Source organism: Panthera onca, chromosome X (assembly GCF_046562875.1).
Source record: "Panthera onca isolate mPanOnc1 chromosome X, mPanOnc1 haplotype 2, whole genome shotgun sequence".
Classification (NCBI taxonomy): Eukaryota; Metazoa; Chordata; class Mammalia; order Carnivora; family Felidae; genus Panthera; species Panthera onca.
The window spans coordinates 94,381,867-94,663,868 of NC_138357.1; the positions used below are offsets into that span (position 1 = coordinate 94,381,867).

The 282,002-nt window shown below is 53.5% G+C and overlaps 2 protein-coding genes, 2 long non-coding RNA genes and 1 other non-coding gene across 14 annotated transcripts; 4 read left to right on the forward strand and 1 right to left on the reverse strand.

Annotated features, from left to right (window-relative positions):
- Positions 1-38,824: 38,824 nt before the first annotated feature.
- On the forward strand, positions 38,825-65,190 carry LOC145713809 (uncharacterized). The gene is made up of 5 exons (XM_081792623.1): positions 38,825-38,916; positions 41,475-41,646; positions 47,406-47,473; positions 64,123-64,210; positions 64,463-65,190. Exons 1-5 carry the CDS (start codon positions 38,825-38,827, stop codon positions 64,886-64,888), a joined length of 846 nt encoding a protein of 281 aa, XP_081648749.1. The 3' UTR covers positions 64,889-65,190.
- A 43,787-nt stretch (positions 65,191-108,977) lies between these two features.
- On the forward strand, positions 108,978-224,230 carry BCOR (BCL6 corepressor). Of its 10 annotated transcripts, XM_081793226.1 has the most exons (16): positions 179,941-179,984; positions 180,658-180,762; positions 199,692-199,817; positions 201,183-201,261; positions 202,271-205,120; positions 205,792-205,845; positions 206,322-206,508; positions 212,359-212,619; positions 212,998-213,342; positions 213,943-214,268; positions 214,573-214,827; positions 219,037-219,203; positions 220,786-220,931; positions 221,396-221,473; positions 221,676-221,832; positions 223,036-224,230. In XM_081793226.1, the coding sequence occupies exons 3-16, from the start codon at positions 199,732-199,734 to the stop codon at positions 223,325-223,327; spliced, it is 5,283 nt and encodes a 1,760-aa protein (XP_081649352.1). In that variant the 5' UTR covers positions 179,941-179,984; positions 180,658-180,762; positions 199,692-199,731; the 3' UTR covers positions 223,328-224,230. The 10 variants fall into 10 exon arrangements, with proteins under 10 accessions (XP_081649354.1, XP_081649356.1, XP_081649355.1 ...); XM_081793228.1 differs by lacking the exons at positions 179,941-179,984; positions 180,658-180,762 and adding an exon at positions 108,978-109,182; XM_081793230.1 differs by lacking the exons at positions 179,941-179,984; positions 180,658-180,762 and adding an exon at positions 140,387-140,486.
- Positions 224,231-241,017: 16,787 nt separating this feature from the next.
- Positions 241,018-241,119, forward strand: LOC145714758 (U6 spliceosomal RNA). Its single transcript, XR_014136969.1, has one exon. It is a non-coding gene; the product is annotated as a U6 spliceosomal RNA (small nuclear RNA).
- Positions 241,120-257,913: 16,794 nt separating this feature from the next.
- Positions 257,914-258,972, reverse strand: LOC145714048 (uncharacterized). Its single transcript, XR_014136779.1, has 3 exons — positions 258,698-258,972; positions 258,435-258,605; positions 257,914-258,243 (listed from the first exon to the last, which is right to left on the reverse strand). It is a non-coding gene; the product is annotated as an uncharacterized LOC145714048 (long non-coding RNA).
- Positions 258,973-268,355: 9,383 nt separating this feature from the next.
- Positions 268,356-271,904, forward strand: LOC145714680 (uncharacterized). The gene is made up of 4 exons (XR_014136927.1): positions 268,356-269,000; positions 269,796-270,177; positions 270,476-270,625; positions 271,114-271,904. It is a non-coding gene; the product is annotated as an uncharacterized LOC145714680 (long non-coding RNA).
- Positions 271,905-282,002: the final 10,098 nt, after the last annotated feature.

The following is a 282,002-nucleotide window of genomic DNA, read 5'->3' on the forward strand; positions in this document are numbered from 1 at the left end:
CTCGGACAGGCCTGACCCTGCCTGGGGCTCTGGCATGTAAATTACATGTTGGTGTTGGCCCCACTTCCAGGCGAGGGGGCTAGGCTGGCGGAGTCCCGGCACAGCAGGTCATTGGCTACGTGCCATCCAAATGGCAGGTGTGGGCAGAGCGGCTCCAGTGGTCCAAGGGCTGGCCTCTGAAGGGTATTATGTCACGTGCCGGCTGTTAGCAGCAAAAGCACAGAAGTCAGAGAAGAGGCACCCAGCAACGGTAAAAAGGATCCAAAAAGGGGTGTGGGGGAAAACACACGATGTCGGCCCCACCCTTTCATGAAATGCGGACGAGTCAACACAGCGGGGTGATTAAGCCCCAAGACTCGGGAGCCATTCCTCCTTGGGGGTTTTCCATTGTTTAAAGTTTATTTACTTATTTTGAGAGAGAGGATAGAGAGAATCCCAAGCAGATTCAGCACTGACAGTGCAGAGCCCCAAGCGGGGCTCAAGCCCACAGACCTTGAGATCGTGACCTGAGCTGAAGTCAAGAGTGGGACGCTTGCAACCGACTGAGCCACCCAGGCGCCCCCTGACTCGGGTTTAAATCCTAGCTGTGGCAGATGCTGAGTTAACCCCTAATATCCACTCTTTTTTTTTTTTTTATTTTTTTTAACGTTTATTTATTTTTGAGACAGAGCATGAACAGGGGAGGGGCAGAGAGAGAGGGAGACACGGAATCTGAAACAGGCTCCAGGCTCTGAGCCGTCAGCACAGAGCCCGACGCGGGGCTTGAACTCACGGACCGTGAGATCATGACCTGAGCCGAAGTCGGATGCTTAACCGACTGAGCCACCCAGGCGCCCCCTTAATATCCACTCTTAATGCAGAAGTTCTGACTGTCAGCTGGGCCCTTGGCTGCCCAGAATAAAAGCCTTGTGTGGCCACTGTGAGGTGAACAGTAATTTGGTGTATGACTTCCATGAAGTGTCTTTAAAGGGAGGGAAGTCCTTCTTTGATCCTCTTTCCTTCTTTTTTTTTTTTTTTTTTTTTTTTGTAAGTAGGCTCTATGCCCAGTGTGGGGCTCAAACTCATGGAGTCGCATAGTTCTATCGACTGAGCCAGCCAAGGCGCCCCAACCCTCCTTCCTTCTGCTGCCTGAAGCGTGGTCCTGAAAGCTGGCACACAAGCAGCCATCTTGAACCATGAGGTGGAGATAGAGTTTTCAGATTGAGCAAATGAAAATATTTTATTTTGGGGGCACCTGGGTGGCTCAGTCGCTTAAGCGTCCGACTTCAGTTCAGGTCATGATCTTGCGATTCGTAGGTTCAAGCCCCACACCGGGCTCCACGCTGACAGTGCAGAGCCTGGGAGCCTGCTTGGGATTCTGTCTCTCCCTCTCTCCCTGCCACTTCCCCACTCTCTCTCTCTCTCTCAAAAATAAGTAAACATCAAAAAATAAAATATTTTCATTTTAATTAATTTTTATTCAATTAAAGTGTTTTACTACCTTCACTTTACTGTTTTATTTAGTGCTTTAATATGGCACAGGACATCCTTGTACTATGAAATTATTCACTGTTTATCTGAAATTACAATTTAGCCTGTATTTTAATTTATCCTGTACTTTAATGTATCCTGTATTTTATCTGGCAACCCAACGCAGAGACCATATGTTGCAGAAGGCAGAATGACAAGAGAGAAAGAACTTGGGTGGCTGTTGCTAATGAAGCTGCCATACCAGAGTTAGACTGCTTACCTCCAAACTTTGTGTAAGAAAGAACATCTATCTTGAGGGCGTCTGGCTGGCTCAGTTGGTGGAGCCTGTCACTCTTGATCTCGGGTTTGTGAGTTCAAGCCCTAAGTTGGGCCTAGAGCTTATGAAAGAAAGAAAGAAAGAAAGAAAGAAAGAAAGAAAGAAAGAAAAAGAAAAGAAGGAAAGAAGGAAAGAAGGAAGGAAGGAAATACATCATTGGGTAAAGCTTGGTTCTGGATAGTTTAAAAGAAAGAAAGAAAGAAAGAAAGAAAGAAAGAAAGAAAGAGGCGTGCCCTGGGTGGCTCAGTTGATTAAGCATCTGACTCTTGATCTCAGCTCATGTCTTGATCTCAGGGATCTCAGGGTTGTGAGTTCAAGCCCCACATTGCGCTCCGAGCTGGGTGTGAAGCGAAGGAAGGAAGGAAGGAAGGAAGGAAGAAAGAGAAAATCTATCTTACCGAAGCCAATATTCCCCCCCTTCCTCTGGCAACTGAACCCAATCTAATAACACTGGCCCTGTGGCTCACTTGTTGGGTGACCATGGGAAAGTTACATAACTTAAAGATTACTATCCATTAAATGCGGGTGGCGATAACAATCCATAGCACAGAAGACTGGGGTGAACAGGAAATGTTGCAAGCATTTCGAGTGGCCAGCAGCTTTCAGTAAGCTTTAGCTATTACTGATTCAGTGGGCTTCTGCTGTCGCTTGTAAATCATCCCCAGTGCTCCTCCCCTCCCCGTCTGAGATCACTGCACAGCGTCCGGGCTTACATCTTCGCCCTTGAAGACCACATTCTGTCTTCTCTGAAGGCCTAACGCCTCTTGATTTACTGAACCACACTATTTGACATCACTAGTGGCACCCATAGGAAGTGGCTTCTGAATCTATTTCCTCTCAGCCACGTTTGTAGGGATTCAAAAAAAAAATACGAAGAAACTGACGGAATGGGCGACCCAAAGTCTTCAACAGGTAAGTCTTTCTGTCTTTGTGCGGAACTAGACACAAGGGGAAAACTGCTAGTGTGTTCTCACCTTCTGTCTAAATTTAGAAATCTGAGAACATTGTTCATTACGCCAGATATCTGGTGCCTTCCTTGTGGGCCTGGAGGCGGAGAATTGGATCGCGACACTTCTTCGCCTGGGAAGAGTGGACGGAACGTTAGACAGCAATCCCTAGGGACCCTGTGTGCTTCCAGGATGAGATTTTTTCCTGCGGAGGGAACCAGCTGAACGAGAGTAGGATTGCAGGCCCTACTCAGTCCCTCCAGCAGACTGCAGGTGTCCGTTTCCAAGATTGGAATGGGTCCTCTGTACAGGTCCATTCGAAGTCAAGTGAATTCTGCCCCAGAGGCAAGGGGAGAGCCCACCCAGGTCTGACAACTTGTAGATTTCCTCCTGTCAGCGTATTCTAATGGCCTGATTAGCAATTCTATTGTATTTAATTTGCACCCAGGGTAATTCACTGTCAGCCAGAAGAGCCATCAGCATGAAAAATGGCACCAAAATTAAAAACCAATAGTCAAATTTCAGTTGGAATGAGCTCTCTTGGCATAATGATGAAGCAGGATTAACTAGAGTCGTGGGTCCAGCCCACGAGGTGCAATCCTTTTAGTTACCAACATGCTGCCGGGAATTTGAGCCAGGGTCCTTCTGCATCATGGGAAACAAGCAGCCAAGTTAGAAAATCGAGAAAGAAAAATGTGCTGGTCCAATCAAACGATCAAGCCAAGCGCCTGCTTGCCATCTCCTAGCCCACTGTGGTGGCTTTAAAGTATGTCCCCAAATTCTTTGACTGTCCTCCTATCAAAATGTGGAGGGATCTAACCCCTTTCTCTGGAATATGGGCTGGCCTTCCAGACTCCCATGGAATGAATAGAATATGGCGAAAGTGATACTACACGATTTCCGAGACTGGGCCATAAAAGGCAATACAGTTTCTGTCTGGTTCTCTTTCTTGGAAGCCCTGAGTTGATGCCGAAGAACTAGAGAAGGAGGTCCAAAGAACCCCAGTGGGCTCATCCCAAGCTGTGGGGGTCTTTCCAGCCCAAGAATCAGACCTGTGAGTGAAGAAGTCTTTGATCACTCCAGCCCTGGCCACCATGTCACTGCAACCTAAGAGACCCCTAATCGAGAACTGCCTGGCCGAACCCAGTCAAGCCCCTGATTTGTGAGCAGTGTAATTGATCGTTATGGTTTTTACACCACTGTTCTGGGGTGGTTTATTATGTGGTAACAGGTAAGCAGAACACCCAGCGTCCTTCAGTCTTCCTGCTTCTGTCCCCCTGGTTCCTCTTGGTGCCCTCAGGGATCCCTGGTCAAGGGCACCTACCCCACATCCAGCCTGACATCCAGTCTACCCAGTGTCTCCATTAGCCTGGCCCAATGCTTAGCAAACACGTCAGGACTCATAAGAATAAATCCCATCTCCCTCTCCACCCCCCTGCTGGAATTTTTACCTAACCACGTACCAAGGACAAGCATCTCTCCCATTTGGGAGGCGTCCCCCGGTTTGGGTAATACTGGGGAAACACATGGCTTGCCTCCCATTTACAGAAGCTCATAGCTGAGCTCCTCTCCCTGAAAGCTCCCCCAACCGCAGCAGCCAAGGGGCCCCAAGACTTTGAATCTCAAGGGAACATAATAAAGAGGCAGGGACAATGACACCATGGTGGCAACATCAAGGGTCAGCAGTGAAAGTGTCCTACAGAGGCTGGGGGAAGGGACGCGCTAACAAGTCAGATCCCCTCCCCCGACCACCACCCAGAGTGTTCTTAGATAGGAGTCCTGCTACCTTCTCACAAGTCTAAACGATCTCGTACCTTCCAGAAATACTTTCCTATTGAAGTTGGCTATCACTGGTTTCAGTGATACAGTGAAACCAAGAAGCCTGACTCAAAACACCCTCATCCTAGCCGTGCCCAGAATATGAGTCTAAAATTAGCAAGAGGCACTGAAGTCCTCCAGGCCCCGTTAGGGAGGCCACCAAAGCTACAGGGGTCCAGGATCACGGTGAACTATGTTATACATCCAGTTCACCCCACTGGCTTGGCATAGAAACTAACCAGAGGTAACCTTTGCAAATTACGTTCATTATAGGGTCATACATCATTACCCAGGGTTATCCAACATAAAAGTATGTATTCTATCTAGATTAAACCTTCCTGTTGGTGCACACACAACACACACGCACATTCCTTGGGGGTAGAGGTCAGAGGCCATGATTCCTTGGCCTCTAGGCAGGTATCCAAGATAGTCCGGTATCGGTCTCATAAGCGTGTGCAGCAGAAACAACCGTACTTACCACGCCAGATCCCGCGCTCTTTATATTTATTTATGTATTTAAAGTTTATTTTGAGAAAGACAGAGACAGCGTGAGTAGGGGAGGGGCAGAGAGAGAGAGAGTGGGGGGGGGGGCGGGGAGAGAGAGACTCCCAAGCAGCCTCCATGCCATCAGCACAGAGTCCGATGCAGGACTCAAACTCACGAAACCGTGAGATCGTGACCTGAGCTGACACCAAGAGTCCGAAGCTCAACCAACTGAACCACCCAGGAGCCCCTAGGCCCAACTTTCAAATGGCAATCCATGAATTTCTTCACCCCGGGGGCTTCTACCAGTCGCCAAAGCTGCTTTGCTGGCCCCTGTGGCAGACTGGGGGGTGTGGGAATTAATGCCCTTCCCTGGGAGTAGCCCCTAGTTAAGGACTGACACAAGTAGATGGGACCCAGCACGGGATTCTTGTCGGGGCAAGTCTAGGGCCCCCAAACACGGAGGGAGTGCCACCAGGTTCCCGATGCTCAGGGGTTACACTCCACGGTGGAGAATTCCCTTCCTGTGGCAGGTTCCCCCCAGCAGCTTTGCTGTTCCCACCTTGGCTGGGATTGGCTGCATGTAAATTAGCTAAGCCTAATCCACTGACCCGAGTTCCGATTAGTGGGCACACTGCCACCACCCACCCACCCCGGGGCTGGCTGTAGGTTTGATACGGATATGCAAATTACACCCAGGAGCCTGGACGCACTGGTTGAGAAACGGAGTCAAGACATCTAGGAGCCTGGTGGCATTTCCTGCCCCTATATCAGTTGCTCTGGTGTCACATCGCCCCAGGCTGCCAGTGCGGCCCTACTGATATGACCAAGAGACTGTTTCACAACACTACCCACCTCTCAACTGTGGCATATGATACAGCTTGGAAAATACCTCCCCACCACACACACACATCAGCTCCTCTGTGACAAGCTTGCAAAGTGGACGGAACGGACGCTGTCCTTGTCATCCTCAGTGTATTTCTAGTTGACTCCAGAGGGCTCAGAAACTTTGCCCATGGCCCCACCGCTCCGGGGCTGCGGGGCTGCGGGGCTGGAACCGGATCCCCAGCCTCTGGCCTCTGTGTCTGGGCCTCTCCTAGGTACTCCTGCACCCCACCCAGACAAATGTTCAGCCGGCAGTGCTGGGGGTGGCCCCACCTGGGGCCCCGGGGAGCAGCCTGAGTGAGGTGGGTGGAGAGTGGAAGCATCCTCGAAGGTTCTGGAGCCTCGCTCAAGCACCGGGCCCGATTCCATCTCTCCCCACCCCCAGTTGTGGTTTTCAGTTGTGGTTTTTTCTCGAATCCTGACCTTGGCTCCTAGAGGCCCAGCTGTTTTCAATTGCAGGAGCTGGGAGGGGGGGTGGTGCGTGGGCAAGAGCGGTCCTATTCACACCGAATCTCAAGGGTAGCAGAATGGCAGGCCCTAGCAGAGTTGAGCTAAGAGCACTTCGGTGCCTCAGATGGATTTATTCAAAGTTCATAATTACCCTAAAATCTCTTAAAATGAAAACATGATTGAAGAATTAAACCTGGTAAGCAAATTAGTCAGAAAGAAAACCTCCGCATAGCAAATGACAAAATCCAAAGATCCAATCCAGCAAATGAAGGGGCTGGCGCTGTAAGCAGCAGCCAGGACTGCAGACAAACCCCGGGGCCCTGGTGGAGCCGGGACTGGAGTGGGAGCCAGTCCCCCAGCGTAGGGTAGGCTGGGCCCCCCGGGGGCTGGTCAGTCAGGTGGCCAGGACCCGGGGACGGAAGTGGCCTGGAAAGTTGTAACGGCAGCTGGGCCCCAAGTCCAGAAGCCCTGTCCGGGCTGGGGCTGGAGAGACCGGTGGCTGGGATGGCTTCTCATGCCCAGAGAAGCCGGTTCCACCGGCCCCCCGCCGACCCCACCTCTCCTCACCTCTCATCACAGAACCACTGGGAATTGGGGTAGGGGGTGCTTGTTCAGACAGAATATGTTTTCTTTGTCTCTCTCTCAATCAGACCTATTTCTCAGGAACGGCTAACCCTCCCCCCGCCCCGACTTGGGGCTTTTCTCTAGACAAGGAGGGGTGTCCTGATTGCTATTGCTGTGTGACAAAACTCCCCAAAATGTAGAGGCATAAACCAGCCATTTTATTATCTTCAGATTCCTCTATCTATCTATCTATCTATCTATCATCTTGAAAGAGAGAACTCATGCATGCACAAACTAGCAGCAGGGGGGAGGGGCAGGGGGAGGGAGAGAATGAATCCCAAGCAGGCTCTGTGCCGTCAGCACAGAGCCTGATGCTGGCTCGATCCCACAAACCACGAGATCATGATCGGGGCCAAAACCAAGAGTTGGACACTTAACTGACTGAGCCACCCAGGTGCCCCTTATTATCCTCAGATTCTATGAGTCAGGAATTCACAGGGGATAGCAGGGACAGTTTGTCTCTGCTCCATTAGTTCTGGTGCCTCAGCTGGGAAGACTCCATGGCTGGGGGTGACTGGACGGCTGGGGGCTAGAGTTATCTGGAGCTACAGCTGTTGATCAGAACGGCTCCATGGGACTTCTCCACCGGCCTGGGCTTCCTTCCAGTATGGCGGCCTCAGGCCAGTCGGATGGCTCACAGGCCAGCTCGGAGCTCCCCACGTTGCATCCCCTTTCTCTGATCGCCACTGGAAATCACACAGCACCACTTTGCCACATTCTTTTGGTGACAAACGAGTCATAAGCCTACCCAGATTTGAGAGGAGAGGCGGTGACGCCACCTTTCAAAGGGAGGAGGGCCAACGAACTTGTGGCACATTGTAAAACGAGCACAAAGAGGTTCCTACCAGTCCAGCTCTTCCTGGAGAGATTGCATCACATTCCACGGACAACAGAGCCTTTTACTTAGGTTCAGACCCCTGGTCCCCGTCTTCCCATCTGTAGCAGGTTGAATGGTGGCCTCCAAAAAGCTATGTCTACATCCCAACCCCTGGAACCTGGGAATCTGAGCTTATTTGGAAATAGTGTGTTTGCAGATGTAATGAAGGTAAGAATCTCGAGAGAAGATCATCCCGGATGAGCCCGCCCAGTGGCCCCTGGATCCAATGACAGGGGATCTCTCTTTGTAAGAGACGCAGGGAGAGAAAAGACCACATGAAGGCAGAGGCAGAGATTGGAGAGAGGCAGCCACAAGCCAAGGCACCTGGGGCCACCAGAACCTGGAAGACACACGGAACGACCCTCCCCTAGAAGCTTCCGAGGGAGCGCAGCTCTGGCCAGCACCTCGATTTCAGGCTGCTGCCCCCCGGAACTGAGAGACGGTCTATTTCCTTTGTCGGAAGCCACCCGGTGTATGGCCCTCTGTTACAGCGGGCCCAGGAAACTAATGCACCATCCAGGGACCTTGGCCAAGTGGCCTCACTTCACAGAGTCTCAGTGCAGTGGTGATAAAAATAGTATGTGCCTCCCAGGGTAGTTGAGCGGATAGGTGAGACCACCTGCAGGAAGTGCTTAGCTCAGCAGCTGGCACCACAGCTAATTATTATTAGTCATGTAGAAGCAGGTAGGGGCCTATTTAAACAAGCAAACAAACAATAGAAAGACAATGGAATAGGGGCGCCTGGGTGGTTCAGTCGGTTGAGCATCTGACTCTTGACTTTGGCTCAGGTCATGATCTGGTGGTTCATGAGATTGAGCCCCACGTTGGGCTCTGTGACAGCCCAGAGCCTGCTTGGGATTCTCTCTCTCTCCCTCTCTCTCTCTCTGTCCCTCCCCTGCTAATGCGCTCTTCCCCCCCCCCTTCTCCAAATAAATAAATAAACTTTAAAAAAAAAAAACAACAAAGAAAGACAGTGGAATAAAACAAAGGCGGGTGGGGCCTCTGCCTGGCTCAGTCCATAGAGCAAGCCACTCTTTGATCTCTGGGTCTTGAGTTCAAACCTCATGTCAGGTATACGAGCCTATTAAAAAAAAAAAAAAGAAAGAAAGAAAGAAAAGAAAAAGAAACAGAGGCAAGTGGTAGTCTATTCGAGTGCTACCTGACAATGTCCTTTTTCACATCACCTGCCTCCTGCCTTAGACCCCGAAGCCTTTAGACAAGTTTGCCCGTGACCCTAGGACCCACCCTCTTGTGACATGGTCTGTTCCATTGGTTCCTTGTCTTCTGGTTGGCTCCCCCCCCCCCCTTTCCTGCCTTTCTCCAAGTCTGCTTCTCTGCATCCTTGGTCCCACGCTTGCTGACGTGGGGTCGGCTGCCTGGTGTCCTCTTGGCCTCAGAGATGTGTGCACCTGAACTCCCCATCTAGACTGGGAAAGTCTGCAGGGCACGAGCTCTGCTTCTCCCTTTCCACTACCTTTCCCAGACAGATCAAATAAGACTGGCCACGAGTTGGCAACTGTCCAAGCTGGGCGATGGGACTGTGGGAGATCATTATATTATTCTTACTACTTTTGTGTCTGTTTGAAATTGTTCATAATAAAGCCTTATAATGAATATATGCCAGCTGTGTGGGAGGGAAGAGGGGAGCAGGACAGGGCAGAGGGAGGCCTGGCCGCAGGCTCCGTGGCCTGCCTCCACACCCCAGGGAGCTCTGGAGCTGGATCCACCTTCAGAAGTGCGTCCGTTCCCGGGGCGCCTGGGTGGCTCCGTCGGTTGAGCGTGCGACTTCGGCTCAGGTCACGATCTCACGGTCCATGGGTTCGAGCCCCGCATCGGGCTCTGTGCGGACAGCTCGGAGCCTGGAGCCTGCTTTGGATTCTGTGTCTCCCTCTCTCCCTGCCCCTCCTTTGTCACGCTCTGTCTCTCTCTGTCTCTGTCTCTTTCTCTAAAAAATAAATAAACATAAAAAAAAGAATCGTATTAGTTTTCTATTGCTGCTGGAGGAAATCCCTGCACACTCACTGCCTTACGACCACACAGGTTTATTCTCTTACAGTCCCGGAGGTCAGATATCTAAAATCAAAGTGTCAGCAGAACTACATTCCTTCAGGAGATTTCAGGGGAGAATCTGCTTGGTTTTTTTCTAGCTTCCAGAAGCTACCTGCATTCTTTGGCTCTTGGCTCCTATCTCCATCTTCAGAGCCAGCAGGCACATCCCCGTGACCTCTGTTTCCATTGTCACATCTCTTTATGTGACTGCCCCTCCTGCGCCCTCTATAAGGTCCCCTGTGATTACACTGGGCCCACCCAGATCATCTAGGGTAATCTCGCCAACTGAAAATCCTTAATTTAATTACACCTGCAAAGTCCCTTTCACCACGGACGGTGGCCAAACATATTCACAGGTTCGAAGAACAAGGATATGTTCATGTCGGGAGGTTGGGGGCATTATTCGGCCTACCACAGAGTTGTCTAGAGGTGAGCCCAGGGGACAAGATTTTTTTTTTTTAAGTTTATTTATTTTGATAGAGAGAGTGGGACAGGGGCAGAGGGAGACGGAGAGAGAGAATCCCAAGCAGGCTCTGCACTGTCAGTGCAGAGCCTGAGGTGGGGCTCGAACTCAAGAACCAGGAGATCATGATCTGAGCCAAAGTTGGATGCTTAACCCACTGAGCCACGCAGGTGCCCAGAAGACTAGATCTTTACAGCCTCATATTTAAAGGTCACTGAAGGGGCGTGACTCTGACCGAGGCACTCTCTCTGTAGCTAAGGCAGCTAAGGGTGCCTGGGTGGCTCAGTCAGTTAAGCAGCTGACTCTTGATTTCGGCTCAGGTCATGATCTCAGGGTTCGTGGGATCGGGCCCTGTGTCGGGATCCGCACTGACAGCGCGGAGCCTACTTGGGATTCTGTTTCTCCCTCTGTCTCTGCCCCTCCTCTGCTCACTCATGCGTGTGCATGAGCGGTTTTGTTCTCTCTCTCTCAAAATAAGTAATCTTTTTTTTTTTTTAAATGCACCACAGGGGCGCCTGGGTGGCTCAGTCAGTTAAGCGTCTGACTTCAGCCCAGGTCATGATCTCACAGTTGGTGAGTCTGAGCCCCGCATGGGGCTCTCTGCTGTCAGCACAGAGCCTGCTTTGGATCCCCTGTCCCCTCTCTCTCTGCCCCTCCCCCATCCGTGCTCTCTCTCTGTCTCTCTCAGAAATAAATAAATAAACATTTTTCCAAAAAGATAATTCTTACACCCCCGCCCCCATCTCATACGCCCAATCTACCCTCACTTCTCCTGGTACGTTTTCCCACAGTGCTCCTCACCTTCTTAAGAGATGAGATAATTTAGTCATCTGTTACATTTATTGTTTGTTTTCCCCACGCTCGGAACACACACTCCCCGAGATGTGGGACCTTCGGTGCATTTGGCTCGCTGTTACGTCCCCAGTGCCTAGACCAGCTCCCAGGAAGCGCGCGCCTGAATATTCGTTGAATAAATAAACATAGGTTGTCAATCCCACTTGGATTAGAAAAAACAGGCTTCCCCACCCCGTTCGGCTCAGCCCCCCCTCCGCCCCCCATCTCATACGCCCAATCTACCTTCACTTCTCCTGGTACAGCCCCATTGGTCTGTGTTGGTGGCCAGTCCCGGAATGTGCCCGAAGGCCGGGTGAGGCCTGGCCTCCTCACCACACACCTCCCTTCTAGGGTGGGGTCCCGGCAGCCTGAATACCCTGAGGAGGTGCCCCCAGAATGGCAGAGGGTACCTCCTGAGCCATCGTTACGCCACAGTCAGTGGAAGCCATCCCTCAGATTTTAAGGAAAATTCCACAGGTTGACCACGATGAAAAGTTCCAGGAATTTTCTATCCTTTTCAAAGGAAAAAGAAAGAATACTCATAACGATCCCTCCCTTCACTGGGCCAAGTTCTGGGAGACCAGGCAGGACCTGCATCTAATTAGATACCCGGAGAGGCAGGCGTGATTCACCAGCCCATCATTTACAAGCATATCAAGATTTCAGGTTTTGCAACTGAGGCTCAAAATGAAACCATCGGGGTTTTGCAGGCCCCGCTGCAGCGGGCGGCGCTGGCTTCGGCTTCGAACTGGTGATTTAGTAAACAACCTGGAGGGAAAACCCAGCTCCTCATCAACAGGCAAGACTCCCCCGGTGCGGGGAGCTGAGAGGCAGCGGCTTGATAAGACAGGAATGAAAGCGGGGAGATTTCAGAGTTGCCAGGACTCCAGGGCTGGTGGGAGTGATGGGGGGCGGCTGGGCTGGGCTGGGCAGATCAAAGGGCCCCCTCCGGCCAAACCTGTGGTAAAGTGCTTTGATCTTCTAATCACACCTATTTATCCCTGGTCCAGGCTGAGACAAAAGAACCGCCCAGAAGGACCAGCCTTTGAGGGCAAGCCGGGCTCCTGGGATCCCCAAGCCGAAGCCAGGCCCAGACCGCTGCCAACAGGGAGGGGGCGTAGAAACCACTGGGCCGTGACCTCAGACGTTGGCGTGGAAAACGAGAAGTGGCAGCCAGATGCAGAGGCCAGAGCGGTAACATCCACTGGGCTTACTTGTCCTCAGAGATCTCAGAGGCTGAGTTGTGGAGACAGGGCTGGGGCGGCGGGGGGGGGGGGGGGGGGGGGGGGGGGGAGGGGGGAGGGAGAAGGCAAGTCTCAGTGACCTTTCGTTTGGCTCCCCCTGCATCTCTTACCAACAACAGAGATACTAGCATTTTCTCCGTGCCTGGCACGGTTCTTGACACTTTTTCTTTATTAGCCCACGGCTCTACTATCCTAATCCCCATTTTACAGATGAGGAAACCGAGGCACAGAGAGGTTATGGGACTCAGGCAAGACTCTCCCATGTGCAGATGGTGGAGTGGGACGCTTGGAGCCGGCCGTCTGGCTACTCCCCACGCCCTCAGTCCCCCGCCACACGCCTCACCACTAACCTGCGGCCTGGTCGCCCCCAGTTTCCTCCCCTCCTTCTTTCTGATCCCTGAAATCGGACTTGGGCAGAACCACAACCTAAGTGGTCCTGATCTGGCTCTAACATCTTCATCTGTTTGGTCAAATGCCAAGAACAACCCCCTGCTCTGTGCCCCCACGGGGGTGTTTTGAAGCTTGAGAGATGCCAACAATGTGAAAGTGTTAAAACACACACACACACACACACACACACACCCCACAACAAACTGACAAGCACTATGCAAACGTGAGGGTGTGTTATTCTTTCCTTTCCTCTTCTCAGCTCCTCTGGGCTTCCTAATGAGATCAAAGCGAGGAGAGGTGTGTGATAGAAAGAGTTCAGGCAGCATAGCTGACTGGCAAGAGGAGGTTGGGGTCTTTTCCTGGCTTAGAAAGGGCTCTGAAACAGCTCTCCCCTTAAGGATCTACCAACAGAGGGCTTTGTCTGATAACTCCAGGAGGCGCCACTCACATAGGATACAGGGCGAGTGATGACCCCTGGAGTCATTCAACGTGCCTATCAGGCTGAGTGGGAGAAGCTTCTAGAAAGGGCCCTTCTGCCTGGGGAGCAGCCCAGCCCTGACCACTGACCGTGGGCGTGGGGAACAGAAACTGAAAGGCCTGAGGCGTTGGGGGCCAAGGGTTAGGGAAAGGGCAGAGGCCAAGAGAGGGGTCTGGTGAGGCCAGGCCAGACAAAGGCGAGGTGGGGGGGGGGGGGGGCAGCCATTAGAGAAAAGCTCAGGGAAGCCCCCACCCCCACCCTGCCCCGCCCGGGCAGTGGGAGGGAGACCCTGACCACATCAGGGGTGTGTGGCGAGGAAATGAGGCCTCCTCAGGAACGAGCTGCAAATGAGAACCGTCTGGAGTTTCGGGATCCCCGAAGGAACACAGGGAAAGGATACAGTTGCGTCCATGGGAAAGTTATTATCATCTCTGCTGAAGTTAAACATTCAGGAGGGTCTGCTTTCCATCTCTTCCGCCTGGGAGCCTGTGAAGGGGGAGGCGTGGGGGGGCTCCTCAGGAGGGCCTGGTGGGTCACGTTTTCCGAGGGGAGTCAGGGACGCAGAAGGGCTTTCAGAGGCGGCCTGAGCCTGTAGCCCGTGCTCCAGCCCTGCGTCTGCTCGCTCTTTGTCCAGTGCTCAGGAAGCCATTTTGCCAAGGGCAGGCTCTCTCTGGGGCTGTCAGAGGCTGCACCTCACCTCTTCAAGGCCCCAGGGCAGATGGAGGGGAGAAGGGAGGGGGGGAGGCCCTGGCCCCTGAAGGGAAAAACAGGTCGCGGGTAGAACTCAGGGAGATCCGCAGGAAGGCGAGGGCTTCAGGCTTCTGGACAGTTCTCCCTCCCCTCCGAATATACTAGGAATGGAAGGAAGTGAGTCTGGCAGAGAGGGCCAAGAAAGGACGACGAGCAGCCTCGACGTGCCACACCTTCGCCAGCGTCCACTAGAGACCTTTGGGACAATAAAACTGCCTCAGAAAAACCGCTGCCGGTGCCCTCAGAGGCGCCCGACGCTGCCCTGATGCTGGGTTTTCAGGCTTCGGGGGAACAAGTGTGCGGGGCCTTGGCCCCAGCTCTGCCACGAGCGAAGGGGAAGAGCCTCTGAGACCAGTTTTCTCAACTGTCAAAGTGAGGAAACACCAGTGGCCAGAAGGGTCTTAAGGATTAGCTGACGAAACCCGCCCCGCTTGTGGAAGCCACGTGCCGAATGCAGATCCCACTCCTGCCCAGAGTCCCTGACCCTGGACCAGCCCTGAGGAGACTCGGGCAGTGAGCACTGGAGCTGAAATGAGGTGGCAATCAAATTCAAGTGCTAATAACAGAAACCTGACTATACTGGCTTACACAAATGTGGAGTTTATTCTCTTTTCTAGAAAGAGTCCAGCAGTGGGCAATCTGGGGGGGTTCAGGCAGCTCTACAGTCATCAGGAGCCCAGGCTCCTTCTATTTTTTTTTTATTTTATTTTATTTTATTTTATTTCATTTCATTTCATTTCATTTCATTTCATTTCATTTTATTTTTGAGAGAGAGAGTGAACGGGGGAGAGGGGCAGAGGGAGAGAGGAAGAGAGAATCTCAAGCAGGCTCCACACTCACCACAGAGCCCGAAGCGGGGCTCCATCCCACAACCCCGGGATCATGACCTCAGCCAAAATCAAGAGTCGGACGGCCTGCTGACTGAACCAAACAGGCGCCCCATCCTTCTATATTTCTGCTTAGCTTTGCTTTCTTTATCATGGGGCATCTATCCTCAAAGTCACAAGATGGCTGCTAGAGCTCCACCCATCACCATTCCAGGCAGGACAGGTTTAGGAAGGAGAAGGACAGGGGCCAAGAGGACAACCAGCTGAATAAGCCCTTCTGTAAGACTTGTCCTTATATATTACCAGCCATCTGTAAGCATCAAGCAAAGCTGGGATGTAGTCTTTCAGCTGGGCACAGTACTGCCCCTAATCAAATCCAAGGAAGAAGGGAAGAGCATAGAGTTGATATTCACGGGGACAGCAGTACTGGAGGGTTAAAATATTAAAATATCTCCGTAAAAGACCCTTCCCCAAGCCTCACACCCAATGTCCTTCCTTGGGGCCCAGAACCCGACTCAGTCTCCCCCTGACCCAGCAATGGAAGGATCAAAGCCTGGCCCGGTAGATGGCCTCCAGAACCTCAGCTCAGCATTGGTCTAACCCCCATTAGTATTGGTCCTTACCTATACTTACCTTAACCCTAACACGATGTTGAAATATTTCAAACATCATCCTTGGCAGAATGGGTGCCGGGTAGGCAAGTAGCCTAAGTGAATGAGCGACAGTTCATAGCACACAGAGCACTTCTACTGAACAAGACTTGGTCTGGTTTTTTGGACAACAAGCACCCTTAGAGCTGGCTAGTTAAAGGGGCGCCTGCGCGACTCAGTCGGTTAAGCATTTGACTCTTGATTTCAGCTCAGGTCATGATCTCCCGGCTCATGAGTTCCAGCCCCACATCGGACTCTGTGCTGACAGCGTGGAGCCTGCTTGGGATTCCGTCTCCCCCTCTCTCGCTGCCCGTCCTCCGCTCTCTCTCGCTCTCAAAAATAAGTAAACCTAAAAAAAAAAAAAAAAAAAGAACTGGGCAGTTAGGGCCGCTGGCCTGGGTCTCATGTTCTCGAAGCCCCGCTCTGGCCACACCTCTGCCCTTAGATCAAGGACTACACAGGACCGAGGGGACACCCACCTGGAGCCTGTTCTCTTCTGGACACGATCTGGAATCCTGGGACCCCAGAATTCCCTTCGATAGCCATCACCAGGGGCTGCCCCGGTCTCCTCCCCTTGTCTCTCCTTCCAAGAGCACACATCGCCTTCTGTTCACCCCCTTAGGCTGGACCACGGGGGCTGAAGGGTGAGCAGCTACGCACAGCAGGCCCGTCCCAGCTCGGGACCAAACCGCACAGGTGGGTAGAGAAGGGGCAGGGGTGGGGCGGGAGCCAGGAGGGCTCCCACGTGGAACTCCGAGGAACCCAGAATTCTAAATTCAGACCTAGACTCTCACATCACCGTGAAATTGCACTCGGCAACAGACTCTAGGTAACGGCTTGTAAGCTTGATTTGAATTTCGAAACATCTAAAAAAAATCTTTATTTTTGAGAGAGAGAGAGAGAGAGCAGGGGAGGTGCAGAGAGACAGAGGGAGACACAGAATCTGAAGCAGGTTGTCAGCACAGGGCCCGACGCGGGGCTCGAACTCACGAACTCCGAGATCATGACCTGAGCTGAAGTCGGCCCCGTGGTTCTCCATGAGTGGCCACTCCCAGAGGAGGCTGTGTGGTAAGGCTGATGCCCACAGATCGGACGGGTCCCATCACAGGCGGGGCGGTTCTGTGGAGACAGCAGATGGAAAAATCCCAGCCCCGCCTCCGGAGGAAGCTCCCTGCGCTGGTAGAAGGGAAATCGAGAACCTTGGGAATGGTCTCAGCCTTGCCCCTTTCCTTACAGGCCTTGCCAGAAGTAGCAACCTGGGGCCATCTTTCCACGTGACCGGCAGCCTCGGGGCATAGCCCGGTGGCTGTGACCGGGATGTCACTGCTCCATGCTCTTGCCCCCAGCCTGCGGCCCAGTGCCCGCCGTCTGGGCTTCCCAGACGCAGTTCCTCTGTCTCCCTGCAGCCCCCCTGTCCTTCTCTGTCCCCGGAGCCAAGCCCGCTGTGCTGGGCTCCTAGAGACCAGGGGCACAGCTGAGACCAGTCACACATACCCGCCAGCCCGGGGTCCCTGGCTCCTGAGGACCGACTCACTCCCCTGAAACTCTATGACAACTTCGATGTGTCAGCACCCCTGGGCACTCTTTGGGGGAAGGAGGCCCCGATTTTCATGTGTCTCCCAGCAAAACACTCAGTGGCTCCCGGTTTCTTGTGAGTAAATGCTTTTGAGCGTATGTGTGTCCAATGATCATTTGCAGCGAAAAGATCTCGTCTTGCTAACTTTTGCAAAGTGTACCGCGAAACATTTCATGGCTTTGAAGAAATGGGTTTCGGAAAGCAAAAGAAAGAGAAATGTCACTTCCTGAGATACGTTTTGCCAAATGCTACGGAGCATTTATCTCGCGTTGTAATTACATCCTTGCTTATAAAGTCATTTGTTTTCTGTCTGACATTAGGAACCATGCCTGCTTTATTGTCTTCAAGGGAATGGGTCTGGAAAACAAGGTTTTAAGACTTTGCCAAAGAGTAAGACCACCTTCCACATGCTCGCAAACCAATTCCAGTTATCGGTTGACATTCTACCCCCGGGGGAGAAGAACACCCCAAGAGCCAGAGCCAGCCGGGGAGAGACTTCCTAAGTCTCGGAAGTCACTTGGCATCGTTTCTGTCTCATTCTACTCCTGGAGGCGATTACAAAGTCCCACCCAGGACGAAGGAGGGAGACTCAGACTCCACCTGACGGGAGAGCGTCATCGTTCTAGAAAAACAAGTAAGACCAGAAGTATTAGTGTGGCCATTTTTGGAAAATAAAGGCTGCCCCACACCCAACTCCCGTGAGCCAGTCCCGGGCCTGGTGCCCTCAGATCCATCCTACTTCCCCTTCCTCTGCCCTGCTTTGTTCCCTGGTATCCATGGAAAGCACCGGGAGAAGACTGGAGGACGGGAGGAAGGGAGAAGTCGGGGTATTTCTCCTCCTTGCTCTCTGCCTCAGTAGCTGGAGCTCTTCTGTGGCTGCAGACCCCAGAGAGACGGGACCACTGCAGCTCTAGCTTTGACCCGCCAACCCCATTTCCAGGCTCCAGTGACCCGGCTCTGCCCTTCCTCCCTCCAGCTTTAGGGACAGTCGAGGCTTCTTGCGTTGGCTTCCCTCTGGGTTGCCCCACCTTCTCCTGTTTGGCCTTTTGGCTTTTCCGTCACACATGTAAACGATTTTGTGCGTTGAATTCCACCCGCTCAAAGCACCTGGGCTAGTACTCAGTTCCTCCACTGGACTTTGACCAATATAACTAGCAAGGACCAACCAGTGCTCACAGGAGAGCAGAGAAGGTCGCGGAGTTTGTGCCAGGAACCCCGGATCGACCCTTGTCTTCCTCACCAATGGGATTCACTTTGAAAAGTCTGTCTTCCTCCTGGATTCTAAAAGAGCAAAGTTAAGTGAGTCTTGGGGGCCCATATGTCCACGGCCAGAATCTCCAGTTTTCTTTTCAGACATGTAGAGTAGTTGTCTGGCTTTGAGAGCTCTTCATTTTCTTGACCGTACTTGGGACCCACAGGGCCCTCGTCCACAGGGCCAGAACCACAGGGCCAAGAACGTTGGCCCGACAATGCGTGTGGTAGCAAACCTCCAAGATGGCCTCCAACCTATCCCTGCCTCCTGTTATACATGCCTTTGTATATCCCTTCCCCTGAGCAATGGGACATTGTGGAAATGACAAAGTACGACTCCTGAGGCTAGATTTTCAGAGACATTCTGGTTCCTGTCCCAGTCTCTCTCAGCCTAGCTGAGGGAAGCCAGCTGCTATGCTGTGAGAACGCTCAGTGCAGAGCCCTGTGGAGAGATCCATGTGGTGAAGGACTGAGGCCTCCTGACAACAGCCATGCCACTGAGCCATCTTGGAAGTGGGTCCTTCGGCCCCAGACAAGTCTTCAGACAACTGTGGCCCCAGACAACATCTTGACTGCAGTCTTAGGAAAAACTGAGCCAGAACCACCCAGCTAAGCTATTCCTGAATTCCTGACTCACAGGAAATGTGAGGTAGTAAATGTTTGTTGTTGTTTTAAACCACTCAGTTTGGGCCTAATTTATTATGCATCAATAGATAACTGATACAGGGCAATAACATTATGCTCTGAGAGCAGCCGCAAAGATAAAAACAGTTAAAAAAAAAATACTGTGGGCAAATGAGGTGTCGTTATACTCACCGGGGATGTCAGTTTCCTATAAAGTTATATATACACCTATCATATAACCCTGTAAAATTACCCTTAAAGGAGCCTGGGTGGCTCAGTCGGTTGAGCATCCGACTCTTGATTTTGGCTCAGGTCACGATGCCAGGGTTGTGGGATCGAGCCCCACGTTGGGCTCCATGCTGAGTATGGAGCCTGCTTGAGGATTCTCTCTCTCTCCCTTGGCCCCTCTCCCCTGCTTGCTCTCGAAAGAAAGAAAGAAAGAAAGAGCAAAGCACTTTTAGATATTTACCCCAGAGAAATGAAAACATATGGCCATAAAATCTTGTACATGAACATTCATAGCAGTGTGATTCATAATAGCCCCGAACTGTAAACAACCCCAATGTCTATCGACAGGAGAAAGAATAGACATATTGCGGACCATCCACTCAAGGGTATACTAGCTGGTAAAAGAAGGTAGTAATTGTGCATACACACAGCAACACAGATAAACCTCAAAATATTATGTTCAATAAAATACTATACAGTCACATAATAGTGCATCTTATAGGATTCCATTTTTATGAAATACCAGAAAAGATGAAAATTGATCTATAGTGGCCAAGCCAATCAGTGCTTGCCCGGGGTGAGGGGTGGGGGCAGGGGATTGACCGCAAAGGGGGCACAGGGAAACTCCGGGGTCCATACTTGGCTTGCGGTGGTCATTCCATGGGTTATCGTTGCCAAAGGCATCTATTTGTACACTTAAAACGGGTCTATTTTAGTATATGTAAATTATACATCAATAAAGTTAACTAAAAGAAGATGTATGGGTGGATTCTTGCTATATACGGCATAATCCAACCCATGGAACATTCTGGAGACGACGGTATGTGCTCTTCCCTCGCGGCTTGCAACTAGGGCACCAAGTGCCGTGCTAGCATGCGTGAGAGACACTGAACTCCGCAGTCACATAGATGAGGACACAAGGGGACACCTGTCAGGAAGTGCCCTCTCTCAGCAAGTGCAAGACAGTGTTAGCGACTCGTTGCTCTAAAGCTGAATCCAAGTTTTTAAAAATATACCTAATTATATGTCACCCTATCGTTCATGTGTCTGACCGAATCTGCTATTGCCACGTGGTGCCTCCAAACTCGGCGGCCAGAGTACAACAATTTATTATTATTATTATTATTTATTATTATTATTATTTTACAGTTCTGTGAGTGGACTGACTCAGCTGGGGGAGTTTTCACTCCGGATCTCTCATGCTGGGGTGTCGGCTGGGGCTTGATTCCTCTAAAGGCTTAATTAACCAAGCCAGACATCCAAGATGGCACACGCACACAACTGGCAATGCGTGTTGGCTGCTGGCTGGGATCTTCGCTGGGGCTTAGACTGGAGTGCCTTATATGTGGCCCTTCCATGTAGTTTGGGCTTTTCACAGCATGGTGGCTGGGTTCCAAGAGGGAGTATCCCCAAAGTGAGTGTTCTAGGAGGCCCAAGTGGGAGTTGCAAGATTTTCCGTGATCTCATCCTGAAAAAGCACACAGCATCATTTCCAACTTATTCTATCCGTCAAAGCAGTCGTAGGACCCACCTGGGTTCCAGGGGGTGGAGAAACAGACCCCGCCACTTGACGGGGGGGGGGGGGGGGGTGGCGTGGCAGGCCACACTGAAGACAACTATGGGGGATGTTGTTGTAGCCATCTTTTGAAAATGCAACCCATCCCAACTATCTAGACTTTAGGAAAAAAATGTTTATTTATTAATTCTGAGAGAGCGAGAGAGTGCGCGCGAACGTGTGATTGAGCCAGAGAGGGGCAGAGAGGGCAGGAGGGAGAGAATCCCAAGCAGGCTCCATGCTATCAGTGCAGAGCCCGACACGGGGCTGAAACTCATGAACAGTGAGATCATGACACGAGATGAAATCAAGAGTCAGACCTTAACGGACTGAGACACCCAGGCGTCCCTCCAATACAGGCTTTTAAATTGGGCTCCAACAGGCTAAGGACAAAGGTTTGAGAGAGGCAAGATGACATTGGTGGTCAGCCCAGTGGGACACGGGGCCTTGTTATATACGCTCAGCAGTATTAGGCATCCCAGATGTTTGTGTCCCCAAATAGCTGTTTACTTTTCTTCTGCAGCCCTTAGAACACTTAGTAGTATCTCTCTCACTCCAGGGCTCCCCTTTGATATTAGCCCTCACCCTTCCCTCAGGATCAACTTGATCCAAAAGATATTGGGCCACACCTGACTCTACATTCTCAACTCCAGCGTTTCAATCTCCACTAACTTCCCTCCAGGCATTTACCATGTTTTGTAGAGCTAGGCTGCAATGCCTCATTTCACCAATAGGGAGCAACCTAACATTTGACTCAGGCCTGTATTTCGGGAGAGGGGGTGCAGGAGGAGGGTGGGAAGAACAAAAGGCAGCAGAGGAAGTATCTAACATATCCCCGTGTCTCAGCCTGAAATTTTCAAGTTTGAAATGTTAATTGTTCTTAAAATACCCTTTTTAATCAGGCTTTGAAGTCGGATAATCCTGCCTTCTCTCTCTTTTTTTTAATGTTTTATTTATTTTTGAGGGAGACAGACAGAGAGAGCACGCTTGAGTGGGGGAGTGACAGAGAGAGACGGAGACACAGAATCTGAAACAGGCTCCGGGCTCTGGGCTGTCAGCACAGAGACCGATGCAGGACTCGAAATCACAAACCATGAGATCGTGACCTGAGCTGATATCAAGAGCCAGATGCTTAACCAACTGAGCCACCCAGCTACTCCAGTCACTCTGTCAAGGGCACTCTATTAGGCCTTCAAAGAGGGTCATGACAAGGAAGAAATCAAGTGACTACTTTCAAGGCATTACCTGATAACTTGAAAGACATCCACAAGACTGTCAAGCGTCTAATCAACTTAAACATGGCAACCGCAGGGGTGGGGCAGTTGAAGACCATGATTGCCCTATGGGGCGGGGGGAGAGGAGGGAGCAGTGGGGGGAAGGGGCAGAGTAGGAGAGCCAAAAAAAAAAAAACTGGTTGTTGATGTCCACAGGATGTAGTCGGGCAAAATGTCGGAGGAAAATGGGGAAGACGAAAATATTTCTCAGGGGACAGCGTCTCAGAAAAAGACACCCTTGGCTTGAATGGAAGGTGCAGACCCTGATTTTGAGTTATGAAGATGTTAGTACCAACAGGAACCCCAGAGAGCATCCAGCCCCAAACTAATGACGGTCAGGGCCACCGTCAGTTAGACACATGCCTGGCCTAGAATGTGCCGCCCTGACTTCCGTGTCAGGGCTCTCTCCAAGTGTTGAGCGAGGATGATGTAACACGAGGAAAGAAAACAGTTATTACTCAGAATTTCCAACTCAGTTTTGGCAACTCCCTGAGTGACCTTACGGAGGTTGCTTCTCTTCTCCGAGCCTCGTTTGCTTATCTTATCAAGCACTCACTGTATGCTTTGCTGTTCCTGATATTATATATGTTCATTCATTTCGTTCCCATTACAATCCTACAAGGTAGGTATGATTATAACTCTCCCCATTTTACAGAGGAGCAAACGGAGGTAGAGGATAGTAACTTGGTTAAGGTCACACGGCTAGCAAGTGGCCGAGTCAGGTTCAAACTGGGGCCGTCTGGCTCCAAACCTGTGCTCGCGACCAGTAGGTAATCCCTCCTCTTCGCTGGCAGGGCTGGACTAAATGACCTCCGAGGTCGATTCCAGGGCTGATACGTTAAGGTTCTGCCCACCTGCTTCCTCTAGGACTGGTCGAGGAGAACCCAGAGTTAAAAAATCGTAGATGGCGACCGACAAGAGAGACAGAATATGCAACCAGTGCCTAAGAAAATCCTCCCCAAATGGCCACGTAGCCTTCTGCTTTTCGGCACGTTCTCTCAGTGGCTGCTTCCGTGCACAGAGGGTCTACTCTTCCAAATGTGATTTTTGAGCTGCAGCAGAAAGCGAGCAAAATAAAGACAGACTGGTCGGCCGAAGGCCCTCACGTTCTATTCCCCGGGTACAAAGTAAAATTAGCTAGCTGGTGGCCAGGGCTGGGAGATTTATTTTGGTCTGAAGTCAACCCACAGATTAACAATATTGGCAAGAACTAAACAGGAGGGGAAAATATTTTGGACAAGGCTGCATATGTTTGCAGATACATCATCCCCCTCTGCGCGGTGGCCACGGTTAAAGAGGATGGGAGTCGGGAGCAGGCCTCGTGGTCCCCTGTCTTGTGAATCGTCACTTTCTCCGGCATGACGCCAGCCCGCGCCCCCTGGGGGCAATTGCACCGTGTTCTGCAGGACAGAGGGAAGGTGCACAGGAGAATACACTCCCCATCTGGTAGAAGACGGCCTTGCTCATCTTTTTGTCCCCCTTTCCTTCCAAGACCCACATTCCATTCTGAGGCTAATTCTCAGGCAACGGCTATTTCCGGATTCTCAAGGACTCGCCGAGGGTAGTGTCAGAAAAAATGATCCCAAATTAGAAATGGGCAAAAGACATTATTGGGTGTTCTTGCAAAGCTGGGCTGGGACCTCTGATTAATTTCCTTACTGACTAGGCTGTTTTCCAATCCCGTGGGGGCAGAGGCTGGTTAACTTTCAGATTTTGGGGGCGCCTGGGTGGCTCAGTCAGTTGAGCGTCCGGCTTCGGCTCAGGTCATGATCTCACAGCTTGTGGGTTCGAGCCCCGCGTCGGGCTCCGTGCTGACAGCTCAGAACCTGGAGCCTGCTTCTGCTTCTGTGTCTCCCTCTTTCTCTGCCCCTGACCCACTCGCATTCTGTCTCTGTCTCTCTCAAAAATAAATAAACATTAAAAAAAATTTTTTTTAAGAACTTTTAGATTCTGGTCTGATAGAGATGCAAATAATTTTTTTTAAGTTTATTTATTTATTTTGAGAAAGAGAGAGAGTGAGAGAGAGAGAGAGAGAGAGAGAGAGAATCCCAAGCAGGCTCTGAGCTGTCAGCACAGAGCCCGACACAGGCCTCAACCCCGGGAACCATGAGATCATGACCTGAGCTGAAATCAACAGCCGGACGCTTAACCGACTGAGCCACCCAGGCTCCTCAGCAAATAATTTCTAACCTAGCTACCTCACCCTAACTTTTTTCTATTAAATTGCCTATAAATACGTAGCTCCTTACATTCTTGTTAGAACCGGTTTTAACATCGTAGAGGTTCCCTCATTAGTGAAGGAGTTAAATCAAATCTTCGACCTGTGGTCATTTTCTACGTGCAGGAGGGTCAAGTGTTTTAACCTTCTGAAAGTCCATTTTAACAAAGGAGTGTCTGCATCTGTGGACATGACATTTTTCTCTAGCCACCTCGTCCTCCCAACTCAAGCCTGTGGGCCAACGCTGCGTGCTCCTCAGTGGGTTCCACAAAGCCCCTTGACAGGAGGCGACCACCCGGGCCCCATCCACAGAGATGGGGCTGCAGAGGAGACCCTGGCGCCTAGCCCCGCTCACTCCACCCTCCACTGGAGCATGCTGATCCTTCAAGGAACAGCTGCGGGCAGGGAAAAGGATTCAGGTCAAACAAGAGTCACGAGCCTTCTAGATGGCTCGTGAGCTTGGGCCAAAGAAGTCATCAGTTTTTTTTTAGGAAGTTTGCTCGTCCATGAAACGGGAACAGTCATTTCTGCCCTGCGTATTTCACAGGGGGGGGTTCTTAAATTATTAATGTGCATATGAGTCACCTGGGAACCTTCTTCCAAATACAGAATGGCGGGGTGCGGGGGGGGTGCCTGGGTGGCTCAGCCCACTAAGCGTCAGACTCTTGGTTTCAGCTCAGGTCATGATCTCGAGGTTCGTGAGTTCAAGCCCCGCATCGGGTTCCGCACTGACAGCATGGAGCCTGCTTGGGATTCCCTGTCCCTCCCTCTCTCTTTCTCTGCCCCTCCCCTGCTCATGCGTGCGCACATGCTCTCTCTCGTCTCCCTCCCTCAAAATAAATAAAGAAACTTAAAAAATTAAAATTAAAAAAAATGCAGAACGGGCAGGTCTGGGGGACGGCCGAGGCTCTCTCCTTCTTTTTTTTTTTTTTTTTAATTTTTTTTTTTAATGTTTATTTATTTTTGAGACAGAGAGAGACAGAGCATGAATGGGGGAGGGGCAGAGAGAGAGGGAGACACAGGATCGGAAGCAGGCTCCAGGCTCTGAGCCATCAGCCCAGAGCCCGACGCGGGGCTCGAACTCACGGACCGCGAGATCGTGACCTGAGCTGAAGTCGGCCGCTCAACCGACTGAGCCACCCAGGCACCCAGGCTCTCTCCTTCTTAACAGCCTCACAGGTAGGCCTTACTTTGAGCAGCGAGGCTCCGAGGCTGGTGTGAGAGCTGGCTCTTTGAAAACCACAGGGCACGGCATAGGTATGCCAAGGCCTCTGGGGACTTATGATTTACACTTAGGGCTCCACTGTCACAAGGCACGGGGCCACGGGCCCAAATAAATCCCAGGACCTGCCAGCTCCTGAACCCACAGCCCGGTGTGCACTTCAGGGTACCCTAAACCCGTTACACGCCCGATCTCCCTTAATCCCCCCAACTGGCCTGTGAGGAAAGAAACCGCTGTAATCCCGATTTTACCAAAGAGGAAACTGAGACCCACACCAGTCAGCACTGACTTTTGGAGCTGGGTCTGTGGCTCTCTAAGCACACTCCTCCCCCCTCCCCCAAGCAACCTTGCAGGGCGAGGGTCCTTGGCCAGAGCCGCGGGGGGTGTTTGAAAGGGAGAAGGGAGAACTTTCCTCCTTGCCCTCCTTACCACGTGGCCCCATCCTTTGCCCTGGCGTTCTCTGGATACTCCCTCCACCCCCTCCCTCCGCGTTGGTCAGAGAAAGTGAGTGAGAGATTTTCTACCAATTCCAGAGTAGACACATGTTCCCTGAGAACCTAAGGTTTGTGTAGCTTGGTTCTTGGCTCCGGAGGGGAATATGGAGAAATTCAAGGAACTAAAACAGATGCCTGCCCTCAGGGAGGTTACAATCCACTGACGAGTGATCTCGTGTATACATTACTGCAATACAAATTCAAATTGTCCCTGCCTTTTGTTGTGGGAGCCTCTGGTTCCTCTGGGCAGGACCCCTGTTTATCAGCAGACCTTGTGGTCTGTGAAGATAACCCTTCTGAACTTTTTTTTTTTTAATGGCCTGGGAGCTGGGAAGGACAAGGCAGGTGGCAGGTGGGGGGAGGAGGGCGACTTGTGAGCGGCAATTATAGTCTGTTTCACTTGACAGTGTGTGCTCCCAGGGACCCAGAGACTGGGTGCTCCTTTGCCAAATGTAAATATCAAACCAATAAATGCTAATGTAGCATGAAAAAGTGCTGATTTGGGAGAAAGTTCCAATTATTTAGAGAGCTTGTCTCAGAAAGGGGAGCTGGGGAAGGAATTAAGGGGGTGGAATTCGTAGCTCCCTTCTGGGTCCTGGTACTACCCTGGCCACCAGGTTCCAGGAAGAGGGAACCAGCAAAGAGAGACTTGGCGGGGTGGGGGCAAGGAGGGGACAACAGACGAGGCAGAACCAGGAAAGGAGGTCAAGTTTCTGAACATCTGGCACCAGAACAGGGAGAGAGCAAAAGGCCCTATTATCAAGATCTCTGTGAACTTGACACGGGCCTCGATGCATGTGCCTTTGCCCAAGATCATTGTCACCCTGATGCGTTTCCTGAATGTGGCCCCAGCCTCCATCAACCTGCCTCAGGGAGCCCTTTCTGACTGATGGCTCTGATCTCTCTGTCCCCCGCCCCCCTGTTCCCCCCACCCGCAAAACTTAGAACCGCGTGCAGCCTCACCCAAACCTGCCACGCACACACCTCCCAGAGACCCCGGAGGAGGTCTGCAAATCCTTGTGAACTTGACTCAAGGAAAGTGGCCGTTCAGGAGGCTGGGAGATACAGGAAGCCGGGAAGGGAGCCGGGAGAAAAGGTTTGACTGAAGTTAGGAGGACTGGGTCCCAGGCCTGGCTCTGCCTCCTCCTTGACCTCACAAAGACACCACGCCTCTCTGAGCCTGGAGGCCTCGGTCGCTCCCTCGGTAGAATGGGAATAATCGTTCCCACGGGGACAATTAAATGAGACAAAGATATTCGTGCAAGTGCTCGGTAACCTGCAAATCCAGACGGTCACTGGGGCGTGTTTCTCAGCAGAGGAGTTTGCCTGGGAGACGAAGAACAGCGCGGCCCTCGCCCCAGACGGGCTGTAGCCAGACCCCCTGTGAGAATGACATCATGGCCCAAGCTCTGCCAGGCCCCAGGCTTTCCAGGTTCTCTTCCGGGCCCCGGAGACCCTGAGCAAACACCTTCAGCCTCCTTACGGCATTGCTGCCTCCCAACATTCGGAGAGAAAGAACTTTCCGAGAGAAAACTACTCATCCATCATCCTCCCTCCTCCCCCCTAATCCAATCGGGTCTCTCTAATCCAGTCACATTTATCCGTGAATCTTTCTCAGACCTGCCTGTCTCCTTCCCGTACACCCCCTTCCCAGGGCTGCGGCCTTGCTTGAGATCCTTGTGACGTGTGCTCAGACCTTTACGAGTCTTCCTGCTTTGTTCTCTCTGCCGAGTTCCCTCTTCGTCCTCACAGCTGCTTCAATTACGCCCCTGCCCTGAGATTTGGCTTGAACCCTGTGTTCTGGCCTCATCTGGTCTTGGGCTCACAGCCCAGCCCCCCTGCTCAGAGGCCCCAGAACCTGCGCCACACCTTTCCACCTCAGGGCCTTTGCACTTGGCTATTTAGCCAGAACGGCAACATTGACTTGTCCTCCTTGGCCCGCCGGGAACGCAGGACGTGATCTCCTTCCCGTCTCAGGGCCTGCCCAGCTCTTCGCCCTGTGGGACAGTTATTTGGGTTTCCATGAATGTGAACTCCCTTAGCATGAACTCAGAAGCCCAAGGTCAAGGTCTGAAAGGAGAATTTCTAGCAAGGAGGAACAGCTGGGGCCTGAGCCTTAGCAGCTGTCTCTCCCCGAGACTTTTCTTTCCACAGCCTTTGGGATCCTCCTTAAAACCTTGAGCCCACTGTCAACAGAGGTGCAGAAGGCAAAAAACCTTGCGGAAGAATGTAAAGGGACTGGGGCCGAAGACTGTTCTGTGCCGGGCACAAGGCCGGGCTCCGGAGATATAGCAGGGACCAAGACAGACTCAGATTCTGCCCTCCCAGAGAAACCTGTTCTAGGGAAGCCAGCCATGCCATGAGGACACTCAGGGAGCCCTGGGGAAGAAAGAAGTAAGACCCTTGCCAGCCGCGTGTATGACCCAGCTTGGAAGTGAGCCTTCTGACGACTGCAAACTCTCCGGAGATCCCCAGCCACAGGGCCCAGCCAAGGGCCCCATTCCTGAGCCAGAGAAACCAGGAGAGGGAAAGAAATTCCTTCTTCTTCTTTTTTTTTAATGTTTATTTATTTTTGAGAGAGGGAGGGGGAGAACGTGTGCACAATTGGAGGAGGGGCAGGGAGGGGGGCAGAGGATCCAAAGCGGGCTCTGTGCTGACCGCAGCGAGCCTGATGTGGGGCTCGAACTTGTGAACCGCGAGATCGTGACTTGAACAGAAGTTGGATGCTCAACCCACGGAGGCACCCGGGCGCCCCGAAAGAAATTGCTTGTTTTAAGCCACTAAGTTCGGGGATGATTTGTGACCTAGCAATATACAACGTGCTGTGCCACAGATGACTGACCTCAGGTTGGATAAGGGGGGAGGAAATCAATACGAGATCATTCTAGCAGCTCTCATCTGTTGGATAAATACCCACTGTGTGCCAGGCATCCCGCTACAAGTCTGCACACCTTACGTGACCTGCTCCCCACAGTGAGCCCGACGCGGGGCCTGTGTAGAGATGAGGGGCAGAAATGTTAAGCCTCTGTCCAACACCCCACAGGACGCGGTAGAGCTCTCTCTGGCCCCACACTCTGGGACCCTTTCCTGGGTTCATCTCTTCCCCCTCGGGTGCCACGCAGCTTGGACTTGGGCCAGTGACCTATGCTTAGGAAGGGCGCAGACGGCGTCTAAGAGAGATGCCTCTGTGCGGCGCCCTGGGCCCCAATTCCCACCCGTCGCAGACAAAAGCCTTAGGAAACTGGTGCGCGTAGCCCATTGTATTTTCCCAGAACGGTTGTAACAATAGCACCCGTCCCACGTGCTCCTCTGCAATGTGACATTGACACTCCCCATGGAGAGACTGGGTCTGTGTCCCCTCCCCTTGAATCTGGGCAGCCTTGCGACTGCTTCCATCAATAAGGCACGGAGGCGTGATGACAGGTGTCTCCCAAGGCTGAGTCATAAAAGCCCGTGCAGCTCCTACCTCGTTTGCTAGAACAATCCCACCTGAAGCCCTGAGCCACCATGCCAGAGGTCTCATTAATGCTGAGGCCACTGGGCTGTGAGTAAGCCCAAGCTACCTGGAGAGGCCACCCGAAGGTCCAAGACTCTGCGTTCTCCCGGCCCAGCACCAAACATGACAGTGACTGACCCCACCGATGGCCCCGCCCCCAACTATCATCGCCGGGCTTCGAGTCTTTCCGGCTGAGGCCCCAGACACTGCGGAGCACAGACAAGCCATCCCCTACCGTGCCCTGTCTAAATTCCCGACCCATCAAGTCTATGGGCATAATAATAAGAGGGTTGTTTGAAGTCACCGAAAAAAGGTGGGTGAAAGGCAGGGTAGGCTGGCGGGTTCCCCCTTCCCCGACGTATGCAGACTTGCCCCAGTTGTGTTTCAGATGCGAAACCGAGGAACCTCTGCACCCTCCCCCGCTTATACCACTGCCCCCCACTTACCACGGAGAACTGAAAGCACATCATTCCCTCTTCCCGTGATCCTCGCCCCCCGGATATCGCCTCCCTTGCGTGGCCACCGCCCACCCGGAATAAGGCTGGCCTGTGCGACCAGTAGGGTATTGTGAAAATGACGAAGCGAGACTCCCAAGGGTAGGTCATAAGAGACGTCGTGCGTTCTGCTGGGTTCTCTTCTGAATTCTTCTCTTGGTGGGGTGGGGGGAGCTACACGGAGGGGCCCACGCGGCAAGGAACCGAGGACATTGGCAACAGCCAGCAGCATTTCACCAATCACTTGGAAGTAGGTCTTCTAGCACCAGTCGGGCTTTGGGATGACAGCTGGTAACCCTGGCCGACACCCTGGCTGCAACCTCAGTGAGGGACCCCGAGACGGGACCACCCAGGTTAGCTGTTCCCCCATTCCGGACCCTCAGCAACTGTGAAATAATGTGTTTCTTGTTTCAAGCCCCTGCGTTTTGGGGTAATCCGTTGTTCCCTGGCCCTACGTTGTTGGTGGGTTTTTTAATGTTTATTTTCTATCTGAGAGAGAGAGAGAGACAGAGTACGAGTGGGGGAGGGGCAGAGAAAGAGAAGGAGACGCAGCATCCGAAGCAGGCTCCAGGCTCCCAGCTGTTAGCCCAGAGCCCGATGCGGGGCTCGAACTCACGGACTGGGAGATCTTGACCTGAGCCGAAGTTGGCACTTAACCGACTGAGCCCCCCGGGCACCGCCCCTCCCTCCAACCTCCCTATGTGAAATAATACTGGGACCGGGCATACTTTCCTGTCCCCATGTTCGAATAATACTGAGAACACACAAAAAATGACTTAGCTATTTGCCCTAAGAAATCCTTGCTCCTGGAAGATAAGACTGAACCAAGTAAAATTACTTGTTATCAAGCACAATAGCTACCCATCAAGACTCAACTACAAGATCTTTGCCTGCCTTGCGATCCCAAACTATTTTGTCATCAAGTCTCCCTAACCCCGGTTTCTTGCTTTGAAGACCCAAGTTCAACATCACCCAGTCCAGTCTCTGTAATGGTGTAAATACCCTTCCCCACGTCCCCGCTTGGAGTCATTACTAACATTCTGCCACGGGGTACCATCCCTTACTGAGGTAGGTCTAAAAAACTTAGCTTTGCTTGTCTGAGGACTTTTTCTGACCGTCTTTTTAGGGAGTTGCCAAACTGGGGCATCCGCTCTTGGGTCTTGGTTGATACCTGTCCCTGTGCTTCCAATATGGTAGCCGCTAACCACACGTGACTATTTCAATTACATAAAATTGAGGGGCGCCTGGGTGGCTCAGTCGGTTGAGCGTCCAACTTCAGCTCAGGTCACAATCTCACGGTTCGTGAGTTCGAGCCCCCGAGTCGGGCTTTTCGCTGATAGCAGGGAGCCTGCTTCGATTCTCTGTCCCTCTCTCTCTCTGCCCCTCCCCCGCCCCCAAATAAATACTCAGGCTCTCAAAAATAAATAAACATTAAAAAGCTAAAACTACAGAAACAGTAATAAATAGATAGATAAAGTAATTATATAAATTTGAGTAATATTTAAACTTTACTTCCTCAGTCACACTGGTGACATTTCAAGCACTCAACAGCCACCCGGACAGCACAGATAGAGAACATTTCCATCCTCACAGGACGTTCTACTGGACAGAACAGCTCCAAGGAAAAGTGGATCATTTGCTTCGGAGGATGGCTACCCCTGAGAAAACTCACAGAAGCAGATGAGTTGCGGGAGGGGGGCGGCAGCAGCAGCAAAGTCGGGGAGGGCTGCTTCCCAGGGCAAAGCAGATCGCCAGGCGGGCTCCTTATGGGCTCGACAACTGCCCACGTCGGGCCGCAGGCATAGCTCCGCCAGGCAGGCCCCTCTGTGGGCCGCGGGAAACCAGCAAGCTTTAGACCCACAGTGCACACAGGCACGCTGAGTTGTGGGACGTGCGTGAGTTCTGCAAAGCATTCCGGGCTCAGCTGGGAGGAAAAACAATCTCCAATGCACACACGGCCTCCCTCATCGACCCGCCGGCCTGCGGCAGGCCTTGTTTTCTTGCTTCAGGTCCGACGGCGGCCTGCGGGGCCCTCAGAGCCTCCTAGCCAAGTCCCCTGCATCCTTCTTATTCCCCGGGTCAGGGACCCGAGAAGAAGTTTCAGAAGAAACAACGGCCTCGGCCGTGGCCGTCGCGGAAGGACAACTGGGCGAAAGGGCAATTTAGAGATTAATCAGACCCGCAGACTTATTTTACCTTTTCTTTTTTTGGCTTTGAGAATCTCGATTCCTTCCATGGTAACTCCTCCTGGCTGGGGAATGTCACTTAAAATAATTCTGTCTTTGAAACTGTGGGAAAAAGTCACCTCCAACCAGGTCCTCGCCATGCAAATCAAGGACATTTCAAACTGCTGGCAATCTGCTCGGGGACTTCAAAGGTGTCCAGGTCCAATTACACTTCATTCGGGGTGTGAACTGAGGAGTCTGGGGGAGGTGGCCCGGGTGGAACGTGTCAGGGTTGATGCTGTGGTAATGAACCCAGGCCTTTCTTCCTGGGAGCCCGGCTGCCGACAAGTGGGCTATTTCCTGAAGGGCAGAGATGTGCCGTGTCCCCCACCAGGTGCAGGAAGCGGGGTAGGGACAGAGTTGCCATTAAAAAAAAAAAAATCATTTTATTTCTCTCCCACTTTTCAAAATCAAACGGTGATGGCAATTTTAAAAGGCAGGGGTGCTCCAGCCTGGGTCAATATTTCAATCTTGCCCTGTTCTAGAAATAGCCATGCTGTGGGTGTCTCGTGATTTGATTGAATTGGGGTCTGGGAAGGGACTCTCATGTCACGTATGGCTTGGGTGCCACCTCGATTTCTGTGGCTGCGTCTAGATGGGTGCTGGCAGAGGGCTGACAGGGAAGGACACCCTTGGCATTCATTCCTGAACGCTTCAAAAAAAAATTTTTTTTTTCTTAATTTTGGTTTTGCTCGGTAGGTACCATGGAACTGACTGGCTGTTACTAGTTTTAGAAACTCAGCCCTCTGTGGGCAAAGCTGATGGCTTAAGGGCATTGAAATATGATTTGCTCAAGCTCTTCTAGCCCAAAAAATCCCCTCGAAAAGACACGGTATATTCAGAAATCTCAGCCAAGACTGCCGGGTACATTCCTAGCGGGATGTGTGACGGCAATAAATCTGGGGTAAGTGGGAGAGATGAGATCAAAAGCTGGTCTCTCCCACTCACTAGGACGCTTATGCAATTCATTATTTTATGCCCTTGGTTCTTTTTTTCACACGCAGATACCCTGAGAAAGGTAACACATCCAATTACTAACACCTTAGTGCCAATGCATTCATCAGAAACAGTACAGACGCTGAAGTCACACCCCCAGAGATAGGGTTTCCTAGGGTGGAACCCCTAACAGCAATATTGGTTTTTAAAGCCCCCCCAGGCGATGGCCATATACAGCCAAACTGAGCACCTCTGGGATTGAAGATCCAGACTGAAGGAAGAGAGACGGGCGACGACAGCGAGGGAGGGAGTGGGAGAAATGAGAGAAGAAAACATAGTCCCTCTAACAGAAGACCTGGGTTCGAGTCCCAGCACCTCACTTGCTGGACGCATGACCTTGGTAGTTACTTAGACCCTCTGAACGTCATTTTCTTCATCTGATACATGGGGATAATAAGCTGAATGAAACAGTGGCTCTAGGTCAAGCATCCGACTCTTGATTTCGGGTCAGGTCACGATCTCGCGGTTCGTGAGTTCGAGCTCCACGTCGGGCTCTGTGCTGACAGCTCAGAGCTTGGAACCTGCTTCGGGTTCTGTGTCTCCCTCTCTCTCTCTGCCCCTCCCCTGCTCATGCTCTGTCTCTCTCTGTCTCAAAAATAAATAAACATTAAAAAAAATTTTTTTTTAAGATTCTCTCTCTTTCTCTGTAGGGGGTGGAGGTGGGGGGTGGGGAGCGCCTGAGTGGCTCAGTCAGTTAAGCATCTGACTTCAGCTCAGGTCACGATCTCCCAGTTGGAAAGTTCGAGCACCACACCGGGCTTCGCGCTGAAGGTTCGGAGCCTGCCTGGGATTCTCTCTCTCACCCTCTCCCTCTGCCCCTCCCCCACTTGCACACATGCGTCCTTTCTCTCTCAAATAAGCTAAGTAAATAAACAAATAAAACAGTGCTCTCAAACTTGGACTTGAAAGAGCATCAGAATTAGCTGGAGGGCTTGCTACAAATAGATTCCCAAGCCGCCCCCCACTCCCAAAGATTCTGACTCAGTAGATCCAAGGTGAGCTCTGCGAATTCACATTTCTAGTAAGTTCCCAGGTGATACCGATACTGCTGGCTCTGGACCACACTTGGCAATCCACTGATATCAGGCAACTGAGCTGGCCATTATTAGTTCACAAATTTAACCCGCGACCAGGCTTGAAACCAAAGGTAACACCCCATCCTCTCCTGAAAGGGCTTAAGAGCCAAATAAGAGGTGAATTGCCCGCAAACATGCACATTGTTTTAGCAGAGACGCAGCCGACATTCCAACCTGAGGCCTGAAGCCACCAGTGGTCCATCATGGAGAAGACTGTTCTGGAAGAATTGTGCAAGGCCACAGAGAGCCCACATTCTAACAACACCCTCCCTGCTAAAAAAAAAAAAAAAAAACAAACAAAACAACAACAAAAAAACAACCTTTCTCGCGATATGCCGTTGTAAAGAGGTCTGGTCTTTCTTTCTTTTTTTAGTTTATTTATTTATTTTGAGAGAGAGAGCGTGCGCACAGGCATGCAAGTGCAGGAGGGGCAGAGAGAGAGGGAGAGAGAGAATTCCAAAAGGGGCTCCGCATCATCAACATAGAGCCTGAGGCAGGGCTCAAACTCACGAACTGTGAGATCATGACCTCAGCCAAGATCAAGAGTCAGATGCTTAACCAACTGAGCCATCCAGGCGCCCCCTGGCTTGGTCTTTCTGGAGCCCACTGGTTGGGGCACAGTCAACAAAAGGAGGTATAACTGATTCAAGCTTGCCGTGCTCCCTGAGGGCACGAGCCTCCTAGCCTTCTGGAACACAAGTCACACCATGTAAACACTGAGTCAGGGGACACATTTCCTCTTTAAGATGCTCGATGGCTTTCGGGGGCCGGAAGAAGAACTGGGGTGGGGTAGGGGGGCTTCTACCTTAGCTGACTTTCAGAGCAGAGCTGGCCAAGGTCAGGCTTCGAAGTTGGAAAGATCGTCCCCCATGGGTTCCTTCCATTCTGGCCACCCACCTCTGCTTTTCTTGTCCCAGAGCCCAGCCTCTTTGTATCTCCAGTCTGGATTTTGCTGCCTCTCTCTGCCCCAGACTTTCCCTACTTCTTCCTACCGGAAGATCACCAGTTCAAACTTCCAAGGTGTCAGCGGCAAGAAGATAAAAGAACCCAGTCTTCACATATTTGGGGGTGGTGGGGTGAGGCGCTACCCATGAACCTTAGCATTCTCCGTGGGGGCTAACAAATGGTGGTGGTCTGGCACAGGGATTTGCGGGGGACGCTGTAAGTTACAGAGGAGTCTCCAGGATCAACATAAAAGCCAGAGCACGTCAGGTCAGCGCTGGAAGGAGACCCTCCATCAAGAAAAGGGAAACTGAGGGGCGCCTGGGTGGCTCGGTCAGTTAAGCGTCTGACTTCGGCTCAGGTCATGATCTCACGGTCCGTGAGTTCGAGCCCCGCGTCGGGCTCTGTGCTGACAGCTCAGAGCCTGGAGCCTGTTTCGGATTCTGTGTCTCCCTCTCTCTCTGCTCCTCCCCTGTTCATGCTCTGTCTCTCTCTGTCTCAAAAATAAATAAACGTTAAAAAAAAAATTTTTTTTTAAATAAAAAAAATTAAAAAAAAAAAAGAAAAGGGAAACTGAGCCAAGAAATTGAAACTCTGCCCACACGGGCTACCTTGTTCCCTTGACATCTCTCACCGGCAGACCCCCAGTCACTGATTACCTAGGCACGAAGAGCCTGAGATACACCAGATACGCTAGGACCTCACGTGCATCTGACCACGGCTGGACACATTCCCTGCTCGCTGGACCCTACACCCTGGGCCCACCACACCCCCAGTCTGGGCCCCTTATGATGTCACCTCCCAACATGGTGCCAGTTTGAGAGTACCTGCTTCCCTGGGCTCCGGGCTTTGGGGTTTCAAACTATCACAACCTGAAGCTATTATTTAAAAATTCATCTTATTTATTTGTTAATTGAGTCATCCGTTTAAATGTTATAAGTCCCATAGGGCAGTCACTGGCAGCCTTGTTCACCGTTAAAGCACCAGTCCTAACCTATTGGTTGGAATATCTTGATTGCCTGTATGAGTGGTTAAGTGAGCGGGTAGATAGATGCAAGGACGGACGGACGGATGGATGGATGGATGAGTGGATGGATGGAAAAATGGATGCATGGAAGGACAGAGGGATGGATGGAAAGAAAGATGGATGCATGCATTAAAAAAAATTAAAAAGAGGGGCGCCTGGGTGGCTCAGTCGGTTGAGTGTCCGACTTCAGCTCAGGTCATGATCTCATGGTTCGTGGGTTTGAGCCCCGCGTCGGGCTCTGTACTGGCAGCTCAGAGCCTGGAGCCTGCTTCGGAATCTGTGTCTCCCTCTCTCTCTTCCCTTCCCCCACTCGTGCTCTGTCTCTCTCAAAAATGTAAATAAACATTTAAAAAAATTTTTAAAGGAAGGGAGGAAGGGAGGGAGGGAGGAAGGAAGAAAGAAAGGAAGGAAGGAGGGAAGGAAAGGGGGACAGGTGGATAGAAGGAAGGACGGATGGATGGATGGTGGGTGGATACGTGGGTGGGTGGACTGGCTTTCATGTTACCAAGGTACTTCTCCTGTACACGTCATAACACCTACATCAACAGTTCTCAAGCCATTAGTTCTTGGGACCCCTCTTTTATTTATTATCGAGGACGCCCAAAAGCTTTTGTTTACATTGACCATATCCATCAACATTCCCCACATTAAAAATGAAAACTGAGAAGTTTAGACTATTTATGAATTTATATAAAAGGAACAATAATGAACCTATCGTATGCGAGGCAAGCAGCCTCTGAGGTGATGCCAAATGACCCGTGCCTTCCGTCGCCCATGCCCGTGAGTCATCCCTTCCCTTTGAACGTGATCACCTCCGCAGTCAGATAATAAAAGGACCGCGGTACCCACTTTCACTTTCGCTGGGGGAAGCCAGGTGCCACATCACCAGGCGGCCCTGTGGAGAGGCCCACGCGGCAAGGAACTGAGGCACACGAGTGAGCTTGAAGGTGGAGGGCTTCCCTTCCCTGGGTGACCTTGGAGCTGACCGAAGCCCTGGACCACAGCTTGATCGAAAGACCCTGAGCCAGAACCACCCGGCTAAGCCAGCTGCTCCCAGATTCCGGACCTGCAGAAATGGGGAGAAAAGAAATGTCTGTTGTTTTCAGCCACTAAGTTTGGGGGTAATTTGTTAGACAGCAACAGGTAACTAACACGTGAACATCAACAGCACAAGTTAATGAAGACAGAGCTAGCCTCTGAAACTAACAAAAACAACAAACATTTACAGGGTGACGCGACATTGTCTTACATTTTTGCAAACCTCTTTAATACCTGGCTCAACAAGAAAACAGCTGCTTTCTTGTAGCTGCTTCGGCATCTAATCTGTTGTGATACGTGGTTTTGGTGGCCGTAGATGAAGAAAATCCAGCCTCATGGAGTTTTGTGACTGTCTCAGGGAGACGGTCTGAAAAGGTCTCAGGGAGACGGTCTGAAAAGGTCTCAGGGAACTGCTGACCTGGACAATCATGATCCCAAAGGATTCCAGCTCGAGGGCCCTCACCCCCAACCTTGGTTCCCTGTTTAGGACATGTGCCAGCTTCTCCAGGTGCTGGGGTGACCATGGTAATTGACATCACCCAGGCAGTCTTGTCACCTGCCGGAAGGGGTATAAGGCTGTCTTCCGAGGCCTAACGGCAGAAGACACTGATGAACAAATCTCCAGTCTTGACTGTGTCGTCATGCCCAAGATGTCACACAGAAGGGAAAGGACGCCCCACTTCTGAGAGCTGAGCTTCAGGCTGAGGCATCCGGGGCAGGGGGGCAGCAAGAAGGGGGTAGTTCTGCACAGTGAGGGCTTCTGGAGACCGGTTTGCTGGGTTCTCGGGGATTTCCCCCTCTCCACCCCTGTCCTGCACACCTCACACCCCCCCTGGCCCAGCTCACCGCCCCCCCTCCCCTCCCCCCCCCCCCCCCCCCCCCCCGCAGTTTAGGGCCTGTTTTCAGCGGGAGCCGGTCTAATTTTTGCTGCCTAGCTGGTCAGAGAAATGCGCGCAGCTGTAGCAAAGAATAAAAATAGCCTCCTCCGTGACCAGTTTCTTCCCACTTCCCTTTCTCTCCATGCGCGCCTGTCTCTCTCTGTCCCCACCTTCTGTGGAAGCAGGAAGGTCCCTGGAGGGTGTGATCATCACTGAGATACGCCAGGTGCCCGAGTGTGCTTCCCAAGCAGCACATGTTCCCGGTTCTATTTTGCTGTGGCCCCTGCAGGCTGGCACAGGCTTCCCAGGGGACAGGGCATTGTCAGATGGGTCCCTACGGGCCCAGCGTCGGTGCACCTCGCTGGGCAGCCTCGCTCTCCCGCAAGCAAGTGCGGCACACATTGGCGCGTGGAGTGCCCGCCGGCGATCTGATCTGGGGTGCCCAGCCTCGCCCGGAGCCAGCCAAAGGCCTGCCCGCGAGCGTTCTGGATCTTCCGGCACCTTAGAGGTTAACCGAGAAACCTCAAGCTGGAAGGAAAACCGGCCCGGTGCTATGCGCGGAGGCTCCAGGCGGTGTCCCCAGCGTCCAGGGCTTCCTCCGCGCGGGGTGACTGCGCGTCCCGGAGGCGCCCCCGGCCGAAGATGGAATCCGAAAATGGGCATCGGACTTTCTAGTTTAGAAGCAGGAGCAAAGACTCACACCGGCAGCAGCTCAACTCTCCAACCCCAAGGGCTGGCCCGCCTTGGGTGAGGGAGCGTTTCTAAAACCGTCTACACCCCGCACCACTGGCCAGAGTCAGGGATACGGCCCGGACACGCCCAGCCTCTCTTTCCCCCCTGAGCCTGTAGGACCTAATGGGGAGAGAGGACAGGCCACCCCTCCCATCTCAGGGGTGGCTTGTGGGGTCCAAGCCCGTTCGCCTCTCTGTACTGCCATTTGGAAGCAGAGTAAACCACTCCAGCAAAGCCCAGCGAACTTGTCCAAACCACACAAAAGTTCAAACCACACAAACGTTGGCTGCAACCGGGCTTGGAGCGCAGGGCTGGCTTTATCTGTCCCCCGAGGGCTGCGCCCTGCCTCGCAATTGATTAGGGCTCCTGAAAACCACTGAAAGAGTTTATCTCGCCCACTCAGCCTCAAGCCCCCTGATGGGCTGGAGTGGGGCCTGGATTGTTCTGGCAGCCAAGCCCGGCCGGCTTCCACCCAGCTCCAGAGCCCCCCGGGGCCACCTGCCTGGCCCCTGCCACCACAGGCGCTCCACGCATTGTGGCAGGAAATAGGATGAAGGAAAAGCAAGAGAGTGAGGGGTTCGGATCTCTGAGGGGGAAAAGCAATGTGTTCACTGAACACAGTAGGGGGGTCTGCAAGAAACACCCCCCCTTACTTTTGTGCCCTTTCCCCTAGTTCCCTCTTCCTCTCCTCCCTCAGTACCCAGGGCCCTTATGCTGAGGTTGCCCAGTCTCCCCAACCTCAGCCTCTGGGCCCCCTGTATTTTTTTTTAAGTTTTATTTGTTTATTTTTAAAGTTTATTTATTTTCAGGCGGGGGGGGGGGGAGGGGCAGAGAGAGAGAGGGAGGGAGACCAAGCAGGTTCCACGCTGTCAGCACGGAGCCCAACGTGGGGCTCGAACCCACAAACTGTGAGATCATGACCTGAGTTGAAGTCGGAGGCTTAACCAACTGGGCCACCCAGGCGCCCCTGGGCGCCCCTGTACTTTGAACTTCTTCCCAAGCAACGCCAAAGAATCTACATTCTGTCAGTTCTTTTCTCTGGAAAGTCTTCCACTGGTGGGGCCAAGGCCATGACCATGAGAATGTGAGATCCTTCACACCTGATGGGAGGTGATGGGATGGTTTGTAAATACAAAGATTTAACGGGGGGGGGGGGGGGGGGGGCGGGGAGGGAGGAATTAAAGTGAGCTTGACCACAAACCAGTGGAGTTAATCGGGGAGCCCAGGCACCTACCTGTAGGGGAGAATCCGGGGTTGGCTGGCCTCGCAGGCTCACACCAGAAAGCCTGCCACCTTTCCCAGCTGCCTCTGGGGTCAATCATCACTCTAACGGAGGACAGAGGGGCAGAATTCCCCCTGAATGCGCAGGAGAACCCTTGTGGCCTCCCAAAGCAGGCAATCCCCCCAAATTACCCAAATTCTTTCAGATTGCCCTGTGCCCAGTAGCTCTAGGTAAAAGAACCCACCGGGAGCACATAAACTTTAGTCTCCCCTGACAAGAGGGAGACCCTTCCTTGCAAAATACCTAACCCACATAACGGGCTTTTCAGTGTACAAAGCTGGGTAGCATCCACCGTCTCCTGGCATTTCAAGAACGGCGGGAGCGATGGGGGTGTTACCTCTATAGCAGTCAGGATTCCGTGGCAGGAAACAGAAAACCTCTCCAGCTATTTTAAGCAAGAAGAGATTTAATACAGGAAATCAGGTGCTTACAAAATCACCGGAAGGGCCAGCGGAGCCGGCTCTGGGCTCCCATCACACCGCTGAGCTGTGCCACCGAGACTGCTGCCATTGCTGTCACCAACCGGAAGGTGGGGAGGGAGGGGACCACCCACAGAGATGTTGATTTCAAGAGCACATCGCGTAGCTGCCTTCCAGGCTTGGGGAGCTGCGGCCACCACAACATCTCTTAACACCCACAAAGCTGGTGGCCAACGAACACTAGAATGCTGTCACACAACACGCACACACGCGCATACACACATACACACGATCAACACATGCTCGGTGTCTTCAGCAGCAACAGCCAGAGCGGCGAGAAAGTAGTCTCTGCCTCGCTGCTGCCTTCCTAGCCTTACGCAAGTGAATCTAATTCGTGAAATGTTTTAAAATATGTTTTTAACGTTTGTTTAGTTTTGAGAGCAAGTGTGAGCGGGGGAGGGGCAGAGAGAGAGAAGGGGACAGAGGATCCGAAGCCGGCTCCAGGGTCTGCGCTGACATCACAGACCCCGACAGGGGGCTCGACTTCACGAACCGCGAGATCATGACCTGAGCCGAGGTCGGATGCTCAACAAACTGAGCCGCCCCGGCGCCCTTAACTGGGGAAATGTAATTCTTATCCACAGCTCCAGCTGCGGGGGTGTCTGGGAGCTGCAGTTTTGAGCCCTCCCGCCTCTGCAGGACATGACGGTACCATGGGACCAGGCTGGAATGGAGGCTGGGCGCCTACCACCTCGTCCCCATTTGGCAGATAAGGAACAAAGGGTCAGAGAAGTTAAGGAACCTGTGCGAGGTCATCTGGCTGTTTACCCCCATCTCTCTGACCCCACAACCTGCACTCTCGTCTGTTGCAGGGGCGCCAATGGCCCCATTCCATTTGTGGCTTTGGCAGTCGTGGTGCATCTTTCGGCCGCAGAGCCCAGAGTGCAGCAGAGGTTACTTGCACACCTTCTGCTTCCTCGAGAGCTGAACAGCAGCCGGTCAAGGGCTAACAGGGACCCCAAGATAGAGAACAGCTCGTCTGAGGTCGGCAGGCAGAGGGAACTCAGAATCGAACCCGGGGTTCCTGACCACTGTCACATAAGGTGTCCTTAAACACACACACACACACACACACACACACACACACACACACACTTCCATTACCATCTGGAGGACCGGAAGATAAAAGATACACTCAGGCTGTTCCCGGAGGCATGCAATTCTCTAGCGCTCGCTGGGGACAGCTGCCCTACATTTTTCCAGGTGAGGTAGGTACATGGCTGACCGGCGTCCAGTCCCCACAACCGCATTGATGACATTCTCCATCCTCCTGGTCGCCTCTCCCCAGAGAAGTTAAAAAATGCCCAATAGTCACTTTCCCCGGCTGCCTTCGTTGCCCTGAGCGGGCTCCTGACGTAGGCTCAACTGATCAGGGGCTCCCATCAAAGACTCAGGCAGGGGCTGGTGATGCAGAGATGTAGGGAGCCCGGAGGTCCATTCTGGTGGAGGGTGGCAGTCACCGTGGCGATGACATTCCATTTCTGGGATGACGGGGACCGTATCCACGTCCACAGGTGGCAGTGTTAGCCGGGGCGTCCCGGACTTGGCAGTGGGGTTGTCATTGGATTGGCCTGACCTTGGCCATGGTCCTGACCGCCACACAGTCTCCTTTGTGTGGCCTGCTTTCCAAACCCAGTTCTCCAGCCCTCCTGATTATTTTGTGAACTCCCCGAGTTCCTTTTGATAAAGTCCTTTTCTGCTTAAATAAACCAGAATTGCTTCCTGTTGCTCGAAGCCAAGAGCCCCGGCTCGGTTGCCAGATTTTGCCTGGCTTCTCTCAGCGAGACCACACAGGGCACCACCAATTCCTAGATACCTCATGCACCCCACCCAGTCGCCTCCCCGGGAGCTCCGTACCCCAGGACCTCGGCGTGTCACCCTTCCAGCCGGAGCACCGGCCTGCTCCGACAGAGGGCCCCGCATCCAAGCCCAGCAGCTGCGTGATGAAATTCCCGGGCTCCATTTCGGACCCTCTCCCATCAAAGCCGTGCTCATTGACCGTGACCTTTCCCCGGGCACAAGTCAGAGGCCTCCCACACACACCACACACACACATGCCTCCCTAAGGTCACCAATTCAGCATCCAGAGAACATTTTCTCTTTTTTCCAGAGGTTTTGCTTTTTGTTAGCCTTTGCTCTGAGCTGAGGCAGAACAGCTGTGGGCCCTGCTCAAGCTCCAAAAATGCAGGCTGGGGCGCAGGGGGCTCCTGCAAAAGTACTGCAGATATCCAGGTTCAAGGCCTCAGCTTTGCCTTCGGCTCATGATAGGGCTTTGAACGGATGGCTTACCCTCCTGGGGCCTTAAGAAGAGGGGAGAGTGAGGGCCACCTGGGTGGCTCAGTCTGTTGAGCGTTCCGCTCGGGTCATGATCTCGCGGTGCGTGGGTTCGAGCCCCGCATCGGGCTCTGCGCTGTCGGCTCAGAGCCTGCTTGGGATTCAATCTCTCCCTCTCTCTCTGCCCCTCCCCCGCACTTGCTCACTTTCTCCCTCTCTCTCTCTCTCTCTCTCTCAAAAATAAATAAACGTTTAAAAAGAAGAAGAGGGGAGAGTGAGACTTCAGCCATAGGAAATGTCGGCTCACTGCCGACACTGAATTAGGAGCAGGGAATGACAGGGAGAAGGATGTTCCCCATCGAAGATGCTGGGTGTAGAGGTCAGAGCGGTGGCTGGAACTGACCGGGGCCTCACTCAGACAGAGGCAGACAGGAACAGCAAGCGGCTGGGGGACCACGGTCACCGCCGTGGGGCCAGCTCAAATCAGCCCCAGGCTGCATGTAGACTCGGGTCAGGATCGGGGACCTATCTCAGGTGAGACAGTGGCAGTCTGGAAGTCCACTGGGATTAGGACAATGTGCTGTAAACCTGGGCTTATTTCCGCGATATTGTCTTTTGTTCCCGTGATCGTTGCTTTCCAATAGGAGTCCTTCTGGAAAATGGAGCTGAGGTCCAGAGAGCTGTGTGTGCCCTGAGGCCAGCAGAGACGGGATGCTGCTGTGGCCACAGAGGCCAGAATTGATAGGGCCACCGCTGTCCCTGGCTGGGACTCTGGAGGAAACGGGAATAGCTTTCTGCAGTCAACACGGAAGAGAGAGGGGCAGAGGGGGGCCAGCAGAAAGAAAAAGGGTGCTTTTTCTCTTCCGTCCGGGGAGCAGGACAGGTTCAAGGTCATCATGGAGTGCTGGTAGCAGGGGTGGGCTGAAAGATGGGAAGTCACCCCACCCGCAGACTGTGGTGGTTGGGCCATAAACACCAGCCTACCATAGAGCCAGCCTCAGCCTGGCCTGCAAGGAGGAGCGTGGATTTTGCAGTCAGACAGCCCTGGGTTCAAATCCCAGCTATGCCATTCAGTGGACGTGGCATTTTAGGCAAGTCTTTTTTTTTTTTTTTTTTTTTTTTTTTTTTGAGACTGTTACATGCGCAGCCCCTGATGACCCATGCTTCCCGCACCTGTGCCCTTACATCGTCCCTTCCCGTGTCAGCTCTGGGTTTGGTCATGTGACTTTCATTGGCCAATAGGACATTCACAAGCACGATGCCAAGCAGACACTTGGCAGGTACGTACATGCCGAGGTTGGTCCTCTTGGAACGCTCTGTCCTGGAATCCAGCTGCCATGCGGGGGGAAGCCCAGGCTAGCCTGGTAAAAAGACCTAAAGCAAAACACCGGGGCAGCCCGGCCAAGAGCCAGCACTAAGACCCCCAGGCGCGTGAGAAGCCCTGTTTGACCTTTCAGCCCAATCTAGCTGCCCACCGACTGTATCCGCACGAGAGACCCCAGGAGCCTTCAGCTGGAGTCCAAGAACCACCCAATTAATGCGTAGAATCGTGAGACATTATTGCCCATTCATTATCACCCAGTGCTGCTTTGCAGCCACTAAGGATTGGGATGGCTGTTAGACAGTAATACATAACTGAAAGACTATTTAATCTTTCTCAGCCTCAGCTACCCCCTCCATAAAATGGGGTGATGATATCTGTTACCAAAAGGTATGAGAAGAAAATTTAAGACACAGTAAGATCATTTGCTGAACACCTGCTGTTTCAGGAACCATGGTCGATGCCTTATGGATATCATTTATTTTTTAATTTATTTATTTAGTTTGAGAGAGACAGTGTGAGTCAGGGAGGAGCACAGAGAGAGAGAGAGAGAGAGAGAGAATCCTAAGCAGGCTCCATGCTGTCAGCACAGAGCCCCGTGTGGGGCTCGAACTCACGAATGACCTGAGATGAAACCAACAGTTGGACGCTTAACCCGCTGAGCCACCCAGGCGCCCCTTTACGCATGTAATTCAAAGCATCTACTCTGCAGAGCCTCCCTGGGCGGGAGGTGCTGTTTGGTCCACTTTACTGGTGAAGAGACTGAACTCCGAGGGGTTCAGTAAATTGTCCATGGCGGTGCATCTAGGATCAGAACTGGGACTCTAACCCATGTCCCTCTGGTTCTAGCCACTGTGGCCCAGCAGGGTCTCCGCTGTCACCCATAAACGGATGGCCTTCCAGCAAAACACCAAACCTTCCTACCTTTCAAAAACTCGGTCTCGGGGTGCCTGAGTGGCTCAGTCGGTTCAGCGTCCGACTTACGCTCAGGTCATGATCTCGCGGTTGGCGAGTTCGAGCCCCGCGTCGGGCTCTGTGCTGACAGCTCGGAGCCTGGAGCCTGTTTGGGATTCTGTGTCTCCCTCTCTCTCGGCCCCTCCCCTGCTCACGCTCCGTCTCTCTCTGTCTCAAAAATAAATAAAACATTAAAAAAATTAAAGAAAAAAAAAAAAGAACTGGGTCTTTGTCAGATCGCTGGAGGAAGGAAGCAAGCTTGTGTCCCCTTGAGAGCGGGTTAGCATGGCTCCTTTTGGTGGCCAGTCCTGTGCTCTTGGTGCTGCTTCCGCCAGCCCCGGGGTCACCAGGGATGACAGAGCTCAGAGCAAATCCATTTTCACTTCTAGGAAAGCAGCTAATGGGGGTCAGCAGCTCCACAGTCACAGCCAAAAGGTAGCTTGTTTCTCAAGAGGCAGGAAGTGCCTGGGCCATGGGTGCCCTGCCCCCATCCCTGGAGTGCCTCAAGAAGCCAGAAGCCAGCCCATTTGCCCCCCCACGAGACAGCCCCCCCAACACTAACCCATGGTGGCGGGGGTGGCTGTGGGGACCTGGCCCACAAGGGAGGGGGAGTGGGGTGCCACCAGAGAGGCCCCCGCTGGCCCAGACAGACACTGCTGGGAGGCTCCCCACCCTCCCAAGAACTGGTGAGTGACACTGAAGAAGGAGGCAGAGGAAGCAGCTGTCCCCACCCCAGGGGGCCGGGGGCAACCATGTCCTGGGTGGGCTAGAGAACCCCCCGCTGAAAAGACCCCACGGCCTCCCTGTCTCCTCGATTCCACCCACCTTACTCAGAAAGCCTTTGTCTTCACGGGATCAGAAATGCTTTCAGAAGTGCTCACCCATTCGGAAGGGGTATTGCTAGAATGATCTCAACTTTGCCTAAAGATCGTATGTATTTTGGGCACCTGGGTGGCTCAGTGGGTTAAGTGTCCGACTTCGGCTCAGGTCATGATCTCACCATTCGTGGGTTCGAGCCCCGGATCAAGCTCTGCACCATCAGCTCAGGGCCTGCTTGGGATTCTCTCTCTCCCTCTCTCTCTGCCCCTAACCCACTTCCTCTCTCTGTCTCTCTCTCTCGCTCTCAAAAATAAACAAGTAAACATTTTAAAAAATTAAATGTATTTAAAATTTATACATATATATATCTATGAAAAATATATGAAAATGAGTGGCAAGAACCATCTGGAAATGTTGACAATGATGGTCTCAAGTGGTAAGGTGAGGTTTCTTTCTTTTCTTCTTTATATCTTTCATCTTTGACTTCCCATACCAAGGGCATGATTGCTTTTCGAACCTGAAAATAAACTATATTGTCTCTGCTGCTTTTTATGAATGCGAGTGGCCTGGAAAAGTCACACCTTAAAACTCTTTCCATCCAGCACCTACATGATTGGTGCCCACCCGCATTATTAGCTGGTGTCTCAGGACATTTTAGTCTTCAACCAGGGGAGCGGTGGGGAGAAATCCGCACCAACCCTTAAGGCAAAAAGGGCAGGACCACTGAGGCAAATGGAAGGGGGCAGGTCAGTAGCTTAGAGACCTGGGCCCCGCCGCCGGTGCAAGGCTGGGCTGGAGAAGTTGCCGGGATGGAGGGCCACCCCTGCTCGGCCTGGGGGTGGAAATACGATCCTGAGGTTTGATCATACGTGCCACCTGGTTCCCGTTGGACCCCATCACTGAGAGTGATGGCCCTACCTCGCAGGCTGAGCGCGGATTATCGGAGGTGAGGTGGTATACATACAGTGCTCAGCACAGGTCCCAGCACACACCAGGCACTCAATAAATGATTGTTAGGGATAAATGCACGCCCATGAGCACCCGCTCTCTGGGTGAGCTCCGTGTCTCAGTCACCCGATCTCAGTGCCAGAAAGGGAAGAAGCTATGCCACACCCTCAGCCAGTGATCCCCTGTTCTGTCCCTTGATGGGTCCTGCTGTCCATGCAGCCAGAGAAAGTTTTTTCTACCCCCAGAGCGGCTTTTAGATGTGCTGCATCGGCCAATGCAAGCAGCTCGTTAGCATGGGTGGGGAATGTGCAGGTGACTCTTGATTTCCGCTCAGGTCGCGATCTCGCGGTGCGTGAGTTCAAGTCCCGCCTCAGGCTCTGTGCTGACAGTGTGAAGTGACATTTCCGCCATCCTCTTGCACTTTCAGGCTTGCAGGGACCAGCTGCTCGCTCCCCGCTCTCACGTGCACGCCCGATCCCGGGAAGGGGTTTTGCAGTAAGTCATTTACACGTTAGCATGAATTTCACTGCTCCCGGGGGCCTCTGGTTTCATCGTGGAATAAAACGCTTTATTCTCATCCCTTGAAATCCCACTATATGGGAAGGTCGTTGGCCTTAAATGAGAGAATGAGAAGGAGTTCTAATTTTGGTGTTTTGACCATCCTGGGCTGAGTCACCCACATCCCCAAGGTCGGGACCTCCTCGACTCTCTGGGTCCAGTAATATGTGTACTCCCCTTTATTTCTCTCATTAAGGAGACTTGAATAAAAACACGAAAAGCTTCTCTCTGTATCCTGAAAAGAGAAGGATTTAGAGAGTAAAACATAAAGTGTTGAACTGACTAAAAGAAAAAAAAAGAGAGAGAGACAGAACCGAGAAGTCATAAAGGAAAAGATGGACAGATGTGACAACACAAAGCTCCTTTTAGTGCTTACGATTTTTTGAACGAGTTGCCAGCGCTTTGAAATTGGAAGTTTTCCCATACAAATGTATATTCCCAGCATCCTCTGAAGAATCGTTAGATCTGGCACCCTTGGTTCCCACCTTCCCACCGGGCAATGCTTGGCGGGAGCCCAGCAGAGGGGGGCGCGCTTCCCGGGCCCGCCACAGCCCCCGAGCGAGCGTGCATCACTTATTGGTACGGCTTGCCTCGCCTCAGCCGGCCCCTGAGCTGTGCCACGAACGCGGCGAAAAGACAAGACATGCTCCAGGAGAACAGGCTTGCAACACGTCCAGCGAAGAGTTAATAGCCATTCCAGATAAATAAGAACCAGACAAACAGTTCGATGGCAACCTACCGGTGATTAGGAAAATGAAAACGAAAATGAGAAGGTGCTTTTTTTTTTCCCCCAGAAGCCATCACATTGGCAAAAAAAAATCAAACCGCTTTTCCAGCATCGCCGTTGCCAAGGGTGTGGGGCTCCCAAGGCCCCTGGGAGCAGTGAAATTCATGCTCACGTGTAAACGTGCAGAACCCACGTGGGTTATCGGTGCGTGTGCAAATTGGTGCGATCTTTTTGGAGGGTGATTTGCAGTTGTGATTATTATTTTAAATACATACGCGTTTAAAGAAATGTGGGTAAACTATCAAAGTAGAGCACGCATATAGAAAAGGACCCAAATCATGAGTGCGTGTAACTATTGCCCGGATCGAGAAAGAGAGCAGAGCATTATCAGTGCCCAGAAGCCCCCGTGCTCTCTCCTGCTCAGTAAACCCCCCGGTAACCGCTATCCTGACCCCAAATAGGAGCCGCCTGTTTCTGAACATTCCATGGGTGGAATTACACAGTATATATTCTTTTGTGTCTGGTTTCTTTCACCACATGTTATATTTTGAAGCTTCATCTATATTGCTCTGTGAAGCAGAACACTCATTTTTGTTGCTGTATAGAATTCCATTGCACGACCAGACCACGCTTTATGATTCTGTTGTACTGTCGAAGAACATTTGGGTTGTTTCCAGTTGGGGGCTATTGTAAACAGGACTGCTATGAACATTTTTGTATGTGACTTTGGGTGCACGTAGAAACACGTGTCTGCCGGGCATATCCCTCTTGACAACACTTTTCCTCTGGAATCTATCTCACAGAACCCCCCGGACAGAATAAGCCTGAATGTCCGAGGGTGTTTATTGTAACATTAAAAAAGAGTGGGGTCGGATCACGTCTCGGCCCTTTGGCTAAGATCAAGTGTAAAAATAGTGGGGTCGGGGCACCTGGGTGACTCAGTCCGTTAAGCGTCCGACTCTTGATTTCGGCTCGGGTCATGATCCCAGGGTTGTGGGATCAAGCCCCAAGTCAGGCTGTGCGCTGAACGTGGAGCCTGCTTACGATATTCTCTCTTTCTCGGGGCGCCTGGGTGGCTCAGTCGGTGAAGCATCCGACTTCGGCTCAGGTCGTGATCTCGTGGTTCGTGAGTTCGAGCCCCACGCTGGGCTCAGTGCTGACAGCTCGGAGCCTGGAGCTACTTCGGATTCTGTGTCTCCCCCTCTCTCTGCCCCTCCCCCACTCATGCTCGCTCTCTCTCTCTCTCTCTCTCTCTCTCTTAAAAATAATAAATAAACATTAAAATTTTTTTTGAAAGGTATTGTCTCTGTCAAAAAAATATATATATAATCTAATGCTTGATCCTGACTTGGAATAGTCTGGATCCAGGTGATAAAAAAGGAGGGTGAGCTGGATGTGTGGGCTCTGATATGTCAGGTTGCCCAGCTACCATCAAGTGAAAAAAAACGGCATGTGGCAAAAATACCGATTCCGCTTTTTAAGCCAACAAAAGGCCAAACAGAGCTTTATACATGGAGACTTGTGTGCATTAACTGTCTAGAAAGACTTTTCACATATGAGCCGGGGAAGGGAGTGCCATGGGGTGGGGACGGTAAGATGTGCCATACATCCTACGTATCATACTAAGCCACCATGACCTTTGGTGTTGACTCGGCGGGCCGCCCGTGGAAATGTTGGCCTCCAGAGGACCCTGTTGTAGCAGAGTCGATTTTTAAAATAAAAATTTTCTTATTTTTTTTAATGTTTATTTTTGAGAGAGAGAGAGAGTGTGTGCGCGTGCTCGAGTGGGGGAGGGGCAGAGAGAGAGGGGGAGCCGCAGAATCGGAGGCCGGCTCCAGGCTCCGAGCTGTGGGCACAGAGCCCGATGCGGGGCTCGAACCCACGAGATCATGACCTGAGCTGAAGTCGGACACTGAACCGACCGAGCCACCCAGGCGCCCCGAAATAAGAAAGTTTAAAGTGAAAACAATACTTTACAAGTGAGCACAAACAGGCGCATTAAAATCTTTGAAAGCCGCGGCTAGCGCGCTATCTCATTGTCCACCAAGCGGGTTGCAGGCAAGTGCTCCCCTGGGAACTGCTGCCCCACGGCGTCCCAGTGACCTGCCACGTGGCCGCGCCGGCAGGGCTTGAACCGCCACTGATCTGGGTCCTGGCAGAACACGAGAAGATCGAGGTCTGTGGGGAACTGCTCTGAGGCCGGCTTCCGGGCGCCTCCCGTACTACGGGCTGGGGGCTTAAACACCAGAGATCTGATTTGTCACAGGTCCAGCGCTAGACGTCCCAGATCAAGGTGCCAGCCAGGTGGGCTCCTTCTGAGGGCTGGGGGGAGGGAGGGGGTCTGTGGCAGGCCTCTTCTTGGTTTGCGGATGGCAAAAAAAGCCCGGTGTGCTCACGGCTTCCTCCCTCCGTGCGCCCTGTCCGTGTCCTAGTCTCCTCTTCTCACGAGGACACCAGTCACGTTGGATTAGGAGCCACCCGTAGGATCTTGCTTCTGTGCAATCAGTTCTTTAGAGGCTCTGTCTCCAAATACAGTCACTAGGGGCTAGGACCTCAGCACACGAAGTGGGGTAGGGGGCGCAAAATTCAGCCCATAACGCCTCCCCATCTCCCCGGGGAGGCTGTCGGGAGAAATTCCCGGATTCTGATGCGGTAGGAGACCTGCCTACCACCTGCCACGGGACAGGGCTGCAGACCACAAAACCGCCTCGTCTGATGCTTATTTCAGTGGCATCCTTTTTGGTGATCTTCCTTTCACTGTTTTTGTAAGTAATAAAGCGTCCAAATCGAAAAGTGGCTCACTGCATCTTTACCAGGCAAATTAGCCCAGCCTTGGCCTTGGCTTTCCTGGAAAGTCTCGTGTGTGCTTGACGACAGACACTGGAATGTACTACAAAAACAAAAACACAGACCTTGCTAACAGAGGGGGGAGGGAGGGAACGCGAGTTCCACGTTCCTCTCCCCCACTGCATCCTGCGCCAGTGCTCTTATGCTGGGATTACCCAGCCCTCCCCACCCCAGCCTTCGGATTCACTGCATTTGAACTTGCTTGATGTTTACAAAATAGGGGCGCCTGGCTGGCTCAGTCAGAGAAGCGTGCAACTTTTGATCTCAGGGTCAGGAGTTTGAGCCTCACGCTGGGTGTCGAGGTTACTTAAAAAAAATAATAATAGGGGCGCCTGGGTGGCGCAGTCGGTTAAGCGTCCGGCTTCAGCCAGGTCACGATCTCGCGGTCCGTGAGTTCGAGCCCCGCGTCGGGCTCTGGGCTGATGGCTCGGAGCCTGGAGCCTGTTTCCGATTCTGTGTCTCCCTCTCTCTCTGCCCCTCCCCCGTTCATGCTCTGTCTCTCTCTGTCCCAAAAATAAATAAAAAACGTTGAAAAAAAAAAAATAATAATAATAAATAAGGCACCTGGGCGGCTCAGTCGGTCAAGCATCTGACTCTTGATTTTGGCTCAGCTCATGATATCATAGTTTGTGAGTTCGAGCCCCACAGCAGGCTCCGTGCCGACAGTGTGGAGCCGGCTTGGGATTCTCTCTCCCCTTCTCTCTCTCTCTCCCCTGCCCCTCCCCTGCTCCCTCTCGCTCTCTCTTTCTCTCTCTCAAAAAATAAGTAAATAAGCTTAAAAAATAAAAATAAGTAAATAAACTCCAATAAAATGAAACAAAACATAAATTAACAAAAGATAGAATACAACTGTGGGTGCATATCTGTGCACACTGAAATATTTAGAAGAACTTTCTGCGCATGAAGTGATAAGGTACGTGGAAGGGGTCTGAACATGTCATAGGTGTCTTCTACAACGGGCCCCAGAGAGCCGGTGAACCTGTCAGTCGTGGGAAGGCTGGCCTCCCGACGCCCCAAACGGAGTCCCCTCACAGCAGGAATCACTACTTTCCGCCCATTACTCTCTGCCGCTTCCCCAACAAGTCAGTTTAGCTACAGCTCCAAACCACAATGAGAGACCCGTCGGCACCCATTCAGATGACGGGTGGCAAAAACAAACACACAAAGCAACAGAAAATAAAACGTGTCGGCAGGGATGCGGAGCAATCGGAAGCCTCGTGCCCTGCTGGGGAGAATGGAAAATGGTGGCACCCACTCTGGAGAACAGGAAGCCAGACACAAAAGGACAAGTGCCATACTCTACTCTAGAGTAGTCATATTCATAGAGACAGAATGGAATGGTGGCTGCGGGGGGCTGGGGCACCGGAGAAAGCTGGGGAGTTAGTAGTTAAGGGGGACAGAGTTTCTGTTTGGGAAGATGAAAACGCTCTGTACACTTAAAAATGCTTAAGATTGGGGCGCCTGGGTGGCTCAGTCGGTTGGGCGGCCGACTTCGGCTCAGGTCATGATCTCACGGTCCGTGAGCTCGAGCCCCGCGTCGGGCTCTGTGCTGACAGCTGAGAGCCTGAAGCCTGTTTCGGATTCTGTGTCTCCCTCTCTCTGACCCTCCCCCATTCATGCTCTGTCTCTGTCTCAAAAATAAATAAATGTAAAAAAAAAAAATTTTTTTAAATGCTTAAGATGGTCGACTTTACGTTATGTATGTTTTACTATATTAAAAAGTGAGAGAGGGGTGCCTGGGTGGCTCAGTCGGTTTAACGCGTCCAACTCTCGGTTTCCACCCAGCTCACGATCTTGCGGTTTGTGAGTTCGAGCCCCACATGGGGCTCTGAGCTGACAGTGGGGAGCCTGCTTGGGATTATCTCTCTCCCTCTCTCTGTGTCCCTCCCACGCTCCTACTCTCACTCCCTCAAAATAAATAAACATAGGGACACCTGGATGGCTCAGTGGGTTAAGCGGCTGACTTTGGCTCAGGTCATGACCTCGCATTCCGTGAGTTCGAGCCCCGCGTCGGGCTCTGTGCTGACAGCTCAGAGCCTGGAGCCTGCTTCCGGTTCTGTGTGTGTGTCTCTCTCTGCACCTCCCTGCTTGCACTCTGTGTGTGTGTGTGTGTGTGTGTGTGTGTGTGTGACTCTCAAAAAGAAATAAACTAGCATAAGAGACTGTTAAAAACTGAGAACAAACTGAGGGTTGATGGGGGGTGGGAGGGAGGGGAGGGTGGGGGATGGGTACTGAAGAGGGCACCTTTTGGGATGAGCACTGGGTGTTGTATGGAAACCGATCTGACAATACATTTCACATTAAAAAATAAATAAACTAAAAGAATTCAAATAGATAAATAAACTTAAAAATTAATTAATTAAAAATTTATTAAAATTTTTTAATGTTTATTTTTGAGAGAGAGAGAGAGAGAGAGACAGAGCATGAGCAGGGGGGAGCAGAGAGAGACAGAGACACAGCATCCAAAGCAGGCTCCAGGCTCCAAGCTGTCAGCACAGAGCCGGACGCGGGGCTCGAACTCACAAACTGCGAGATCATGACCTGAGCCGAAGTCGGATGCTTCACCGACTGAGCCACCCAGGCGCCCCCACCCCGCCCACCACCAAGAATTTTTAAAGTGGTAAAGTGCTCGCTTTGGCAGCATGTATGGAACGATCTAGAGACAGTCAGCTGAGCCCATGCACAACAGTGACATGCAAAATTCAGGAAGCACTCCATGCTGGGTTTTTTTTTTTTAATGCAGAAGAGATATGAAGACTGGAATAAAAATGTTCTAGTATCCTACTACCTATCTCACCACAAAAAAAAAAAAAAGGTATAAAAAATGATCTCTTCCAAAAAAAACTTTATACTACACGCACGTGCACACACACACACACACACACACACACACACACACAGAGTTTAGCTAAAGATTTGAGAGGCCCTGCTGCCTGGAGATGGAACTTAATAAAGACACCAGCTCCCTGGCGCCAGCTGCTCACCTGTTGAGAGTCAGAATGAGCTCATCCACCTTCGAGCTAATTGCCAAACTCCCCGTGGGAGGACAGTCTCCCGCCAGAGAAATGGACACACTGTGGGCACATCATTTCCCTTTTCTCTCCTCTGTGTACAGCCTGAGGGAGAGGACACAGGGTCAAAAGCTGAGACACGCGCAGCCTTCCTGAATCCCCTCTTCATCCTCTCTGTCTCGCCCTGTCCCCGACCCATTGCACTTCCTCCGTGGAACCTTCTCGAACTCTTTCTGCCCCATAGCTGCTGCGGCAGTTATTTGTCCCAGATGTGTCTTTCGGTACGTCTGACTTACTACTTAATATCATTAGCTGACTTTGTATGGCTGTGCGTGTCTTCTCTCTCCAACTAGACGAGAATTTCCTCAGCGGTAGACACTGATCCTTTGCCCCTTTTGAATCTCTTTAGCGCTCACATCAACGTCTAGTGTATAGTAAGGGGCAGGCACATCCAGACAACGAAATACCATTCCATGCTAAAAACAAATGAGCTGTCAAGCCATGAGAAGATATGGAGGAAACTTAAATGCATGTAACTAAGTGAAAGAAACCAATCGGAAAAGGCTACGTACCGTATGAGTCCAAGTATGTGACGTTCTGGAAAACAGAAAACTGTGGAGACAGTGGAAAGATCGGCGGTTGCCAGGGGTTCGGGGGGGCCCAGGGAGGGATAAATAGATAGAGCACAGAGGATGTTTAGGGCAGTGAAACTACTCTGCGTGATACTGTCACGGTAGATACGTGACATGACCTATACGTCAAAACCCATAGAATGTAAAACACAAAGCGTGACTCCTAATGCAAACTATGGAGATCGGTTGGTGATAACGTACCAATACTGAACCAGTCTTCTAATGGGGGAAATTGGGGTATATGGGAACTCAATCCTGTCTGCCCAATTTTCCCGTAAACCACATCCACATCCTCCCTCAGTTATGAGGGAGCTGGAAAGGTTTATCCAGGCCTGACATTTTTTCTAATTGAGGTATAATTGACATATAACATTTTATTGGTTTCAGGTGCGCAACATAAGGATTCGATATTTGTATACACTGTGAAATGATGACCACAAGAAGTCTAGCCTCCCCCCGTTGCCCCCACATAAAGTTACATAATATACAATCCGATGTTGTTGACCGTAGTTGCCACGCGGTACATTACAGCCCCGTGACTTATTTATTTTATGGCTGGAAGTTTGTACCTCTTGACCCCCCTTCTCCCACCCCAACCCCCTTCCCCTCCGGCAACCACCAATCTGTTCTCTGCATCTGTGAGCTTTGTTTTGTTTTGCTTGCTCATTTGTTTTGTTTCGTAGATTCCACATATAAGTGAAATCATATGGTATTTGTCTTTCTCTGTCTGACTTATTTTATTTTATCCTGTAGGTCCGTCCATGTGGTCGCAAACGGCAAGAGCTCATTCTTTTTTAGGACTGAGCTGTAGTCCTCAGTACATATATGCCGCATCTTTTTTGTCCATTCATCCATCGACGAATTGGTCGATTCCCTATCTTGGATATTGTAAATGATGCTGCGATGAACAGAGGGGTGCCTATAGCTTTTCAAATTAGTGTTTTCATTTCCTTTGGATATATACCTAGCAATGGAATTACTGGATCATGAGGCAGCTCTATTTTTAACTTTTTGAGGAACCTCCGTTCTGCTTCCCACAGTGGCTGCACCAATTGACATTCCCACCAAGAATGCGTGAAAGTTCCCTTTTGTGCACACCCTTGCCAATACTTATTAGTTCTTGTCTTTTTGAGTCTAGTCGTTCTGACAGGTGTGAAATGATATCTCATCGTGGTTTTGATTTGCATTTCCCTGATGATGAGTGACGTTGAGCACTTTTTCATGTGAGTGTTGGCCTTTTGTATGTCTTCTGTGGAAAAGCATCTATTCGGGTTCTCTGCCCATTTTTTAATGGGACTGTTTGGTTTTTTGCTCTTGAGCTGTAAGAGTTCTTTGTATATTTTCGATATTAATACCTTATTGGATATATGATTTACAAACGTCTTCCCCCATTCCACAGGTGGTCTTTTAATTTTGCTGACAGTTTCCTTTGCTGTGCAGAAGCTTTTTGGTGTGATACAGTCCCACGTCTTTATTTTCGCCTGTGTTGCCCTTGCCTTTGGAGTCAGATCCAAAAAAAAAAAAAAAAAAAAAACATCGCCAAGAGTAATGTCAAGGAGCTTACCGTCTATGTTTTTCTTTTAGGAATTACATGAGTTTTGGTCTTCTATTCAAGCCCTTGGTCCATTTTTTTTTTTATTTTTTAATGTTTATTTATTTTTGAGACACAGACAGTGAGAGCCAGGGAGGAGCAGAGAGAGAGAGAGAGAGAGAGAGAGAGACAGAATCCAAAACAGGCTCCAGGCTCTGAGCTGTCAGCACAGAGCCCGACGCAGGGCTTGAACCCATGAACCACGAGATCACGACCTTAGCTGAAGTTGGACGCTTAACCGACTGAGCCACCCAGGTGCCCCTTAGTCCATTTTTTGAGTTGACTTTTGTGTGTGATGTAATATAGTGCTCCGGTTTCATTTTTCTGCGTGTGGCTGCCCAGTTTTCCCACCACAATTTATTGAACAGACTGTCCTTTCTCCATTGTATATTCTCGCCTCATTTGCCGTAAATTAAGTAGCCATCTGTGCATGGGTCTATTTCTGGGCTCTCTATTCTGTTCCATTTGATCTATGTGTCTGTTTTTATGCCCATACCATACCGTTTTGATTACTATGGCTTTGTAGTATAGCTTGAAATCAGGGAGTGTGATGCCTCCAACTTTGTTCTGCTTTCTCAGATTGCTTTGGCTATTCAGGGTCTTTTGTGGTTCCATACAAATTTTAAGATGGGCTGTTCCGTTTCTGTAAAACAAAAATGCTGCTAGAATTTTGGTAAGGATTTCATTGAATCTATAGATTGCTTTGGGCACAGACCTGACACTTTTCAAAATGCAGTAAAACATAGTTGGGAGTAAATTAAAGTTTCTCCTTGAAGCCAAAGAAGAAAAATTAGAAGATGAGTAAGCATTTATCTCTGAGCTAAAATTTACTCAGAAAGTTGTGTTTCTTTACATTTTGCCCTAATTAGTGTATTGTATTCTGTATTGAAATCGCGCGTAACTTTTACAGAGAATCAAAGTGTCCTTATTTACATCCGAAATCCCCTATCGAGGCCTTCTCCAGCTCTGACCTCTGAAGGGAAGGAACAGGCCACATATCGCTTCTTCCATAGGACTGAGAAAAGGAGTTAGGGGCGCCTGGGTGGCTCAGTCGGTTGAGCGTCCGACTTTGGCTCAGGTCATGATCTCACGTTCCATGAGTTCGAGCCCCGGGTCGGGCTCTGTGCTGACGGCTCAGAGCCTGGAGCCTGCTTCGGATTCTGTGTCTCCCTCTCTCTCTGACCCTCCCCCGTTCATGCTCTGTCTCTCTCTGTCTCAAAAATAAATACACGTTAAAAAAAAATTAAAAAAAAAAAAAAAAAAAAAAGGAGTTAAAACCCAAACGTCTGCGGCATCTGGCAAGCTCAGTCGGTAGAGCATGCGACTCTTGATCTCGGGGCTGTGAGTTCAAGCCCCACGTTGGGCACGAAGCCCACTTAAAACAAACAAGCAAACGAAAACATGTCCCCCATTGTAGCAGTTGTATTACCTGCCTACCAAACGGCTTCTGGAAAGACAGTAGTCAGGGAAGTGCAGAAAGAGACACAAAGCCTCTGATGTCAACAGATATTTGTTAAGAAAGTGCTAGGCCCAAAGGCAGTGGCCCGTGTCAATTTCCGCTGCCTTCCTGCCTCTCCAAACCCACGATGCAGCGTGCAAACAGGTTGAAAACCCTCCTGGATGTCCCAAGAGCCCAGCCTTCACTATATTTTGCATCTGCAGCCAGCGGCACTACCGTTATCTTGTAGGCGTTGGGGGCTCCCGACCTCAGGGTGCCAGTGTGTGGGAAGGAGAGGCAAATTAGTCCCTCCAGCCAATGGTCCTGACACTCAGTTTTGCATGGGACCTTCCCACGGTTCCTGGCTCCTAGGTGACTGCGTTTCTCAGCTTCACACCACACCACGGCTCCCTCTCGCATTTATCATTCTTTACCCACCCCCCCATGCCAGCCTCTGATGAGAAGCTGGAAAACCGGCCCTGGGAGGGAGCCAATTACTTACGTGGGGGACCCAGAGGCCAAGCGATGGCTTGGTAACGATCTCTGTGCACTGTGAGGGTTATTATCTCGGGCCATGGTGACCAGCAGTGTCTCAGGTCAGGTTCCCTGGAATCAGAGCCCTAGACACGGATTCTCGTGCTAGTGGATTACTGACGGAGGGCTCTCGGGAGTAAAAGGTCGAGGCAGGAAGGAAACAGACTAGGGCAGGAGAAGAAGGTATAAGTGAAGATGGAGGTTTAGCCTCAGCCTGACCCCCCCCCCCCCCGGTGGAAGGCGGGGGGAGGGGGCGATCACAGAGTCTTTTATCCACATACATGACGGAGCGGGTCAGGAGTTTATATCCCCCCGTGTCGGTCAGTCCTTTACTACAGGCCACCCCCACTGGGGGCAGGGAGGCACATAAACCCCAAGCCGTCGGCTGTGGGCCAGGCCGTCCCGCGGACAGAGAGCAGTTCCCCAGAGCAGACTGAAACGGTGAACCGCTCGGCTGGGGATGAGCTCTGTGGTCGGCACGGGGAATCTGGCCGGACGCCGCAGCGTCCATAAAGGGCTGCCCGCTGATCCAACAGCAAGAGAGAAGTAGGACAGACACAAGGAAAAGCCTCTCGAGGAAGCTGGATGCTCTGGAGCTCCTTGTAGCCGCCAGCCGCCAGAACAGACAGACAGGGAACGGCCTCAACCTCACTGGATCCTTCTAGGCAGCCCCAGCAGGTGCCTTCGGAAAAGACCCAATCTAAGAACCACCACGTGTGCCGCCCGTTGCTGTTCGAAGCACGTTAGGTCTGTTACTCTCACGTAGCCCTCACGCAACAACCCCGTGAGTGAGATGTTATTGTTTACTGTCCCCATTTTACAGAGAAGGAGACTGTGGTCCAGAGAGGCTAATCCATTCGCCCAAGTTAACAGCTAGAAGTAGCAGAGGCAAGATTTGAACCGAGGTATCCCGGCTCGTGAGGGCTACACCACCAGTCTGCTGGCCCCTCGCTGTCCCTCTAGCTGGGGCAGACCCGGTGTTAGAAGGCAGGAGACCAATCTGGATGCCAGCAGATGAGCGCGTTTGTAAACCTCGGCATACATCAGAATCACCCCTGGCTGCTTGCTACACTACAGACCCTAGGGCCTCATCCTGAACCTACTGAATCAGGAACCAGGACGGAGAGGCAGGTGACAATCTACACACGGAACAAGCTCCCCAGGTGTTCTGACACCGGCGGTCCACAGATCATTCAGACAAAAGAGCAGAGGCCACGTTCAAGGCCCAGCTCTTGCACTTTCTACCTGTGCGACCTCAGAAGAGCGAAACGACCTCCCTTGGCCTCAGTTTCTCTCAAATCTGAACGAAAAATAACAGGGGTGCCTGGGTGATTCAATCGGTTGAGCGCCCAACTCTTGATTTCCGCTCACGACGTGATCTCGTGAACCGTGAGATCCAGCCCCGAGTTGGGCTCTGCGGTGACAGCAAGGAGCCTGCTTGGGATTCTCTCTTTCCCTCTCTCTCTCTGCCCCTCCCCTGCTCATGCTCTCTCTCTCTCTCAATAAATACACAGACTTTAAAAAATTAAAATAAAATCATTATAATAATAATGTTCCTCTTAAGATGTTATGAAGTTTAGGGGCATCTGAGTGGCTCAGTCAGTTAGGCATCCAACTTGTAATCTCAGCTCCGGTCTTGATTTCAAGGTTGTGAGTTCAAGCCCCATGTCGGGCTCCACGCTGGATATAAAGGGTACTAAAAAAAAAAAAGCTTTTGTAAAGTTTAAATTGCTATGCACACCTAGCATATATTATTGTCAAATTGGTTTCCATCATATATATATATTTTTTAACTATATGTAGGTATATCTTACATATATACACATATATAATGTAATATATATTACATACACACATGATATATCATCAGAGAGCATATATAATATGTATACATTATGTATGTAATACATCATATATATAATGAATATGTGATATATATGCAATACATCTGATCTCCCGATTACAGAGATTATGCGCTATGCGATATATATGTGTATATTAGACAGAGGTCAAGTAGACCAAACTATTATGGGTGGCTACTTCTAGGGAGAGAAATAAGGGGGTGGGGTAAAAAGGGTAGAGAATGGCCTGGAAGAGGCGTTCACTTTTTACTCTGCGTATTAAATTGTAAGTTTTTACAAAGAGAATATATTAAAGCTCTGCATATATAAAATGTATTGCATCAAAACCAAAAAGGCTAAAGGGAACCATCTAGATAAGGTGCCTGACACACAGTAGGTGTTCAATGGTAGCTGTCAGTATTATTTGTTGAGTAGTGCCATCATACCGAAGCTCCGTAGGGAGGCAGAGAAGTACAAAACAAAGTCCCTGCTCTTACGTGCACAAAAACCCCCCAAACGCCCAAAGGCAGTGTTTACTTTGGGTCCAATGAGTGCTATAGAAAATAAAGCCTTTAAGGAGTTGAAATGAGAGAGAGATCATTTCCAGCTGGCCTCTTCAGGGGAGGTGGGGCTTGTGCGAGGCATTGAGGAAAAGGGAAGATTTCAATAGGCAGAGAAAGGGGGAGAGAACATTCCAGTGGCAGAAAAGAGCTTGGTTCAAAGGGCAAAGGGACTCCGTAGGCATGCGCAGATGCTGAGGGGACATTTGGCTTGGCTCCCCGGGTCTGCAGGAGCCAACCCCGCCGGATCCGAGGCAGGCAAAGGCTCCCCTCCCTCAACTGAAATAACACAATCTCTAGCCCCAGCCCTTCCGGTGCCTGGAAGGGGGCCAAGATCGACTTTCTGTAACAATTCTTGACCCTTGTGGGCTGAGCCTAGAACGGGAAGCAAAGTAGCCACGGCGATGAAAAGCATTTAAAAAGGGGATCCTCTCCCTTCCCCGCTGGGGCCCAAGGGTCCGCAGGGCACACGCAGGGAGTTCCGGGCGCAGGGTGGAGCGCGCGTGGTAGCGTGGGTCCGGGCGCAATACGTGCGTGTGCGTGCCGCTACGTGTAGCATGTGTGGAGACCGCCGCGTGAGCGTGCACGTTGTAACGACATGTGGTATTTCCTGTGATTGTGTGCTGTGATATACTGGCTGGAGTTATGAGTTCAGTGTGTGCTAACCACATTCCTGGAGGCTAATCTCTGTGAGCGACCAAGAAGGGGGCAGAGGGAAGCAAGGAGCCAGCGAGGCATCTATCCACAGGGCACGTCTCCGCCTTCCGTGGGCGGGACTAGAGCCCGGGGGGGAGGGGGGGGCCTGGGGGGGCAGGGGGGGGGGCGGGGGGGCGGGGGGGTGGGTAGCCGGCGGAGGTTGCGTGGAAATGTTCCCGCAAGGCATTGAAGTGATCAGGCCTGCAACTGGCGGCGTGTGGATTCTCCGCGGCCCCGGAGTCGCCTCGTCATCAGCAAAAGTGCCGCACGGTGGGTGTGCGTTTGGCTCTGCCTGTAAAGCACCCCGACGTCTCCCTAGATCTGGTGCCTGTGTGCGTGTATATACACAGCGTGTCTGGAGAGACTGGAGGTAAACACTTTTTTAAAAAGTGAGAGCTTGATTAGCCGAACACCACAAGGCCCTGGGAAATTGAATTTAAAGGAAAAATTGGGATAATTGGAACAGCGTATAATATCGAGAATGTTAAACACACACGTCAGCTGAGCACACAGAGTTTATGGCGAGCCCTGATTAAAATGAAGTTTCTGATAATCAAAGTTTTAATGGCAGAGGCTCATTTGAATCTCTTCTGTCTCAAAGGGAGATTAGATATCGTGTGCACAGAATATCTTGTGATAGTTTCCATTCTTCCCGTTGGGTCACTTGCGTGCTCTGTATGTATGTATTTATTTCATAAAAAGTAACCTACCCTTTGGTCTGCCCCAAAATAGCCAAAACAGGACTTGCCACAGATGTGTTTATCAGATTGCTCTGCAAATGCAAGGAGAGGAAAAGTCTGCCTATCGCCTCAGTGATTTCAAAATCAAAGCCATCCCAAGCACACCAGAAGCCTAAAGCGGCCAAGAGATAGACCGAGTTTATAAACTTCCATAATATGTTTATTGCAAGGATGGCAATTACCCAATATCCCTGCCCTCCTGGGTCTGAGATCAGAATATTTCCACAGAAAGAAATCTGTGTTTGACTGCATTTAACTGGTCATAATTCCAGATGTCTGGAATGTTCCAACACCAGGCGCAGGGTTGGGGAGGAAGAAAGGAAGCTGACGATCACTCTGTTACAGCTTTGTCATCGTCGTCGTCATCGTCTGTGGTGGCATGTGGCTGCTGGTGCCTCGTCCTGTCCCCCGTGGCCAGGTGTCAGGGAGCATGGTTGTTTTCGGGGAAAATGGCAGCCTTTTCTGTTCAGCTCTGGAAACCCGACACGTCACATCAGAAATGTAATTTCTTTTTCTTTTTAATGTTTATTTATTTTTCGGGTGGGGGGGGGCAGAGAGAGAGAGAGAGAGAGAGAGATAGAAGATCCGAAGCAGGCCCCGTGCTAACAGCAGACAACCCAATGCGGGGCTCGAACCCACGAACCATGAGATGATGACCGCCTGAGCCACCCAGGCGCCCCCCCAGAGATGTAATTCCTTAATGAAATGACTGCAGCGTGCGTAATTTATGCCAGAACAGAAACAGCTGACATGGCAGAAGGGACACTTGTCCCTGTGGTTGCAGGAGCACATGTGGGCCACATCGCTCAGGACTGAATCAGGCCAGAATTACGGGGGCAGCCGGCTAGGAGAATTGCCTCCTCACGCGCTCCTGTAAAGTGTTAAGGTTATTTACGGCGTGCATCCACGCCGGCCCATTCTACCCGGGTTGTTGGAACACAAATTTGTGTGAGCCCAACCGGTTGTCCCGGACTCCTTCCCGAGCACGAACGAGAAAGGCAGGGTAGTTCCTCTGGGGCTCTTCTGCCAAACATTAAACATCACAACACCCCATTAAAGGAAGGGGAAGTCACTCATTTCACAGGCAGTAAGACTGATGCGGAGGGTTTGCCTCCATGGCAAGTTATAGCCAACGGCACAGATTCCGCACCCCACCCCCAGCAAACTGTGAGATGTGGTGGCAAGGGTATGGCATGGCCAAAGAGGTCACAGTTTCTTCTGATCGTTGCGGGGCGGGGGTGGGGTGTTAAAGTCTGAAGCCTTTACCCTCTGCTTCCCACTGGGCCAATAGGAAGACTTTCTCCACTGGTCTCTATGCCAGAAAGTCTCCAAAGCGGGGTAACACACACCCTACGTGGTACACCAGACAATCCTCTGAGGGGTAGGGTTGATGGGTTCAATTGGCGTCCCGCCAAAATTGGTATGTTGAAGCCGTAAGCCCCAGTACCTCTGAACGTGACCGTACTTGAAGATGGGATGTTTACAGAGGTCACGGAGTTAAAAATGAGGCCGTTACAGTGGGACTAGTGTCCTTATAAAAGAGGGAAATTTGGACACAGACAGAGGAAAGACCACATGAAAAGACACAGGAAAAAGACCAGCCAGGGAGAGAGGCCTTGAACAGAGGCCCCCTTGGGGCCCTCGGAAGGAATCAACCCTGCCGGCACCTTGATCTTGGACTTCTGGCCTCCAGAACCGTGCGACAGCACGCCTCTGTTGTTTAAGCTACGCAGCACGTGGTGGTTTGTCACAGCAGCCCTAGGAAGCTAATACAGGTAGGAAGAAAATGCCAGAACTTTCATTTCTGTCACTATGGTGGTTTGGCTTCTTGATCCTAATTCACGGCTCACCTGGAATGGAAATAACCCCGCTGACCACATGACTTTGTCGTGTCTCCCACTGTAGGTCCTAGGTGGCTATAGTCACATCAGCCTGGGCTCCAGACCTGCCCCAAATCTGTCGCCTGGAGCTCTTCCCATCTCCAGCAATGGATGGTCGGGCAGAAATGCTCCAGCTTCCTGATCAAGAGGAACAAGCAGGGGCGCCTGGGCGGCTCAGTCCGTGAAGCCTCCGACTTGGGCTCAGGTCATGATCTCACGATTGGTGCGTTCGAGCTCCACGTTGGGCTCTGCGCTGACAGCTCGGAGCCTGGAGCCTGCTTCCGATTCTGTGTATGTGTGTGCGCGTGTGTCTTTCTCTCTCTCTGCCCCTCCCCCTCTTGTGCGCTCTCTCTGTCTCTCTCTCTCAAAAATAAACTTAAAAACAAAGTGTAATAAAAAAAAGAGAGAGAGAGAGAGAGAAACAAGCAGACGTTCAGCACCGACCCCAATAACCCGAAGGCTCGCAAGTCCTCTAACGACAACGGGTTGATTCACCTCTACACTGTGGGCGTGAAGTCTGGGGCTGATGGCAAACGCGTAGTGGTGGTCATGAAGCGGAGATCCCTCCAGGGAAAACCCACCACCCCCTACCTGTGGACCACCATGAACAAGAACGCCCCGGCCACCCTTGGAAGCATCAGGCACAGGATCCACACGAACAAGGACCACCCAGATCCGTACGTGGCCGCCATTCGCACAGCCAGCGCCATCCCTCGCCGCCAGAAGCCTGTGACGGTGAAGAGGAAGAGGCCCGCCCCACCAAGAGCTCCTGAGCACCTGCCCCCCACCTCCAAAGCAATAGAGATGTCAACCACTTCAAAAAAAACAAACAAAAACAAAAACAAAAAACTGTGACCCGGAGCCACTCCCGGCCAACCTGCAGCCTGAAATAGCCAAGCCCAGCCAAGATCAATCAGATCCCCACAGCCCTGCCGGACCCCGAGCAAGAAAAATAAATTCCCATTATTGTAAGCCACTGAGTTTTGGAGTGTTTGTTCCGCAGCCTTATTGCGGCAAGAGCCGACTATTACAATGACCAATATGCAACGTGCAGATTGACCCTGGGCCTTGTTTGGGCTGTATGTCACCGCTCGGCATCCAGTGTGACAGGTGAGGAATGCTAAGGCAGGAGTGGCAGTCCTATGACTTGGACAGCATCCACCTCAAATGATTTTTCACCTTCAGCAAATGGCCTGTTATAAGTGCTATATTGAGTTAATTTACAGATTATATTATGTCACTCTAACCAAACTAATCATCACAAAGCAGACAAGGGGCTTGAAATGATTCCTCTAACGAAACTGTGGCTTAAAGAAGGTTCTGTAAATGGAAGCATAAGCTAGGAAGAAGCTGGCAGAGCTCACAATTCTCTTAGATTGAGAGCTAGTTCATTTAAAAAATTTTTCACACTCAGTGGCCCCTCGGTGGCTCAGTCACTTGAGCGTCTGACTCTTGATTTCAGCTCAGGTCACAGTCTTGCGGTTTGTGGGATCGAGCCTCGCACTGGGGTCTGCACTGGCAGCACAGAGCCTGCTTGGGATTCTCTCTCCTCTCTCTCTGCCCCTCCCCTGCTCTCTCTCTCTCTCTCTCTCAAAATAAATCAATATTAAAAAAAAAAATTCAGGGACACCTGGGGGCCCAGTCAGTTAAGCATCTGACTCTTGATTTCAGCTCAGGTCATGAGCTCATGATTTGTGGGTTTGAGCCCCGCATCAGGTTGTGGGCTGATGGCACAGAGCATGCTAAGGATTCTCTCCCCCCACCCCTTCCCTTCTCCTGCTCGAACTCTCTCTCACACAAAATAAATAAATAAACTTAAAAAAAAATTCACACTTGACAAAAAGATAATTTGAAATATGGCTTTTTGACTTCTATCGTTAATAATGGACCTCACACGTAGGCAGATGGCCTTATGATCTTAGCAAAAAGCATTAGCACGTGAATATAAGTTATAAGTAATTAAATAAACCTATGGTGGGGGGGGGTGTACTAAAATGTTTCACTGTTGGGATTGAGACCACTTGAAAGTCACTTGAAAGCTCACAAAAAAAGAAAAAAGGAAAGGAAAGAAGAGAAGAGAAGAGACGAGACGAGATGAGAAAAGAAAAGAAAAAAGAAAAGACTCTTAACCGACTGAGCCACCCAAGCACCCCAAGATTTGATCTTGTTTGGGGTCATGAGTTCGAGCCCCGCATTGGGTATAGAGTTCACTTTAAAATCTTTAGGGGCGGGGCACCTGGGTGGCTCGGTCGGTTAAGCGTCCGACTTCGGCTCAGGTCATGATCTCACGGTTCGTGAGTTCAAGCCCTGAGTCAGGCTCTGTGCTGATGGCTCAGAGCCTGGAGCCTGTTTCAGATTCTGTGTCTCCCTCTCTCTGACCCTCCCCCGTTCATGCTCTGTCTCTCTCTGTCTCAAAAATAAATAAACGTTAAAAAATAAATAAATAAATAAAATCTTTAGGGGCGCCTGGGTGGCTCAGTCAGTTGAGCGTCTGGCTCTTGATTTTGGCTCAGGTAATGATCCCGGGGTCATGGGATCGAGCCCTACGTTGGGCTCCACACTAAGCATGGAGCCTGCTTGAGATCTCTCTCTCTGTCTCCCCCTCTGCTCCTCCCCTGCTTGCTCTCTCTCTCTAAAATAAAATTTAAAAAAAAAAAAGGAAAAGGAAGTCAGCTCACCATATCAAACTGTTTATGAACTTGTTGGATGTTTTCATTTGTTTTTAATGTTGTGGAATTATGATGGTGTTCTCACTGAAAGACCCATCCCCTTGAAGCACAGAGTACACAGAACCATGGGCTTTTTCCAGTGTTGTGCTGTGCTCACGCTGTTTCTGAAGCCTAGGGGAGACATGCTGTCACGGAAAAAGTGAGGACAGCCCTCGGTGCTGGGCCTAATGAACACCATCCACAGCCAGGATCTGCAGTGCTCTGCGGCAGAGAGGGTGCCTGGGGCCCCTCACGGAGGCCCCGCTCCCAGCCCTAGCCTCCTCCTAGCTTTGCAAAAACCTCCGTTGACCTTCCCCATCTCCAACACCACCATTCCAGGCATGGAGACAAAGAGTGCCTCACTGTCGACCAGAAACTCTGCTCTGAACCCATTGGGTATCCTCCCCCTCCCTTGTGCAAATCTTGCTCCGGGCAGAGGCACCGAGCAGGGTTATGGAGTAAGGGCTTTGTCACGGAACAAGACCTCCCAAGGAGGGGGTGGGGGGTGGAGTCTGGGAAAGGAAGGGTCTGAAGGGGAAGTTGGAGGGTCAGAGGCTAGGCTGCCAGAGCGGGGCCATGAAGGAGAGCTTGGGGAGAAGCCCATGAAAGATGTCTCTACACCTGGCGGCCGGCCTGGCATGACGTGGCTATGGTGCAACAGGGCCAGCGGTCGAGAAGCAGAATTGCATGCAGGGCAGAAGAGAGTAAGGACAAGCTGGCACCTTCTGGCACCTTCCGGCACCTTCTGTCATTCACCGCATCTAACCACGATGACCAAAGAGGAGTGACAGCTGCTTCTCCTCCACCTTCCAAATGTTGTGCAGATTTCCCTTCTGCCCAGCCCTGATCTGGAACCATAAAAGGAAGGGAATTGGGGGAGACGCCCCTGCAGCCTGGTCAAGGTGACACAACACAAACCCCCCCCCCCCCGGGGGTCAAGATTTGAACTGATTGCCAGAGAGTCTGTTGTCGCTCTTCGGCCCTGCCAGTTTCAAGGGGAGGATTACGTTGCCAGTCCTCAGACATTCCTGTACCCCAGGACTGGGCAGGTGCACTTGGCTCATGAAAGGAAAGACCTTCACGGGCAGCCTCTTCCAAGCCTCCCCTGCAGGTCAAACTCAACGCGGTCATTTTAACCCACTTACCACTTGAGAAAGATGATTTCAGGCTGGGAGACTCAGAGAGAGAGAGAGAGAGAGAGAGAGAGAGGGAGAAGGAGAGACAGAAACAGCTAAGGGCCTGTGGCAGGTTGTATTTTTCAAAGATGGCCACCGCTATGGACTGAGTAGTGTCCCCCCTACCCCGGAAGTCATACATTGAAGCCCTAATCCACAGTGTGACTGTATTTGGAGACAGGGCCTATAAGGAGGTAATTAAGGCTAAGTGAGATCATAGGGGTGGGGCCCTAATCCATTAGGAGTAGCATCCACATAAAAAGAGGAAGACACTCTTGGGACGTGCACGCAGAGAAGAGGTCATGAGAGGACGCAGGGAGAACAGGTCTGCAAGCCAAGGAGAGAGACCTCAGGAGAAACCAAACCTGCCGACACCTTGCTCTTACACTTTTAGCCCCCAGAACTGTGAAAGAACAAATTTCTGTTGTTTAAGCCCCGCAGCCTGTAGGATTTTGCTGTGGCGACCCCAGCAGATGAATACGGCCACCGCATCTCTCCCCTCCCGCAGGCTCTTCCTCAAGGCGACACCGGCTTTCCAATGACGACGACGTCTCCAGGGATGGAGTCTATGTCCCCTTTCCCGTGAACCCGATCAGGCTGTTGTGACTGCGTCCACCAAGAGAAGACAGCAGAAGCTAGGTCATGAAAATGCTGGGGCGCCTGGGTGGCTCGGTCGGTTGAGCGTCCGGCTTCGGCTCAGGTCATGATCTCACGGCCCGTGCGTTCGAGCCCCGCACTAGATCTGTGAGTGAAGGAGCCTTCGGATGGCTCCAGTCCCCAGCAGTCAGGCCGCCCCAGAGACACTGTATGGACTAGAGACGAGCTAACCCCCACTGGCCTCGCCCAGACTACAGATTTGTAAGCAACATACGTGATTGCTGTTTTGAGCCCCTAATTTGGCGGTGTTTTGTTATGCAGATAACCAAAACTAAGGGGCTTCGGAACAAATGCATCCAGGACACCCCCTGGGGGGAAAGGAAGCCAAGTCAGTAGACAGGCTTTACCTGCTTTGGGGGTCGTTGCAGTGATTCCAGACAATCAAACCGATACAAACCTCTGGCATCTAAGGCGACGGAACAGGCTGTCAGCTGAGCGTTTCTGCAAAGACCACACCCACTTTTACCATTCCCGTTCGTTTTCGGATGACTGTGAAAGTCTTCCCAAGGAGATCTGTTCATTATTATTATTATCAAGGTTGATCAGGCTCCGGACAGAGTTTAAAGGGAACAGATGTGCAGAAAGAAGATGGTGGAACCTGGAGGTCAAGCTGGAGGCGAGAATAATTAAAGGTCAAACTCCAGGTTTGCATTTGGTATTTATAGAACGTTCCGCGCTTGGTGTGACGGTTTTAAAACCAGGCTGATGAGGGAAGCTCCCTTCAGCTCTTAACAGGAGGGAAAGGATTTTACCATAAGGAATCCAGCCTGTCTAGTTCAAAGTTTTAAAAGGCAGCGTGATTAAGCGGCTTTGTTGCTTCGGGTGATGCTGTAAAGGTGAACAGGGCTGGGAGAGGAGGCTGTGTGAACAAAACAAAGCCAAACAAAACACTTTTTTCCCCCGACCGGGCACCCAGGGCTGTCAGCCGCGGGTCCCCGGGGCATCAAAAGCTGTTTTCTCCTCCGTTGCTACCGGGCCCCCCCTCCTCCCCCCAGGCTCGGAAGGAGCACGAGCGCTGCTTATGGCATTTGACAGGGGCCAAGGCAAATCAGGGAGGTGGCGTTCCGGTACATTGTGAGAGTCACCAAAGGAGGCGCACCTCTGCTCCGCTCCCCCCCCCCTCTTTCCCCTCCCGTCTTCAGCATAGAACATCACAGAAACTCCTCTGTGTGTCTTTCAGCTTGTTGTTATCGGCTTTTGAGAACTGGATGTCTCCTTTTGTTTCCTGAAGCTTTGATGGGGGGGGGGGGGGGATGGGAGGATGGGGGAGGCGAGAGGGACCCGTGCTCCAGGCTCAGACCGATCTCCCAGGGATCGTTTTGCAAACGGGTCCCGGTCCAAACCTTCCAAAGGCGCGGATGGAGAGGCTTGTAACAACTTGTCTACGCCGGCACTGCATTTCTTCGTGAAAATGGGGTTGCTCAGACGGACTGTACGCAGCTATTGAGGAGGAAGAAAGATTATGAAGACCACGTGGCAACGTGGAAGAAGGCAGGCGTGATATAACGTTACACGAAATACCAGAACCCCAGACTGTGCCCGGGTGCCGTTGCAACAATGTTAAAAGCAGATCAGGAAGCAGTGACTCGAACGGATACAGGACTGCCACAGTTCATATACAGTGGAAATCACCCAAGTGCCCACAGACAGATGAAGGGAGACACAACCCGTGGATACAATGGAATATCATTTGACCTTGAAAAGGAGTGAAATTCTGACATACATATGCTCCAAGGCTGAAGCTTGAGGATGTTATGGAAATAATATGAAATAAGCCAGTTGCAAAAGGACACCTAGTGTATAAGTCCCCTTCCTGAAGTCCCTAGGGTGGTCAGATTCAGAGACAGAAAGTAGATCGGTGTTTGCTGGTGGGGGTGGGGGTGGGGGTGGGGGGGGTGGGAGTTAGTGTTTAATGGGGGCAGAGTTTCTGCTTGGGAAGTCGCAAAAGTTCTGGAGATGGACGGTGGTGATGGTTGCCCAACAACGTGAATGTGTTTAATGCCTAAACACAAAATGATGAAGTCTATGTTATGTATATGATACAGTGAAAAAATTAATTTTCTTTTTTTTTTTTTTTAACGGTTATTTATTTTTTTGAGACAGAGAGAGAGACAGAGCATGAACGGGAGAGGGGCAGAGAGAGAGGGAGACACAGAATCGGAAGCAGGCTCCAGGCTCTGGGCCATCAGCCCAGAGCCCGATGCGGGGCTCGAACTCATGGACCGTGAGATCGTGACCTGAGCTGAAGTCGGACGCTTAACCGACTGAGCCACCCTGGCGCCCCTGAAAAAATTAATTTTCTTAAAAGCTAAGTCGGGGGGGGGGGGGGGAGGTGCCTGAGTGGCTCAGTCGGTTAAGCAGCCGACTAGGGCTCAGGTCATGATCGCACTATTCGTGAGTTCAAGCCCCACATGGGGCTCTATGCTGACAGCTCAGAGCCTGGAGCCTGCTTCGGCTCCTCTGTCCCCCTCTCTCTGCCCCTCCCCCATTTGGGCTCTCCCCCAACATAAATAAATCTTTAAAATAAAATAAAATGGTTAATTGTATGTTGGGTGAATGTCACCTCAATATTTTAAAAAGTGGATTAGGAGGACCTTGAAAGGGAGAACAGATTAGGATCGTATCAGTGGCTTCATTTTGGTTTCTGAAAAACAAACAAACAAACAAAAACTGTTAAAACAGTTTGGGCAATGTAATTTTTATGTGTTTAAGATAAATCCGTCGGGCAAAAAGTCTATTATAAAAAACAAACTGTTAATCAACTGTAGCATAAGTCTTGTACAGAGAGAAACACCATAAGGAAAGAGAAATCGAGGACTGAGCTAAGATGTGGCTTGTCACTTTTTTTTTTTAAGTTTATTTATTTATTTTGAGTAGAGGGGAGGGGCAGAGAGACAATCCCAAGCGGGCTCTGCACCGTTAGCGTGGACCCCGGCGAGGGACTCGATCCCACGAACCCCGAGATCATGACCTGAGCTGAAATCAAGGAAAAAAAAGAAATAAATATTCAACAGCCAGTGTTGCCAGCATGATGCTGGGCCCAGAACGTAGAGAAACGAGAGAAGCTGCCGCACGCAGAGGCTGCCTAAAGGGAGACAGGGCACGTCGGCCGGACCTGGGGCCATGATGGGATTTTCAAAGGCCAAGGGGAAAGAGAAGACCCTCTAGCGTGAGAGAATAGGCAGGGGGCAGGAAGGCCAATGTCTTTGGTCAGGAGAAGGGAGGGGCGGGCAGGGGGTGTGCCAGGTGAGCTGAATGCAGCACAGTTAAGCAAGCTGTGAACGGCTCCCCGAGGGACAAACGCTGCGGGCAGTAGGCAACGAGGAGCCACGGTTGACTCCTGACCCAGGGGGGGCCGGAGAGGCCCAAACACGGCTGGAGCCTCAGCCCTGATGCGGATTACAGTAGCAGCAACAAGGAGCAATTCTGGAAACCCTACTCTCTTATTGATGGCTTATAGTTTCTCGTCCCCAAGAACTCGGTTCGCGAGTTCAAGCCCCACATCGGGTAAGCACAAGACCCGCTTCTGATGAGCCCCCACTTCTCTCTCTCTCCCTCGCTCACTTGCACCCATTTTCTCTCTCTCTCTCTCTCTCTCTCTCTCAAAAAAAAAAAAAAAAAGGCTGAACCTTAAGCTGGCAGTGGGGAAGCGCTGAGAAACTACCAGAATTGCATCACAGAACCTGTCTCCCCTCCAAAGACCCAGAAGCAGCCACGCAGGTGCTTCTGGAAGTGGAGGTGACACTGATCAACTGAAAGTCCTTTCTAGAAGCAGTCAGGTATTCAGGTGCCTTCCCTGCTCTGTACATGTAAGTAACTGTCCCTTCACAAACACCCCCTCCAGGCAGAAGGCTGGACCTCTACTATCCGGACAGAAGTCAAGAAAAGAGTCTTTGGACAGAGATCCCAGGAACTGCTGAAAGTACTATGCTCAAATGCAAACAGAGAGATTAAGTGTAAGTTTTCTTATCAATATCGTGCCCCAGCCAAGCTCTCCTGCCCACTCAACTCCCAGACACTTGACCTTCCTGCTCAGGGGCCCTCTAGGGAGAAGGTTGGATACTGACATCAGACATTTCTCCATTAAAAAGCCTAGCCAGATCACCGTAGAACCGTGGTTCTCAGAATCCCCTGGACGGTTTGTTAAAACACAGACAGCCAGGGTTTTGAATCCAATAAATCTAGAGCGGGGATTAAGAATGTGCATTACTTAGAATTTCCCAGGTGATGCTGCTGCCGGCCAGGGGGACCACACTTTGAAAACGGCTGCTCTAGAGTGAAGTCTGCATTTGGCAGGCCACATGCACACACACAGAGGGTCCTAGCAGCTTTTGGGTCGACACACAACTGTAAATGTCAACACAGAACTGGTGATCGCCAGACATCTAGGAAAACCTCTAATGTGAACGACAAAGACCAAAAGGAACAGATAAAGCCTCCTGAAGGGAACAGACTATGCTGGGGAATGTAAACCCCACCCGAACACACGACAGGTATGTGCACATGCCTATCAATAAGGTCCCAGAGGAGACATTATTTTAATAGTATTAAAAAGAGGGGCCCCTGGGTGGCTCAGTCAGTTACGTGTCCGATTTCGGCTCAGGTCATGATCTCACCATTCATGAGTTCGAGCCCCGCGTTGGGCTCTGTGCTGACAGCTCGGAGCCTGGAGCCTGCTTCCGATTCTGTGTCTCCTTCTCTCTCTGCCTCTCCCTCTCTCTCAAAAATAAAAAAAAAAACATTAAAAAAAATTTTTTTAATAGTTTTAAAGAGAAGCATTCAGGGGCGCCTGAGTGGCTCAGTCAGTTAAGCATCTGACTTCCGCTCAGGTCATGATCTCACACTTTGTGAGTTTGAGCCCAATGTCAGGCTCTGCGCTGACAGCTGAGAGCCTTCTTGGGATTCTCTCTCTCCCTCTCTCTCTCTGCCCTGCCCCCGCACTCTCTCTCTTTGAAAATAAATAAATAAGCTTTAAAAAGAAGAAGAAGAAGAATTCAGGGAATAAAAAGGAACTTCCAGAGAATCAAATTTGAGCTATTGGAAATTTAAAATATGACAGCATAAATGAAAAAAAAATTAAGTAGAAGAAGTTGAATATAAAGTTGGGAATGTTTCCTGGAAAATCGAGAAAAGAAAAAAAAGATGAGAACTGGAAAAAAATTATAAATGATTAGCTTGAAAGTTCAAATAAACAGAGTTTTAGAAAGAAAAAACAGAGGTGGAGGGAAGAAAACATCAAAGAAAGAATTTAAGAAAACATCCCATACCTAAAGGACATGAGCTTATAGATTACAAGGACCATTGAAGGGGTGCCTGGGTGGCTCAGTCATTTAAGTGTCTAACTCTTGATTTTGGTTCAGGTCTTGATCTCAGGGTCTCAGGATCGAGCCCCTCATGGGGCTCTGCACTGAGCGTGGAGCCTGCCTGAGATTCTCTCTCTCTCTCTCTCTCTCTCTCTCTCTCTCTCTCTCTCTAAAACAAGGAAGGAAGGATGGAAGGATGGAAGAAAGGAAGAGAGGGAGGGAGGGAGAGAGATAAAGAAAGGAAGGAAGAAAGGAAGAAAGAAAAACAGGAAACCATTACAATACATACAACAGTGGATGACAATAGACCCACATAAGTGCAAACCATCATGAACTTTCAGAGCACTGGAGACAAAGATCCTGAAAGCTTATAAAGAGAAAATATGTATTATACACAAGGATTGAGAGTTAGTATGGCCCTGGACTTCTCCATAGCAACCCCGAAATTTGGGAAAAAAAGAGAAAAAAATGCCTTTCAAAATTCTCAGGGGAAACGATCCAACTTAGAATTCTATATCCAGCCAAACTATCCGTTAAGTGTGAGCATAGAAAAATACTTCTCTGACGTGCGAGATCTCAAAACATTGCTGCCCATGCATCCTTTCTCAGAAAGCTGCAGGACGAGATGAGTCATCAAATGTTGGGAAAAATCAAGAAAGAAGAAATGGGAATCCAGGGAACTTGGGGTGGCACCAAAGACAGAGGCAGAGAGAATCTCCAAAATGAGAGGAGACACAGAGTGACCACTGAACAGTAATCACAGGGAGTGACTCCTCTAGATGGGGACTGCTCAGAAGCTTTCTGCTAAGCCATGGCCAACGAGGTCTTGAGCTGTTTGGACACAGTGAGAAATCTAGTAAATTGGGAGAGTTTGGGCTTTAGCAACCTCCTTAAACCGAGGCAGCCAGAAGGTGGTAAGACAGCTCAGTGACTACAGCCTGGCCTGAATTCCGATTTTCCATGCAAAGATGAAAAGGCCCAGATCCCGCCTCTGCCTTCCTCCACCAGCAGCCACATCCCCGTGCACATTTGGAAAGGCAAAAATATCTAGGCCAATTTTATCACACTAAAAAGGGAAAAGAATCATCAAAGTTCAAACTCTCCATCATCAAATGACCTCAGAGTCTCCCCAGTGTGAAATTCCAAATGTCTGGATCCTGGCACTCTCATGGGTAGAAGGGAAACGGGTGATTGGCAATGGTCATTGTTTTATTGAACGAGAACTTGCTAGGGTATAATTAGATGACACAGATTCCTTTTTCGTTTTTTATAGGGAAGCATTTTGCCGTTACATCGGAGTATGGCATATGTTTTGTGGCCATGGATTTTTCACTCAGATAGTATCTCTTTCAGTGGTTCATTTAAAGCCAAAATGACACCAAAATGGACCAAGTGGCCCAACTGTCCTCTCCCCAGCCCCACCCCAGAGCTACAGGGCAGGTAAGTGTCTGTCCCCTTTTACACTTCCCTTCCGTGGGCCTGGCTGCCATTAGTGATCTGTGTGAGGGATCCCAGTCCCATTCTACAGTTTTCCTGGTATAAAATGTAGGACTAATCGGGGGTGGAAAAGCATCTCAGTAGGTTGAGGTAAATAACAAGTCTTGTCTAGGTGCCCTCCCCAAAAAAAACCACCTGCACCCTCCAAATAATCCATCGCATGACTCCATGATATAATCAAGAGTCTTTCAAAGAGGGACGAATCCCTGCGGCCCAGGCTTTGGCCTCATCCTCCTGCCTGTCATGCATTCACATGCCCACCAGCCGTGAGGACCCTTTCCAATCTCCCTACCCCAACACATCTCCTCCAACCAGACGAGGGGTCACTTCCAGACGGAGCCCCCAAACCCCTGTGCCCCCTACCTTCTGTCCACCTACATAGGCAGCCTACTCTCAGAGGCCCAGGACTGTTCGCTGCTCGTCTCCCCTCAGCTTGTGCCAAGGGAGGGTGGAGAGCAGAGATAATTCATCTTTGAACCTGAGCACCTAGCAGAATCTCGCATGAAGCAGTGCTTAATGCATACTTGTGGAACGAATGAACAAATGAATGAGCAAACAAAATAAATGCATGGACAATATGACTTCGGCGGAGGGGCGCCTGGGTGGCTCAGTAAGTTAAGAGTCTGACTCTTGATTTCAGCTCAGGTCATGACCTCACAGTTCGTGGGATCGAGTCCCACGTTGGGCCTCGCGTGCAGAACCTGCATGGGATTCTCTCTCTCTCGCTCTCTTTCTCTTTGCCCTTCCTCTGCTCTCGCTCTGTCTCAGAATAAAGAAATAAACTTAAAAAAAAATATGACCTAGGGGCTTTGGTAAATGCCACATAAATTTATTGTGTCATGTGACTGCCAAAAAATGCTAATACCAAAGGCTTATCCTGTTGAGCTGTTGTCCTCAGCATTGTGCTGTGGTGCATTGACAACTTTAGTTTCTCTCTTATTATTTAGGATTAAAAAATACACATAAAGCCGTAAGGTAAATATTAATGGAGATTCATTTCTTTTTAATTTTTTTTAATGTTTATTTATTTTTGAGACACAGAGTGCGAGCAGGGGACGGGCAAAGAGACACAGACTCCAAAGCAGGCTCCAGGCTCCGAGCTGTCAACACAGAGCCCGACGCGGGGCTCGAACTCACAAACCGAAAGATCATCACCTGAGCTGAAGTCGGACGCTCAACCGACTGAGCCACGCAAGCTCCCCGAGATTCATTTCTTTTTATTTGTAGATTCAAATCGATGTGACTAGCCTCTATGTTTACTGTGCAGCTTGCCATTTGCAAATGCCCTTACTCGGCCAGTACAACGGTAAATGTTTGTCACCCGTGGCACCTGCGTGACCAGGAGAAGAACAGGAGGCCGACCGACTTTCTCCTCCACTGTCAGCATATTGTGACGCATTGCAGCTTACAGGTGCCTAGCGATGTGGATTTACTGATCATATGACCTAGTTTTAACTTAACTCTGGTGAACAGCAGAAGCCTCCAGAATGGAGGTCCTTAAACGTAAATAAATACAGTGGATTGCAAAGGAAGCCAACGACATTTAAATCATTACCAAATTATTAAAACAAATTTGTGATACAGATATTTATGTGCTTCTTTCGTAAATCATTAACTAACAAGTTCCTGTGGCAGATCGAATAACTATCATCATTTCATAGTGCTGATGAGCATAAATGATATTTCAAGGTATCTGCCACAACGGGAATGTGATTTCAATTGGTGACGGTCGCAGGTACGGCTAATGCTACAGAGGTTTGTTGCTTAGGTTCGAAATCAAAGGAAATGCTGAATTTCAGTGAGAAGCTAGTGAAAATGAAGATATCGTTTTTTTCCCGCATCCAGTTCACAGACCCTGTGAATTTTACCCTTGAACCTCGGGTTAAGAGCCCTGGCCTATGACAAAGTAAAGGCTACTGGTCCTGTTTCTGGCAACCTGGCTACCAGGTGTTCTGTTGAATCTCATTTAAAAACAAGTATAGCCAGCCTCCAAGTGAATCACGAATCGCACATGAAAGCCCCCTTGTGTGTGGTCCCTGGGCTTGTCAGATTCATAGACCCCCGCTCAGGCAATGGCAGAGGTGCTAGTATATTTCCAGTCAATTCCCCATGTCTGGAGCATCACTTCTTTTCTCCACGAAAACTTATCTCCCACAGATGTAAATCCTAATGGGTGAGCCTTCTGATGCAGATTTAGATATCATTGATGGGCTCGAGGTAGTTGTCTTTGCAGCTTGGATTTCTGATTCGGGTTTTTCAAATGCTAACCATCCCTGAGGTGTGCATGCTTCATTAGTGTGTTTCAAATGTAAACCCACCTCTTCTACGGTGGATATTAAAAACAGCAAAGACTCGCAGAGCCACACTGAAGCACTTTGTTACAGACTGGATTGTGTCGTCCCCCGACCTCAAATTCATAGGTTGAAACCCTAACCCACAATGTGGCTGTGCTTAGGATCTGTAGGGAGATAATGAAGGTCAAATGAGGTCATAAGGGTGAGGCTCTGATCCTATAGGACAGGTGTCCTTATGAGAAGAGGAAGAGACATCAGAGAACTTTTTCTCTGCATGCACAGGGGGAAGACCGCGTGAGGACAGAGCAAGAAAGTGGCCATCTCTAAATCAGAAAGAGAGGCCTCACCAGGAACCAAATTTGCCAGCAGCTTGATCTTGGAATTCTAGCCTCCAAAACTTGGGAGAAAACAAATTTCTGTTGTTTAAGCCACCCAATCTGTCATACTTTGTTACAGCAGCCCGAGCTGGCTCGGACACCCGCCCTCCATGGATGGGGCTTTTGACTATTTCAAACAACAGCAGAAGTGACACTTTGTGACTTCCAGAGCTAGATTTAAAAAAAGCCATGCAGATCTTGTCTCGCTTGGAGGGAAGAGGGAGAGGGGGAACACTCGCTCTTAGAGTCTGAGTCATCGAGTAAGAAGTCTTGCATTATGGGTTAAATTATGTCCCCCAAAAAGATATGTTGAAGTCCTAACCCCCGACAACCTCCGAAGGTGACCTTATTTGGAAGTAGGGTCCTTGAAACCGGTGGTTAGCTAAGTTAAGATGAGGTTGGGGGTGCCTGGGTGGCTTCATCGGTTAAGTGTCTGACTTTGACTCAGGTCACGATCTCACGGTTCGTGGGTTTGAGCCCTGCGTCCGGCTCTGTGCTGACAGCTCGGAGCCTGGAGGCTGCTTTGGAGTCTGTGTCTCCCTCTCTCTCTGTCCTTCCCCCACTCACACTGTCTCTCTCTGTCTCTCAAAAAATGAATAAACGTTAAAAAGAATTTTTTTTTAAAAGATGAGGTTATACTGGCGTAAGGTGGGCCCTGATCGAATCTGACTGGTGTCCTTATAATAAGAGGGAAATCTGGGGGCACCTGGGTGGCTCAGTCGGTTAATCATCTGACTTCAGCTCAGGTCCTGCTCTCACAGTTCGTGAGTTCGAGCCCTGAGCTATCAGCACAGAGCCTGGAGCCCGCTTAAGATTTTATGTCTCTCTCTCTCTCTCTCTCTCTCCCTTGAAACTTAAACATTAAAAAAAAAAAAGAGGAGGGTAATTTTGGACATGGAGCCACAGAGACAAAGGAAAGTTCATGTGAAGATACAGGAAGAATGCCGCACAAAGACAAGAGCAGAGGTTGGAAGGATACATCCAGAAGCCAAGGAATGCCCGGGGCCACCAGAAGCTGGAAGAGATAAGGAAAGATCCACCCCTAAAGGCTTCAGAGGGAGCCCGGCCGACCCCTTGATCTTAGACTTCTGGCCTCCAGAACTGTAAGCCCATTTCTGTTGTTCAAGCCGCCCAGCTTGTGGCACGTGGTTACAACAGCCCTGGGAAACTCATACGTCCCTCCAGCCCGAGGCTGCCATCAACAGTCGCAGCTGATCCTGACCTTCAGCTTTTGCGGGCCCAGGTGCCCGCCATGCTAGGGAAGAAGCCATCTTGGAACCAGACATGACGGAGCCGAGACAAGCTGTCCCCTGCATGCCCTTGCCAGATTCCTGACTGGCAGAGTCTGGGCGCTGTTACTCTGCTTGTTTTCTGCCCCTGAGTTTTAGGGTAGTTTGTTCCGGGCAGAACAGTAGTACTCAGTATATTTGTCCTTCGTTTCTACACATCGGTGATCATTCTTCCTCCTTTCTGGCAGCCAGAGGGGCCCCGTATTTGGTTTGATGCTTTGCTGTGTCCGTGTGGAAACTCTGAATAATCTTTCGAACGCAGGCCCTGCGTTCGAATCTTTTCGAATGCAAGCCCTGCATTTTGATGTTGCGCCAGGCCCTACAAATTAGGCACCGATCCCGGCTGGAGCCTGAGAAGGCACGCTGAACCCCGAGAGGACTTTAGGAAGGAAGGACGCACGCCACAGATGAGAGGAAGCTGACGAAGGGTCTGGATGCAGGAGCATTTCCCAGAGAAGAGCTGCCATACTGGTTTCGGACGCCTTCCTCCACACTTCGATGTGACCGGGCATCTCTCTTGTCGAAGCCACTGTTTTTAGGGTTTTCAGTCACTGTCGGTTGAGACCAATTCCCCCTGATACAATGTGGGAGTGTGAACTCTGAGTCTGCCGATCATCGTTCTGGAAATACAGCTGCCGAGGCAAAGCCTATACACCCCTGGGTCTCTTACAGCTGGATGTGACCATGAGACCGCGTTCTGGCCAGTGGGATATAAGCAGAAACTTCAGATGCAATTGCCAGAAAGTGTCCTTAAATGGAGATTGGGTGCCCTTTTTCGTCGCTTCCTCCTTCCTGCTGGCTGGCATGCAAACGTAATGACTGGAGCTTCTGCAGCCATCTTGGGCCATTAGACACAACCCATGCTGAGAATGTCAGAGCCACAGGACTGAGGGAGCTCCAGTCTCTGACAGCTTTGCACCAGCTCTCGAATGCCTATCCTGGACGTCTTTTGTATGTGAGAGAAGTAGGGGTGCCTGGGTGGCTCAGTTAGTTGAGGATCCGACTTCGGCTCAGGTCGTGATCTCACGGCCCGGGAGTTGGAGCCCCGCGTCAGGCTCTGTGTGGACAGCTTGCCCTGGAGCCTGCTTCTGATTCTGTGTCTCCCTCTCTCTCTCTCTCTGCCCCTCCCCCACTCATGCTCTGTCTTTCTGTCTCTCTCTCTGTCAAAAATAAATAAACATTTAAAAAAGAGAGAGAGAGAGAGATTCGGGGGCTCCTGGGTGGCCCTGTTGGTTGAATGTGCGGCTCTTGATCTCGGCTCAGGTCATGGTCTCGCGGTTCCTGAGATCGACCCCCACGTCCAGCTCTGTGCTGACAGTGCTGAGCCTGCTTGAGAAGGCAAGATCCCAAGATCTGCAGATCTTGAGAAGGCAAGTCCCAAGATCTGCAGCCTACAGTAAGTAGTTCCAGCCTGGATGCCTTCGGCCTCAAAACCCGGAAAAGTCATAGTTTCAGTCCGAGTTGGGAGTTGGAACTCATGAGTCACCGATATGGCAGCTCAAGGCAGTCAAGCAGGGGGAGTACCCCCTTACCCTCCCCCCCCCCCCGAGAGGCAACCTTTATTGTGGCACTCGGGCCTTCAACTGATTGGGCCTTCAGCTGATTGGACGAGGCCCACCCACGTTAGGGCGGGCGATTGGCTTTCCTCAGTCTTGCCAATTCACACGTGAATCTCATCCAAACACTCATCCAAAACACCCAGCGTAACGTTTGACCAAATATCTGGGCGTATGTGATCCGGTCAGGTGACACCTAGAGTGAACCATCACAGGGTCCTCCGTGAGCTCAACTTGTTTACCCCTGGACACTTTTAGCTTGTACTACCAGTTTTGCTCTTACTTGGCCTAAATTTTCTGCTGTAAGGAGTCCTGCCCTCACCTATACATAATTTATGTGTTTTCATCTTTTTATTGATGTTGATAATATCTCTTCTTAAATTAGGAGGAAATAAGTAGAGACAAGACAAAAGGGGCGTCCTAGTTCTAAATACTTTTTCTTAATAGATCTTGGGAGAAAAATCAATGAAAAATACCTTAATAGGAAAAACTGAGGAAAAGTTTAATAGTCTAGTGCGGTGGCTCTTACATGATAAAGTGCATCAGAGTTCCCCAGGTGCTTGTTAAAACACAGATGGCTGGGTCCCTCTCTCGGAGTTTCTGGTTCAGTAGGTATGGGGTAAGGCCTGAGAATTTGCAGCTCTAACCAGTTCCCAGGTGATTCTGATTTGCTGGTTCAAGACCACATGTCAAGTAGGAAAATGTTAGGGGACCAAGCCTGTCCATAATGTGCCCAGAACTGATATGGCACTTAGGGACCCATGTTCCTTCCATCTTGGCACTCGACCCTTCTATGCCACCTCATAGCCCAATATGGCCACCTGAGCTCCAGCCATCAGGACTAGATTCCAAGCAAATGTTAGAAGGAACCCAGAACGACCCCTTCTTTTAAGGACACTTCCCTCTTCCCAGAAGTTGCATCTACGACTTCCGCTTATGTTCCATTGACCAGAACGTAGTCACGTGGCACCCCTAGCTGCAAACAAGCTGGGAAATAGAGGGGTTTTTTTTTTTCTCCAGGAGGCTATGTGCCCCAACGAACATTCTATTACTTACAAGTAGTGGGGGAAAGGGCGATTTAGGGTCGGCTGATGGCCTCCACCCTGGGGATCTTCCAGCTTGTTTGGAACACGAAACAATTCATTCCCTATGACAGTGTGTAACCCGGGCCTGTGTTTCCTTCCGAGCCGGAAGCACCATCGACGCAGCCCAATAAACAGGACTTAGAACCTGGAAGACTGACCATGAAATCCAAAGCTCGATATGGACATTTTCTTGCTCCCTCTCACTGGGTTAGTTAATTGGTTATCCTGTTAACTGGCAAAGGTTTGTCTCCTCTGGATCTCTGGTCTCCCAAAGTCCAGTCAAGACCAGACATCAGCAAATTCAGGGGGAAACGTCCTCTGGAGGAAAGACCAGGAACGCCAGCAATGCACATAATTACACTCACTCAGCTCCAGAGAGAACACCAAATAAATGAGCTTTTAACAAACCCCGTAACTGTGCCAGATGACAGAGGTTTTCTCCCTCCGCGGTTCTGGGCTCAAGGTGGAAGATGGGCCTCAAAGTTCCCCGCTGCTAAGAGGAAAGGAGGCTCGGGAAACAGAACGCTGCCCAAGCAGACAGTTCCTTCAATGCGTGACTCAGTGGTTTAATTTTTAAGTGGGGCCCTGCTTGGTAGAACGGAGCAAAAAAAAAAAAAAAAAAGAAAGGACTTTGGTAAAGCAGGAAAGGAATGTTGGGGAAAAAAAAAAAAAGCCTGTGCATCTATATATTCCCTTAGATGTATGTTGGTTATTTCTTTTCTCTTGACTTCCTGTCGCCAGAAAACATCATACTTTTATTTCTTTGTAGTATCTTCTCCTTGATCATTCTCTCATAATAAATTTCAGAGCAACATTTTAACAGCCGCTTCAAAAATTATGTTTCCTAGGGGCGCCTGGGTGGCTTAGTCGGTTAAGCGCCCAGCTCTTGATCTCGGCTCAGGTCATGATCTCAGGGTTCTGGAGACCAAGGCCCTTATCGGGCTCTGTGCTGACAGTACAGAGCCTGCTTGGGATTCTCTCTCTCTCCCTCTCTCTTTCGACCCCTCCCCATCTTGCACACATGTGCACTCCCTCTCTCTCTGAAAATAAACTTAAAATATATATATATATATATAATTATGTTTCCTGAAGTCCCCTACACCTAGAAAGAATTAAGAAAGAAAGAAAGAAAGAAAGAAAGAAAGAAAGAAAGAAAGATGTAGGAACTCTACTGCTCTATGATTTCATAATTATTTATGTATGTCATCATCAACAACAAATGTTTCTAAAGTGCCTACTAGGTGACTGGGGCTGGGGAATAGAAAACTCAACAGGGTTCTTGCCAGCAAGGTTTTATACTCTCTCTTAAAAAAAAATAATAATCAAAAATAAAATAAAATAAACGTCTTGGGGTGCTTGGGTGACTCAGTTGGTTAAGCATCTGACTCTTGATCTCAGTTCAGATCTTGATCTCAGGGTGGTGAGTTCAAGCCCTGTGTTGGGCTCTGCACTAGGCAAGGAACTACTTAAAAAATAAACTAAAATAGGGATGCCTGGGTGGCTCAGTCGGATGAGCTCAGGTCATGATCTCATGGTTTGTGAGTTCGGGCCCCATGTCGGGCTCTGTGCTGACAGCTTGGAGCCTGGAGCCTGCTTTGGATTCTGTATCTCATTCTCTCTCTGCCCCTCCTCCACTTGTGCTCTGTCTTTCTCTGTCTCTCAAAAATAAATACATGTAAAAAAATTATTTTTAATAATAAAATAAAATAATCAAAATAAAATACATCTTATCTCCCACAAGAAACATTTTTTTTTATTTTAAGGAGGCTTCACATACAACGAGGGGCTTAAACTCACAACCCCAAGATCAAGAGTAGTATATTTCACCCACCGAACCAGCCAGCTGCCCCCATACTCTCTTTTAATGGAAATATGACATACAGTTGAGAATAAAAAGGTAGGTAGGTAGATTGGTAGGTAGGTAACTGTGGCCAAGGCTATTGGTTGCTTATCCAAGGGTCATTTCTGTCCTTCTGTGTCCCCAACTTCCCTCCATCTCCCTTGATGGCCAAGCGTAAATTACCTTCTAGTAGTCACCATTCCCTGTGGCCAGAGAAGGTGACCCTTCCCCAGTCCTGGGAGCAGTGAATCATGCTTGGTCTAAGCCAACCATGGTGGCTTCATATACATCCCTTTCCCAAGATGATTGAGCACGGCCATGTGACCCAGTCCTAAGACAATGAGACTAGAAGTGAAATCCACTAAATACTCTCAAAGAAGGAAGTATCCTTTTTTTTTTTTTTTTAAGTTTCTTTATTGTTGAGAGACAGTGAGAGCACAAGCGGAGAAAGGGCAGAGAGAATCCCGAGCAGGCTGCACGCCGTCAGTCCGATGCGGGACTCGAACCCACGAACCACGAGATCACGACCTGAGCCGAAGTCAAGAGTCAGATGCTTAACTGACTGAGCCGCCCCGGCATCCGAGGAAGTATCAATTTCTTTAAGCCGAACCTATCGTGGCTGGAATTGCTTTGGTCATCTTTAGACCACGAGGAGAGTCACCTCCAACAAGCTGAGGACAGCAGAGCAGAGAGGTGAAAAACTCAGTTGCTAGACCCACCCGGGAACGAGTGTGCCTCAGGAGTCCTTGTCTTGGGAGATACAGTCCCCTTCCTGTTAAGCCACTTTAAGTGGGGTCTTTGGTTCCTTGCAGCTGACGGCACCCCATCTGATGGCCATATGTACTGGCTGCTTTCCGTATGTTAGTTCATCTATCGTCCACCTGCCTGTGAAGAAGACATTTTAAGCCCATTTTAAGGATGGAGTCTGAAAGGCTGATATCACATCCAAGGTCACACTGGTGGAGCCGTCTTTTTATTTTATTTGTAATTTTTTTTCAGTGTTTATTTAATTTGAGACAGAAAGAGAGAAGGCAAGCAAGGGAGGGGCAGAGAGAGACACACAGAGACAGAAACAGAGAATCCCAAGCAGGTTTCATGCTGTCAGCGCAGAGCCCGACTCAGGGCTCGAACTCACGAACGGTGAGATTGTGACCTAAGCTGGAATCAAGACTCAGACGCTTAACCAACTGAGCCACCCAGGCGCCCCTAATGGAGCCCTCTTTTAAACGTGGTCTGTGCCCAATAAAGGTGCAATGGATGAATGAATGACCGAGCAGGGGGTGCTGCTAAGGGGCTGAAGGTCACCGCCCATCCTGGGGGCCCAGAAACACAACCTCGTGTACGACGCACCCTGTCCCAGTCTTCAGATCGTTCCTTGACTCTCCAGCCTAAGCATCTTCAAATTCACCCCAAACCACAGCTTTCTGTGTTTCATCAAAGAGCCTCCAATCAAAATCCAGATGGAAGACAATCCTTCTGGACAGGAAGTCCTTCCTCAGGTCTCACCTCAGAGTCCTCTGCTGGAGTGCGGTTTGGTCCCTGACCCGAGCACAAGACAGCCCTGCCCTCTTCCTTGGACTCAGCACCCCTCCCTCCGGGCAGAGCAGCGACTATGAAAACAGATCTCACTGGGGGACAAAGGCTGCCGGGCTCCGGGACACCCCCCCCCCCCTCGCTTTCAGGCGTCCTTCACGCTCCTTAGCCACGTGCTGCTTATGCTTCCTTTTCTTTTGTTCGGCGTCCATTACAGGACGGCGACGACTGTTCAGACGCATTTCCCTCTGGCTCGCCACCCGGCTCCGGAGCTGGGACGTGAGGGCTGTCCTTCACCTGGTGCCACGCTGCATCAGATCACCGCCAGCTTCCCGAGGGCGGTGTTCCAGGCGAGGAAAATTGCTCCCGAGATTGCTTAAGGCCCCTGGGGAAATGACAAGGAGAGATTAATCTTCCATTGCTAATCTTCCTACGCGGCTGGATCAGAACGGTTGCCTGCAGGAGACGGCCGCCTGGCTCCCGCGGGGGCCCCGGGGGCCCTCCACGTTGCCGCCGGGAAGGGGGCAAGGCAGAGGTCGAAAGGAGGCGCGGTGTGTGATTCTCCCGCGCCCAGCCCTGTGTCTGTCTACATGACAGACTTCCCCAGCAGTTTGGTCCAAATCGCTGCCGTTTGAGACTGAGCGTCCGTCTACACCTACCCCTCGGGGCCCACGGGATCTGGATCTGCTCCAGCCTCTGCTGACAGCCGCCCCCTCTGGGCTCCGGGACCCACGGCCTTCTTCCCACAAGGCCTGGACTTCGGCCGGGCTCTCTGCCTGGAGCCCTTGGTTGTCCCCGGTGTGAGGACTTTCATGTCCGTTTCCCTGCTGGACCGTGAGGACGGGTAACCCATCTGCCTGCTCTGCCGCGGCGCCCCTGGCTCCCGGCAGGTGCCTGCTGTGCCCTGAGTGCCCAGGAATAGGTGTGCGAGGAAGGAACCCGTTCTGGCAGCTGACGACGTGCAGGCACTAGGGAGGTGCAGAAGGAGCACGCGGCTTTCGTGGTTGTCACCGTAGCCAGTAAACTTAATCTGCGCCGGTGACCTCAAGGGGCAGGTACAATTATTCTCTCCATTGTACACAGGGAGAGGCTGAGGCACGGAGAGGCTAAGTACCTTGCTCGCGATGCAGGCGACTGGTTCTCGAACACCTGCCAGCCATCCCCATGCCTCTCTGACTACAGGCTGCCGTTGGGGGGACTCCCCTGTGCCTTCCCACCCAGGCCGCATCTTGTTTTAGGACAAAGCACCACTCAGCCCAAAGGAGCCATAGCCTGGTTTTCGCGGGACTGCACGCTCTCAAAAACAAGCCAGAAAGGGAGGAGGAAATGCAGATCACGGGGAAATCAGGAAACCGTCCAAGACTTCGGGGCGGCTCAGTTGGTTGAGCATCTGACTGTTGGTTTTGCCTCAGGTCATGATCTCTCCCCCCTCCACCACACCCCCCGGTTTGTGGGTTCGAGCCCCGTGTCTGGCTCTGCTCTGGCAACGAGGAGCCCGCTTAGGATTCTCTCTCTCACCCTCTCTGTCTCTGCCCCTCCCCTGCTTGTGCTGCCTCTATCTCTCGCAAAATAAATAAATAAAGCTTAACATTTTTTTTTTCCCTAAAAAAAAGGACGTTGGGGCTGGGAAGTTAGTTAAGGGGGCCAGAGACCTGCCCAGCGGTCTCTGAAGCCGCCCGAATTCCTTGTGCTTTCGGTGCGGGAAGCAGGAAGCAGGATTCCCAGGGATGCCAGTCCAGCCCGCTTGGTCACTGGCAGGAGAGGGGAGGCTGTGCTGGCCCGGAGAAGCCTGACTCGCTGGCCCCAGGACTCAGATATCTGGGAAGCAACCCCTGCTGACTCCGGTGCCCTGAGCAGCTGTACCCGTTAGAACTGCCGTCTGATGCAAATAACCACCAACTCCACCAACAGCATCCCGAACAAACCTAAGCGTTATTTTGCTCACCCAAGAAGAACTCGAGAATGGGGTGCCTACAGGCGTGAGTTCAACGCATAAAACATCAGGGACAGCATTTCGGGGATTCTCTTGCCCCCGCCTTCGGGCCTCAAAATGGCTGCGGAGGTTCCAAGAGCATGTTCACGGTCAAGGCACAGAGGTGGGAGGAGGTGGGGTGGTACCAAAAATGTCTGTTCTCTTTATGAAGAAGTGAAAGCTTTCCAAGAAATCTTCCGGAGGACTGCAGCTTATGAGGCACCTATAACTGTGAAGGGGTCCCAGCAAGGTAAGCACTCAGCCCCTCCGCCTCCTCCATCAGGGGAAGGGGTTGGGAATGGGGGTCGGTTGAGGCTTCCCCAAAAGCAGAGCCTGAGAGGAAGGCTTGGGTAGCTGTGCAAGCAGCTTCCTCAGAAGGTGACCCCAGGAAGTATGGTGAGGGAGGGGGGGAAGTGAGACCGAGAAGGAAGCTGAATCAGGGGGCTGTTGATGAGCGAGTTACCGCTGGGAGCGGCTGAGGCTCGATCCCACCGGAAACCCCATGACAGGCTGCGTACGACACGCTTCCGGACACACCCCCCACTCTAAACATCCAGCTTGGGGCGCCCAGGTCGAGGGTTCCCCCCCATGGTGCTAGCTCCGTGATATTTGCACGTTGCATGCTTACAGCAAGATCTCTGATGCCAAGGAAAGCCCAAAGGCCAAGAAGAAAAGAGAGGAGAGCACTGTAGGCATTCCAGAAACAGCCCACGGCAGGCGGGCTCAATCAGAAAAGCATGTGACTTTTTTTTTTTTTTTTAAGATTATTTATTTATTTTGAGAAAGTGAGCACAAATGAGGGAGGGGCAGAGAGAGGGAGAGAGAAAGAATTCCAAGCAGGCTCGGTACCGTCAGCGCAGAGCCCAACGCGGGGCTCGAACCCACAAACCGTGAGATCACGACCTGAGCCGAAGTGCGCTGCTTAACCCACTGAGCCACCCAGGCACCCCAGAGGAGCCTGTGACCCTTGATCTCGAGGTTTGTGAGTTCGAGCCCCCGCGTCGGGCTCTGGGCTGACGGCTCAGAGCCCGGAGCCAGCTTCAGATTCTGTGGCTCCCTCTCTCTCTGCCCCTCCCCCGCTTGCACTCCGTGTGTGTGTGTGTGTGTGTGTGTGTGTGTGTGTCTCCCCCCCAAAATAAATAAACATTAAAAAAATTTTTTTAATAAAATAAATAACTAGCCCCCCTACCCTCAGGCCCTTTGGCACTCCCAGTAGAATGTGATGAGCTAAGTTACACTACCTTGTATTGATATATCAATAACAGTAACATCTGTATGGTTCCTTGGAGTTCACCGTGAACTTTCACATGCGTTATTTTGTTTCAAACTCACACCATTGCTTAGACGGGAATCGACCTCAGAGAAGTTAAGGAATTTGTCCAGGGATACTCAGTGAATAAATTGACCAAACTGAGTACCTTCTAAATGCTAATACTCCTGGGGCGCCTGGGTGGCTCAGTCGGTTAAGCATCCGACTTCAGCTCAGGTCACGATCTCCCGGTCCGTGAGTTCGAGCCCCGTGTCGGGCTCTGGGCTGACGGCTCAGAGCCCGGAGCCTGTTTCAGATTCTGTGTCTCCCTCTCTCTGCCCCTCCCCCGTTCATGCTCTGTCTCTCTCTGTCTCAAAAATAAATAAACGTTAAAAAAATATTTTTTTTAAACAAAAAAATAAATGCTAATACTCCAGGGGCTCCTGGGTGGCTCAGTAGGTTAAGTGTCTCTTGATTTTGGCTCAGGTCACAATCTCCCGGTTTGTGGGATCGAGCCCCTTGTCGAGCTCTGTGCTGAGAGTGGAGCCTGCTGGGGGTTCTCTCTGCCACTGTCTCTGCCCCTCCCCCCAAAAAAATAAATAAATAAATAGATAAATAAACAAATAACTTTAAATGCTAATACTCCAAATATCAAGCTATCCCAACCTCTCCACGATGCCTCCTGATTTCTTGTCATTAGTAGGCACGCAATAAATATTTACGTTGAACGGACTTTTTCACCAAAAAAAGAAAAATTGCTAATTGTGGGAACGGTCGACATCAAAGAGTCTGTTAGGAAACAGGTTCTAGAAGAAAATCCAAACTCTTTACCCTGGCCAACGTGGCCCACAGGGTCCGGTACCTGACCACCTTCCCTTTCATCCGTCTCTCTCCTCCTGTCTACCTGCCCTCCCTTCGACAGGCCACATCCTTCATTAATTACCCTCCTGTTCCTTGAACGGGCCAAGCTGTTTCCTGCCTGTGAGCCCTGCTTCTGCTGTTCCCTCTGCCTAAAATACTCTTCCCCTTGTTCTATCATTATCAGCACTGACTCACCCTGAAGCTCTCAGGTTAAATGTTGCCTCTTGTCAAGATAGGAGTTCCCCCTCGGGGCCCCTGGGTGGCTCAGTCGGTTAAGCGTCCAACTCTCGATTTCAGCTCAGGTCGTGACCTCACAGTTTGTGGGATCGAGCCCCAAGTCGGGCTCCATGCTGACAGCACAGAGCCTGCTTGAGGTTCTCTCTCTCTCTCTCTCTCTCTCTCTCTCTCTCTCTCTCTCTCCAAATAAATAAAATGAAAACAAAAAAAAAAAAGATAGGAGTTCTCCCCCCAAATCCATTTTTCTCTTCTCCCTTGATAAATAGCTTCCAATTTTTGACGCCAGAATACGGTCTCCATTTCCCAATTAGATGTGGCCGTGTGACAAAGTTCCGGCCAACAGGGTGTAAAATGAAGGGGTGTATACAATCTCCATTAAGGGTCCCTAACCAGGGGTCTTCACTTCCTTGTGGCTTCCCCGTCTCTGCCAGCCGGAATGGGTGCCAGGAGCAGAGGGGACCAGGGGCGGGTGCAAGCTACACAGGGAAGCCTCCCATCCAACATGGTGCCAGGGCCACAGGGGAGCTACAGCCCAAGGACACCTGGGGGCCAATAGCATTCTCGAGCCTGGAAAGTAGAGCTCTAAAAACGTCCCCCCAATCCCCAAGATGGGCACAGAGCTGGCTGTGAGGCTGGAACACCAAGGGGCCTCTGGGTAGCATGAGGGAACCAGAGTGGATGTAATGAGCCAGCAAGCTCTGCGGCTGTAAAATGGTCCACAGTAAACGCGTTGAGAAGAGAGGGGGCAGCACACCGTATTTTGCAAGTGGCCCCTGCGGTATCTATGATCTCACACACTCTTCCAGAACCGCCTTGCCGTCCCCCATCAAGAGAGGAGTGGGTCTATTTCTCTCTCCCCTTGACGTTGGGCAGGACTTTGGGACCATCTTGACAAACGGAATGTGATCAGAGTGGTACCATCTGATTTCTCAGGACTGGATCATGAATGGGAGATTGGCTTCTCTCTCTTTCCTTCTCTCCCTCTCTCTCTCTCTCCACTCCCCCATCTCTCTCTTCCTTGCCCTTCTTTTCCCCTCTTTTTTTTTTTCAAAGTTTATTTATTCTATTTTTTTTAATGTTTATTTGTTTTTGAGAGACAGAGAGAAAGAGAGAGAGAGCATCAGCAGGCGAGAGGCAGAGAGAGCGGAAGACACAGAACTCGAAGCGGGCTCCAGGCCCCGCGCTGTCAGCACCGAGCCCGACACGGGACTCGAACCCATGAAGCCGTGAGATCACGACCCGAGCCTGAAACCAGGTGTCGGAAGCTTAACCTGCTGAGCCTCCCAGGCGCCCCATCCCCCCTCTTTCCCTCTTTCTCTCTCTCTCTCTTCCTCTCTCTGTCCCTCCCCCAACTCAGCCCCTCTCCCCCCCTCCCCTCCCCCACTCCAGCCCCACCCCTGCGCTCAGCCTTAGAACCCAGCTTCCATGCTGTGAGGAGGCCCAGGCCACCGGCATGGGTCCTATGCAGCTGTTCCAACAACACACCCAACGTCAACCCACCGAGGAGGCCTTGGGGTGATCCCAACCCCCAGCCTTCTACCCCCGCGGCTGACATGGCTGTCGCTGCCAAGCCCTGCTCAAATCACATATTTTATGCGGAAAATCAACGCTGTGCTCGTTTCAAGTCTTGCCGTGGTTTGGTGCGCAGCTGGAGACGGGCGAAAGTCAGTGGGTCCCAGTAGGGGCGTGGGGACCCCTTCCTCATGCCACGGCCGGGGCTCAGCCCATGGGGAGAAGGGAAGCAGGGGGTGGATGTGAGGGAGAGCCTCGTCCACCCTGAAAGGGAACTACCTTTAAACTAGAAGGACTTGAGCTGGTTTGAACTGTGGAAATGTGAGCTCAAGGGCCAAGGTAATTTTAGTTTCGGGAAAATAAAGAGCATTAGTCTTTGCATACCAGACTCTGTGACCAAGCAACAATCCCTACCCACTTTACAGTGGGGGGCTGGGACGTGTCCGGCCACAGCCTTGATCCTAGCCCGTGAGCAGGCACTCGGTTCACATACACAAAGACTAAGCCGGAAATCATGACTGAGCGGTATAGAGTCACGGGCCCTGGAATCCAGTGGGTATCTGCCACACCCGGAGCCCCGTCCTGAGGCTTCTGGCAATGAGGGAGAAGAGGAAAGAGAGGAAAGATCAGTGCGGTGTGGAGAAGCCCGTGCTGCTCCAGCGTGGGGAGGGGGGCACACACGGGCGAGCTGCTCAGAGGGTCGTCACATGCTGGCCTAGTCGCTTTGTGGACAATCCAGACAGAAGGCAGCGGCCGATGGACCAGATGCGCCTCCAGGCATCCCCAGCCTTCCAATTCTGAGACAGATGTTTTATGACTCAAGAGTTTTGGGAAAGCAATCTTGCTTCTAATATTCCTATTGTAATCTACATCTGAAGTTTTTACAAAATACGCTTTTTTTTTTTTTTTTTTTTAACTTTAAAGTACCTGAAACGGCTCTCTGTCCCCAAACATGTGTTGGGAGCTCTTTGGCTCAGTCCATACAGCTGAGCAGGACTGTAATTTTTTTCCCTCCTCGAACAAATTAGGTGCCTATTCTCAGGAATAACACATGGTTGCCATTAACGCTCGTGATGTTTGGGGTTTGATGTAAACCCACATTTTATCCATCGAACTATTTCTTTTTTCCAAAATAGTGAAAAGAACTACAAAACACAAAAGCAATTACATGATTTAACTTTCCATCTCTGTCAAGCCGTGATTAAAAGTGGAAAATAAGTTGCAAGTTGAATGCCATCAACTGCCAGCGGAAGAGACGAGACGAGAGACGTGGAGAGCAAGGCTGGGGATTCCCGAAAGGGCAAGAAGCTAAGACAAAAGGACTGTCTCGTGAGTGACAAGGGCTTGGTGACCTCTCCGGTCCTACAGAAATGTGAGATCTCCACCGTCGTGATGCTTGGGATTATTGCTTAATCTCTGATGCCTCACTCACTTCTGGTAGAATCCAAGAAGACTGGTTGTGATACTGTGATTTTTAATAAGAAATAATGCAGTTGGTCTTTGCCCCAGTCTGGCACCGAGCTCCTAAAACCCTTGGAATTTCTTAAGCCTGAGAATGATAAAGATGTCTTTTGTTATGTTAACGAGATGACTTTTGGAAGGCCCTAGATCACCTAAAGATGGGGGGGGGGGGTGCTGGTCAAGAGAAACTAACCAAGTGATTGCAGAGTTGCAACTTTCAGTCCCACCCCCTGACCTCTGGGGAGGGGAGGGGGCCTGGAGGTTGAGTCAATCACCAATGGCCAATGATTTGGTCAATCATGCCCGGGTACTGAAGCCTGCTTATAACCCCCAAAAAAGACGGTTTGGAGAGCTTCCGGGTTGGTGAGCACGTGGTGATGCGGGGACAGTGGCGCGTGGCGTGCCTGGAGAGGGCGTGGAAACTTCAAACCCTTTCCCCAGACCTCGCCCTATGCATCTCTTCCATCTGTCTCTTCTTGAATTATATCCTTTTATAATAAAGCAGCGATACAGTAAGTGAAGTGTTTCTCCGCGTTCTGTGAGCCGCTCTGGCAAATTAATGGAACCCCAGGAGGGAGTGGGGGGTCACTGGAACCTCCAGTCTAGAGCCCATTGGCCAGAAGCACAGATGACAACTCGGGCTTTTCTCAAGGCGGGGAGAGGGGCGAGGGGAGCAGTCTTATAGGACTGAACCCCTAACCCGTGGAATCTGATGCTGTCTCCAAGGAGGCAGTGTCAGAACCCAGTTGAATGATAGATAGGACGCCCAGCTGGTGAGCCGAGCATTGCTTGTTGTTGGGTGTGAGAAGGGACACTGGCTCCTGATGGATCTTTTTTTTTTTTAACATTTTTTTAAAAGTAATCTCCCCATCCAACGTGGGGCTCCAACTCACAACCCCAAGATCAAGAGTCATGTGCTCTTCGAACTGAGCCACAGGGGCGCCCTTCCCTGGAGATTTTATTTTATTTTATTTTTTTTTAATTTTTCTTAAAAAAAAAATTTTTTTAACGTTTATTTATGTTTTGAGAGACAGAAACAGAGCATGAGCTGGGGAGGGGACGGGGCGGGGGGGGGGGGGGGGGCGGGGGCGGGGTCACAGATTCCGAAGCAGGCTCCAGGCTCTGAGCTGTCAGCACTGAGCCCAACGCGGGGCTCGAACTCATGAACCTGATCCGAAGATCATGACCTGAGCCGAAGTCGGATGCTTAACCGACTGAGCCACCCAGGCACCCCTTCAATTTTGTTTTTAATGTTTATTTATTTTTGAGAGACAGAGTGCAAGTGGGGGAGGGGCAGACAGAGGGTGAGAGAGAGAGAGAGAGAGAGAGAGAGAGACAGAATCCAAAGCAGGCTCCAGGCTCTGAGTTGTTAGCACAGAGCCCGACGTGGGGCTCGAACCCACAACCCTGAGATCAAGAGGCGTGTGCTCCCCCAACTGAGGCGGCCAGGCGCCCCTCCCAGAAACTTTCAAGTCACCATCCCAGGACTTATTTTACAAATGCAAGTTTGTACATTTTGACTCCTTTCACCCATTTTGCCTGCTCCCCACGTCTGGCAACCACCTATCTGTCTTCTGCATCTATGAGCTTGGGGTTGTGTTCCTTTGAGCTTTTTTTTTTTTTCTTTCTTTTCTGTAGATTCCACATATAAGTGAGATCATATATACTTATTTTACTTAGCACAACATTCTCAAAGTCCATCTGTGTTTTTGCTGATGGGAGATTTCACTCCTTTTTATGACTGATTAGTATTCTATTGTATATATACCACGTTCCCTTTAATGATGGTGTGGGTCATGTTTACACTTCATTTCAGCCAATAATAGGCTGGGCCTTCCAGTGAGCACCCTGCCATGTGCAGTTTAGAAATGGTTTCGACCCAAACTCCTCAGTGTTTCTTAAATCCTATTTTACTACTGATAAGGGGTGTGTTTAAAAAAATTGTTTTTTGATGTTTACTTACCTTTGAGACAGAGAGACAGAGAGACAGAGAGAGAGAGAGATTGAGCAGGGGAGGAACAGAGAGAGAGAGGGAGACCCAGAATCCGAAACAGGCTCCAGGCTCCGAGCTGTCAGCAGAGAGGCCAACGCGGGACTCGAACTCACAAACCGCGAGATGGCGACCTGAGCCGAAGTCAAACGCTTAACCAGGACCGAGCCACCCAGATGCCCCCAGGGTGTGTTTTTAAAAGTTGGATTCAGGGGCGCCTGGGTGGCTCAGTCGGTTGAGCGGCCGACTTCGGCTCAGGTCATGACCTCGCAGTCCGTGAGTTCGAGTCCCACGTCAGGCTCTGGGCTGATGGTTCAGAGCCCGGAGCCCGTTTCGGATTCTGTGTCTCCCTCTCTCTGACCCTCCCCCGTTCATGCCCTGTCTCTCTCTGTCTCAAAAATAAATAAACGTTTAAAAAAAATTTTTTTTAATTTAAAAAAAAAAAAAAAGTTGGATTCAGGGGCCCCTGGGTGGTTCACTCGGTTAAGAAGTGTCTGACTTCGGCTCAGGTCACCATCTCACGGTTTGTGAGTTCGAGTCCCGCGTCGGGCTCTGTGCTGACAGCTCAGAGCCGGGAGCCTGCTTCCTATTCTGTGTCTCCGGCTGTCTCTGCACCTTGCCCGCTCACACTCTCTCTCTGTCTCTCTCTCTCTCTCTCTCTGAAAAGTAAATAAACATTAAAAAAAAATAATAAATAAATAAAGAATAAAAAATAAAAGTTGGCTTCATCTGGTAGGGTAGTTTCCTATCAGATATAGGAGGGCTCAGGAGAGTTAAATGAGAATCTTTGTACCTCTGCCAATCTCAATTTTCATAGCATTCAACACCCAAGCACTGCTGGAATAACTAAACCTGTTTACTTCCCAGAGCAGTAAAAACTGCTTTCTGTTAGAAGACATAGAACCTCCCTGCTGAAACTGGCTTCAATTCCCATTGGGAGATATATTGGTTCCTATGACCTTAGAGTCCAGAGATAGAGCTGGCTTCAGGCAAGCCTTGATCCAGCCATGTCGTATTATCCCCTATGCCCTGGTACCTCCCCGTTTCACTGTTCTGGTTTCCAAGGCACAGGCTCCCTCCTCGGCTTTGCTCCCTGAGGCCGACACTATCGATGCCCCATTCCTGGTCCCCCCCCAACCTGTCTGAGTTCAGTGCAGCTGCTGGAGACAGTTCACTATACTGTCACAACTTCCTTTCCTCCAGCGTCCACATATCTCTGATCTTCTTCCTGGATACCGTCTTCTGCAACAGGGGACTGAGAATTGCTGCTCATATGTTGTCTGTGGCTGTTGTCACTGCCCGCGAAGCCTCCGTCTCTGACCCTTTACAGAAAAAGTTTGCCAATCTCTGATAGAGAATATTGACCCTGGCAATATTTCTAGGCTGCAAAAAAATATTGCTGGTTGTCCGTAAAGAAGAAAAGTTTCGTTGTTTTTTGGAATGTATGAAAAATATATATTTCATATGTGTGTATGCACATCATATGTGACTTATGTGACTATCCCGTATGTGTGTATCTCTTGGACCAGGACATTGAAGTCCCTGCTTCCAAGTGATGACCCACCCCATGTGAATTGTGGCTAAAATCGGAAGCGTTTCTAACAAGCTCTTAACAACTTGCCAGAGAGGTATAAAAAATGTTTATTAGACTCAGGATGGCAAAGTAACATGCCCAAAGTCACACAGCTTGTAGGTGACAGAGCCTGGTCTCCAGTCTTTTTTTTTTTAATGTTTGCTTATTTATTTATTTATTTATTTAGAGACAGTGTGTGTAAGCAAGGAAGGGGCAGAGCGAGAGGGACAGAGAGAATCCCAAACAGGGTCCATGCTGTCAGTGCAGAGCCCGACATGGGGCTTGAACCCGGGAACCGCGAGATCATGACCTGAGCTGAAATCAAGAGTCAGACGTTTAATGGCCTGAGCCACCCAAGCGCCCTCCAGTCTTTTTTTTTTTTTTCCCCCAAGGAAACTATCTTAAACCTGCAAAAGAAAAAAAGTTACCAAATAGAGTCAAGCTGATACAATGTAGCTCGTTACTTTGGTCTGTCCAGAACTGTTCTCTCGCCCCTTCTTCTGACACTCGCCTCCCCTTTGGTGAATAACTCCAGCGGTGGGGCCCTGGTGTGGCTGGGAGTCATGACATCCTTACCTTCCTTGAAGGAAGCTGCACGGAAGCTAGTTTACTTCCTCCCCCACGCAGTGAGTGGCTCAAGGGATAAGCATGTGACCGAAGCCTGGCCAGTTGGAGACCTTTCCCAGAATTTTCTAAAAAGGAAGTGGAAGGCTGCCTGGGTGGCTCGGCGGGTTAAGCATGGGACTCTTGATTTTGGCTCAGGTCATGATCTCTCAGTGGGATTCTCTCTCTCTCTCTTTCTCTGCCTCTCTCCCACTGACTTCTCTCTTAAAACAAATAAATAAACATTTTATTTATTTGTTTATTTTTAAGGTTTATTTATTTGGGGAAGAGAAAGCATGAGTGGGGGAGGGGCAGAGAGAAGGGAGGACAGAGGATCCGAAGCGGGCTCCAGGCTCCGGGCTGTCAGCACAGAGCCCAACTCGGGGCTCGAATGCGCGGACGGCGAGATCATGACCCGAGCCGAAGTCGGATGCTCAACCGACTGAGCCACCCAGGTGCCCCCCAATAAATAAATACTTTTTAAAAATAAAGTATAAATAATCGCTTATTTTGAAACTGAGAGAAGATTTCATTCATTTGCCAAAGATCCACACATATGTACAGAAGGCAGTGTGCTAAGTACTGTGGGGGCAGAGGGCACAATGTAGTGAGTGAGACACAGCCCGAGTCACCGGCAAGGAGTTTAACAGGTGGTATCAGTCTTCCCCGGCTACCATAACGAAACACCACAGGTCGGGAGGCTCAAGTGACAGAAATTCACTCCTCACGGTTCTGGAGCCTGGAAGCCCAAGATTAAAACATCGGTAGGTTTGCTTTCTTCTGAGGCCTCTCTCCTTGGCTTGCCGTAGGCCGCCTTCTCGCCGTGTCCTCACGCGGCCTTTTCTCTGCGTGCATCTGATCCTGGGGTCTCTCTGTGGGGTGTGGTGTTCCCCGGGCCCCCGCTGACTTTGGGCTTGACCCTGTGACTTGCTTTAAGTCAATGTAATGTGAGCAGATGCGGTGCCAGCAAAGGCTTTACATGTGCTTGCACCGTTTGGCCTGACTTGCACGCTGGTGATCTACCATAAGCAGAATGCCCCAGGAAGCTGCCGGTCCGAGGAGACCAAGGAGACATCAAAGCAGGCCTTTTGTTACACAGCATTATTGCACCAATAGCTAAGCAATGTGACAAGTCATAAAATAAATTACTACGCCATGCAGACAAAAAGCTTTTCCTCTATGCTGATGCTTATTTTATCAAAGATTTCGAAGAGATGTCATTTCTTTTTGTCTAATGGTCAAACCGACGAGGCATAAATTGTTTTGATTATCTAACGTATTTGACAGGGAGGGGAAGTTTTTCCCAAACACATTGCATATGTTTTCACTTCCAAGAGGATTATTACTGTTTCGTGAGTGTCAGCAATGCGCTAAGTGCTGACCTGGGAATCCAGGAAACTCAGCTCATGCCCAGAAACCTCAATACCGGAGTCACCTAAGGACCATCAGACGGATGAGGTCACGAGCTAAGAATTCCTTAAATATGTGAAAGGATTGTGAGTAATTATGTAATTACACTGGCGATTAGAAGTCCAAGTTCAGGTACCATTAATCTCGGGTATGAATCCCTACCTGTTTCCAAACGGACATTTTTCAGACTCGCGTAGCCCCGGTCTGTTCCAGTTTCTTATTTCGAATCCTATGAATCTGCTCCCAAAGTTGGAGGCACGTCTTACACCCGACAGGGTTCAAGCACTGTGGTAACCTGCCATGCTTCAAGATTTATAATCAACGGCATGGGATTTTGAACATTAGTTGAGATTACGCTTTATAGGGTCCCCAGATCATCTGTTTTATTTCATTTGGGCTCACCCGTTTCCATTGCATCTAGAAGCAAAGGTCACGACCTCTCTTGAAAAGGGCTCAACGGAAGGGAAAATAGCAAGTCTACGTGTTGAAGTAAAAGAATTTGGTTCACAAAATAAAACTAAGGCAACAGAAGGCAAAGGGAGTTTCCACTGTTTGAAAAGGGGCTTTCTCAGCACAAGCTTGGAAAAAAATGTTGATGATTTATGCAAATGAGAAAGGAAATGTGCCCCGAGGGATCTTGGCACAGAAGCTCAAGTTGGAATTCTGAATTCAAGGCTGGCGGTGTCTCTGATTCACTCTGTGACTGGGGCTGAGCCATTTAACCTCTCTGTTTCTAAATACCCTCATCTATAAACGCAGGCGAACAACGCTGTTTTTCCTGCCCCTGAAGGGGAGGCAGTAAAAATGAATGAAATGTCGGGGAATTACTTCTAAGAGCCATCGATTAGAAATACAGCATATGGTCTTAATGAGAGCTTGTTTCTGCCACAAATTTTTCCCCGCTCCCTATGATCACTCCAGCTAGAGTGCCACAGAAATCAACTTCCCTCTTCAGCTATCTTTACACGCTGCTCTTAAAATCACAGAGGTCTTTAAAACAGAACTCCTGCCTGTTCTGGGTATGCATGATGAGGCCGTGGCTCCTGGCTCTTTTCTCCACAGAGCCACGCAGCCCGGGTTTTCCGAGACGGTGATGATTTAAAATATTCTGTCCCATTGTCAGACCATGTGTTGGAACATGTGTCGGATCACGTGTCCTGATCATTGCTTCAGAAAATATGGTCGCTCACACCTTCACGGGAAAGGAAGCACCTGCTTGCTGCCTAAAGTCCTCTTTGGAAACGGATGGGAATAAGCAATAAAGCCATAGAGGGACCAATTGATTGATTGAGCGGCGGATGTATAAATAGGGGAGGGGGAGCATGCTAATTTGACTCGAGCATTACTGTGTGCCAGGTGGGGTGGGATGAGTTATGTGCTTATTAAGTAGCTAGGCTTGCGCTGGGCGCTGGGCTGAGCCCTGCAGTTACAGAAAGTGACAGACGACGTCCCTGGCCGTGGCGGCCTGCAGTCCAGTGAGGGAGAGGGGCAGGTAGCAATTAACGAGCCAAGGGGCATGCTTTGGGGCTGTGACGAGAGCAAGGACGGTGTGTGCGAACGCAGGGAGGGCTTCGCGGAGGTGGTGATGCCACAGCTGAGTACTGAAGGATGAGCAGCCCAGTGGGAGGCTTCGAGGGAGCAGACTTTCCAAGCCAGGGGACCGGCCCTGCAATGAGCTCACTCACAGCAAGCTCTGTTGGTGCCCCACCCATGTCCCTCCACCCAGCTCGGAAGGCACCTGGAAGGACTTCCCACCTACAATGAGGACTTCCTGAAACTCCATCAGAGGGTGTTCTCTGGCCTCCGAAGCACACTCAGCTGGCCACCATATGTGTGGGCAGATCCGAAGTGCTTGGCTTCCCAGAAATAACCCTCAACTAATGCGGAATGAGCACAGGGGTGTGTTGGAGCAGGGGTACCGGCTCTGGAGAACCTGATTGTGACATATTCGGAAAATTTGCAAGCCAATTGTTAAACCGTCGCTAGCTTAGACTCAGCCACGGTGCAAATCTGTTTTATCATGGCAATTGGCGAACACTACAAATTGGGACTTTCTTGGTCCTCCCAGGAGCTGGTTACCAGCACACCTCTGGATGGGAGTTGGGGGATAAATACTTCCTCAACCCCTCACTGGGACAGTTTGGAGGGACGTGCTACACAGAGAGGCATCAGCGGGATGGAGTCCCCTTGCCCGCATCGGTAACCTGCCCACCAACGCGTCCTTTGTCCTCTCTCCATTCCCATTCTCTCACTGTGCTTCCCGGGATCACTGCTCTTCTGCGCCCAAATCCTTGGCTCAGGGTCAGCTTTTGGAGGTACCAAATCAAGACAGGAAGGGAAGCAAGACAGCATGGAGGGTGCACATTAGGAGTGAGCAGGACGGTGATCACGGAGGGGCTCTGCGACCATTCAGAGGATGCTGAACCCAACCGAGGTGTCTCAAGCTCTTGAAAGAGTTTACACAGAGGAAAGCTGGCAAGGAGCAAGGTTGCATTTCAGGAAGGTCACCCCGGGGCTGTGTGACAGATGGATGCAAAAGGAGCAAGACTGGAGGTAGGAGGTTGGTGGTGAGGTTTGCACAAGCAGATGAGTGTACTTAATACCAGGGAACTGTACGCTTAGACTCGTCAAGACAGTAAGTTTTACGTTATATGAGTATTTTACCGCAATACACAAAAAAATCGGGGGGAGAAAAGAGACTGAGGATGGGCAAGTCGAGGACTAGGTCGGTGAGAGAGTCCAGGGAAGAAATGATGAGGGTGTCAGACCATTGTGGCAGGTGCCATCCACGTAGACCGTGATGGAGTTGTGTTCCCCACAGCATTGCCCGTGGCCAGGGCTCTGAGCGTGGCCAACATTGTAGGAGCAGATACCAGAAGAGGAGGCTGGGAGAGAAATCTAGAGGGAAAGGAGGACAGGACACAAAAGGAGGATAGTGTCAAGGAAACCAGCGTAAAGGGAATGTCAAGGAGGACGTGTCCACAGTGCCACAGGCCGAGAGGTGGTTGTGAGATTTAAATAGGTAGAAGTTTAGTATCCGATACAAATGTTTCACTAAAGCCTCACAAGAGTCCTACATTAAATCCAGTGACCTTGCTGAATTCCCTTACTAATTCTGAAGGTTGGATTGTAGGGTTTTTCTTTTGTTATTTCTATGTGCACAACCATGTCACCTGTGAATGACAGTTTCATCTCTTCCTTTCACTTTGGATGCTTTTTATTTCTTTTTCTTGCTTTATTGCACTGGCTATGACCTCCAGAATAATAATGAATAGAAGGAGTGATAGCAGGTGTCCTTCTCTAGTTCCTGATCTCAGGAGGGAAGGCTTTCACTATTTTACCATTAAGTATGCTGCTTGGTGTAAGTTTTGTGTGTATATGCTCTTTATCAGATGAAAGAATTTCCATTCTCTTCCAAGTCTGTTAAGCATTTATAACATGAATGGGTGTTGAACTGTATTTTGGATGTCTCTGGGTGACGCCGGGAAAGTTACTTGAAACTGTAAACTCTACGCTCACCTACTGTTTTGGCATTAGCTATATCTGAGTTCAAATTCCAGCTGTAGCATTTTCTAGCTATGACTCGGGGCAAATTTTTTTGTTTATTTATTTGTTTTGAGAGACAGAGGCAGTGCACACGGGCGTGCACAGGTGCGTGCAAGCAGGACAGGGACAGGGAGGGAGAGAGGGAGAGAGAGAATCCGAAGCAGGCTCCACCCTGTCAGCATAGAGCCTGATGTGGGGCTCAATCTCACAAACCATGAGATTATGACCCTAGCAGAAGTCAAGAGTCACACGCTTAACCTACAGAGTCACCCAGGCGCCCCCTGGGCAATTGAATTCAGTTTTCCCCCCATATAGAAAATGGAGATAATTATAGTAACTCCCTCATAGGAATCGGAGGTGTTTTTCTGTAAGTTCAAGAGCCTGAGAGGCTGGTTTTGAAGCAGGACTAGGGTTTAACATCCAAAACCCAAGGACTTAGCTCTCAGATACTCTGCAGAGGTTAATGTTCCCAAGAGCCTTTCCGTCTCCTGCTGCTCACTCAGGATCCCCCCGAACCCTTTTGATGACGACAGGGATCGACCTGAGCTCTTCCGTCTGTGTGCTCACGCTCCGCCTCCCAGGACTGAGGGCACAAATGTATGAGTGGTTGGTCCACTGTGACGGCGAGTCGTCAAAGATGGCCCCTAGGTGACCCGCGTTCCTTGGTATTCACGCCCTTGTGTGTGCTCTGGGTGAACTTGTGACTCTCTTGTAACTAAGTGAACCGGCAGAAGTGATGTCCAAGGCTGCCTCACGTCCAAGGCTAGGTCAGAAGGAGCTTTCTAGATCGTCTTATTCTCTTGGAACACTCCCTGCAAGACCTGGGCCACATGTACCACCCGGTACCACTGAGAGACCGTAGTCAATCCCACATGGAACAGAAGAATCACCCGTCCGAGTCTTGCCTCAATTCCTGGCTCACGAGATCCCAAGATATGGTTACACGGTTGCGGTTTTAAACCTCTGACTTTGGGGGCTGTTCGTCGTGCGGCAATAGAGAAGTGGGATTATCTACCTTATGTGTTCAGGCTTTCGTCATGGAAATGCGCTAAGCAAACCTATCCAGTGCTCAAACCTATGACCTTGTTTGACCTCAAACCTCTTGTTTGACCCTACTTTATTGTTTTCAATGTTTATTTATTTATTTTTGAGAGACAGAGAGAGAGACAGAGAGAGAGAGAGACCGCACACAAGCAGGGGAGGGAGATACAGAATCAGAAGCAGGCTCCAGGCTCCGAGCTGTCAGTGCAGAGCCTGATGTGAGGCTTGAACCCACGAACCATGAGATCGTGGCCTGACCTGAAGGCGGATCCTCAACCGACTGCGCCACCCAGGCACCCGCACGCTAGCTGAACCACTTGAGTCTCCCAAATTCAAACAAGCAGTTTTTAAGTACTGAGAAACCAGTGAGAGAAGGAAGTCGTTTTGCTCTAAATTTCCTGCACCCTTTATGCCTTAAGTCCCTCTATTACCAAGAAAGGGCCCAAACATTGAGCAGATGAAGGCTCCGAGAGAAAAACGAACTTGCCAAATATCGCAGAATTAGTGAAATGGCGCCGTTGGGACTGGAGCCCAATACTGCGAACTGCAAACCAAGCTTTCTTTTTGGGAGCGGGGGAAGGGGTTGGGGAACTTGCAGTTGGCAATCTGAGAAATCCATTCATAGTAGCACAAGGAACAGAAGAGGAGCAGAAGCCCCTCCAGGCTGCCCCCGAGGGGCGGGGGGCCGGGGGGGGGGTGGGGGGTGGGGGGTGAACAGGACCCGGGCACTGAATCCCCTCCAGGCAGTCATCTTCGCCCTCTCTGGGGCCCCATGTTTCTTTTCTTTTCTTTTTTTTTTCTTTCTTTAACACTTATTTATTATTGAGAGACAGAGAGACACAGAGCGTGAGCAGGGGAGGGGGAGAGAGAGAGGGAGGGAGACCCAGAATCCAAAGCAGGCTCCGGGCTCCCAGCTGTCAGCACAGAGCCCGACGCGGGGCTCGAACTCACACACCGCGAGATCATCACCTGAGCCGAAGCCAGACGCCCAACCGCCTGAGCCACCCAGGCGCCCCATGTTTCTGAAGGCACTCTGTTAGTTGCTGCACTTCTGTATTACTCTCTGTGTTTCCCCAGACCGGCTTTCCCTGGCCCGACACACACAGGCTGGAACACAATGGCCCCACGGTCCGGCAGGGCTGACCGCTTAATTTGCAGGGCCCAGGACAAAGTTAAAATGCAGGGCCCCAGCCAGGGGCAGGGAAAGCTGCCTCCTTGCCCCACCCCAAGATGCCGTGCACACCTGACCCTGACCCTTCCCAGTGTCAGCACCCAGGTCCCTGCCAGGGGCAGAAGGAGGCAGCAACCTCAACCAGGACGGTATCGGGGAAGCCAGGCAGGGCTGGGGGCACCGAGAGTTGGGGAGCAGGCATTCGGGAACCCATCTCAGGGAGGTAAACCAGGAGGTGGGACCATACACGACCTGAGGCTCCAAGCCCCTGGTTCACGCTCCATTGTCCCAAGAGCTTCACCTACCAAACACGAATTCGAAATTACATTGTTCAGAATGTCCAGACAGCAACCGCAGAGCACTGAACCCTGAGCACGGAGCCGCGTGACGGCCACGGTCACGTGCCACGGAGCCAGCCCTGGCCTGACTGACCAGCTTTCTCTTCCAATCGGCCACGCTCGGGGCGGGGGGTGGGGGGTGGGGAGAGAACAGAACTGGCTCGGTCAGGGGCAGGTTCCACCAGCAGCTACAGCAGCAGAGGCTGCTGGCGTCCCAACCCCAGGCAGGTGGGGGGTGGGGGAGACAAAGGGCCATTTCCCGGGGAACCGGGATGGGAACCAGGAACAGACCCCACAAGGCCCCTCTCCTACCACCTACTAAGCGGTATCATACGCCCTGTCACACACTCTTTGCGAGTAGATGAGCGGAGGTGACTGGTTGCCTACCCCAATAGCCATCCGTCCTCTTGGTAACTCGAGGCAGCCACGTATAACCTGCAAGGCAACATCGCTTAGCCTCCCTTGCAGCAAGAGGTGGCCAATGAGACGGAAGTGGAGATCACTGGGCGAGACTTCTGAGAAATCTTTTTAAAGGAGGCTGACTCAGTTGGAAGGGGGTGTCCCTTGTGCCCCTTGTCCCCTCCCCTTCTGGCTGCTTAGAGGATTTTCAAGCAGTGCATGGTGTGATCAGACGGAGGAGGTAAGTTTGGGGAGGGTGGGTTCAATTGCTTCACCAAGAGTCCTAGGGGAACCGAACGAAGGCAGTCACATGTGTCACGATAGATGTTATGGACGCAGGACCCAAAGGATCTGACGGTGGCACCACAATCCCGTGCCATTTGTGTGCCAAGCAAAGTAGAATGTAAGCTCTGTCCTCACAGACTTCGGCTCGGGTCATGATCTCACGGTTCGCGGGTTCGAGCCCCGCGTGGGGCTCTGTGCTGCCAGCTCGGAGCCTGGAGCCTGCTTCGGATTCTGTGTCTCCCTCTCTCTCTCTGCCCCTCCCCTGCGGGCGCTGTGTCTCTCTCTGTCTTTCAAAAATAAATGTTAAAAAAAAAAAATTAAGGGGCGCCTGGGTGGCTCGGTCGGTTAAGCGTCCGACTTCGGCTCAGGTCATGATCTCGCGGTCCGTGAGTTCGAGCCCCGCGTCGGGCTCTGTGCTGACCGCTCAGAGCCTGCAGCCTGTTTCAGATTCTGTGTCTTCCTCTCTCTCTCTGCCCCTCCCCTGTTCATGCTCTGTCTCTCTCTGTCTCAAAAATAAATAAACGTTAAAAAAAATTTAAAAAAAAAAAATTAAAAGAATAGATGAGGGGCGCCTGGGCAGCTCAGTCGGTTAAGCGTCCGACTCTTTTTTTTTTTTTTTAATTTTTTTTTTACATTTATTTATTTTTGAGAGACAGAGACAGAGGGTGAGTGGAGGAGGGGCAGAGAGAGAGAGAGAGAGACACAGAATCCGAAGCAGGCTCCAGGCTCCGAGCTGGCAGCACAGAGCCCATGCGGGGCTCGAACCCACGAACCGTGAGATCGTGACCCGATCCGAAGTCAGATGCCCCAAGCATCCAACTCTTGATTTCAGCTCAGGTCATGATCTCATGGGTTCATGGGTTCGGGTCCCACATCAGGTTCTATCTGCTTATCTTCCACTCACGCAGCACGCACGCACACCCACGCATGCACTCTCTCTCTCAAAATAAATAAATAAACTTAAAAATAAAGAATAAATGAAAAGTGCTCCAGAAGAAAGCAGGCTCAAGGGGTCAGGAGCGTCCCTCTCCCAGGAGACCCTTTGTACACAGGAAAGTATTACTTCTCTTGCTTTGTGTCACCTGTGATTGCCCACCATCCCCACGCTCAAAGCCAGGCTGGGTCGCTTGGGGCCTGGAGGAGAAAAGCCTTAGGAAGGAATGCCACCCTGCTTCGAGCTATTCCCAACTCCGGCTCCGATGCGGCGTGCGGGCCAAGTTAATGCCACTGTTTCCACAACATCACTTCCTCTGCAGCGTGAGAAAAGAGGAAGAAAACTCGCTATGTGACTCTCCTCTTCCCCCAGGGAAAGCACAAAGCTGTTGGGAGCAGTAAAAGCAGCCCTGGGTAAAGGGGCGACTTGTGTCTGTGCCGTCAGGGGTTGCTGCGCCTGAGACTTCCTGCAGGGACATTCGGCAGCTTTGCAGATAAATAAATGCTCACATTCAGAATGACCAGCCTAGAACACTTTTATGAGCCTTTTCTCCTCCCCAGGCTGTACACAGATAATAAATCAAATGAGCATCCCGAACCTCCCGTTCAGCATCACTTATCACCCGTCCGCCTGCACCAGGGTAAGCAAGGCTGTTCTCGGCTACAATCCGGCCACGTGGGACTGAGGCCCGTGGTCTCTTTGGAAATCATCCGATGCTTCCAACCCGGGCTGGCCCCAGGCTGAGGTCACAGGGTCCTGCTGGTCACTCGAGAGCAGACCGTGAAAGAGGCTGCCGAAACCCCAGCCTGAGAGTCAAGGCTGGGCTGTTACTCAGAAAATAAACGTTTTCATTTCTTGGTTACTAATCCTAGGCACATGAGCCAAAGTAGACAACCGTCAGGAAGGGCGGGAGGGAAGGAGGAAGGGAGAGAGGAGGCAGGGAGGGGGAAGAGGCTATATCAATAATCAGAAACAGAGACGAGGCATTTTCCTCCTCCGTGTTCTGCCTCGTGTAGTGACTTACACCACAGACGCGTCAACAGATGCTGGGAGAATCAGATTGGAAAGGAGAGAGTTTACTTCCAGGTAACCTGAAGTGCAACTTGTCCTCATTTCAGATTGCCCAACTGGTGACACGAAAGGGACAACTGGTTAGGTTTAGAAAACGGAGAGGGAAACGGCGCCTGGGTGGCTCAGTCGGTCGAGCATCAGACTCGGGCTCGGGTCGTGATCCCGCGGTTCGTGAGTTCCAGCCCCACCTTGGGCTTGCTGCTGTCGGCGAGGAGCCCACTTTGGATCCGCTGTCCCCTCCCCTCTCTCTGCCCCTCCCCCACTTGCGACCGCTCTCAAAAACAAATAAAAGTTGGGGCGCCTGGGTGGCTCAGTCGGTTAAGCATTTGACTTTGGCTGAGGTCATGATCTCACGGTTCGTCGGTTCGAGCCCCACGTCGGGCTCTCTGCTGTCAGCAAGGAGCCCGCTTTCTGTCTCCCTCTCTCTCTGTCCCTCCTCTCTCTCTCTCTCAAAAATACACATTAAAAAAAGTGATATTTTTAAAAAATAAAATAAAATAAAAGTTAAAAAAAAAGACAATGAGGAGGGAAGAATAAGAAGATGATATACAAGTCCGTTCTTTTGGATTATCTAGAGAAGTTTGGTGGGGTTTTTTTGTTTTTTTTGTTTTTTTGTTTTTAGAGAGAGGCGGAGAGCAAGTGAGCCAGGGGGAGAGAAAGAATCCCAGGAGGGGCAGAGAGAAAGACAGAGAGAGAAGTGGGGTTCACCCGAAGCGGGGGTCATGCTCACCCGATGCAGGGCTCGAGGTCACCTGATGTGGGACTCAAACTCACCAACCTTCAGATCATGACCTGAACCCAAGTTGGATGCTTAATGACGAAGCCACCCAGGTGCCTGAGACACTGCTCGTAAATGTGAAGCTTTCCATCTTTTTTTTTTTTAACGTAATGTTTATTTTTGAGAGAGAGACAGGGGTGGGGGTGGGGGTCGGGGCAGAGAGAGAGAGAGAGAGGGAGAGAGAATCCCAAGCAGGCTCCATGCTCAATGTGGAGCCCAATGCAGGGCTCGATCCCACAAACCGTGAGATCGTGACCTGACCCGAAACCGAGAGTCAGACGCTTAACCGACTGAGCCACCCAGGTGCCCCAGGAATATTTTCTGTTTTAATCGCATCCTCTTTTGGGCCACCGGCGGGAGGGGGGACAACACAGGGCACCACCAGGCGCAGCTCTGTAAAGGGCAGATGTGGTCCAACTGACCAGCATCTCAGAGCTATATGGGTTAAGGTAGGTCGTAGAGATGTGACGTCACAGCGGATGAGGGCCGTGACTGAAGCTACCTTCGCAGGACGGTGGTGGTCCTTATGGGCTCTGTGCCTACAACAAGTAACCACTGAGCTGCCAGCCATATGCTTCCCTCAGCCCATCACCACCCGCCTGTGGAAGGGAAGCCCACGAGCCGTGTTTTCCCTAAAATCACTGGCCATCGGTGACCAGGTCAATCACTCATTCAGGGACCCGTTCATCCCACCAATGTTTGAGTGCCTGCTATGCACCAACCCCAATGCCTCCTGCAAAATACAGAGCCCTCCAGGGATCACTAGGCTTTGCAGACGGCTCTGTGCTTTTGATTCCAAGGTGAGCACCAGAGCAGAATGTTCAACCACCCTGGACTCTGGGCCAACTGGGCTCGAATTGTCGCTAAGTCATTTAACTAGTTGGGTGACCCTGAGCTAGTTATGGAACTGACCCTTCTCTGTGCCTCAGTTTCTTGGGCTGCAACGTTGGAGAGTTTCTGAAATTCTCAGCACAAAGCAGAAGTGGGAGCTACTTATTCATTATTTAACGCACTTCTCTCTCCACCCCACCCCAGCTCTGTTCGGTGCCACAGCCCACCGCTGGGTGGTATTTCCGAGGCTGGCCAGGCCCTCTGCCGCTGGGCCGTGACCCTGGAAATCGGGTCAGACACTAGTCAAGGCGGCATATGCGTAGGGTGGGGGTGGAGGTGTGTGCTTTCTTTGCGCGCGGCTGCGAGCGTTTCCCCAGGGCCTCCGGCTAGTCTAAAAACTCACTTTGGAGGAGAGGAAGGAGCGTGAAGTGGCTCTTTCGATCTGAGACACCCCCTCCTGGAGAAATCACCCCCTCCCCCCAGCCCAGCGCGGAGTGAAATCTTAGAAGCTGCCGCTGCTGGGTTTGAACGGAATGCCGGAGTCGGTGGAAGCCGGAGCTGGTCCGCCCGAAGGTCAGCGAGTTGTTTTGAGTTCTCGTACCCGGAAGAGGGGGGCAGGGAGGAGAGGACGCCAGGGCCCGAGAGACCCCGCGTCAGAGCAGAAATTGTTTGTGCTCCGGAACAGGCAGCTCAGCGGAAGCCGCGACGGGGGCGGGTCACGTGCGGCGGTGGCGGCGCAGCTGGCGGGGGAGCCAGGCTGGGACAAGGGCCCGGCCGGGCGGGGGTGGCGGTTTTCGCAGCCGAGGGTAGAACCGGCGTGCTAGGGGCGCTGAGAGCGAGCGGCGCCCCGAGCCCGGGCGAGGGAGGCGCGCGAGTTACGGGGGGTGGCGGGGGTGCTGGTGTGGGAGCCAGGGTGCTCGGAGCTCCGCGTGGTGCGGCACAGGCGGGACGAGGAATTGCTGGGGGGTGGGGTGGGGTGGGGCGGGGGTGCGGAAACGGGCCCCCGAGGCCGGAGTGGCAATGGCGGGACCGACGCGGAGACTGCGAGGCCGTCTGCACCCCGAGAATGGAGGCGCGGCTCCTCTCGTCGCCGGCCTTGTTTTCTTCTCGCACGCAAATCCCGGAACGACCGGAACCGCCATCCCCGCCTGCGTCCCAGGGGCGCCCCGTTCCGCGTGCAGGAGGCTGCATCCCGCAAGGCGACTCCGGGCGGGGATCGGCTGAGGCCGTGGCCGGGGAGGGCTGCCGAGGTGGCTCCGCGGAGGGTGGGAGCCGGAGCCGTGGTGCACACGACACACACGCCTCCCCCTCCCCCGGAAGAGCCGGCGAGCGAAGGCGCGGGCCGTCTCTGGGGGCTCTCTGGGGACTCCCTGGGGCTGTGCGAGCCGTGCGGCGGCCGCAGAGCGGGAGAGGGTGCTGTAGAGAAACCATCGGCCCCACCTTGCAGACAAGAGTGGCCTCGTGGCCAGGGGTGAGGAGTCTCACGCTTCCCCCAAAGCGGCGCGCGCTACTCCAGCGTGGGAGGGAAAGGACACAAACTTGGCCACCCGCCAGAGCCCTTGAAGACGCCCGACTTTGGTGTCCTCCCCCCACCCGGTGGCTTGAAATGTATTCCCCGCCGCCGTAGCCCACGAGGTTCAGGTCCGAGGCCTGGAGGAGTGGGGGAGTGTGGTCAGGCCCCGGACGGGAAGCCCACCTACGTTCCTCTCCCGCGCCACGCGAGGAAGGCGCGGAACAGTTGTCTCGCAAAGTTTCCCGCGTCCCCTCTCCCCACCCCACCCCCCAGTCGGGGAAGGGCGGCTTTTCCGGACGTGGGGGCGGGGGAATGGCCTCGGAACGGGGAGTGGCGCTAGCTCCTTTTCCCGAGACCCTGGCGCAGGAGAGGGGCGCGGGCCTCCAGCGTGTTCGCGTCCCCAGAGTGGTGGCGCTTGGCCCGCTGCGACGTCTGCTCGGGGTCGCGGGGCAGCGGGAGCTGGGCAGAGTCTGGGACGACGTGAGACGCCATTTGCATTCCCCCCTCCCTCCTGCAGGTTGGCGGGGGCGGGGGTGTCGCCCGCCGCGGAAGCGTATTCCTGGCAGTGACACTGATTAGATGCTGTGTCGGTACGTGCACAGAATCGGGGTGGGCCTTCACCTCTCCTGTGCGCATACACTTTCTGTTGGAAAAGTTGCAGTCCCCCCCCCCCCTCCTCCCCTGCTCTCGCCGCACAGCTGCTGTCTCCAGGGCGGAATTAGGCGAGCACGTTTGCTCAGCCCGAGGGAGAGAGGATCGCGCCGGCGCGGGGAGGCCGCCGGCCCCGGGCCGCGAAAATCCAGCCCTGGCTTTGCGTCGAGCTGCAGAGTGCGGCGCTTACGCGCGCCCGGCCAGCGGAGGCCTGGTTTCCATCTGCCCCTTTTGCCTCCGTGTTAAGTTCGCCGGGGAAAACCCAATGATCCGTGCAGAGCCCCTCGGAGGAGAACCCCCCCCCCCCAGCCCGATTCTGACCGATGGAAAAAATGACAGTATAGGTCAGAGCCGGCTGCCCGCGAGTATTAATGCGGCCGCCTCCGCTCCCGGTGCTTGGGGAGGATGGGCGCCTCGCCAGGAAACCGCCGGAGGGGGAGCCACGAGGGCCGCCTGCCCCTTCCCGGGCTAGAAAACGTGGATTCTTAGAGAGACTAGACAAATGGGGTCAGACAGCTGCGGGAACTTAGCCTATCTAAATACAGGTCGTCCACGTATCTTTCAGGCAAGATCAATTTTTTTTTTTTAACCGAGTACACGTTGAGTCAGTTATAAATACTACGAGAACTGGTTAATCGGTAGATGGGAATGAAAACCTCGCTTTCTGCCTGGTATTAAAACGCAGCGCAGGAGGCGCTGGGCTGAGGACGATGTCTCTTGGCACGGTTCGTGTGTGTCCTTAAGAAGGCGCGGTCCCCTTTGCACTCCACCTTGGAGGACTTTTAATATAACTCTAAAAGGGGATGTATTTTAGTTGTTTCTATTTGGAGGTTGCTTACTCCTCGCAAACGCCTGTCTAGGATTGTTTGTACTTAGATTGCCCTGGGTTTGGGCTTTTAAAGCCCACGTTTTTCACTTGGCTTTTTCTTTTCCTGTGTACGTGCAGCTGGGTACGGGGAAGCTCCCCACCCCCGCCCCCTCCAGCCAGACGTGTGCTGCACCACCTTCAGTCAGTCGCTTGCGCACCACGCGGCCTCGGAAGAGGGGAAATGTGAACTCTCCGGGTGGCGCTCGAGAACTGGAATTCTGACTTAGGGCTGCGGGTGTGTTCCGGGCAGCGGCTTGGGGGCCAGAGGCTGTAAAGGGGAAGCCCCGTAGGTGACCCTGAGGCTTCGGGAGCAGACCTGGAGTCAGCCGCGTCTTTGTCTTCCGCGGGGCTGGCAACCTGGCACGCAGTTCCGATAAGGATCAACCAAGAGCGAGAGCGCACCGCCAGCACATTTCAGTGATTAGGCGAATGCCTGCAGCCACGTTAGCGAAAGGCCATTTGCGTCGTCTTTGAAAAGGCAAAGGCTGTCCCACCTAATGAATTATGAGTGACCTGGGAGAGGCCAGACCCCGGAACGAGTGGCGCTGAGGCCTCCTCAGACCCTTCTCTGTACCACCTCCTCCCCATCGCACAGGAGACCCCATTTCAAAGGAAATGGGAAGCTTCTTGAAGTTAGAAATCTGACCAAGTCTAATTACATAAATAGTGGCGCATGTATGTGTCCTTAAAATGAGGCCCACCGACAGCCCGGGAACTAGGCCTACCACATCCCAGCCCTGGACCAGTGTTAAGCTCCCGCTAAAGTACATCCCCAGAGGATGTGGCATTTGCCCAGCACCTCCAAGAACTGGTTTACAGGAGGTGGCTTTGAGCCATCAAAAAAGGGCGGCCTGGAAGAGTCTCCTGGAGGTCCTCTCCACCAATGCTGTTTAACCACGGCCTCGGGGAGAGGGTGGTGGGTAATGGTGCCTGAGCCCTGGCAGAAGCTTCCCATTAATCCAGTCTAAATGAGCCCCATTAAAGCGCACGTCCGTTCCTCCCTACATCCCAACGGCACACGCAGGCCTTTAAGGGAAAGTGTAGTCGAGACCGTTTGAGCCCATTTTGCCTTCTGGCCCTTTTTGTGTGGGCAGCACTGCCCTTTGGTACCTGCCCAAACCCCTGACTCCATATAGGCCTTTGGGGTCTTTAACCTGGCTGTTTTTCTTACCCGCTCTCTATTCAAAGGTAAGAGAGTACCAAATCATAACAACGGACACATGTATGAGAGACCGCCTTCTAGGTGTTTTATGTATTAACTCATATTATCCCCAAGACAACCCTATGAATTAGATGCTGTTATTGGCCTCCTTCTACAGAAGGAGATCACTGAAGGCCAGAAGCGTTAAGCAGCTGGACCAAAGCAACGCTGTTTAGGATGGGGCAGGGATTGCCCTGAGGGAGGGAGAGCTGTGTTGCTCACCAGTGTTGTGTAGTGAAGGCGAGCCCTTTGGGGGATGTTTCCAAGTGGACTGCCTGAACCCCCTACCTTCCAAAGGAAGAAGTCATGGAGAGAAACAAGAAGGCCCAACATCTGGACCTTATTTTGCAAAAGAAAGTTTTGAGGCTTCATACAGAAGCACGTTATCGTGGCTCCGCATTGGAAAAGGGGTCAGAAAAGGCAGTGCAAAGGCCCCTCGCCCCACCTTGCCGCATAGCATCCGGTGGTCACGTCCACCGGAGGTGACTGGGGGCTGGGGACAGCCGATTGCGGAGGAACTCCTTATCACCAAGTGTCAGTGGTCCCGGGAGGCGGAGCTAAACGGACGCTTGTGGGGGCGGCTGGGTCACACGGGTCCCTGGGCTCAGGGTGCATCCCTGGGCTCCTCCCGCAGAACTGGACGGATGTCGTAGCCTCCCCTCCTCGTGAGCCGCCAGTCCCGGGCACGGAGCTCCATGGCTGGGGGTTTGGAGAGGTCAGCTTGTCAGTCCCGGTGGGGATGGCTGGTTCTGGGTTGTTCACACTCACCCTGCCTCTCGTAAACTCTGGACCCCCTTTCCGGGCGAGAGAGCCCGCGCGCGCGTGCGCGGGATCCAAGCGCACAGCCGCCCCCCCCCCCCCCCCCAGGCCTCTGCCTTCCCTTCCTCCTCCCAGCTAGGGCGCGTCAGAAGCCCTTGGCGGTTGTGTGCTGCCCCGGGTGTGGAATCAGGGTGGAGGGGGGCCGAGCTGCCCTCCACTTCCCCAGCGTCAGTGTGCACGCTGCACGCCTGGGGCCCGAGGTGGTCAGGCCTGTGCATCTCCCCTCTACCCCACCCCCTCCCGGCAAGTGGCAGAGGCTGGCCTGGGACCTGTGCGCTGTGTTTCCTGATGGGTCGGGGCTCAAAGGGGAGGTCCAGGCAGTGGGGTGGGCGCATGGATGAGGATGGTGATAAATCTTCTCTCCGGCGAAGGCTGGCTCGGCCGGCCCCCGGCCACGGCTAGTAGGAGTGTACCCCGCAGGTCTCGCATCGGCCATTGGCCACAGCTTGACGCCTTTGCGCGCCCGGGGGCCGGAGTGGGGGGTGTGGGGGTTGGTTCGTGGTCTGATCCGGCGCTGGGCGATCAGCTCCCCACCTCCTCGAGCCTTTAATTTTAACACGCGGGGACTTACGACCCGCTGCCCTGGCCACTAAGGGGGCCCGCAGAGGGGCAGACCGGCCGCCCTGGCCGCACTTGCGGGCGTTGAGAGCGGGCGTTGAGAGAGCCTGGGCCAGCCGCCGAGCCAAGGGAGGGAGCGCAGCAGCCCGCGCGCCTCAAGGCAGAACACACGCCTTTCCCGGAACCTTGAAACCCAGGGGAGCCGCTGCCATCTTCGCGTGACGAGCAGCGAGACGCCGGTGATTAAGTGTTTCTTTCCGGCTCCCTCCCCGGGTTGCGGCTCTGCTCCTTTCCACAGGGCTGGGAGAATAAAACCTGGGGAAAAAACACAACTGCGCTCTCCGCTCGCACTCCACGTCCCTGCTGATCTCCCAGGGTGCGTCTACCCCAGGCGCCTCGGGCTCCCTACACCTGGCCTCGCCAAGGATCGAGGTCCTGGGCCACATGCCTCAGTTTCCACCGGCCTCGGCCCAAGTCGGAGAGCTTAATGGGGAGGGGGCGCACATTACCAAAGTCACGCGACCCTCCCCTCCGCGTCTCTCTCCTCCCATGGGGATTAAACCTTAACACAGGAATCCCCCACCTACACCAGGGACTAATCCTGCCGCCCCTCCTGGGATTAACTCGGCTCACAGGTCCATAAAACACTTCCGGCGCGGCCAGAGGGTCTGTCTGCAGAAACACTTTAAAATTGTCCTCCCGGGTCTGCAGTCGAAATTGACTCGGTGGAGGCAAGTGAGTAAACAGGAGGCTGTAAGAGCTGAGATCCCTGCGGTTTGCAGGCTGTGGAGGAGCTGCCCCAAATGTGGGCGGTGGGGGCTGCCTCAGCCCCCCCCCCCCCCACCGCCGAGGGTGGCCCAGGACCCCAGTAGATACATCTCACAAAAGGATGCAACGTTTACTAAATGACACTAATCTGGAGGAGGGTGGATGCCGGCAGGAGCAGGTGGGTGTCAACTGGGTTCTGGGTTCAGTGAGGAAGACTAGATTCCTAAAATTTATGGGGAGGAGGGGCTCAGTGTCCTTGCCTGGAAAATGGGAACAGTAACAGTTCCCCTGCCCTGCTCAGGTGGGCTTCTGAGGACCAAATTGTCACAGCACTTTGTGAAAGGGGCTTGACCCCTCCACTTCACGGGCGATCAATGTTCAGCCTCTCTTGCCCTAGAAAACACAGCGATTTTGACCATTAGAAAACAAAACAAAGTAAAAATCAGCCCTCCCTCAAATCCATGCAGGAATGTGCAAGATAAAGGGAACCCAAAGGCAACTTAATGCGTTGAACCTCGTTTTCTTTTACATCACTTCAACTTAAGCTTCTGAAGCGGTGGGAGAATCCTTTGGAATGTCCTAAGGAAAATCTCCGTCAAAAATTGAGTGGTTCAACGGAAAGAAAAGGGACCTTCAGATGAGCTCCAAGCGCACTGTAAGGAGAAGAAACCCGGATGAAGAATATAAATTCGAAGTAGCTTTCTAGCCACTTCAGTTAGTCCGGAGAGCAGATGCCATAGACAGCCACCCCACTCCCCCAGGACCCCGGAAGTAGGCCCTGACTCTGGCTGGGTCAGCTAAGTATGAGGTGACGTTGACGTTCAGGGTGGGGACAGTGAAGAAGGACAAGAACATGCTTAAAATGAACATCAGAAGACCTAGGCCTGCCCCCCCACCACGTCCTGAAAGCCCAGAGCTGCTAAAACTGTGTATGGGAGGGGCTCCCCCTGACCTTCTTCCCCACAGATGGACTCACGCAGCGTGACCGGCCCCAGGTGGCGCCCAGGCACGCTGGGGACAGAGGCCCAGGCTGCGCATTCACCCAGCCTAGCAGATTGCAGGCGGGGGCCTCTGGCTGGACCGCCCACCGACCTTCGTCTCCACTCCGTGGCCCTGAGGCCTCGGGGCAGGGTCAGCTCGCCTCCACCCCACTGCCCCTTGTGCCGCGCCCTCCCCTCCCTGGCACCCAGCCCGGATCCCGAGGCCTCCTCCGCCCCGTAGTCCCCGCTCTTCCCCCTCGTGATTCATTTAGCAGCGGTGCAGAAAGCCTGTTTACCTCTGCAGCCCAGGGCGACTCGATCTGCCGTAAAAAGCCCTAACGCCAGCGCCGACCAGTAGGGGGGGATTGTCCTATAGATTATTTCTCCTCCTGTGTGTTTTTTTTTTTTTTTTTTTTTTTTTTTTTAATGAGAAGGCTCGGTTGGAGAGGGGGTGGGGTGGCGTGTTGCTGCTGTTTTTTAAAACACCGTATTTGAAAGAGAAACAAAAGCCGCACAAAAGCCGTTTAGGAGGTACCAAGGCTGTTTTTGCATATAAAAAGTGCAGCGAATACCAAGGGGCCCCCAGCAGTGATAAACTAAATGGTTGGCCGATTCCGACAATTAGCAGTTAATCTGTTATCTGCGATCTGCAAACAAGTTTTGAGGCTCGAAGGACACCGAATTCCTGTTCCAGTCAGCAGCATGGTTCGTCCTCGGATCTGGTGGGCACCTCCGATGCTCTCGGTTCCTCTGACTGTGAAGCCAGCTTCCGCAAACATATGTTTCTGGGGTTGGAGCACAGACTTGAGCCACAGAAAATTCACTTCGGCAGCCGAGGAGCCTCCGCCTGCATCTCCCCTCGGGCCTGAACTTGTCTGTTTGGTTACGATTTCTCCAGATCGGTTTTTACCCTCCCCCCCCCCCCAATTTCGCAGACCTCCTAATTTTGCACGTAGTAGGCCTCCAGCGAATGTGGCATGCGTGCCAGCAACTAAAATGAGGCTCTCGGCCTGGAAGGCAGCGTGGTGCGCGGCCTCGCCTTCGGAATCCCATTACGGTGCCCAGAGCCCCCTGGTCGCCGCAGCCTGTGCGCAGCTTCGCCCTGCGCGGGCCGGGGCGGGCGGGGGAGGCCGGGAGGCACGAAGCGCCTGGAGCCTGCACGATGATAAATATTGCGCAGACAGCCCATAAATAATTTGCATTATGTTCAGCTGACAACGCAGGGCGATTAATTTTAATAGCTACATATTTGCCTGGGCTGCTGCTTTCGTAGGCCCGGTAATGAAAGGCGAGAGGCCGCCCTGGCTCCGTGCTCGCGGTCTCAGAAGGCAGCCGGGAGGTGCGGGAGGGCCCGACGCGGCGTCTCCTCCACGCAGTCCCCCGGGAAGCCCTAGCCCCAGGGCCCCCCCTCCCGCCCTCCACCCCGGGTAGGGATGGGGTGCGCGCGCCCGCCCGAGCACCCCGGGACCCGAGCAACAGGAGCCACCATAATGACACTGCACATTTGCCTGTATGGGGAGAGCCACTTGTGGACCAGGAGACCCTCCCCGAGGCGATGCACCCCACCCGGACCGAGTCCGAAGGAAGTGAACTCCGGAGGGGATTTCACGTGTTCCAATTTGGTGGCGGTGGGGGGTTGCTGGCGTTGGCCACCGCCAATTCGCCGGTGGGCCCCAGGGCGGCAGAGACTTTTCCGCCCTCCGGACCCGGACAAGGGACAGAACAAAGCCCGGCTGCCCACGCGTCCTCTCCGCGCGCGTCCTGAGTCCTGCCGTCCTGCGCCCCGCGGGAGGCCCCCCCTAAAATGCTTCCCGAGCTCCTCGATTAAAAGGATCGCATACATAAAGGACGGAAGAAAGGGTTTGGTGGAGCTCTTAAAAAGAGGGGGCGGGGAGGGGAGCGCAGGGAGGAAGGACACAGCGCAGCGGCCGCCGCGGTCCCGTGGTGGCCGGGTGCGCGCGTGTGCGTGTCTGTGTGTGCGTTCCGATGACAAAGCCCCGCCGCCGCCAGCAAGCTCCTGGCTGCCTGAGCATTGGTGGGGGAGGGGAGGGGGAGGAGAAGAGGCAGCGCTCGCGTAGGTAGCGGGGAATCGAAGCTTCCCTAGAGAAAGAGTTCATTCATGAGCTGGAGGAGGCCTCCTGGCCGGGCCAGGTGGAGCCTCCTGAAGCCAACACCTGTGTATTTCCCCTTTTGGAAAGCGGGGGGGGGGGGGGGGGGGGTGAGCGCATCGATCATTACCATATTTTAATTGCCTTTTGCAAAGGTCATCTCTAATTATGGGTTGCGAGGAGGGTTGGCCAGAGGTCTGTAGCCCTTTATTATTTGTGTGTGTGCGTGCGTGTATGTGTGTGTGTGTGTCGCCACTGAGACAATGCATCCAGCTCTTCTCGAAATGCCAATCCGAGGGTGTCCGTGCGCGCCTGCGAAGCGGTCACGACGTGCTGAATCCACGCAGACAGACCAGGCTGCGTGCACAATAAAAGCCGAGCAGGCGGCGAAGGGCCGTGCAGACCCACGGTTTTTCTTTTTAGAAACGGCGGTGCGAAGAGACTTGACAATAATAACACGCAGCAGGATTGAATCAGGGCGGGAATAAGAAAATGCATTTTCGTTTCGAGAACCGCGGACTGTGTTTAACCCATCCGATCCCCCCAAGAGCTTTTTGTTCCCGCGTGGAGTCCCGCGCAGGGACAGGTGCTGGGCACTGAGCAGCTCGGGACTGCCTGATGACGTTCTGGGACAGCCACTTTGTTTTAATATTAATCTCTTTCTTTACTCCAGCATGTTGTCAGTTACAGTGCGGTGGAATCCTGAATGATGCCTGTTTGATGGGAAATGATAACCGGCCAGTTGAAAAGGAGAAAGAAAACGTTGAGGGTTTTTGCTTTTTTTTTTAACTTTTAAAAGTCTGCATTTCCTTAATTTTCGTCGCTTGCGCAAACCCTTGAGGCAGAAGTCTATTTTAACTTCGTCAGAAGGAGAAGAGCAGTCCAGAAGGTTGTTGGGTGGTCAGGGGGGTTCTTGGGAGGATATTTTAGAGATATTTAGAGTTGGTGATCAGTAAAGAGCTATTTGTTGGTCAGGAGTGGGCAGCGGCCACTATGAACTTGACTTTCTCAAAGGATCCTGGCACCTCTGACCCATCATGCTGTTTTTTGGGGGGGAGTCCTGCCTGGCAGAGCCAGGGGCTGGGGTTAGGAGTCTTAGTAGAGAATTGGGGAGTTTCGTACAGGCTCTGCTTCCTGCCTGCTAACCCTCCCCACCCCCCCACCCCCCCCCCACCCCCACACACACACCTGGCCTCCTGGCCTCACCAGCAGCCAGCTCTGCCCGGAGGAAGGCAGAGCCAGATGACTGGTCCAACCCCCGAGAGACTGCCTGGCTTTCTCCTCCCCTGTAATCAAAACCAGATGCACTTAAGCGCCTTTCATCAGAGGAAGCCCAAAGCCCTTTAACAGGCTTCCATAAAAGCCTTACTAGGGCCTACCAGCCTGCTCAGTGTCTGGGCCCCTGTGCCCATTTTCCAGCTGAGGAAGTCTGGGACTGCAGTCAGGGTCTAGTAAGGGTACCAGGATTCCTGCCAGGTGTGTGGGTGCAGACTCCTTTGACAGGAGAAAACAGACATGGGAGGGAAGCCAGCAGCTAATGCCCTAGGAAGGACAAGAAGAGTGGCCTATCAGAAGGAACCAAAGGAGCTAAGAAAGTAGAGGTGGGCTGGAAAGGCAGTAATGATCAGGATATTCAGACGGACTCCATGGTACTTAGACCATCTCGCCTTCAGCCCCCTTATCCCACTGTATTGCCGTGTTTCTGCCTCCCCCACTAGACTCCAAACTCCCCAAGGGCAGAGACTCTTTTATTGATCTTTGCAAGCCCACCTCAGGGCCTGGCACAAAATACATGATCAAAATGTTTGGGACATTAAAAATATATAAATAAATTTAAGGGGCGCCCGGGTGGCTCCGTGGCTTGTGTCCGACTTCGGCTCAGGTCGTGATCTCATGGTCCGCGAGTGCGAGCCCCGCGTCAGGCTCTGTGCTGACAGCTCGGAGCCTGGAGCCTGCTTCAGATTCTGTCTCCCTCACTCTCTGCCTCTCCCCTGCTCTCTGTCTCTCTCTCTCAAAAATAAACATTTAAAAAATGTTTTTAAATGGGGCGCCTGGGAGGCTCAGTTGGTTAAGTGTCCAACTTCGGTTGAGGTCATGATGTCACGGTTCATGATTTCGAGCCCTGAGTCAGGCTCTGTGCTGATAGCTCGGAGCCTGGAGCCTGCGTCGGATCCTGTGTCTCCCTCTCTCTCTGCCCCTCCCCCACTTGTGCTCTGTCTCTCTCCATCTCTCAAAAAATATATAATAAAAAAACCCAACATTAAAAAAAAATGTTTGGGAGGTTGGGATGCCTGGCTGGCTCAGTCGGTAAAGCATGTGACTCTTGATCCTGAGTTCCAGCCCGTGTTGTTGGATGTAGACTTTACTTTAAAAAATGTTTGGGAGGGGCGCCTGGGTGGCTCAGTCGGTGAAGCGTCCGACTTCAACTCAGGTCACCATCTCGCGGTCTGTGAGTTCGAGCCCCGCCTCGGGCTCTGGGCTGATGGCTCAGAGCCTGGAGCCTGCGTCCGGTTCTGTGTCTCCCTCTCTCTCTGCCCCTCCCCCGTTCGTGCTCTGTCTCTCTCTGTCTCAAAAATAAATAAGCGTTAAAAAAAAAATTAAGAAATGTTTGGGAGATCACAGGTGTGATGGAAACCTTTGGAGCAAGACACATCTGGGCTTACGATGGGACCCTCTGCCCCCGCCCCCGCCCCCACCCCCACACATACACAGTGCTTGTATAACCTATCTGAGCCTGGGTCTCCTTATCTGTGAAATCTGTTTGAGAATGCCTCCATCACAAGATTGGGGAAAGATTAGATGATATAATTGCATGGAAAACACCGGCAAGGTAATAAGAAGATTTTAATAAATGTTGTGCCCTTGTTCTTGAAGGCCTGAGGGAGTTTGGGCTGGTATTATTTGAAGTGTAGGCAGGAAGGTTGGTGCCAGGCCCTAGCCGGACACAGGTTTCGCTGGGCTGGGATTTGGGTCAGAAGACACAATTGGTTCTAACAATGTGTGTTCCAGCAGCCCTGTGAATTGGAGCCAGGGACCCCACAGTGCAGCAGGGGCGGGCAGCCCCCGTGTGAGCACTGGACTCGGGTTCTGGGGAAGGGGTAGGTCCCAGGCCCCTGGGCTCTCCTGAGCAGGGCTGACTTGTGACTGAGCCCTGGCTGTGCTCCGAGGGTCAGGCCTCCCCAAGATGAGTGAGCGGCTGATAATCCCAGACGGTGCCGGCTTTCTGTGGTTGGGGGAACTGTCCCTTCTGCCTGACCTCTGCTCCTGTTCCCTGGCTGCTTTGCTTGTTGCGGGGAGGGTGTGGGGGAGGTGGGGGGGGTGCCACCGGGAATCCCCATATTCTCTGCTTTCTACATGGTCGCAACCCCTCCCCAGGACTCATCCTCTGAGCTCAGCACTTCCCCAGGAGGACAGGCTATGAATTAGGGTCTGTGGGCCGCCGGGCAGCAGGGGCTAGTGAAGGAGGAGGTGCCGAGGGACAGGCCAAAGGGCACTGAATCCCTGGGTGATTCTGTGGCCGTACGGCCTAGCCAGTGTGACAGAATGAAAGTTGGAGACAGAATGAAAGATGTGGAGTTGTGGGGGAAGAAACTGACGCTGACCTCCCTTCCATATTCCATCCCTCCCCACCCCTGATGGGAGAACCTTCGAGAACAGGCGAGAAGAATGTGGGGAGAGAAGAGAATCGATGGGAGAGCAAAGCTAGCCGGGTGGAGGTGCTTGGTCCCTGTCTCCTGCCCGGTGAACTGACTCCCTTGTGCAGCAAGTGTAAGTCCGGAGGGGACAACAAGTAGGGTGCTTTCAGCCACGTCCTTCAGGAAGTGTGAGATCAGATCTGAGAAACAGATGGACCACTGTCCTATAGGGTTTCCATGAAGAACAAGAGGTTACTTAGGTCATAGAAGGTGGAGGATTTGGGTCATGATCAAAAGTGTCCTGCCTTCTACGCTTCTATTTTTTTTTAATGTTTATTTATTTATTTTGAGAGAGAGAGAGAGAGAAAGTGCAAGCAAGGGAGGGGCAGAGAGAGAGAGTGAGAATCCCAAGCAGGTTCTGCACAGCCAGGGCAGAGCCTGACTCAGGGCTCGAACTCACGAAGCATGCGGTCATGACCTCACCTCCACGCTTCCACGCTTAATCCAGCTCACCGTCTTCCATGGCTTTCACAACATGTTATAAAACTGGTTTCCCCTACTTACTATCACAAAAATAAGGGTCATCGCCGTGTCAGCTGCAAGGGAGCTCACTCAGAAGCAACTGAATTCTGCTCGGGGATTCTGTGGGTTCAGAATTGGGTGGAGAGACTCAACAGCAGGGAGCTAGAATCGCCTGGAGGCAGCTGCCGCCCACCCCCGCATGTCTGGCTGCTGGGTGGGACCTCAGCTGTGTCCTACAGCACAAACAGGGGGCTCTCCGTGTGGCCTGGGCTCCCACACAGCATGGCGGCTTATGAACTTGAGGTTACATAGCGGCAGCTCAGGGCCCCAAGACCAAACCCGCCAGCAAATGGGATGAAAACTGTATCACCTTTTCTGACCCATCCTCAGAAGTCACGTGGCCTCATTTCACCTGTTATTTGACTGGTTACGGCAAGCCCCAAGCCCGTTCGTTCAGATTCAAGGGAAAAGGACTTAGACTCTACCTCTGTTGGGAGGAGTGTGAAAGAATTTATGGCCAGGTTGGGGGTGGGGGGCAGGGTGTGGAGCCATGCCAGGCTTAGCTCTAAACAGAATAGTCTATGTTATAATAGGAACCGGTACTCTCAAGAGGCCGCGGACGTTACACAGGGGGTGGGGGAGGCAGTTAAAATTAGGCCAGGGTAAAAGAAATAGATCCATAAAGCAAATATGGGATTTATGAAAAATAGACATTATCGAAGGACAGCTCTCTCTGTTGAGCTCGTCAAGTATGGGAAGGACTGAGGAAGAATTGTGTGTTGGGATCAGATAGGTTCTAGACCCTTCGGCATTGAAAGGGAAAGCGGGTAGGGGACAGGACTAGCAATCTGGCTGCCCCCAACCTTTGCCCTCCATCTGTGGGGGGATCTGTGCCGGCCCTTCATTGCTTCAGACAACATCATTTTTACCATTTGCTTACAAGTCCCCCCCACCCTTCTTTTTCCCCAACATACCGGTATCTTTATGTTGGTACAAAGCTGGAAATGTGGTCTATGCGTTTCCTAAAGTAGGTGCGGAAAAAATAATATATTAGTCTGATAATAAATTACTCTAATACTTAATGTGTGTCCCCTACCCTCAGGTGTGGTTTTAAATATCCAGCATGGAGAACACTGTGACTGAAAGGGGCTGCGTACATCTCTAGGGCCCCAGGTTCCCATTATCTTTGTCTCTAACCCCTGAATGGAGAGTTTGACTTCTAATTTCATGCTAGGGGTTTCACAGGCAACATAATTGTATTTGCCTCTGCCTTTGATCTGCTATTTGATCCGCTATTTCATTGTGGCTCAACTAGGAGACAGAGATAGAAACGCGGTGGAAAAACATGATTTTGTTTTGCTTTGGAATTGGCAGTTATTATTTTCTCTGGCTGTCTTAACGTGACACACCTTCCCTAAATCTGAAATCCAATCATTTTCCCGTTTTTGAAAATCCAAAAGGCATGTGTACCCTCTGGCCTGCTTTCCTTTTTGCTCACGAAGACTTAATTTTCAGCCAGGCTTTGGGGCCGGAGGCTCACGGTTTAGATCCCAATGAAAAAACGAAGTCCCCGGGTTAGTGGAGAAGTCCTGGGTGAACTTCGACCTACCTGCCCCTTTCCTGACCTCACCTCCACCGTCCAGGATATTCCAGGATGTACCAGGATGTACCTGGCTTACTCCAGCCTCCCTTCAGGTGATTTCAGTCTGTGGGGCTGGCTACTTCTCTTTTGGAAACCAAAGAAACCCAGATTCAGCGGGAGCCTTGTAGGTCGGAACCAAGCAGCATTCCGGGAGGCCCCTGAAATAAGCTGGCTTCTCAGGCAGGGCCGCCGCATCCGTTTGTGAGGTTTGTGTATTGCACAAAGGTTCCCCGGCCAAGACAGGGAGTGAGGGCTGGAATTCAGGCCCAGGGCTCCTCACTCACTCCCGTTCTTACAGTCACCAACTGGGCCAGTGGCAGTCTTCCTCAGGGCAGAGGAGAAACAGATTCTCTCTCTGATCAAGAAGAAAAGGGATGGTGACAAAGGGCAGGACAGGGGTCAAAAGGGCATCTTGGGAGCAGAGTGGGACAGCCGAAGGCTGCAGACCAAGCCAGTGTTGACCCAGCAGGTTGGAGCACTAGGGCCCATTTACTCTTTGCTTTGTCACCTCTCATCTGCAGGGTCCAGTGTTCATAAATCACTGGGTCTCTCCTAGGTTTTGTTTGGAGATAAAGAAAGAAAAAAAAAAAAAAAGACAGGGGTGTCACTCTATCTATGTCTTGTTTAGCAGGCAAGGTGGGATTATTTTGGAGGGGGCGTGTTTTCTTTGGTTTTGAATGTGAAGACTTTAAGGGATGTTAACTGCAGGCCTTTATGTACTGGGTGTAGGCGTTTGAGTGTAAGACCCTAACAGGTGGTGCAATAGAATTTGACATCCTAACAAGTTACCTGTGAAAGGAAATTCACACTAATGTGTAATGGATGAGGATCATTTACATTTAAAAGTGGAAGAACGGATGCCTGGCTGGCTCAGTGGGTAGAGCATAGGACTCTTGATCTTGGGGTCATGAGTTGGAGCCTCCACATGGGGTGGAGAGATTATTTAAGAATAATAAAAAATAAAAATATATAAAGTAAATGAAAGTGGAAGATCAGGGTGCCTGGCTGGCTGACTTAGTGGAGCTTGCAACTCTTGATTTCAGGGTCACGAGTTTGAGCCCCATGTTGCGCATAGAGCCTACTTAAAAAAAAAAAAAGTGGAAGATCATCCCAATAAAGCAATTAAACAACTCCAGAGAGGGTTTTTTTTTTCTGGTGTCAGTAATAGGCTGGTAGGGAAAGCCTTTGGAAGCCTTCTAAATTAGCTCTGTAAAGTCTACTCCTGTTCATTTCCATCAATACTTGGAAAGGTATTTTCACAGGAAGGCCATAAATGGCGTCTCTCTTGACAAGGACAAATTTAGAGGATTTGCTCTTCCTTTTTAACCAGGAATGTATAGTCTGGGAGCCCCAAAACCATTCACCTCCCTCCCCGTTTCCTTCCACACTTTGAGTAATTTGAATTGGGTGTGTTGAAGGAAGATAGTTTCAAAGGACATTAGTTACATCATTGTGACTGAGTCGTTCTCAGAGTTTTATGCTTCCAAGAATGTGTGTTTTTATTTATTTATTGTTTAATTTTTTTTTTTTAACGTTTATTTTTTTTTTTTTTTTTTTTTTTTTTATTTATTTTTGGGACAGAGAGAGACAGAGCATGAACGGGGGAGGGGCAGAGAGAGAGGGAGACACAGAATCGGAAACAGGCTCCAGGCTCCGAGCCATCAGCCCAGAGCCTGACGCGGGGCTCGAACTCACAGACTGCGAGATCGTGACCTGGCTGAAGTCGGACGCTTAACCGACTGCGCCACCCAGGCGCCCCAACGTTTATTTATTTTTGAGACAGAGAGAGACAGAGCATGAATGGGGGAGGGTCAGAGAGAGGGAGACACAGAATCTGAAACAGGCTCCGGGCTCTGAGCTGTCGGCACAGGGGCCCGATGCGGGGCTCGAACTCACGGACCGCGAGATCGTGACCTGAGCCGAAGTCGGCGCTCAACCGACTGAGCCACCCAGGCGCCCCAATGTGTTTTTAAATTTTTTTAAATTGTAGTTTTTCACAAAGGAATATTTGCCCAATGAAGCCAAATAGTATATAAAGTCTTGGTACAAAACGTTCTGCAGACCCCTCCCTTGTTCTGCTTGTTTCTTCTGGTAGATACCACCATATTTCTAAAAAAAAAAAAATGTTTTAATGTTCATTTATTTTTGAGAGAGACAGAGTGTCAGCAGGGGAGGGGCAGACAGAGAAAGAGAGAGAGAGACACAGAATCTGAAGCAGGCTCCAGGCTCTGAGCCATCAGCACAGAACCTTCAGCACAGAGCCCTCAGCACAGAGCCCGGTTATGGGCTAGAACTCGCAAACCATTTAGATCATGACTTGAGCCAAAGTCGGACCCTTTACCGACTGAGCCACCCAGGCGCCCAGATACCACGATATTTCTAATACACAGATGTGGCCTTCTCTTGAATAATCCATAGTAATTATCATCTGTCGACCCCCTAGTATGGTAGAAGAGGATTTTAATTTTTTAAAACATTTATTTATTTTTGAGGAAGAGAAAAGAGAGAGCACAAACAGGGGAGGGGCAGAGAGAGAGGGAGACAGGATCCGAAGGGGGCTCTGCGCTGACAGCAGAGAGCTTGATGCAGGGCTTGAACTCAAGAACCATGAGATCATTACCTGAGGAGTCAGGCACTTTTTTTTTTTTTAGAAGTCAGACACTTAACTGACTGAGCCACCCAGGTGTCCCATGATTTTAATTCTTTTAATGTTTGTTTATTTATTTATTTATTTATTTATTTACTTATTGGGGGGGAGGGGCAGAGAGAGAGGGAGAAAAAGAATCCCAAGCAGGCTGCGAGTTGTCAGTGCAGAGCCGGAGGCTGGGCTCAAACCCCCAAACCATGAGATCAGCCAAAGTCAGACACTTAACCGACAGAGCCACCCAGGTACCCCTAGTAGAGGAGGGTTTTAGTCCTTTGTATCATACTTTAGCTCTCCCACTCTTACGATAGAGCTATATCCTAATTTCTTATTAAATTCATATGCAGTGTTTACTTTATGACCACATATATATTGTTTGTTGCCCAGACAAATGAACTTCAGTGATTGCTTTTCCTTTCTTGTCTGCTTTTTTTTTCCTGGGGTTAATAATTGCCTCACTTTTTAATTTGCTTAATTTTCTTTGACCTATGACTAATTTTCCCACACTCCCCAACTTCTGTACAAATCATCTTGGGACAGTTTTCTGCACGTTCACCTCCTGGAGACCATCTGCACATAAATAGGGTGATCTTTTTTGTTCTGTGTGTTTTCTTTTAATTCCCATTATCTGTAAGCCTGAAACCTTTCTACAAGTTTCTAATCCTCCATTTAGTTTTATTTTTAAAACCTTTGGGTTTTGATAGAAAATTGCATCATCTCTACCACCCAGCTAATGTCAGGAGCTGATAAATGAATCCGAAGTTTCTGATTCTTGGTATTCTGCTTAGTTTAAATAAACTTTCACCATTTTTCCTAAACATCAACCTTTCAGAAGTGATGACTGTTATTCCCTGGAACCCTGGAACTATCCAGTGTTAGTAAATTTTTATCCTTTCCTCTCCTCCCCTCCCAGAACTGGATTCTGTATTTTTAGGAGTAAAAGTTATTTTTAAAATCATTAATTGGCCCTTCCCCAGGCCATTTACTGCAGGATTCATGCCCTTTGTTTACATTCATTTCACGTTGCCTTTTATTTGTGTTTAGTTAGTCATTTACAAGTCTGCCTTCCCACCTAGATTGTAAATCACTTGAGGGCCAGGGGATGCCTTTTTAAAAAATTCACTTTTGTACTTTTGCATCCCCCTAGGACCTAACACAGTGCCTTGCCCTTAGCAAGCCCTCCATAAACGCATGTCAAAAAAGTGGACAAATAGCGTGGCAGTCTTCTCCAATCAAGATCCCTTAAAGAGAGGTAACTTTCCAATCTTATCTTGCCCCGAGAGCGACTGAGAAATCTCTTGAACGGTGGGGATCGCGCCGCAGGCTTCGCCCCCGCCCCGCCCCGCCCCGCCCGGGGAGCTGCCACCGCACGCTGCGGTCGGGGACAGCAGCCCAAGTTCGGCGGGAGAGGTGACAACGTGTTGACCGTTGCCGGAGTCCGGGAACCAGAGGTCGTTTCTCGGGATTAAAATCCGCTCGGGCGGCGCGGCGAGGGGCGACTCCAGACTGCGCCTTAAGCAGGGGCGGCCGCCCGGGGCCGGGGGTCGGCAGTCCCCCGCCGCGCGGAGGGGGCTCCGGAAGGAGCGGGCGCGGCGCCCCGCGCGCCACCCCCCACCACCCCCGGCTGCCCGGGAACGCCCGCGCGGCCGCCTCCGCCGGGCCTGCGGCTCTGCAGTCCCACCGCCGGGGGCAGCGCCGCCCGCGCCGCCCGGGCTAAGATGGCGGCCGGCGAGCAGCCTCGCGGGCCGCCGGCGCCGGGGGGGGCGGGGGAGGCGGGCGGCGCCCCCCACCCCACCACGGGAGTCCGTGCGGGCGGCTGTGTCCCCCCCCCCCCCGGGGCGGGCGGGGGGGAGGCCGCTCCTCCGTGGCCCGCTGGGACCCCCGGGGACCCGGTCCTGCGACTTCCCCAGACAGGCACCCTGCCAGGCGCTCTACCTGGACGGGCCCTAAAGGGATATTTTGTCACCCAACTCCCCCAGGCTCCGGTTCCGAGGAGGTAGGGCTAGGCCCTGGCCGAAATAAGGACCGTGAGGATGGCTGTTGGAGTAGACGTGGTGGGCAGAGGACCGGCAGGTACCAGTAGGTGCAGGCCTCACCGCCCCCCCCCAACCCCCCGCCAGAAGACAGTCCCACCCACCCCCCCACCCCGTCACTCCTGCCTTGGCAGATCGTCCAGTAAGCCTTGGAACACCTTTGGGGCACGATGACGTAACTCCAGTGACCGCAGGTAGGGGCTCGTGCCCGGGGAAGACACAAGGCCCAGAGCTCTTGAAATCAGAATTCTCTTGGAAAATCTGGTACATCCGGTTATGAGATCCCTAATGGTACCTAGTAAAAGACTACAAAACGTGTACCGCTCATCACATGGGCTCTGACATCGGTATGCGCACAGCGTAGGCTGCCTTCTTCCTAGGACACTCCAAAACCTGAGGTCCAATTTACCAGAAATGGCATTGATGAATGCGGTGCATTCTGAGTGATCTCGCCTCGGGCTCAGGTTGGGAGGTCACAAGGGCTCCCCTAGGGAGCAGCCGATGCAGGTAGAATCACAAATGGTGGCAACAGAGGAGTACCTGGAAAAGCTAGCCCTTGTCCTTTGTATAAACTTCACGGCTGGCCCCTCCCACCAGTTCAAGGTTCCATCCAAAGTTTGCATGTTGCTTATCAGCTCAGCGTGAGAGGCTGAATGAGAACTTTTTTGGTTTTGTTTTGGTGAAATAAACTCGTTCTGCGTAACATTTGCACAGGCTTGTTATTCTTCTGGAGAACACTTCCTCCACCCGCCTAAGCTACAACCACACCAGCCTTTCCTTCCTTCTGCGGCCCCTCTTTTAATTACCTCTCTTGCCCCAGTTTAGGCAGCTCCCTGCGCTTTGTTCAAGTACAGCAATAAACCCAACACCGGACCTAGCCGTCCCTGGTCCTGACCTTCCCTCTAGCGGGCCTGGAGCCTAGAGGAGTATCCTGACTCTCCCCAGCCGATCGGGGCCAAGAACGCTGCATGTTGTGTTTATGTGCATTTTCTCCCCTCTGCACACTCGTTGGTACGTTTTAGACATGATGCTTTACCAAAAAATAAATCGTATACAAGAAAAAATTCAAAGCGGCCCTTTGAAGCCAGGCCTCCAGGAACTGAGGGTCCATCCTGCCACCAAGCCAACCATCCGCTTTCTAAATTGTAGTCGGCACCAAAGGGTTACTGCTGACCATGTGCCCACCGAATTCCTCTAGTAACACCAGCACGGGTGGCCCCGGCGCACCCACCTCCGGCCCTGTCCAGCCCTGTGACCCTCCGGGAAGGCGCGGTAACCATAAAAGGCACGATAGGCGGCCCACGGAGCAGGTTCGGTGAAGGCTCCCTACAGACCGCCGCCTGGAGCGGCAGGCCCCATCTGCAGTGCAGCTGAACGAGTTAAGCTGCCCCAAGCGGGAGCGGTCTGGGTGGGGCCTGGATGAGAAAGAACCAGCGGCGGCTGGGGGCAACCTCGGTCTCAGGATCCCCCAGTTACAGAACCTGGTGGATCTAACTCTCCGCTTTCCGAGGGCTGTGTGAGGCCCGGAAGACCCCCGTCAGGGGTTGGGAAGGGGCCTCGGAGCCAGGCCCGGTGTGAAGCTGCGCTGGGGACCTTGGAGTTGCAGGGGGACGCCCCTGCAAGGTGCCCCCCGGGGCGGGTAAGGCGCTTCTGTGCCGAACTAGCAGGGAGGAGCTGCAGCACGCGACCCTCAAGCTCCTGAGGCCGAGAGGAGTCCACGATGCGGGCAGGCAAAGGACGCGAGGCTCTTGGTGCGGAAAGGTTACTCGCCATCTCCAGGACAGCCAGCCCCCGCCGAGCCACCCCTGCCGTCTGCCCTCGGGCACCGGCCAGAACCTGGGCTGCGTGTGCCACCGCTCTAGGACCGCCAGGCTCAGCCCAACTCGACCCCGCCTCAGCCTCACAAAGGCCGCGTGGGGCTGGCAGACGAGGACCGGCCACGACTCTCAGATCTTTAATTATGCCCCTACCCTTCCCCCTACCCCATCGCCGGCTTCCAGCCCTTTAATCAATTTCACGATATTAAATATTAATTTCCCGCCAGCCAGGCTTTCTCAGAGGAGGGGGAAGGGACCGGCAGGGCAGCTCTGAGGGAGGGATGGCTTTGTAGGGTGTGACCCGGGTGGTAGGGCGCAGAGGACGCGCGGGCTCCTAAGTGACCTGCGCCGGGAACTCGGTCTGCGCTTTGCGGCTGGAGAACTTGGAGAGTAATGCAGACCTCCAAGAGGGGCAGCTAGGTGCGCAGGGAGTCCCAGTGCGCTGGGCGACAGCTTCCTGCTCCACACCCCCCGCCCCCAACCCCAAGTCAGCCTCTCGCGGGCCCGCGGCGCGCAGCGATGATGGATCGCGCCTGGCGGGGGTGATTTGGTGTTGATCGCACATTATCACTGGCAGGTTGGACTGGTTGCTGATGGACGACTTCTAGCGGCGGCAGCAGCAGCGTCTTCAGACACCGTGCGGGGACTCGCTGGCTCTGCGAGGGTCTCTCTTTATCCCCCAACCACACCTCGCCCACTTGCCAGCGTCAGGAGGATCTGAGAGTCCGAGAGGGGTCTTGCGCACCCAAGGCCGCTCGCCCTCGTCCGGGTCCTGGTGTGGGCCGCAGGCCGGACGAGGAGGGGAGCCAGGACGCCTCTCCCACTTCCTCCCATTCCTCCTTTCCTTGCCGCCCGCCCCCCCCCCCCCACCATTATTTCCTGCTTCCCCATCGAAATCGGGAGGGCCTGGGTCACTCGCCCGGTGGTTTCCCCTCCGCGGGTCCAGGCCGCGGGGGACTGGGGGGGGGGGCGAGTTCCCCCGCCCTGCGGCCCCCGCCCCTCTCTCGGGGCTCGCAGCACCGCGGCGCTGCGGTGCGCCCCTCCTCGCCTCTTTTTCTAAAGTGCCTGCAGATACAAAAGCGGTTTCGTAATGCCTTCCGTCTGCGAGAGCCGGAGGACCTTGGCTGACCTTTCGGAAACTGATTGCAACTGCCTGTTAACAGCCCGTACTGACCGCACCGAGCAGAGCGGAGGACAATCATTTAAGTGACAGACGGCGAGGTGGCCTCGGCTCAGTCGAGCGGCCTGGTTAAGCCCGCCCCGCCCCTCCCCCCCCCCCCCCCGAGTCCCCCCGCCAGCCCCGGGCGCACTGCGGGCTGTGGCGGGCGTCCGGGCGGGCGGGGAGGGCGCGCCGCGCGCGCGCGTGAGTGTGTGTGTGTGTGTGTGTGTGTGTGTGTGTGTGTGTGTGCGCGCCCGCGATTACCGGTCGACGGGTTAACCCTTCGCCGAGCGGCCGGCCCCTTTGAGGCCGGACGCTGCCGGCTTAATCTGCCATCTGCAAAAGAGGAATAAAAGGGCCGCCTCCGCCGACTTTCCCTAATGGATAAACTGTCCCCCCTCAGCGCGACCGGGGCTGCGTCCCCGCTGCTGCCGGGGAAAGATCCCGACCCTCAGCTCTTCCGGCACGTCCCCGGGTCCCCTCCCTGCGCCCCCCTCCCTTCCCCGAACAGCAAGACGCCGACACAGGAACAGCACAGGGACTGCGCGAGGGGTCCAAAGGCTCCGAGAGACTCGCGGTGCAGTGGACGTGGGTGTTCCCGGTGTTTTCTGTTTTGGAAACTGGAGAAAGGTGTTGGGGGGGGGGTAGGCCGGCACTAGGAAGACGAGGTGGGGGAGGGGAGGCTGGTGACAGGGCACCTCGGGCTGCGCTCGCTCCCTCTCTCGGGAGAGATCGCCAGCTGCTCTCCAACAGGCAGCGCCCTGAAATCTATTTAAAGAGAGGGAAAGGGGAGGAGAACAAAGGGGGAGGAGGGGGGCGGTGAGCGGAGCCTGGGCGAGAGCGAGCGAGCAGGGAGGATCCGCCGCTCCGCGGGCACATCAAGCGCTCACATCTGTACACTCCGCGATCGATGGGGAGAATGGATAATATTTGTCAGCTGCAGACCTTTCTCTTCCCGGTTCCCGGGGAGGGGAGGGGGCGAGGGAGGGGGAGGGGCGGGCAGGCCAGGCGAGAGAGGCCGCCTCAAGGACAGCGCGCTTCCCCCTGCAGCCACACGGAAACCTAGAGCCATGAAAGCCCGGGGATTTTTCTCTTATTATCATTATTAATTATTTTTTATTATTCCACAGCAGCCAGCGAACGCTCAGCGGCGCCCCTCCCCCGCTCGCCCGCCGCCTCCCTTTGTTGATTCTCAGCTGCGAGCGCGGCGGGCCCGAGCTGCTGCCGCCGCCGCCGCCGCCGCCGCCGCCGCCGCCGAGCACGATCTGCTCTTGCGCCCTCGGTCGCAGCTGCGGCCCAGGAAGCCGGGGCTGCGTCCCCGCCCCCCACCCCCCACGGCGCGGCAGCCCCGGCACCCCCTCCCTGCCGCCCGCCACGAGGCCAGCCCAGCCTCTTCGCTGCTTTTCGCTGCGGCTCCGCGTCCCCAACGCCGAGCAGAGGCGCTGGTTGCTGCCGCCCCGAGCCTCCGGCTGCGCGGGGGCCTTCGCCACCCCTCACCCCCCGGCGGCTACACTCTGATGCCGCCCCCCCCACACATGGTCTTCATTTCGCACACTCGCGGCGTGCTTCCTCTCGGCTCCTCTCCTCGGGGCTTTTCGGAGCGAGGAGGGAGGTTTAGAGGAAGTTAGAAACCCAGCGAGCCCAGGGGAAAGGGGGAAAACCCTGGCTCTGTGTCTGAGCTTCCCAGGCGGAGGGGAGCGCCCCGCGGGGGGGTGGGGCAGAGCCTGGGTGCCCTCCCGATCCTTAGATGCGGGAAGGTGAAGTGAGGGGTGGCGGCCGGAGGAGGACAGGGCGCTGGAGAGCGAGTGAGCTCCAGGTTTGCTTTGGCTCGTCCCCATGCCCGATCCTGCCGGCCAGGGCAGAACTGACCCGCCCCCTCGGAACGGCACAGCGGGCCTGGGAGCCGATCGGATTAGCGGTCATCAAATGAGACCAAAGACACCTCAGACTGTCCCCCACCTTCCGCGAGGGAGTTCCCTGGGCCTTTGCCCCCACCCTCCTCCAAGGTGTAAAGCCTATAGCTGACGCCCATAGGCCCGGGGTCTGGGCCCACTCGGGGAGGGGGGGGGGGGCGGGTGTATGTGCAGAAAGTTCTAGTCGGGGTTTACTTGTGGCTTCGCGCCCCCACCCCCACCCCCGCTGTCCTCCTGCGATTCCGGGCCAGCCTGCGGCGGCGTCCCCGACTGCTCCGCGGTCCTGGGCAGGGCAGGAAGCTGGCACGGCCGCCGGCTGGGCCGGCGCCACTTGGCCGGGCCGGCTGCTCGCTGGAACTCGCGCGGCACCTTCGCGACGAGTCGGGTTCCCGGGTCTCCCGCCCAGTCACCCTGAGCGGCTCCCCCCGCCACCCCCCTCCCCGCTCTGTACGTCGTCCTCTCTCCGGAGTCTCCCGGTCTCCGCCCGCCCTCTCAGCTTTTCCCCTCCTCGGTCTGTCTCGGGAGCCCCGTAGCGCAGTCAACCGCCCTTCCCGAGATTCAAAAAGAAGTTTTGTGTTTCCCCGGGGGCAGCAGCCTAATGCTTCCCTTGTTTTCCGGAACAAAGCAGACATTCAGTGGGGAGGGGGCAGGCGCTGACTCCTTCCCCTCCCCGCAGCACCCCGCACCCCTGCAGGTTCAGAACGCTCGCTCCCGGGCCCCGGTGGCCTGGGCATGGGGTGGGGGCCCTCTTTCCCCAGGCTCGACTACAAAAGCCGCGCCGCCCGCGCCCCAGTCTCCCCTAGCCTCTGCCGGGAGCCTGAGAGAAGGCGACATGGTGTTTGGGTGAGGTTCCCAGCCCGGGCTGGGAGGGCGCGCACGCAGCTGTTTACAGTGTGCCTGTGCTGCTGGAAGCTCACCCACCGCCGCCTGACAGCGTGGGGCACCCGCGCGCTGCCAGCTCAGAGGAGGCGCGGAACGGCGAGCCCTCCGGCACTCGGCCCGAGGCCTCCGCAGCCCTGGGGCCAGGGCGCACGGGGAGGCTCGAGATCTCCGATCGCGCGAGCCTCCTCTAGCCCACAGACCGCCCCCTCCTCCCCAACAATGGCCTGCATCGGGTAGTATATCAAAGGGACTGGAGGGAAGGGGTGAAGAGCTCGCGAGGGGAGCTCACAGCAGCCCCTGCGCCCGGTTCTCAGCAGTCCTTCCCCTCCCAGGGGGAAGTTCTCCGGCTAGAGTAAGCAAAGCACCCCACTCTGGCGACTCGGAGATACCTCTCGCTGCGGGTAGCTCCCCGCAGCCCCGCCCTTCCCGGTGGACTTCCCCCTCACCCCGCCCCCGGGGGGACGGCTGCACTAGCTGTGCCCACGCGAGCTGGGCCTCGTCCGCGCACTGCTGCCTTAGATCCCGCTCCAGCTCTTCCCCTCTCCCGGGCCTGTGGCGGGCCCCCGGCGCCTCCATCGCGTCCTGAAACTTGATCCCGTGTCGGAAGGACAGTGTGTAAACACCAGGCGCGCTCCGAGAGCCCGCGGGAGGGGCCGGGCGAGGGCCGCCGGGGCAGCGCCGAGGCCCCGCGCCCTCGCCCGCCTGCTCGCCCCGGGCACGATCAGCGGGGCCGCCGCCTCGCCCTCTGCCTTCCCAGTTGGCTTAGCTAATTGGAACCGCCGCCGCCGCTACCGCGGCGGCCTCTTGTTGAATTTTCTAGATCGCAACCGTTCAGTCGTGGCTGCCTGCGGCTCCCCTCCCCCTCCCACAGCTGTTATCTCGGCCGGCAACTTGTTGGTGGTGGGGACGCCCCTCCGCTGACCCTGGCCTCAGGCTCTGTGTTCACCCCAGCAGTTCGGGGGTGTTTTTTCTGCGGGGCGTGGGAAGGGAGGTAGAGTCTTATCGAACAGTGAGGCTTTGCGCCGGAATCCGAGGCTCGTTTCGGTGAGCACGAATACTATCCAGAGGATCCTCTCGGGCCGAACGCCATCGTCCTTGCTGTCCTGCACCAAGAGTAGTGACAGTCCCCAAGGGGCTTCAGGAGCAACTCCACTAAGTAACTTCAGTTCATTCCAGGAAAATGTTGCAGAAGGGTGGGGGGTGTTGGGAGGCACGAAGATACCCGCTCTCTCCTGCCCTGCCCCCAATCCCTCTCAGCATTTGGGACTTGCTACAACAGGGTTCTCCTACACCTGGGGCCTAGCCCACCTGAACGAGAGAGGGCCACTTTCCCTCTTGGTTTGAAGTATACCGAGTGGGTCCAGGGGGCACTTGTCTGGAGGTGTACCTCCCTCAAGCTGGGTCAGCTCTACGCTTGTGCCAGCAGGCCCTCCTGGGCCTTGGGTCTCCCCTGGGGAGCCTCCCTTCTCCTTGGCCTGCCACCGTGTACCGTAGCCTCATGCCCGTGCTTGATGCAAACTGTGGGGTCTGCAAACTGTTGGCTCTGCATGGGTCTATAGGAGGCCCAGAGCCTGGCCCAATGGCCAAGGTGGAAAGAAGTGAGGCAGTTTGATAGTACCGAAGTATTCAAGAAAACACCGCTCACGATGCTGGAGCACTGCCCTATAACCAACAACCGCCTTAGAATACCTTTTCCTCCGAGTAGAACGTTTTGCTAGTGGGTTTCACAGGCCCAGAGCCGATGTTATAAAAGTGGCTGCACCCCCAGCCCGGAAACGCATAAACACACACAGGCAAACTCCCAGAGGGCTGGGTCTGCAAAGCACCGCTGAGGGGATCTGTGGCAGCCGGAGAGCGTCAGCTTTTCCTGTGCTGGTTCTGAGAAGGGCGCCTGTTCCCTCCCCTTTGATGGCTCTCTGACAACTGTTAGGGAACAAAGAGGCAAGGCCACTGGCCCGTTAACTGTCACTTTCCAACACCTCTTTCCTTCCCTTCTAACTTTTACCCAAATCACCTCTTTGGGGTTTTTCCCCCCGAGGTGTTCTCTCAATCTATTCATAACCAGAGCAAGATTTCCAACTCAGTCCATATCGATCTGAGCTATGATAAGAAGGGAATCTATAAAATTAATATTGTAACTTGGTGTCCGGGACGGCACTTTGGTAGGTCAAGTTCACCTAGTTCTTTGGCGTCTAAAAGCCTCCAGGCCCTTCCAATCAGATAATTGAAGTTATTTCCCCCATTGCTAGTTTCTCTTCTCTTTCTGTAGTGGAAAAAAAAAAAATGCTCAAAGATGTTTATTCTCCTTCACCCCTATCCTATCAGTCTGTGACAACCTTGTTTCTGTGCAGGGTAAAGTGAATTCCTGTGTTTTGATAAAGAAGAGAGTAATTTGTGTTCCTCTTCAGGCCTGAAAAGATAATTATGTGTCCTGGGAGCTCGCTCTTCTGGCTCTCTAACAGACAATCTGGATTCTCATTCTGGAGCAGGAGTGCTTCCGTGTCCCAGCCTCCTCATCGTCGCCCCCTTCCCTCTGTCACCGCCCAGCCATCACCAGGTCCTTGGGTGGGCCACATGGCCCGAGGGTTTCTTTCTTGAAGGCTAGGGGTACCTCAGAAGACCTTGAGGCTCTGAGTCTGGTATCAGGCATTCACGTTCAACTGACTGTGAGAAGGATATTCTGAGCCATTGGAATTCCTTTTCCATCTCCCTGAAAGCTTATGCCAAGAGCTCCCCATGGGGCCTATGGTGATGGATGTCCTGAGGCCAGAGGAAGGAGCCATCATGGTGGGAAGAGTTGAGTGCTTGCCCGCAGGACTTAGACCTGACCCAAAGCAAAATGCAAACAGCGACCAAAAAAAATAAATAAATGGAAGAAAGAAAGAAAGAAAGCAAGCAAGCAACTAGCTCCGTCCACCTGGTAGCTGGCTCGGAAACAGATCCTACCCAACCCCACCCCGCAACTAGTAAAGCCTGGGGGCAAACCATTCCTTCGGCCTCCCTTTAGCTCGACTTACGACTTACGGGTGGTGCAGTTAAGCATACCAGGAAGCTGAGAGGCATCCACTACTCCTCACTTCCCCTGGCGCTGGGCTCGGCTTGGCTGAACTCGCCGTTCCTGTCTTTTTAGAAGAGCTGGTTGTGTTCCCGAAGCAGGATCGCACTGTGCCGCCTCCCTAGGGGTCCTCAGCTATTGATTTTTAATATCCGTATTCAATATTGTGTATTAAATATTGAATCCATGCACGAGAGGATGTGATGCAAATCACCAGCCGTGCCTGAGACTTTAATAGTTGTTTTATTGCCCGGAAACCACAGTTGGACGCAAGGCATCCTGCAGCCCAGGCTGGGGGCGGGGATGACAGGCAGAGAGGAGAACCGAGCAGACAAGCAAAGCCAGGACTCCCAAAGATACAAGACCTCTGGAGTAGCCACTGCTGAGGGCACGGCCAGGCACTGACAGCCCAGCAGGGCAGGTGGGCCGAGGGCCAGCTCTCAGGCGGCTATGGAAAGAGCGGGCCGTTCGGTGAAACCTGGGTAGAGGAAGAGGTGTGGGGCTGTGTCCTTCCTTCCTGGACTTCCCTAACTGGACTGTTCATTCCTGTCCGGCCATCCCCCTCCCCCTCCCCATGGATCTTCACCCAGACAGACAGACACACACACACAGACACACACACACATACACACACACACACACACACACACACACACACACACAGCTGTTGAACAGGAAAGTGAACTTGGGGGCAGGAAATTCAGGCCTTGGGCCTCCTCCACCACTCTTAGCTCTATGACCTTGGTACAGACCTCTCTTAACGTCTCTGGGCCCTATTTCCCTCCTCTGCCAATGGGGGTAATGCTATCTGCCTTACCTCCCTCACAGCCCGGCGGTGAGGCTGGCACAAATGAGATAATATTCAGGGAAAAGGCTTTTGTAGACTGTCAGGCCCCACCGTAGGCAGGCTGAGGGATTAGTGTTGGCTTTCCCTTTATACTCCCCCTCTCCTGCAGGCTGTGTCTCCCGGCTGGCTTCTTTCTCTCCGGCATGAGCCCCCTCCTCCATTATGGGCTCCTCTCCTCCTCTCCCTTGGCCACCTCCACTCCGTCTCCCGGGCTCCTGGCTCAGTGTGGCTCTGAGCTCAGACTAGGCACTCAGGTTTCGAGGACGCCCAGCAGGAGACAGGAAGGGCAAGAACAACTCTGAGTGTGTGTGCGGTGGGGGTGGGTATAGCTAGTGTGTACAAGGCCAACAGCCGCAGGAAAGCGCCGGGCTCGAGCTGGGGTTTAGGGGAGTGGGGTTGGGGGAAACAGTGAGTTGGGTGTGCTGCTGGCCCAGTGGAGGGGCTGCTGGGCTCACTGTGGGGGCAGTGGGAGGGAGTGGCGAAGAACCTGAGGCTGGGGACCACAGTTTCGGGAAGTCCAGTCTTGATTACTGATTGTTGGAAAGCCAGGGCGTGGGCTTTGCCACAAGAGTCTTAAGATCGGGAAACCCAAATGTGAATTAGGTGGAGGGTGGCGACCCTCCAGCGCCCTCCAAGGCAGATAAACAGTTGCCCGAGGCCCCCAGGAGGAAGACCAGAGTTCTCCCAATGGCCGCGCTCGAGCCCTGAGAAAGTGCTGAACTCCTCTAGCCCATATCTTTGTCTGGGGCTCAGGGAGGGGCAGAGACCAGAGGGGTCCCTATTAGCTAAGACCACCCCGGGGACCCCGCCGTGTGCTAGGAAGGCTCAAGCTGACTCGCCAAGCTCATTCAGGCCCAACAGAGACCAGCTCTGGCAGTAAGCTCCGCGGGGAATCCGCGTCGTTGTCCCCTGGGCGCGCGAAGTGGGGTATGCCAGGCCGGGCCTGGCCGTGCACGTCTCCGCGTCGGGGCTCGGGCGTCTGCTGCTGCCTGCGTTTCCGGGTCTGCGGCGGAGCCTCCCCGGCTCTCTCCTCCCGCTTTGTCTCGCTGCCAGCTCTTCGCCTGCCCTCGCCAGCCTCCTGGGTCGGCTGGTCGCGCTCTTCCTCTCCGAGTGCATCTTGGCATTTACGCTGCCTCGTTCTCGCGCGTGTGACCCCCTTGGCCCCACCCGAGCTCAGCCCGACCTCTTCCCGCGGGCTAGTTGGCACTGCCTGAGGATCGCTGCGAGTGTCCACTCCCTGTGCCCCCTCCCCCGACCCAGAACTGACGTGTCCGGGGCTTTGCGACCGCCGGGACTGAAACATCCCGAAGTTCTGCTTTAGCGCCCCAAAGCAAACCCAAGAGGGTCGGAGTGTCCCTCACTGCGTTCCGTGATGCTCCCAGCCCTAGGCAGCAACTGAATGGGGGCTTTTAGGAGACCTACTTTCCAGAGTGAAGGGGGGACTCTTCAGCGGCCGACCTCGAGCCGTCTGTGGCGTTCTCCGAACTTGAGACTGTAAGCCGCGGAGCAGAATTGGACTACAGGATTCTGCCGCTGACCCGAAAGTTGGCCAGACGTCTGGGTCCGGGTAGAGGTGTCCGGAGTGCGTGTGCATGTGCGGATCGCAGGGACTCTCGATGGATTAGCTGCTACAAAGCGGGGGAGGGGGCGCTGGCCTCGGGCGCCCGGGCCGGGGGCCTGAGAACACCCTAGGCCGCCGGACAGGTGAAGACACCCTTCCGAGCCCGGCCCCTCCCCCTGGGCCCGCACACGGCCGGCCTTTGAGGTGGAAACGGCGTCCAACTCCTTGAAAGTAAACTTGCCGCGAGGGGAGCGAAGGAGGGAGGGGGCTGGCAGGAGTGTCTGCGTCGGGAAGGCTTGTGTCAAGTTTCAACCCCTAATGACACTCGGTGGCAAGGTGCCAAGGCCCTGGGAACGGCGGCAGGGGGAAGGGCGGCCGGGGTCCGGGTGAGAGTGACCGCGCCGTGGGGCCGGACTCGCGAACCCCGAGGCGCACGGCGCGCTCTCCGGCCGGAGGAGGCCGGGGGGCGGGGGCGGCGGGCGGGGAGGGGGCGCTCCGAGAGCCGCCTGAGCGGAGAGGAGCGCAGGCATCTTCCGCAATCCATTCATGCACTGAAGCGCGTGCAGAGCTGCTGATCGCTGCCATTGTTACTCGCGGGCGGTGTGGGAGCCGAGCCTCCACTCTGGCGAGAGATAAATGGCCTCTGACAGCCCCTCCTCGCCAAGAGAGCTCCTCGGATTTCACCGCGCGGCGGCTCTCAGGTCTGTGCCTCGCTCGCTTCCCGGTGAGAACCTTTAAATCAGCCTCCCGGCCCTCCCTCCTCTCCGCCGCTGCCCCCCGCCTGCTCAGGCCCCGGCAGGGCCCCGGGCGCGTCGCGCGCCGTCTCTGGCCCCCTCCCCGCCTGGAGGGGGGGACGAGGTGGGGAGCTCCGGGAGGACCCGGGGGCCGCGGGGGAAGCGACTGGAGCCCCCCGCCCCGGGTCCGCACCTCCCCCGGAGCGGAGCCCCGCGCCCCGCCTCCGCGCCCACAAGATGGATCAGGCTACCGTGCGGAGAGCGGGCTGTAAATATTTAAAAAGTCTCTCGCGCGCCGGCGGTAATGGCTTTCGCAGTCGGAATGTGTGCTAGGAGAAGAGAGGAACGGCGATGTGTGTAGTGTTGCGAGGTGGGGGAATTGTTCCTGTGCCTCCCCCACCCGGTCCAGGGTGGGCTGCAGGTTCCGGCTTCCCGATTTCCCGCCCTCCGCCTCTCCACGGCCGCGTCCCACGGTAGCGTCGAGAACGCCAGTCGATAGGGAACTTGAGCATGGAAGGGCGACTCAGATCAGGACGAGGTGACCTGGAGCCACTATCCCCTTCGGGGTCTCTCAAGGTCCTAGGCTAGAACTGGCCGGAGATCCCTCGTCCAGATCCGCTTCTCGCTGATGCACGGGGGAGGGCGGGAAAAGCACAGGTTAGAACCCCCTGAGTTTGTGCGGTCGCTAAAGCCTGGGCCAGGGTTTCTGCAGCGGGGGCCTGGGCCCTGTTTGTGCCTTGGCTCCCCTCCCCGTGCCTCTCTTAAGCCTCGATCCACTCCAAAGGCGAGCCCTTCCCCCGGCCTCCCCGCCCCCCCCCCCCCCCCCCGCCCCTTCTGAATCTGAAAGTAGCTTTGTGGCTGCTGGGACAGAAACCTGGGAGGTGGCGACGCGGAGAGATGGGGTGGGGGGCGGTGCCTAGCGCCCAGGCTTAGTGGAGGTCACACGTGGATGTGGAGGGGGATCTTTTGCTTCTCTGGCGAGTGTGGGCCTGGGATCTTTAAGGCCTCTCCCGGCCGGATGGAAGAGGTGGGGGAGGGGGCATCCAGTCTTCCCGGCTGGGAGAGGCTTAATGGGCCCACCACAGGGTGTGTGCCGGGTGAGGCTGTCGCCTTTGCCAGCAGCCCCTCCCTGGCGGGGCGGGGGCGCCGAGTTGCCCAGGGCTGGGGCGGGCCGGGCGCCACGGGTTCGAGGAGAAGATTGGAGGGGTGTGCGCCCAGGCTGGGGCTGCCCCCCTGCACTCCTCCGCTCCGCCCTCTCGGGGGACCCGCCAAAGTGTGGGTGCTGGCGGCGTGTCAGGGCGCGCCAGGGCTGCTCTCCGCGTTCGAGCGCGTGGAGCTCCCGACTCCTGGCATCCCCGTGCGCGCTCCGCTTCCAGGGGCTTGTGTTGTGCCCTGCTCGCTTGTTTGTCTCGTGTGAGTCTCGTAAACCTCCCTGATTTATTACCCAGACTAAATGCTTAATTTGTGAATATGAAACAGATTAAAAGGGGCGGGGGGGGGAGGGGGCTTGAGGTCGGCATATTTTAGCAATCAGACCAAAGCAGCCCGGCAGATGTTTCAAATTTGTCGACATTTTCAGGCTCATGTGGAAAGGCAGCCAGAATGGTCAAGAGGTCTTCTCCTTCCTTCAACCTGAGAACTTGGCAGTGATCAAAAGGAGGTGATTAGTAGCTGCAGTGAAAAGACACCGGCAGGCAAGGAGTTAACAGAGGCTGAGCCCTTTACCTCCAGGATTGGGATTGGAGTTGTTGGGGGGGGGGGGGGGGGACCTGGTCACAAAGGCTAGAGACATCCCGGCTGAAAAGGCTCAAGTCCCAGAAGCCTACTCTGAAGAACAAAGTAGAGGATCCATTTAAAAGTTAATTTAGTAAATAAACTTTATTGCCGATGAAACAAACAAGAAAGATGGAAACACCAGCTGCAAATGGCCAACAGATAATAAAAATAGTTTGATGTGGCCGAATGTGCTTGTGCCTTTCGCCAGGCTTCACACAGGCCTCACCGGAGCACCCTCTCCCTTTGGAGAGCCCTGACGTGTGCAGGCGGTATTTTTTGGCATTTGTCATTTTTAGGCAACTTCACACATCAAAGGCGAGCACGGTGTGCTCTGGGGCTCCCTGGTTGCAGCCGCCCAGTGAAGCAGATACAATTTCTATAAATTGGCCTTCTCCTCTGGGTTTTGATTGATCATCACCATATGAGATTATTGAAAGTCTAATGTCTCATTTCACTTTCTCCAAGGGGTGAGGAGGGGGACAGTTTATTGGAAGTCAGGCCACGTGAAGACTCTGGTGTTGTGCAATCGTAATTTCCATTAGCCCGGGTAGATCACCCTCTGGAAACTCCCATGCATCTCCTGCCCGTTCCTTGTATCCCCTCCCCCCTCCCCCCCCTCCAGGTCTCAGCTTCTGCCTTTAACAGGTACAGTCCAACCAGCGCCTTCTGGAGCCTTTGTAGTTGTAAGGAGACAATGGCTGTTGACTAAAACAAGGCAACAAAAGATTCCTTTTTAAACATATTTATTATAACTCACGAATCCCCTCTTGAGAATTGTTGCCTACTCCAAACTTTTTTGTTCCCCTTTGCCTCGGTGCTATCTTTCGTTTTATTAAAGTTGATTATGGTTCCTCTGCCTTGTCCTCAGCCAGACAAAGGCTTAGGGAAAGTCAGAGAACGTGTTAATTATATGTTTCTTGTAAACCGACTTTTCATTTCCCCCGAACACATTTAGTTGGCTTGGTGTTTAGTTTAACACTCAGTTGCTGCAAATATGCTGCTTAAAAATGCTGTCTTTATTAAAACAAATAAATGAATGCAAAGACCTTTCTAATTTCAACTCGCGTGGGCTAGAAACAGAACAGAAAACCGAAATCGAGAGCAAGAACGAAGGAAAGGCAGCGGGGAAGGGAGAGAAAAGAGACCAGGACACACACACACACACACACACACACACACACACACAGTATTTCTTCTGCCATCCCTCCCCCAGCCGTGTTAAACTGGTCCATACAATTGTCCCTCGCTGCGCCCTGCAGCTCACCAGCCCGCCTGGATTTTCCATCACTTGGCGCCTAAGGCTATCATTAGCTGAGAATGGACAACCTCTACCTGCTGGCAGCCCATCACTTACCAGCGGGGGGAGGCTGGCTGCAGGCTCCCGTGCCTGGGCTGGGCCCCATTTGCTCAACCCGAGAGGGGTCCTTGGTTCTTGCCCCTGGGTGCACTGGTGCCTAATTAAACTCTATCCAGGGCAACGTGCACTAAATATACGGAGGCTGAGAGGAAGCTGGGAGGAAAAGGGGGTCATTACCTGGGCAGAGAAAGTGACTCTTCTGAGAGACAGGAGGACGGGATCCCTCTGATCACACTTTCTGTTTACCCTCAGCAGAGCCTCTGAGCGCACATTAACAGTCTTGCTGAAATCAAGGAGAAATGGAAATTAGGAAGGAAAAAAAAAAAAAAATCTAGAGCCCACAGATAACTAAACAGGGTCCGTGTCACCACCAGGCAGGAGGGAGGTCGACCGTAGCTCCAAACAGACAATGCTAGCTGCAGAAAAATGACTCGGGTGCCCTTGTGGCATTGGAGTTATAGCTCATGTGCCACGGCCCCGTCGCACGCAGGAGCTGGAGCCGTATAAATGGCTGTGAGGACAGAAAGGAACGGATATGTCAGGAGCCCAAGGACCAGGTGTGTGTTGTGAAGCCAATCAGACCGTGGCAAAGCAAGGGGAGAGTCCCCAGCTGAAGGCCGGGGACCCCACTAAGACCTGGGCCCCCGGCAGGATCAAAATGGCCTGACCTGGGGATACAGTGACAGCCTACAAGCGGGCTTTAATTGAGTCCCCACTGTACCCGGCTCAAGAAGTCGCTTCTGGAGCCTTAAGGTGCTAGCTCGAGGTGACCCGTTACTGGCAAAAGTAAGACCAGAACCCAGAGCTCCCTGCTTCGGGAAATGGAGTCAGAGGAGGACGGTGGCTTGTGGTTAGAGGGAGATCCAGGGATGCTCTTGGTCACTGCAGAGGAGGCCCAGTGTTTCAGTCGTTCAGCATTTATTAAACACTTGCTGTGTGCAAAGCGCTACGCAAGCCACGGTGCTGCGAGGCCTCCAAGGCATGATGAGCAGGGGACCCTGGGTCCTTTTTCTGTGCCTGGGGACAAAGGCCTTAAAGGAGAAGGGAAGAAAGAAGCCGACCACTCTCAGCCCACAAGGGAGGTTTACAGCGGGGCAGCCTGGACTGTGAGACTGTTCTCCCAGACGTGGAGGTGGCAGGGAGGACATCTGGAGCAGGCCCGTCACTTCAGTTTCCTGGCGGGGCCTGTGTTTCCTCGGGCAGGCCGGGAGAAGGAGTCTAAAGCAAATCCCTGCGCCGAGCGCTCCCTGCACTTGTGTCTGTTGTCCTGGACAAATAGGAGACTGTAGCTTATCCCCAAAAGCTCCTGGACAAATGTAGGCTCTCTGGGGGAGCTGGTAAGGGAATACTGCCTCCCTTAACAAAACAAACCCGAGACTCTCCAAGGTTTAGCACTGGAAACGGAATCTCCCAGCAGAGAAGGGGAGCTGGCTCAAGCGCCCCCCCCCACTCCGTGCCCCCCGGATTCCACCTGCCCCTTGGGGCGCTCGCAGTGTGATCACAGGTGCCCTCCCTGCAGCCATCTGGCCTCGGCCCAGCCTCCGCTCTTGGTTTCCCTAAGCAGAGGCGAAACATGCTGGAGCCTTCAAAGCACATTCCTAAACACTAAGGGAGATCTGCGGGGAAGTGAAAACAAAGAGGCCCAAAGAGTGTTGGAGCGGTTCAGCTTACAGAGTCTGTGGGCCAACAGGGCTGGCCCAAGTTCAGTCAGACTCCCTGGCTGTGGGCCAGCCGGCGCTGGCAGCGTGCCCTTTCCAGCCCACCACTCAGCCCTGCGTTGGCCCCCAGACCTGGTCACACCCTCGCACCCAGCCCAGACCCCAGGAAGCCCTGGCCGCCCCTGGGGTTTGCTGGTTCCGGAGGCGGTCAACGGTCCCCGCGGCCCCTTAACCCAGAACTTCGCAAGAGCGAGCGGGTTGCCAGCGGGCCGGCCCCTCGGGGTGCCCTGTTGGGTCTGGGGGTGGCCCAAGCCCCCAACTGGGCCTTGAGCAGCTATCTTGGGCAGCTGTGAACACTTGGTCACTGTTTCCCCGTGTGCGTCATAAAAATATCACATTCCGTGTGCTAACTTGTGATAAGCGTGACATCCAGGCCCCAAGAGGTGCCCACACACGTAACGGGGAGAGCATCAGACCCAGGGCCCTTTACGGAAGGTGAGTGTTCATACGACATCTAGCCCCTCTTGTTAGGCGTTGTGCTTGTGGCTGTTGGGGGTGGCCAAGGGAGACCCCAGGCCCCGGGGGCCCCTCCTAAGGAGAACTTAATAATTTCCCCCAAGAGAGAGAAGCCCCACGGAGCTGAAAACCCCACTGTGCTCGCACTAACTAAACCCAGGAGAAAGAGCCTCCCTTGGTTTTCCTCCTCAGGTATATATTTTTCAAGCCAAAGGGTGGATGGTGTATTTCTGCCCACTTTCCACTTACAGCTGGATAACTAGGGATCCCCACCTCCCCCCCCCCCCCCCCCCCCAGCTCTGAGCTTCTGACCTGCTGAACAGGCACACTTGGGAACGGGGAGTTCTGTGCTTTCTTTCCCGAGGTTCCACTCGGACAATGTCACTCACGGTAGCGGCAGATGTTACGGGCAACACCTTCATGTGCCTCAAAATTCTAAGGATAGATATCAAGGGTGTGCAGAGAAGTAAGCCCCTCCCACCCCCAGTCCCCAGTCACCCGGTTTGCCTCTCTGTAGGGAGTCAGTGCGCCCGAATTCTTGCTTACTCTCCCCGAGATGGTCTATTAAGGCTAATTCTTTTTTTAAAAAGTTTCTTTTATTTTTAAAAACCCCAAACCCACATAAAAATCGAAGGAACAGTACAATGAACACCCATATAGGAAGGCAGATTTTTCAAAAGCGCTATATTTATTCAACACGCCTACCCTTGGAAAGAATTCAAAACCCCTTCAAAGATCTGAATTAATTTAACTTTATCTTAAAATGTTAGTTAGAGGGGCGCCTGGGTGGCTAGTTCGGTTAAGCGTCCAACTCTTGGTTTCAGCTTTAGGCATGATCTCGCGGTTCGTGAGTTCAAGCCCCGCATCGGGCTCTGTGCTGACGGCGCGGAGCCTGCTTGGGATTCTCTGTCTCCCTCTCTTTCTGCCCCTCCCCCGCTCTCTCTTTCTCTCTCTCAAAAATAAATATGTTTTTTTTAACGTTAGTTAGGAATACTTTGCCCTCGTAGATACGTTGCTTGTCTATCCTTCCCCGCCTGCCCTCAGCACCTTATCAGAGTGAGCCTTTAGTAAATCTTGTGGGGTTCAACAGCAAAGACCACGCAGTAGTTGGCAGGGTGGAGCCAGACTGCCGGGTCGGAAATCTGGCTCGCCACCTGACTAGTCGCATGGCTGCAAGCAGTTACTCTTGGGGCCTCACTTTGCCCACCTGTAAAATGGAGGGTGATGATACGACAGATTTCAGAATGTTGCGAGAATTAAATTGGTTGATAGACATGCATCACTTAACATGGTGCCTGGCATAAATATATATCTCTCTATCTCTATCTATCTATATTATATCTATATCTATATCTATATCTATATCTATATCTATATCTATATCTACATAGTGCTTAATAGGTACTGGGGAGACTGGAGATTTAAACACATTTGGTATCAACTTTGCTTTGGTGATTGCACGTGAGTCGTTTGGCCCCGAGTTCATGGCCTCCGGGTTTTCACTGGTAACCGTGAGAGAGGCCCCAGGAAAGCCGGAATGCAGCTGTATAATCCTCCCCCTGAGAGAATTGCCCTAGCTCAGCTCTGCTCCGTGCTGAGGCAGAGTGGCGTCGAAGGGGCAAGGGTTTCCCGTGGACAGCTTCCACACTCATGGAGAGTTCCTAGCCATGCTTATTAAAAAGGCATTTGGAGAAAAAGTCTACACGCGCCCCCCCCCCCTTCCCCGCCCCATTTTCTAGTCTAGCTGGTTGCTGCCCTGCTGATAGAACCATCTAGCATTGACTTTAGGGACAGAGCCGAGAAGAGCATGCCCCTCTCTGTCGGGGAGTTTCAGGCTCACAAAGGCCCACTTCGGGCCCAAGTTGAGGGTCAGACAGGCAAGTGGGTGCGATCCCAGGAGTCGCCCTGTCTGACAAGTCGGAGAGGGTCTTATGGACCCCCAGACGAAGTTGTCCCGGATGCTCTTCACATAGGAATGGTTGAATGGTGGGTGTCTTAACAGCCAGAGGCAAGAGAGGACACGGGAAAGATAAAGAAATTTGTTTAAAGGTATGCTTTGCTCTGTGCTATAAAATACTATGCCTAATGTTAGGCTTTGACGGCTGTAATATCTGACCTTGACATTGTAGTGTTTCTGCCATATAATTTAATTAACGTGTGATGCTGGCACGATGCCAGAGAAGTCAAACGTTCTGACAGCTCTTGGAAGCCACATAAGTCCCTTTGAAGTTCCCCCCAGTGAACGAGCACACGGAGAAACCTCCTCAGGTTGAGGACAGCCCCCGAGACGGGGCACAGAAATTTAGCTGTGTTGTGGTTACATTGGATGGCACTGGCCAAGCCACCAGCTGACCTGTCACAGTTCTAGAGGCCTGCCGTGGTTTCTGGGGGCCCCAACCACCACGAGTGGCTCCTTGAGGAAGAATAACTCATCCTACATCAGGGACCACATGCGGAGGTCTCCTGTTTGCAGACTTTTCTCCACCAAATGTTTTCTTCTTGTTCCACTTGGCCTCTCACCAAATCATCGAGCTTCATACAGGAACATAAATTAGATAAGAGGCATATTAACTAAGGACAAAAAGGACTATATACATCCACTCCGCACATAATTAACACTCACTAGGCACCTACCAAGGCTCTGGGCATTTATGGCAGGGAACAAAACAGTGCCTTGGCCATCATAAAACTCCATTTTACTGGAGAGAGAAAGAGGATAAATAAATGGGCAAAAATACGTAGGTAGTGATTTAGATTGTGATGCGTGTTATGAGGAATTAAGAAGGGTGAGGGGATAGGGAGAAGGTGGGGTTCCCTTTTAGATCGGAGACTGTGCACTGGGAGTCTGGGGTTGGCAGGATCACGTTGCTTAGGCGATGTATCAGTCGGTGCTTGCCACAATTATGCTGTGTAACAAACGACCTCAAAACCTAGTAGTTTACATCAGTAAGAATTTATTTCTCACCTACGTGTCTGTGAGTCACCTGTGGTTAAGCTCTTCTAGACTGGGTTCAGTTAGGCTTGACTCCCAAGCGTGGGTTGGGTCTGGTCTCCTGCATGTGTCCCTCTTCCTCTGTGGCTAAGTGGGCCACCTGGAGCACGTTCTTCTCACGGCAGTGGCAAAAGCGCGCGAGAGAGGGCAGAGTGGAAGGGCCATGACTGTGAAGTCCTAGTCTTGGAACTTGTACGCTGTTATTTCTGCTTACATTCCGTTGGCCAAAAGACGACATCAAGGGACGGGAGGTCCACTCCGTGTCCGGCGGAATGAATGGCAAAGTCCCACGGCACAAGGGTGTGGATACAGGGTGAAGTGAAGAATTGAGAACAGTAATGCAATCTGAAACAGATGGTTCAAACCAAAACTATGTATCTCTAGCTATGGCATTTATATATACAAATACATATATCAAATGATATAACCGCCCTTGCTAGAATCTTCTGTTTTAGATTAAATTTAAATAAATCCACGCAGTAATTACACATTAGCATCCCTGAGGTGGTTCATTATGGGACCAGAGGCTTCTGGGTCATGGCCACAAACCTCAGGAAACCTGGGAAGATGGAGAACTTTCTTCCTGCCTGAACTCCCCTCGTGGGGCTGGTGAAGGTGGGAAAAGCCAGAGGAGACCCCCGCCCGCAGACCCAGCACGTGTCCTTGCCGGCCTCTGAGCACGTCTTGGAGTGACACAAATCTGGAGTAGGACCCAAGAGGTGTCACACTGGGCCTCGCTCTGCTACTGAGTAGACGTTTAGCCAGTCTCACTGGCTGTTTAGGACATCTAGGCTCATGCATTCGCTGTATTAGGGCATAGGACAAGAGCTCCCAGAACTTTCTTGCAGTTCTTTTTCGCCTAGCCCAGTCTGTCCTTCCTCATGACATCCTTGAATAATGTGAGAGGGATCCCTAAGTGTCTCTTCAGCAAGCGATGATGTTTCAAATCGGGCCTCTCTTCAATGAATTCCTCCAGGGCTCTGCAGTCAGCCAAGTCCTGGAACCTGGCCCTTCCCTTCAGGAAGGAAAGCGTGCTGTTCAATTGATTCCGATGGCTAATGGAATCTAACCGCCTTTGCCCAAAGTGATTCCAATGAAAGGAATCCACTGTATAAAAATCCAAGGTAAGCAGAGATAATGGAGCGCAGGGGCAGATGTTTCATGGCGGGGCCCCGTGGGGATTCAGACCGTCTCTTATCTGGGAGAATTCTGACTCCTGTCTCCAAAGGTGCGCTAATCTTCCGTAACGAATCGTAGCCTAGAAGTAGAAGGGGGACCAGCTGGGTATAACCGCCTCTTAGACCAGCCGCCATCACGGAGCACGCTGGGCGTTCCTCACACTGTAGCTCAGTCTCCGATTTCACTGGCAACTTTGCTTGATTTAAGGGGGTCTGTCTTGACCTTATCCGTGTCGGAACCTCCCAGAGGCTCCTGTGTGCTTTCAGCCTTCATTCCCCCCGTTAGATGATGCTAATGATGGTGGTGATGACTTGCTTTTCATTGAAGCAAACTAGCTGCGCAGAAAAGCACACACACCATGGGTGCTCAGCTGGACGGGCACACCCATCGAACTAGGACCCGGATCAGGAGACAAAACAGCACCAGCACCCCAGAGATCAATTCATGCCCCCTTTCAGGTACTACGGGCCCAAAGGAAGTTGTTGTCCTCACTTCTTTTTATTTATTTATTTTTTTTTTTAAAGTAACCTTTACACCCAGCGTGGGGCTGGAACTCCCAACCCTGAGGTCAAGAATCACATGCTATGCTGACTGAGCCAGCCAGGTGCCCCTATTGTCCTGGCTTCAAAGAGCATTGATTACCATTGTCTGATTCGATACCTGGTAGGAACCGGACTCCACAGGGTGAACTTTTGGTGTCTGGTTTCTTTCGTTCCACCTTCTGCTTGTGAGATCCATCCATAGTGTGCACAGTGGGGTTCATTCGTTCTCATTGCTGAGTAGTATTCCACTGTGCGAAGACACCACATTTTATTTATTTGTCTGCTATTCTGTGTGTGTGTGTGTGTGTGTGTGTGCGCGCGTGTGTTTATTTTTGAGACAGAGACAGAGGGCGAGCGGGGGAGGGGCAGACAGAGAGGGAGACACAGAATCGGAAGCAGGCTCCAGGCTCTGAGCCATCAGCCCAGAGCCAGACGCGGGGCCCGAACTCACGGACCGCGAGACCATGACCTGAGCCGAAGTCGGACGCCCAACCGACTGAGCCACCCAGGCTCCCCTATATTTGTTTGCTGCTCTATTGTTGATGGGCATCTGGGTAACCTTGCTAACGGTGCTGCCGTAAACACTTGTGCACATGCCTTCTGGTGAATAGACACATTTCTGCCGGCTGTATGTATACCCACCGGTTGTATGGCTGGGTTATAACTTGGGCCTCTGTTCAGCTTTAATAGTGCTAAAGTTTTCCCAAACAGTCATGCCAACTTATACTCTTACAACCGAGTATGAGAGTTCTCCTTGCCAGCACTTGGGATTTTCTCTTTTCCCTTTTAGGCATTCCAGGGGACCCTATTAGATTTCAAAGTACTTTCCCTCGGGGCACCTGGGTGGCTCAGGTCATGATCTCGCGGTCCGTGGGTTCGAGCCCCGCGTCGGGCTCTGTGCTGACCGCTCAGAGCCTGGAGCCTGTTTCAGATTCTGCGTCTCCCTCTCTCTGACCCTCCCCTGTTCATGCTCTGTCTCTCCCTGTCTCAAAAATAAATAAAACATTAAAAATTAAAAAAAAAAAAAAAGTACTTTCCCTCTCTGAAGATTCTCCCAAGTGTCTCCTGTAAAACTATCATGGGGAAAATGTTAACTGATGCCCTGGGACGTAAGAGCCTGTGGTTTTCTTTCACTTTTCAGGAAAATCTGAAATTTGGTCCTTGATCTTTAAAATGTATGTATGTGTGTGTGTGTATATATATATATATATATGGCAGGGAGGGGCAGAGAGAGAGGGAAAGAGAGAATCCCAAGCACGTTCCAGACTGTGAGCACAGAGCCCAATACGGGGCTCGAACGCACGAACCGTGAGATCATGATCTGAGCCGAAATCAAGAGTCGGGTGCTTAACCAACTGAGCCACCCAATGCCTCTGGTCCTTGAGCTTTAAAGACAGTAGCTTTTGGAAAGGGAGAAAATAAAAATCTGGATCAAACTTCAAGCCCCGGCTCCCCTTCCCAATGCCCGCCCCCCACGCCCTCCTGCCTGCTCTGACCCTCTAGGGAGCCTCAGCTCCCAGGCCCCCCGCTGGAGCCATCTCCTTGCTCACCCTGACACCCAACTCGAGGCTTACCTCCTCCACAGAGCCGGCTGTGGCAAATAGCAAACGACCGGCTTAATTGTCCCAGATGTCTTTGTGCTCATTGTCACAGCCACAAAACTTGCCATCTGGCCTCTCTGTTATATGTGAGTTCCTTGATTCAGTTGTGAGTTCTTAGAGGGCAGGGATCACAGAGCCTAGAAGGAGCTGACACACACGAATTGTCCACAACATTAGGGTCAAGAAAGTCTGAATGTAATCAGATGAGCACATATCATGAGTGATTTCCTGAAACTGGGTCTGTTTTGAAGAAAAGCTTGTGGTCTCCTCTAATTGTCTGTAATAACCTGGCTGAGCTTCAGGGCTTACGGGCTGGTTCACACCCTGACGGCTCCGTGCCTGAAAAGTCTGACCAAGTAGGTCTAGGGTAGGGCCCAGCATTCTCTACCTTTAACACTCACCACAGCTGACCACAGCCAGATTTGGAAACTAGTTGAGTCTGAAAAGAATGTTCTCTTCCAGAAAATGAGAAAACGTTGGGGGAGGGGGGGTGTGGTGAGAAGTGGCTGTGATATAAGGCTTTGGGTTTATTTGTTTATTTTTAAATGTTTATTTTTGAGAGCGAGAGAGAGACAGACAGCCTGAGTAAGGGAGGGACAGAGAGAAAGAGGGAGACACAGATCTGAAGCAGGCCCCAGGCTCCCAGCTGTCAGCACAGAGCCCAAGGTAGGGCTTGAACCCACCGACCGTGAGATCACGACCTGAGCCGAAGTCGGATGCTTCACCGACTGAGCCACCCAGGCGCCCCAAGGTTTTGGGTGTAGAGAGACGGTGTTTGAGTCTCTGCTCTTTCGCTTACCAGGTGTGTGACCATAGGCAAGTCACTCAACCCCTCTGAGCCCTAGTTTTCTCTTCTGTGAAGTGGGCGCAAACACCGCGGATCTGTTTCAGTGCAACAAGTTCCCCCGGCTTTGTTGGGAATTTACCCGGAGGCATTCCAGGAAGGGCTCGACTGGGTGGCTCTCACGTGGGGTATCTCGTGCAATTGCAGTCGGTTGAGCGGCTGAACTTCAGCTCAGGTGGGGCTGTCGACTGGGGCAGCTACCTGTGACTCCCCAGCATGGTGGTTGACTTCTTTGTGACTTCTCCCAGAATGGGTGCCCCGAAAGATCCAGGAAGAAGCCGCGCAGCCTTTTCCTGAGCTAGCCTTAGAAGTCTCATGGCATCACTTCTGTTGCGTTCCAAGCAGTCACGAGCCCACCCAGATTTCTCGGAGTGGGGGCATCGACCCCACCTCTTGGTGGGAGTAACCTGCAGTCATGTTTGAAACCACCACAGGGTCTCATGGGTTCTTTTATTTTTTTTTAATGTTTATTTATTTTTGATAGACAGAGCATGAGCGGGAGAGGAGTAGAGAGAGAGGGAGACATAGAATTCGAAGCAGGCTCCAGGCTCCGAGCTGTCAGCACAGAGCCCGATGTGGGGCTCGAACTCACAGACCGCGAGATCATGACCTGAGCCGAAGTCGGAAACTCAAATGACTGAGCCACCCAGGCGCCCCTCATGGGTTCTTTTAAAGATTGAATGAGGTGATCTCTTTGTGGATTCCCCTTGGAATTTGAGGCCCGGGAGCTCACAGGTCAAAGTCAGTGTCGGGTGCCAGGTTTTCAGTCACAGTCGTTCCTATTTACGGGGCCGTAGGGATGGGGTAAAGGGACAGTCTTTCCTGGTTTCTAGTCACTTATGGTCCCTTTGGATAGTTGTTACAGGGCAGCAATGGAGCACTTTCTGATTCCCCGGTGAGAGTTGCTGGCTGTGCAAGGTGTCCCATGGTTCCATATGACCCCATATCCGCTCTGCCCCTGTGCCTGGACTCCACTAGAAGCTTCTTGAGCTCCAAATGGGAACGCTGACTGAGATCACAACGTCTTCAGGACAGACACCCTGGTGTGGGGCCCTCAGGAGGCTCACCTGTGTTGGGATGGTGAGTTGAGTGGCAGCTGAAGAGTAGCTTTTGCGGGCATGGTTCTTGTACGTCATGTTCAAGAATGCGTCCTTCTCTGGCTTTGCTATTTGTTGTTGTTGTTTCTAGATTTTTTTTTTTGAATTTTTAAAAGTTGCTTATTTATTTTTGAGAGAGAGAGAGAGAGAGAGAGAGAGAGAGAGAGAGAGATTGCAAGTGGGGGAGGGGCAGAGAGAGAGGGAGACAGGATCCCAAGCGGGCTCTGCACTGACATCCGACATGGGAGGAGCCCCGTGTGGGGCTCGAACTCACGAACTGTGAGATCATGACCTGAGCCGAAATCAAGAGTTAAGTTGGACGCTTAACCAACCGAGCCACCCAGGCACCCCTGCCTTTGCTTTTTTTTTTTTTTTTTTTTACCCCGGGTCTGGAGAGAGTCTGGGAGCTGAGGAAGTCAGCGGGAGACCATTCCGGCCAGCTCCTGGGCTCCCAGAGGGAGGTGGGGGATAGACTGCTTTCTAGAGCTGCATTCCAGGGTGCCTCAGGGTACAGCAGCATTAAAAGGGGGGCTGGGTTCCAGTTGATGCCAGGGTGGGTAGGATTTGCCCAGTAGGGTATACTGGGGAGGCAGGACAGAGGAGGAGAGTCATCACGTGTATGCCGCAATCTGCTGTCATTTGGGAAGGGGGTGGTTGAGAGCTGTCTCTGAGGAAGGGTCCCACTTACCCCTCTGCCTCACACTCTTGTTCTGGAAAAAGGCACTGGAGCCCGTGTTTGGCAGTGTGAGGAAGCTGGCCTGTCTGATCTTCCTGCTTCGGTTTCTGGGGCTCTTTCACCTCCCCCATCACCGCCACTAGCCTCACACCGGACAACTGTTGTTCAGAGCAGGGAGGGGGCGAGGAGGGGGGTGGGGGTCGGAGCTGCTCCAGGCGCTGAGCTGAGGGTGACACGTAGTCCACAGGCTTCCATGATGGTGGCTGGGGAGCACAGGCTGACAAGTACACACCGGAGAACTGAGGACGCCGGGAGGGGACTCCTGCACCGAGTAAGTAGGCTGGGCCACACTGTGGGCTTCCCCTTGGCTCACAGCTTCGGGCCTCCGGGGCCCCGTCTGTAAAACGGGGGCAACGAGGTGCCTACCTTGGCTTGAGGATGAAACGTGGGGGCGCAGGTGAGCGCAGGCCAGGCACCGACAGCCCTGTGTCGGGTTGGGCTTCAGGTAGGGATTTGCATAAGCAGGAGCCTGGGAAGAAGGGACGGGTCGGAAGGGAGGGTGGGGTCATTGAGATGGAGAAGCCAGCAGGAGGCCCGGGGGCGGGTGATGGAGGGGCTGTGGGCTCCGTGGGTGGGTTCTGTCTAGAGCCCGGACCCCCCCCCCCCCGCCCCCGTTTGTTGTTCATTGTTCCTGCTCCAAGGTGAGGACCGTAGGGGAGTTTCCGCCCCCATCCCTACCCCCACCTCCCCAAGGCCTCTCAGCTCCTCCTTCCTTCCCTCTAGACTGGTTCACCTCCCTGAGGCATTTCTGGGCCGGCAGCTCCACCCGGGGTTCTGCCCTTACCTTACCCACCTGGCCGGGCCCCAGCCCCGCCACTGAGGCCTGCCCCTCCCTACCCCATGAGACGACCAGCTCCTCCCATTCTTAACTCAAGGGGCCAAAATCCCCCTTCTCCTTCAGCGGCAAACCTTGAGGGAGGGGAAAGACCATCCGTTTGGGAGGGCAGGCCCAGCCGCTTTGTGACCTCGGGAGAGCTACTCACCCTCGCTGAGTCTGTTTCCTCATCCACAAAGAAGGATAATGATTGCGACTGGTGGCTTTTTTCATCTTACGTATTTATTTTGGGAGAGAGGGAGACAGAGAAAGAGAGAGAGAGCAAATAAGTGGGGAAGGGGCAGAGAGAGAGAGGGGGAGAGACTCCCAAGCAGGCTCTGCCTCACCGGGGCAGAGCCTGATGCAGGGCTCAAACCCACAAACCACGAGACTGTGACCTGAGCCGAAGTCGGATGCTTAACGGACTGAGCCCCCCAGGCGCCCCGGCTAGTGACTTGTTCCATGAGGATTAAATAAGGGCATGCATCAAGTAAGCCCCTGATACTTAGTAGAGGTTTAATAAACGGTGGCTATTTTCATAGTGGTTCTATGGCTGTGTGTCCAGAAGGTGTTTGATTCGTCAACATTCAGGGATTTGACTGGCATAGGACGGAGGTCCTCCTCTCCCTTCATGATTCGGGGAGAGTGCGCCCTGCCTCCCTTTCTTCCTGCGACATACCCCGTGCTATGCCCCAGAATTGGAAACAGCGGGTACAGATGCAGGGCCCGGGCAACCCGGAGGTAGCTGGGAAACTCTAAGGGAAGAAACAGTTCTGGACGAAGGTTTTCCCCATTTCCTTGAGAGCTTGGCCCAGTATACACGAAAACATACCTTCCGCTAACACTTTTGAATGGAAACCTTTCTACACTATGTTTCTTTTTTTTTCTTTAATGTTAACTTATTTTGAGAGACAGTGGGTGCGTGCGTGCGGATGCGCGCTCGCACGCGGGGGTGGGGAGAGGTGAGGGGCAGAGAGAGAGAGAGGGAGAGAGATCCCAAGCAGGCTCCGCACTGACAGCACAGAGCCCAATGCGGGGCTCGCACTCACAAACGGTGAGATCATGACCTGAGCTGAAGTCAGGAGTCAGATGCCCAACCCACTGAGTCACCCATGCGCCCAGTGCACCGTATGTCTCAATGAGATGTATCGATTGGTTATTGCTGCGTAACAAAGTATCCGAAAACTGTAGTGGCTGATGACAACAATGTATCCTTCCTGGGTGTTGGGCAGTTCCCTCACCCACGCAGATGGGGTCAGCTGGAAGACGGCAAGGGGAGGCACGAGCTGGCCTCGCGCACAGCCTGGCAGCTGGTGCCAGCTCCCAGCTGGGGTGAAAAGTGGCTCTCCTCCCTGTCACCCCACACCCTTCCCTACGGGACACCGGCTTCCTGCCGCGGCATTTTCAGAACCGCCCGAAGAGGGGGAAAGCAGATTGCTGGCAGCAACGTCGCCTCAGGCCTTGCCTCCAGAAGTCACACGGCATCACTTCTGCTGCGTCCTGTTGGCCAGAGCAAGTGTCCAGGCCAGCCCAGGTTCTGGGGGGAAGGGACGCAGATTCCACCCTGTCTCGGTTCGCCTGGGCCATCATGACAAAGTACCGCCCGTTGAGTGGCTTAAACAACAGAAACGTACTGCCTTGCAGTTCTGGAAGCCGAAGTCCAAAATCAAGGTGTCGGCCCAGGTTGGCCTCTGAGACCTCTCTGGGCTTGCACATTTTAATATAATTTCCCCTAATTCCAAATACAATCACATTCTGAGGTACTAGGGGTAGGACTTCAGCATATGTGGACTGTCTTGGGGGGGGAAGGGGGGGGTCGGAATTCAGCCCGTAACCCAACCCCTTGGTGGGAGGAGCTACGGAGAAGTTGTGGCCATGTTTAATCTACTATGGGAGATTATGGAGTCCCCAACCCTGGTAAAGGCTCACACCTGCCAGCTGCTAGTATTAGTATTTTATTACCTTTGCATCATGAGGTTAGTGAGGAAAAACTTCCACTCTAGGCCCTAAACCATCCGGCTCACTGTCACCAGCAGTCACGCGCCTTCCCCAGGGTGGCTGCCCTCACACCTGACTGCCGAGCACACAGCAGGCTGCAGGGACCTCACCAGCCCTTGTCACCAATCTTCCCACTGAGTGGACTGTGTGGGCAGCCTCGCGGAACCGGACGAGCCGGGCTGGCCCCGGCAGCCTTTGTCACCCCCACGCCCCACCCCCCCCCCCACATACCCCTCCACCTTCAGTCTGACCTGCCGCCTCCCTCAGGGGCCCTGGAATGTCTTTTCCAGGGTATTCTCCCTAGAGAGCGTGTGGAGTCCTTCCCGTAGCACCTGACTTATAGGCGTTTGTAGACTAGGATTGATGTCAGAATCTTCACGGTTCCCTTGGGCCCGTAGCTCAAAATCCCAAAGTCGCAGAGCCCAATGGGAATCCAGAAGGTTCTTTTAATGTTTGTTTATTTTTAAGAGGGGGGGAGGGGCAGAGAGAGACAGGGACAAAAGATCCTGAAGCAGGCTCTGCACTGACAGCAGGAAGCCCCAAGGCGGGGCTCAGGCCATGACCTGAGCAGAACCCAGCCGCTCAACTGACTGAGCCACCCAGGTGTCACGCCTCCCCTCCGAGGCCCCTGCCCCTTACTTGAATGCGTTCCACATCTGCCCTCCCTCACCATGTAACACCTTCTGAAGATGCGGGGTTTTGACATTGACCTGATGTGCACCTGCCAGGCCTTGGTGGGATGGCGGTGCAGGGAGAGAGGAAGCATTTCTGCTCCCCCCTGAACCTCTTTACACACACACACACATACACACACACACCCCAGGGAGCTCTCCTGTGCCCCAGCCGATATCTCTTCCCAGACTGTGCCCCTGCCCTTCCAGAGCAGGATAAATGAAGGAAAGTTAAGACACAGCTATAGGTGCAGCCGTGCCGACAGAAATGAGAACGTGGGGAAGAAAGGGCGTGGAGTTGGGGGAGCTCAAGCGTCCGATTATTTGCAGCTCTGATGTGCCCAGTGCAGCTCAGAGACACGGCGATGGTGACAGCCCAGCAGAAAAGGCCGACGAGGCCAACACCGGTTGCCAGAGCTCCAGGCCTGCAGGGCAGAGGACTTTAGTTCTGTCTGTGAAACACCGTTATGAGCTGATGGCGAACGTGCCGGAGGCGTCACCCCAAAACATGCTCAAGTGACTGTGGCGTCCCTACTGACCCTACGCAGCCCTTCCCCGCCCACCATGCTCTGGTGGAAGGGCCCCGAGACCCTTTCTCAACCCCCGTCCCCACCCCACTACTGCAGACGCAGCTCGGTGGCAGGCCGAGTATGACATCTCGTTGAAAGCGGGAGAAGCATGTTCATCCAGGAGAGGAATTCACCCAGGGATTCCGGGAAAGGTAGAAAATGGGGGATTTCTGATCCCTGTGCCCCATTTTTTTTAAGTCGCTGTTTGACCCCCAGGGGATGTCTTGAAACCTCTAAAAGGAAGGTCAGCTGGTCAGTCAGGCTTGGGGCAGCAGTGGGTAGCAACAGGCTAAGTGTGACTGCTGAAGTCTGTACTCTGAGCTGCCTGCTTGGGAATGGAAAACCTCTCTGCCCTGGTGGGGAGGCATCTGAGCCCTGGTGACAGGGAAGTTGAAATTCTTGGGACCAGCGGACAAAAGCTGCTAAGAATATCCAGCCACAGATCTGACCACAGGCCAGTTAATGCCCAGTGGCTTCCGTGGCCCTCCGGGCTTGGGAGGTAGGACGTTCCTGGGCCTCCGGTGCTCCTGCAGTCCCTCAGTTACAAGTCTGCAGACGCGGAAGTAAAGAATACAGGAGAAAAAAAAAAAAAAATCCAGCAAAGCAAACCAAACAAACAAACAAAAAAACCAATAGGTCCTTCCTGCCCTCAAGGAATATATAATCCGAGGAGGGAGGACATTTACCTATCACACGGGACTCACTAGATGTTTCAGATAAATGCAAGGACAACCACACTGAGGGGGCCGGAGGCTACAGGTGCAAAGGAGAGAGCCCACCCTGGCTGCCCGCAGCCAGAGGGGCGGATCTGTGGCCGAGCAGCTGGCGGTCTGCCGTGGAGCCCAGGATACATACACTGGCCTTCCTCCGGCCCTCCGTTTCTGCATCTGCAAAGCCACGGGTTTGGATCCGTTCCATAAACGTTTCATGGTCAAAGGTGACTCCCAGGTTCCTGGACTGCAGTTCATGCATAACAGCATGTAATGACCAGGTGACCAGCGAAAAGAAGCAGGACTTGTCACTACCCCCTGTACAGGCTGCAGGGGAAGATAGGAGGAAAGGCAGGGTGGGGGCCTGGCCCTCGGCCAACGCTGCCTGCTTTCCGCTCTCACTCTGGAGTCCTGGGCCACGGGCAGGGCCGCCGCGAAGCCGCGCCGTGCCTCCTCAACCCGGGTGGGGGCCTGGCCCTCGGCCAATGCTGCCTGCTTTCCGCCTGAAAGTTTGCTTCTGTTCACGTGATTTTACCCTGTGCTTCCTGGCTGTCTCTAGGACAACCTCACTGCCCTCCCCTCACACCCCCACTCCCCCCAGAGCAGCCCCACCCCCCTCCTGCAGCCAGGTCTCCGGCACAGAGCTCAGGCCAAGCCTTATTCTTCCCCGGTTTGCTTCTGTGTTTTTCTTTAATGTTTTTTTTTTGTTGTTGTTGTTGTTGTTCACATTTTATTGAGGTGCAGCGCCCAGACAGAAAAGTGTATAAGTTGCTCAGGGTAGAGTTTGATGAATTTTTACAAGCTGAACACAGCCGTGTAGCCAGCATCCAGATCAAAATGCAGAATGTTCCCTGCCCCACAGAAGTCTCCCTCCATGGTAGCCCCTACATGCGCCGACTTCAGACACCTTAGATTGGCTTTGCCCAGCCTCCCGAAATCTCTCTGGTCTGTGGAATCCTTCGAGGAAATCTTGGAGAATCCTTAGTAGAGGCAGTAGAGGGCCCGTGGAGATTTGGGGTGGGGGTGGGGGAGGACCACATGAATATTTTGCACAAATAAGCAATTGTAGTTTCATTGTCCCAGCCTCTGTGAAGATTTTTCATTGTGTGTGTGTGTGTGTGCGTGCGTGCGCGCGCACGCGCGCAAACACACGTGGGTGAGAGAGAGAGAGAGAGAGAGAGAGGAAGTGTGTTTCATTCCTAAGGGGCTTCCTGCCAGATGGGCAGTGCTGGCTTCTACCTGCATGATGGCAGGGGTAGGCGAGAGGGAGGAGAGAGTCCCAGAGATTGACAGAGACAGTTCAGAATTCCAGGATCCAAAATCCAGAGAGGGTGCGTGGCTCTCTTGTCCCCACCATGGTTGTTTCCGCTCCAGTGTACCGCCCCCCCCCACACACTTTACAAAGAACCTAGTGTTGCCACCAAAAGAGCCGAATTACCTCATTTTTGAAAGACGTCATGAATTAAGTTCTATTTTGTGGACCGGGGCAAAGATGTGAGCAGGCATGACATTACAATTCATGTCCCACTTCTATTTATCTTTGCTGTGGTTTGTGTATCTTTGGAAGCATCCTTAAATCATTATCGGAACAAAGTAGGGCGAAAAATAATAATATGTAATTACGAATGAGGAATAGACTGTGTGATCCTATCAGTTGCCTTCCCTGCGATCCTTCTCCTTGGTGCTTTCCGAATAATGAAAAGATGAGCTTCCATCGGTGGACGTAGTGGGTTAGCACTGAACCCTAAACAGTCACGTCACCTACTCCAGAAATGGCCCGGTGCCACCTGCCGCCCGCGATTCTTTCTGAGTAACGCCGAGGGCTCTGCTCCAGTCTCGGAGTATTTACTCTCTTCGGAGGAGAAACTCTGGCAACGGCTGTAAAATCAACCCCAAAGCAAGGAAGAAGCTGAGGAGAGCAAATCCTTGGTGGTGCATTAATCATAGTCGTCAGACCCAGAGCAGAGGACAGAGGCTGGTTCGAGGAAAGACAGAACCTAAATTAGCTTGGAGATTGATCTTCCCTCCTCCATGCTCCCTGTGCCAGCAAGCAGGTCAGAAAGGTCCCCGCGCAGCCACTGGCACTGAACCGGCGAGGGCACCCCATGGACTGACCGGAGGGCTTTGTCAAGGAGCGGGGCAGGGATTACCACACTCTGTCTTGGGGATCATACAGGAGCTTCCGCTCGCCCTGAACAGGCCTCATCTTGGAAAGCTCCAGAAGTGAAGAGGCCCCTCGGAGGGACCCGCGGGACAAATTCACTGCCGTCGTCGTGGCCTCAGGGGACATCGTTTGCATGCCAGGATGCCGGGAAGGCCACTTTCTCCGGATCTGAATAAAGCACCCAATTATGATGAACCTGTGGAATTGGCAGAGTCATGAAGCTGACCACAGGGGCCTGGAAAGTTCGAGAGACCACGTGGATAAAAGTTTGAGCTCTAGGAATGGGGCAATGAGTGTCCAGGCAAGCGCAGTAGGTAATTATCCTGTAAAGCCTCAGTTTCCTCATCTGTGAAATGGGGATAATGGCACCTTTATTATAGGGTAGTTTTCTCGATGAAATAAGATTCCGAATGCATATAAAGTGTTTAGAACTGTGCCTGGCAGACACTAAGCCCTTAATAAATCCTAGCTACTGTTTCTCTTTTCTTTTCTTGTTGTTATTTTTTAAAATTTTTAAAAAATGTTTTATTTATTTTTGAGACAGAGAGAGACGAACGTGAGCAGGGGAGGGGCAGAGAGAGAGAAAGAAAGAATCCGAAGCAGGCTCCAGGCTCTGAGCTGTCAGCACAGAGCCCGACGCGGGGCTCGAACCCACAAACCGCGAGATCGTGACCTGACCTGAAGTCAGACGCTTAACTGACTGAGCCACCCAGGCGCCCCAACTTGTTATTATTTTTTAATGTTTACTAATTTTTGAGAGAGAGACAGAGAGAGAGCGTGAATGGGGGAGGGGCAGAGAGAGGGAGACAGAGAATCCCAAACTGGCTCCAGGCTCTGACCTGTCAGCACAAAGCCCGACGCGGGTCTCGAACCCACGAACCGCGAGATCATGACCTGAGCCGAAGTCGGACGCTCAACTGACCCTGGCGCCCCCTTAGCTATTGTTTTTCTAAGAGCCGGCAACAGCCAGTGACCCTCTTCTCTGCAGGTCTCAAAAGCTGTCCAGCTTCAGAAGGGTTGTGCGGGGGATTCTTTCCATATCATATGTTCCCTGCTCTAGCTCTACCCGTGGTAAGAGCCGAGCAATGTTTACCAAAGCTCAAAGCAGGAAAAAAACCCAAAACATTGCCCAGAGGTATGAAAGGACGAGGTGGTTTATAATCTTGCCAAACGCTGAGCCATAATTTAGTATCGGTGGAGTACAGAAACCTTCCAAACAGCCAGAGAATAGACTTGTGCTGGGGAGGGAGGCCTTCCCTTGAACTTGGTCCCACACTTTTTCCGAGCTTACCTGGGAAGGAGGCAACTCTTCATTCAGATGATAAACTTTTAGGTTCCCATGGTGTATGCAACAGATCAATCGACACAATGGAGACTTGCTGATCCCAGAAAGAAACAAACTCCTTTGGTGATATTTACTGCACTTGGCGAGTTGCCAAGATGACCACAGAAGGACATGATTAGAGGAGCTACATAGGATCTGATCCCAGAAATAGTTTAAGGTTTGGGGGAACCGTGCCTGTGTGTAGAAGGCAGACAATATACTTCATTGGAAAGAGTCCAGATTGGGAGTCAGGTAGAATCTCTGTAGACAACTCGGCTAGATTAACTGCACGGTTTTTTTTTTTTTAATGTTTATTTATTTTTGAGAGACACACAGAGAGAGACACACACACACACAGAGGTGATCGGGGGAGGGGTAGAGAGAGAGAGAGGGAGACACAGAATTCAAAGCAGGCTCTAGGCTCTGAGCTGTCAGCACAGAGCCCGATGTGGGGCTTGAACTCACGAACTGTGAGATTGTGACCTGAGCCGAAGTCGGTCAACCGACTGAGCCACCCAGGCGCCCCAGCTATGGTTTTTGTTTGTTTGTTTGTTTGGTTGGTTGTTTGGTTTTGAGAGACAGAGAAATCTTGAGCAGGGAAGGGGCACAGAGAGGGAGAGAGAGAGAGAATCCCAAGCAGCTTCCACACCCACTACAGAGCCTGATCCGGGGCTCAATGCCACGACCCTAGGATCATGACCTGAGCCAAAATCAAGAGTTGGATGCTCAAAAGACTGAGCCACCCAGGCGCCCCCACCACTATTGCCCCTTGCCTTTTTTGGAGGGCAATTGTAAGAGCTTCAGTTTCCAACTATAAAATGTGAATAGTAATACCTAAGCCATAGGTTGTTTGGGGGGCTTATGGGAGGTACATAAACAAACATTGGAAATGTACCTAATAAAGTAACTGAAAAGAGCAAAGGCCCTCAATAAGCAGTAGCTATTTTTATCACATAGGAATCATTCACGGTCAAAAAGGACTTTGCTGTGCTATCAAAGGCATTGTAATGGCACAGTTACTGTTAGAAGTCAGATGGCATGGGGTGCCCGGGTGGCTCAGCCGTTAAGCATCTGACTTCGGCTCAGGTCATGATCTCACGGTTCGTGAGTTCGAGCCCCATGTCGAGTGAGCTCTAGCCCCGCTTCGGGTGAACATGAGCCCCGCTTCTCTCTCTCTCTCTCTCTGCTCCTCATGGGACTCTCTCTCTTTTTCTCTCTTTGCCCATCACTTACTTGCACCCCCCCTCAAAAAAAAAAAAAAAAAGAAGAAGAAGTCAAATGGCATGGAATTGAGGGAAGAACTCCAATTGCTTAAGGTCAAGTGTGAGCAGAACCCCACTCTTAAGGTTTCGGAGGGTCTCGAAAAGAAAGACAGCGGCGGGGCGCCTTGGTGGCTCAGTCGGTGAAGCCTCCGACTTCGGCTCAGGTCATGATCTCGCAGTTCGTGAATTCGAGCCCCACGTCGGGCTGTGTGCTGACAGCTCAGAACCTGGAGCCTGCTTCGGATTCTGTGTCTCTCTCTCCCTGCCCCTCCCCTGCTCATGCTCTCTCTCTCTCTCTCAGAAATAAACATAAAAGAATATATATATATATATATATATATATATATATATATATAAAGAAAGAAAGAAAGAAAGAAAGAAAGAAAGAAAGAAAGAAAGTCACAACCTTTTGCCACTAAGTAAGGACCAAATGGTTGGCAATAGGCAAGTTACTCTAAGGAGGTTCTGGTTTCGGCTCTGGGTTTCTGGCTTGCTCCTGACTGTCCCTCACTAATCTGGGGATGATACTCTGTGGCACTTAGCAAGGATACTGGGGATGTTCAGGCCTGCCCCCCAATGGGCACACCCAGAAACCTTGGCTTCTCTGACGAAGACCTGTATACGTGCATCCCATGCTTCCGTGGGGCTTCATCTTTCCCTTTCTTAAATTCCTCAGCCTCAAGCCACACGAGAACTACAGCGGCACTCCGTGCAAGCCCAGGCTCCCGCCTTTTCCTTTTAGCACACACCCACAATTGTCTTGCTGTCTTAAACTTGGTTTCTTCTCCGGCCATGAGAGAGAGCGTTGGCTCAATACCGTCTTGTGGAGGATGGGCCGGAGGGGGGCTCAGAGTGGCAGCACAGAGACCGGCTGGAATAACAATCCTTGGTTACAGGAATATGGTGGCCTGGCCTAAGGTGGATGCGGGAGAATGGGAAGTAGGCTTCTCGGACGGGACATTTGGAGAGAGAAACAGTTAGCCCTGTCAGTGGAAGATCACGTGGTAGAGGAAGGAGATAGGTCAAGAATGACCGCCCGTCCCCCAGGATTCTGCTTTAACTACTTGAGTGGCTGAGACATTTTCTGCGATAGGGAAGGGAGTGGGGACAAAAGGGCAGGTCCCAAGCAAAGGGGTCATTCCCTTTTTAAGGGACAGTGTGTCCTGCTTTACCACTATTTCCCCAGCACCTGTCACAGGGCCTGGCGGTTCGTAAACACTCCCAAATATTTGTCGATTAATCCGTGATTTTAACAGTTCACTTCTAGGCGTGCTAGGACACAGTGAGGCAGAATGGCTAGGAGCATGGCCTCTGGAGCTAGAACTGCCTGGGTTTGAGTCCTGTCTCCACCATTCTCTGAGTGACCTTGGGAATGTTCTGTAACCTGTCTCAGTTTTCTCACCTGTAAAACGTGGGTAAGGATTAATAGTGAATTTGCATAAAGCGCTCAGAAGGCACTGCTTGCATTATGCAAACGTTAGCTGTTGTCATGATTACACTGGGCATAGATTGCCAAGGTGAGATGTCAGGTCCGAAGCTTGATATAGGGGTGTGGAATGGGGGGACGGGAAATGTAGGATTCATCAGCCTGGATGAGATTGGGGAGGGGAGGGGAAGAGCAGAATGCAGGCAGAAAGTGACTAGTAGAGCATAGAGTGGAACCTAGAAAGAGGCTCAGAGGTAGGATGAAAACCATGTGTTTATGGCATCTGGGAAGCCGAGAGCAGTTCGAAGGGGTGTGGTCAGGGGCGCTGATTCCAAGGCCAAAAAAAGGAGTGGAAAAATGCACACACACCCCCACGCCTGGCAACAAAGAAGTGGCCAGTGATCTTCAGCGCTCTCTGCAGAATGGCCAGGGAGGCTGGAGGTGTGGGTTGAAGAATGTGACCAGTGATGGACCTGTATACAGTGAAATTCCACAAACCTTGCACAGACAAGGCCCATCTCCCTGTGCTGGTGGAAAATGATCTGGGAGCGCCTGGGGGGCTCAGTCGGTTTAGCGTCTGACTCTTGGGTTCTGCTCAGGTCATGATCTCGCAGTTCATGGGATCAAGCCCAGCATCCAGCTCTGTGCTGACAGCGTGGAGCCTCCTTGGGATTCTCTCCCTCTTCCTCGCTCTCTGCCCCTCCCCCACCCTCTCACGGCACACTCTCTCTCAAAATAAGCAAACTGAAATGAAAAATTTTTGAAAAGAAAATGATCGGTTAAGATGTAGTGATAAGTTTCATAGGTAAGGTACAAAGCAGTTTGTGTAATGTGTACCCCAGCGGTGTTGAAGATGTTTCATGCACATAGAAATATGTGTCGATATTCTCCCCTACTTTGTTTTTACACAAACTGTAACATACCCAAAGTGTAACGTACAATATACACCACTTCCTTCTGCACCCAATGTTTTCTCTTAACAGTAGACCTTAGGCGTCACTCTGTATCAGTCCACAGAGCAGATCTTCATTTTTTTAATAGCCACGGACTATTTGATCCTTTTTTTTTTTTTTTTTAATTTCAGGATATTTTGTCCTATGCATGCACCATCAAGGCCATTACTGGACATCTAGGTTTTCTAATCTTATGCTGTTGCAAACAAACCTACTACAATTTTCCCCAAATCATAGAATAACTTCAAAACTAGCCAATCTTTAGAGTGCACCCGACGTAAGGAAACAGAAATGCCCCCATGGCTATAGACACCTCTTGCAAGAAGTACAGCTGTGCAAGGGGACAGATAAATAGGGAGCCGGGGAAGGAGATGTGGGGTCAGGGAAGGGCATTCTGAAGATAGGAGATGTTGCGAGGGAATGAATACAACAGAGTAATTCAATAAATGCTGCACCGGGATGGGGGAGGGGCAGTCTGGAAGAGCATCTGCTGTGATATTTTAGCAGGTGTAGGAGGATGACCTTTAAATGGTATCAGGCCCTGTGCTGGGTGCTGTGGGAACACGAGGATGGATGGATGGTCGGACCCAGGCCTTCAGGAAGGATCCACTCCAGCAGGGAGGCTACTATGTTTCACAAAGGGACAAAGATCTACAAAGTTCCCAGTGGAGGGTGCTCACCTTTCCAGTGGGTGCTGGGCTCCTGATAAGACATTAGCTGGGGAGAGGAGAATGATATTTTGCGGGAAAGTTGTCGATTTTTCCCATAGGGATTAAAGGACACGCATGCCCTGGAAGGCTTTAAAAAAAAAAAAAAAATCAGAAATAAATAAATAAAAATCCCAAGAAGAATTTATATTCCTGATGGCTTTGCTGATGGTCTTGTAAATTGTATATTTAATCAAAGGCACTCGAATGTCTTTTTTTTTTTTAACTATTGAAGAGCCATTTAAATGTCAACATAAGTGATTCCCTCCCAAATAGTGCTGTTTATACATTACTTCCCCTAATAGACCATAATGATTCATAAGGAGGCATTTCGCGCCTCCAAATTGTAGGCCTATTGAAATATAAATTAAGATGATAAATAATTTGACCTTACCTGAGAGTACTAAGTATTTACATGTGTCAAATACGAAATTACCCTGAATATCAGGGTCCCTAAAAAGGCTTCCTCTCCTGGCTGAATTCAATAAATGACACGGGTTTAGAAATTTCCTTTAGTGTGTGCTGGAAAGAGAGGGGCACACACAAAAGAATGGGCCCAGGGACCCGGCCATCCTCGCCCTCCAGACAGATTTCCCATTCGGGCGGGGAGGGAGGGGGGAGGCGGGACCCCCCCTCCCTGGGAGTGAACGGCGGGTGCCCGTCGCCCCCGCACGCTCCGCGCGTTCTGGCTCCCCCCCTCCTCCCGCAGCGCCGCTGGAGTTTCTAAACAAGGAGTTTGAACAGGAACTTTGCCAGGCCGGGCTCGCAGCCCTCCCGGGTCCCCGCCGCGGGATTCGCCCAGTCTCCGGCGCCGCGCCGCCTCCCCGCCCCCCACGCCCTCGGGGAGCCGCTGACCCGCCGGTCTCCAGCCCCGCAGAACCGCTCCGCCGGGTTCATAACCCGAGAAGGCGCGGAGGCTCCCGGGCTCAGCGCCCCCGCCCGACCCTGCCCGGGTCCCGGAGGGTGGCCGCTGGGCGCCCTCGGCGGGGCCCGAGCCGAAGCTGCCCGCCGGGCCTGTTTGTCGGCCGCCTCCCGCGCTCGGGGCCCGGGGCTCGGCGAGCTCTCCGCCTTCCGGGCGGGGGCCGAGACGCGGGGGTCGCCGAGGCGGCAGGGGGGTGCAGGCCGCGGCGGGCCGAGTCGGCCGCTCGCACTGGGTTTTTGTTTTGTTTTGAAGCCGGGCGTGGGGGAGGGGCGGCACCTTGTCAATGAGAAATTTCCTGTTCGCAAGACTCCGCTTGCAGAGTTTCTGTCCTGCCCTTGAACTGACAAGTGGATCTCGGCAGCGCCAGCCCCCGAGAGTCCATCCAGCCGCGCCGGGCGTGCGCGGGGGGTGGAGGCGGGGGCACCCGCGCCGTGGCGCCGAGGCCCCGGGAGCCCGGCTGAGCGGGGCCGACGCCTGCCCTCCCGGTTCTCGGGCGCACCCGTGAGTGCCGAGCCGAGCGGTGACTAATCTGCGGCTCCGGGCCCCTTGGCGCGCAGCCCGGGCTCGCCTCCCGCCCCCTCGCCCCCCCCCTCCCCGCCGCCGCCGCCGCCGTCCTCCCGGCCCCGCCGCGCCGAGCTCCGCCAGGAGAATCGCGCGGGCCAGCGCCGCCGCCGCCGTCACTGCGTTCCCGAGAGTGTGGGAAGCGGGTCGAGGCAGGCGGCTCCGAGCCGTCTCTCCAGTCGGCCTTCTTCGACCTAAGCCCGAGTGCGCGTGTGTTTCCTTCCCCGTAAGCACTTTGATCAGCGTTTCCTCAGCGCCGCCAAGGAGCCAGGGCGAATCGGAGCTTTTAACCCCCTGCGTGCCGTCCCACGTTGGGCTCCGTGGGGAGGGCGCCGCAGGGAGGCTGGTCTACACGGGGGCGAGCAGTTTGGTTTGGCAAGCCCGAGTATGGAGGAGCCCAACCGGATCTGAAGAGCTTGCCCAAGCGCGGCAGGCTCTCCTGGGGAGACCAGGCCGCGAGGCCCCGGGCGCCTCGTTAATGTTCAAGCCCGCCCTGGAGCCGCACAGTAACCCGACCTGCCTGGCGAGGCAAGGTGCGGGCTTCAGAGGCCCGCAGGCGGAGGCTTCTGGAGGGGATCGACAGGCCTCCGGGGGGACCCGTCTTCACGCACCCTGTCCGCTGGCGCGGACGGGTCCCAACCCGGGGTGGGGGCCTTGCGCTCGCCCTGCACACTCGGTTCTGGCCGCTGCTCCCTGTCTCCGCTGGCCAGGCCTCACCGGGGAGTTAATGATTGATTTACTGGCTCCGCGAGGCCGGCGCCCTCCCAGCTATTTGTCCAGGCTGAGGAGTTGCTGGCGAGCAGCGCAAAGGCCGGAGAGCGGGGGTCGCCTGGGAGGGGAAGCCGCGCTGCCGACGGGACCGAGCGGCCACCTGATTAGCCCCAACCGAGCGGCTCTAGCCGTGTCCCGGGCGAGCCCGCTGGAGGCCCGGGCCGGGCGAAGGGAGCATTGGGAAGCGCCACACGTAAACGGGTTGGCAGCTGGTGATTAGGCCGCCCGGTTTTATGAGTCATAATGGGCCGCCCGCCTGGCCCTCAACCTGCTCGCTGTGGACTCGGAGCGCTGGGGTCCAGGCGGTGGACTGTTCTGGGCCGCGCAGAGGGGGATGATGCTCTGGGGGGCCTCGGCCGCCGAAGGCGTTGCGCAGGATTTCCTCTCATTTCTCGCAGAAGGCAACACAAACACCCTAAATCAAACCGCTCCGACAACCGAGGGCTCCACACAGACACATCAATAAGGATTTCGCCTCCCGCGTTCGAACGCACTGAAACACTTGTCCTATTTTTATGCAAATGACACCACACAAATAGATCTCGCAGGCCCGGGAGTGGGGCGAGAGGAGGAGGGGCGCCGCCGCCCCAGCCTGGGGGCTGTGAAGGGGGAGGGAGTCCCAAGCCCGCACCCTGGGGCCCGCGCCGGCTCCGGCGCAGCGGGGCTGGTACTGGCCAGGCGGCCCGCCCCGCGCGCGATGGCTCCCTGCCAGCGCCGCCAAGTCGGCCGCGTCCCCAGGCTGCCTGCAGAGGCGGATTAGGGAAGGAGCGAAGCGAGCCTGTGACTAATCGCGGGGCCTCGGACCGGAGCACCAAGGCCATGTGCGACTGACAGGATCGACACTAGCAGAGGACACGGCGACGCCTCGCTTAATTGCAGGCTTAAAAAATTGCCGCCTGAGCAGCTCCGGTGCGGAGAGCCAAGGCGTGCGCGTTGGTCTGGGGAGCGCGCCAGGGGGGGACCTGCGCTCTCGCCCAGGGGAGGGACGTCTGGCGTTTCCTGGATTCAGGGACCTGGCCCTCCCGTCCCCGACTCTGCAGGGTCGCCCCACCCTTCATTCGGGCGGTGTAGCCGAGCCAGCCAGTAGATTAGGATCCAGCTCCCAGGCCTAGGTTTCTGACCCTTTCTCCCGTGGAGCCCACGTCGTCTCCCCCCCTCCCCCCTTCTCGCCCTAGATCCTATAAAGGATGCTGTGCTGTTGGGGGTGAGAGATTCCAACAAACCCTTAATATAAAAGCCACACACACAAACCACTTTCTTCTCTTCCCTCCCCTTCCTTCTCCATCGGCTGATACAAAGCCCCGAATGACCAAAGGGAGGGAGAGGCTAGTCAGGGCTGCAAAGATCGAGGTTACCGAGTGCCCCCAAACTACTCGGGGCTCACAGGCACGCTCCCTGGGCTCTTCACCCCTGGCCACAGTCCCTCTGGCCCAGACCTCCTTCCTGGAGCGCTGAGGCCTCTCGGGGGAGAAGGGGGAAGCTTCGGCAGGCCGGCTGGCCTGTGTGTGTCAGGGGAGGGGGGGGGGGAAGGCGGGGTGGCGGGGAACCCAGCGAGAGAAGTTTCCACCACGCTCTGGTCGGCTGCTGCCAAAATCCCCGGGTCCCTCCCCGCCCGCACCGCCTTCCGTTGCCACCACAAGTTTGGTTTAACGAGAGCTCGGGACAAAAGCAAACGTTTTCTATAGACCCGGAAAACAAAGGGGAAAGAGACGCGCGGGGCCGCCGAGAAGCGGCTGCTAGCGTAATGGTGCCGGGCCGACAGCAGAGCATTAGAACTGCAAAAGCCGCGCGGGCGGGAGGAAGTGCGAGGCGGGAGGCGGGAGCGCGGGGAGGGCGGGCGGGGGAGGGGCGCTGCGCCATGTTTCCGTGTCACCCGCCGAGTCGCCGGCGCTGGGCTCGGCCGCCGGCTCCCGCCTGCCTCCGTAACAGCAGAAAGCGTGCGATTAGCAGCCAGACAGGCGGGGACTCCGGGCCCGCGGGGCCGCCGCACACGCCGCCCGCGGCCCGGGCCTGCGCCCCCCCGCCCGCCGGGTAATCATCCTCCTCGCTGCAGCGCTGTGTGCACTCTCATTAGAGCAGGGAGGCTTTTCTCTGCGCACTCGCTCGGCCCCCGCTGGCAAAACAACGCCTTCCCCGGCCGGGCCCTGGGCCAGGAGCGCTGGGGAGGGCGGGACGGGGGATGGGGGGGGGGGGGAGGTGAGGCAGGGCGAGCAGCGCAGGTCATCTCGGCCGCCCAATCTCCTCGGGGCACGGAGAAGATGCGGAGGGTCCATCGGCCCTCCCCACGCAGAGTGGCAAAGTCCGAACCCCAGAACAGCCCCTTCGTGGAGGGTGGGGGGTAGTTGCCGGTGCCGCCATGACCTACTCTCGTCCCCCGCCGGAGGCTAGAATCGAGGCCGAGGGGAGATGAGTGTGTCTGGTTTGGAGAGCGGGGGTGGTCACCGGGAAGGCTCCCAAAACAGGTTTTGCCCCATCTGTCTTGCGAACGACCTCTTAAGGCCAGAAGTCGGATCCGAGGGGTGGCGGCCCTTCGATCCTTAGGAGACCCGAGTCCCCAGGCTTCGAGCTTGATCGCACAGAAGGGGTGGGAGACGGGGGCGGCCGAGACGCGGCTGCGCCTGGCCCAGAGCTTCGGAGCCCCGTGTTCTCCGCGATCCCTGCACACAACAGTAGGCAGCCTCTCCCGGCATCACGCGCCCAGCTGCAGGGCCCCGGGAGCAGGTGTTCCCGCCCGGCCGGAGTGGCGGCTCCGCGCCCCTCCCGTCCCAGCTGCGGGGCTGGGACTGGGGCCGGGCCGGGGAGGGTGGGTGGGTGGTAGTGGGGCTCTTATGGCGGTCACAGAAGGAGATCTCACTGGACCGCGAGAAGGGTCCTCCGGGCTTAACTGGGGATGTCCCAGGGCGAGGGCGGCCGCCTGGGGCCAGGAGGGATGGAGGGTGACGCGCGGCCAGCTCTCGTCTGGAACAACCCTGGGGGCCGGCAGAGGCCGCTCGGGGCGGCGCGAGGGCTTCCGGTCCCGGTGACTGCGGCGGCGGCGGCGGCGGCGGCAGCGGCGGCGGGGCGGCTGGGAAGTTCCCGGGGCGGCCGCGAGGAGCACCCTCCCCTGGCTGCTGCCTCCGCGCCGCTTTCGGAGCGGCGCCCTAGGAGCCTCTCGGTGTCTGGCAGCGCCGCTCTCGGCTTGCGCGGGGACGGGGGCTGCGGGGTGGTCCCGGCCCAGCCCCCAGCGCGCAGGGGGAGGCGGGGGCTGGAGACCCCGCGGGAGCTGCGGCGCGCCTCCCTGCCCCCTCTCCTCGCCGCCGCCGCGGCCGCTGATATGGCGGGCACGTGAAGCGCAGCTCGGCGCCTCGGCGCCAGCCAGGGAGCGGCCTGCCCCGGCGGCTCAGCTTACCCGCGGGCCCAGGAACGCGGAACCGAGCTCGGCCGGGTCCCGCAGAGCCCGCGCCCCCGCCCCGTTCCCCGCTCGCAGCGGCCCCGCACCCCTCCCCGCCCGCGCCCGGCCTTGGGGCCGCGCCAGACGGCTCGCCCGAGGGGAACTCAGGCTGACTAATGGGACGCGTGTGGGCCTTACGTGAGGCCCGGCTGTCAGCGGATGCCCGCTCGCTCGGCGCCTACGCCGCGGCCAGGCTTTTCGGGGAAGGGCGAGAGGAGGGGTTTCCCCGCTCGGCGGTTTCGGCTCCCCGGGGGACAATCCGGCCGCGGCTGGCCCCGGGCTTTAGGTCGTGCAGCCTGGGCCGGAGGGGGCGGACTCGGTGTGCGCCCAGCGCCGAGGTGCGAACCCGGGATGGGGGCGGGGCGGGGGGGGGGGAGTGAGGTGGTGGGAACCTCGGAGCTCTAAGCCGGAGGTGGACACAGAGGCTCATCAACTCGGTCTGGGGCGCCCGCCTTGATGTTTGCGATCTGGAGCCAGCGGCCGGGCTGGGGGGAGTTTACCGGTCGCCCTGCGGGCCTGGAGTTCAATACCGAAACCTCCCTAAACAAATACAAAGTCTTCCGGAAACCCCTGCGTGATGTATTTGTGCGGGGGGAGGAGGAGGGTTTTACAAAACTCCCCGAGAGTCCGGTTCGGTCGAGAGTTCTCGGGTTTCTGGGGCGCATGATGCCTTTTCCTTCCTTTACAGGGGCCTGCAAAGCCCAGCAGAGTTTCTTATTATTTCGCATTAACAACCACTTCGTGTTGACATAGTTATATGACCCTCCCAAATATAACTACCTGTTTAGTTTCAACACGCGAGCGCGATGGTGAAACGCAAACACTGGACAGTAACTAAGAGAAGAAAACCCGGCTGCGAGCTTGAGGTTGGATGCAAGATAAATCCTCATAACGCATCCTTGGTTTTATTCAGCCTAATTACCTTAGTAATCCTGCCCCTCCCCGCACCCGCGCGCGCACACACACACACACACACACATACACACACACACACACACACACACACACACACACACACACACGAGAAAGACTGAATCCCTGTAGTAGAGGTGCGACTTTTCCTGGGGAGCCCCAAGGATGGGTAAAGGGGTGGTTGCTGGTGTACAGGAGGTGGGTTTTAAATGTCACTTCCAAATGAAAATGCTTTCCTTCGGCCTTTTTCTTTTTTTTGATGCAGTTTTCGAAAGGAGCATTTTTGCGAGATAAGAAGTGACCGATCAAAATCGCTGAGGGGAGGTTGTAAGCGGCCGCTTTGCCCCAGCTTAGCGTTATCTTATCTTTCACACTTGCATGGCGGAAAAAAAAATTGGCTTATCTTTATCCCCACCCCCTTCTCGCCTTAATTGCTAAAAAACACTGGTGTGTTAAACCGGGAGGAAGGAGGTCTCTGGATTGTCAGTGGAAAAGGAAGATTCAAAAATGGGGGCGCCTGGGGAGAAACAAGGGTGGCCGGATCTAGTCTTCTTCCCGGGCCTTTCTAGTACAACGTAGAGGGTCCAGTCCGGGATGGAAGGCTTCATGGCCAGATTAAAAAAAAAAAAAAAAAATCTGGAGATGGCCTTGGATCGTGCACCTTCCCTAGGCCTTGCTTTCTCCGTGCTGCGTTGACCAACCTCTCCTTCCCTTCGTGTCTCAAAGCTGCCAATGGGTCTCGGGTTGGGGCCTCTCACTCTGCCCTGGTTCCTCCTCCCCATACACATCCCCCTTTTGGGGAGGGGGATGCAAGGCTGGGACGCCTGGCCTGCTGGAAATCATTAAAATATATGCGAGTGTCTGCAAACACACACTTTTAAATCATGGCGTTTCCCCTCCACGCTGGTATATTTAAACTCCGGAGCGAGCTGGATCTCCTCCCTCTCTCTCAGTCGTTTGTCTGTGTCACCGACAGGCCGCTAATGGCCGGGCTTCCAGGCGCTGTGCATTATGCATTAGCCTCCTCCCTCCGCCGCACACAGAAGGTTCTGTCAGGCCTCGCAACACAAACCACCCTGCGCCCCCTCCCCCCCCCCCCCCCCCCCGCACTCGCGGCCAGGGGCTGCGCGGCTGCAAACGCACTGGGGTCGCAGGGATGGGGAGGGGGGCCCTAGGAGTGAAGGCAGAGCAGAGTGGGCCAGAGGGGGAATGGGAGCGGGTGAAAAAGTGCCGTGGATTCGGCCCTGTGGAATCCCCAGCCTCGCACTGCCCCCAAGCTTTGCTCCTGGCTGACCTTCCCGAGGCAACCACCTCCCGCCACTCACCTCTGCGCCCGACTTTGCGAGGGCCTCAGAGGTTTTTAGAGAGATCAGCTCCGCATTTCCAACTGCTGGGTCCTAGTCCCCTTCTTCCCTGAGAGAGAGGCTAGTGGAGCCTTCCAGATCCCTCCAGGCCCCGGGTGGTGCCTGCGAAGGGGCTCGGGCTCAGGGTGATGCGTTTCCGCAGGGGTCCCCCGGGAGTGGAGGAGGGAGGCAGGATACAAAATGGCTGGGGTTGGAAAGCCAGCCTGCTGGTTCCGCAAGCAAGCCGTTGGTGGTTCTCCGTCCCCTTCCCCGGGGCTCCCACTCACTGTAGAATATGAGCCAAAGGCGCCTTGCTAAATAAGCAGCCAGGGTGGGACGTGGCGTCCGGGTTTATCGCCAGGAGCATCCGGCCTTCGCTGTGCTTCGAGGGCTCTTAAGGGGGGGGGGGGCAGGTGGAGCGCAAGACAGGGCCTCCCTGAAGCCACCCTTATTTATGTTCATCAGGCTGACACCCATCTACCCAGCGAGCCGCTCGGTGTGATCTCCAAGAGGCAGTGGGTACTATCACTTTCTGCCTGCCTCTTGGACCCTGCTCCCCCAAACGCCCAATAACCCCTCAAAGGCTGGGCTGAAAGAACAGCCCTCTTCAACCTAGCGACCTCTCAGTCTAGCAGTCTTCTCCCATGGAAAGCAGCTCCCTTTAGATGTTTCTTCATAACTGAAATCCCTGGAACGGAGGATGCCCTGTGCTTGGAGGGGGCAGGCTAGTGAATCTTTTCAGTGCCACTGGGTAGCCCAGAGTTCTTTGCACAAAGCAACCAGTTAGTATGGGTGTTTGTGTGTTATTTAAAACGTTTAACATTAATAGGCCAGCTCACACCCTGTAAGGTAAAAATACATCGCCCGTGACCACCCAAATCCCACCTATCCCCATAACCAGTGTCATAAATGTGAGGACAGCCTCTGAAGAGTGTCATCAGGGGTCTACAGAGCTTTATGATTTAGATCCTACACGTTTGTTACAAATGAGCCGCACCCACCATGCTGGAACCCCAGGGTCCACGAAATACCAGGTAAGGACCTCACCACGGGAGGAATGGCCTTTCCCCTAGGCCTGGGCGGTGGTTGAAGGTGTGGAAGAGGCTCTGACAGGTCTTGCACAGTCAGTCTGGGCCCTGGAAAAGGGTGGCCGGGCTCCAGGCCTGTTCCCTGAGGCTCCAGCCTGCTTGCCTGATTGCAGAGCTTGGATAGAATGTGCAGGAGAAGAGTGCCTGAGAGCCTGAGGTCTAGGTGGGTGGGAGAGGGGTAGCCTTGCACCTCTCCTGTTTCTTTATTTCTCCACTGCCTGTGCTGCCTCCTCTCCTTTGCACTCACTCACTGGCTCTCTCCGCCTCCTCCTCTGCTTTCATTGAAATCCTCCCCTTGCTGAGTGCTGGGTATAGCGGCCTGACCCCCAGGTCAGCTCCCGGGGGACTCGTGGGAGGGCAGGGGAGGAGGGAGCCCAGAAAGGCCCTAGCTGCCCAAACGCTCCATAGGCTCAGAGGTGTCCCCAGCTCTCAGAGTCCCCTCCTGAATGGGGACTCAGGATGGGACTGCCCCTCATGAGCTTTCTTCTCCTCCTCCCTGGAACAATTCCAACTAACCGGGCCAATAGGTGTAAACTCCCTACCCCTCCCCTGCCTTAGAGCACCTCCGGAAAATCTCACATTTTAATTCCCAGTGAGTCACGAACCACCCTCCCCACACACACACTCATGCCTCTTAGGACTCCCTTAATAAGATATTTTTAAAATCCCACAGAGTTGGAAAATGTATCCCTCAGAGATGGAAACGAAACCCTTTAATCCCACCAGCCCGCACGGGGATACCATGGAGGCCCGGCTCCTTAAAACAGTGTGTGTGTGTGTGGGGGGGGGGGGGTTGAACGCTGCAGATTACGTCAAAGGCAAATGTACTGGCCTGTTTGTCTCCAGCATCGAGGCCCCCTCACATTTACAGCACCGCACCCCCCCCCCCCCCGCAATTCATTTTAACTCTAGGACTTTTAAAGTTAGACAAACAGGCCCCTTTGTCAGCAGCCCCAGGAGGCCACAGGACTCAGAGGCAGCAGGCTCCGTGTCTCACTTAGTTCCTGGATTTTCCAAAAGTTCTGGACGGTTACATGCGACTCTTAACTCCGGGAAAAGCCTGTGCCTGGGGGGAGAGTTGGGGAGGCATGGGAAGGGGAGAGAAGGTGGCCGGGCACCGTGCCAGGGTCTCGGCGGCGGCCTAACCGAGCCGGAAGGGCCTGGCATGGCTCCACACTCGCCCAGGCCAGCTCTCCTGCGCGGCCCACAGTGGCACAGCGGCCTCCTCGCCTGAAACCACGTTCAGAGAGTTTCCCCACAAATACCCAACTTCAGCCTTCCTGGTTATTTTAGACTTGTTTTGAATAAAAGGAGTCGCTTCAAAAAGAAATGTTGCTACAACACACAACCAGAGGCCTTTTCTCCAGCTGTGTCTGTAACTCGCATGCGTTCAGTCTAATAACTTTTAATGTCTGGCCCTAAAATGTCTTTATAAAAAATAGCTTTACAGCATAATAGTCCAGGTGTCTTTCTGCTTGTTACCGGAGATTAAAAAAATGTGTGGGTTAGCTTTCAGAGACATCCACCTCCAGAAAGACTGGGAAGAAAAAGGCGTGCATTCCATTATGCAGGCGCGAGTCCTGGAAGTGGCGGCGGCCCAGCAGGGCTGGGCACTGTTCTCGGGGGCACTTGCCTGCCTGTCTTTTACATCAGTTGTTATAAGCAGCTCTGGAGCATGAAGATTTAATTCTGCCCGAAGTTTCGGGTTTCAAACGGTAGAGATGTTTCACTTCTGCTTTGAAAAGGGCTCTTTTTATAACTATGTACCGAGAACTAAAACAGCACAAATAACATCGCACCTAACACCAGTCCCGCAGTCAGTATTAAGTCTAATTTGTAAAAGGGATCTGCTAGCTAGAGCTGATTTTGGCCTTGACCTTGACTTCGTAATCAACTTGAGATGCTTTTGATTATTTTTGGCATGGAGACACTCCAGGATATTTTAAAACTTTCCGTGTGGATTTACAAGCTACCTCCATTTCGGATTGATGTTCTCATCGAGCCTGCACCATCTTGTCCTTAGGCAGAAAGAGACTTCCCCCACCCCCAGCATAAAAAGACTCTAGCGAAGGGCCCAGTAGGATCACCTTTTGCCGCGAGGTCCGGGCCCGCGGTCTGGGTGCGGCTAGGCCGGAACACCCCTCCCCCACTCCCACCCCTTCCCGCCAGCTTCACGAACTGGGGCTTCACGGCTCGCCCTAGAGGCTCTGCGCTCCGGGGAGGCCGGAACCTCTCCTCTCCGCCTCCCCCTCCCGCCCGCCGGCCCCCGCCCTCCCCCCCGCGGCCAGCGCCGCGCCGGGTGCGCTGGAGAAGCTCAATACGTGTCAATTGAATTGAACTGCTGCGGGCGCAGGCTGTACGCCGCCGCCGAGCACCGATCAGCACGACGTTACCGAGTGGAAATTTATGGGGCGAACGGTGTAAGCCAAAAGTTGCTCCCTGCCAAGGAAAATAAAACGCGGGAGATAATCTCCCGAGGCTGGGGTGAGGGGCCAGGACGGAGCCTCCAACCATCTGAGGTGCAGACTATGAAATGCCCGCGAACCGAGAGACATTCTGGAGGATCTCCGCTCCCCTACCGCCCCCACCCCCGCTTCCTTGTGCCCCACTGGCTGCCCACCCCCTCGCGTATCCAAACAATTCCCACACAATTGAAACGTCCGGGGAACTCGGGTGCGGAGTTCGGGCGGAACGGCCACTGGGGCCCGGCGTGGGGTTTTCAGGTAGCTCTGGACACCAGAATGGGCAAGGGCTCCTCCCGGAGGAAAGGGCGACCCAGGGCGAGGGTGGGCGCCGACGCGCACTCGCCAGGCTCTGCTGGGTCTCGGAAGGGACGCGCGAGCGGGAGAGCGCAGCGCTGGTGGCGAGAGGAGGCAGCGGCGGCTGCCGCCGGGGTTTGACAGCTTTGGCTGCGCGGAGTGCGAGGCGCTTTATGGTAATTGCGGTCCTCCACTGGCCTTCTGGGTAGCGAGGGGAGTCTCGGAGCGCGGCTGGGAGAGCCGCCCCCGCCGCCCCCCATCCCCTCGGCTCGGGATCAACGGGCCGCCCTCGCCGCCGCCGCCCGAGCCGGTCTCTGGCTCGCCCAGGACGCGCGCCCGGGCCGGGTGTGCGCGGCCAACTCGGTCCGAGCGGGGGAGGGGAGGGCAAGGGGCGAGGGGGGGAGCCACCCAAGTGGTCCGGGATTCGGACCCAGAGAGGCGAAACGCGCCGGGGCAGGAATCGATGACCTCTGGGGAAACTCGGGCAAACCTTTCCCGGGGAATCACCCCTCCACAACCCCACCGCCGAGGCGCCGCAGCGGAGGGTGAGCGGAGGCTGGGGGAGCTCAAACTTGCGAGAGCTGGAGGCGGCGGCGGCGGCGGGCGGGCGGCTGTCGCCCGAGCGCTGCGCCTGCGGGGGGAGGGGAGGCGGCTGCTGGGAGGGAGGGAGGGAGGGAGGGCGGGCGGAGGGAGGGGGAGGAGGAAGAGGAGGGAACCAGGGAGGGGGACGCGTTGGGATCGCGGCGTGCGGCGGCAGACGGAGCCTGGGCTCCCAGCGGCAAGGTGAGGCAGAGCTACGCTCCTCGCTGAACGCGGGCCGAGCTCGGCGGCTGCGGGGGAGACGCGCCGGAGCCCAGACCGCGACCGAGAGCGGGAGCGAGGCGGGCGGCGGCGGCGGAGGGGGAGCCCGCGAGCCGCCGGGCGGGGAGCCCAAGCCGCGCTGTCGCCGCGCAGGGACGACTTGGCCAACACACTCGCACACACACACACACTCACACACACACACACACACTCACACACACACACACACTCACACACACACACCCAGCCCGAGCGGGCGCTCGCGGCGATCCGTCAACATGGCGCTGGGGCTCCTGCCCGAGCGCGGGCGGCAGCAGCGGCGGCGCGGGAGCTGCTGAGCCCGGCCGAGCCCGGCCCAGCCGCGGGAGCCCGGAGGATCGCGCGGGGCTGTCGCCACCTGCCCGGAGGCTTTGAGCCCGCCCCGCCCCGCCCCCACCCGGCCCAGAGCCCACCCCTCGGCGGGGCCGACCCCGAGGGCAGCCGGCTGGCAGCAGACGGCGAGGGAGACCAGCGAGCGCGGCGCCGCGAGCGGGCTGCGGGCAGCCGGGGACGGCAAACTTTGCTGCTCGCCGCGCTTCCCCGGCCCGGCTCCTTCTCCGCTCGCTAACGTCGCCACCCCACTCTCCTCCAACCCCGCACACCTCTCCCCATCCAGCCATCCGCCCCTCGCTCCTCCTCGCCGCCTCGACTCTGTTCGGGGGGAAAACTTCAAAGCGCCGAATCGCAGGCTCCCAGCTCACTCCCCGGCCGGGGATTTCAGGTCAGTGCTCGGAACACCTTTCCCCGGGGAGGCCGCGCGGGCGGCGGGCGGGCGGGCGCGCCGCGGGCTGCAGTCGGCCCCCTCCCTCGGGGCCCCCGCCCGCAGCGGGTTGCTCCTCCGACTCTCGCGTACCCCGCGGAGCTCGAAGCTTTCGCCTTGCGCTTCCCTTTGGCTGCTTGGCTCGCTTTCGTTTTTATCTCCTAGCTGTAAGTTATTAAAAATGCAGCCAGCCTAAGCGGCCCCGCGTGGGCATCGGGGAGGGAGGGGCGCGGCGGGGGGCCTGCCGCCTCCCGGGGGGCTGGGAGGAGAGCAGGGAGTTCGCCGAGTGGAAGTTTGCAGCCTGTGTGTGTCTGTGCGCGGGAGCGCGGTCGCCGCGGAGCGCCGCGAGTCGGGCGCGGGAGGGGGGGCAGCTGGGCTGGAAGCTGGGAAGCTCGGCTCGGCGTTAGCTCGCGAGCAGGAAGGGGAGGGCGGCGGGTTCCCGTCTGCTTTCTTTTTCGACTCGGGAAAGAACTGTAAAAACCCCCAGCCGCCGCCGCCTCGCCTCGCCTCTCCAGGGGACGGTCGTTCCTCCTAGTGGAACGACGGCGTGTGCGTGCGCGAGGGTGTGTGGCGGGCGCCCCGGGCCGAGCCGAGCTCGACCTGCTGCCGCCGCCGCGCAAGTCGGGAGGGGAGTCCCGGGTTTTTTCTTGGCTTGCCCCAAAGCGCGAATCACGTGGATTAAAAAAAAAAAAAAAAAAAAAGGAGAAGAAGAAACTACTAGGAAATCGAGCTGTGCTAGGGGTTCCGACTCGGCCCGTCGGCCCGCCCGCCCGCCAGGTCAGACGCTTTGTTTTTAAAATGTTCTTCTGAAATTATAATCTGCGGTTCCCTCCCACCCCCACGCCCTCCCCGACGTTGCCTAGTAGGTTTTAAGTTGTGAGCCCCCCGGGGCGGGGGTAGAATGTGCGTGGGCGGCGGCGGGAAGGGAGGGTGCGGGCGGTGAGGGGGGGGGTGAGACCTGGGCCCTCCACCCGGCTGCTGGGAGTCTGGTGGGGAAGCTGGTTGGGCGTGTGCGTGTCTGCGGCCGGAGGAAGTTGGTCCCACTCGGAGGGCGTGCGGCGCAGAGGCTGAGGGCGAAGAGGAACTTGCGCACCCGGGCGCGATCCTCGGCCGAGGTGGGGAGGGCGAGGCGGGCAAGGCGCCGCCGCGCCGCGGGGCCCGCGCTCGGAGCAGGCGGGCCGCTGCGCTGCAGAGCCTCTGCCAACTCGGGGGCTCGGGGCGGCGGCGACGTGCGCCTGCTGTTTACCAAGCAAGCCCTGGGGCGCCGTGAGCGGAGTAGGGCGGCTCAAGGCACGCGTGGTCCCGGCGGGCTTCCCGCCGCTCGCACTTTCGAGTGGGCACTTCCTCGGGTCCCTGAGACGGCGGAGTCTGGCCGCGTGTAGGCCGAGGCCAGGCGAGGCTTAATTTGCTGTTAATGAATCTTTTCCAGAAAGTCCGCGATCTCCAGCTAGAGGCTGTGAGTGCCTGCGCGCGAGGGCGCGCGCCGCCGGCGTCTGAAGGGTGGGGGTTGGGGGAATTGCAGAGCGAAGGAAGGGGGAGGGTTATGTGTATTTAAAAACAAACCTTAAAAAGAAACCAGCGCGCTTCAAATAGGTATTCTCACAGCCTCTCTGTGTCTAGACCAGACAGCTCATGGTTTTAGCTGGATTTTTTTTTCTTTTCTTTTTTCTTTTTCTTTTTCTTTCTTTCTTTTTTTTTTTTTTTTAATTTTTTTGGAGAGAAGGGGAGGGGAGGGGTGGTGGTATTTGGTGCCAGGAGTAGCCTCTTGTCGAAAAATCCTTAAAATTGGCCTGGAAGTGAAAACAGGGAGGAAATGGCCCACCCCAGAAGGTAGTGGGTGGCGAACGCAGACAGAGTTGGGTATTTCTAGCCATCTGACACTTCCTGTGGCCCTGGAAACGGACACCGCGGGCCGAAATCAATCCTTACGAGGTGTTGGATTCGGTTTTGCTAGCGAAATTGCTTGTGTGGAAGGCATTTTAATTGTCGGCCTCGGAGACTTCTGTACGTGGGCACTTGGAGAATACGTTTGCTTCTCGACCCTTCCCACTCCACCCCCGACCTGTTATCTGGTCTGGGCTTTGCAGTGTTGGTTCTCGTGTTTATTTTGGGCATGATTTCACCGCGTGGAGGAAGGGGGGGGAGGTGAGATGGCGGTGATTAATATGCCGTCCAGGTTTAATGGGAGGCTAGCCTTCAGTGTGCGGGTATCCGCCGCCACTCACCCAGAACCTGGGGTAGTTAGGGGAACGCGCGGGGTTCGGGCGCCAGGCGCTCGGCGGGCAGGTCGGGGCTGGGGCTCGCACGGCCCCAGCGCTGTCCTTTGAGGCGCTGTCACCAGTAGGTGACTGAGAGTTAATTAGGAAGTGTTCTCCGGATCAATGGGCCGCACAGCTCATTAGCGATTCTCCCCAACCCTTTGCAGGGCCGGCCGGGCCTCTGCCTCCCACACAGGCCAGGGCCCCCGCGGCCCGGGCTTCGGAGAGCGCCGCTGGGAAGTGGGGAGGGACTAGCAGCGAGGGGTGGCGGAGAGGCGAGTGTGTAACTTCGCCGGGCTGCGCTTTGCGTGCAGCGCCGCGAGGCCCGCGCAGCCCGCTCTTTCTTCCTGCTCTCGGTCGCCTCGACTGTGTCTTTAACTCGCTCCTGCTCGCGTAGCTGCCTGGCTGCTCCTCCCCGCCTCCCTCGCCTATCTCTTGTTCTCTAAGCACGACGCCTGTGCTCCCCGCCCAGTTTGGGATTAGACAAGATAAAAATAGGACTGCCCAGTGCGCAGAGCTGTGACTGCCCCGGCAGCCGGGCTGGCGGGAGCGCCGGGGGCCGGGGCCAGGGCCGGCGAGAACCCGCGGTGCGCTCGGGGCGGCCCGCGCGGGTAGGCTCCCACCCCCACCCCGCAGGCGCGGTCACGCTCCTCGGGTTCTGCCTGCCGGGAACCGTGCGAGCAGGGGGACCTGGGCAGGGTCTCCGCGCTCTCGCGGGTGTTGTTGGTGTGCCTGTGATAGATCGGTCTAGACAGGCATGCAGGCTCCCTCCCGGCTGAAGGACGGGAAAGGGGGGGGCGGGCCGCGGAGGCGGCGGCAGACTCCCGTGAGCAGCGAGTGAGCGAGCAAGCCTGCGGGCTCTGCGAGCTGGGTGGAGGGAAGGCTGTGAGGATTTCTCTTAACCCTTTAAAGGCAACGGAGTGTAATGGGGGTGTGGGGGCAAAGATCCTAGTAGAAATTCCTGGAGGCAGAGTAGCACCCCCCGGGGGGAGAGGGGGCGGGGCGGGAGTCTGGGCCTAGGGTTTTCCTTTCTCTTCTGTGCACGCACGCTCACATCCTGGTGCATTGGACTCGATTCTTGGACGAACCAAACGTAGCTGCTGGATGATCTAATTTGACCCAGGACTTCTCAGTGGGAATGAGGTGTGAACACACATAGCGGGCACCCTCACTTAAGGAACTGAGTTTGGGAAATGCAGATATAGACCTCAGCGTTCCCAGAGAGAATTCATGCAGACATCTAGTAATGGGAAGGTCGGCCCTGAGCTGTAGTGGGGTGGGGCCTCTGACCAAGACTGCTGCAGACCTGAGACCTGAGGCTGAAATGTCAGGCCCCGTGTGTCCAGGTATGCGTTGGACACAGCATAGAGGTCCTTGGGTTGTCTATATAAATAGACGCACCCTTAACCATGAACTTGTGGGTGGTTAGGATCAGATATGTGCAAGGAGACAGCCTCTAAACAGGAGTTGGATAGCGATGTGTACAAGATCGATCATTCATATACACATACATGGGGTCGATATTGAATCCATCTGAAGATGTAACATAACTTTGCAGACAGTGGTCTAGTTCTTTCTAGAGGTTGCAATTGGTGGGTGGGCTACCCTGTGTATAAATGAATCATTAGTTAGCACACCTCTGCCTCCTTCCCCACCCTCTTCCTTGTAGGGTTTGTGGTCCAGGGGATCCTCTAGTTCTATTTAAACTGCAAGCCCATATTGGTGTAGCCTGGGAATGGGCCACATTACTGGCAAAGCAAGAATTGTACGTAGTGGGGAGGTGTAGGAGCTAGACAGGAATGCTCAGATTAAGATGTGCGCCTGGATGACAAGTGCTGAGACAAATCAAGACACTTGGGCTCCGATGCCCACATGGAACAAGAGATACAGAAGAGATAAAGAACTGGCCGCGAGGAATGTAAACATGGGTATGCAAATACAGACACCTATAGTGATATCCTAAGAGAAAATCCCAGACTCTTTTGAGCTGGAAACTGGGGCAGAATTTCTGTCAGTGCGTTCCAGAGACAAAAGCCCATTTAAAGGTGTGAAGAGGGTCACTTGGAAACACAAAAAGCATTCATATGCATACATCCGTGCTTAGATACACAGGCTGAATGACAAAAACTCCTCACTGCCTGACTGTGGACTTTCCTGCCGGGCAGGAGCTCCGTGGGCACACAAGTGTGGGCCGCACCACCGCCTTCCCGCACTCATTCACAGGGAAATCGCGAGTCGTTGGCTGGAAGGAAACTGAGGGCAAAGTGGCCTAGCTTAAGGGTGGATGGCCCTCACTTACTACTATCACTTTTGGTTATAGTTTCTTCGCTTCTGGAGCAGGGGAGAGGGCGTGTGTTGAGCAGGTAGGAGGATTTCTAAGAGGTTTTGTGTTCTTGACCTTGAGTGGATGGAAGGTGGAGGAAAAAAGAGGAGTAGCTTTCAGCTCTGGGTCAGGAGGAATGGGTGGTGGCACTGCTCTGAAGTCCTGTCTGCTAATGTGGCTCTCAGCCTGGTGGACTGATAAAGATAGAGCCGAAAGAAGTGTGAAGTTCGGCCTCCGGGAGGAATAAAGGGGAGGTAGGCTTTCATATTGGCATGCTTTAGGTTTTTTTTTTTTTTTCCCCTCTCCTGGAGGAGACCTTGCGGGGACGGCCTGTGTAAGGGTGGATTAGCAGGCGCCTGTGTGACCCCAGACGCGCACGTAAACTAGGCTAGGGTTTGGTTTGCCCGCGGCGTCGATTTGCCGCGGTCCCTCTTTGTCTGAGCCCAGCCGGGAATTCCAGCTTTTATTGGGAAGACCGCACTCGGGTGGAGCCCGCGCCGGGTCGGGCGGGGCAGGGCTGGGCCGCGGGCTGGGCGGGAGGCTTGCAGGCCGCAGTGCCTCCCGAACTCCAGGACGGCCTTCTGGAGCGCCCGGCAGCCCTGACAATGCCACCTAGGCGGTTTCCTCGAGGGCGCGGGGCGCGGCGAGGCGGGGTGGGGGACCTCGAGGGTCCACTTCGGCCGCCGAGCCCCACCCCTTCCCCACTGGCCCCACCCCTCCCCCGCCCGCCCGGGGCCGAAAAGAACTCTGAAGGCCCTTTGTTAGGCCCCAGGGTCACACCCGTGCCCTGGGGGCCGCAGAGGGGCGGGAGAGTGGTGCTCTCGGCGAGAAAGGACCTTATCCTTGCTTGGAGGCCTCGGCCGCCCGCTCACACGGTTCGGGGAGGGGAGGCCGAGGCCGGCCACGGCCCGCCCCAGCTGCTTTGCCAGTGTGTACGGCCCGCGGGATTCCGTCTGTTTGCAAAAGCTGGTTGCGCTGCTGGGGCCTAGGTGGCGGCGGCGCCGTTGAGAGGCTGCCGGGGCAGGAGTAGATGGCCTCCTCGGGCAACCCCGATGGTAGCCAAGCCGCTTTCGTCTGGAGCACTTGGCCCGGGACTTCCCCCGACCACCAGCCCGGCCCGACGGCTTTTGCTGGTTGTCTACAACGTGTTCCTCCGGAAGGGGTATCTGACTTTGTGTTGGATGGGAATTAATGAACGATGCTTTTCCGCGATATTTCTGTAGAAGGCCCCCTTTCCCAGCACAAGCTCGTCTGTGCCGGTCTCCAGCCGAGGGTCTCGGAAATGGGGGTCCCTCACTTGGTTATTTTTTTAGAGCCATGTGTCCCCAAGCCAACCATTGCCCCTCCGCACCCACGGGCTCGGCTCCCTGTGATTAGACTAGCGGGGAAGTCCGCTAGAAGATCCTGACAGCATAAAATATAATTTGTGATCTAAAAGACAGTTTCCAGTATAATCTCATTATGCACCACAGACTCCCGGTGTTATTTTGTGGAAGGCGGACAATGATCAATTTACATTGACCCGGGGCTGGGCGAGCTTTTAGATGGTAATTGCCATATTGATTTGCATGCAAAAAGGAGACCTGCTAAAATTAAAGACCGGAAGCTAAATTAAACTAAATTTATTGTCTAGGTGCAAACCAGAGAAACTACTGGGGGGAGGGGGTGAGTCAGGTTGGGGTGCTGGGAGGGAGCAGGTGAAAGTCGCAAAGAGCTCCCAGAGGTCACAGATTTGGGAGCGATCTTTGCCCTTACGATTTCATAATGTGAGGAGGGGGACTTGTTTAGGGTGTGGGGACCCAGCGGGGAAAAGTTATAAACAGGCACCATTGCATTGAAGGCACTGGGGTCTTTTAATGCCAACAGTAAATGGCAAGGGGAGGAGAGGTTTATAGGGTTATGGGGGGGGGGGTCTTCCTGCACCATTTCCGGCAAGCCCCCATTTCTATTGTTCTACCCTAGCGCTGGCTGTCGTGCCAGGGACACCCAAAACTCTTGCAACTGGAGAGTTTAAAAAAAAAAAAAAAACAACAAACCCACAGGCCTGCCCGCCCCACTCCCTCCCCTCCCCTCCCCTCCCCCCTGCAGAAGTTCTTTCCGAGAGCGCGCGGGTGTGGGGCGCACTGCACGCGCAGCGGCCAGGCCCGGACCGTTGGAGGCTGCGGGAGTTCCTCCCCGGTCGCAGCGGTCGCAGTAGTCCCAGGCTCGGACCGGATGCCGACCGGATGCCGATCGCTTCGGGAAGCCGCCCGCTCCAGGTGGCTCTAGGTGTGGGGGGAGGGCGTCGGCCCGGGCCACTGCCTCGTGGTGCCGGGGTGGGGGTCGCCTTCCCGGGGGTTGGACGGACCTGCACCGAGTTAGGGGGCCGGGACAGGGCGGAGGCTGGAAACCCTGTCTTAATCGCCAACGCCGAAAAGTTTAAAAAAGAGAGAGAGAGAGAAAGAGAGAAAGCCACTGGCAGGGAGCCAGGGGCCGCCGGGCGGCGGGGGCGTGTTCGGCTGGCTAGCGGGGTGAGGACCCGGCGCCGCCATTGCCTCGATCCCTCCCGCTGCCGAGGCCCTTGCCCGCCCAGTCGCCCCTGGAGCCATTTCGCACATCCGGAGCCTCGGCCTCTTGGAGGAGAAACCGGTCCGGGGTCGGGAAGCCCGCAGGGGCAGCCGGCTGTCCGGTGCCCCTGTCCTTCCCGGTCGCCCCGAAGCGGAGCAGGAGATGGCCCTGGGCCTTAGAGGCTGTGGAGCCTGTGTCGTCGGGTGTGGGGAGTTCCCGGAGCATCTGAAAGCCTGGAGCAGATCTGGAAATTGGGGGAGGGGTGGGGTGGGGATGTTAGGCTCCCACCCCTGCTTCTGGGATGAGAAGTTGGGAAAATGAAAGGTCAACCAGTCCCCAGCTTGTCCGCGGGCTTGGGCTTTTTGTGGGGACCCGCCCCCGCCCCCCCCCCCCCCCGGGGGCGGGGAGGGGGGGAGTCCAGTAGGGCTCCGCCTCTTGCAAGCCACTTCCCTTTTAATTTCCTCCCCCATCCCACTTTGGTCCCTGAGGTTTTACCTTAAAACCCTGGGAAAGGTAGGTGTAGGCACTGTTTCCAAAGGGCTCTTGCTCTATCTAGATAATGTGATTTATTGCTTTATGTGGCAACTATGGTGGCGGGCCCAGTTCTAGTACCAGGAGTCAGCGCTTTTTTTTGCAGAGATCTGGGAGGAGCGACCCCCCCTACCCCCTGCCTATTCTGGGCTCCTCCAGTGTAGCCAGGTGTGGGGGGAGTCGGGAAATTGGGAAAGACTTCAACTGGGCCAAGAGATTCCTGGGTGTAGGAGAAACTGGGTTCCAGTCTCCTTGTGGCCTGAGTCGCAAAGGTGTTAAACGCTTTCCCCCTGTACTCGAGTACAAGGGCCAAGGAAGCTTTCCGAAGTTCTTGGGGATTTCAAATGGTACAATTAAACCAATAATTGGCTCCTCTCCGCAACTCCAGGACTGAGTTTGACCGTGGCCCATTTTTACTAGCTGTGTGACCTTGGGGGCAAGTTATTTATGGCCTCTGAGCCTCAGTAAGTTTCTTCATTTGTAAGACTGGGAATAATTATCCACCTTTAGGATCAAAGAAGACTGCCTGGCACATAGTAGGCCCCGAGGATTAGGGATTGCTTTGAATGACTGGTCTTGTTCCTATAGGCTGCTACTCTTTTCCCTGCTGCCCCTGCACGCCCCAGAGACCTGCTCAAGCCAGTGTCCAGGGACCAAGGATGCAGGTTTAAATTCCCCTCCCAAGGATATTCCTCTGGCCTGCCCCCGTGGGTTCCTCTTTTGCTGCCGTTCTTTGCCCCTAAGTGGGATCATTATATGGTTAGGAATTGATTACGGAACCCGGTATCTAGGTGCTCTTTGGCAAGCCTTCCCGTCCTTCTCTTTCACAGGAGAGAGAACAGCCAGCCAGTGGCTGGAGGGGAGAGACCTGGTTGGAAGAGGTGAGGGGGTGGCCTGCTGCAGAGGCCAGAGGTGCTGTGGTTTGTTTGATAGGGATTAAGTCCGGATGTTACGAGGTCTCAGTGTGGTTTTCAATAAAGTCTGCCAGGGATTGCTTCTTTTTTTCTTTTTTTTTATATCGATATGTATTTTAAAAAATTACCAGCATGAGAAGAAAACCAGACCTGTATGGATCCAGGCCGGTAGTAAGCTACTGTGATCAGGTTTCCTACTCGACTCCCAGAGGGGAAGTCAGCGTTTGATTGAAGCTACACTTGGTTCTTGACTCTCAGGGGATGCTTGCTCTGAAACAGGAGCCCTCCCTTTCTCTCCTCCTCCCCCCCCTCCTCCCTCTTTTTCCCTTCTTCCCCTAAAAGCCTTTGTGCTGAAAGAGCTTCAGTAGGCACGAATCCCTGGTCCCTCTCTAAAGAATGCCTTCCAGCCTTTGCTGACATTGTTTTGTGAACAGTGGGTTTTACCAGGCCAGCAGTTTCCCCCCGCATCTCAGCTCACTATTTTAGAGGTAGAGTGTGGCCAGGGTGCGCGTCACAGCCATGATTTCCACACTGGGTAGCCAGGGCCATGCCTGTAATCTGAAGACACCTTAACCTTTGCCCTGGATGCCCCCCAGAAGGGGTGAAGGTGGGGAGAGCAGGGACAGGGGGTTGCTGTTGAGAGTGTTTGTTTTCTCCCGCAGCAGGGGCAGAGGGGCGAGTCAGAGTGTAGGGACGGTCCAGCTTTGGGTCTGATTTAAAACTTGGTCTAATTGGAGAAGCTCTTAGGCACTTAACAGTTCTGTACAAATGCAAACTTGAAATAGCTCTAGGCCTACGTCATTTAGGACAGAATAAATGAAGTACAGAAATGTCCAAACTATGTAAATCCTGGAGTTGTCTGCCCTCCCATAAACACATGACAAGTGCCAAGGCATTTCCAGTCAAAACACCCGTGGAACCAGCAGCCTCCATCCTTTGTATTTATTATTTTATTAACAGCATTTTACACAGCATTTAACAAGCACGGCCTGCCTGCTTTGCACCAAGGCTGAGAGCAGACCAAAGGGTGGAAAGCGGATGGATGGGGGGGGGGGGGGGGAGGAGTGGTCTCTAAGAGAGACGTCCAGCTGGAGAAATCTCTTCAGATGGGTAAGGGAAAGTGGCTTTGGGGGGTTGTTTCCACTGGCCTGAAATTCAGAGAAGACAACGAAAGTAATGCTGTGCAGGGGAAACCCCCCCCTCCCCTCCTCAGGAGGAAAGTTGCGCAGATGTGGCTATGTCTGGTCTCTGCTTGGATTCCAGAAGGTGAAACAGTATCATTTCATGATACTCTGCCCATCAGTTACTGGTGATTTTCAAAGAATAAGTATTTGTCTGGTATCGTTAGTCTATATCCTGGTGGAAAGTTTATAACGAAAAGTAATGCCTTTCTTAAGTCATAAAATGAGCCTTGTATGATTATTTAATTAAAATCTATTTAAGGACCGATTAGGCGTGTAATTTGCGCTAATAATGACGATTATGGAAATGTTCGACTTAACCAAAAATCATAAAGGAGACATTTTGATCAGTGGGGCGGCCAGTAAGTATTCAGGGAGTTGGACAATTTTCGAAGCACGGGAGGCAGTGGGGCCGCGCGGGCCGCGGGAAGTGCAGAGGCCCGGAGAGCTCGCAGGCCTCCCTGCCCCGACCCCAAGCCCGGCCCGGGGCAGGCCAGCCCACGCTTTGCTGAGCACAGAAACCGACCCTGGGAGCCTGAACAACCTTTATTCCCAGCTGAGGAAGTGGGGGAGGGGCGCCTCCCCAAGCCACCGGGAGGGAGGAGAAAACTCTGGGAGAGGGCTGATAAACCACACAGAAATCCCTGCGAAATGGCTGTGCTCTTTTGCTTTCACAATCAGCGGCGACAAACGCACGCTGCCTTGGCCAGCCTTGGCTGGAGCCTGGCGGGGTGGGGGAAGAGGGGGGTCCCCTTGTTCCGGAGAAACCTGCCAGCTGCTGGGCTTGGTGCGAAGGCAGCGGAGGCAGACACAATGCTGCTGTTGTTGGTTTGATCTCTAACTGTGGATTGTTAGTCTGGCTTTAACTATGTGGTAAGGGGGGAATGTGAAGGCTGTTTACAGCGAGTGCAAATAATGTGACAGCTGTTGGTGCACGAGCAGCGCTGCGCCTCCTCGGCACTTACACAAAGCGTGCACTATGCAGGCCCGCGGAGAGCCGCAGAGGTGGCTGCCGCTCTCCGGCCGGAGCGTCCTCGGGTGCGAGCAAGACTCAGCAGCACCGTGCGCTGCCCCCCCTCCCCCCCACGGGTCCCCGACACACACCTTTGGGGCTCCCGGAATTGGGATGGAGGTGCGGGATGTGTGTGTGTTGTGATTTAGGGGAGCTTGTCACGCAGAGAAGGCCCACAGGGTCCTGAGTGTCACCCAGTCGGGAGGGGTTTGGCCAGGATCTGTGGACCTGGGTCCTCCTCAGGTGCTTTTGCAGGCAGGGTTTTCAAGATTTGGGAAAGGAACTTTGAAACCTTAAGCAAGCTTGTTGGAAACAATGTATTCACAACTGAAGGCTTTCTGGAAGTTGCAGAGGCTCTGATGGTCCTTGTTCCTGCTCTGAAATGGCTCCGGTACTCAGACAAGTTGGAGAGACAGGCATGTAGGTTCAGGACCCAAAAGGGGGGGGGTGTATTGGGGGGCAGGGGTACGGTTTGGCTTTTGATCGCCCACACCCCTTAGCCTTCCCATTTTCTTTTTGTTTTTTAATTTTTTTAATGTTTATTTTTGAGAGAGAGAGAAACAGAGTGCGGGTGGGATAGGGGGAGAGAGAGAGAGGGAGACCCAGAATCTGAAACAGGCTCCAGGCTCCAAGCCGTCAGCACAGAGCTGGGCGCGGGGCTCGAACCCACGGACCCGTGAGATCATGACCTCAGCCGAAGTCGGTCCCTTAACCTACTGAGCTACCCAGACATCCTAGCCTTCCCATTTTCAAGAGCACGTTCGCCTTCAGCTGCAGGACGCAACCGTGCAGGTCCTGAGGTGTGCCCACAGCGCCGCCCACTCTGTGACTTAATCAACTAGATGTCTACCAGCCACAGGCCTTCTCTGAGTTCCTGGTCGCTGGCCAGACACTGCGGGGAGGCGGGGAGGCGCCGGGGTGGACGGGAGAGCAGTTGGTGGCGGCAGTCATCGCCTTGGCCACTCCTGGAGATGCATGGCTGGCCCAAGCAGGCGGGTTCAGGATGGCCAGAAAGGTGGGCCTGCCTCTGGGCAGTCCTGGGGCAAACTGGGTGTCAGAATTGCTCCCCTCCCCATCCCAAGGTTGGAGCCTTCACAGCCCTGGCCTCTAGGGTTTGGAGGATCATCCAGAGCTGATTTAATTCCATATCTTGTCCTTCTCTGTGACTTTGGTCCCTGAGAGTACAGCCTCCAGGATATCTGCAAATTGAGTTCATTGCCCCCAGCCCCCCAGGACTACCCTCTCCGAGTTTCAACGTGGACTTCTCTATCCAGTTGGGTTCCCCAGTGGGGAGCTGGGAGATGCTTCTGGAGTGATACATGAACTTCGGTGCCAGTTCTATAAATTGGTCTCTTTTTATGACGTGTGCCATTTTCTGTAGGAATGTTGCTTGCAAAACGAGTTTCGCCTTGGAGGAAAGGCGGAAAGATAAACAAGCCTGTAACGCCAAAACACTGGCAGTCTTTCCCTCCTTCCAGCTCTCTTAAAGCAGCCGGGCTGTATTTCCAGGATTAGACTCGTGCTTGTGAAGAGGGACTCTGGTTGGCTTTTTTTTTTTTTTTCCCCAAGCAAATGCAAATTAGAGAAAAATAATTTTCTTTCAACGATATGCAATGTATTAGTCACTTGTTATCGTGCTCGGAGGCAGGCCTCATTTGCGCGTCTGCCAGCTCGCTCACATCTGCTCGGTGCTGTTCGGGGCATTTTAACCTTGGCGGTGTCGTGTCTAGTCCCACGGATCAAGGAGGAGTAATTAAGCTCTGAACAGCTACAAAAATTCATGGGCCCCCATCTCCACCGTAGTTGTTCCACAGCTTTGTTTGGGGTGTTCCGAGTTCCAGGATCGAGTAGCAGGCATGGGGTTTCTTTTGTTCCTTGTAAAGAAAGTGGGCACCCCTCTCCTCCTCTGACCCTCGTCCCCGGCCCTCCCAGAACTCCCAGGCAGCGCACAATCAGCAAGGAACCCGGGTGCAGATCACAGGACCCTATGTATTATGCATCTTTTATGCGTAAAAAGTTCCTTTGTGCTTCCTGTGTACTCGTGATAGCTGTTGTTAATAGCCTTATGGTATAGCTTTTTCCTTGGGGTGGGGTGGGGAGCATTAAGTGTGTTTCATTCCTACAAAACCCTGGTAGGGATTGCAGTGCAGTGACACCCCCTCTGGAGTTGTGACATGGCTCGTTTATTCTGGATTTGCCCCCAGGTTGTGCACACTCCCAAGGGGGTGTGGGGTTGGGGGGAGGGGGAAGTAAGGGTGATTAATCGCATCCAACCTAGCTTTCCTGTCCCGGGCGCAGTCCTGTCCAGGGACACCAGCTTCCAAATGGGCCCTCTCTTGCCCACGTGGTGGTGTGTGGCATCACCCTGAAAGAAAGTGAAAGGGACGAGGGGGCAGCGGTGTCAGGGGAGAAGGGGAGTGTCCCACGTTGGTCCAACTGCAGAGCCCGCCCCCCCCCCGCCCCGCCCCACGGCTGTGCCAGGTGGGGGTGGGGGGGTGCATGGTGGGGGACCCACCCCCGGTTTGGCAGCGCCTCTCCCCGTGGATCCTTTGCAGGGGCCTCCCCCTACCCGAACCCCTTCCCACTTCACAGTTGGCCACATTTGGCTTGCAGGGGGTCGGGGGGGGGCGGGGGGAGCATGTCCACGGAGGATAACACGCCAGTCTGCTCCGGAAGGAGCCCAGGACGACGGCCAGGAGAGGGTGTGCGGTGCGCGTTCCCCGGCCGGGCTCGGAGCATCTCCTGGGTTCTGCGTGCGCCCACCCAAAGTTCTTTTTTGTCAGAGGTTCAGCGGCGGGGGCCTCGGGAGGGGGAAACCCCAGAGGAGCGCGCGGGGCCGCGGGGCCCGAGGGGTTAACCGGGGTCGGGGGGACTGGGGATTGCGGAGGTCGGGCCGCCTCCCGGAGAGAGCCGGAGTTCCTGGAAGGCGGGGCGGGGGCGCGTCGCGAGGGTGTGGGTGTGTGTGCCGTGGCGCGGCCCCGCGCGGGGACCTCGGCGGAGGAGCGGCGAGGAGGGGCGGGCGAGCCCGGAGCAGCACGGGTGTGTGTGGTGGGAGAGAAAATCCCTTTGTTGCCGACCGATCGCGCTCGGGGCTGAGGCAGGGGAGGGGGCGCCCTTCCCCCGCTCGCCCTAGCCGCCGCCGCCGAGGGCCAAGTTCACCCCCCGACAGACCCGAGTGGCTCTCTGCTCTGACCCAGGCGCCCCGGGAGGAGGCAGGGAAGGTTCTGGTTGCTCGAAAGGTCAGGGCCGCGCGAGTTTCCCATCCTCGTCGCTCCCTCACCCCTCCTGCTCCGCAGCTCAGTCTGTTACTAATGCAAAACTTGGGGCGTGGGTGGGGACGCCCCCGGAGGCAATGGCCGTGGCTTGAAGTGTGCCAAGAGACGGCGCCTGGGCAAGCTGGATCGCTCCTCCCCACCCCCCACCCCTCCAACACCCTCGGAGGGCGGGAGGACAGAGCCAGCCACCAACCTCAGCCACATCTCTGGAAGCCCTGTCCCGACGCGGGGCGGGGGGTGGAGGGGGGGGGAAGGGGGCTGTCTTGGGGTCCCCCTCTCCCCGCTGCTACCCGTCCCGGGAATGGGGCCCAGGAGGACCCGCCCCCAACAGTGCACATCCGGGAGAGCTTTTCCCTCACATCTTCTACCCCCACACAGCCCCCCTCCCCCCATCCTAAAATAGGAACTTCTTCACCCCTCCCTTCCTTGACACCGGGAGAGAAGTGCCGCTGGGCGTGACTCAGTCTGCTCTTGGAGCGGCCCCAGGAAGGGCTCCCGCGGGGTTCGCTTTGGGCTTTGATGAAATCCACACAACTCTGCTGAAGGTCACCCCTCCCTGGCCTGGCCCCCTCTGTGTCCTTGCCTCAGCCTTCCCACTGCCACAGAGAAACTCCACAGCCATTCTGGGCTTGTTCCACAGTGTGCCTCGTGGAGTCAGATGCTGTTTAATGGGGTTAAACGCCGCCTATACTCGCTATTGCCAGGCAAGACTCAAGTCCACAGTGCAGTTTAATCCTCTGGAAAACACGGTGCCAGATATTTACAGATGAGGGGACCAAGGTTGAAGAGGTTCGGCCACCTGCCCAGGGACACCCTGTGGATGAGGGTGGGAGCTGGGAGGCTGTGGTCACCGCGTTCTTGCATGTTTTGCCCAGAGAACCAGCTATGATGTGAGGGAGGCCCTTTGCCCCCAACAGGTCTCCAGCCCACGCTGCACACCGGCTGGTCTCCCTGCTGCCAGCTCAGCCTCCTGAGCCAGAAGCCCCCACAAACCTGCCCAGGCCTTCTTGGCCACTGGCCGGAAAACTGCCTGGTGGAGGAGAGGGGTGCCAGGTGAGAGAGACCCTAGGAAGGGGCACCATTCATGCTTGCGTGCCACGTGAGAGTTGGGGTGGTTTGCTGGCGATGCTTTCCATTTTGTCGGTGAACTTGACACGTGTGACGTGCAGACTTGAACCGATCAGCGCTTCAAGGGTGGAGGCAGTAAAAGTGGCCTGGTGCCAGGAGGAGCCCGGTGGAGAAAAAAGAGGGGTGCCAGGAGCGATCTGGTGCTGCCTTCCCTCCCCTGGCTCCTCCCAGCCTCTCAGGGTCACCGTTCCTTCTCTTTTCAACCTGCTGTTTGCTGTCTGCCAGGGTAAATCGCCTTTAAAGAAAGACCAGCAGCTCTCACGGCACGAATGGGTCAAATGGCGGAGGCGGTGGGTGCCTCTCGGGGGCCTGTGCGCCCCTCCTGTCTGGTCTGAGGCTTGGCAGTGTCCCTTGTCAGGGCCGCCAGCTCTTAATCTTGGTCCCTGTGACCTCTTTCTTCCAGTGGGGCCCTTTCCCCAGTGTCCAAGCCAAGCCTCGTACTCGTACCATCACCCTTGGCTTCCAGAGCATATAACCACCCTGGTCTGTCCTGGGGTGGGGGAGGGGGAGGCACAAGGTCTCTTGTGCCTCCAGTCACTTCCAGTCCAAGAGCTGGAGGCTACTTCGCAGGGTGTGTGTGTGTGTGTGTGTGTGTGCGCGCGCGCGCCCACGCGCCCACGCGTTTTGCAAGCCAGGTCTCTCCCCGGAATTGGGTGTGCCGGTGGGCACCCACTCCAATCCAATTCCTGGGTCTTTTCTTTAGAAACCAGACACTGCTCGGTCTCCCCGTCGGACCTTTTCTCTCGGCCCACCTTCCCCTTCCCTCTCCACCCCTGTCCTGCGTCCTCGGCCCCCTTCTCTCCACTCCTGGGAAAAAGGGTTAAACCCCACAGCCAAGGTGTAACTTAGCAGCTCACAGGGAAACAGGTTGGTGCCTGTAAAGTGCTCTTGTGGACTGACTTCACGCATCCTAGCGCTTCTGGCCTGCACGCAGAAGAAGGGGGATGGGGAGCACACGGGGAAATAGAGCCTCTCTCGCGGCAGCAAAGTGCCTGCTCCTGTTTGTCATCTAAAGCACATTATTTGTCCTCTCCACCGTGGCCCAAGGGTCAGCGAAGTCAGTTTTGAAGCACTTTCTCTCAGAGTTAAAAAAAAAAAAAAAAAAAAGACCCCAACTATTTCAACAGCCCCTTCTAGAAGTGGAGCATGGGATGAGCATCGCTGCATCTCCGCCTCTCAGTCTCTTTGTGTTTCTTCGCCCAACGTCCCCTTGGTTCTACATCCCCAGAGAGGTGGGGGAGGGGGAGGTCCCCAGCCTTCAGTCGCCGCAGGGTGGGCGCAACGTGGCCTCTGCCTACAATGTTCCTGCTGGGGATTTGGGCTGTCACCTTGGAGAAGGGCCTCCTGCCAGGCAGGGCCCTTGTTCCCTGGCCCTTCCCACTTGGCTCGGTGTTTGGCCAGGAACCCGAAGAGTTAAAAGTCTTTAGCTTGTTGCAATGAAATTATGGCTGGCAGTGGCGCCGCTGTTTGTTCAACAGACCTCCACTTTTAAACAGTTCACAAAAAGTTCATGGGGCAGCTAAAGATTGTGTGTGTGTGTGTGTGTGTGTGTGTGTGTGTGTAGTCAGCAGGATCCAACAATGTACCTCCCCCTGCCTTGTATCTTCAATGTTCAGCCTCATCCCTCTGCCCCCCACCCCCAGCACTCCATCTGACCCTGTGCACGCGAAGCCACTTCGTTCTGACGCCCGGTGTCATTTAAGTGTGCGGCGTTAATGTTGAAAGCCCCACAGGACGAGCCCTGGAGAGGGGCGAACAGCTCTGAAAGCACCCAATGGCCCCAGGTGTCTCTAAATCTCATTCACCTTTCCGATCAGCGCAGGCCTCCCCTTCTCAAGAAAACCCCTTTCAGGGGAAAGGGGTCACTGGCCCTGGCGCGGGGGGGGGGGGGGGGGGAGACAAAGTAGGATGATCTGAGACGGCCGGGCCACCCAGAATGTCTTCCTTTTGTTAGAAGGGGCGGCAGGGGTTAGGGAGGGGACAGTCCCTTGAATGTGCCTTGTGGTCATCCCTGCACTAGGGGCGGACGACCCCCAACATGATCTGTATGTCTGTAAGAAGGGAGACAAGCCCACAAACCCCGACAGAACCTTCTTTAGGACCCCAGTTTGTCTTTTTGGGGCACCGCAGCTAGCCCATTGGAAACGCCTCTGTCTCGAGAAAGAGACACTTCCTAGGCAAGTCCTGCGCTCGGAATCCCACCAGGCCTGCTACAACTGCAGATTTCTGCCTCCTCCTCCCCTCCTCCTCCTCCTCCTCTTCCTCCTCCTCCTCTTCCTCCTCCTCCTCCAGCCTCATTGTTGAGCTCCAACTCTGAGCCCTGGTGTCTGTGTGTGTGGCTCTTGATTAACAGACGGTGTTCCATGTATAGGGGGCCGACGGGGATACTGGTGGACAAAAGGCCTAGTTAGGACAAAGAAATGCTGAGGGCTAGCCTAGCCCTGGCTCTTGGAGTCTGGTCTCCAGGTGCCTCCCCCACCTCTACCCTCAGTTACTCTCCGAAAGAGTCCCTGGACCCGGTGCCTCCAGCCCAGCCGACCTGGCAGTCTGCTCCTTGTGCTCAAGTGTAAAAGCGAGCATTTGCATATTTTTCCCTGCTAACAAAGGAAATGTGTCGAGTTAGGGAACATTTGGGCTTTCGGAAACTGTGTGGGTGGGTGTGTGAGGGAGGAGAAAGAAAAGTTCCCCCGACGATCTGCACACCAGTGTTTCCACACTCAGATTTGGGTCCCACGTAAGGATGCCATGGCCCGGCCCGGACAAGGGGGATGACGATGTGTTTGTGAGTGGGGTTGGGGCGGGGGGGGGGGGGGGGGGGGAGATTGCCGAGGGCCATCGGTCCCAGGCATTAAAGGCTCCCCTACTTATTAACCCAGCATTTAACAGCAGGATATGGGCTGAAGCGCAGTCAAAAGAAACGGCTCAACCTCCAAAGAGCAATTAAAATCCTGCACGAGGATAAATCACGCGCCGTGATAATCCTGTTAATAAAATGCAGCTTGTCCTGACCCTTCACTCATGCAGCAAACTAGAATGTGATGTGGGTGGGGGTGGTGGGCAGAGAAGGTAAGGCAGGGCGGGGAGAGGTGCTCTCCCCTCCGCTGCCTGGGCAGCCTCCCCCTCCCCGTGGGTGGAAAATGGGTGCCTTTTGCCCGCTCCCAGCGTGCCAGTGGCTCGCAGCCCGGCAGCCTGGGCTGCTAAGACTTCTGCACTCGCTAATGATTTCTTGTCCCCAGTGAGCAGGCGTCATTGAATTACTCAACCGCCTCCCTCTGCAGCTCCCAGGCCAAACCACCCAGGCAAAACCACCCGGGTTCGGCGCTTAATCTAATCTAGGGCCGGGTGGGATGGTTCACCAGCCCACCGACTCTTTTTAACCCTCCATCCAGATACTGCACTGCCAAGTGTGTTCCCGAAGGCTGGGAAAGGAGAAGGGAGGCCAGCGGGCAGGCCGAGGCGGCCAGGGGTGGTGGTGATGTGTGCGGCACCTGGACCCCTCCCTGCCCGCCAGGGAGTTGCGTGCCGTCAGCCCCGGGACCCTCTGGGTCAGGTGTGCCCCATCCGTCCTGGACGTCCGTAGGACATCGAGTACGACGTGCCCTCCCGAGTCTGCGCTCTGCATGAATTGCTTGGAAAGGCAGCCTCTCCGGTTCCCTCTTTGGCTCTTCTTTAGTCAACCTCCTGGAATTTTTTTTTTTTTTTTTTTTTTTTTTTTTAACAGACTAGACGCTTGAAGAAAAGCTGCCATCCAAGAAGACGACATGCTTTCAGCAACCCCCCTGTATGGGAACGTTCACAGCTGGATGAACAGCGAGAGGGTCCGCATGTGTGGGATCAACGAAGACAGGTGAGTGGGCCTGTCTGGCTGGGGCCCGGGAAGAGAGGGTGGGTGCCTCCCCCTCCCCCCTCCCCCTCCCCCCTCCCCCCAAGCTCCTGAGCAGGGCCCATGCGGAAGCCCCCCTCACCTTCTCAAAGCCAGAGTGGGCGCAAAAGGGGTGGGGGGAGAAAGATCTCCCGCCTAGCCGGCGGCCCTTGATTTACAGTTTTAACAGGCAACCCGGCTCAGCGAAGCATTGCCGCCCTTTAAAAGATTAGCCCCTAAAGCGGCCTTTCAGTGCACTTTCGTCCTTAATTTATTATTTCATATTTATGAAGGAGAATTAATCCCAGTCTATATGCTGCTTTAACTCTAAATGTCAGGAGCGTGGGCCCAGGTGGATCGGCATTCGATGTGCTTTTAAAACAAATAGTTTGCTCAGTAATAAATGGGGAGATAGCCACCCCTCACTTCATTTAAGCCCAGGGTCTCTCGGTGTCCTCTGCTGGGTGTTCAGTGAGGCCCTCGGCTCCTGGTCTCAATCCCCCCCGACAGCTCTCTTACGCTTCCTAATCCGTAATTTTGGAGCGTGGGGTAGGGGCGGCCAAGCGGTAGATGATTGAAGCTGCTGTTCGGGGTATCCGCTGCTGCTTGTCAGCGATTTCATCCTGGGGAGTTGCAAGTTGGCACTGAGCGCTTTCTTTATCGATGCCGTCTGATAACAAGTCCCAGGGCAGCCGCAGCAGCCTGGCACAGGTGTGCGGCTTTCTCGGGAGCCTAGAGCAGCTGGCATTTGTATGATATTCGTGTGTGTCCCCCCCCCCCCCCCCGTCATTTTGATAAAGGCAGTCAAATATGGCTTCATTATCACCATGGAAACCGGTGTTGTAGAACAGGGTCCCTAAACTTTGTTTGGGGAAAACTTTTCGAAAGCCTGCCTTCGTGAGGAACGCAGAAGTGATGAATACGGCCAGCCGGGAGACTCCGGCCTTGTTGTGTCTTTCCACTTTGGCGTTTGGCCATTGGACTCCCTAACGTCTGCCCTCAGGTGGAACCTGGAAGGGTCGGCTCGCACAGCAGAGCTCAGAGTGGCCTACTTGGCCTCTTGGGAGAAGACGTCGCGCAGGATCTTAATTTCTGCGTCCTCCACCTTGGGGACGTGTTTGTGACTTCACGTCCCCGTTGCGCCCTGCCTTTCCTTTGTTTTCTCCCAGCCCAGTTGAATCACCATTTGGGGACAACTTTCAGTGCGGGCCGTTGGTGAGGAATGTTTTTGTGAGGGCGGTTTGAAAAATGGAGCTTACTAGAAGCCGGTCTCTCCTGGGGCCCTCTACGTACGGAAAGATGCGTTAAGCACGGAACGCTTTCACGAAGTTGGTGTGTCCTTTTAAATAGGAAAATTCCTGTAAATGATGGTGACGCTTCAAAGGCCAGACTGGAACTAAGGGAAGAGAATCCCTTGAACCACAACGTGGTAAGAGATTAATGGCTTCTGTTGACGGGCTATCTGAATATCAGTGATCTGTAATCAATCGTGCATTAATTTGCATGCCATTAAAGGGCCTTTTGGGGGGGGGCGGGGCGGGGCTGTTTCAGGGCAGGGCTGAGTAGAACGTGCCCTCCTCAGGCCCTCACCCAAGCTCTTCTCCGCTCGCCTTCTTGGCCCTTGCACTCCTTTTGCCACGCTGGCCACTTATGTCCGAGCCGTGTAGTGACTGGTGGGATGCATGCCTCCCTTTCTTCGATAAGCTGCGTGCCACATCAGTGCTCCCTGGAGCTGGATAAATTTCCAGCCTCCAAGGAGACCCTTAGGGTTTGCTTTTCCAGTAAAATATGAAACACAGAACCGTCTTCAGACAGCAGGGAGAGGAAGTCAAAAGACACAACCACAGTTTGACCCATGGCCTCTTTATTGATTTAGAAATGAGACCGCCAAAGTCCTCCTTCCCTGCTGTCCCACTGAAGATTGTTTTCTTGTTATGTTAAATCATAATGCTTCCCTGCGTCCAGCCAAAAAAAAAAACAAAAAAAAACCCCAACCCGGTAAGCACCGCCCCCGCCCCCAACCTAACAGGCCTGGGAGGCTCAGGTCTGTACCCCATGGGGGGCGGCGCTAAGAGGACTGGAGCTGGTGTCCTCTCTGTAGCAGCAGAGAATTTTTGCTGAGAAGGTGAATTTTCCAGAGTTAATAGATGACTGAATTTAATGTATGGGCCCCAAGTCTAAAGGGATCAACCTTTTACAGGCTTTCAGGATACTAGTTGAACCGAGGTGAGAAGGCGGGCGGGCGGGCGGGCGGCAAAGGCCTTTGGAGAAGTGGGCAGGGGGTCGCAGACCCCGTGGGACCTGTCTTTTTAACCCTTTCTGCTCAGACGGCAAGGCTGATGATGGCACATTGAGCTAGATGGCGGTTTCTCTTCGGGATGGGCCCTGCCGCTTTGAATGCTCGTCTCGAGTCACACCCGTGTTGTTCTTCCGTAAAGGTGGATGCCACTACTGGTCATAGGATCGATGGCCTGGCAGCACTGAGCATGGACCGCACTGGCCTGATCCGGGAAGGGCTTCGCGTCCCCGGCAACATCGTCTACTCTAGCTTGTGCGGACTGGGCTCCGAGAAAGGTCGGGAGGCTGCCGCGAGCACGCTGGGTGGTCTCGGGTTCTCTTCTGAGAGAAATCCAGAAATGCAGTTCAAACCGAACACCCCCGAGACCGTGGAGGCTTCCGCCGTCTCGGGAAAGCCCCCAAACGGCTTCAGTGCTATATATAAGACACCACCCGGAATACAAAAAAGTGCTGTGCCCACAGCCGAGACACTGGGCTTGGACAGGCCTGCCAGCGACAAACAGAGCCCTCTCAACATCAATGGTGCTAGTTACCTGCGGCTGCCCTGGGTCAATCCCTACATGGAGGGGGCCACTCCAGCCATCTACCCGTTCCTTGACTCGCCAAATAAGTATTCACTGAACATGTACAAGGCCTTGCTACCTCAGCAGTCCTACAGCTTGGCCCAGCCGCTGTATTCTCCGGTCTGCACCAACGGGGAGCGCTTTCTCTACCTGCCGCCGCCTCACTACGTCAGTCCCCACATCCCGTCGTCCCTGGCTTCGCCCATGAGGCTCTCGACGCCTTCGGCCTCCCCGGCCATCCCACCTCTGGTCCACTGCGCAGACAAAAGCCTGCCCTGGAAGATGGGCGTCAGTCCCGGGAACCCCGTCGATTCCCACGCCTACCCCCACATCCAGAACAGTAAACAGCCTAGGGTGCCCTCCGCCAAGGCGGTCACCAGTGGCCTGCCCGGGGACACAGCCCTCCTGTTGCCCCCCTCGCCCCGGCCTTCACCCCGCGTCCACCTGCCCCCCCAGCCCACTGCAGACTCCTACTCCGAATTTCACAAGCACTACGCCAGGATCTCCACGTCACCGTCCGTCACCCTGTCAAAGCCATACATGACGGTCAGCAGCGAGTTCCCCTCGGCCAGGCTCTCCAACGGCAAGTATCCTAAGACTCCGGAAGGGGCCGACAGTGCCCAGCCGGTTCCCGGGCACCCCCGGAAAACAGCAGGTCAAGACAGAAAAGACGGGGGCTCACCGCCTCTGTTGGAGAAGCAGACGGTTACCAAAGACGTCACCGATAAGCCCCTCGACTTGTCTGCTAAAGTGGTAGATGTCGATGCTTCCAAAGCTGACCACATGAAAAAGATGGCTCCCACGGTCCTCGTGCACAGCAGAGCTGGAAGCGGCTTAGTGCTGTCCGGAAGCGAGATTCCGAAAGAAACATTATCTCCTCCCGGAAGCGGCTGTGCTATCTATAGATCTGAAATCATTAGCACGGCTCCCTCGTCCTGGGTGGTGCCCGGGCCGAGCCCTAACGAAGAGAACAATGGCAAAAACGTGCCGCCGAAAAACAAGGCCTTGGACTGGGCCATACCACAGCAGCGGAGTTCATCGTGTCCCCGCATGGGCGGCACCGACGCCGTGGTCGCCAACGTCGCAGGGTCGGTATCGAGCGCGGGCCGCCCAGCCTCCGCGTCGCCAGCGCCAAATGCCACCGCAGACGGCTGCAAGACCGGCAGGAGCTCCATGGACACCACGCCGTCCGTCATTCAGCACGTGGGCCAGCCCCCGAGCACGCCAGCCAAGCACGGCGGCAGCACCGGCAGCAAGGGTGCCAAAGCCAGCAACCCGGAGCCGAGCTTCAAAGCGAACGAGAACGGCCTCCCGCCGAGCTCGATATTTCTGTCTCCAAGTGAGGCTTTCAGGTCCCCACCGATCCCCTACCCCAGGAGTTACCTCCCTTACCCAGCGCCCGAGGGCATTGCTATCAGTCCCCTCTCCTTACACGGCAAGGGACCCGTCTACCCCCACCCGGTTTTGTTGCCCAACGGCAGTCTCTTTCCTGGGCACCTGGCCCCAAAGCCCGGACTGCCCTACGGGCTGCCCACAGGCCGGCCGGAGTTTGTCACCTACCAGGACGCACTGGGGTTGGGCATGGTGCATCCCATGTTGATACCTCACACGCCCATCGAGATCACGAAAGACGAGAAGCCAGAGAGGAGGTCCCGCTCCCACGAGAGAGCCCGCTATGAGGACCCGACGCTCCGGAACCGGTTTTCCGAGATGCTGGAAGCCAGCGGCACGAAGTTACACCCGGACGTCCCCGCCGCCACCGACAAGAACCTAAAGCCGAGCCCCGGCTGGAGTCAAGGGAAGACGGTCGTCAAGAGCGACAAGCTTGTCTACGTAGACCTTCTCCGCGAAGAGCCAGAGGCCAAAACTGACGCCAACGGGTCCAAACCGGGCTTCGCGGCGGAGAGCGTGGGCCAGAGCGCCGAGCCCGCCAAGCCCCCGGCCGACCCGGCCCTGCAGCCACACCGCGACTTCATCGCCCTGAGAGAGGAGTTGGGGCGCATCAGTGATTTCCACGAAGCTTACGCGTTCAAACAGGCCCCGGGCCAGTCAGTCTTCAGCTTGAGCAAGGAGAACGTTCCAGCGGGGACCAACAAGGAGAACCTGGGGATGCCGGTGGCGACTCCCTTCCTGGAGCCGACTCTGGGGAGCGATGGCCCTGCTGTGACTTTCGGTAAAACCCAAGAGGATCCCAAACCATTTTGCGTGGGCAGTGCCCCACCGAGTGTGGACGTCACCCCCACCTATACCAAAGATGGAGCCGATGAGGCGGAATCGAACGATGGCAAAGTTCTGAAACCGAAGCCGTCTAAGCTGGCAAAGAGAATCGCCAACTCTGCCGGTTACGTGGGTGACCGATTCAAGTGTGTCACTACCGAACTGTATGCAGATTCCAGCCAGCTCAGCCGGGAGCAGCGGGCCCTGCAGGTGAGCGCCCCCCCACCCGAATCTCAGGAACTCTACCAGTTGTCAGTTCTTTTTTTTTTTTTAATGTGGAAAGAGGATTGGGGGAGCGTGGTAGGGCAGGACGCCAGGCAGATTTGGTTAATGGAGCTTATGGTAAATGTAAATGTATGAAATGTGTCCAGTAAGGGGACGTGAGCGGTAGCTCTTAGGAGGTTTCGCGTGTCTGGATACTTGAAGTTATTCTGTAGATGATATTAAGGGAACGCCACTCGGCTGCTGCTAACAGAAATGTTAATTGTTGCAAAGGATATCGAAAGACTGCATGATGTTTGCCTATCAGTTGCTTTGATTTCTCTGCCATTACTGTACGTTAACAAATAGTACCTGTAGCCGCTGAGAATGCCTTATGTGAGACTTGGTGGAGGTGTAGAACAGCCGCATGTCTGTGGGATTCGTGCGATTTCTCTCACAAAAAAAAAAAAAAAAGCTCGCTTAAAGGGATAGAGTATGTGTTTAACTTGCTAGCGAATGATAGATGTTGTATAGGCATTTCCTTAAGATATTTTACTTTTCATTAAAAGATAAATACAGCCAAATTGTTTTTGCAATGTTAAGAAAAAAATTGGTTTATGCTTATAAAAATGGATGAAGTTATCTAAATGATCCATTGAGTGCCCATTTTAATTACATAGATGGAAGGATTACAAGAGGACAGTATTTTATGTCTCCCCGCTGCTTACTGTGAGGTCAGTTCTTCAAATTTTTATTACTAGAATCTTACATAAACCTTTTGAGTTAAATTTCATTTCCAAATATACAAAGGGAAGTTTGTGGGCCATGGTCGTCTTTATTCATTGTGCATTTTGTTTTCTTTTCTGTTGTGTTTTTTTTGTTTTCTTTGCGTTGTGTTTTTGTTTTGTTTTATTTACCTTCGAAAGAGAATGTCTCTATGCAGTGGTGTATGTATGGATGTACATGCACGGCACATATATATCTATACACATATGGCTTTACGAGTAAAGAATGTGCGATTACTTACGTATAGATACTCATAAATTTTTATCTATTACATTTTAAAATATCTCCGCTGTATCATAAATTGTGGTTGGCTTTGGGCAAACTTTTCTTTGAACATACTTTCCTTTAAGGTAAGGCACACGAAATAGCTTTTATGGTAAGGTGTTGTGTTTTTTTTTTTTTTCCATCTCCGTTCTCTTTCTAGCGTGCAATGATGCGCTTCTCAGAGCTGGAGATGAAAGAGAGAGAAGGTGGCCACCCAACAGCCAAAGACTCCGAGGTGTGCAAATTCAGCCCCGCTGACTGGGAGAGGTTGAAAGGAAATCCGGACAAAAAGCCAAAGTCGGTCGCCCTGGAAGAGGCCATTGCCGACCAGAATGACAATGAGAGATGTAAGTAAACCCGGGCAGCCTACGTGTGGTGCCGCGTCGGTGGGAACAGCGGGCCACCGCTCCCAGGGCTGATGGAGGGGACAGGAAGCAATTCACTGCTAGGGCCCGACGTCCAGCGGGTTGCTCAGAGAAATGGGCCGCCCTTCCCGTCCGAGGGAGCCAAGGGCCAATTGTCCTTTTGACCGTGGTGGCATCCAGGAATGAGGCACCTACCGACGATTATTTCCTGGGACACCTCTCCTTTTCCAGAGAAACACCGGTCCTGTAGTCAATAACAGCCTGGGACGATATAAGCGGCAGAATGACAGCGGGAGATGTAAATGTGGCACGTATGTTACGTTCTGTTTTGTAGCAGGTACAGATAGGGTTTCTTTTCTCTTCCTGTTCTTTCTTTCTTTCTGGTAGCAGTGGAATGATCCTTCCAGCCAGAGGCACCCCCCCCCCAACACACACCCAGTGACAGTCTCGTATTCCCCCTCCAAAAGCAGTGGTTTTGGTAAAATGAGATGGGGCGGGGGGGGGGGGGGGACGAAGGCAACATAGAGATGAGATGACTGTTTTCTGCGGCAGGTTCGTCTGCCGTCGTTAGATGTCGACGGCACGATCCGAGGGCGTGGTGTAAATGATCGCGTTCTTCCCACCACACCGAGGTTGTGTTCTGTTTTGGAGGCAAAATGGAGAGAGAGCTAGTGTTTTTGTGAATGAGGGCTGCTGGCTGAACGTCAAGTAGACGATGGGTGCAGAACCCTCGTGACGCGGGACAGTCCGGGATGGCGGGTGCATCGTGTGAGCTCTGTGCTGTTGGACGTCACGGGCGGGGCGTTCCCGCACACACGCGGTTCATGGGCGTCTGGTGGAGTTGGGGAGGCTTTGCGGTCCAGGAGAGCTTGCTTCTCGCCGCCTGGGGCACAGCCCCCTCCTCCGTCCACCCGCCAGTCCGCCTTGGGGTCAGACAGTGGCCTGTGGCCAGGTTTCTGGATAGGCCCACCCACCAGGACCGGTTTGTTTCACGTGAGTCTCAAAGAAGGGAGTTTCGGTGGCTAATCAGTGGCGGGTCCTCTGATGTACCTGGAGTGAAGATTTCCTTACTCCCCCCCGCTCATGGCGTTGATAGGCAGACCTGGAGAGTCTGGGCCGCCCCTGAGTAAAGCAGCAGAGAACGCCTTCCCCTTTGCGCGCGCTCGCCCTGGGCATCTGGGTAACTTGCCTTTTTTTCTGACGTGCCTCAGAAGGCCAGCTCTTGGGGAAATCTCTCAGGGAGACCTTGTAGAAGTGGACAAGGCCAAGTTAATGGGTAGGTGCTTCTCTGAGGAGAGGGAACTACCCGCGCCCGACACTCCCTCTTTGCTCTGGGTGCACTCAGAGGTAGGCCGGAGGAGGGGAGTGGGAAATTAGCCAGCCCGGAGTCTTCTTGACCTTTGTCTGGTTTTTCAGTCAGATGGCCAGACCCGGCTTCACATTGCAGCGGCCTCACCCCGGCCGTCTTCCCAGGGAAGTTTATGTCCCTCTTTGTCTTTCCTGCGGAACCTAGAGACAAGCATCAGACTAGGCCAATGGGGAGCAGAGCCCAGACGCCTCCGAAAGGCCTCCCTTCTGCCCTCCCCTGAGTCCGTCCAGGCTCCGACCAGTGGGTACTGTTCCTGGAGCACCCAGGACATGGCCCAGCAAGGCGTAAATCGTCCCCGAGGGCAGGAAAGGGATAGAGGAGTGGGGGGGGGGGGGGGAAGGGGGGCTCACTTGTAAAGACTGCGGCGACCAAGGAGGTGGGTCCCCGTCCCCAATCTTCTGGGGGACCTGTGGTTTGTGTTGGTCAAGAGGAATAACTTGGAAGAGCCGTTGGTTGTCTTTGCTGCCATCTCCTCATCCAGGGGACGGCAGGTGTCTTCATGTCCCGTGTGGGCTCAGGCCCTGCTTCACAGTTGGTTCTCTCCTCGCGGGTGTCCGTGTGGCCGAAGGTGGAGCTGTGAGCACGTGAGACGTGGGGCAGGGATCTGGGGTAGGCAGGGGTGATGAAGAAGGTACGGGATGCCTCCCAGATGCCGTCCCTCTTCCAAAGCAGCCCCCCAACTCCTGCGGACCCCAGGAGCTTCTAACCTGGTGGGTGCTTCCTGTGTGGCCTCTGCCGCCCAGGCGTTTGGTATGCACTTGTTGGGAGGGGCTGGCCTGAGAAGAGTGAATTAAGTTGAAAACACCGAGGCCGGGATTTTCATTTATGCTTTATGATAGTAGGCGTGGCTGAATTAAGTTTTTATTTGAGAAGGCCAACAGAGGACCTAGGCGGGTTCTCAAGCTCGGAACTTTGCTGAGGGTTCCCATCAGTGGCATTTCGAAGCGGGGGGGGGGGGGGGGCCGGGGAGGACAAGGAGACCTTGGTCCCTTCCCTCGTGAACTGGGAGTGGCCGTCTCCCTTGCCAGCCACTTGGCTGGGGCAGACCCAGGACCTGCTCAGTGGCCGTGCCTGAGCAGGAACTGGAGGAAGCCTCAGTCAAAGGGCTTCACGAAACTTCTCTTTGGCCGAGCCGCCTGCATGTTTAAGAACTACGCTCAGTTTGAAACCGCGATTCCCCATGCTTCTTTGTGGAGGGCGTAAGTTTCCACAAGGTTAGCCTTTGCTTGAGGTGTCACAGTTATCTGCAGAGCAGGGAATTTCCATCATGGGGAACCCTCCCACCTTGTTTAGGGCTGACTGGTCATGGCTCAACGGTGGCGAGGGTGCTTTGTTGCCACGGTGACTTGTAAATGTTGCCATGGCGATGCTTCTTTGAGGTGGTGCTATGGCACAACCATGATAAATTATGGGATGTATGGTCCGTGAGTCACGTGACCACACTGCAGGGACCAAGTGTTAAACCGCGAACAACAGAGCCACATTCGCATCCGCTTGGATCAAATGACCAAGAGCACATAGCTTCCCACGTTTAGAAGGGACCGGGTGGTGGACTGGGTAGTCAGGACCCCTGTGTATCTGGCTCTCCATCTCCTTTGCTTTCAAGGGTAATCCCGGCAGCTGTGGCTAGAATAGTCTCATCGAGGAGCTCCCGGCAGATCAGGTGTGTGACATGGCACATGTCCCCCATAGCTGGTGGCCACGTGTATCTAGGGCAGTCATGGCGGGCGCTCTTTAGGATTATTAATTACTGGCCTGGGTATGGTCATGGCACATGAGGTCTTGGGCACGGTAGGGGGGCAGTTTCCCTCGGCTGAATTGGGATCTTTGCCCTGAGAGGCTCGGGAGTTGTGGGAAGGATGGATGGATCTAGTTTGGGGAAAGATCCTTTCGCCAAATGGGGACGAAAGCAGCTCAGCTACGTTGCGTGGGTGGGTGATTTCAGTGAACCACGGCTCCCCATCCTGGCGGGTGAAGGGGAAGGCTGTTGTGCGCCTGTAGGGCTGCTGTCGTTCGGCGAGGAAGGGGAGACGAGGTCTCCGGTCGGTCACGGCCTGCTGACACGGTGAAAGGCCAGGTAGGGGAGAATAGAACCGAGCTGCACTGTGGGAAGTTGGCAGCGAGGGCCAACGCGCCCGGAAATCCCTCTCCCCGAGCAAGACGCTCCTCTTTCGCCGGATAGGGCCCGTAACAGATACAGGTGATTTCGAGACCTGCAGTTAAGATGTCAAATGTAGAAGCGGAATCTGAAGCACTCGGGGGCGAAGAGAGGCTTAAACCGATCGGGGCACATCGCAGGTCGCCGGCTAAGCTTTTCTGCCTGATTGTGACCCTAGAAGGCAGCCGTCATCTCCCGATTACCCCTGCTTTCAGCCCACTTCGTTTGAACCATCTTTCCTACCTAAGGGTGGGGGAGGTGGATACACTGAATTGACTTTAAAATTGTACATGGTGGTTCTTGAGCTAGCCCTTATATCTGTACACTGATCCCCCGCACCTCCCACGGGGCTTTCGGGGAAGGCTGGTTGGACCAGGAACGTCAAATGGTGTTAACCAGGAGGGCTCACATGTTAACATCTCATGCATACAGGGCTAACACTCAAGCCTAGCCTGACAGTCTTGGCATCCCGTCCGTTAAAGTGATTTCTCCGGCCTTTCCGTTAGCTGGGCTCGTGCTGTTCATGGAGCCCACCCCCGGGAGGCAGCTCACCGGCGGGAGGAGAGCTCGCAGCAATATTCCCACTTTACAACCGAAGGGGGGACCGCGTTGTAAAGGAGCGCTGTCACCGCCAGAGCGGTTAAGAGGGTCACAGCGCGGCAGGCGTGCGAGTCACAGCCTGTCCCCTTTGCTCGCCTGGGCCGAACCCAGTCCGCCGGTCATCCCGGCTGCATCGCCCAGAAGCATGGGTCAGAGGCTTGCGCGGGCTTCCTGCTGCCGCCACTGAGCTTTGTGTTGGGACACTGCCGTGACAGAAGACCCACGTGGGCAGGTCCTTCCACCATTGACAGCTCAGGCTAGCCGAGGCCAGGGTGAAATTCCACCCCGCCCCCACACCCCCCACAACGGAGTGCCACTGAATGCTGCCGATGCCCCCAAGGAAAGTCTGATCAGGGGACCATCTGGGCTGGTCAGGAGCAGGAGTGATATTTGAAGTGGCCTAGGCGGGGGAAGGAGGAGGAATGGGGTCAGCATATGATGAGTGTGTTTATGACTTCCTGTGGAAATGGACTTGAGCAGTTCTGCTCAGTGTTACCATCGAAATACTGAACTCCCGCTCCTTGATGTCACAGTGATGGTTACAAAACTATTCAGGTATTAGAAGAAATGGGACCAAAGCCGTCGATGAGCCATTTCTTAGGCTGGAACAAAAGCAGCGCGTGACGTTGGGCCGAGCCGATTTAAGGAAAGGCCCCCAAGGCTGTGCTAGGTTGGCACCAAAGGGGGCGGGTCCTTGCGTTTGGAATGTCCCTAGATGTTTGCGTGTGAAGGAAGGCATGGAAGGAGTGCCAGGTTGGGTCCCCGTGGGTGTGCATGGTGTCACCCAGGTGTTGGAGTAAAACACTACCCTTTTTTCACTCTGCAGATGTCAGAAAGACCGAGGGAAGTGTGGTAATCAGGTAGAGTTCTTTGAAATTGCCTTTGACCCTTCTGGGGCACGTGGGTGGCTCAATCAGTTACGCGTCTGACTTCGGTTCAGGTCATGATCCCACAGTTCGAGTGTTTGAGCCCCGCATCAGCCTCCTCGCTGACTGTGCAGAGGCTGCTTGGGATTCTCTCTTCCCCTCTCTCTGCACTTCCCCCCCCCCCCCCTCACTCTCTCAAAAGAAAGAAACCTAAAAAAAAGAAAAAAGAAATTGCCTTTGACTCTTGTGTGCACACCAGGAAGCCTCTCCTTGGCTTCCCCAGGCTCGTCTTCCCCGCTTGGTCCCCCAGCTTCCCTGCCTGCCAACACACTCCTTCCCCAGCCCTCTCTCTTCCCCGTCTCCCCTGTCGACCCAAGGGAACATTGCTGCTGTCCCTTCTGCAGATGACGCGGCGGCGCTATTCGTTCTGTTTATTACATAGCTTTCCTTTGATTTCAAAATAATGCCTTCAGCAAATGACTCCGGAGAGATTTCTTGGGTCAGCCCTGGCTTGGTTGGATCTTGATGCAGGGTCACCTGCCCCCCGCGGGACAGGGCCCTGGAAGGGACCTAAGCATCATTGAAGTTGTGAGGATGCCTCGTCTCCCGACTCTCTTTGTGCCCCAACTATAAAAAGGTAGAAAGAGAAAGCCGAGTGTGGTGTGTGCCTCCCTTTTGAGACGTTGTATTTCTGCGGGTTTTGTGCCGCCAACGCGTGAGGCCCCCGGTCTTCCAAAGAACGGTCTGTTGGTGGCAGACGACCGTGGGCATGGAGGTCCTGCCTTCCCGTGGTGACCTTCGGGCCTTCACTCCTCGTATTCCTGTCTCCCGTCCGCCAGGCGAATACAGTGCTGGAAACAAACACGATCCCTTTGAAGCGCCAGAGGACAAAGATCTTCCCGTGGAGAAATACTTCGTGGACAGGCAGCCTGCGAGCGAGCCCCCCGCCGACCAGGCGGCCGGGGACATGCCACACAGCCCCACCCTCCGGCTGGACAGAAAGCGCAAAGTCTCAGGTGACAGCAACCACACCGAGACCGCAGCGGAAGACCTGCCGGAGGACCCTCTGCTGAAAGCCAAGCGAAGACGGGTCTCCAAAGGTGAGCTCGGTCGGCTTCGACTGCCTGCGCACGCGGCCAGAGGTGGACGGACGTGACGTGTGCCGCGCACCCCGGCCGCAGGGCGCCCAGGGGAAGTCCTAATGCGGAGCAGTGGAGACCCCCCCCCCCACCCCCCGTTCCCGCCCCGGAGCCCTGGGGAAGCCGCTCACCCTTGCCCCAAAGCCAGATTCAGGAGCTCCAGCCCCAAGACGGCCAAAGATGAACAGGCCCCCTCCCAAGACTTGGTGACAGCCCTCGAGCAGAGGCTGTGACCACTCCCCTCCCCTCCCCCACCCCCCATTAGTGATGCTTAAGACAGTTTGTTCCCCCCCCTCCCCAGGGGGCTTGTTGATTAATTTGTAGTTATTTCTCCATTAGATGACTGGCCTGAGAGGGAAATGACAAACAGTTCCTCTAACTACTTAGAAGACCCACATTATAGTGAGCTGACCAACCTGAAGGTGTGCATTGAATTAACAGGGCTCCATCCTAAAAAGCAACGCCACTTGCTGCACCTTAGAGAACGGTGGGAGCAGCAGGTGTCGGCAGCAGAGAGCAAACCTGGCCGGCAGGGCAGGAAGGAAGTGACCCAGGCAGTTCAGCCTGAGGTCACTGCCCAGGGCAATAACAGCCCCGAAGAGAAACCTGGCAGGAAAAGGGCAGAGGCCAAAGGCAACAGAAGCTGGTCGGAGGAGTCCCTCAAATCCAGTGACAACGAACAAGGTACGCGGAGGCCACCCCGTGACCGCCCGCCCCGCTCGCGGAGGGTGGATCACCTGCCTGGGGAAGGGCGCCATAGAAAATGGACTGACTAGGATGTAGGATGTGGCGGGCGGGGAGTTCTCTCGGGAGGTCCTTCCAGCCTCCCCACTTCCCTGGGGGAGTGTATAGCGACGAGCTCGGGAGGGTGGCTGCTGTACCCGGCCCATGGCTGGGCAGAAAGGGCAAGTCTGGGTGACCCCGCGGGCCCGCCAGCACCCCGGTCGCAGCCTCAGACTGTGGCCGATCGCTAGGTGCTGAGCACCCAGGCCCCTACGGGTTGGGGGTGGCAGATCCGGGAAGGGCTGGCTTGTGCCCTCTTGTCCCGGCCCTCCGGAGAAACTTGCCGCTTGGCGTTTCGTGGGTTAACCTATTTGCCGTTTGAATGTGGGATAATTAAAATATTAATGCTTTGGAAACATAATTGGTATATCTTTAAAAACTGAAGCCGCTCCAGTGATCAGTGCTAACAATGGGCTTTTCTTTCCGCACCGGCTACAACCGTGTAACGCCTGCTTCTTCTCCCCCTCCCTCCTTCCCGCCCGCCACCCCCTCCGGATTTAGGCTTGCCTGTGTTCTCCGGCTCTCCGCCCATGAAGAGCCTTTCATCCACCAATGCAAGCGGCAAAAAGCAGCCTCCGCCAAGCTGCGCGCCAGCCTCGAGGCCGCCTGCCAAACAGCAGAAAATTAAAGAAAGCCAGAAGACAGATGTGCTGTGCACAGACGAAGAAGAAGATTGCCAGGCTGCCTCCCTGCTGCAGAAATACACCGACAACAGCGAGAAACCATCCGGGAAGAGACTGTGCAAAACCAAGCATTTGATCCCTCCGGAGCCCAGGCAGGGCTTGTCGCTGACCGGAGACTACTATGTGGAGAACACTGACGGCAAGGTACCTCTTGCCCCCTGCTTCTCGGCTTCTGGGGACAAAGCTTTCCTTTTCCCAGGTTCCCTTCCCAAAACGTCACTCCCCCATCCTAGGGGCCACGTCTCCTGGGTGGTGGCCAAGTTTCAAACTAGTTAAGAATGAAGCCCTTCCCCCCAGCCTCCCTCCACTCCACAGCCCCCCTCCCCCAAACAAACGGAGAGGGGAAAGTGCCTCCCCCACTCGGGTTTGTAACTTGCGGGGAGGAGGGGAAGAGACGCGGGTGCTGGAAGGCCGGCTTAACCACGAGCGCTGCCTGGTTTTGTGATAGGTGACCGTCCGGAGGTTCAGAAAGCGGCCCGAGCCCAGTTCCGACTACGATTTGTCACCAGCCAAGCAGGACCAGAAGCCCTTCGACCGTTTGCAACAACTGCTGCCGGCTTCCCAGTCCTCCCAGCTGCCGCGCTCAAGCTCCCCTCCCGAGACCACCCAGTCGCGCCCGATGCCGCCAGAAGCACGGAGACTTATTGTCAATAAGAACGCAGGCGAGACCCTCCTGCAGCGGGCAGCCCGGCTTGGCTACGAGGTGAGTGTCCTTGGGGGTGCCCGGATTCCAAGAGCCTGGGCTGTCGCTCCTCGAGGCTGGGGTGGGGGTGGGGGAGGTGCCCTGGCTGAGCCGGGCAGGGTCTCGAAGGGTCTCGGAGCCCAGCGCCCCTCCCCTCCCCCATCAGGGGCTGGGCTGGGTATTCCAGCAGGATGTTTGCATTAGCCCCACTCGCGTTCCGACTCTTTGCTGGCTTGTTCAATCGCCATGTGAAAAGAAAGGCCTCTCTGATGTTCAGTTCGTGTTCAGGCAGGTAGGCTGCTTCGGCATCCTCCAGTCTCGCTCACTTATCTCTGATATAAAATCTGACATAACCCAGGGCTTGGCGACTGGGGGAATTTTAATGAGCCCTTTTGGATTCTGATTAGCAAGGGGGAGAGAAGTTATTAGCTCTATTTTGGGTTGCTTGCGCTGTTTCTCGGGCAAAGCGGTGCCCCTGTGGGGAGCGGGGCGGGAAATGTCTGGGCAGGGGTAGGGGGTTGGTGGGGGAGGGGGGCGGACCCGAAGAGTGAAGAGTCTTTTATGTGAGAGGGCGAGGGAGCCTGAGGGCTGCTGAGGAGGAGGAGGAGGAGGAGGAGGAGGAGGAGGAGGAGCGGGACTCAGGCCTAAGACTCACTGCCCCCTCCCCCACCCTGCTCCTCTCCAAGACTGGCTTACGTCGGAGCTGCCCTCTGAGATAGATGACCCCCTCTGCCCTGTGCGGCTCCCCCACCACACTTGTCAGATGAAATTGTGATGTAATAGCCCACAGGGCAAAGGCATTTTTTATGCTGGCATCAGCCCTCTGGGAGTTGAATGGTGAAAATAAAACGGGGCTCAGCAGGCGGAGTGTGGAGCTTGGAGGTGTGGCCGAGGGCTATGGTGGCAGGGCTCTGCCGGGGGCTCCCGGGATTTGCCGAAGTCCTGGCCCCCACACCCTGACCAGCTCTGTGCTTCCATCCGTTGTGGGGGGGGGGGGGGCCTTGTCGGTGTGACCGCCTTGACCCCAAGCCAGCCCGTCCCCTGTCCCATTTGCTCGTTGGTGAAATGTGCTGTCGTTTGTACGGTCGTGTCTTTTCTGGAGATGTCCAGATTACCTGGAGGAAGCTCTCTGGGATGATTTTTAGTTCGGGAAGGTGAAACCCACGGGGCGGCCCCAGAGGAAGCCTCACCTGAGGGCTGGAGGGGGAGCAGGAGGGCAGCGGGCTCCACCCCTCGGTGGAGGGCGGGGCTCCCAGCCTCACCTTTGATCTTGACATTTCCACCAGTCTCCCTTTCAGACCAGGGACGGACCCTGGTTGGTCCTCTGAGGAAGTTTGCATTTTGGTTTTCGTGGAACCAGTGGGTTTGAGCCCTGGACCAAGGAGCACTTACTTGATCCAGACGTTTGTAAGCTACCTAAAGGGCCTTCGATGGCACGTGAAGCCGTAGAAGTGTTTATGTCAGGACAACCGGGGTTTTTTCTCGCCCCTTCACATGTGAAGTTCAATATGTAATTTGCACAGATCAGCGGTTCGGATGCTGAACATTTTAACTACCGACTTTTAACTTCCAACTTCCCAGGATTTCTTCAGGCAGGACTTAAAATGTTGCGATGATGGCCAGTTAGATGTGGTGGGCTAAAACTTTGAAAGGTGAAGGACAATTTGTTTAACCCCGTAAAGGTGTGTTTCACGAAGGCACTGACTTGGGAAGGCCTTCCTGAAGTTAGTCTTTCCCACTGTCATTTTCTGCTGAGCTGGACATGCTATGTGTAAGCAAAAGGCTGTCCAAGCTTTGCGCTGTGTTTATCTGGTTCTTAAGGTTCAGAAGCACCCTCTGTGTTAAATAGACCACGTGCATGGCCAGAGACGTTCAAACCTTTCCCTTCCGGTAAAAAGGTTTCTGTTTCTTAGGCTAAAATGCCAATGTGCAACCACATGCTTGTGCGTTTAGTGGTGATGGTTAAATTTTCTATGAATTGAATAAATCATGTTTTTAAAAAAGTTAATGAGGCATTTAATTAATTAACAATGTCGGGTTTATGGCCTTTATGGTTACATTTTGCGGTTAATGGCATACGGCTTATAGCCGCTTAACAGAGAATTGTCCAACAAAAACAGTTTGATTTTGTTTGGAAATGGGGGGGCTGCCCTTCAAACAGTCCCATTTCTAGTGTAGAAAATAAACCAAGAACCGTACTGGGGACACCAACTTGCCCAGCCTCTTCACCATTGTCTCTGTTGGTGACAGCGGTGGCCAGCCTAGAGGCCGCCGCTGTCCTAGCTAAGAGAGAGCGGTTAGCCTGCTCGACCGACCCCGTAACCGAGAGAGCCTGGCGTCGGGATGGGATGCTCATCACAGCACGATTGCACCCCCCTCGCAGGGGCCCTCTTGGGCCTTCTCAATCTTCCTAGCTGACCAGGTACCAAAAGACTGGAGCTATAGGTCTAGGGTTTCATGTGAATTGAACTTGGGCTCCAACCTCTCCGGACCTCTATTTTGAAACCCGAGTGTTGAACGAGAATAGCACCGCCTTCCCTTCCTGAGGTCTCCTAGATGACCGCGGGATAACAGATGACATACTCATTTGGGGAGAGGGAGAAGTCCTTTGTAAACAGCGATAGCCACACAGCTCAGTTGGGGCAGCCCATGTCAAAGAGTTTGACCCGGCCGTCGGGTTACTACTGCCTTCCCCACCACCCTCCAGGAAAAGAGGGTTGACTTACCCATCAGCTTTGTCCTTTCATTTCTAGGTACCCTCAGATCCGTCCAGTAGCGACAAAGGTTTCCAGGTGAAGGCCATAGTTGTCAGAGCAAATAAACCCTGGGTTGATAGGACACCAGGCAGGCCGCCGGGCCGAGGGTAAATTGATCTGTGCACAGCGGTGGTGCTCAGACCTGATCCCAGAGCCACGTGACGGGGCCTCTCCCTGGCTGGGGCACACAACTCATTAGCTTGCAGCCGTCCACTCGAGTCTGGCTAGTGAGGGCCTGGGAGCCCAGAGGATTGTGGGCTTCCTGGCAGGTTAGGGTCTGAACGAAGACACTCATTTGTTGGGCACACCTTCTTTCTTCCTCCTCCTGTTTTGGAAGGGAGCTGCCTCAGTCGCCTGAAGCAGCAGGGCCCCGACGGCCAGGTTTACCAGCGTGCGATATTAGGTCCCCAGGGTGAGCATATGGAACCTTCCGGTCAGCTCCCAAGGAAGCGGTCGCTTTTGATTGATGGGTCCTAGAAAGGCCACGAAAGGTTTTCAGGCCCCACCTTACATCTGTGGGCGGCTGGAATGACCCCTGTTTGAGGTTTAACAGATGAGTTATTTAAAAGTTGTCACCGGGAGGCCTGCTCTGACCCCAGCCAGCTCCCTCTTACCAAGTAGACCACGTGTGGGCAGGCCCCGCCTACCCCCAGCTCTCGGAACCTGACGGCTCTCTGCTGGACATGACTTGTAGGAGAACAGTGTAGTGTGTTTTCTGGTGGCAAATGCTGTTCCGTGTGTTTGAAAACTTTCTTAATCAAGGTAATAAAACACTGAATAAATTACTGCTCTGCTTACCGGGAGCAGTTCATATTAATATTTTAATACACCAAAGAAGTCAGATTAATAACAGTGATTCTAATGCAAACCGTTGACGCAGAATACCTTCCTCGAAGGGGGAAGGGTAGACTTGTTTTATTTAGTTTTTGAGACGCGTAGGCGGCAGTGTGTGGTATGTCAGATGCTCATCTTTAACTTCGGTAAATCCGTAAATATCATATCGATTCCGCTCCGAGGGGGGTGGAGCGAGGTGACATATAGGGCGGGGGTTGTTTGAAGAATTTCGTGTCCCTTCTTGATGTTTTCTGTGGTGCAAAGAGTGTCTCTTTTACCCTACTTACCCTGCAAGCGGGAGCGTGGGAGGACCTGGCTAACCTAACCCGCCACCCCCTCCCTCTCTACGTGAAGGAATGTTCTCCGGCTGATTTAATCTCTGCGCGTCGGTCGTCCATGCTTTCATCCAGACTTGCGTTGTTCTCCACTACCACCTACTGAATGGGCCCGTTCAATCTTTGTCACACATGCCCTCGCCCCCTCACCGACACGTCCACCGTCTGCCCACCCCGCGGTGGCTCTCGGGCCCAGGGGGGGTGTGCCTTTGAAAGAAGGCACTGACGGGCTCTGGAGAGGTCACCCTCGGAAGGTTCGCCGTGCGATGATGGATGACGGCATCGCTCTCCCCCTCTCCCCGCAGGAAGTGGTCTTGTACTGCCTGGAGAACAAGATTTGTGACGTGAACCATCGAGACAACGCGGGTTACTGTGCCCTGCACGAAGCTTGTGCCAGGGGGTGGCTCAACATTGTGCGACACCTCCTTGAATATGGCGCGGACGTCAACTGCAGTGCCCAGGACGGAACCAGGTCAGTGGCGGTGGTTCTCAGGGCATGTGGAAAACCCCCAGAAGGAAAGATAGATAGAGACTGATATGTAAGCACCCGGACGGCAGAGTCCTAGAATGGAACGGAACAGACCTTTCTGGCAAATTTAGATAGAACGTTAACAGTTAGTAACGTTCCCCTGGACAGAAGTCCCTGAAAATGTCGGAGCCTTCACGAATAATCGCAGGTGTTGCCTTTGAAGACCCTGGACTTATTGTCAGCAGTTTTTCTTAACGTGTCTTTTATTTTTGACGGAGAGCACGAGCGGGGGAGGGGCAGATAGGGATACAGAGGATCCCAAGCAGGCTCCTCCCTGACAGCAGAGAGCCCGATGCGGGGCTCGAACTCACGAACCGTGAGATCATGACCTGAGCCGAAGTCGGATGCCCCATGTCAGCATGTATTAAAGCACTGTATTTAAAATACACGTGAGTTGAAAGTCCCAGGAGTACAGACAGAGGGCCAGAGGCCACTGGCTCCGTAGGACCCGCTTTGTCCACTCACATCCCCAGGCCTGTCCCCTACCCTGCCCTTGACCTCGGTTTGTTGGTCAGAGGCCCAGGTCTGAGTCAGCCCAAGCATCTTCCTGGTTGTGTGCATGGGATGCCACCAGGAGGTGGGGCATAGGGCTTTCCTGACAGGCATAAAATTAGCAAAACTGAAAGGTATTTGGTGTTTCGTGATTTCCAAATAGCATTCCCTCAGGACGGGACTGCGGGCAACCGCCTGACCCCAGTGGACACCGGCCGGAAGAGTGTGTACCCTCCCAAGGTCTCACCCCAGGGACTCTGCTTCTGGGCCAGAGGTTTGATCATTGATCTCTAAGCTGCTGACATGCGCCTTTCAGGAAAGGCTCCACTTCGTACCTAGTTTCTTTTTGAAAAAAGGAGTAGGCTTGGGCCACCTGGGTGGCTCAGTCAGCTAAGCGCCTGACTTCGGCTCAGGTCACGATCTCGCGGTTTGTGAGTCCGAGCCCTGCGTCGGGCTCTGTGCTGACGGCTCAGAGCCTGCAGCCTGCCTCGGATTCTGTGTCTCCCTCTTTCTGCCCCTCCCCCACTCACACTCACTCTCTCTCTCTCTCTCTCTCTCAAAAAGAAACATTTAAAAAAAGGAATAAGCTTTTCTTTTTTCTTTTTTTAATGGTATAACAATTGCTTGGTGTTTTGGCTTCCATAATGGTGTGATTCCCTGCCCCTCCCCCCCCCCCCCCCCCATAAATTCTCATTTTCCAGTCTGTTACTGCTTAAGTTCATTGAAAATGATTTCCTTTGGGCTTGAGTTCCTCCTGGAGTCCTGGATTAAAAATAGACTTGCAGTTGAGAATCAGGCCCGAAATATGTCCCTTCACCTGCCTTGTAAGGGGTTAAGTACAGAAATCACAACAGAGTGCTTCGTTGCTTGACCTCGGGCCACTCACGGTGCCTCAGTTCCCCTGTCCGGAATGGCAGAGGCAGGCGCACACCTTGGTGAAATGGCCCCCCCAGGAAGCTTGGCCCGCGCATATCCAGTCTTGCACGTTGTCAGAGGCAAGCACACGTGTAATCCCGCCGCGTGTCTCTCCTAGACCTCTCCACGATGCCGTCGAGAACGATCACTTGGAAATCGTCCGTTTGCTCCTCTCTTATGGTGCTGACCCCACTTTGGCTACGTACTCAGGTAGAACCATCATGAAAATGACCCACAGCGAGCTTATGGAAAAGTTTTTAACAGGTACGACAGAGTTCAAGACGTGGGCTTATTACTCAACCATTGAGATGGCTTCTTCGCGCGTTTCTGTCCAGGGAATACCACTCAGTCGTGGGGCCCTCCCTCGTTTACCTTAAGTTATACTTCCTGGGGAAAGCGAGTCTATCAGAGAAGGGATACGAAATTCAAAGACAAGATACACACTCTTAATTTGCTTGCAAGGGCTGAGAAAATGTGTAGCTGGCCCGTCTAGGTTTTTTGGTGGGCTCCGGGGGCAGTGAGGGTGGCCCGTCTGTCCGGAAGGCAGGTGGACAGGTACGCAGGTCCTGGTCTGATGTGGCAGAGAACCGGGTGTTGGAAGCAGGGCACAAAGGGGGCGCTGTGGGATAGCCGGGAAGTCGCATGCCAGGCCTGACGGTAAAATGCCCCCGAAAGCGGCCAGCATTTGATTCTCCCCAGCGGGTTTTATCTTGGTTTTCTCCCTCCAGATTATTTAAATGACCTACAGGGTCGCAGTGACGAAGATTCCAATGGCTCCTGGGAGTTCTATGGCAGCGCTGTGTGCGGTGAGCCGTTGTTCCTTCTGGTTCGGTGGGAAGTGAAGGGGTTTTCTGTGCTGTGGGCGAGGGGCGGTGGGCAGTGGGCGCCATGAGCAGGGCCGACTTGGGAAAGAGTTTTTCACGGCGTCCTCTTTCGACAAGAGCCGATACCTCGCGGTGGCTTATTGATTTCTCTCTCTCTCTCTCTCTCTCGTTTGCCCTGCATTAGAGCCAGATGATGAAAGCGGATATGACGTTTTGGCAAACCCCCCGGGGCCGGAGGACCAGGATGACGACGACGAGGCCTACAGCGACGTGTTTGAATTTGAGTTTTCAGAAAGCCCCCTCTTACCGTGTTATAACATCCAAGTGTCCGTCGCTCAGGGGTGAGCATGGCCATCACGTGCTCGTGGACTAGTTAGGCTGCTCGGCGGCAGGAGTTAGAGACGCCTTTAAGCAGATGGCGGGTGGGTGGGTAGGTGAGTGGATTCCTCAAAGCCCACGAAGCCCACAGCAGGCCTTTCCCAGAAAAGGCGTGGAGGTTGGGAACACAGCACCCCTGGAGCCCAAGGGACGTTGAATTCAGTGATTGGAACTTCACAGAAGAGTCCGCAACTTGGATCCTTGGGTCACTAAACTCTTTGGAAAGGGGTCCTCCTTAGGAGTCGCCCCGTCCCGCCCCCGCCCCGCTCCAACAGGCCACCGTAGGGACCTTCCAAGGCCTTTGAGGTCTGTTGGCCTATACCCATATGCCCCCTTCTCGTGTGAACTGGAAAAAGCGTCCCAGGGCACCTCGGGTCTCGTGTGTCCTCGGGTTTGGTCAGATCCAGTCTTGCCCCCCCGCGGCCAGGCCACTGAGCTGCCACTGACCCATCCCTCGGGGGGTGCGTACACGTCAGGAAACTGTTCTGCTGAATGTTGACAGAGGTGCTTAATGAGTAACATCCTCCTCACGTATGCTGTTACAGTGACATTTTATTAGTAATAGAAATCACAAAGCGTGGCAGGGTGTACAGAAGGAATGTAACACCTTCCCTCTCAAAAGCGTCACTCCCCAAAGCACTGAGGGGTGGGGGGAGGGGGGAAGAAAGCCAGCCAGCCTTCTGGGTGTCTAACGCTCCGTTCATGGGGGTTGGAGGAGACGAGAGACCAAAGAGGCCTCTGCATCACTGTCAGGCTGGGAGACCGAAGGCTTCCCGCGGTGACGGCAGCGAGGCACTCCCTTGGAGAGTGGTGACCCGAGGTGTGGCCAGAGCTGAGCGAGCAGGTGTTTCACCTGGAAGGTTCTGGCAGCACTGAGATCCCCACCCCTCCCAAGAGAAGGCTCTTTCAGAGGTGCGGTCCCTGCTTCCGTTTAAATCGTCTCTAGACGGTCTCTTCCTGAATCCAGCCGAGTCCAGAGTTGTCGCCGCGTAAGAGTAGATGTCGCAGGGCTGGTGAGACCCGGGGCGGGGGCCGCGGTGTCCGAGCGGAAGTGACCGCTGGCCCGGCCCAGGGACTCGGCTCCTTGGGGGGTGGGGTGCGGGGAATAGCGGGGAACGCTTTTAAGTTGGCCGCAGCCTCGAACCACTCTCCCCTCTCACGCGCAGGCCTCGAAACTGGCTGTTGCTCTCGGACGTGCTCAAGAAACTGAAGATGTCCTCCCGCATATTCCGGTGCAACTTCCCAAATGTGGAAATCGTCACCATCGCAGAGGCAGAGTTTTACCGGCAAGTTTCGGCAAGTCTCCTGTTCTCTTGCTCCAAAGACCTGGAAGCCTTTAACCCCGAAAGCAAGGAGCTCTTAGACCTGGTGGAGTTCACCAGCGAGCTTCAGACTCTGCTGGGCTCGTCCATGGAGTGGCTCCACCCCGGCGACATGGGCTCGGACGACTACTGGTGAGCTCGCCGGGCCCTCCATGTACAGTGTGGTATAGTGTTAATCTTTGTGCATATGTGTCATAATACGACTATTTCTGTAAAGAAAGGACACTATTACATACGAAAATATCTCTTCTTTATATAAGAGAAACGGCTCCAGTCAGAAGGACTTAGAAAACACGGATTTCGTTGCTGTCGTCGTTCTTTTCTTTTTAAACGTCTCCGTCAGTTTTTATGAAGTTGTCCTAACGTTTCTTTACCGTTTCGATGCACACACGCTTTGGGATACGTTCGTTTTTACTGGGACTGTTTGTTTTGTTCCATTTCTCTTTTAAGGAGAAAACAAACAACGAGGAAACGGAGTTCCACACTTTGACGCGACGTCACACAGAGCTCCCTCGTCGGAGGCCACGACTCTTGCGAGTGTGGTCCGAGCCACGCGGCCGGTTTCGGGGAGTGAGTTGGGTGAAGGCGCTTGGCAATTGTTGTACCTTTATGTTTTGTTTACAGAGTACCTGCTCGGGCCAGGTCAATGCTATTGGATGTAATCCGGTAGTGTGTAATATAAATTCAAACCATATCCACACACAACAACTAATTGTATGAAACTTTTATATCCTAATTTAAAAAGCTGTGAAATTAGTTTTCACGCATCAAACCGGATTGTTTATATGTTTAAACATTTTATGCTCTTATTTAAAGAAGACTGAGCTATTTTTTTCTGTACCCTGTAAAATATTGAGAACTAACATAATAATGTCGAGGTTGCTTGGAAATGTACATAAAACTAAAATTTTCTGAATTGTGTGTTTATGTTTGAAATCTGTGTTTTAACTTTGTAAGTAAATTCTCTGCCTTTGTATTTATATTTTACAAAAATTTTCTTAAAAGGCAATAAACCTGTTGCGGAAAGGAGAAAATTGGAGCATCTTGTGTCCTGTGTATTCCTGAAGCCTCACTTTTGTCGCGGATGTTGAAGTGACCACGATGGTCCGTTCCTTACAGATGACTTCAGGGGAATACATGGTCTCTGTATAAACCGGGGCAAATTGGAGGATTTCAGGGCAGTTATACTCAGAATCCAGTTTGCAGTCCTAGGGGCGCCTGGGGGGCTCAGTCGGTTGAGCATCCGGCTCTTGATTTCAGCTCAGGTCGTGGTCCCGTGGCTCGTGAGATCGAGCCCCAAGTCTGTGCTGGGAGCGCAGAGCCTGCTTGGGATTCTCTCTCTCTCTCTCTCTCTCTCTCCCTCTCTCTCTCTGCCTCTCCCCTGCTTGTGTGCATACTCTCTGTCTCAAAAATAAACTTCCAAAAAAAAAAAAAAAGAATACAATTTGGAGTCCTATTCTAACATCTCAATTCGTGGACATATATTTTGATGTCTCTCGGATCCATCATGGCCAACCCGTTATCTTTAAGGAGTGGTCCTTCCAGAAACCGAGCTGTCCCTTCTCCCTCCGGGCCTCCTGTTATCCATTATCCCAGTTTCTGTCCTACATCCTTTTATGGCCTTCCCTCATTGCAGAGGCTAGAAGGCTGACAGCTACCAGACTCTCTTGCAGCTAGGATCTGAACGCCCCTTCGGTTTGGAAGGCAGAGTGAGGTAGAGGCCTCTTCCTGCTCTAGTAGCGGCTGATAAAAAGAGGTCATCCAGACACATTGGCCAGTTGGAGTGACTAGGCCAAGCAGACTTCCAACATGGGGTCTTTAGAAGCATCAGTGGTTGCCGAAGCCCGTTTTCTGACGCCTGGATGACAACCCCGGCAGATTGTTCTGGAACCCAGTGGTCCCCCCCCCCCCCAAAGACTATAAGCACGCGATTCCTTGTATCAAATCCATTTGTGCTCAGAATGCCCTGAGTACTTTCCAGGCCTGCCTCGGACTCTGAGAACACGAAGGCAGAACAGATGGAAGGCGGCCCCGGGGACCGGGAAGAGGTCATGCAGCTGATGTACTTGATGAACGGGGGGAGTCGCCAAGGCTTAGCAGCAGGAGGGAAAATCAAGGGGTGGCCCGGGAAGGGGGAAATCCAGCGCCGCCGTTGGCTCACCGGGAGGTGGAATGAGAGAGCCCCTTTGTTGGGGAAGACCTGGGATACCGGATGACGTTTGGGAAGTATTCTGAAGACAGAAGGCAGCCGAGGACTGTTTTTGATCCATTCTTCTCTTAGAAAGAAGCCCACTTTCAGGACGCCTGGGTGGCTCAGTCGGTTAAGCGTCTGACTCTTGATTTTGGCCCAGGTCATGATCCCAGGGTCGTGGGATCAGACCCCTGCATCAGGCTCCCCGCTGAGTGTGGAACCTGCTTGGGATTCTCATTCTCTCTCTGCCCCTCTCCCGCTCGAACCTGTACGCGACCTCTCTCTCAAAAATAAAGAAATGAACGTTAAAAACAAAAGGAAGAAGAAACTCACCTTTGTTGTGAAGAGGACAATCCAAGTGTTTCAGAGAAACCGGCTCCTGTCACCCCTCCCAAGCCAGGTTTTCCTCCCATCCCCCATTCTGGTATGAAAACGACTGTTAATAGTTTGCCAAATTGTTGTCTTTTAGGAAGTCACTTCAAACAGCAGGTGAGAGTGGCAAGAAGCAAACAGCAAGACCTGTCAAACAGGCCCCGTGGAAGTAATTTAAGCAAAAGAGTAGTGAGCCTCAACGACTAAAGGCTGCAAGGGGCTCCCAGGAGCCCAAATTAAAGCAATAATAATAACTCCAGGGCGTTCAGCTCTTTGTACTTGTGTTTGGGCTGGAGGCAAAGGGAGGGCCTGAGGCCAGCTGAGGTTCCATCCTGGATGAAGGTCATTTCTACGAATTAAGCCAAGAAAACAGGTGGGAGCCACAGGTTTAAGGGGGTGGATGGGGAAGTAATGAGCTTGGGTTGGGAGACTTTCAAGGTGGTGGTTCATGCACTTGAAAGGGGGGTATTAGTATAAAGAACATTTATTGGGGTGCCCGGGTGGCCCAGTTGTTTGAGTGTCTTACTCTTGGTTTCAGTTCAGGTCATGATCCCAGGGTCATGGGATCAAGCCCCACGTCGGGCTCCGTGCTAAGTGTGGAGCTTGCTTGGGATTCTCTCTCTCTATCCCTCCGCCCCTCTCCCCAAATCACACATTTGGTCTCTCTCTCTCTCTCTCTCTAAAATAAATTGAAAAAAGAAAATGTATTGGGGCACCTGGGTGGCTCAGCTGATTAAGCGTCCGACTTTGGCTCAGGTCATGATCTTGCAGTTTGTGAGTTTGAGCCCCACATCCGGCTCTCTGTTGTCAGTGTAGAGCCCACTTTGTATCCTGTCTCCCTCTCTGTCCTTCCCCAGTTCATGCACGCGTGTTCTCTCTCTCTAAAAGATCAACATTAAAAAAAATAATAATAAATACCTAAATCTTTGAAAAGTCATTAAAAAATTTATTGAGGGGTGCCGGGGTGGCTCAGTTGGTTAAGCGTCCGACTCTTGGTGTCACTCTTGTTTTCTGCTCTCGTCATGATCTCTCGATTCGTGAGATCGAGTCCCATGTCAGACCCTGCACTGACAGTGTGGAGCCTGCTTGGGATTCTCTCTCCCTCTATCTCTGCCCCTCTCACGCGCTCTCTTTCTCCCAGAGAAATAAACATTGAAAACATAAAGAACAGGGGCGCCTGGGTGGCTCAGTCAGTTGAGCGGCCGACTTCGGCTCGGGTCACGATCTCGCGGTCCGTGAGTTTGAGCCCCGCGTCGGGCTCTGTGCTGACCGCTCGGAGCCTGGAGCCTGTTTCAGATTCTGCGTCTCCCTCTCTCTGCCCCTCCCCCGTTCATGCTCTGTCTCTCTCTGTCTCAAAAATAAATAAACGTTAAAAAAAATTTACAAAAAAAACCCCAAAAACATAAAGAACATTTATCGAGCCACCACCGTGTGTTTGGAAACGCGGAGGAAGAAGGGCTGAAGAATGGACCCGGTGTAGAGACGAGATAGTGTGTGTGTCAAAGTTCCCCGAGGGAATCGAGAGGGACCATAGGAGTAGACCACGTAGCACCGGGCGTGCAGGACCATAGTGCAAATACGATGTAAGATACGGAGATCACAATCGCTGTAGTGGGATCGCAGGTAGAAATTCACGCATTGCTCATCACGGGTGGAGATCAGAAGTGTGGTTCCTTCCACCTGTGAAGGTGTCCCTAAAGACGTCCTAGCCTCCCTCTCCTGGCCAAAAAATGTGGTTGTGGTAGCTGTAGCCAGAGTGACCACCCCGGACCCCCGGACCGTGAAGCACGGAAGTCAAGCACTCAATGTGTTTGTTGGGTGGGTCCTGGGTCCCTGAGGGCCTGGTGTGACAGAGCCACCACCCCAGCCCTGTCCCGCCCTTCCTGGCTTTTATGTCTCGGAAAAATAAGCGAGTACGTTGAGGCCACTGTTATTTTGAGGTTTTCTACTGCTCCAGCCAAATCCGATCTTCATACGCTTACCACCTGTGTGAACTCGGGCCTCACAGGTGTTAACAGTAAAGGACCAGAAGCATCCAAGCCTCTGCCTCCTACCCTCTGGGTGAATTAACAGTGGTGCATCCGTGCAAGGAACTGAGGACCAGCTCTCTGAACTGCTTTAGAATGTTCTTCAGAGTATATCATTAAATGAAAAAAACAAGGTGAAGAAAAGTATGCGTGGCTTCCTACTGCATAAGATGGGGAAGGGGAGTTAAGCATATACGTCTATCTGCTTTATTTTTAACAATGAAACACCTCCAGGGCGCCTGGGTGGCTCAGTCGGTTAGGCATCCAACTCTTGGTTTCGGCTCAGGTCATGATCTCAAGGGGGCTTGAACTCACAAAACCTCACACTGTTTCTGTCTCTCTCAAAATAAATAATCTTAAAAAAATAAAATGGGGCGCCTGGGTGGCTCAGTCGATGGCCATCCGACTTCGGCTCAGGTCATGATCTCATGGTTCGTGAGTTCAAGCCCTGCATCGGGCTCTGTGCTGTTGGCGTGGAGCCCGCTTGGGATCCTCTGTCTCCCTCTCTCTCTGCTCCTCCCCTCCCCTCAGAAAGAAAGAGATATTAAATTTTTTTTTCATAAAAAACATAAAATGCATTTAAAAAATGTAAAAAATACATGTAAGTCAAATAAAAATGAAAAACCTCTGAGAAAATGGTTACATCTGGGGAAAATAGGGCCGGCTGCAAGGGAAAGAGGATGGAAGCTGTCCATCTCTGATTTAACTTCTTGTATCGATTTGACTTTAGAATTTACACAGTTTTAAACTGAAAGCAATGCCTATGAATCAAAAAGCAAAACGAAACAAACCCAACTTGTATCCAGTTGGTGGCACAACCACTCAGAAAAGAACTATCGTAAGTGTCTGTAAAACACAGTCGATTGATTATATAATCCTTGGTGGATTAATCCTGACGACAGAAAAGGGCAAAAAACATTTCAAGTTGTTTTCCATAAGCCCATCCTTGGTGCGAGTGTCCGCATTGTTATTCCGAGCCGGTCCTGTGTGCGTTGTGAGATAAAGCAAAAAGTGTCTGTTGTTGAGAACTGAGATTTTCTGCAGGGGAGAAAGGGGACGCAAAGGTAAGATGGGCGCGGTTGAATACAAATCATGTAGTCCTGCCCTTGAATTAGAAGTATTGCTGTGAAGTCATGATGAACTCGATCTTAAAAAAATAGCTCTGTCCTCTGAAAAGTCCTAGAAACGATGACCTACAGAAATGAGCACCACCAGATCCCAGACTGTGGTTTCTAACTACCTTATCCGGCTAGGAGGAATTGAGGTTCCTCTGAGAGAAATTGCTGATTGCGGCGTGCAGAGGGAGAGAGTTGGAGGGGGGTGTGGACGTACACAATAAGCTGGTGGGGCTATGTCAAAAAGACCAGCCACCAACTTGGAGAAGCCCCCACACGATAAATGTGGGCTGCTTTGAGCATCCGCGAGGGTAGCGTCAATGAATATAAAAATCACGGATACGTTCAAATCGGGAGTTCATAACAGCAGGCAGAAACCAACTCACTGAACCCTCCGGGAGGAGCGTTGGGGAAAACCTCATCATCTGAAAACGGGCAAAGGGAAAGAATCCAGCCTTCCCCCTGCCTTTCCTATATGAAAGGAAATGTTTTGCTCTACGACAGCATTCCAACATCTGAAGACATTACAGAATGTTACCAGTGTATAACCCTTAATAAAATAGTGGATCTAGGCGATGATCATTTATGAATGTCAACATTACCAAAAAGAAAGGAAAAGAAGAACAACGAGGCATGGTGCGCCTCCTGATGGGAAAACCCTTTCTCCCCTATGACGTTGTCTTGCCAAGAATTTGAACCCGAAAACTGATCGAGGCTCTAGAGCCGTGCTGCCCAATAGAAATACAACGTGAGCCACGTACGTAATTCAGAATTTTCTAGTAGCTACATTTTATTTATGTATTTATTTTTTAATGTTTATTTATTTTTTTTTTTTTAATTTTTTTTTTCAACGTTTTTTATTTATTTTTGGGACAGAGAGAGACAGAGCATGAACGGGGGAGGGGCAGAGAGAGAGGGAGACACAGAATCGGAAACAGGCTCCAGGCTCCGAGCCATCGGCCCAGAGCCTGACGCGGGGCTCGAACTCAGGGACCGCGAGATCGTGACCTGGCTGAAGTCGGAGGCTTAACAGACTGCACCACCCAGGCGCCCCTATGTTTATTTTTTGAGAGAGACAGAGCACGAGCATGAACGAGAGAGGGACAGAGAGAAAGGGAGATACAGAATCCAAAGCAGGCTCTAGGCTCTATCAGCACAGAGGCCGACATGGGGCTCGAACCCACGAACCGTGAGATCATGACCTGAGCCGAGGTCTGACGCTCAACCAACCGAGCCGCCCAGGCTCCCCTAATAGCTACATTTTAAAAAGTGAAGAGAGGGACGCCTGGGTGGCACGTCTGATTTCAGCTCAGGTCATGATCTCATGGTTCATGAGTTTGAGCCCCACATTGGGCTCTGAGCTGACAGTGCAGAGCCTGAGATTCTCTCTCTCCCCCTCTCTGCCCCTCCTGCTCTCTCTTTCTCTCTCAAAATAAATGAATAAACTTCAAATAAATAAATAAGTAAATAGTGAAGAGAAACAGGCGAGGTAAATATTTATATTTCAACTCAGTATACCGAGCGTATTGCCATTTCAACATGCGATCAATACAGAAATTATTAATGAGATATTTCACTTTTTTTTTTGTACTGCGACTTGGAAAAATAAATCCAATGTATATTTTACACACACAGCACTTTTCCGTTTGGACTGGCCACAACAGCAAGTGCTCAACGGCCGCAGGTGGCTAGGGTATACCATACTGGACAATGAAGGTCTAGATCTAGTCACAATTTACAGGAATTATAGGAGACAGAGCATGTTAGGACACCGTGGGCGTGTATTCGGCAAAAGCCAGACCGAGACTCTGCCAGGAACATGGCTTAGTTTCTTCAAATAAGTTGTGAGGGGAAAAGTAGGTGACGGGGCAACGTGTTGACTGAAAGACCGAAGATGAACGCTATGCGTTGAAGAATATGGATCTCGGAGTCTCAATTGAACAGAAAAGCTAAAAACCAAAATGTGTGTGAAAACTAGGGGCGCCTGGCTGGCTCGGTCGGTAGGGCGTGCAACTCTGGATCTCCGGGTGGCGAGTTCGAGCTCCATGTTGGGCGTGGAATTTACCTAAAAATAGATGGATAGATAGATAAATAAAAAGTCTGAAAAAATGTATTTGTGAAAAACAGGGAAATAGGTACACTGAACATTTTTTGATAGCGTCCTTAGCTTTTAGTAATATATGCTAAAATATTTATGAGTGAAATAACAAAATATCTGGGATTTGCATCAAAATCATCCAGTAGGAAGGGAGAGGAAGACATATAGATAAGTCTGCTCAGCAGCTGGTAATTGTTGAAACTGGAGATGGGTACATGGTGCGGTGATTTCTATTATACTCTCTTCTCATTTTGGTTATATTTAAGTTCTTCTATCATAAAAAACTTTTTACGGGGCACCTGGATGGCTCAGTCAGTAGATCATGTGACTCTTAACTTTTTAAAATTTTAATGTTTATTTATTTTTGAGGGGGGGGGGTGGGGCGCAGAGGGAGAGAGGGAGACACAGAATCTGAAGCAGGCTCCAGGCTCTGAGCTTTGAGCCCAGAGCCCGACACGGGGTTCGAACTCACAAACTGTGAGATCATGACCTGAGCCGAAGCCTGACACTTAACCTACTTAGCCACCCAGGCGCCCCCAGAGCATGTGACTCTTGATCTGAGGGTTGTGAGCTCAAGCCTCACGCTGGGCGTGGAGATGACTTTAAAATAAAAATTAAAAACATTTTTAAATTTTTTGTTAGTGTTTATTTATATTTGAGAGAGAGAGAGAGAGAGACAGTGTGCTAGCAGGGGAGGGTAGAAAGAGAGCAGACGGAATCTGAAGCAGGCTCCAGGCTCTGAGCTGTCAGCACAGAGCCTGACGCGGGGCTCAAACTCACAAACCGTGAGATCATGACCTGAGCTGAAGTTGGATGCCTAACCGACTGAGGCACCAGGCTCCTCTGTTTAAAAAAAGTTGTATACTTGGGGTGCCTGGCTGGCTCAATCAGTAAAACATGTGACTCTTGATTTCAGGGTTGTAAGTTTGAGCCGCATGTTGGGTGTAGAGGTTATGTTTAAAAAAACAAATAAATAAATAAAATTTTAAAAATTAAATTAAATTAAAAAGTTGTATACTTCAAAAAAAAAAAAAAAAAAAAGGATCCTGAAATGAGCCTGACCCTTCACACACAGTTTGCAAATTTCTGCAAACTAGATTTGTGTTTGTCTTATCTCTACCATCTGGCAATGACCTGTTCACTGGGAAAACACAGAGAAACCATGGCAAGTGCTAGCTCTCAATGGCATAGGCTGGAAGGGTCAGGGACGGGGCAAGACTTCCCTGTGTCTGGCCAATTAGATAGCTTTAAGTGGTTTAAATATCCCAAGTCCAAAAACCAAAAATAAAAATAAATGAATAAGGACAAATGCTGAATTTGAATATAAGCAGGAACAAATGGAACTTTGTATCACATCGATATGACCGCAGAGAAAAGAAATTAACCTAAGTTTTGAACATAGTGCTCAGAGTGTACATCCTTAGTGGAATACATTCTTTTTTATTTTAAAGTTTGTTCACTTATTTTGAGAGAAAGAGAGTTCCAGTGTGTGTGCCCACGTGAGCGGGGGCGGGGGCGGGGGGGGGGTAGGGGTAGAGAGAGCATCCCAAGCAGGCTCCATGATAACGACACGGGGCTCAAACTCAAGAACCGTGAGGTCATGCGTGGCCTGAGCCAGAATCAAGAGTCGAGTGCTTAATTGACTGAGCCCCCCAGGCACGACCTTAGTGGAATACATTCTAAGGCCAAAGATAACTACAAAGATATCTTGAACTTTACTTAGCAGATCTCTTGTAGTGGGATCTGTATTGTAATCTTGAAAATATTTCATGTGCATCATTGGAAACAGCAAACAAATGTATTTGGGGATGTTGGAAAGCACTGTGTGAGAAGAGAAATGTGAATGTAGAATGCAGGGAAGAGAAAGTACCTTGTGATGTTGGATTTGCATAGTCAACTCAAGACTTAAACAAAACAAACGCTGTGTGGATTTTCCAGTTCTGCCGCTAAAAAGACCTGAAAAGCATTGACACTCCCGTAACTATGAGCACATCTAGCACTAAGTTCTTGGCTTCTAACTACCATTCTCCCCGATCAAGAACCAGAGGCTGCTCGAAGAAATGGCTGATCCCGAGCCTGCAGCCGGGAACATACAAGGTGAGCCTTGCCAGTGGAGGGACAGACCCGTACATGTGATGAGTCAGGACACAGCATCATCTTGCTAATATTCTCGTCAAACATGTGTAAGCTGAATCCAATCGGGAGGAGACGGATAAGTATGGAATGTGGGACATTCTGCCAGACAGCTGGCCTTTGTTTTATTGATTGATTGATTGATTTTTAAGGCTCATACTGCCCCTCCCCCACTGCTCCTTTCTTTATTTTTATTTTTATTTATTTTTAATTTTTTTTTAACGTTTATTTATTTTTGAGACAGAGAGAGACAGAGCATGAACGGGGGAGGGGCAGAGAGAGAGGGAGACACAGAATCGGAAGCAAGCTCCAGGCTCCGAGCCATCAGCCCAGAGCCCGACGCGGGGCTCGAACCCACGGACCGTGAGATCGTGACCTGAGCTGAAGTCGGACGCTTAACCGACTGAGCCACCCAGGCGCCCCTCTTTATTTTTATTTTTTAATCAATGTCATGAGACACAAAAGCAGGAGGGACTGTTTTAGATTAGAGAAGATGAAGAGACAAGGCAATCGAATGCAGTTCATGATGAACCTTGATAGAATTCTAGATCACAGAAAAAAAAATAGCTATAAAACAGTTTGGGGACTACTGGAGAAATTTTTAAAAATCGGTGGAGGGGCGCCTGGGTGGCTCAGTCGGTTGAGCGTCCGACTTCAGCTCAGGTCATGATCTCGCGGTCCGTGAGTTCGAGCCCCGCGTCGGGCTCTGGGCTGATGGCTCAGAGCCTGGAGCCCGCTTCCGATTCTGTGTCTCCCTCTCTCTCTCTGCCCCTTCCCAGCTCACACTCTGTCTCTCTTCATCTCCCTCTCAAAAATAAATAAACATTAAAAGAAATCGATCGTAATGAGGTATAATTCACGTAAAGTAAAAGACACCCATTGTAAGTATACAGTTCCATGGGTTTGGGTTTTTTTTAAGGTTTTACTTTTTTAATATTTTTATTATTTTTTATAAAGCTCTTTTTTTTTAAGTTTATTTATTATGAGAGAGAGAGACAGAGCACAAGCGGAGCAGGTGCAGAGAGAGAGGGACAGAGAGAATCCCAAGCAGGCTCCGTCCCTATGTGGGGCTCAAATTTATGAACCGCGAGGTCAGGATGTGAGCCCAAGTCAAGAGCCAGACGCTTAACCAACCGAGCCACCCAGGTACCCCTAAGATTTTATTTTTAAGTAATCTCTGCACCCAACGTGTGGTTTGAACTCACAACCCCGAGATCAAGAGTCTCACGCTCCATGGCCTGAGCCAGTCGGGCACCCTGCAATTCTACGAATTTTGACAATTTTACACCACCAGTCAAGCATCTAACACGTCCATCACCCCAAAAAGGTTCCTGGTGCCACTTTGCTTTCAAGGCCCCCCTCACCCCAGGCAGCCACTCATGTGGGTTCTATCACTGTAGAGTCAAACAGGAAATTGAAATAAAGACTATAAATTAGAGGGTGTTATTGAACAAAAGCAAATTTTCTTAGTGATAGTGGCATTGCGATTACGTAGGAACGCGTTCTTATTCTGAGGAGATGTATGCTATGGTATTTAGGGGTGAGTTATCATATTGTTTGTAAGTTACTTTCTTTTTTTTTAATTTGTTTTTAGTGTTTATTTATTTTTGAGAGAGAGAGAGAGACAGAGCATGAGCGGGGGAGGGGCAGAGAGAGAGGAGACACAGAATCCGAAACAGGCTCCAGGCTCTGAGCTGTCAGCACAGAGCCCGACGTGGGGCTCGAACTCACGGACCGCGAGATCATGACCTGAGCCGAAGTCGGGCGCTCAACCGACTGAGCCTCCCAGGCGCCCCCAGATAGCTGCTTTCTTCCCGTGTCCTCATATATGGGGGCAAAGTAGCTAGGCAGCTCTGTGATCTCTTTGAATCGGGGCACTACCCCAGCTCATCGGGGCCCGGCCTTCACTACCTAGTGCTCTCCCAAAGGCTACGCCTCCTAAGACCATCACATCAGGGTTAGGGTTTCAACGTATGAATGGGGGCAGGGCGGGGGGAGTTTATAACACCTTCCTTCCCAGAGCCCCCTGGTTTGGACAAACGGATTTCTGACGATGGATTGGTCAGCCGAGTCCCCACCTGGGCAGATAGGTGCTGCACACAGGCAGCCGGAAGCAAGCTGCTGGCCAGAGCCGCTGTGCCGGCCACGAGCAGAGTTCATGGAAGGTCCAAGCCGTCTCCTGCCGGATCCGGCACCACATTCAGGCCAAGGCCACACTTCCTGTGGGCTCCTCCCAGCCAGGGACTGAGCAGCGGAGGCAGGCTCAGTCTGGCCAGATGTGGGGCTCCTCCCACGGGCACCCGGGCTTAGGACCCTACCCCCGCGGCGGAAGGGGAACCGCACTTCGTCCGGGCCCTACCCAGCCCTCCTTCCTTCCCCTCGCCTTCCGCAAGGGTCCCACCTGACCTTTTCCGTGAAAGAGGCCAGGGGCCAGGGTTAGCAGGGGCCAGAAACGCTTTCGGAAGCTGGTGTTTTGCCTCGCCTCGCTTATATGAAAGGGAGGAAGAGAAGGAAAAAGAAGAATGGAAAGGCCCGCTCCGGATGAGTGGAGGCATAAATTGGCTTACAGTCAACCAGCGAGATCCTAGACCCCAGCTACACCAAGGCCAAGGCGGACGCACGTCACAGACGTCACGCTGACCAAAACAGAAGGTAATCTACCGAAGGATGTGTATAGTGTGACACATGTATAGAAAACATTACAAATAGGCAAAACCCCATGTTTATAGTCTTAGTGGGTTTCTGACTAGTTAGTCAAGATGTGAAAACAAGAAGAGTGACACATACCTAATTCAGAATGGTTGTCAAGAAAGAAGGGAGGGGAGGGAGGAAGGAAAGAAAGAAGGGAGGAAAGAAGGAAGGAAGGGAGGGAGGGAGGGAGAAAGGAAGGAAGGGAGGGAGGAAGGAAGGAAAGGAGGGAGGGAGGGAGGAAAGAAAGGAGGAAAGAAGGAAAGAAGGAAGGAAGGAAGGAAGGGAGGAAAGAAAGAAAGGAAGGAAGGGAGGAAGGAAAGAAGGAAGGAAAGGAGGAAGGAAGGGAGGGAGGGAGGGGGGAAAGAAAGAAGGGAGAAAGGAAGGAAGGGAGGGAGGAAGGAAGGAAAGGAGGGAGGGAGGAAAGAAAGAAGGGAGGAAGGAAGGGAGGGAGGGAGAAAGGAAGGAAGGGAGGGAGGAAGGAAGGAAGGGAGGGAGGGAGGAAAGAAAGAAGGAAAGAAGGAAGGAAGGAAGGGAGGGAGGAAAGAAAGAAGGGAAGGAAGGGAGGAAGGAAAGAAGGAAGGAAAGGAGGAAGGAAGGGAGGGAGGGAGGAAGGAAAGGAGGCAGGAAAGAAGGAAGGGAAGGAGGGAGGGAGGGAGGGAGAAAGGAAGGAAGGGAGGGAGGAAAGAAAGAAGGGAGGGAAGGCAGGAGGAAAGAAAGAAGGAAGGAAGGAAGGAAGGAAGGAAAGAAAGGAAGGAAGGGACGAAGGAAAGAAGGAAGGGAAGGAGGAAGGGAGGGAGGGAAGGGAGGAAGGAAGGAAGGAAGGGAGGAAGGCAGGAAGGCAGGAAAAAGAGCAGGCTAAGGATATGAACTTTGGAAGCAGAGGTTTCTGCTGACCGAAGCCTGGGTGGCGCTTAAAATCAAAGAAGTAAAGAGTTTCTGGTCTTCAGGCACACCCTAGGTCTACAATCCTAGAAGGAAAATCCTAAGAGTTGGCAATTAGCTCTTAGCAGCCTGGCTCTTCTCTACAGATTAATCTTGCTGGTGGGCGGGAGTCTGACCCTGAACGCGTTTTGGAGGCAGCTATGAGGCTGGGTGATGGGCCCAAGGCTTAACTTCTGCCTGGGCCTCGTCGGCCCCCACTCTGCTGGATTTGCAAGGTCTATACAAGGGCTAATAATGGTCCCGACCAAAGGCTTCTCTCTCAAAGGGCGAGGGCTTTCTAAGCTGGCCTAGTGGCGGTATCACCCCACTAGCTTTCAGTTCTCCGGTAACGAGCAGCCCTCAGGACCCGCTCCTGGGGCCCGTGCGTGTGCAAAGAGGGCATTTAAAAAAAAAATTTGTTAGTGTTTATTTATTTTTGAGAGACAGAGACGGAGCGCGAGTGGGAGAGGGGCAGAGAGAGAGGGAAACACAGAATCCGAAACAGGCTCCGGGCTCCGAGCTGTCAGCACAGAGCCCGACGTGGGGCCCGAACCCACGAACCGTGAGATTGTGACCTGAGCCCAAGTAGGACGCTTAACAGACTGGGCCACCCAGGTGCCCCAAAGCGGGCATTTTTAAGATATACACATTTAAGCAAAGAATCGGCTTAAGACGAGTCAGAAAGAAGCAAGGAAGCTTCCTGTCATGCCTTCCTTCCGCTGCCTCTCTCTTTCTCCATCCTTCACTTTATTCCTTCTTTCCATTCTCCCCGCCCTGGACCCTTCCTCCGGTCCAGTTGTGATGGCTACATAAGCCACCCCACCGTATTACATTTTGTTGCAATTCTCTGTTGATGTGCCTGTCGTCCTTCTTTAAGCATGTCAGCTCAACCTGGGACACCTGGGTGGCTCAGTCGGTTAAGCATCCGACGTGTGGTTCTTGGCTGCAGCCGTGATCTCACGGTTCGTGAGTTCGAGCCCCGCATCAGGCTCTGCACTGACAGCGCGGAGCCTGCTTGGGATTCTCTCTCCCTCTCTCTCTGTCTCTCTGTCTCTCTCTCTCTCTCTCTCTGCCCCTCCCCTGCTCACGCTGTCTCTCTTTCTCTCTCAAAATAAAATAAATAAACTTAAAAAAGAATGATGGCCTGGCACATGCCACAACATGAACGATCCCGGAAAACATGATGCCGAGTGAGGAAGCCAGACATACACGAAACCCATTGAATTATACACTTTAAGTGAGTGAATTTTATGGCATGTGAGTTATATTTCAATAAAGATGTCAAAAAGAAACTTCTTGTTTGGCTGGGTCCCAAAGGCAAGCTCCCTTTAAAAGCGGGGACCGGGGCGCCTGGGTGGCGCAGTCGGTTAAGCGTCCGACTTCAGCCAGGTCACGATCTTGCGGTCCGCGAGTTCGAGCCCCGCGTCAGGCTCTGGGCTGATGGCTCGGAGCCTGGAGCCTGTTTCCGATTCTGTGTCTCCCTCTCTCTCTGCCCCTCCCCCGTTCATGCTCTGTCTCTCTCTGTCCCGAAAATAAATACAAAACGTTAAAAGCGGGGACCGCTCACAAGCTGTATTCCTCTTTACGACCTACCCCGGCAAATCCCAATTGTCACCCTCCTCGCATTCTTTTTGCTCCAAGTGAGTAACTGAGGCCAGCCTGTGTTCAAAGAGGCTTGGATCGGGCTCCACCTTTTGTGGGAAGGGTGTCAAAGAACTTGGAGGCATGTTTGTTGGGGTTTTTTTTTTTTTCTCTCTGAAGTTTATTTATCTGCTTTGAGAAAGAGAGAGAGCTGGAGAGGGGCGTAGAGAGAGGGAGAGAGACACAGCCCCAAGCAGGTTCCGTGCCGTCAGCACGGAGACCCACGCGGGGCTCAAGCTCACGAACTGCAAGGCCGTGACCCTCCGCGGAAATCCGGAGTCCGATGCTTAACTGACTGAGCCACCCAGGCACCCTGGAGGCATGTTTTAAAGGCATCACACTTCCTCTGCCCCACATATGTTCCAAATCTTTCCAGGCGGGAAATCACCGAGGGAGTGTAAACCAAGGACCCCATTGACGTGCACGCCTGCCCTGAGGTTACCTGTGGACTGAACGGGGTCCTGTGGAAAGGGACCGACACTGCTCTGCATCAGGCCATCGCCCTGATGGGACGCTGGGTTGCCCGGCCCTCTGACTTTTCAGAAGCGAAGCCAGAAATCTGTGCTTCATGGGAACTCTCCCAATCGTTCGGCTTAAAAAATTCTTTTAATTTAAAAAATTTAAATTTTTTATTATACAAATGAACTGCAGGCCCACGGGGAAGGGGGAGGCAAGGTTTCGGGGAATATGCTTTCGACTTTCTTTTTCTGTGCGTGTATCTGTTTTGTTTTGTTCTCCATCTGCTTTATAAGCAGCTTTTATTATTTTTATTTTTTTATTAGTTTACTCGTTAATGTTTATTTTTGAGAGAGAGAGAGACAGAGCACAGACGGGGGGAGGGGCAGAGAGAGAGGGAGACACAGAAAATCGAAGCAGCCTCCAGGCTCTGAGCTGTCAGCGCAAAGTCCGATGTGGGGCTCGAATTCTCGAACCGTGAGATCATGGTCTGAGCCGAAGTCGGACGCTTAACCGACGGAGCCACCCAAGGGCCCCTATAAGCAGCTTTTAGAACAATATATTGGAGGGGGGCCTGGGTGGCTCTGTCGCTTAAGCGTCCTACCCTTGGTTTCAACTCAGGTCATGATCTCTTCGTGAGTTCGAGCCCCACATGGACCTCCGTGCTGCTCTGCACTGACAAGTGTGGAACCTGCTTGGGATTCTCTCCCTCTCTGCCCCTCCCCAGCTCTCTCTCTCTTTCTCAAAATAAATAAACTTAAAAATAAGGAAATGAAACAATATATTGTAAACACTTTTCGATGTGAATAAGTATACTTCCTTGTTAATATTTCTGATTGTTGACACGGCATGTTGCTGTGCTAGGATGCATTTAATCAGCACCCTGCTTTATCAGTAAGGGATAGCTTTGGATTTGAGGGCCCAAAGCAGAAGGGTGCACGACAACAACGGCAGCACATGAATAAAATAATAGTGGCTTTAATAAGGTAGACGTTGAAATCTCATTCACATTGGGGAAGTCTAGAGGTAAGCAGTGCTGGGTTCCATATCATCTCTCTTGGCTCTGTCTCTCTCCCCACATTGCTTTTACCTCATGGGTCAATAACGCCGCCAGAGTGCCAGCCATCGTATCCACATTCCAGACAGCAGGAGGAAGGAAGGGACAAATCCTATGTCCCAGAAGTCATCTCCAACAACTCCCTTTATATCTCATTGATGAGAACTTGGGTATACGCTCACAGATAGCTGCAAAGGAGGCTGGAAATAACAGCCTTGACTCTGGATATTCTGCATCCCTTTAGAAATCCTGGTGTCCAGAGGCCCCTGGGTGGCTCAGTCGGTTGGGTGTCCGACTTCCGCTCAGGTCGTGATCTCACCGTCCATGGGTTCGAGCCCCACGTCGGGCTCTGTGCTGACAGCTCGGAGCCTGGAGCCTGCTTTGGATTCTGTGTCTCCCTCTCTCTCTGCCCCTCCCCCGCTTGAGCTCTGTCTCCATCTCTCTCAAAGGTAAATAAACATTAAAAAATTAAAAAAAAGAAATCCTAGTGTGCAAACTGTGGCCTCTATTTTTTTTTTCTTTTTAAGTAAGCTCTATGCCCAACGTGGGGCTTGAACTCATGACCCCGAGATCAAGAGTTGAGTGCTCTACCGACTAAGCCAGCCAGGCACCCCTAACCTGTGGCCTCTAAATACCATTTTCCGGGGCGCCTGGGTGGCTCAGTCGGTTGAGCGGCCGACTTCAGCTCAGGTCATGATCTTGCGGTCCGTGAGTTCGAGCCCCACGTCGGGCTCTGTGCTGACAGCTCAGAGCCTGGAGCCTGTTTCGGATTCTGTGTCTCCCTCTCTCTGACCCTCCCCTGTTCATGCTCTGTCTCTCCCTGTCTCAAAAATAAATAAAAACGTTAAAAAAAAAATTAAAAAAATAAATAAATAAAATAAAATAAATACCATTTTCCCCCGAAAAGAATCAGGACTTTTCCAGACCTGGGGTACAAGCTGAGTACCAGCTGGGTCTGGAACATCTTAAACTAGAAAGCGAGGAAACTTTCAAAGTTGATCATGGATTATGTGAAATAAAGCATCTCTCTTGTCAAGCAACTATTATTATAGCCTTTCTGTGCCACATAACCGACCCTAATCCTAACTGATATAGCAGTTTACCTTAAGAATGAGCAGCAGAATGCTTGCTTCGGCAGCCCATATACCAAAATTGGAGCAACGCAGAGATTAGTATGGTCCCTGCTCAAGGCTGGCATGCAGGTTCCTGAAGCCCTCCACTTTGTTCAAAAATTTTTTTTGGTGTTTATTTTTGAGAGAGAGAGAGACACACGCAGAATGTGAAGCAGGCTCCAGGCTCCGAGCTGTCAGCACGGAGCCCGATGTGGGGCTCGAACCCACGTGAACCGTGCGATCGTGACCCGAGCCGAGGTCGGACGCCCAACCGGCTGAGCCACCCGGGAGCCCCCCATTTTGTTTAAGAAGGCAGCTGCACCTGTAGCCCGCAGAATGCAACATATAGAGAAGTTGAATCACTATGTTGTACACCTGAAACAAATGTAACATTATTACATCACCCAGTGCTGAATGCATGGTACCTGCTGTAAGGATTCCTATTATTTGCACAAGTACCTGAAACTCAAAACTGTTCAACATTGACCTTGTGATAGTACTTCCTCAAGGGCTCCTCCTCCAGGGCTCCCCATCTGATAAGTGGCTGCATCACCTATCCCGGCTGTCCACACCATGAACCAGGGCGTGGTCCTCTCCCAGGATCAGTCCAACCAATGGCCAACTCTCCCTCCCTCCTAAACACCTCCACTTTTGTCTCTTCTGGCCACCCGTACAGCTCCCCTCCCTGACTCTCATTCAGTCCCTATCCACCCTGCTTCCTGAGAGTCCTTTGCGAAGGCCGATCCCCTCCGGTCCCTCCTGTTCTCGACTTTCTAGAACTTTCTATGGTTTTTACAGAGAAGTGGGCCCTAAGACTTGCATGGTTCAGCTCTTGCCTAGGTCTCCTCACTCATCTTGGTCCCCCTTCTCTCCTTTCACACATGCAGATCCCTCTGCCTGGAAACACTCCCTCCCCCCATCCCCCACTCTGGCGGCATTTGAAGGATCAGCTTGAGTTCACTTTTCCAAGGAAGCTGTATCCGATTCCTCTATCCCTTTTCAAAAACTCTTTGGCCCAGCACGTATTTTTTTTCTTTTTTTTTTTTTAAAGATTTTATTTTATTTATTATTTTTAAAAATTTTTTTTTTAATGTTTATTTATTTTTGAGACAGAGAGAGACAGAGCATGAACGGGGGAGGGTCAGAGAGAGAGGGAGACACAGAATCCGAAGCAGGCTCCAGGCTCTGAGCTGTCAGCACAGAGCCCGACGTGGGGCTCGAACTCACGGACCGTGAGATCGTGACCTGAGCCGAAGTCGGACGCTTAACCGACTGAGCCACCCAGGCGCCCCTAAAGATTTTATTTTTTAAGTAATCTCTACACCCAATGTGGGGCTTGAACTTACAACCACGAGGTCAAGAGTCACACACTCCACTGACTGAGCCAACCAGGCACACTCCATTACTTTTTTTTTTTTTAATGTTTATTTATTTATTTTGAGAGAGAGCAAGCGAGCAGGGGAGGGGCAGAGAAAGGGAGGGAGAGAATCCCAAGCAGGCTTTGCACTGTCGTTGCGGATCCCGATGTGGGGCTCAAACCCACAAACGATGACATCATGACCTGAGCCGAAATCAAGAGTCAGACGCTCAACCAACTGAGCCACTCAGGTGTCCCTCCCTCCATTTCTTTGTAAATAACAATCAGGCACACGATTACATGGAAACATATGTGGTTGTGCGTTTATTATCTGTCCACCCTGTCAGACCGGAAGCCCCGGGAAGGCAGCAAGGGCATGGTCTCTTTCGTGGTGTTTCTGTTGCCCCAGTAGCCCACAATCAACGTTCCTGTCAAACTGTTGTATTGAGATGTAACACACAAGAAAGTACACACGTCAGGGGCGCCTGGGGGGCTCAGTCGGTTGAGGTGCCCACTTCGGCTCAGGGCATGATCTCACTGCTCGTGGGTTCGAGCCCCGTGGCGGGCTCTGTGCTGGCAGCTCAGAGCCTGGAGCCTGCTTTGGATTCAGTCTCGGCCCCTCCCCCGCTCTTTCTCTCTCAAATATAAATAAACATTCAAAAAAAAATTTTTTTTAAAGTACACACATCACAAATGTACACATTGATGAGTACGTGGATTTTCACAAACTGAACATGCCCATGTAACCAACAGTCAGAGGAAACAGAACATAGAGAGCTAGCCGCCCCCGCCCCGCCCCCCCCCCCCCCCCCCAGAAGGCACCTTGTGCCCCCTTCCGGTTGCGTCCCCAGCAGGGACAACCCCTAGCTCGTTGACCGCCATGATAGATTAGCTGGTGCGGTTTTCTACTTTATGAAATGGAAGCAGGCTGTGTGTATTCTTCTGCGTTCGGCTTCTCTTGCTCGTCGTGTGATTTGTGAGATCTGCCCACGTGGTTCTGCGTGGTTGTAGCTTGTTCTGTCCCCGTGTTCTGTAGTGTTCCATTCTGTGGACAGTCCACAACTTATCGATCCATTGGCGTGGTGACAGTTGCCTTATGTTGGAGTCCCAACACAACCTCTTCTTGCTTTGGAGAACACTGTCAATGACTCTTTTGATCAACAACAACAACAACAAAAAAGGAAGAAACAGAAAGAAAGAAAAGAAGGAAGGATGGAAGGAAAGAAGGAAGGACGGAGAATTGTCTGAGTTCGGGCTGTTGTAACAGAACGCCATGCACTGGGGGGGCTTATAAACAGACATTTAATGCTCCCAGATCCGGCCGATCCTGTGTCTGGTGAGGACCCACTTCCTGGTTCTTGTCACTGTGTCCTTACAAAGTGGAAGGGACCAGGGCACTCAAGGAGGCCTCTTTTACGAGGCATTAATCCTTTACTAGAAGGTTCCACCCTCAGGACCTCATCACTGCCCCAAGACTCACCTCCCGATGCCAGCACCTTGGGGGTTAGGTTTTAGCATATGAATTTGGTGGGAGGGGTGTTGCCCGAAGGAAGGGGCAAGCATTCAGTCCATTGTGGAGGCAAAGAAGGTTAACCAAGGTTTAGTCATTGTTCCCGGTTACAATACAAATATTGCCTGTTGCTGTGAACAAGCCCTCTAAAGCCTGCCCTCAAAAGCAACAGTTCGTGGCTCAGTTGTGGGGGCCACTAATAAATACACAGAGAGAGAAGGCGCGAAAGAAGGAGCCTAATGGTCGGACAGAACAGTCTCAACTTAATCCGTTATTTGAAAAAGAGGTTCTTTCACATACATGGAGGTAACTGTGACGGCCCAAAAAAAAAAAAAAAAAAATACGTAGCTGGCTTCTAGGGAACAGAATAAAGGGGGGTGGGGGGAAGGCATGGGGAGCCGGGCTGGCTCCGTCGGAAGAGCGTGTGACTCTTGAGCTTGGGGTCGTGAGTTTGAGCCCCATGGCGGGTGTGGAGATTACTTACATAAATACTTACACTTGAAAATAAAAAAAAAAAAAGGAATAAAGGGGACATAATGTTGTGTGACTCTGGCGGCTAGGTCACAAGGCTCTGTGGCATATGGTTACTCTGTCTGTCGCTTCCATCCACCCATCGACCAGGCGTGTTGTGCGCTACCCTATGGAAAGGCCCGTGTGGTGAATGAGGGAGGCCTTTGGCCACCTCTAGTGAGGAACATATGTGCCTGCCAACGATGTGTGACATTCCAGCCCTTTTAGTCCTGCTGCCTGCCTCCCATCTAACACTGGCCGCCTAAAAGTTTGAGGTAGTTATAAAAAGTGTTTGGGGACCTTCTCTCTCTCTCTTTAATATTTATTTATTTTGAGAGAGAGAGAGAGAGGTCAGCGGAGGGGCAGAGAGAGAGGGAGACACAGAATCCCGAGGAGGTTCCGGACTGTCAGCGCAGAGCCCAACTCAGGGCTTGATCTCACAATCCACGAGCCCGAAACTGAGCTGAAATCAAGAGCCCGAGGCTTAACCGATTGGGTCATCCAGGTGCCCTGGGACCTTCTTAGGAAAACAGGGCATCATTTTGCATTTGGCCATATAGGATGTTTGGTTCATTGACTGGATGGATGCGTGGATGGGTAGATGGGTGAATGAATGAATCTGGGCTTAAGAAAGGAGAAACTGGGGGGTGGCTGGCTGGCTCGGTCGGTTGAGTGTCCAAATCTTCGCTTTGGCCCGGGTCATGTTCTCACCGATCGAGCCCCGAGTCGGGCTGTGCACTGACAGCATGGAGCCTGCTTGGGATTCTCTCTCTCCCCTTCTCTCTCTCTCTCTCGCTCTCTGCCTTCTCCGCTCCCCCTGCCCCCAACCCCCGCTTGTGCTCTCTCTCTCTCTCTCTCAAAATAAATAAATTAAAAAAAAAAAAAAAAGAAAAGATAGACTTTGGAAGAAGGATTTGAGACGGAACAGCCCGATGGCTCTTCTGAGGCCAATGAGGGCAATATCACAGTGGTCTCATCATAAGAAAAGAACCATTTTGTAACTGTCTATGGACAGAAGGAGGATGTTTATAAGTCAGAGGGACATTTTGGAGCAGAGGTTCTCCATTATGAACCCCCATGCCCTTCTGATAAAGCTTATGAACCCCTTCTCGGCCGAGTGTTTTATAACCGACACGGTAAAACAATACAATTACAAAGGAAACCAGGTATATTGAAAAATGTTATCAAAACGCCCAAACCGCACAAATTTGTGCTACAGTCAATGTGACCACAAATTCTTTGACACTTCCCTCCCGGAGAGAAGGAGTCTGTGTCCCCGCCCCACGTAACTGGGCTGACCTTAGTAAGAGATTTGCTTGAGCAACGGAACATGGCAGAAGGCACATCCTGGAACTTTTTCTTTTAGTTGAAGTGCAGCTGGCGTATAACATTCTGTTCCTTTCAGATGTACAACACAGTGATGTGATCTTCGTATATTGTGAAACGGTCACGATAATAAGTCTAGGTAACCTACGTCACCATAGACAGGTACAAAATTGTTCTTTTCTTGTGATGAGAGCTTTTAAGGTTTAGTCTCTTGGCAACTTTCAAATATGCAACATAGCATTCTAAACTACTCTGGCCCTGCTGTACATGACATCTCCATGACTTCTTTATTTCGTAAAGGGAAGTGTGTATCTGGTGACCCCCTTCACCCATTTGGCCCCGCTCAACATTCTGGAATTTTTTGCTTTATGTTTATTTATTTTTGAGAGGGAGGCGGAGCATGAGCGGGGGAGGGGCAGAGAGAGAGGGAGACACAGAATCCGAGGCAGGCTCCAGGCTCTGAGCCGTCAGCCCAGAGCCCGACGCGGGGCTCGAACTCACGGAATGTGAGATCGTGACCTGAGCTGAAGTCGGACGCTTAACCCATTGAGCCACCCAGGCGTCCCTCAACATTCTGGAAATTCTAACGCTGGGTCAGAAGGAGCCCGGCAGCTTCTTCCTTATTCTCTGTAGCACTCTTTATTTATTTATTTGTTTGTTTGTTTATTTAGAGAGACGGAGGGGCAGAGAGAGAGGCTGCCATGATGGAGGCACAGACAGACGCCCAAGGAGCCCCGATCATTTGGATCATCCCATCTGAGGCCTCCAGGACATTGCCTGGAATAGAGAGACAGAACAGCTCGCCATGCCTTGTCCAGACTACAGGTTCAAGAGGAAAAGAAATGATGGTTGCTGTTTGCAGCCATTAAATTTGGAGCCAGTTTGGGGCGCCTGGTGGCTCAGCTGGATGGGCGTCCAACTTCGGCTCAGGTCATGATCTTGCGTCGTGAGTTCACACCCCGCGTCGGGCTCTGTGCTGACAGCTCGGAGCCTGGAGCCTGCTTCGGATTCTGGGTCTCCTCCTCTCTCTGCCCCTCCCCTGCTCATGCACTGTCTCTCGATAATAAATAAATGTTAAAAAAAAAAATGTTACGGGGGGCGCCTGGGTGGCTCCGTCGGTAAAACGTCCGACTTCAGCTCAGGTCACGATCTCGCGGTCTGTGAGTTCGAGCCCCGCGTTGGGCTCTGGGCTGATGGCTCAGAGCCTGGTGCCTGCTTCCGATTCTGTGTCTCCCTCTCTCTCTGCCCCTCCCCCGTTCATGCTCTGTCTCTCTCTGTCTCAAAAATGAATAAAACGTTAAAAAAAAAATTAAAAAAAAATGTTACGTAGCAAAGATAACCAGACCACTAATTGATGTGCCTCTTTAATTAGGAATTAAATAACAAGATCTAGCAGCAGGCTAACAAATACCATAATTTTGAGTTAGCGATGAGTGTCATCAATATACTGAGGTCTTGGCACCAACTGTCATACGCTAAGAAAATATCGGTGATTTTGATTGGTGACCAAGTCGCCGGTGCACGGCCGAAGGAAAGGCTCCCTTTCATTTCAAGACTAATGAAAAGAAAAATAAAAAAGATGTCCCAGCCAAGTTCACAAATCCCCCAAATTCTAGCTGCAGAGCCCTAGTTTAGAGAGAAATCGGGGCATCCCTTTGATGGCTGATTCTGTCGTTCTTAAGGATTCAGTGAAGTTGCTTTTAGAGACAGCTGAACAGACTATATTTTTAAATGTGTTCCATTGGAAGCTTTAAAAATACCCCTTTTCATTCTTCTCCCTTCCTGATGTGCTATCTCGATTTTCTTCTACCGCAGCCCTTGCTGTCCCTTAGCGCTCTCCCCTCCTCTCCACCCCCAGAGCCCAGGGGGTCAGGCCCTGGAGCCCCTGGCCTGGACCACACGGAAGTTTCTTTCAGTCTTCAGTCATGCCTGTTGCTCTCCGCTCCCCCCCCCCCTCACTTCCCTGTTCCCCAGGAAGCTTCCTAGAACACAAATGCAATCCCATCCCTTCCAGATCCCAAGTCGACTGTGTGAACGAGGGGGAGACAAGTTTCCATGACAAAAACATGCCAGAAGCAGGCCCATCTCTCCTGGCCACTGTTACTTTGCCAGTGTCATACGATAAGCTCCCCGGTGCTCACGCTGGTCCCAGCCTCGCTGGGTTTGCTTTTTGTATATCCACCCTCTGCGAACGCCTTCTGCGTCCATCCCCAAGGCTGACACGGACTGACCTGGGAAGACGAGGCCGGCATCACCTTCTCCAGGAAGCTTCCCTGAAGCTCCCGCCCTGAGCTGAATTAACCACTTCTTCTATGGAAGGATGGAGTTTTTCTCTTACACATTCTATCAGAGGACAGCACACATACAGCAAAGTGCATGTATCATAAGTGTATCACTCAGTGGATTTTTAAAATCATTTTTAAAGCTTTATTTATTTTGAGAGAGAGAGAGAGAGAGAGTGCAAGCACTGGGGGGGGGGAGGGGCAGAGAGAGAGAATCCCAAGGAGGCTCCACACTGTCAGCGCAGAGGGTTGACTCAGGGCTCAACCTCACAAAGGGTGACATCATGACCTAAGGGGAAATCAAGAGGCAGACGCTTAACGGACGGAGTCACCCAGGCACCCCTATACTTTTGTATCGGTGTATTACATTGTTTTAAGTGTTTTTAATTTTGAGAGAGGGAGAGTGTGTGTGTGTGTGGGGGGGGGGAAATGGACAGAGAGAGAGAAAGAGAGAAATAGAGAGAGAAAGAGAGACAGAGGATCCAAAGCAGGCTCCACACTGACACCAGCAAGTTCGATGCGGGGATTTGAACCCACGAACTGCGAGATCATGACCTGAGCCGAAGTCCGATGCTTAACCGACTGAGCCACCCAAGTGCCCGCCCCTACATTTTTTTCTTTTTCTTTTCTTTCTTTTTTTAAGATTTACTCAAATCTTTTTTTTAAATTTTTTTTTAATGTTTATTTATTTTTGAGACAGAGAGAGACAGAGCATGAACGGGGGAGGGGCAGAGAGAGAGGGAGACACAGAATCGGAAGCAGGCTCCAGGCTCTGAGCCATCAGCCCAGAGCCCGACGTGGGGCTCGAACTCACGGACCGCGAGATCGTGACCTGAGCTTAAAGTCGGACGCTTAACCGACTGAGCCACCCAGGCGCCCCTGGATTTACTCAAATCTTTTGAGGACAAGTGTGAAATACACACGAATGCACGCACACACACGCGCGTGTGTGCACACACACAGATTCTCTTTTCCCATCTAAGCTCACGGAAAGGAGTGGGACACAGTAATTTGACTATGTGATGGTTTACCTACTCCTTTTGAGAAGGAGAAGTCTTAGCGACACTACCAAGTCCCTGTCCCTGGGACAGGAAGCACCCTGAGTCATTTAGGTCACCCTTCAAATGTTTTATCCTTTCAGTTGTTGAAAAATACCATGCACATAGAAAACAAGTTCTTTTATCTTTCAACAGCACTTTGGGGCATACCTATAGGAGATTCGCTCCTCTAGAACTTAGTCATCTTGTTTTTGCTTTTCACACTTTTGGTGGCTTCTTATAGGGTATGAATGTGTGTTTCGTCTCATTTTGACTCTGTCTCCAAGAATGGTTCCTCTCTGTAAGTTAAAATGGTAATGAATTCTTACAAAGATCTGACTTTCAACTGCAAAACTGCTTCGTCCGAATGCAGGACTGACTCATGTATTAGTTATCTATTGCTGCATAACAAACCACCCCACAATTTCGTGGCTTAACACAACAAACAGTTGTTATCTCAGACTTTCCGTGGGTCAGGAATGCAGGAGCAGCTTAGCCGAATGCTTGTGGCTCCGGGACTCTCACGAGGTTGCAGTCCAGATGGTGGCGGGGGCTGCAGTCATCTGAGGGTTCTGCCGGGGCTGAAGACCTTCTCCCGAGGTGGCTCATTCCCACGGCTGTTGGCAGGAGACCTCGGCACTTTGACACACGGCTCGGTCCATAGGGCTGCTCGAATGTGCCCAGGATGTGGCAGCTGGCTTCCCCCAGATAGCAACCAGGAAGCCACAATGCCTTGTATATCCTACTCAGGGATGTCACATACAGTCACTTCTGTCGCATTCTATCCGTCAGAAGTGAGTCACTGAGTACCGCCCACAACTATAGGAAGGAAAAATCGGGCTCCACCCTTTGAAGGGAGGAGTATCCAGGAATCTGGGGACATATTTAAAAACCACCACAGGTGGTAAATAAGTTAATTGAATCCAATCGAGCGTTGAGGCAACATGGGCGGTAACCATGTACTTCCCTCTCCTCCAATCAAATGACAGAGTGTTAGAACAGAAGCAGCGTGGGATTTACCTTGAACTTGGAACCCGAGGTTGAGAAAATAATTCCACCTGAAGGGTCCGTATGGCCTTGGAGGCTTCGGTTGTCCTAGTAACGATAAATAGGATTAACCGGGCTCGGTTGGGGTCTGTCTGGGGTGTAAGCAAATTCTCCCTGGAGCTTTGTAGGGCCCGTATCCTGCATCCCGGCCTCCGATTTCTAGCTGGCCACAAATATTATCTATATAGCATGAGGAACCGTCGACCAACGTCAAAGATTCCCAAGAAGGCAGAATCAGGACTCTCATACAAATGTAAAATGAAGTCGTGTCCAAGATCTTATGTAACTCATTAGTTAAATGAAGGAATGGGCGAGATATTCCAACCCATTTAAAGGCAAATTTCAAGAACAGAAACATGTATAGATAGGGAATATTGGAATACGTTTGCAAATGGCTGCAAACCAGGCTTTTGGGGTGGGGGTGGGGGTGGTCCCTTTCCTGGGTGGGAAGTTTCTGTGCTTATTTGTAGGCGAGAAGGCAAGTATTCACAGTGTTATTAAGTCTCCGCACCTTCTTCAGTTGTAAAATAGCCTAGTCGGAGACAAAGGGTCATATCCCAGTAGGTTTCGACAACCCCACCCACCTCCCTAGGCTCCATTCCAGTGAAAGAATAGCCAGTAATCTCTTGCTTCCTCCAAACCCTTAAATTTGTCTTTACATCGAGTAACCTCAACACCCTTGAGAGGCCCAAACAGGGTCCCCAGAGGGAGTTCTCTTAACCTTGGGAAGGTTGAGAATGAACAGGGGATAGATTAAATCAACCAAACGTACTGTAGTAATATTTGGGTGTTAAGTTCAGGAACAATCCGCGTGTGCCATTTACCTCGTAATGTTTGTGTAAACTTGGGAGTTAGTAAAGAATTCGCCTTATGATTCCAACTTGAAATTGTACAATAGACTTTAGGCCAGCAGTTTTCAGGTAAAGGGAATTCAGATTTGACTCGGAAAGCAGAGACAAAGCCACCCAGGCGCCCCATTATGGGTCAGTTTTAAAACACGACCCCAAGATTCTCTGACTCACCTCCCATTGAGAGATAAGAGGGAAGGGCCAACGACGTCCCCACCCCTGGAAGCTGGGTTGCTTGGCCAATAGGCTGTGGCAGGACTTAACACCGCTAGCTACCACGGTCAGGCCTTAAGTAACTGGCAGCTTCCATTTCCCCCTCTCTCTTGGGTGCTCGCTCTTGGGAACCAGCCACCATGCTGCGAGGAGGCCCAAGTGATCTTTGGAGAGGCCCACATAGAGAAGAAACAGCGCCAGGACCAACTGGCCAACCGTGGGCGTGAGCCATCTTGAGTGTCTGGGACAGCTCAACTGGAGTGGCGCAGAGGTGAGCTGTCTCAAGAGTCTTGAGCAAAAGAAATGATTATTATTGTTTGCACCACTAAGCTTTGAGGCGGCCTCGCATAGTCATAGATAACCCAAACACGATATAGAACTCACACATAGTAAAGTGTACAAATCCTAAGTGCGCAGCCCGATGAATTTTTACATTTGTATATGACCGTGGAGCCGTCAGTCAGGTTGGATATAGACTATTTGCACCTCCCCAGAAGGTTCCCGAGTCGTACAGCTTCTTGAAATACTACCCAGGCACCTGAACTATTAGCCTACAGCTCTGGGCAGCTCAGCATTTATTTATTTATTTTCTCAGAGACGTTTCCAAACTTCACTGGATTCGAAACATTCTCTCCAGCATCCATCGATGAAATAAAAACAGGCTGTGATGTGCGGGCCAGAAAGGAGCCAGGCAGAATGCAGTCTGTAACCTCTGGGAAGTAGGTCGGCAGGAAAATGAGCTGATCCGCTCTGAAACTCCCCATCAGCAGAGTCACCTCGTAAAATGCAGGCACATAGGGTGTTGTCTTAATACCTGTGGTCAGGCCTGCGAGGCCTGATTTGGTCCTTATGGGTCCTAACTGCCCAAAGCAACCGAGGCCGAAAAGGCTTTGGGGAATCTTTAAGCTGGGCCGGGGAGGAGGGGGGGGGAGACTCCCCCTCCAAAATCTGCCTCACCAACTGCTTTACTTCAAACTGTGGGCTGATTTCCATTAATCACACTTGGCCCTAATTACCCTGGAGCAGCCTTTCTTCCTCGGGCCGGGGCAGGAATTTTAAGGGGCTCCCGATAATGCGCGTCCCTGAGACCAAACAATAGCGGAGGCTCCAGGAAGAGACTGGGTGAGGAAGCACCCGTGCCCGCTCCCTTCTTTCCTGGAGATCCAGGTTCCCGGCCGGCTTGTGATCTCCCCAGGTAGGAAACCGAGTTCCTCCACTAAATAGATTTTCCTTTTGTTGTCACATTAATTTGCAACTCATTAATAGTGACAGAAGTGAGGTACTGCACCGATGCCATTTGCATATTCATGAGTGACTTATTATTAAACAAATAAGATTTTCCTATCTTCGCGAGCACCCAAAGTAAGGCTGAACAGTACATTACACCGGCCCCGATGCTTTATTCTCTCTTTAATATGTTAATAGATGCAGTTGATTTCTTTAAGTAAATACGCATCTATAAAACAACACGTACTTTATAAAAAAGAAATCATTTAAATAATAATCCATTAGCAAAGTTGGCAACAATTTAAGAGGAACAACCCATTAATACCAACGCGTGAGAATCAATTTGCGAATTTTAACTCGGTTGGGTGGTGGGCTGCGGACGACCGGGGAGGAGGACCTGTGAAAGTGTGCGCGCTTAAAAAAAAAATATTTTAATGAGTTTCCGGAGACAGGCACTCGAATCTTGCGCGTCTTTCGGGTGCCGGCTCCCAGTAAGGCGAAAACTGCCCGCGTCCCGATCCGGATCAGCGTTTTTCTGGCGTCCGCAGAGCACTGGAATTGTGAGCTGAAAGCAGGCCCGAGCGCCACGTCGACCCGGCGGCTTTCCCGGTGCCCAGCGGCCCCCGATTAGCACCGGGTTCAGCGGGTGGGGGCGGGGCAGGGCCTGGTCTCCCGGCGAGACTCCCCCACCGGGCTGGGACTGGTGGCCTCCCCTCCTATCCCCCGACCCCCCCCCTCCTCGAGCATGGCTTTCGTCACAGCCGGCTCTTTCCTGCCGGGGTCAGGGCGGGCTCCCCCCGCGGCGGCGCGGAGCGCGGGGCCAACCGCGCACCCTTATCTCGGCCGAGTCAGACACTCGCCGCGCGGAATCTGTTGACATTTACTATTGTTCGCAGGAGTCCGGAGCACGGGGCGGGGGCGGGATGGAGGCGAGGAGAGGGAGGGCGGCGAGTGTGGGGCCTGCAGTCGGCCCGAATGTGTGTTTGTGTGAGCTCGCGAAGGAAGGGGGTGGGGTGCGCGCCGTCTCCTCGGAAAAGAAAAGTGGCCCGCGGGCCCGGAAGCTTCCAAGCCGGCTGACCGGGCTACGCCGGGAATCGTGGCCGTGGTGGGCGCGCAGGAAGGAAGATGGGGCAGCCGGCGGTGGGGTCCGCGGATGGAGGGGGTCGGTTCCAGCCGCACGGCCCCCGGTGACCCGCAGGACACAAGTGCATTTGTGCCGAGCCGTGGCGGGGATTAAAGTGCCATACGGCCCGAGCGAGGGGGGCGAGGCGGGTGGAAAACAACTCCCCGCGCGCACAAAGCGCGCATTGTTCCAGCCACCTCCATTATGCCGCGCTGCAGCCAAGAGCCCGTTTCGCAACTGCCCGCCCGGCGCGCGCGCGCGGGCGCGCGCTCACACACACACACACACACACACACACACACACACACACACGAGACAGACATACAGACACACACACATACACACACACGAGATATACACACGACAGACAGACAGACAGACACACACACACACAACATACACACGAATTTGCCCGGGCCGAGGCTGGGGGTGGGTGCGCTCCGCTGGGACTGGGAGAAGCCGCTGGGGCCGGGGTGGGAGGGGGGGAGTGCTCGTCTACTCAGGGCTAGGCTTTTTAATGTCTTCTCTCCCTAATCTCTCCAACACTTTTCCTTTTCTCCGTCTCCTCGGGCCTGCCCCGAGCGCACCCCAGAGCGTCGAGCTCCACAGGAGAAGCGGCGACGGCGGGGGTGGGGATTGGGGAGGGGCGCTCTCAGCCGCTGTCACCCGCGGATCGCAGCCCCAGGCGCGCAGCGCTTGCCGGCTCTGCTGAGGACACGTGCTCGGGAGGAACGGGGGAAGCATCCCGCCTTCCAAGGAGAAGCTCCCGGAGCGCCCCCATCCCGGGCTCTCCAGGACTTCCCCGGACCCGGAGCGGGAGCTGCGGAATCCCGCGCTGCACTGCCGGGCCTGCCGGCTGGTGCTTGCCAACTAGGACAGCTCGGCCGTCCCTACCCTCGCCACGCCGGTGCCCGGGCCCTGTCCTCTGTCCTTTCTGGCTTTCACGGCGCCGATAGGCACCCCGAGAGGAATTTAAGGCTTGCCAGCCTCTTAGGACCCTACCCCGTTCTCCGCCGGGAGCGGAGCGGGGATGGGGGGGGGGAGTACGGAGAGACTAAGGCACCCCCTCCGCCTCCCGCCGCGCCCTCCCTGGTGGGCAGGTGGGGAGCGTAGGAGCCGGAGCGCGGCGAGCCAGCGCGGTCTGGTTTCCTTTACGTTTACAAGCTATAAATAAACTTCCCCTTGGGCGGATGCGCGTTGCGTCCAAGGGCGGCTTCCCGCCGAATCGGGCGGGTGGTTTACGATCCCGGCCGGGAGCTGGTGCTAGCGCGGCCTGAGCTCAGGGTGGGGCGCTGGCTCTGGGAGAGCTCAGAGGTCGGCCAGGAGTGGCCGAGTGACCCTCCATTTCCCGCGGGGCTGGGGCGCCTCTGCGGTGAGGCCCGAGGGTGGGGCTGGGTGATTTATGAGCCGTCACCCCACCCCGCCCCTCCCGTTTCACTTGTTTTCCTCGCCTTCTTCCCAAAGCCTCGCCTCCAACCTTGCCCAGGGACGATTTGGCCATTTCAGGCTGCTGGAGCGCCAGCACGGGCCCCAGCGGGGCGCGTGTCCGCAGGACGTGGGTGAGGCCCTCGGTGCTTTCACCCCCCGCGCCCCCGCTCGGGCTCGGGAGCCGGCGGGCTGAGCGCGACGAGGCTGGGCGGCCTTGGCCGGAGAGGCGGGGAGGAAGGGCCGGCCGCGCGACTCCGGAAACCGCGGGCCTGCGGGGTGGATCACTGACCCTCAAGGTCACCGGGCCTGGGGAAACCACCGGCCCCACGCCGCAGCAGAGGCCGCCGCCCCAGTCGGAACCCTATGGGGGGGGGGGCGGTGCGCAGCTCCGCACGGAAACCCAGAGGACAGAAGACGTGGCGCGGAGGCCGCCACGAGTCCCAAAACCGCTCTCCCTCAAAGGGACGCCGTTTCACTGGGCCTTGGCGCGCACACGGAGTCCCCAGCACATGTGTGTGGGGCGGCTAGTGTACGCGTATGGGCCTATGGGGACTGCTGAAGGAGTGGGGTGACTCTGGCAGCTGCTACGCTCGCTTCCGTTGAGACATGGGAGGCTGCGGAGGAGAGAGGCGGCCAGCCGAGTGGGCGAGGGCCCGGCTTGGGAATGAGGAGGGGGCGTCTTCCCTCCGAGAGGCTCCGTAGCGATCGCCCGCAGCGTCTCTTTCTCTCCCGTGTCTGCGTCTCGAGGGCAGCAGCCCCACAGCACCCCAGGCTCGCTCTTCTGCCCGGTGTTTGCTTAACCCTCAACCCCTCCGCGGCAGCTGCGGGTAGACGGATTCCTGGCGGCGCGAACGCCGGGGCTGGACCCCAACCTCGGGCCGTCGGGAGCGCCCCCTCCCCCGCCCCCCCCCCCCAATCTCCAGGTCGACGGTCCCAATGGGCCGTCGTCTCCACCACCTACATGGGCTTGGGGGCCTTCAGGGATTGACAGGAGGGGACCCTTGGCAAGGTCTCCATTGTTCCCCGGGAGCTGGGAAGCTGACTCACGCTCTGAGCACAGAGCGATGCCGAGTGTTTTCTCGGCAGCCTTTACCCGAGTGCTTTATTTAGACAGGCTTTATTTACAGTACACATGTTTTCGGCTCGTTATTCTGGAAGCAGGAATGGAAACTGGGCAGAGCAGGAGTTCTCCCCGTGAGCCTCACGTTTGGAAGGGGCTGAGGCTCAGCGCAGTCGAAGGATCCCTTTCTGGCTGGCTAGGTTCCCTGGTGAGATGCTTGGGAGGAAAACAGCAAACGGATGAGAGTAGAGGGCGCAGGGCGGCACACAGGGAGTCACCTACGCCCCCCCCCCCCCCCCCCCCAGTGCTGCTCTCCAAAACGCACAGCACGCCAGAGAGGTGAGACATCCACAGGCCCATTTCACAGACTTCGGGGAGGGTGAGGGCCAGCGGGTCATACAGACAGCACAAGCTTAGTGAGAAAAGCAAGTGTCTTTAACTTCATTTCCTGGGCTTCTTCCTTACTTACTGCTTTGGGCCTCCCAGGTAACCCAGACCTGGTGTCCCTGGATTCTGTGAAGGGCCTTGTCAAGGCTCCTGCGTGCAGGGTACAGGCCCGCCAGGCCGCTGGAAGGCCCGCGGTTGCCAGCCCGCAGTCAAGCCTGCTTTTTGGCAGTTGTTCAGTAAGTGGGGTGGTCCGGTTAGGGACTGCAGGAAATTGTCTGAGCTAGATTAAATATTTTACGAAACCTTCGGGGGGCCCACGGTTGACTTGAAGCTGGCAATGTTAAACCAAACAAAAGTGAATGAGTTCTCTCTCCTGACTTTTTAGGTACAGTTCAGAGAAAACTGGGGGTAGTGCCCCTTGGAGGAAGCAAGTTTAATGGCGTTTCCTCTCATTTTTCTCCACATCGGGATGTTGTAGTCTTCCTGCGGCTTTGCAGAACTCAGTAGCCTCCCTGGGGTTGCGGTGGAAGAAAGGCCTCTCTTGGGGTCTCTCTTTGGGGAGCCGCCGCTGACCTGATACCCGTGGCCTCTGAATTCTCAGTCCTGGCCGGTTTGCTTGCTTCTGACTCCTGCTTGGAGCGAAGCACAGCCTGACGGGAGGTGGTGGGGCCCCAGGACCTGCGCCGGACACAGTGCGGACACTGCGGCCATTTCTCCCCACCTTCCCCTAGGGCAACCCCTGGGGAGGGAAAGGCCTCCCCTTCAGGAGTCAAGGCCCAACAGCCTTTGCCTGGGTTTCTCTCCCTCTCTTCTGTCTCAGGCTGCAAATCCTGAACTGCTTTTGGGGTCTGTCTGCCGTGTTGTGTTTCCCTTCCTGAATCTCACATCCCTTGGTCCGTGCCCCCCACTGGCTTGGGCTGCGGGGCTGGGGGGGGGGGACTGCTCCCCTGCATGGATACCCACCCCATCTCCATACCCAGGCTGCAGCGTAGGAGCTCTGTGGCCAGAAGTGCGCCACGGCCATGCTGGAGGAGATGGCTTGACCTTTGCAGGAAGGGAAGAGAAGGCCGATTCACAGCTTGCCGCACACGCTGCAGGGAGACCCAGGGCTGCACTGGGAGCCGCAGGCAAGCGCCGCCACAGCCCCAACAGCTCTGACAGGAGCCTGTAAGAGGAAACCAGCTCCGGGAGGCAGAGCTTCTGTGCTGCGGGGTGTGTGTGCCCGGGCGAGGTGCTCAGGCCTGCTTGGGCGAGTGGAGCTGTCTGGGGATGAGGGCTGTGGCTGCTGCCAGTGGAGCAGAGTCAGGGTTGTGGGGGGGGGGGGGGGGGCTCACAGAAGCTGGGGGCCAAGGTTGGGATTGCCGTGGAGCATGGGGCCTCTGGAGAAGACAATGGCTAAAGGAAGCTGCTCTGGAGGCCCAGCCACCTGGAGACTGGCTCATCAGACGAGAAGGGGGGAAGGCTCCAAGCAGCCTGGGAAAGGTACAATTGCCAAAGAGTGGAGAGCCCGGAGCCCGGTTGGGTCCGTAAACTTTAGTATTTGGGGTGGCGTCTTTGATGCCACACGTTCCCAGGGGAAAAGAATCCCTTATAATTTATAAGTCCCCAAAGACCCCAGGCACAATGATCTCAGAGCCAGCATGCCCGTCCAGGCGCACCCCAGGGGTGTGTGTCTTGGGAAGGGGTCCACGCTGGACCTTTCCTAGGCTCTGAGGGAGGGGTGGGCAATGATGGGGGTGTTTCCCACCATACGCTGAGGCTGCTGCCTTTGGGGGTGAGGTGGGAAGGTGCCTCCTTTCGCTCCGCTGCTGAAAACCATTGTTTGAGTCTGCACCCAGCGCTTCTCCAGCCCGGCTAATTCTCCACGTGTCCAATTTTCGTGTCTGAAAAAAAGCAGCAGCACAGAAACAAAACCATATGACAGGACTGGGCTGCAAACCTTGAAGAATCAAGAGGGTGGGGGAGGTGGCGGCTGGAAAGGGGGAGGGGAAATTATGTGTGTGTGCGGGGCGGGGTGGGGGGGAGGCGACGGCGCACAACTCTTAAGTTTCGACGATTTCCTACCCGATCTCACCTCCCGGCGTTCTCATCTGATGCAGTTCCAACTCAAACGATTCCGCAGCCCCAGCGCTCGCGGGAGTGTGGGATTACAGTTGGGAGGCGAGGCGCTCGGGGACAGGCGACGCGCAGAGCTGGGGGGTGCGGAAGCACAGGCCCGCGGCGGCCAGACGGCTCCGTTCCCCTCCTGGTCCAGAGCGCGGAGGTCGGTCACCGCACACGCTCTGCTAGCTGGGGGTTGGGGGGGGGGGTGAGGGGGACAGGGCTTCTCCCTCCTACCTCTCCGGGGCGCGTGGTGCCTCCTCCCCTTCCTGAGATCCATTTCCTTAAAAACTAGCCTAAGGGCCAAACCTTTAGCTACGGGTTCCGACTTTCCCCACCCCCTGTGCCCTCTCAGCATTTTCCGAACCTGCGAGGGCGCTTTAGGCCCGGCCTCTCTCCCTCCCCCCGCTTCCGCCTGTGCACGAGCCCGTGGCGGTCACTTCTGCGACTCTTGGGAGGCCGACGGCCCGGAGCTTTGTTCTCCCAGGGCTTCCCCCTCTCCCTTAAGTCATCCTTTCCTCCACACTTTATCTGCCCGCCTACCCACCCCCCCCCAGGTCCGAGGACATAAACAACCCTAGTTCATAATCTCATTAGCATAGGCCTGGGTCCGGGTGACGGCGAGGCTCCCCGCGCGCCCCAGCGCAGCGCTCCATTTCGCCGCGAGCCGGAGTTTCCACCGGGCGTGCGCCCTGGGCGGGGGGCGGGGATGGTGCGGGGGCCGGTGTTGGCTCTGGGGCAGGATTGGGGCCGGCCGGGAAGAGGAGGCCGCCCGGGGCAGCCGGAGCCGCGGGAGGAAGGCCCCTCCCAGCGCCCAGTTGCCGTGGTCCCCGGAGCAGATGGCAACTTTGTCTCCTGGTGTGCGCGCAGCGACTTTCAACACATTCAAAAGGCTGCGCTCAGCCTGTCGGGGAAGCCTCGCTGACATTCAGAACCGATTAAAGACCCGAGACGGTGCCAGGCGCAGTGGAGAGTTATGAATTAATCATGGGGGTTACCGATATCTGAGGCTCCCCAGGGCAGCCCCTCTATTATTAAGCAGCCCCCACTGCCCACTCTTAACCCCCCCGCCACAAAGGGGTAGGCTCGGCGTCTTTTGCACTGCCCAATTAACAACCACCGGGTAATGTGAAAAGTGTTTGCCCTGCCACCCTCGGTGCAGGCTCAGGTCGCGCCGCTGGGCCTGCCAGACGCGCGTCGGGCAGAAAGCTCAGCCTCTGGGACAGGCCTCCGGTGAGCGCCGGGCTCCGGCCCGGGGGGTGGGGTGGGGTGAGGCGCGTTCTCAGGCTCCGTGCCCCAGGCTCGGCTCCCTTCACCTTCGCAGGGGAGGAGGGGAAGGCCCGGGCTTGTGGGCGACGCCGGCCCCCACCCCCCACCGCGAGCTACGTGTCCTGGGTCCCCCAGCGCGGTGGCAGATTTGCGGTTTCGCGTGGAGGCTCTGGTGAGGTTCCAGGCATGCAAAAACGAGGTTCGTGTGTGCTGTGAAAAGCCGCACAGTCCCTGGGCCTTCTAGCAGGCTCGCTGGCTGGAATCCTCGTGCTCCAGGCAGCCCAGAGCCACCCTAAGTGTCCGGCACCCCTGGGAGCCCAAGCATACATTTGCCACCGAACCCCCTGTCTGCATATTGTTAAATCACGTACACCCTTCTAATCTTCCCTATTTATTTCCCGGGCCTGCCTGGCCACAGATTTCTGCAAGACAGAGCAGTCTTCGGGTTCCTCCTGCTTCCAGAGGGGCCATAAAAAACAGATGGTCTCATTAGGAACAATTTATGCATATATATTTCGAAGAGTTCAGCAGAGCCGAGGTAGGTTTGCAGCCCCTGCGTCAGGCAGGAGCAAAATATCACCACTTGCAAATGTTTCCAGTTTGCAAAATAATGGCCTATCCAAAGTAGCTAAGCAACGAATTACTCAAACACTAGAAGGTTAGATGCCAATATTATCACATTCCTCGTGTTCCTTAAACCGTCCTCCTCCGCGGTCATTGGATTTTGGAGGGAGGTTCGCGGGCCTCGCACCCCTACGCCCGCGGCTTCCTTTCAACGACTATTTCCAATCTCCAAGTCAAATCACTTATTAATTATAGAGGCAACTCGAGCAAACCCAATTACCCGTAGGCAGCCCTTCCCAGATGGGAAGTCTGTCTCGCGGCTCCCACGGTGGCCCAATTTCTGGGGAGCCTTTTTTTTTTTTTTTCCCTCGTCCGATTTCTTTTTGCCAGTGGACTGCCAGCGGCCCTGAATGTTTCCTCTCCCTGATTCCTCTTCCTGGAGGCAACTCCATTTTCTTACCCAGTTCCCTTTCCTTCCCCTTAGGAGACATCCCCGCCCCTTAGCAGGCGCTGCCTTCAGGCTAAATTTACCGCCGCGCCAGGTTTAAGCCTTAGGCGTTGCAGACAGAGCCCTATTCATTTGCAAAGGCGGAAGGCTGAGTGTTTCGCTCCCTTGGCTGCCCCTCGACTCCTCTGTCCTCCCTTCAGGCCTAGCCGGTGGCTTGGGCTCACCTCGACTCCGGAGCTGCGCCCTTGGACTCCGCAGGGGTCCACTCTTGGTCGGAAGAAGGCCACCTCACGTTTAGTGCCGCCACAGTTCTGGCCATATGGTAATAATCATGCTAACCAGCAGGATTTTGTACCAAGTCATTTCCACACACATCTATCTTCTTTAAACCCCACAGCCCCGCATTTATATGGGCACGATGTCTCCCATTCTGCAGATAAGGAAAGTGAGGTTAAGAAATTTGCCCCAAATCACAGTTGGGTGGAAATGAAGCTCTTAATCCAAAACCTGAGTTTTCACTCACAGCTTCAAAGACACCTTCTGTAATAGTAAAAAACCACGGCAGGAAGGAGGGGGGCGGTTTGTTTGTGGCAGTGGACGTCTGGTAGCGCAAAGGCCTCGGAGGGTTTCAGACAAGTGGTCTAGGCATCCACTTGGCATTTGGAAAGCACACCGGCTGGACGCAGGAGAGACCTGGAAAACGGAGGCGTGTTTGGGATATGGGGCGCTGGGGTGGCTGCACTGGCTGGGGACAGGATTGCGGGGCAAAGCGGGGCTGCAGGGGTCTTGCAGAGCTTGGAGAAGGCTCCTGTCGCCCCTTCGGGACCGCAACAGCCGCTTCCGAGGCTGTGGCGCTCGTGGGACGTGTTGCGGGGCGTGGAGGGCTCGCCCGGGCGACCTGGGGGGCGCGCAGCGCGACAGCAACCCGGGGAGGTCCCCAGAGGCGGCTGGCCTCGGCGGGGCTTCCCGGGCGCGCTCGCTAAGATGGAGCCAGCAGTTCCGCGGAGGAGGGGAGGGGAGGAGAGAGGAGAGGAGGGGGGAGAAGGATGCGCGGGCGAGCTGGTAACCGTCTGCAGCGAGGAGTGTAATTGCCCCAGTGACCGCGGGCGGCGAGGGCGGGGCGCGCGCCCTGCCTCCTCCCTCCCACTCCGCCGCGGCGCGGAGCTGGCTTTTGGCTGGGAAGGCACGGAGCACCTCGAGGGCCTGGCCGGCTCTGCGCAGGGCGAGGCCGTTCCTAGCCCTCGCCGCCAGGACAGCCGGCCTCGGTGCTCCCGCCTGGGGCCTCGCCCCAGCGCGAAGGCTGCTTCCTTTGGCCCCCAGGCCCTTCCCGGCACCAGCCTCCCTCCGCCTTGTGGTGCGCCTTGGCCGGGGCCTGGGGCTGTCAGCTGCGCCCTGGTGACGTCGTTCTCTGGAGAGCGGCGGCCAGCCCTCCACCCCCCCGCTTCGGGTCGCCCTGGGCCACCCCAGCCGGACGAGGCCGAGCTGGGCTGCGCGGCACTCGGCCGCCGGTCCCCGGGTCGGAAGGGAGACGGGACTTCGGGCAGTCCCTGCGCCCCCCCGGATCTCCCCGCACCGTCGGCGGGCGCGCCTTGCCCTTTAGTGGGTTCCTGGCCCCGCGCCGAGCAGAGGGGCCGCGTCGGAGGTGGGAAGGGGGCCCGGGCCGGCCAGGGATTCCGGAGTTTGTAACCCGTGTAGTTTCTGGCTTTCACGGCTCGTTTGAAATCCTCCCACAGGAAGATGTCTGCCAAGGAGGCCTGCGCCGCTCGGAGCCCCGCGCGGCCACCCGGGTGTGCGAGTGTGAGTGTGTGCGTGTGCGTGTGTGTGAGCGCGCGCGCGCGCGCGCGCTCGAGACCCGGGAGTGAAGGGAGGGAGCCGGCCCCGGCACTTTCTCGGCCGCAGAGTTTCGAGCGCGGCCTGTAATGCGGGGCCTGGCACCCAGGGCTCGCCCGCGCCCCAGCTTCGGCCTCGTGGGTGCCCCGGCGGCCTTCTCGCGCCTTCCTCCCTGCCCCCGCGGCAGGAACTGTTAACCCAGGCAGGTGACTGCGCCCCGGCGCCCGTCGTGCGTTGGTCTTTATACCTCGTGAGTTCAACACTAATGAGTTATGGGTTGGCCCACGAAAACATAATGTGTAAATTAGGAATTTAATGATGTGTAAGATTAAAAGCTGCGCAGGGTTGCATTTATTTAAGGCTGCCATCTTGTGTTCGCAGAGAAATTACTCGAACGACATTGACCCCCCTTGCCCGCAGGACTGGAGATGGCACGGGCGCGGTGGGTGGGTTCTGGGGGCTCCAGGCGGTGCCCCCGCGGCTCTGGCACGGTGGAAGGGAGGCCTCAGCGCAGCGTGGTCTGGGGAGGCCTAGACCGAGGGCTGGCTTTGGGTGGGCCCTTTCCCAGGAAGACTGAAGAGGGGTTGACGAAACCACGGGCCCCCGCCCCCCTCCGCCACCCCTTTCCCGGGTCTGGAATTGGCAGGGTCCACGGGGTTTGCCAATTTCTGGATAACTTCCAGCTCCTTCCCATCCTGGTGCTTTCCGGCGTTTGTCGGGGTTGCCTCCGGATTTCAAAAGCACCTATGGACATGTCTGGGGGAACCCTGGCTGCTTCAGGAGATAGGTTTTATGTCAATGAAGGGCAGACCCAACACTCGAAGCTTGGACAAATGAAGAAAAATGGATTAAAAAAAAAATAGGCAAACCCTGTAGACCCTGCCAATTCCAGACCGGGGAAAGGGGTGGCGGAGGGGGGGCGGGGGCACGTGAACCATCCCCTGCTTTTATGCTGTGACACTGGGGCGGCCTGGTCTGTGACAGTGTGCCTGGGCACAGGCCAGCAGCCACGTCCGTCCTGCCGGTCCCCGCTTAGGTCTGCAGAACTAGGGAGATTCTTTTGGTTCTGCTGCCGTGGTGACTGGCAGGTGGGATGCCTCTCGTGAGCACCTTCCCCCCACCAGGAAAGGGGATGAGTAAAAGCAGCCGGAGAAAGAACTTTTATTTAAGGAATGAAGGCCTACCTTGGTCAATTCTAGAGTCCCAGGGCCCCTTGGGACATAGGCCTCCGGTGTGTGTTTTCTAGACCTTGAAAGAGTTAATGGGAGAAATGTTCATGGTTTGTCTGTTTGCTCAGGCCCCACACTTATCTGACCAATCGCTGGGAGGGTATAACTTTAGAAGTTTCGTTCTCTATCCCACTTGGCTCAGAGTTCCAGAAAACCCTTGTTTAAGTAATCACGATAATCCGTTCAGATTCCTTAAGGCCTGAAGCCATTTGGTGTTCCCACTTGGGTCCTGTAAGAAAAGACGAGGAGAGAAAAAGGCAGCGTATAATAAAGAGCGTTGTAACACAGCCCCTCTGAAAAACTTTCCTCCCTGACGTGGCTGTGGTGTCCAGGTAAACTTCCTAAGTGCGTCTCCGAGCGTCTGAGAAATGGTCCTGTCGGGCCTGGATGTTGGCAGGGAAGGGAAAGATCAAAGGGGGGCCGGGTGCAGGGGCCATATTTTCCCTTTTGGTGAAAACGTGAAGGGGATACTTGACCTCCTTGGGGAGCCGGGGGAAACATACCTCATTGCGGGGAGCCAGTCAGGGTGGCAGGCCTTTGAGGCACTACCGATAGGACACCTGGCTGTTGGTATCAGAAAGAAGGTGTGTGGGGGCACCTGGCTGGCTCAGTCGGTAGAGAATGGGACTCTCCATCTCGGGGTCGTGAGTTCGAGCTCCCTGTCGGGCTCAGAGCTTGCTAAAAAGAAAAAAAAGAAGAAGAAAGGTGCTGTGTGGTTTCTTGCAGCCCCTTCAGCCAACTTTTTCCATTGCTGTCTCTAATGTGATGTCTTAAAGGGGTCCCTCAGCCCTGGACCTGCCCTCTGAAGCCCAAGTCAGCCTGTCATGGAAAAGCGCCCTGCCACCCCCTCCCTCTTTAGCCACACTGTCCCTGATCTGGGCCTGAGGGCCTCAGACATCCGGGCCCTTTATGCAACCCAGCCTCCGTCATTCCCCAGAGGATTCTTTCCCCCTAAAGAAATTCTTCGCTGAGCTATCACAGTAGGCTGGCCAGACCTGTCCCCATTTCTGGTGACATTCTCCAGGGTTTTGCTTAGTCGTTTATACACCATTCCCAGAGAAGCTGCAGGCGGAAGTGAAAGAATGCTTGGTTGACTTTTTGTAAGTCTTTTCTAGTCTGTTCTGCGGCTGATCTAGCCCTACACGCTTAGGCAAGCCTCTTCCCTCTCCGCGCCCGGGTGTGGGGAGAGATGATTTCAAAGGGCCTTTTCAGTTCAGTCTTTCTGACAATTTCTTTGACAAGGCTGGAAGTAGCTAGGGTTCTAATCCTCAGGTCTGGATACAAGGAAAAGGCAGTTTTTTGTTTGATTGGGAGGTTTTGGTGTTTCTGGCTTCTTTGCCTGTCCAACGTCCGGTCCCCCTTCTAGATCCAGAACCCACACTGTGTTTGGAGAAACCATTCCTCTCTGACTCTCAGTCCAGGTGCTTGGTGGGAGGGGTCTGACTCCATCTCCTGGCTGCAGCAGTGGGATGCACGGAGCATTTGAACCTGTCCCCTCATCCCACTCTGGCCACACTGATTGGTTCAGAGGTTGGTCTGTGACCCGAGTGTGTCCCAGAGAGACCGTTGCAGAACTTGCTGTTTCTCGCAGAGAAGAGAATCACGCTTTGTCAGAACCTTCATTGTTTGAGCCCCTGGATCCCACTGAACCTGAAGCCAGCCCTGCCCCAGGATATTTCAGTTATGTGTGCCAATAAATCCCTTTCCTTTGCTGAAATCACTTTGACCTGGGTTTTCTGTCCTTTGATTTCCCTGCCTCCCTAGGGAACGGAGAGGTCACTACCCCCAGGCAGGTTCCCAGAAGTTAGATCTAGGTGGTATAGAGCCAGAATGGGAACCCTGATCTCTCCTGCCACACTGCTTGGCCCAACGAGCTTTGTCATCATTTTTGTTTCCTTTCTGTGGCCTCTTTGCATGTTTCCAAGGACCCGTCCGGCAAGTCAACCTAGAACGCTGGGGCATCTCCATCCTGGTTGGTGCCAGGGGAGAATGTTGGCTTTCATTTCTGGCAGAGACTGTTCAGGATTTCACCCCTCCTAAGCTGACCTCCCAAGATCAACTTCCTTTCGTTTGGTTTTCCGTTTTGTTTTCTTGCCCTCGTTCCAAGGACATTTTCTTGACTCCCATCCATTCCTTTAATCTGATCTTCTATATTCCACTTTCAAGACACTTCCCAGGCCTGAGTCTGGAGACCAAGTGCCTTGTAATTAATAGTTTGTTGTGGCGTAAATGACCCGCCTGCTTCCCCTCGCCCACCAGACCTCGGCACTTTGTCTCCCTTCTTTCGAGCAGCTTCTAGGGCCTCGAGTCTTTCAGGAAGCCTTATCAATATCTGAGAAAGAGGTGGCCATCTTCCCTGGCTCTGGCCCAGATAAAGTAGTGTGGCCCCTCACCCCCGCCTACCCCAGCGCGGCCAGCCCTGTCACAGCGTAAAATACCGAGAGCCCTGGACCAGGAGATAAGAGACCCGGTATCAGGCAAATATTCCAGTTAGTCTCACACACACCCGTTCCGACTCCCTTCTGCTTTCTCACGCTCTACCACAGAGGTGAGATAGTGAAATTCTCAAATTGCTAGGTTACTTTAGAGAGGCTGGTGGCCATGTGACTCAGTTCTGGCCAACGAGAGGCAAGCAGAAATCTCCGGGAAGGGTTTCCCTTCCTAAACAGATAAACATTTTCTGGAAGAGAGAACACCTTTAATCCTTGTCTTTTTTTTTTTTTCGCCTGCCTGGAATACAGATACTGTGCCTGGAGGTGCAGCAGCCATCTTGGGACCATGAGGATGAACCCCACAAGCAGTGGACAGCAGAGTAGGAGGATAGAGGGGTCTGTGATAACCTAAGTAGATGCATGAGCCCTGGATTCTGTATGTTTCTCTGGATTTTTCCTACAAGAGAAAAAGAAACTCTTTACTCAAGCCACTGTTAGTAGGATTTCTTCCTTCTTCTTCTTCTTTCTTTCTTTCTTTCTTTCTTTCTTTCTTTCTTTCAAGCAGGCTCCATGCCCAATGTGGGGCTTGAACTCATGACCCTGGGATTAAGAGTTGCATGTTCTACACCCCGGCTGTGTTCCTAGCTCTGCCCTAACTCATTGTGTGGTCCTGAGCAAGTGACTTCACTTCTCTGGCCCTCAGGTTCCTCATTTGTAGAGTGAATATTTGTGAGTACATGCTTTAGAAGATTCTGTAGAGCTACCTTATTCTGATTTTATAAATGCAGCTTTGCATCTTTTTTCCGTTGTCCCTGCCTGCGTTTGGGCCTTATCATCTAAGGCTGCCGCCCAGGCTCCTGACCTCCAGGTCTGCTCTACCTTCTACATTTCACACACCTCCCTCTGATTAACTCCAAATATAGGAAGTCTGCTTTGTTATGCTTGAAAATTGCTAATGGTTCTTCTTACCCACAAAATAGAATCCTGAATCTTTTTTTCTTTATTCCCTACAAATGTCAAGGGGTGAATATACGGCTGTGATAAGCAAGATCCTACGTAATTGGCTCTAAAACGGAGAAGTGATCCGCTGAGTGGGAACGATTCTAGAAGAGGCGTAAAACCCGGTGATGACTTAATCCATGACAAACCAAATAACCAAATAGCAGATATAGGAATGATTATTTAATAAACGCCGTGCGCACAATTTATTGGTACGGAGGCCTGACTTGGATTTGTATCTTACGCCAGGCCCTGTCTGTGCACCCCACCTCCCGCCAAATTCTGGATGCATTCGCGTTAACTATAAAAACAAAGCAAAAATATACCAACGGTAGCAAGCACAGAATCAGAAGAAAATAGGAGGGTATTTGTAACATACAGGTAAGAGGATAAGGTGGACTTAATAGAAAAAAAACAAGGACAAAATGCCATTTTTTTTAATGTTTATTTTGGAGAGAGAGACAGAGACCGAGAACGAGTGGGGGAGGGGCAGAGAGAGAGGGAGACACAGAATCCGAAGCAGGCTCCAGGCGCTGAGCTGTCAGCACAGAGCCCGATGTGGGACTCGAACTCATGAGCAGTGAGATCATGACCTGAGCCGAAATCAGACGCTCAACCGACTGAGCCACCCAGGCGCCCCGGAAAATGCCATCTTTTGACATAACAATAAAGTGTGGGTGTATTTTGGGAGTTCTGCATTCTTCCCCGGGATCTGTGCTCCTGTCCCTCCATCAGTACCCTACTGTCTTGAAGATTGTAGCTGTCAGTAATCTTTCGTATCAGGTAGAGTGAGAATATCGAGTCTTTCGACCGTGACCTGACTCAGTTTACCGTTCCCGCTAACGGGTCTGATCTGTCTGATCTCACGCCTGCCCCTGAGACCAGCTCTTCCTGTGGGATTTACTTCCGTTCCTTCCTTTTCTGTGAAGCCTTTCTTGGTTCCCGCTGCTTCTTTTGAACCTTAAAGGTGAGGGTTCCTTCCCTCTTGAATGCCCTGCACTCTGTATCTGTGTCACTCACTTGGACTTTCACACGTAATCCCTTCTCTGTGCTCGCATTCCCGAGTAGCGCTCTCGCCTTCTTGGTGTGGTGGATTCCCGGTACCAGACGCCCAGGGTCCCGGATGCAGTGGGTCCTTGGCGAAAGATTCGTTGTCGGAGAGAAAGACTAAACCAGACTCCACTCCTACTTCAGGAAGGCATACGTGCGCGGTCGTAAGGGGGCAAAAGTACGCACGCGTCCTTTCGTTGCTGGTTTGCCAGGAGGTCTCTGACACCATGTTGGTGCAAAGCGAAGTCTTCCCGGATCGACAAGCTGATCCAGGCTCTTTCTGTGTGTTCCAGGTTGGTTTATTTATTTTGAGACCCCGAGAGAGGGTACGAGCCGGGGAGGAGCGGAGAGAGAATCGCAAGCCGGCCCCTCGCTGTCGGCGCGGGGCTTGAACCCCGGACCGTGAGATCGTGACCTGAGCCGAAATCAAGAGCGGGACGCTTCACCGACTGAGCCGCCCAGGTGCCTCTCGGGGCTCTGGGCTTAAGCAGGACCTGGAGTGGTTGGATGCTTGTGGCTTCTCGGCTGCAGCCTAGGGGTTGGATTGAGGTCCGCTCCATGCATCTCTCATTCCAGAGTCCCACGCGAAGCTGCAGCAGCTACCTGGAGGCATGTTCTTCTCCTGGCGACGGCAGGGGTTCGGGAGGCCAGGCCCAAACGAGGAAGCGCGTTTGAAAACCTCCGACTGGATCCTGTTGACTTCCGTTCCATCGACCAAAGTGAGTCACTTGGCTGAACCCCGCATTAGTGGGGACCGGGAGGGGGTGCACCGAGGGGCTGGGGCGGGGGCGGGAGGAGGGGGTGCTTGCCGAGCAAGGACGCAGTGGGCCGCACCGCGTGATGAGCCGAGGCTGGGGGCCCGGCTCCAAAGGCCTGCAGCCAGAGGTGTGGCCATGGCCTTGCGGGGGTCTCAGAAGAGGATCTAGGAGGAAGCCAAACTAGATAGGGGCCCGCTGCTCTTGAAGGCAATCCCGTCTCGGGTACAGGGAAGGACGCGGGAGCGGCCGTGGGCGTTGCTAATCAACGTCCCCCCTCCGTGGTTTCTCTGTCTGTCATTCCACTGCTCATCCTTAGTGGGGAACAATCTTGATTGCCATTTTCTCGTTAGGAAATACTAGATCCTGGGAAAGCATAACCTTCGAAAAGACGGCAGTCAGGCTACTCTGTGGCGAGGCTTTTCTCTCAGGTGTCTGGTGTTTGAATCCTTCAGAAACCAGGAGAGGGGTGCCTGGGGGGCTCACTGGGTAGAGCCTTCGGCTCAGGTCATGATCTCATGGTTCGGGAGTTCGAGCGCCGTGTCGGGCTCGCTGCTGTCCGCACAGAGCCTGCTTCGGATCCTCTGTCCCCCTCTCTCTGCCCTTCCCCTGCTTGCTCTCTGTCTCTCAAAAATGAATAAATAAACGTTTTAAAAAAGCCAGGAGAGATTGGGGGCGGGAGGCGGCGGGGGGGGGGGGGGACAGGGAATCTTCTCTAGATGAGGGAGAATAGCTGAGGCTTTGCTGGAATGTTTCCAGGTTCTCCTCACTGCTCCTCCTGGGAACAGAGTCTGGGGGGAGCCAGTGTGTTCCAGAAGAGTCAGCACAGTCCGAGGGAGAGATCGGCCCTCTGGCAGCAGCCAGCCGATGACAACCAATTATACACATCTCTTCCCAACTCTGCAGCGGGTGATGTCAAGTCGAGAGCTTGAAATCTGACCACACTGGGAGTATTTACACCACAGGAATCGGCGAGCACTACAGACGGGCCTTCCCCACCCCGGGAGAGCCAGTTGTTAAATAGTTACCAGCACATCGCTGCTGCTGAGGGACAGGTGTGTGCCATCAAAACCTTAGAAGTGCCTTTCTCGAGATTTCTTGGAAGTCTACTGTTCTCCTTGTAAAGGCAAAATGAGAGTTGGTGAGTGGGGCACGGTGGATATGGGAGAACCAAGGTGTTTGTGTGTGTGTGTGTGTGTGTGTGTGTGTTCAGGTCTTAATATAGAAAAGAAGCCTTCAAACACTTTGTTTTTAGATTCAGCAAGTCCTGTGTGAGGCTGGGGGCCACCACCTGGACAGGGGAGGGTCCGTAGTGAGCAGGCCAGAAGGAGGGAAGTGACCGAATCTGTAGGAGGCCGGCCCTATCTAGCGCTTTCTATTGAGCACATGATTGTCATTCATCACCTGAAAAGGTTATAAATCTCCCCGGTGTTGAACAGCTCCAGAATGAATGAAATGGAATTAAATGTGCAGGCACGCACAAGCTCACGCCTGGCACGGAGCCCAACACGGGGCTTGAACTCACAACCCGGAGATCAAGACCTGAGCTGAGATCAGGAGTGGGACGCTTAACCGACTGAGCCACCCAGGTGCCCGTCCTTCTGTATTTTCATTCAGCAGATCTCTTTCGAGCGCCCGACTTGTGCGGGGCACCGTGCCCCCATGACTCCCTAGGCCCCAGCGCGGGCAGCCTTTCCCAGTTGTGGCTTCTGGTCTCACCTACGTGATCTGCGACCTGAGGGCAGGATTTGGGTCGTCTACTCCCTGATCCCCTGCCCTACCCTCACAAAGCCCATCATTAATTCCTGCGGGAGCTGCCACCCCCCCCCCCCCCCCATCCTTTGGCATGGTGTTGGCAATCTCTTAAGGAGAAAAGAATAATTTTGTCTCCTGTCACGTAGCAAAATCAAAGCTTTTGGCAAGCACGAAGCCTGGGAGGCCTTTACCGCCACACATATAATTAGAACTTTGGGCTAAACCCATCCCAGAGGAGCAAAACATTACATTTTAAGTCACATGCTTTTGGATTTATTTATTTAAAAAAAAAAAAAATTTTTTTTTTTTTTTTCCGAAAAAGCCGTTCGTTCCCTTCCTTCCCTCGGATGACATCACGCCTGAACACAGCACACGGCTCTCCATCACTTTAAAGGGGGAGCGCTTTGCATGCTGTCTTTCCCTTCAAACCCTTACGAACCAGACCTTCACTGGGAGCCCCGGGATGGGCATTTTCCTTCAGGTACAAGGATCATTACAAGGCAAGCATTCTTAAACCGGGTCTGCTCCCAACACAGCATTTCCACATATGGATATTAATTTATGTGATCACTTGAATACAAACGCTCGGCTGTCTCCATAAGTTATAGAAGCAATCATCCCAGGGAGCATCGGAGACACCGAGAGTCAATTCCTGTGTAATAATTTCATATTCGAGCCAGGGATGCCAAATCACGGCCCCTTTGGATAAAATGTGAGCCTGTGGAAACACTCCCCTCCCCCTTTTTATTATTGTGCATTTTATTTCTCCATAAAATACGTTTATGCCCTGGAAAAACAAACCAACCCAGGGGGCCAGGCTGACAGCGTGATGCAGGGGGTGCTCTGCCAGGAAGCTTCTGACTCAGCCACTAGCAAGCACGGTGATGAGGGAGTGTGTCCGTGAGCTGCTGAGAAAGCCCTCCTGGGGCCAAACCTTGAGGGGGCAGGCAGCCAAAGATCGCCAAGCCTTGGAACAGAAAATCACCGAGCCTTGGAATGGAAGAAGGTCATCTGGCCCCGCTTCCCATCTTGGTGGGAAGCCTCTTTTTCCTTTTTTTTTTTTTTTTTTTTATACAGCTTTATTGAGATATAATTCACATACCATATAATCTACCCACTTAACGTGTACATTTCAGTGAGTTTTAGTGCATTCCCACAGAAATGCAACCGTCACCACTTTTTATCATCCCCAAAAGAAACCCCATCCTCATTAGGAGTCGCTCCCCATTTCCCTGCAACACTCATCTACTTTCTGTTTCTGTAGGTTTGCCTGTCGTGCAGATTTCATATAAACGAAACCACGCAGCATGCGTCTTTCGTGACTGGCTTCCTCCACTTAGCGTGATGTTTCTGTTTTTCATTGCTCTTGGGTATATACCTAGGAGCAGAATTGTGGGGTCCTACGATGACTCTGTGTTTAGCTTTATTGAGAAACAGCCAGACAAGTTGCCGCAGTGGTTGCCCCATTTTGTAGCCTCACCAGCGGTGTATGTGACTTCCGTTCCCCCCACTTTTTTTGATTTTATAAATTGTGGTCAAATACATGTAACATAAAACTTACCGTTTCTTTCAAAAATGTTCATTTTTGAGAGAGAGACACAGAGCGCGAGTGGGAGAGGACAGAGAGAGAGAGGGAGACCCAGAATCCGAAGCAGGCTCCAGGCTCCGAGCTGTCAGCACAGAGCCCGATGCTGGGCTTGAACTCATCAGCTGCCAGATCATGACCGCAGCCGAGGCCGGACGCTTAACCAACTGAGCCACCCAGGCACCTATAAAATTTACCATTAAAAAAATTTTTTTTTTTATGTTTGTTTTAGAGACAGAGAGACAGAGCACGAGCAGGGGAGGGGCAGAGAGAGAGGGAGACACAGGATCTGAACCAGGCTCCAGGCTCCGAGCCGGCAGCACAGAGCCCGACGTGGGGCTCGAACCCACGAACCGTGAGATCGTGACCTGAGCCGAAGTCGGACACTCAACCGACGGAGCCACCCAGGCGCCCCTCCCCCTGATAGTCTTTATTCTACTTTCTATCTCTCTGAATTTACCTGTTCTAGGGTTCCAATTCCTTTTATAGTTTTCCTGACAGATGTTTCTCTGGGTTCCGCTTGAATACCTCCAGTGACAGAGGGCTCGCTCCTTTGCCAGGCGTCCCGTTCGGCTAACAGAAACATCTGTTAAGAAGACTTTTATAGCTTCCACCCCGATCAACTCCCATCAGACCTGTCCACAAACCTCAGTGTTGCCCTCTGGATTTAAGGCATGTTGGACAAGTTGACTTCCCCATCTGCAAGAGAAGCTGTAATGGAAACCCCCCCTCCTTTTTCAAACAAAACCCGAAGCCTCCTAGGATCTAGCTCTGGGAGGACAATGTCTTAGCGGGATGAGAAGTGAGCAGCTCCGACCTTCTGGCCCCTGAGCCCCCTTCCGCTGGGGGATCCTCACTTTGAAATCTACAGGTACCACCACACCAGGGCCCAGGGTTGCCCCCTGTTCATTTCACACTTGGGTCCCTGGGATATGCTCTACCCAGCTTGGCTCCTCTTGAGACCTTTAAACACTAAGGGACCTGAGTAGGGACACTGACACGGAACACACAAAACAAAAGCCCCCAGCCCCGCAGAGCCTGCCTCTTCCAGGGCTGCCCTAAGCCACAAGGGTTGGGACGATTTGTAGATTCTTTCCCTCTGTCTTTGCTAGGCTTTCTTTCTGAAACTTCTGTTGTTCTCACGTGTTGCACCTCCCGGATGATTCTGCATGTCTCTTATCTTTTCTCTTACGGTTTCTGTCTCCTTCATTATACTCTATGTTCTGGAAGAATCTCTTGATTTTTTTTTTTTTTCTTTCCGGCCGTCAGTCAACTTCTTTCACTCTGTCCTCATATTTGGAACTTCCAAGGGCTCCTCCTTTCTCTAATTGTTAGTGCCACCTTCTTGCTTTATGGGTGCGACAGCTTCTCGCGGCTGAGCGGAAAGCGTTGTTTTCTCCTCCCCCTCCCCTTCCTCCTCTTTCTCATCTTTCTTCAAACTCTCCCCAGTTTACCAAAGTATCTGTTTCCTCCAGGATCAATTTTCCTGTTGTTCTTCTCTGTCTTTCTCTTTGATGTTGCAGCCTTTCTTTGGATGAACAGCCGGGGTGGGGGGGGGGGCGTCTCTTCCTGTGTAGCCGGAGGAGCAACGTGGACCAGAGCGTTGTGGGGTTGTGTGACACGGGCGGGGACTGGTGGTTGGGGGACTCCACTGAGGTGAGCCTGCGGGGAGCTGGGGTCTCCCAGATGCTGGATCATGGCTGGGGGGGGGGGAGGGCGGGGGGGGGACGGCTTTCTTCGAAGCCTCTGTGTATACACAAGCCTCTCCAGTTCTCCGCAGAAAATGTGTGCCGTGTCTTCAGAAGAGGGTCGTCCCTGCTTTGGCGTGAACTCTAAGAAACCAAGAAGTTTGCTCATGGCTCTCCTGCCCCCAGAGGTGGGAGTGGTAGGGGTGGTGACCCTCAGTCAGTCCTGTTTGCAGCCCCGGTTCCCACTCTTGCCCTCAGGGACCCCCCCCCCCCGGCCCCCCGTGGTCTCCCCCTGGAGCCTCCCCCTTGTGCTTCCCCGCCTGGGAGGATTCCAGCTGTGGCTCTCTCTGCTCTGTGTCACCTGTCACCACCCTTCCTTCTGCTCTCTGTCTTCCAGAAATGTGTTGAAACCCCTCATCTGGTGACACCCTGCCCCCCCTCCTCATTGTGGCTTTATACCTTTTTTTGTTCCTTCACGATTATATTAAAGGGAGCTTGGGAGGGAGGGGTGATACATACACGTGCTCTAAGCATGTAAAACAGATAATCTGCACAAAGCACTCGGCACGGTATCTGCGCAGCAAACGTCAGCTCCTCTTAAAATTATCACCTGCCCTTGTCGTGTCTTGGGGTGTGCGGGGAGAGGTAAGAGGGTCAGGGGGACGGCGGGTTCTCAGTCAGGCCAACAAGGCAGGGAGCGAGGCTGTGGTCTCTCTCAGTGAATCTTCTGTGGCTTCTAGCTATAGTTTTTCCTCTTAAAAATTTATTATTTGAAATTGATTTTTAATTGCATCAATAATAAATGAATACGTGCCTTTGTAAAAAACGTAAACCCTCGAAATAGCCTCACGCCAGTTCCGATCCCCTGCCGCCTGGTGTCTCAGCTCGGGTCCCGGAAGCGGGACCTGACACGGGTTTGAGGGCCAGCCCTTTATTTGGGAGGTGGTCCCGGGAAGCCGGGGTAGAGGGGTGCAGAGAGAAGCCGGCGAAGGGAAGGAAAGAGAACCCACAAAGGGATGGTTACCGAGCAAGTTAGCCCTGTGGGCAGCTGGGACTCAGTCCTCCTGGGGATCTGCGGCCATCAGTGGAGAGCAGCCCACCCCAGGAGCCAGGGCCCTGGGGGATTCAGCTGCCACCCTTGCTTCTTGAGCGCGCTCCATGACAGGGGTATTTGCTATGGCTTCTGAGACCACAGCTTGTGTGGTTCACTTCAGCCCTCCCCCCACCCCCCCCGCCCCCGCCCCGACATTCCTGCTAGAGGTGAAAGAGGCTGCCAGTCCCTTCCACTCCTGGAGCACATATCAGGCTGCCTCGTCCACAGTCTCTGGGGATGGTGGTGCGGAAGCTCTTCAAGTCTTTCTCCAGCCAGCCTGCTCCCCTCTTCCCCACCAAAAGCCTTATCCCATCCATCGGGCAGCAGGTGCTGGAACTGGTTTCAGCTGGCAGATTGTGTGCATCTGTCTCCAACTCTGAATTCGGGGATGTCACACTGGTGGCTTGAAAGCAGCCACGGTGGAAGCATTTACACCACAGAAATGGGCCAAAATCCTGGGTGGTGAAAACTTGCCACCACACCAGCGAATAACTTTCGATTGAGAGGAAGTACAGGGGAGAGAGACAAAGACAAGCTAAAGGGCATCACAGGGAAGCCACCTGATGTATCCAGAAAGTGGGACATTTTGCAGAACAACTGTCTTATTCTCTTCAATACGTTAAGTTCAGTTTTTAAAAATATATATATATTTTTGGGGGGAGCGCACGTGGGGGAGGGGCAGAGAGAGGGGGACAGAGGATCCGAAGCGGGCTCCGTGCTGACAGGCTGACAGCAGGGAGCCCGGTGTGGGGCTCGAACTCACGAACCACAAGATCATGACCTGAGCCGAAGTCGGATGCTCAACCGACTGAGCCACGCAGGTGCCCCTCATTGAGTGCGTTTAAAAACATTTTTGGGTCCGTCGAAGAGCTCTGAATATGTTCTGGGTATTAGTTGAGATGAATATTTACTGAAATGGAAAGGTGGCGATCCACGACTGGAAAAAGCAGGTTGCTTATTGTATGTAGAATGCAAGTACATCTTTATGAATATATGTGTGCTGAGAAAAATCTAGAAAGATACCATGGTAGGCAGAATTCTAAACACGTGGCCCCTCAAGATCCACACCTTAATCCCGGAACCTGTACATGTGAGGAAATTTCACTCTTGTGATTGTGTCGTGTTATAAGCCGTCACCTGGGTGGCTCGGTCGGTTAAGCATCTGACTTCAACTTGGGTCACGATCTCATGGTTCATGAGTTTGAGCCTAGCGTCGGGCTCTGTGCTGACAGCTCAGAGCCTGGAGCCGGCTTCAGGTTCTGTGTCTCCCTCTCTCTCTGTCCCTCCCTGCTCCCACTCTGTCTCTGTCTCTCTCTCTCAAAAATAAATAAACATTAAAAAAAAAAATAAGGCACAGTTGACCTTAAAGTAGGGAGATTATGCCAGTGGGTCAAACCTAATCACAAGAGCCTTTTAATTATTTTTTTAATGTTTCTTTATTTTTGAGAGAGAGAGAGAGAGAGTGCATGAGCGGGGAAGAAGCAGAGAGAGAGGGAGACACAGCATCAGAAACAGGCTCCAGGCTCTGAGCTGTCAGCACAGAGCCTGACGCGGGGCTCGAACTCACGAACCACGAGATCAGGATGTAAGCCAAAGTCAGCTTAACCGACTGAGCCACCCAGGTGCCCCCACAAAAAGCCTTTTAAAAGCAGAGTGTCTTCTCTGGCTGGTGGCAGAGGAGGCAGGCAGAAGAAGTCAACGAGATATTCGAAGCCCAGGAGGGGCAAGATGGGCTGTTCCTGGCTTGGAAATGTTCACGAACCGAAGGATAGACAGAAAGGAAATGGAGAGGGACCTCGGTCCTACAGCCACAAGGACCCGAATTCTGGCAATAACCTGGCCAACATTGGAACTGGATTCTTCCCCAGACCCTACAGATAAAAGCCCAGTCTGGCTGACACCTTGACTTTGCCCTTTTGAGACTCAGAGCAGAGAACCGAGGCCACCCGGGCTTCTGACCTGCGGAAGTGACAGGTAGTAAGTGGATGGTATTTTAAGCTGCCAAATTTGTGGTAATTTGCTAGCCAGCAGTAGAAGACCAAGGCGGAGGGGCGCCTGGGTGGCCTAGTCGGTTGGGTGACCGACTTCGGCTCGGGTCATGAGTCTCACGGTTCGTGAGTTCGACCCCCGCATCGGGCTCTGTGCTGACAGCTCGGAGCCTGGAGCCTGCTTCGGATTCCGTGTCTCCCCCTCTCTCTACCCCTCCCCTGCTCACGCTCTGCATCTCTCAATAATAAATAAACGTCAAAAAAAAAAAAATTAAAAAAAAAGAAGACCAAGACAGATGTGCACTTAGGTGTTAATGGCATGATATCTGGGACATGAGAGTGTGAGGTTTTTATCTCAACCTTTTTGATGATCTGTATTTTCTAACATTGCACGGTGTGCCTGTGTTTCCATTATACTAAAAGGGCACATTTTTAAAAAACCCTTTTAGATTGCTGGGGGGCGAGGCGGGGGGGGGGGGGGAAGAGAAGCTCTTTCCTTCATTTCTTCCCCACCCAAGACAACCATACTGCAGCGTTATTCTGTCCTTCCTCTCTGACAGTTGCTGTGTTTTGTACCACTCGTGCTATGTGTAACATAATCTTTTTAATTTAAGTCACCTTTTGAAAACAAAACAAAACCACCCCGAATATTTTAGCCTCCCCCTGAGCGATAATATTCATGAAGTCATGGGTTGGTTCTGCCGGTTCCTTTTTTTCCCAGCACATCCAAATACATAAGCATAATTATTAAAAAAAAAAAATACGGCTCTGTGTACCTCCAGCGGTATACAAAACAGGCTCTCGGAACGGCTGATCCCATATAATCCTTTCGAAGCTTTGGCTGCAGTTGAAAACAAAAGCCTGGGAGGGGGTTGGCTCCCGGGTGCCTGGCAACTTCAGCCATGACCCTGCCCACAAAAAGCCCAAAGCTCAGCCCGGCCCATCCAGCACCCTCCACCCTGGACTCCTGCCACTTTGCCTCCCAAGGAAAAGACCAGAAGCACGAGAAGTCCCAGAAGATTCCGGCATCAGCCACAGACCGGTGGACACAACAGGGCTTTTGGCCGGCTTTTTGCTTTACCCAGAGGAAGGAGGGAGCCCTTGAAAGAGCTTACCAACCGGGCAACTTGATGAAGTTACTTAACTTCTCTGGGTCTGTTTCTTTATCTCTGAAGGTGGGTTTTGCCAAATGCTGGCAATGAAGGTGAAAACAATTCCTGCTGAAACAATATTTATGGTACATTTGCGGTTCTCAATATCCGGATGTGGAGAATCACTGGTCGTGTGACCTCACCGGTGTCCCCCCTTCTAGCCTCTACAGTTTGCTCTGAAAACAACAGCCATAGGGGTCCCCTAAAACGTGAGTCAGGTTCTGTCCCTTTTGTTGTTTTTTCTAATTAAAAAAATTTTTTTTAAATTTATTTTGAGAGAGAGAGAGAGAGAGAACAAGCAGGGGAGGGGCAGAGGGAGAGAGAGAGAGGGAGACAGAATCCCAAGCAGGCTTCGTACTGCCCGCACAGAGCCCGATGTGGGGCTCGAACGCACAAACTGTGACACCATGACCTGAGCGGAAATCAAGAGTCAGACGCTTAACTGACTGAGCCACCCGGGCTCCCCTAGGTTCTGTCCCTTTTGGTGTAGAATCCTCCAGAGCCTTCCTGTGTTATCTGAGTGAAACCTGACGGCTGTAAGAAGGCCCTGCCTGATCTGGTGCCTGGCCTGCCCCTACTTGCCTCACCTCCAGGCCGGTTATCTCCCCTCCTCCGTTTCAGCCACACTAACCTCGTTGCTGTTCCTGGAATATACTGGGCCACTCCCACCTCAGGACTTTTGCACTGGCTGTCCCCTGGCCAACCCTTTCTCCATTGTCCACAGGGCTCCCTCTCGCACCTCCTCGAGGCCTTTGCTGAAGTACCAGCATCTCAGCAAGTACATCCCTTGGTCGCTCTTTCGAACTCTGGAACCTTCCCCCTATCCCCGGCTCCTATCTATGTTCCCTATTCCCTTCCCTGCCCTACTTTTCTCCTTCCCACTTCCCAGCACGCGACACGCCGCATGTTTTGCCTATTTATTTGTTTCCTACCTTTTTCCCCTACGAGAATGTAAACTCCGTGACTACAGGGATTTTTAGAAAAAAAATCCGTTTCGTTCGCAACGGTTTTCCAGCGCCTAGAACAGTGAGTGACATATTGCAAGTGCTTAGTGATTACACGTTGCGTAACGAATGAATGAGCGAGGGGCGGAGTGGGCGCACAGTGGCCTGATTTTCGGAAGGTATGGCCCCGGGCTCATGCAGGCCTTGGCCCCGAGAGCCTGCTTCTCTCCCAGGACCCCTTGCGGTTGGAACGCCAGTGGCCACGCTGTCTGCTTTTCAGCAGCCATCCGGAGCAGTCCTCAGTTGGCTACGCTTTTGCTGGATTTTCGATACGTGATTTCCCCCCATGGACAGAACAGGAATCGTTTAAAATCATTCATGAGAAACTCATGGCTGTGCTTTCTGCTGGCGGCTTTGCAGGCCACGGGCGCCCGGTAGGGGAGGTGAAAAGCAGAGAGGGAAAAACATTGCCACCCCCGCCCCCCCCCCCCCCCGCCACCCCGCTACCCTTCCAGTTTTTCCTGAGGCCTGGGTCACAAGAGCTGCTGTTCGTCTCAGCAGCGAGCACGGTTATGGTGGGCTTCTCTCCCCGCTGCCTCCCCCCCACTGCGTCCCAGGCCCCGAAGCTGCTCCTCCAGGGGCTCAGCCTGGAGCCTCTCGCCTGCCCCTGATCCTGGCTGAGGCCGCAGTCCGGGAGCCTCTTCTGCCCAGGGGCAGGTCTGTCCCCAACCTGGCTTCCAGTGGCTCACCCAAGAGGAGTCCCTGCTGTGCCCTGCTGTGCAGCCCTCACCGGCTCGCCTTGGTCTGATTCACATGGTTATGGGGGCAGCCCCTGGGGTTCATCTACGTAGGCCCATGTGCCCTTGAGCCTTTTACTAGCCTAGCGGCTTAACCCGCGCGGTTGGGATTTTGCCAGGCGGGCAGCTAGGCTCCTCCAGATGGCTTGCCTTGACCTGCCCTTTGTAGCAGACACTTTCCGGGCTCCACCCACCTGCCAGGAACCCTCGCCTCCACGCTGGGAAGACTGCTTACTGCAAACACCTATGACTCGGTGCCCCGGGGAATCTTCTGGTAGCACACTCTTCCTGCATACGGGGCACAGGGCAGGCTAGGGCACCGACGAGGGGGGGATCAGCGGACGAATATGCCTGCAATAGCAACCGCCTTTCCCCTCTCTGCCCACTTCCTCATTTCCCTTCCCGTTATCCTCTCTCAGACCGTGCTGGGTTAAAGCTGGCTGCAAATTCCGTGTCACTCTCCTGCCAGGAGGTCGTATGTTGTCCCCTCTCTGTTCAAGTCCCGACCCCCAGGACCCAGGAGAGTGACCTTGCTTGGAAACAGGGTGGTCGTAGATGTAATCAAGTTAAGATGAGCTCAGGTCGTGATCTCACGGGTTGTGCGTTCGAGCCCCACGTTGGGCTCTGCGATGACTGTGTGGGGCCTGCTCGGGCTTCTCTCTCTCCCTCTCTCTGCCCCTCCCCCCCCAAAATAAATAAATAAACTTGTTTTTTTTTTTTTTAAGGGAGGGTTGCCTGGGTGGCTTAGTCGGTTAAGCATCTGACTTCCACTCACGTCATGATCTCACAGCTTGTGAGATCGAGCCCCGCATCGGGCTCTGTGCTGACAGCATGGAGCCTGCTTGGGATTCTCGCTCGCCTTCTCTCTGCCCCTCCCCCACGCTCTCTTTCTCTCTCTCTCTCAAAAATAAATCATCGTTGAAAAAAAAAAAAGGCGCCTGCGTGGCTCAGTGGGTTAAGCGTCTAACTTCGGCTCAGGTCACGATCTCGCAGTTTGTGAGTTCGAGCCCCGCGTCGGGCTGGGAGCCTGCTTCGGATTCTGTGTCTCCCTCCCTCTCTCTCTGCCCTTTCCCTGCTGTGTCTCTGTCAAGAATAAATAAACATTAAAAAAAAAAAAAAGACTTCTTAAAAAAAAAAACCAATAAATCAATAAAGAAGAGGGACGGAAGACACAGAGACCTGATCCGGATCGGGACGCGGGCAGTTTTCGCCTTACTGGGAGCCGGCACCCCAAAGACGCGGAGACGGACCCTCCTTCTGAGCCCTCAAGAAGGAGCCAGCCCTGCCGACACCTTGATCTTGCGCTTGTGGCCTCCAGACCTGCGAGAGAACGAATTTCGGAGCTGGCGGATAGCAGCTTGCGTCAACTTGCTGGCTGTTTAGGGAAGTGGGTCCTCCAGCCCAGCTGATGCTCAAATTGTAATATCGTGAGCAAGTAAGCGATTGTGATTTATTTCAAGCCGCCAAATGTGGGGGCGGTTGGTTGCCTGGCAATAAACAACTAAAACACACATGAACTTCTGGCCCTGGGATCCTCGTTTTAGAGTCTGCGGCATCCACGTTTCTTCTTGCGGATGGGCTGTGCTTCAGACTCGGTCTGGTGCCTACGTCCCCTTTCCAGGCCCGGCCCCTGTGGACGGCGCTCCCACCCTCAGCCGCCTGCCTCCCGACACCTGGCTCCCTTACCTCGACCGGGTGTCCCCTGTCGGCCTTTCCCGGAGGTGGGACTGGGACCCAGGCCCCTGCCCTGTTCCCTCAACGCGTCCTTACCCCTCCAGGCTGCCTTCGAGAACCAGCCTCCTCGGACTGGTAGGGGTGAGTGCCCCTGGGGGAAGTTAGTCTCTGCCAGTTCCCGGTTTGCGGCCCGGCTCGGCAGGCTTCCAACCCCCACAGCCCAGCACGCTCACTGGGTGGCCACTCTAGGGTCCCTGTCCTTTGCCACATTAAACCCTGTCACCTCTGCTG

What these genes read in the sequence shown, in the direction of transcription:
- LOC145713809 (XM_081792623.1), top strand. Translation starts at nt 38,825, where the DNA reads ATGGGCATCGGACTTTCTAGTTTAGAAGCAGGAGCAAAGACTCACACC. An exon ending in TAGAGAACAGCTCGTCTGAG is followed by an intron (nt 41,647 to 47,405) that starts GTCGGCAGGCAG and finishes TTGCACTTTCAG; the next exon opens with GCTTGCAGGGACCAGCTGCT. An exon ending in TCCCGGGAAGGGGTTTTGCA is followed by an intron (nt 47,474 to 64,122) that starts GTAAGTCATTTA and finishes TGTCGCCTGGAG; the next exon opens with CTCTTCCCATCTCCAGCAAT.
- BCOR (XM_081793228.1), top strand. Translation starts at nt 199,732, where the DNA reads ATGCTTTCAGCAACCCCCCTGTATGGGAACGTTCACAGCTGGATGAAC. An exon ending in ATCCAGTGACAACGAACAAG is followed by an intron (nt 213,343 to 213,942) that starts GTACGCGGAGGC and finishes CTCCGGATTTAG; the next exon opens with GCTTGCCTGTGTTCTCCGGC. An exon ending in CAAGTGTCCGTCGCTCAGGG is followed by an intron (nt 221,833 to 223,035) that starts GTGAGCATGGCC and finishes TCTCACGCGCAG; the next exon opens with GCCTCGAAACTGGCTGTTGC.